The 288358-nt window shown below is 48.3% G+C and overlaps 3 protein-coding genes across 8 annotated transcripts; 1 reads left to right on the top strand and 2 right to left on the bottom strand.

Moving 5' to 3' along the window:
* Window positions 1-24932: 24932 nt before the first annotated feature.
* LOC144943067 (sodium channel regulatory subunit beta-4-like) lies at window positions 24933-63092 on the bottom strand. Its single transcript, XM_078870231.1, has 7 exons — window positions 62965-63092; window positions 37262-37357; window positions 35585-35754; window positions 34071-34287; window positions 33352-33484; window positions 32398-32518; window positions 24933-25275 (listed from the first exon to the last, which is right to left on the bottom strand). Exons 2-6 carry the CDS (start codon window positions 37353-37355, stop codon window positions 32422-32424), a joined length of 711 nt encoding a protein of 236 aa, XP_078726357.1. The 5' UTR covers window positions 37356-37357; window positions 62965-63092; the 3' UTR covers window positions 24933-25275; window positions 32398-32421.
* Window positions 63093-126195: 63103 nt separating this feature from the next.
* LOC144942979 (protein Aster-B-like) lies at window positions 126196-265927 on the bottom strand. Of its 5 annotated transcripts, none has more exons than XM_078870063.1 (21): window positions 265179-265927; window positions 187245-187271; window positions 182283-182502; window positions 175642-175929; window positions 162081-162101; window positions 161376-161463; window positions 161005-161108; window positions 160196-160291; window positions 158771-158851; window positions 157381-157496; window positions 151636-151744; window positions 150920-151103; window positions 149715-149864; window positions 147838-147956; window positions 146553-146695; window positions 145055-145158; window positions 144278-144472; window positions 142500-142596; window positions 139882-139989; window positions 135646-135769; window positions 126196-134631 (listed from the first exon to the last, which is right to left on the bottom strand). In XM_078870063.1, the coding sequence occupies exons 1-21, from the start codon at window positions 265226-265228 to the stop codon at window positions 134545-134547; spliced, it is 2511 nt and encodes an 836-aa protein (XP_078726189.1). In that variant the 5' UTR covers window positions 265229-265927; the 3' UTR covers window positions 126196-134544. The 5 variants fall into 5 exon arrangements, with proteins under 5 accessions (XP_078726189.1, XP_078726193.1, XP_078726192.1 ...); XM_078870067.1 differs by having other exon boundaries at window positions 161376-161460; XM_078870066.1 differs by having other exon boundaries at window positions 182283-182499.
* An 8019-nt stretch (window positions 265928-273946) lies between these two features.
* On the top strand, window positions 273947-283795 carry LOC144942978 (splicing factor U2AF 26 kDa subunit-like). Of its 2 annotated transcripts, XM_078870061.1 has the most exons (9): window positions 273947-274049; window positions 277160-277247; window positions 278658-278724; window positions 280084-280133; window positions 281333-281431; window positions 282354-282487; window positions 282726-282821; window positions 282930-282962; window positions 283616-283795. In XM_078870061.1, the coding sequence occupies exons 1-9, from the start codon at window positions 274006-274008 to the stop codon at window positions 283725-283727; spliced, it is 723 nt and encodes a 240-aa protein (XP_078726187.1). In that variant the 5' UTR covers window positions 273947-274005; the 3' UTR covers window positions 283728-283795. The 2 variants fall into 2 exon arrangements, with proteins under 2 accessions (XP_078726187.1, XP_078726188.1); XM_078870062.1 differs by lacking the exon at window positions 282930-282962.
* The last annotated feature ends 4563 nt before the right edge of the window (window positions 283796-288358 follow it).

Here is a 288358-nt window from a genome sequence, read left to right as displayed (position 1 = left end):
TAACACACACACACTATCCACCACTCACTCAATCTAACACACAAACTATCCACCACTCACTCAATCTAACACACAAACTATCCACCACTCACTCAATCTAACACACATACTATCCGCCACTCACTCAATCTAACACACAAACTACCCACCACTCACTCAATCTAACACACAAACTATCCACCACGCACTCAATCCAACACACACACTATCCACCACTCACTCAATCTAACACACACACTACCCACCACTCACTCAATCCAACACACAAACTATCCACCACTCACTCAATACAACACACAAACTGTCCACCACTCATTCAACCCAACACACAAACTATCCACCACTCACTCAATCTAACACACAAACTATCCAGCACTCACTCAATCTAACACACACACTGTCCACCACTCACTGAATCTAACACACACACTATCCACCACTCACTCAATCCACCACTCACTCAATCCAACACACACACTATCCACCACTCACTCAATCCACCACTCACTCAATCTAACACACACTGCTCACTGAGATCGGGAGGGTTTCTGGAGGGATTGAGTCTCTCCCCCTTTCTTCCACCTTCTTATAGTCAACATAGCTTGGTGCAGCCTCCCCTTCAACACATAGGGCGTGAGAGTTGGAGCACAATGCAGGTTCGATCAAACCATTGTTCGCCAATTAAAGTGTTTTTTTAATTAATTGGATGGCGTTCCCCCGATCCCACCTTCGACGACGTATCTTCAGGAATGTCGATTCGCCCCGGAATGCTGGGATCTGTTGTGACCTGCACGATTCACATTGGGATGTCCACTCCCACTGCATTGTTCATTGATGTACCTGCAACGACTTGGTGTGCCTGGCGCATTGTTCAACTTATTCATTTGCACGATAAAAACTAATTATTTGTTGAAGCTGCCTTGGCAGTGGTGCCCCAAGCACAGTTAACGAAAAAAAAAATCGCTCAACACATTCGGAATTAAAATTGCGGCCTTAATAATATTTAATAGGCGACGTCTTTGGGCCATGCTCCTAATTGATCATGACACGTGTTTCTGTGTGTGCTGGGAACCAGGGCCACAGCCGAGCTTGCAAAAGCACCAGTTGAATGCAACGGTGAATGCACCAGCACATGCAACAGGGAAGGCAGTGGTAAATGCAACAGAGAAGGCAGTGGTAAATGCAACAGAGTGGGCAGTGGTAAATGCAACAGAGAGGGCAGTGGTAAATGCAACAGAGAGGGCAGTGGTAAATGCAACAGAGAGGGCAGTGGTAAATGCAACAGAGAGGGCAGTGGTAAATGCAACAGAGAAGGCAGTGGTAAGTGCAGCAGAGAGGGCAGTGGTAAATACAACAGAGTGGGCAGTGGTAAATGCAACAGAGAGGGCAGTGGTAAATGCAACAGAGAGGGCAGTGGTAAATGCAACAGAGAAGGCAGTGGTAAGTGCAGCAGAGAGGGCAGTGGTAAATGCAACAGGGAAGGCAGTGGTAAATGCAACAGGGAAGGCAGTGGTAAATGCAACAGTGAAGGCAGTGGTAAATGCAACAGAGTGGGCAGTGGTAAATGCAACAGAGAGGGCAGTGGTAAATGCAACAGGGAAGGCAGTGGTAAATGCAACAGGGAAGGCAGTGGTAAATGCAACAGAGTGGGCAGTGGTAAATGCAACAGTGAAGGCAGTGGTAAATGCAACAGAGTGGGCAGTGGTAAATGCAACAGAGTGGGCAGTGGTAAATGCAACAGAGAGGGCAGTGGTAAATGCAACAGAGAAGGCAGTGGTAAATGCAACAGAGTGGGCAGTGGTAAATCCAACAGAGAGGGCAGTGGTAAATGCAACAGTGAAGGCAGTGGTAAATGCAACAGAGAGGGCAGTGGTAAATGCAACAGAGAGGGCAGTGATAAACGCAACAGATAAGGGAGTGGTAAACGCAACAGTAAATGCACACGTGAATGTTAACCGTACGTGTGTGTGTTTCGTGTTTCCTCCCACGAAATTCAATTTATAGTTTTAATTATTTCCTGGCGCCTTTAGTTTGTCTAAAGAAGGGTCATTGCTTGAATCGTCTATTATATTTGCTGCAGTGGCGTTGACAAATGCGACGAGTGTGTTTTGGTTGTGTCTCTGCCAACGCTTTGTGTTTCACGCTATCGGATTATTTCAGACAGCCGATGTATTGTTGTTTAAATAGGTGGTTTATTTACACATTTTATACAATTAATTTAACAAGCGACAAACACAATTTTGGAATATTTTTTCCCCATGATGTAGTACAACACTTTCGCACTCATGAATATTCAGCTTTACACGTCGTCCCCGGAGAGTATTCATACAACATACAAGAGAACACACAGCATGCTGAGAGAGCAATTGCATCGATCAAAAAGATCAAATCTTGCAACTGATCGCTCACGCCGCCGCTGGCACAAAGAGCCTCCCACCAGAGATGACTCGAGAGGGCATCTGGCCAACTTTCCCACGCCAACCAGATGTATGCGCGTATCTACGTTGAACTTGATAATCGGTTTTTTACCCTTCTATCTGGCAACAAAACTGACACCTATTTACAAGGAGTCATGTTTGCATAGACCACAATACCTGCAGTCATAATGCAAACAAAAAACACAACTCTGATAATGTGCACTGTCCTTGAAGTTGATTGGTTCATACCCGATACAGCTTTCCTTAGAGCCTAGTCTCACATGGGTTGGACCAGATGACGCCAAAAGGTGTCAGTTTTGTTGCCAGATAGAAGGGTAAAAAAACGATTATCATATTTTTACTGGCAAATGAGGTTCCAATGGTGTAAATACGTTGAACTTCTTTCACGCCGTACGTAGCCAACCGCGGCCCGTCGATCGACTGACTGCAGGCGACCCCATTCACACTGCTGGGTGGACAAAGGCGGTTTTCAGGAAACTCCGCACCGCCGTTTCGACTGCCACCGCCAACGAAGGTGGCAGTCGAGCCGGTGTGCTGAGGGTTGCAAGTCCAGGGCGCTGACCATTTCCACCGCGGCAGCTCCTTGGCACGAGGGATGCTGCTGAATTAAAACAAAAAATAATGGGTGTGAGAATCTGCTTTCCATATTGAGTTATCAAAGAGAAAAAAAAATGCGTTTTGTTAATTTCTGTCTGTTGTTGTACGTGCGGACACAGAAACAAATGTTCAGTGCTTAAAGTTGACCAACCGGCTACACAGCTTGCAAAAAATGTGCACAAAAATGCAGCCCGGGACATGAAACTCGAGGCCTCCTTTTCTAAGAGACGCTGTCCCAAGACTTGTCAACCCCTGTGGTGGTGAGGAGAGAGACGTGTGGGGGTGGGAGCCAGCTTCAGGGGGTGACGCCTATCTCCTAACTCTTTCCCGCAATCCGGAACTTTAACAAGCGGTAGTTCCCCCCCCCCCCCCCCAGATAACTCCCCCATCACCACCACCACCACGCTCACACGTTTGCTTGCACACAACTGGAGGTGAGAACAGCAGATTGGCACAGTAGGGAGCACATCTGGTGCATCTGCCAGTCATATCAGTCAGTCAGCACATGGCAGCTGGGTCTGCCCTGTGACCTCCTGCCAGCGAGCCTTCGACACTTCACGTGGCCTTAAAGTGTACCGAGCCTGGCACAAGCACTTGGTGGTGAATGGTGTCTGTTGTTGTTGTTGTTGCCCTGGCTCCGTCAGTGACACAGACACTGCTTTAGCCACATTTTAATAACGTGAAAGAACCAATAAGGTTCTAGATTTGAAGCTTTCGTGACTGCAAGGATTCATATTCTTAGGTTTTATCGGTAAAGTCACGTAGGTAAAAATTTGTAATTAATAAAAGTAAAATAAAAATAAAATAAAAATCACGACGTTTCGGAGGCAACACAAGCTTCCGTCTTCAGGTGGAACCGTCACCTACGTGACTTTACCGAAAAAACCTAAGACTATAAAACCAATAAGGTGTATATTTAGTTTCACTGTTTCCACAGTCTTGACATGCGGTCGCATTTAGACCGCGTATACGTCCACAATTTGTGTTGAATAAATCATGGGCCTTGGCTTCGTCGAGTGTTTGTCTCTGGAAGAATGGAAAGTGTAAACAACAGGGGAGGCATGCCCTCGTGTGTAAGTGCAATGTTAATCACAGGGCTGATGATGATGATTTCGACGACGGTGACGACGACGATGACGATGTGGGGTCACGGACAGCTGAGTGGTCACATGAAGGCAGGAGGCACTGCGAGCTCCTGATTCCTCTGTGCTGCAAAAGACAAAATGCAAAGATCCCCCGTGTAGCCTTAACATACTTTTGGGGGCAAGTGCTATTTAGTGAGTAGCACCTATGAAGTCCACCACGGCACACGAGGGGGTGGGTCACCAGCGACTACGCCCGGCCGCCTTTGTCTCCCCCGTGGCGATGAACTCAGTTCCGACACTGGTTCAGATTATTGTCATTGGCGCTACGCGATAACCGCGACAGCACCGCTCCGTGCTGCACCAACTCCGGGAATCGCGAGCGTGGGGAGACGCCTTCCTGGGCACTGAGTTACACGCGGCAACAGCAACGTGGCCAATCCGCGGCAGGTCCATTGGTTAAACAAACAACAACATGTGTTTACCCAGGAGGTTCAATGCGAATGGGTGTTGAGTTCTTTTTCAGGAGGATCAGGCCAACCTTAATGCTTTTTTGGAGGCACTTGTGTAAAATGACGAATGTTGTCTCCCTTGCGAGGCCCCTCTTGGTCCTATTGGCCATTTCTGATCTAGGGCCCCAGGCAAACCGTCGTGCCTCCACGCCGCACCCCACCCCCTCATCCCACTTGTATGGCCCTGAAGAGAGCTCTGCTTTACTGTGCCTGACAAATTACTTTATTTGAAAGAAGGAGAGCAACAACAAACATCAAGGCTATGTTTTGTGTGTGTGTGTGGGAGGATACTGGAGTGCAACGGAAAAGAATAAAAGAACGTTGTATATGAGCAAACAGCATTTCGTTTTTTTGAGTCGGGAGGTCTGGATAGGCAGTGCTATGCACACCGCTTGTGTGTTGTGAAACGCTCTTTTGTTCTACAGCCCTGCACTGGCGTTCCCGTTGCGATGCTCCATCAGCATTGATAGATTTTCATTATTTTCAGGTGGATGCTCAACTTCTGTGGTGTCAAAATCTCTTCTTTTTTTTACCAACCCTATGACCTCCTCACAATTGAAACAAATAAACACAGACGCCGGTGACCAACCACAGCTAAACCCTGCGCAGACTGTCAACATCTTTGCAGTTGTTATCGATGGATTCATTTGCAATGTACAGTCAATGGATTTCATATAATCCCCATGATCTCACCGTTGCCTGGAGTGGCTCAAATACATAGATGGTACTACCATTGAAAAATAAATCCTTTTCATTCATTGTCTTGTTAACCTTGTTATGCATGCCTTATCAAAAACGCTGTTTTTTTGGGACGGGGGGGGGTAGGTGGGGGTTGATGTGATTTTAATATTAAAAGAAATCCCCCCCTCCCACCACCAAAATGTGTTTGCATTTCTTAATATAGTCGCCGTATAAATCATTGCAGCCCACAACACAGTGGACGTGATTCATGATAGGGTCCAATAGGTTCTGCCCGTGCCCTGTGCGTGCACGTGTGTGCACGTGTGTGCACGTGTGGGGGCTAAACGGGCGCGGCACGGGCTAGAGAAGAGATGGAGTGATGTAGTACAGGAGGACGTGGAGCTGAGTGGACTTGCCGATGACTGGTACCAGCGGTGTCAAGATCGGCCTCAGTGGAGGAGGCTCGTGAAGGACGCTACTGGGCAGTTGGAGGCAGTCGCCCTACAACAACAACAGAGGGCGGAGGAGCGACGCTCACAACAACGAGCGGAGCGCCGGGTGGCTAAAGCACAGCAAGTTGGTACAGTAGGGGGCAAAGGTGGTGCATCAGCCAGTCATCTCGGTCATCTCGGTCAGTCGACCCGTGGCACCTGCTGGGTCTGCCCCGTGACCTCCTGCCAGCGGGCGTTCGACACTTCACGTGGCCTCAAGGTGCACTTGGCCTGGCACAAGCGTCGTGGTGACGTCACCGCCACTTAGTGGCGAATGGCGGTTGTTGCGTGCACGTGTGTGTGTGAGAAATGCTGTGTGGAAGCACACACCGTCCTTTTGTGGTAACGACATTGGCGGCGAACAGCAGCTGCAGTAAGCGAGGACCCACCGCCACCAAACTCACACATTTCTAGCTCTTCGCAGGATCAACAAGAGAAAGGGGTTTTTTCGATTTAAAGCTTTCGTGACTGCAGGGATTCATCTTCTTGGTTCTTTCGGTAAAGTCACGTAGAAGGGAAATAATAAAAAAAGATTTATTTTTATTATTTTATTATTTCCATTCTACGTGACTTTACCGAAAGAACCAAGAAGAAGAAAGGGTTTTTTTTTAATTTAAAATTGCCATTTCCCTGCAAATAGGAGGGAAACGAAGAAAGGGGGGCGGGGTGGAATTGGAAGGGGGGGGGCTGGCCAAACTCATTCCTTGCACCTCAGCGGCACGCCGAGGAGCATCGTAGACCGGTGGGGGAACAATTTGGAGAAGGCAAAACATCGTCCTGAATAAACCCCTCATCGCAGATCGCCACCATCGCCACCACCACCACCACACCGTCGTCAGGAGGCTCACTGAACTCCCTGCTAGAAGTTCAACCGCTTTCTCCGTAAGGGAAACAATGGAACATATCGTGAGTTTGTGTTAACTGTGAGCCTCTGGGTCTCTGTGTGTGAGTCTACAGCTCTTCGATGTGAGTCTATGGGCCTCTGTGTGAATCGATGGGTCTTTACGTGAGTCTATGGGTCTATGTGTAAATCTATGGCTCTCTGTGAGTCTATGGGTCTATGTGTGGTCTATGGCTCTCTATGTGAATCTATGGGTCTCTGTGTGAATCTATGGCTCTCTGTGTGAATCTATGGGTCTCTGTGTGAATCTATGGCTCTCTGTGTGAATCTATGGGTCTCTGTGTGAACTGATGTCCACTGCGAGCCTTCTCCGAGGGCACGAGCATTATGTTCTCACTCGCTGCCCTCTGAAGCTATCAGGATATCAAACTCAGGAAATGTATTTGTAGCCGCTGCTCAATTGATATCCATACATCACCTGAATCTTTATTCAGACTGCCGGAGGAATTCGATCAGTTGTGGAGCTCTTTTTCCCCAGAATTAGGGGCGGGTAAGCAAGTTACAACAACAAACCAATACAAAAGGAAGATCACGAACGATAGGAGTGCAAAATAGAGACAAAGTAAGCAAGTCAAGATAAAGATAAAAAACAATAGTAATAAAAAATAATTAAAATAAACTATCTTCTTGGTTCTTTCGGTAAAGTCACGCAGAAGGGAAATAATAAAAAAATACAAATAAAACATCATAAAATAATTCTCACGACGTTTCGGCCACAACGCAAGCAGCCGTCCTCAGGTGGAGAACAGGTCTGCCTTCCCCACGCTCGTGGGTAGTTGCGGGGCTCTGCGCGATACGTACCGACGCGTGGCCGGCGAGGGGACCTGACCAGCGCGTAACGCAGCAGGGAGATGCTGCTGCCGAGCACCACGAGGCACCCGATGACGATGGTGATGGCTTCCCCGGCCGTGACGTTCAGGCCCCCGGGGCTCGGCTCGGGTTCCATGAAGAAGCCGGACGTCGTCACGTTCTCTCGGTCTGGACCCACAGTGCTCTGTGCAACTGATCATCATCATCGGCAGCAGCAGCAATAACAGCCATGATGAGTATACTGCTGGGAAGAGGCATCCCCAAAACTTCACTATCTCTTATGTCTCAGCGTCCATGAAGCCAGACATCGTCACATTCTCTCCATTCGGAAGCGACAGAGTGATCTGTGTGCATCTGAGCACCTTCATCATCATCAGCCGTGATCAATCCACTGCTGGATGAAGGCCTCCCCCAAGCTGTCGCCGTCTCTCATGGCCTACTGATATAAACACACGGGCTGATTTCACCGCTTGATTTCTGCTCGGATGTATTTCCTCCTTTGACTGTCACTCCATCGTTAGTCTTGACCACCAGCCGTCGTACCTCATAGCAGAGGTCGCAACCGGGTACCTGATACCCGTACCCTACCCGATACCCGGCTACCCGTACCCGGCCGGGTACAGGTACGGATACCCGTTTGCGTCCCTGGTCCGGCCGGGTACGAGTACGGGTAGCCGCACGTGACTCACCCCAACCAATGAGTGAGAAGGCCGTGAGTCACTGGTGAGTCAACGTTTTCACTCATTTCCCAACGTCTTGTCTCTTCTCACAATTCAAGTTCCTAGAATCAACCCACCCGCGCCTGCAACATGGCTTCATCCCAGAGGTCGCAATCGGGTACCCGATACCCGTACCCTACCCGATACCCAGCTACCCGTACCCGGCCGGGTATCGGGTAGGGTACGGATGCCCGTACCCGGCCGGGTACGGGTAGCCGTTTGCGACCCAGGTGCGGCCGGGTACGGGTACAGGTAAGGAATCAAAACCCGTTTGCGACCTCTGCCTCATAGCCATGACGCGTTCTACCCAAGCGCACTTACTTTGATTCAGACCGTTAACAAACAAAAAAATCTGATATTGAGAGAAAATACAAAGCAGCCAACAAATCTCACCCTGACACTCTTTGGTTGATTCAAATGTAATAAAAGGTAAACATGTTACAAAATCTGGGCTCACTGGCAAGCAGGCCCTGGGATATTTGGAGCTCCAAATTCGAACGTGCAAGGGGATCTATCGTCAACATTTCGCGGTGGCGAGGCGTTCACGAGCTCGCCTGGTTGCACGAGTTCGTGAGTTCGACCGTGGCGCCTGAATATTTGTAGTTTTCATGTTCTCCCCGTGGTCACGTGGATTTTTCTCCGGGTCTTCCTGTTTTTTCCATCCACATTTAGAAACACGAGTTAAGTGTATTTTACTGCTATAATTTTCCACGTGATAAGCCACTTCTTTGAGCTATCATTTGTGGCCATGTCTCTTCTGGAAAAGAGCTGCATAGCTCAGTGGGCCTTACCTGGTAAAATAAAAAATAGTTGTAATAGTTTTATAGTTTAAAGCGATAGATTATGGGGGGAGAATGTTCACAAAATTATACACAGGTCATGATAGTAATTTTGTTTTGCTAAGCACAAAACGCTAATTTGCAAGCGACAAACAGCCCAATTAAAGTTGTAATAGATAAAGAGTAAAACATGTTTCTTGAATTGAGCAAGGTTATGAGAATTCCAAAAGAGATGATGGGTGGGAATTCTAAAGTGGAGCAGTATAATGGAAGAAGCAATCTGTTAAAGGCTATATGGGGGATCTTTGTCTTTGTTATCGTGTAGGGAGCGGTGGTGGAACGGTTAGCGCGCTGTGCTATGAACCTGGCGACCTGGGTGCGATTGCCGCTCATGGCCAACACCAGTGACGATTATCTAAACCGGTCCTGGGCCTCCCCAAGGTCGACTCAGCCTCAAATGAGCACCTTGTGCGGTGTGTAAACATCACCACTAGGGAGACAAAGGTGGTCGAGCGTGGTGCTGGCCACCCACCCCCTCGTGTGCCGTGCCAGCCTTCATAGGTGCTCGCTAACAGCACTTGCCCCAACAGCCTGTTAAGGAGAATCTACTGTATATGGGGAATTTTTGTTATCGTGACCTGCAGTGTGGTGAGTGAGTGGGTGTAGTTTGTGACTTGCAATGTGGTGGTTGAACACAGTACGGATGAGAAAGTCTGGTAGACTAATGCATCAATGAGTGCATTTCACATGAACAGTAATCATGACAGTAGCAATGGGAGAGTGACAAGGAGGTGACTGGCTGCCAGTGACGAATTGCCTGGAAAGAATCGGTGAGTGCTGGACCATAAAAGAACACGGCTGCTTTACCAAGTAATGTTTATCACTGCACAGGATCATTTTCTTTTGCAATGTATGGTTACTGAAGTAGATAATTATTGACGGTGCTGATGATGAAGATGCTGATGACAAAAGGATATTTATTGGGCCAATCCTGACGGCGTTTTAAATCTCTGCATTCCTGAGGCCCACTGATGCAAGGCAGAGGAGCTGCTTCTGTGCCATGGGTGTGGCAAATAGTGGCCATTGAAGGGCTCTCAAATATTTGGATTGACTGCTGATCGGATTAAGATAGCAATGCCATCTCTTGTTCTACTGTACCTCCCAATGTGGCCACACCTGGCAATGGCTATGCTTCACTGTAATGCACTGCACACGTATATACTCAATCAATACGATATCTATCTAGATTTATTTAGTGAACTTGTCCAGAGAGGGCATCCCGCGCGGAGTTGGAGCGATGACATCAGCGTGGCGAGGCATTAATCCACCAGTGGTTTTACAAAGAGCTTGACATGCTTCTACTTTTACTTGGGTTATTTTACGCGGCGCCAGTTGTGCATAACGCATCTCAAGTTGAATGCAAGCAGTAGGTCCTAACAACCAGGCGAGAGTCCATTATGACCAAACGTGTCTTCAGGGGATGCCATACAGGCGGTCACGAACAAAATACCGGCGATGCAGAAATGAAAACACAAAAATGCTAAACAGAGAGAAAACAAACACAGAGTCAATTTGCACTCCTGAAATGTGCAGGAGGCACATTGAGTCGGCGTGGATGATTGAACGGTGCTGCGAATGGACGGCGAGATGGCGTTGCGGACAAATGGCCAAAACGTGTGAACGATTTGCCCGATCTTCTTGGTTCTTTCGGTAAAGTCACGTAGAAGGGAAATAAGAAAATAATAAAAATAAAACATGATAAAATAATTCTCACGACGTTTCGGCCACAACGCAAGCAGCTGTCCTCAGGCGAAGAACAGGTCTGTCGGAAATACGCGGCGACAGACCTGTTCTCCACCTGAGGACGGCCGCTTGCGTTGTGGCCGAAACGTCGTGAGAATTATTGTATTGTTTTATTTTTATTATCTTATTATTTCCCTTCTTTAAATCGAGATTTGCCCGATGTTATTTCTCGCCTGTGTACAGCAGCGATGACAGCAGAAGGGGCAGCACTTGGAAGCGTCGCATCTCGCGAAAGTCGTGGATCCAAGCACGCCGACTTTCACGAGAAGGGTTGCCCTCTGCTGGGGGTGAGACACATTCCAAACAGAGAGAGAGAAAGCGAGACGCAAATACAGAAGAGTCGCCAATTAAAATTTTGTCACGTATTTTTTTGTCCATTTACCAATGTGCCCAAAGTAGGACATTTTTAATCACCGCGTTACCACCTGCTCTTGATTAGAGAACACATCGCAGGTTAAGGACATAATTCAAACTGCGAAGAAAAGATAGTGGGTTTTAGCAAGGGATGATGAGTGATGGTCAAGAATACTTACGGTGTTATAGCCAAGGGGGGAAGTGATCGTTTGATATTTTTGGTAAAATAGTTTCATGTTAGATGTGTTTTTGCATTCTTTGGGGTATATCAAAACAGCATGTTGTGCTCTCTTTTGTAAATGTAGAACTTTAACACATTCATTGTGTATGTGTGTACATTGAACTTCTTTCGCACCGTATGTAGCCAACTGTGATAATTGGAGGTGCGAAAATGTTCATGCATGTTGTCAAAGATAATGATCCATTATTATTACTTTCGAATGCAAAGCGTGATGCATACATTTGACTCTAATAAACAGAATTGGCAATTATAATGACTGTCAATGGCTTACGAAGCAACATACATTTGGCACACGTCATATATTGTATTATAATGTTTAATACCAAACATTTATATGGTGTTCTATTTAATTACAATCTTGACCTGAAGTTTTCGTGACTGCAGGAATTCATACTCTTTGGTTCTTTCGGTGAAGTTACGTGACTTTACCGAAAGAACCAAAGAGTGTTTAATTACAAACTACAAAGTAAATTCACATCAACTTAACACTTACAACATCATAAATAATGTGGACTGTAATGCCTTCTTCCCGTTTGTGCTCAACTTATAGGCAAAGTAAATTTCGACTTATAGCTTTCGTGACTGCAGGAATTCCGATTCTTTGGGTCTTTCGGTAAAGTCACGTAGATAGGTTCAAAGAAAATGACAAAAAACTACGACGTTTCGATCGCAACACAAGCGGTCGTCATCAGGAAAGGGGTTAGCTTCTAAAGGCAAACTATTGATAGGCAAGGACCCTTTCCAAGTAATGAATTAATACACAAATTACACATTTTGAAAAATAACGTTAGATCCACTGACTCATTCTATCAAGGGCCAATTCTCAAGTTGGGCAGATGGGGGTTAAGTGGTCACGGAAGCCCGTGTAGGCTGTTGAGAGACCTCATCTGTTCGTGGTGACAGTGTTTGCTGGGATAGTGCTGCTGCTGCTGGTAGTGGTGGTGATGGCCCATGTGGAGGTGAACTGACGATGCTCGGGGTGGTGTTGGTGGCGACGGTATTAGCGGGCGGCGGTGGTGGTGGTGGTGGAGTTGGCTGTGGCTCTGGTGGGGGATTGTGGTTGATGTGATTGTGAGATCGTGTCGCAAGTGATGGTGGTGGTTGTTGTTCGTGGTGGCTGTCATGACTGTAGAGGTTGCAGTGGTGGCAGTGGTAATGAGATAACAATTCCACGAATTACGAGGGTGGGGGACGGGAAATCATTAGACCTTTAGAAGCTAGCACGTGGCTTTGTTAATATGAAAGTTTTGATTAAGATGAAAACGGCAGAGGATGGTACCATCATCCTCTCTGGGTTATAAGACTCTTCGGAAAGTGAGAAGCAGCCCCAAACTTTGGGGTAATTGTGAATAACAGGTCAAATAAGACAGTCTCGAAAAACAGATTGAGAGTGGAAAGATAAAAAGCGTGTTCATTCATCAAAATGATACTCAAACATCTTAGTTCTTTCGGTAAAGTCACGTAGAAGGGAAGTAATAAAATGATAAAAAATAAAACAATAAAATAATTATCTTATTATGTTTTATTTTTATCATTTTATTACTTCCCTTCTACGTGACTTTACCGAAAGAACCAAGAAGATGAATCCCTGCAGTCATGAAAGCTTTAAATCGAAAGATACTCAAACAGTTGTAGAATTCTATGTTGCATTAAAGCCACTATACATGGCAGTGTCCAGCAGTAGCCGTAGCCACGACCGTATCTTTCGGTGCGCGAACCAATTAGCCCAACAACTTTGCGCTGTTCGCTCTCTGTCAGCAACAACATCTGGTGACACGGCGTAACATGCAAAGTGACAATGACACACGCACACACGCACGTGCGTGCGTGCGTTCCTTCTCGACTCACCTTCCCACCCGGCCTCTGCGCGAGTCTCACAGCAACACCAGCGCCTGCCCCTCACGGCCCCGAGGGCGTTCGTGGTCGGAGTCGAACGAGGGACCCCGTGGGATGAACCACGCGGGAGGAACCGACGAGTTCCTGGCGCCCCTTACACAGCTGGGCCAGAGGGCGTCTTAGAAGCCGCGTTGCGTGGCTGTCCCCGTTGGCATCTGCTGCTGAATGCTTTATTTTTTTTGGTGGTCGTGTGTGCTGTGGTTGTGATCACCGGCCGTTGTCAATGGTCGGATTTCTCATTCACCGTGCGAGAGTTTAGTGCGGAATGCAGACCTTCTGCTTTTTTGTTGCTGTTAAAGTGTGGGCTTATGTGTCGTCTGGTTTCGCATTGTGAGCCGCGTCGTCACGGGCTCGTGTCAGTGCCACGACGCGAAGGCACTGGCGTCAACATCTTTCGAGCACGCACAGCTTCGGCTCGACCCCATTGTTCCGTCTCTCCCACGAAACAATTCCTCGGTCGCACACAACGCTTCCGCCTAAATAACGATCGTAATGATGCCAAGTGTTAACGACGCACAGTAGTAGCTCGCTGTCGTACAGAGCGAGAGCGAGTCAGAGGCGCGAGGAGGAACCGCAGACGAGCGGGAAAGGCTCGCCAACAATTCTCCAAGCTCTGCGGTCCTCCACATGTAATATAAAGGCGTCACCGCCAAATGCTATGCCGCACTAACTAGAGCGCTGGACGTACACGATGCAACCGCTGGATGGCACGCGCCGTGCCAGGCACGTGCAGCGCTGACTCTTTGCCTAAAAAAACTCTATTTTTTTTTCGCCTGTTACTGAACGGATCTCTGAGCTGCGATCCACGCTTCAGAGTTGCTGCCTTCGGGCAAGTGGAAATTGTGCGCGTTACAAATGAGCATGAGTATTACTCGATTTCAAATCGGGTCCATCTTTTTAAAACGCCCTGTACTATTATGAGGTGCCAGTGTCATTTCACACCAATCCTGACCGCTATTACGCCCTCTCGTGGCCTGGCTGCGCTCGATGGCAAGCATCGATCTGCCAAATGGACAAAATGCCTCGTTGCCACATCTCTCTGTTTCTTCAGATAAAAAAAAACGTGTTTTTTTTTACACATTCTGGGAGTGTGTGTAATTTCAGCAGCATTGACTCAACACAAGCACATTCGTCGAAATGGGTCTCGTCAAAGCAGAGTTGTGACTGAGACATCTCCTTTATCAGTGGCAAAATATAGTAGTAGGTTTTGACCCTTTCAACTGGTACAAAAACTGACACCTTTATACAAGGCATAATTATGGGAACCTCATTTGCCAGTAAAAATATGATACTTGCCCCGAGCTCTCATACTCTGATGGTGCATTGTCTTTGAGTTGTGCGCCTTTTGGCGTCATCTGGTCCAACCCATATGAGACTAGGCTCTAAGGAAAGCTGTCTCGGGTGTGGATCAATCAACTTTAAGGACAGTGCACATTATCAGAGTTATGTTCTTTTGTTTGTATTATGACTGCAGGTATTGCGGTCTATGCAAACATGACTCCTTGTAAAAAAGGTGTCAGTTTTTGTACCAGTTGAAAGGGTAAAAACCTACTACAGAGTTGTGACTGTTGATGACGATACACAACTCTGCTGATGATACACTGAATGTTGAAGGCGATCCACAATTTGATTGAGTTGGACCAGTGCTACTGAAATGATGCGCTTTTAGAAGGCAGTGTGGTTGATATCGTTATTATGAATCAGCGTGCTCACCCAGGAAAGCCTCACTGTTTTTCATTGCTTTTATTCCTAAAAGCTAAATTATTAAACGTATTTTCTTTTATATTCTTGGTTCTTTCGGTAAAGTCACGTAGAAGGGAAATTATACAAATAGTATTATTTTATTAATAAAGATTGTTTTATATTATTTTATTATTTCCCTTCTACGTGACTTTACCGAAAGAACCAAGAATATGAATCCCTGCAGTCACGAAAGCTTTAAATCAAATCGTATTTTATTTTCTTTTTCCAGGTAAGGCCTACTAAGCTATATAGATCTTTTTTTCAGAAGCGCCCACAAATGATAGCTCAACGAAGTGGCTTATCACGTGGAAATGTATAGCAGTCAAATACTCTAACCGCGTGATGTTGATTCTACATGTGGAGGGAAAAAACCGGAGGACCCGAAGAAAAATCCACGCGACCACGGGGAAAACGTGCAGACTCCAAATATACAGCAGGCGTCAGGGTCGGGTTGGAACCCACGACTTCCTGTAGACCAGGCGAGGCAGTTCACATCTCGCCGCCGTGGCAAGTTGTGAACATTTCAAAAGGGTCCTGCTAAGTTTTCTCGGCCTGGGGCGATGTTGTTGCTGTGTAAGGGGCCGTCCATAAATGACGTCACGCGATTTTGGACAATTTTTTACCCCCCCCCTTCGTCACACGGCGTCACAAAAAGTCAGACCCCCCCCCCTCATATGACGTCACAAAGCTCTGCCCCCCCCCCCAAAAAAAAATAAAACATGCTTCAAATCGCTTCAAACTATTGTCATTGTAGTGCGTAATAAATGTGGCGCTGCACTCTGATGTTGTAGGAGAAACCATTTATTATAAAGTGTATTTATTTAAGTAGAACGTGTTGTCTATATTTATTTAAAGTTGCGCATTTTGATGTGACGTCACATTTCTCAAACTCCCCCCCCCCCCCCTCGTCACACATCGTCACAAATGTCTGACCCCCTTCCCCCTAGGTGCGTGACGTCATTTATGGACGGCCCCTCATCCGAATTGAGTTATTTGCAGGTATTTTTGTTTTAAATATCTGTCTGACTATAGGAATTATTGGCCAATGACAATTACATTGTGTTTCTTTAGTTCTGCGAAGATACTCAGGGGGAGAAAATACAAACAACGCAGGAACGCGACCAAGTCAGGAATAGAACCCAGGGCCTTCTCGTTGTGAGGCACACGTGTTATACCACTGCACCACGCTGTCACCATAATATGATTGATTACTTTATTTTAGGCAAGAGATATTCGTATAATGCAATGTTTTCATTTGATTTATTGACCAACAACCCCCCCCCCTTGCCGTATGTATATTTTGAAGATACGTTGCATTGTTGGTATGTATGAAAAATGGAAAATGAAGTCACAAAATCCCTCTGTGGATTAAACACCTCTGCAACAGACAGACACCTCCAATAATGTCCCGCAAATCTCTAAGCAAAGCACAGCACGTACATTTTGTAGCATGTGTAAGATTGGAGTGTACCATTCCTTATGACAGACACTTGACAAAAAACAATCTCCTGATCAATGACTTGTACCTTTTGTTAGAAAGATCGCTATTTTTATTGTTTTAATAATTATAATACAGTACAATGCCTACATGGGAAGGCTGAGCTTTTTGGTAATCATGCCGCATAGGAGAACAGAGCAATACACACCATTACAATATTAGCTTGTAATGGGCTGCATCACTTAGGCTTCATTGGGTTTGGGTGGCCCTCATACCGGCTGCAGTCCCACAAATTCCAAACACAGAGGGCTTGTTTTTAAAATGTACCACTGATTTTTTTAAGGTAAGTATTTTTTGTTGTATCTTAACGATTCAAGCGAGTGCAAATCACATAAGGCAGGACTTCCAAGCGTAAATACTGTCTTACCAAACATGAATGAAAACAATTAGGCTTTTAGCACAGTCCCAGTGAACATGAATATGGTGGGCAATCGTTGGTCCGAGGGTTCCATCCCCATGCCAACGTTCGCCCAACGTTGGCATGTTTACCGTGGTTAATGTCAGGGGCAGCTCGAGACGAACTGCCAGCAACTGGCGCCCGAGGCGAACCAATCGGCGCCCCCAAACCCCAAAACACCAAGGGCAGATCTAGGCTGAGATTTTTGGTAAACTGGGAAACATTTTGCCCCCTGTTTTCCGTTCAATGTTTTTGTAAGCGTTTTATTTTTTTAAACAGAGGCGTAATTATTCGGATTGTCCGTCCATCCGTCTGTCGAACCAATACATCCTCAGACATGTTGAGAAAATGAATTACAATTCACATTCTTTCTGTAAGCGCACGGGAATTTGAATAATGACATCTTCGTTATTTTATTTGGATTTGAATTTGGATTTTGTTCCTTGAAATTGGCGCCCCACTTAGTTCGCTTATATGGACGGGCCGCCCCTGGTCAATGTATTATGACTGCACCTTGCTCTGGGTCTTTAATCCAGAGGGCTTTCACGCTTAGACCAATTCGCTCTTGAGACCACTTCTTTCGGTCCCTTGGGCGCTTGCAATAAAGGTTTTCCAACATTATTTATTTATTTCTTCCCAAAATACCCAGCAAATTAAGCAGAGGTTACTTAACCACTCTTCCCAGCAGCGTTAGGCAATTATACGTCATCCCATACGCCAGGTCACGCATGCACACTGTCGATACAGAGCATAGATTAAGCGTAGCATTCATGCAATATGCAATGGTTATTCCTTGTGCTGATTATCTTGCAATTTTATGCATATATTTTTTTGGTAACAACTAGTGCACATTTGCATAACGGTAGTTGCATTCAAGTGACAATGACACCCATCGACCAGCTCACAACGCGTACACAGACCATCGTTCCTAATGACGGGTTGTTTTTTTTTGTTCAGATTGATTTTCTACGTCCATGGTGAGGATTACGCAGAGGGCTCAAGAGAGATGCGCGTTCATTCGCCGGGTCAAATGAAGCCACGGACGAGGGGGAAGGGAGTGCGTTTTCCAGCGTGATGCTTCATTTCAGTCCGAACGCTTACCCGCTACGGACTAATTGTAGAGTCACTCATCGCTCGGAGCTAAACGTGGCAAACCCTAGCTCAAGAGCAAGCATGGCCCACGGGGCCTTCGCCACTCACCCCATCCCCACCGTCTCACTTAGCTTTAGGGATGCCCGGATAGTCAAGGAGATTTACTTTGCCGTGCTCCTGTTGACCCAACAACGACTCCGAAGGCTTACAGCACCTTTCCTCTTCTGTCCTAACGCCCCAAAGTTCAACGTGAACAGCTCCTCGATCACGTCCTACGGCCTAAAGTGGTTATAATTAATTCTAGATTTGAAGCTTTCGTGACTGCAAGGTATTCATACTCTTGGTTTTTTCGGTAAAGTCACGTAGGTAAAAAATGAAATTAAAATTAATAAAAATAAAATAATAAAAGTCACGACGTTTCGGAGGCAACACAAGTCTCCGTCATCAGGTGGGACCGTCACAGCCAGATTTGCTGTATCAAGTGAGGACGGAGACTTGTGTTGCCTCCGAAACGTCGTGACTTTTATTATTGTATTTTTATTAATTTTTATTTCATTTTTTACCTACGTGACTTTACCGAAAAAACTAAAAGTATGGTTATAATTAGCTCATAGATCCCACTCAGTTGGCCCAGTAGCTCCGTACTAAGATATAAAGGCCCCTTGCATTCAAACCTTCGTCATGATCATCATAATCGTCGTAAGCCACGGCCTCTGCCCAAAGGCTCATTAATTGGGACTCTCTTGGCTGCACCCATTTGATCCCCTTCCATTCTAGATTTGAAGCTTTCGTGACTGCAAGGATTCATATTCTTAGGTTTTTTCGGTAAAGTCACGTAGGTAAAAACATTAAAATTAATAAAAGTAAAATAAATAAAAAATCACGACGTTTCGGAGGCAACACAAGCTTCCGTCTTCAGGTGGAACCGTCACAGCCACGAGAGCCGTAATGTTTTTACCTACGTGACTTTACCGAAAAAACCTAAGAATATGATCCCCTTCCAGTTGGCGACCCAAATCTCGAGGAATTCTGGTGTCGAGTCAGGTAGGAAGAGGCATCAGGTCACGTGGACTGGGCGCCCGTACTTTATTTTAAGTGGACAAAAGAGAAGGCGGTGATTACTGCACGGCTGAAATGCAATTGTCAGGTTCATGGAAAACAGCCAAAATCAATGGTAACTTTGATTTGTGTTAAATTCAAGAGCAATGCTATTTTATCACAAGCGTAGATGTATGCAAGGCAGTTCTATTGAGATCGTTACAGCTCGTTCGCATAGGCAGTCCTGGGCCATGGGTTACATACATGAATGTTACAGAAACGATTGTTCTGTTAACGGCAGCTTGACTGTGTTTTTATTTTATTTAAACATGGTTAACTTTTGCTTCCTAAAGTTACTGAAGTCAGGCATTAATGCTGTTTCTATTGCATGCAAAAATATTATGCAGTATTATTCAGTTTAGTTGAACCTGTTACTGTCTTGTCTCAGATATCAAGCAAGTCATACAATGTCAGACCTATTGTATACATTCTGAATACACCAATGTTATCTGTTATGGAGCCACTTAATTCAAACGGAATTAATGTTAGATATCTGTAAAAGACATCTACTTCATAGACGCACGCGATTTAAAATGTACAGTTTTCATGGGAAGGGTGTTGTGAGCTATTTTGTAGGCACTCATACTGTATTGCAAATATAGTCTCGATAAATTGAAACTTTAAAACAAATTGGCAACTCAAAAAGGTCCTTCGGGGATTAGTTCAATGAAAATGGGCAACATTTGCCCATGTCATTTCACTGTAGCCATGTCGATTCACGACTCTGCTTGTCACAGCAACTCAAATGAAGAAGGCTGCCACCCTTAACAGCCGAACAACTTTTTTCTGTCAAAAGAAAATCCGTTGGCCACCTGCATGGTCATGCGGCTAAGGGTTGATTGCCAAGCCTTTATCTAAATGTTTGTGGAAATAAGAAGAACAGGTGATTTACCGTATTCTCCTGCTTATAAGACGCCCCTATGATGGGCATCAGTGAAAATGAGCTTTGTAGCTCATCGGATTCGTCCAGTATAAATAAAATATTCTGATTCTTTAATCCTGGTATTTAAAAATCAAACGTTTGGGGTGCGTCTTAGGATGCAGTGTCACGAGGGTTTATGTAACTTTATTAACAACGGGCACAAGTTTTCTGTGCGTCTTTTCGGAGCACCTTATACTCCAGAGAATACGGTAACATTCGTATTCCCAAAACAATCCCTTCATGTTCCTGGGTTTTCTAGCTCGGAGTTTGGGATCGAAAAGTGTCGGTTAATATTAATGTACCCCTGAGCTCTCTGTTCAAACTCTCCTTGCAGACTCGTAAATGCGGAGCGCTGATGTTGTTGTCCGCTTCAACCTGCATCGCTGGGGTCGTGATTTGTGATTTTTTTTTTTAAATGAAGTCATGATCAGGTGACGGCAGATTACACGGGTACTGCTTGGAAGCACTGGATTAATTTCGATTTCTACTGGTGCAAATACATGTTTCTTATTGTATACCTATGTGTACATACACACACACATCCACACGTATTACGTACACACGTCGTTACGTGCATGTTATTAGGACAGCACAGTGTTAAATTGTTGCATGTGACTTTCCCCTTCGTGATTCATTCCTTTACGACTGAAAAGAAACGAGCACTCGTGTTTGGTTGCCAATGCTAATGAGTCAAATGCATTCTCTTTACTGAGGTTACGTATACCATGGAAATGTGTTTAGTGTGTTCTATGCTAACGTTATTACTGGCTGCAGATTCAGAGTGGAGACGCTTTGTTTGCATCGTTGTTTATCCCTTTGATAGTGGAACTCAAAACAAACTGCCCTGGCACGAGACATGATGGAACTATGGAACTCCTAACAATATCGCAGCAAAACTGATATTTTTTTTATTTTTATATTTTTTCCACCTGCCCTGAGAAGGAAGTTCAAGAGTTGCAGAACCAGGCGTTTCTTCTCTTCAATTCGAGCATCACGGACCGACTGGATTTGGGACCATCAGACTCATTGCGCGTTGAGAATTCCTCGGTGACCTCTGAGAGGTCAAATCACGTTCAAGGCTCTCGCGAGACGCTGCGTCGCCAGCAAACTCCACGGGGTTGCCGACTCAGCTCCCTGCCATCTGCCACCGCAACTACGCGGCCACCTACATAGTGTCTAAGTATATACACACACACACGAACGTGATTGAGGTTTGGGTGTCTGTTCCACCAGAAGATGTGTGGCTATTGGGACCAAGAGGGGAGTGGGGGAGGGGGGGGCTGTGGGGGTATGATGAAGCAGATTGGGTCACAGACGTGCGAAAGGCAAGGTTATGTGGAAGGTGTTGGTGGAAGGCGAGGTGTGAATTGAAGCCCATGCAAAGCCATGGGCTGCCTCGCGTCATATACACGTACATAGATTTCGATTTAAAGCTTTCGTGACTGCAGGGATTCATCTTCTTGGTTCTTTCGGTAAAGTCACGTAGAAGGGAAATAATAAAATTATAAAAATAAAAATAAACCAGGTCTGTCGGTCTTCACCTGAGGACGGCGGCTTGCGTTGTGGCCGAAACGTCGTGAGAATTATTTTATTATGTTTTATTTGTATTTTTATTATTTTAGTATTTCCCTTCTACGTGACTTTACCGAAAGAACCAAGAAGACACGTACACAGAGTACCAACGGAGCATTGCAAGTCCATTAAAACGTTGCCCTTTTGTGACTGCCGCGACCACGTGATCGGGTAACTGTTGCACGGGCAGTGTTAATCCGCGATTTAGGTGTTCCATTGCCCACGACAGATGTCGCTCCGATTCGAATGATGCACAAGCTGCCGCCACGGTGACGTGGGTTATTAAAAAAAGAAAAGGGATAAATCTCGGTGGTTGATTTCGTTTTGGGAATGGAGCGGGTCGTTTGGAGCGCGGCTTTTGGATGTACAATCTGCGAAGCCAGAGAGGGCTCAAACATTACCGGAGTACTTTGTCGGGACGTTGCGTTCCGAATTTGCACGTGAACGGTTTTGGGTGGAGTTTTTATCAACTCCGCGTCGGGAAGATTTCGCGCAGTCTGTAGAACTCTCGCGGTTCCAGAAGCGCACTTTGAAACGCACGATATGCAGCCGTTGCCCGCCTCCTACGGCGCGAACGAGATTCGAGCGCGGCGGTTAAACGTCTCTTTTTGTCAGCAAAAAGATTTCCATCCAGAGCAAGGTGGAAGGCGCAACAGCAAGAGGGCGCGTGGTTGAGCAGCAGAGGAGGAGACGCGACACTTGGGCGAAGGTGCCCACATGCGGAAGCGCATTCGCCGCACTCAAAACTCGTTGGTGCCATGAAGGCGACGGCCACATTTCATCCAGAAGCGGATTGTTCTAAAAAAAAAAATCTAGATCACCGCTAATCAAAAACATTTGAAGGGCGCACACACAAAATGCAACGGGCGGCCTGACGACACATTTTTCCTGATGTAAATTTAAAGCTAAATAGAACCTAAACAAGTGGTCAACGCTCATTACTTTTAACGCTCGCGCCAAAAGAAATGTAAAGTAAACGTGGTGACAGCAAGGGTCAAAGTAGCACAGAACATACGGCTATATATAAATATGAATTACAAATCTTGATTTGAAGCTTTCGTGACTGCAGGAATCCGTACTCTGTGGTTCTGTAAAGTCACGTAGGTACCTACGTGACTTTAGGTACCTACGTGACTTTACCAAAAGAACCAAAGAGTATGAATTACAAATGTATGCACACATATCACAGCATACTTGTTATATGCAGCATCCAAAGAGAATTTTGTATTTTGATGTTGACAAAAAAGCAAACGACATCGGTTATATACTGTATACACACAGACACACACAACAGAGTTCTGACGCATATTGTTGCTAGATGGTGAATGGGGGGCATTGCAGTCTGGATTTATACAGATGCCGAACGAGATCCTTCGGGCGACGTCATGCCCACCGCTCAAGTTCTCGCCACTCATTCGGAAGCAATTTTATGTCACAAACACAAAAACCCCAACGTAGAACTCCGAGGCATCCATTGATTGTGCAGACCGAGCCCCGTTCGTGTGTACGTGCGTATGTGTGCGTATGTACGCGTGTGTACGTGCGCGTGTGTACGTGAGCATTACACGCGTGCACGTGCGCTGTATGTGTGTGTGTACGTGTGCGGCGTGCGGGTTTCTCGACCGTCAAGCGAGCCAAGAGGCTCCACGTCGCTCACAACAGAAGGGGCACGCGGGGCTCTGAAGGTCTGTGGAGGAAAAAGATTAAGAAACAAGAAAAGCCGCTGCTGCTGCTGCTGATGATGATGACGACGACGCCGATGAGATTGAGCTCCGGTAGGATGACGGGTGGGCATTCGCATGCAACGCGCAAGGTCGTCTACACGGCAGTCAATTTGACTCAAGTAAAAACATTTTTGTTAAAACCATCAAATGATTTTCATGTTTTTTTTCTTTCAGCTTTTTGTTTTTGTTTAAAACTGCCAAAGCGCCACTTGATTCAATTTCAAATTGGAAGTCTTGTCCATCACCGGAATTGCGTTACCAGCAAACAAGATTCCTGACAAGGAAACAGTGCTGTGCAACAGGCGAGGCGCTAGAGGCCCGTCCACAGCACCAATGTCCCTCAACGTCACCTCCTGGCCCTCCACTCGCGTCCACAACGCGGGCCTTGCAACCTTTTCCCTAGTCCCCGATACATTTACAGTGTCCTAAAATGGGGGGGGGGGGGGCATAGGCATCATTGAGTGCAAACATGAATCTACAAACGAGGCCTGTTTTGTGCAAATCGTGCAAGCAAATGGGGCCGAAGCCAGCGTATTTGATTTTGTCCCAAAGCAGGAAACCAGGGCTTTTAAGCCAAGGATCCTAAGAGATTTTGGGATCTGTATCTTGAAATGGGAAAAACGGTTTCACAGACATCCTCGATCAATCGGGTCCACTGCGGCCATCGCGGAGGCAAATCGATGTCTCCAACGTCACTCTACCCGGGGCCGACAAAATGGGATGCTCCAAACCATGATGGCCCGCCCCACGTGTGAGCAGAGATCAGGTACGACACAACGGGCTGCTGCAGCTCATACAGGTGTGGCGGTTTATACTGGTAGGAACCTCCTGGTTACACCAGCCCACAGGGGATTATTCGGTCCGTCCGTCCGTCGTGCATCCAAAAATGGGAGGGGTGGGGCTGGGTGGAGAGGGGAGGGTGGGGAGGAGCTGGGCGGGGAGGGGAGGGTGGGGAGGGTGGGGCTGGGTGGGGGGTTGAAGGGGTGGGGCTGGGTGGGTAGGGGCTGGTCACCCCGTGGTGCCCTTATAAAACTCAACGTTTAACCTACTCACGCCGGCTTGTGCCCGCCCTCACAGTCGGCCATATTTGCGGAATACACCACGCCGCCGTTGACCCTGGCCATTGACCGAGCAACCCAACGTTCCTACCAGCTCCCTCCGCAGGAATGTGTTCTGTGGGTCATTCCATTGCACGCAGTGGCGGGGTGGGTGTGTGGATGGGGGAGGGGGGTTATGAAAATTCCCTTTCACGTGAGCATCCACATACTAAAGTATGGTTAAGTGCGAGTATAACCTGCGGAGGGCATTGATAAGTTTGTAAAAAAATGTGAATTACTTGACGATATACAGCATGTGTATATGTATGTGCATATATACACACACATATGTAAGTGTGTGTGTGTGTGGGTATATATATAAATGATATTGATAATCATGTATGTTTTTCAGAATTTGGCAGTTTTTCGATTTCAGTGCATGTAAGCATACATTAGATTTCATAGTGCATATCAACCGCTAAATTTACATTACAGTATTAGTTCAATATAGAACCGTTATAGAATAGCTAGCCCTAATATATATGTGTCATATAATTATATTTTATGTACAGTATACGTATAGAAAATGTATGAAGTGCAATGAATTATTTTATGCATTGAGTGATTTGTTTCAGAGATTTCTCAAGTAAAATTTGTCTCAGATCCCCGTTCGAAAAGCGCGTAGAAGCAGCATTGCACTAATTGCTTTATATCTCACACAGTTTAGCACTTCATGCAAAGTTTTTTGTTTAATGTTTCCTTGGTTGTATAAGCCGTGACGTCGCGGGTCGTCTTCTGGGTGCCATCGCTTGACCTTTGCTTGACCTTTGCTTGACCAGCAGCCTGTCCACCTCCCGTCCCCCGACACAGTCTTCAAGGCCTCCTGCACTGTTTCGTGGCGACAGCAACAACAGGAAGGGCTATCATTGGCACGGCCACATCACTCATTTAAATGTGCACGTTAAAATGCATTTATCTTGATTTGAAGTTTTCGTGACTGCAGGGATCCATACTCTTTGGTTCTTTCGGTAAAGTCACGTGGGTAGAAGATAAAATGAATTAAATCACGACGTTTCGATTGCAACACAAGCAATCATCATCAGGTGGGAAAACCACAGCAATAATTTTTCTTGCTGAAATGGGAGAGAGAGTTGCCGTGATAAAGAGGTTATTTTATACCTCCCTGACTTTAACGAAAGAACCAAAGAGTATGCATTTATTTATTATTCACAACTTACTCATCATCTCGAGATTGAATACTCGTTGCAGATTGAATACTCGTTGCTTTAGAATGGCTTTTCGTGTTGGCTTCGTTGTTCTTCCCCCCTGCACCTGCGATTAGCACAGCTCGCTACATACGCTGCGAAAGGAGTTCAACGTACATACACACGTGATAGATTTCTTGAGTGAGGCCCCATAATGATTTGAGGCCTTCCGCCACCCGACACAGGCAAGAAACATGAATTGTTTTGTGCACGACCATTCACCGTGCCAATTTAATAACTATTTCTCAGTTCACCCATCGGGAAGTTGAAAAACGATTCCATTTGCTAAATTTGGTTGTGAGTATTGCTCTTTAACTCCTCTTTAAAAAACTATACCGTGGCATTTTTAACACGCAACAGATTTCACACGGATAAGCGGGAAGGCAGCCAGAACCGGCACGGCCAACAATTGCCCAAGCTCTGTGGCCCTATATTTGGGACGTTTGGCCAACTACATTTAATGAGTGTTCAGACACGCGGTAGGATACTGGAGTACCTGGAGAAAACGAATGCACGCAGAATGGGGGGGGGGGGGGGGCGGGGGCTCACACACAATCCTGTACAGAAGGAAATCAATCCGCTTGCTGTACTGCCATACTCTAGTGAGCCGGGAGATGACAACTTTGGGGTCCACTGGTGGGCAGTGCCATGAATGTGTGTGATCTGCACAACGTCCAAAGTGCTGGATTTACAGACTCATATCATCTGCCCCACTCTTGTAACTCTTGAGGTTGAGGGTTTCTAATTTAATCTCTGTTGGCTCACGCAGAACGAGATGCTCAGGATGTCATCGTGCCAAAAACACGCTGATGGCACCACACCTCCGGACACTTTCTACCCCCTGCCAGAATCCGCAGCTGCTGGACAGTAGACATTTGCATACCTCTTCTTGGTTCTTTCGGTAAAGTCACGTAAATTCCTCTTGATATGCAAATTATTTTGTCAAGACGCTCTTCGCCCCTCCATCCTAGCATAAATAGTCGCTCCAAGCCTGGGGCGTGCCATTCAGACTCTGTCTCCTCGACAGACCTGTTCTCCACCTGAAGACGGCTGCTTGCATTGTGGCCGAAACGTCGTGAGAATTATTTTATTATGTTTTATTTTTATTATTTTATTATTTTCCTTCTACGTGACTTTACCGAAAGAACCAAGAAGATGAATCCCTGCAGTCACGAAAGCTTTAAATCGAAAAATGTGCATACTTATCAACCCCTAATCAGTGCCTACCTTAACACAGACCAATTCAGACCTTATTGGTCACCCCGTGCCCTTATACATCTCAAAGTTCATCCTATAAAGTCCCATCACAAGAGAGAAACACAGAAATAGTGTTGCCCTATTGAAACGGCTGTACGTCGTATGAACCTAAAAACTACATTTTCCTGTACAAGAATACGGGGTAAACCGTATGGGTTGACAGGTATGCATTTGACCTCCACGATCTACTCGGAAGCGACTTGGTGTGGTCCCCATTGCGGACAAGATGCTTGAGGCAAGGCTTCGGTGGTACGGCCATGTGATGCGAAATGAAGAGTCATCAGTGGCCAAGACTGCCATGCGTATTGAGCCAGAGGGCCGCCGTCCACGCGGACGTCCGAAGAAGCGATGGATGGATCGAATAAAGGTAGACGTGAAGACGGTCAACGCATCCCCCGAAGATGCCCTGGACCGAGCCAAATGGAGAAGACAATGCCGAAAAGCGGACCCTTTTGCCACAGCGGGAACAACGCTAGGAAGAAGAAGATCTACTCGAACGGTGTCCCAGTCCGGCCTTCCCCTTGCTCGCCGAACTCACGGAGCATCTTCGAAATCAACTTCACAGTCGTTATTTGTTTCGCCTGATCACATGGACAACACTTACCGGCCTTGTCCTCTATTCGACGTCGGCAACGCTTACCCTGTCTGGCCACGACATTCCTAGCATCCGTCTCAGACACCTGTGCCCCGACAACTTCTGTTCGAGCCGCTTAGTTTGGAGTACTCCTCTCTGATCCGTACGGCAACACAGATGACGCAGATGCTGCCGTTTCGATCGTAGGCAGCCTGTCCATAACGGCCGTGTTTTGAACAGGAGCTGTCTGCATTTCAGACAAAATCCATTTGCATTTGTACGCATCGCTGGCTAGTTTGTGCTTACTGTCTTGATTATCAGTCAAAAGCTCGAGAACGCATTTCTGCAACAGACTGCCCGCCTTCAGCAGAAACAAGCTGCCATTTATTTAATACGCCTCAATCCATAACCTCCGTCTAATGCCCTCATCAATTATTCCTCTCTTGCCTGCCGTGCTTCCTCCACTCTCTCTCTGCTCGACGATTTGTTCCCAGTGGGAGCCGCAATGTGAAACGAGATGCGAGCGTATTCGAGTTACTCGCCCGGGTAAAAAAAGGCACGGCTCATCAATAGAGCGACTGAACGATGCGGTCAGCAAATCAGAATGGATCGCGCTTAATGGTGTCGGTGAAAATTCAGCATCCACAACATAAATAGCACCCGCCTACCATATTTGTCTCCCTGCAAAATTAAATAAATATAAAATAAATATTATACATTTATATTTCACTACCCACAGCCTTCTGGGAGAGCTTCGTGTTGTCAGCAACAGCGGTTCAAGAGAAGCAAACGCAGGACCGGTATTGACGATGGGTTAGGGATTCAGGAAATGGGCCTCCACGCACGGCTATGCCTTGGTACTTCAAACCTGTGCTTACAAAATCTCAAGAGCGCGCCTTTAAATTTTGCAAAATGTATGTCGGCGTTTTACAAAAAAACACACATACAGTGCTTTTCAACACTTTGTTACTTTATTATTTATCACGTCCGTGCCTGGTGGAGTTCTAGTTTTAATGGACTACGCAATAGGATCAAGCTTTTTGTTATTCCAATAAAAACTCAAATTTTTAAGTTTATTGTTTTTTTACCCTTCTATCTGGCAACAAAACTGACACCTTTTTTTACAAGGAGTCATGTTTGCATAGACCACAATACCTGCAGTCATAATTCAAACAAAAAACATAACTCTGATAATGTATGCACTGTCCTTGAAGTTGATTGGTCCACACCCGAGACAGCTTTCCTTAGAGCCTGGTCTCACATGGGTTGGACCAGATGACGCAAAAAGGCGCACAACTCAAAGACAATGCACCATCAGAGTATGAGAGCTCGGGGTAAGCATTTACACCATTGGAACCTCATTTGGCAGTAAAAAATATGAGAATTGTTTTTTTACCCTTCTATCTGGCAACAAAACTGACACCTTTTTTACAAGGAGTCATGTTTGCATAGACCACAATACCTGCAGTCAAAATGCAAATAAAAAACATAACTCTGATAATGTATGCACTGTCCTTGAAGTCTAAAAAGGTGTCAGTTTTGTTGCCAGATAGAAGGGTAAAAAAACAATTCTCATATTTTTTACTCGCAAATGAGGTTCCAATGGTTTTAATGTTTACTTTGGCAAATACAACTTCTCAAACTGGGTTCCACTGGTTCCTACACGACGTATTTTTTAGTTCTGCCAGCCTCCAACTGTTTACAACTGTGTACTGTACCAGCACAAAGCTTTCGATTGTCGAATTTAATTCATGAAACAATCATCACTTACGACCCTCTGTCAATCCACTGCTGGATGAAGGTCTCCACCCCCACCCCCCTCCCCACAATGTCAGTTTGACCATACTTCACTCCTCTGGTCAGTGGAGGATGCAGAAGAGGCGGATCCCGGGACCGACTCAGATTTCACTCCCCCCACAATGCCACCAGTCGCCCCGTTCATTGCCAACGGCATAACAAAACCACTGCCTAAGTCCAACATCGGAGCTAGAGGTGACTTACTTTTAATAAGGTGAAGTGAAATTTCGATTTAAAGCTTTCGTGACTGCAGAGTCTGCCTTCTCGACAGACCTGTTCTCCACCTGAAGACGGCTGCTTGCGTTGTGGCCGAAACGTCGTGAGAATTATTTTATTATGTTTTATTTTTGTTATTTTATTATTTTATTATTTTCCTGCTACGTGACTTTACCGAAAGAACCAAGAAGAAGGTGAAGTGAGTGATGAAGCGACCCCTTTCTTTGTAAGAGCACCCCATCACACAAATGCCACCTAATGCATGAATTAATTTTAAATGCGCGTGACGGTAATGTGCACAATTTATGCATAACGTGTACATTATAAATAAACCAGGAACACATTATCAATGACATTGATGGATGCCACTTAAAATGTTACGTGCATTTTGAAGTTGTGTAGGTGAGTTACTGTACGGTCTGTGGTGTATTGCTTCAAAAAAGTGCATTCATCAAGCCACGGACGGCGGAAACACAAGCATCACACAACATTGTGACTACTACACAATGCGTTGCACAGCACGAACAGATTGAGTGTCCTGTGATCGTCGTTGAGCACGAATGAGACATCTCAATGACTGCATTGCAGTGAGGTGTGCTACCCAAAATAACATCGATAGTTGGGCCTACATCTTATAATTCGGAGTGAGAATAGTTCTCTTCCGGAAGGCATATTTTGACATATCTTTTTTGGGTCTTTCGGTAAAGTCACGTAGATGGGTGGAAAGAAAATGACAAAGAACTACGACGTTTCGATCGCAACGCAGGCAATGACGACCTATCTACGTGACTTTACCGAAAGACCCAAAGAATATGTATTCCTGCAGTCACGAAAGCTTCAAAATCTAGAATTACATTTGTAGAGTTACTACTTGCACAATTGTGACCGTGAGTGTATACGCGTGTGTATAATGTGTCACTGTGCCAATGTGTCAATGAGTGTGTTATCCCCTACGGGAGTGTACGCCACTGAATGTGTGATCGCGAACTGCACTTGTCCCAAAAGTGAGTGAAGGCTACAAGGGGAACTTTGTTTTTGTGTGTAGGGGGGGGGGTGTAGTGGTTAGACTCACGGTCAACATTCGGGGGTCGAACATATTTTGACATAGTTGCTCAACATCGTCTTCTGGAAGACGGTTTTCCACAATGTGCGTGTACGTTGAACTTCTTTCGGACCGTACGTAGCCAACCGTGCTAATCGCAGGCACGGGGGGGGGGGGGGAGCAGCAACAAATCCCTCACCAGCCGAGGTGACAAAAAGACACCATCACCCAAACAGAAGAATCTTCCATCTCTCGCCATGGCTCTCTATATAGTACGTCACGGCCTATGCAAAGCAAAAGCAAAAAAAATCATGGCCCCAAAGTTCAGGGTGCGTCTTACTTTCCGGAGCGTCTCATAATCCGGAGAACAGAGTGACCGTTGAACTCGAGATCGGCTTCGACAGCAAGCTGGACAAATGCAACATATCCCGAAGTTTACTCCCTTCGGCCGAATTTTATACCCACACACAAATCTAGCTTAGGGGCTGGGCGATTGCGCAGGCCAAGAGGTCAACCATGTACCGTGACCCTAAATCTCGATTTAAAGCTTCTTTCGTGACTGCAGGGATTCATCTTCTTGGTTCTTTCGGTAAAGTCACGTAGAAGGGAAATAATAAACTAATAAAAATAAAACATAATAAAATAATTCTCACGAAAGTTTCGGCCACAACGCAAGCAGCCGTCTTCAGGTGAAGACCAGGTCTGTCGGGGAGACTACATGACTTTACAGACGCTGTCTCCCCGACAGACCTGGTCTTCACCTGAGGACGGCTGCTTGCGTTGTGGCCGAAACGTCGTGAGAATTATTTTTTTATCTTTTATTTTTATTATTTTATTATTACCGTGACCCTGTTTAAAGGGGGGGGGGGGCATGTAAAACTCAAGGTGGGCACGACAGTCAATGTTAAACGTTAAATAAACGAAAAATGCTAAACACAATGAGTAACGATGCTATCTGATTTTGTCTATCGTACACTCTAAGGTGCCACGGTGGTGAGACGTTAACTACCTCGCCTGGTACACAGAAGGCTGTGGGTTCGATCCCGACCCCGACCCTGACACCTGTATATTTGGAGTTTGCGTGTCCTCCCCATGGTCGCGTGGATTTTTCTCCGTGACCTCCGGTTTTTCCCTCACGCATTTAAAATCAACAAGCATTTCGAGTATTTGGCTGCTATACATTTCCACACGATGATAAGCCACTTCGGTGAGCTACCATTTGTGGCCAGGTCGCTTCTGAAAAATAGCGGGCCTTACCTGGTAAACTATATATTTTTAGTTTAGTTTTAGTTTGCTGTAGCTCTCACACCCCGTGTATAGGAGGAATGACTGCCATGCCCAGCACTTATTGTGCCCTTTATTAATGCTACCCCTATCCCATCCCTTTGATGCTGCTAATCCTGCATAATGCACGGGCATAATGACTTTAAACCCCTCGCCAAACCTCCTACGCATTTCAGAAGTAGTACTAATCGCATATCTGCATTTCCCATAAATATGCTAAATTCCTCTTGATATGCAACTTATTTTGTCAAGGCGCTCTTCGCCCCTCCATCCCAGCTTAAATAGTCGCTCCAAGCCTGGGGCTTGTCATTCAGACTCTGTCTCCTCGACAGACCTGTTCTCCACCTGAGGACAGCTACTTGCGTTGTGGCCGAAACGTCGTGAGAATTATTTTATTATGTTTTATTTTTATTATTTTATTATTTCCATTCTATGTGACTTTACCGAAAGAACCAAGAAGATGTGCCAATGTGTTTTTTTATTTGATGCTATGCATCGAGCAGTGGGGGGGGGGGGCAGCTCCCTCCAGCCCCCCCAGACGCTACGAGGGTGTGGAGGGGGGGTAAGGGAAGTACCTGGCTGGGGCGCAGAAGAGTGCATCACGGGTTCGAAGCTTTCTCAACCTCCTCCTTGGAGTTGTTGATGCAGTTTTCCACGTTGTCATGCTGGGGGGATGAGTTGACCAAGCAGTCTTTCCTGGTAGCCACATACAGGGCAGTGAAACCATCACACACGGAGGAGCAGCATCTCATCTGCATTTCGTTTACAATAAATGTTTCCTCCCTGACCTACCAGTGGGGCGGGGGGGGAGTGTGCCCTAGGCCTCAGATTTTGAGATGGCCTCAGCAAAAACAACAAGGGCTTCAATTTCGATTTAAAGCTTTCGTGACTGCAGGGATTCATCTTCTTGGTTCTTTCGGTAAAGTCACGTAGAAGGGAAATAATAAAATAATAAAAATAAAACATCATAAAATACAATTCTCACGACGTTTCGGCCACAACGCAAGCAGCCATCCTCAGGTGAAGAACAGGTCTGTCAGAAAGACAGCGTCTGAATGAACACCACCAGGCTTGGCAGCGTATATTTAAGCTGGGTTGCAAATTCCTTTGTCAAGGCGCCCTTCCTCCCCTAACCCAGCTTAAATATACGCTGCCAAGCCTGGTGGTGTTCATTCAGACGCTGTCTTTCCGACAGACCTGTTCTTGACCTGAGGACGGCTGCTTGCGTTGTGGCCGAAACGTCGTGAGAATTGTATTTTATAATGTTTTATTTTTATTATTTTATTATTTCCCTTCTACGTGACTTTACCGAAAGAACCAAGAAGAACAAGGGCTTCATCTCGAATTTTCTTTCCCCCGAGCCTTCAAAAATCCTTTTGGCTCGCCTTGACAATGACGCCCCTCTCTGCCGTGAGAATATCCGTCCATCGTGCCGCCAACCAAAAGGCACGGCCGCTTTTGCGATATCAACTGAGGTTGCACCCGCTGTCGCGGCGACGTTAGTTCGAACCGTTGCCTTGGGGCCTTACTTCTCCTTGTTGGCGTGCATCCTCATGGCGAATTTGACGACTTTCTTGATGATGACGAAGAAGATGAGGAGGCCGGCAAGTCCACCCACCGAGGCGCCCACGATGAACATGATGCTCCGGTCCTTGGGCTCGACTTGGGAGGTGGAGACGCGGGCACGCCACGGGAAAGAAGCACAAGGGGTCGAGCGGTTAGGCAAGCGACCGACCAGTCAACTCGTCCTTCCAACCAAGGAAGCGACTAATTAGTCAAACAACAACGCAGCAACCATTCACCCCAATCATCTACCCGGTTAGCCATCCCACCAGTTAGCCAACCAACCCACGTGTCCAACCAAACAACCGGCTGCCCGATCAGTCAACCGACCAAACAACGGATAAGCCAAGCAACCAACTGATCGACCAATAAAGCTCCCAATCAGTCAACCAACCAAGAATCCAACCGAGTTCGCAAACACTACCGGGCCAGCCTATTAGTCAACCGACCAACTCATGGTCCAACGGACCGATCAGTCAACCAGGCAACTGCTGATTCAGTGAGAGCTGCAACTGACGACTGCAGAGTCTGATGAAACGTAGCCAACCATGTTAACCGGAGGTGAATGTATGTATGTTGAACTTTTTTCGCAACCGTACGTAGCCAACCGTGCAAATCGGATGTGCGGGGGAAGGACACGTTTCACCGGCGGGGGGGGGGGGAGGGTTCAGCGGGATACACATACTCTCCGAGACGACGTTGAGGTACAGCAGGGTGGACGCGATCTTGAGCTTGTCGTCGAGGTGCCGGGCCGTGCAGTTGTAGACGCCCGAGTCCTCGAAGCGTGTGTCGTAGAGCATGAGCGACGCGTCCTCCTTCGCTATCTCGCCCGTCCACTGCAGACGCCCGTGGAACTGCGACGCATGCGTGTACCACGCCTTGCCCGCCTTCATGGAGAAGAGCTGCGTCGTGGAACCCCGGGCACGGCGGCCGAGCGAGCGCGGGCGGCGGCAACGCACGCCGGAGAAATCGGAGCGTCGGTCGAGAAGAGGAGGAAGAAAGAGGAGGAATCATCGCACTGCACGATCCGACCGTGTCCATCCAGTGCTCGCCGAGCTGCATTGGCTTCCGGTTGCCGAACGAATACGTTGTGAGGTCGCGCTCATTACGCACGAAGTGCTTGCCACAGATGAACCACAAGACCTCGCTGATCTCGTCAAGGAGCATAAAGCATCACGCGAACTCTGGTCATCCTCACAGCAGCTTTTGGCGAGCCGTCGAACAAAGACGGTCACCGCCTAGCGCGCTTTCAGATGCGCTTCTGCGGCCGTCTGGAACGCTCTTCCTTGCGATATTAGGAAGCCACTGGAGCCATGCACTTTAAAATCTATATTAAAACGAATTCCTTTACAACTGCTTTTTTGTGTTACCTCCAATTAGCACGGTTAGCTACGTACGGCGAGAAAAGAAGTTGAACACACGTATGATCATTCGAGTAGAAAATTACACGACTATGGATAGGCGCTTCCAGTTTTCTATCGATACACGGCATGCCCACCTATCACTACGATAATCTCCACTCAGAGCCAGCACAGTAGCATTACGGAGGATACCGAGTTAACCCTAAAAACTAGTTTGTTTATGTGACCAGGTAAGGCCCACTGAGCTATACACCTCTCTCTCGGAAGCGATCTGGCCACAAATGATAGCCCAACAAAGTGGCTCATCACGTGGTAATTTATAGCAGCCAAATATTCTAAGCGCATGCCCATTTTAAACGTGGAGGGAAAAAAAACGGAGGACCCAGAGAGAAAAATCCACGCGACCACGGGGAGAGACACGCAAACTCCAAATATACAGCAGCAGGCGTCGTCAGGGTCGGGATCGAACCCACGACCTCCTGCACACCAGGCGAGGGAGTTAACATCTCCTAGCCACCATGATGATGATGAGAGAGACACCGCAAACTCCAAATATACAGCAGGCGTCAAGGGTCGGGATGGAACCCACGACCTCTTGCACACCAGGCTTGGGAGTTAACATCTCCTAGCCACCATGATGATGATGAGAGAGACACCGCAAACTCCAAATATACCACAGGCGTCAGGGTCGGGATTGAACCCACGACCTTCTGTGTACCAGGCGAGGGAGTTAACATCTCCTAGCCACCGAGGCGTCCAGCCTGCGGATGAGGCCACGTGCTTTGTCAGTGGGTGTATAGCTAGGGGCCGGGGTGGGGGGGGTCCGGCCGGGCCGTACCGCGCGCTGTCTCAGCGTGGAGTTGAGGCCGTAGAACCAGTGCACGTTGATGACCGCGGCCTTCATGCGGTAGCAGGACATGATGCGGCACTTGAGGGTCACGTTCGTCCCGTTCAGCACCGTCAACTTGTTCTCCTTGATCTCCACCTCGATGCACGCCATCGGCACGGCTGCAGGCAACAAAGACAACGATGTCACCCCCCACCATCCCCGTGCACCTCGTTATAGACTGCTGGGGAAAGTGCCGATCGCGACCCACAACGGGGGCTTGTGCGGCCGTGAATGCAACCAGATTCGTGTGCGCACACACACACGAAGATCCCCCATTTAGCCGTAGCAGACTGTAGGGGCAAGTGCTGTTAGCGAGCACCTATGAAGGCCGGCACGGCACACAAGGGAATGGGTGGCCAACACCACGCCCGGCCGCCTTTGTCTCCCTAGTGACGATGTTTACTACACATCGCACCAGGTACTCATTTGAGGCTGAGTCGACCTAGGGGAGGCCCGGGATAGGTTCAGATAATCGTCACTGGTGTTGGCCGTGAGCGGGAATCGAACCTGGGTCGCCAGGTTCATAGCGCAGCGCGCTAACCGCCACACCACGCTCCCCACACACAGACACACATTAATACATACAGACCCACACACAAACCAACACACACGTGTGTACACGCATGCACACATGAGCACCGCTGTTAGCCGTGGCGGCTGGGGATTTAACTCAGCTCGCTGGTTTCAACACGTGCGGACCGATGCGCGTCTGCTCCACCACCGCGCAATGATTATCTTTGGTTGCAAAAAATAGACGTGCGCGGCAGCGGCGTACACGAGTGTGCGTTCAGTGCACCCTCAAATGGAAACGCCCGCGTTGATAATGAATTTCTCGTGAACTATAAATGTGCCGTCGCACTCGCTGGGCTGCCGCTCCCTCAAGCAGCAACGAGCAGCGCTGTTGAAGATGTAGCAGGCGACATGTGCTTAGTGACACGAGCAGGGTCGTCGCATGAACTTGGGGGAAGAGAGACGTTGGGGAGGGGTGAAGCAGAAAGAGAAGACACGTGGCTTGAAATGCGGCAATGGTGGTGGTGGTTGAACGCGGCGTGCGGGAGGATATGGAGCAGCCAGTCATCGACGTGTACGGAATCGCGTGCGAGAGAACCGATGATTCAGAATGTGGGCAAGCTGTATGCAGACGCTGTGGCGATGCTCCTGTCAATGTTCCTTTCGGGCTGACGGAGTGAGCGGCATGGACAAAACAAGAAGAAAATGCGACCAAAGGATACACGGGCAAAGAGTAAAAATTATACCGAAAAAAAGAACACGTTCTTCCTATCTATGCATGTACGTTGAACTTCTTTCACACCGTACGTAGCCAACCGTGCCAATCGGAGGTGTGGGGGAAGGACAACAAACCAGAACACAAAAAGCAGTTCTCAAACAAACAACAATGACCCTTCTTCATGATGGTTCAAATTCATGGAAATATTCATGGCAATGTGAACCACGGTATGAGCGATAGAAGAGCGATAAGTTAGAGGCGCCTTGGCCGCCACCGAGCGAGTAAACTGAGTGAATCGGTGACGAGTGCTCGATCGTCGGCCTGGCAGCCTCGACATTGAATTCCCCGCCAGTGTGGTGGGCGGTGAGCGAGGCGAGTGTTCGTGTGCGCGTCCTCACCCAGCGCTAGGCACAGCACCACCATCACCACAGGTGTCAGCCACGCGGGCCAGCGGCTGGACACGCTCACCGCTGCTTCACTCCCGCTCGCCATACCTGGGGGGGGCAGGAGGCGGGGGAGGGGGTCAGAGGTCACGCAAGCAGGGCAGAGGTCGTATAAGGCTTGACCCGCTGTTATTCCACGTATTCTTATTTTGTTTTGTTTGGCAGGGTGTTTAGGAACGCTACGCGTTGAAGTTGAGGTTGGCGGGCCAGCGGAGGGCTACAGGTGTGACGCTGTGAATATCTCAGAGGCTGCCAGAGAATGAGCAAAGTGGACATCATTGGACGATGCGTTCCACGGATTTCGCTTTGATAGCCACCGTCACAACGTGGGCCGCTTCACTGAGCCCTACTGACAGGGCCCTACTCAGCCAGCGCTAATCAGCGGCGAGGTGGCCATAAGATGACAAGACAGCAAATCCATCTAAAATATTTCATCGGTCGCAGCTTCCAAATACACAAAACCCAACACATTTGTCAATAACACTGTGATAATAGGTTTTTCCCCCTTTTTCTGGCAACAAAACACGTGTTAAGATATCAAAAACACCAAACTGAAACCTTTTTTCAAGGAATAATGTTTGCATTAACCACAATGCTTGTGGTCAGAATGCAAACAAAAGACACACTCTGATAATATATGCATTGTCCTTGAAACTGATTGGTCCACACCAGAGACAGCTTTCTTTTGAGCCTCGTCTCAAACGGTGTTAGACCAGCGGACGCCAAAAGACACTGTGCTAAAAGGGATATATATATAACAGCCAACGTTTCTAACAATGGTCCATTTTAAATCCTTTATATTAAGTTCGCTTGCTTGCTTGCGTGCTTGCTTGCTTGCTTACGACCGTGCAAATCTTTCGGTCGTTTTTTAACCCACTTCCCGTGATCCAATCGAGCTGACATTTTCCACACAGACTCGTTGTGCGTGACAATTAATTTTCGTGAAAAAAATTTCCTACATTTTACACTGTCTAGGGAATTTTTTAAAAATATTTAATTACCAATTGCTTAATGCTGGCAGACAATCATCTGACCCATAGATGGCAGCCATCTCAAGCCAGAGGACGAGAGGACTCTAGCCGCCACGCATATAAAGGATATAGAGTGAAAAACTTTGTTTTTACGGGTTAATTTTTTCATAGCCCATTTCCCAAAAAACGTCACATGCGATGTGTCGTTTCCCTTGTAGGGCAGTGCAATCGGTGAATGCGCCGAGCTTTTGTTACACGCGTGCCTTGCGCACTGCGACCAACGCGTCGGCATCGCCAAACAACTGTCGGAGAAACACAGCGGCAGTAAAAAAAACGCACCGCTAGAATCAACCGCGCAAAACGCACCTCCGATTAGCACGGTCGATGTTCGACGTGCAAACGGTGCACGCAACGCCCATTGAAACGCCGTTCACTAGCGGCGCACCTCAAGCCGCCCCTAGGAGCAGGCGTAGCTTGGGCGTTTTGTTTTGGAACATTTCGCCGCGGCAAACGGAATGAAAGCGGTTGTCACCTGTGAGAGGCCGTCGATCCACGTCGCCATGGCAGCGGCAGCCTGGGACCGGCCATCATCAGGGGGACGGTGGCCAGGATGTACGCTTGAGGAAGTGCACCTATTTATATATATTTTATATGTGTAAGTGTGTGTGTGTGTCTGGGGAGCGGTAGCATAGTGGTTAGCGCGCCGACGAATATCTGAACCGGTCCTGGGGCTACTCATTTGAGGTAGAAGTCCTGGGACTCGGCATCAAATGAGTACCTGGTGTCGTGTGTAAACTTCCCCACTCGGGAGACAAAGGCAACCAGGCGCGGTTCTGGCCAACCACCTATTTGTGTGCTATGCCGGCCTTCATCTGTGTTCGCTAACAGCACTTGCCCCGATTAGTCTGTCAAGGCTACACGGGGGGATCTTTGTCTTGTGAATGACGTGTATTTGGGTGTGTGTAATTTGTTGGCATTATTATTATTATTTGCACGTATGTTGATTGGATTTCCTCGCTGTGTTTTCCAGTCGTGTCCCTCTTCTGTGCCCCTGACGGATTGTTCCACCTTTTTACCTTCCAGAATGTTTCCATCGTTCGTCGCCATTGTTTGCTATGACGACGAAGTCACTTGGCAAACATGAGATGGCCAATGTGCTCCCTGTATATCCCCATCCCTTTTGTTTCTCCAAATGCAATCCTCCTAATGGATTCCAATTGTGCAATCGGTGTCATGCCATGAGACAAAGGGCCCCTTGCGCCAGAAAAACAGATTTTGAAGAGTTTTTTTTTAAAATATATATATATATTTTAATGATATTCTTTCCACAGTAAAGAATGTTAAGTAAAGAATATACTAACACAGTAACACCAACAGGAAAACTAAAAATGTTATTGTTCGGGAAAAATGGAAGGAACCAGAAAGAGGAAGACCTCGCACAGAACGGCTTTACGACGACGTCGACATGAGAAGAGATCGGTGCCAGAAAGAAGTGGCCGCTACTTGAGCATATTGGCACGAGACAGAGAGGAAAGTGGAAACAGATGACAAAATGTGCAATGGACGCCTCTACCCATGGAGCGTGACGATCATGATGATGGCATCTTGGGGGCCGCACTCTCCCTACACACTCTGCCCGGAGATTGTTTTGTCACGTGACAATGGAACCAACATTTTTTTAATTCGTAGAGCTGGAATTCACTCAAATCAAATGTAAAGGGGGAGGGGGGTGGGTGCTTTTTATTGTCGTCATAATTGTTGGCCGTGCAAAGGTCATCGACTCGCCCCACTCGAGAACGCGGTGCGTTCGTGGGTGCCTGCCTGGCTTCTAACGCCGGATCACAGCGGTGCCAGGTCAGCCCTCTGAGCCACCCAGCTGTCTCCACCAGCAGTTCTCAATGACACACGCCAACAACAACAACACACCATCACCTAGGGGATTATCTCCGTCCCAACATGCATGACAAAGATTTGTTTTCTGTCATCCTTATATACTATATCCAGGAACATGATGATAGCAAGCACGCATTGAGACCAGCAGGGCACACGAGGGAAATTACGTGGCCAGCCACGATCTCAACCACCTTTGTATCTCCGGTTCTGATATTTATACACCGCACCAATTTTCTCGAGGATAATGTTTACACACTCAAGGCGGATACTGGACTCGTATATCAGTCTGAGTCAGCCGAGCGGAGAGTTCCCGAGAATAGTTCCGGCACTGATGTTAGCCGTGGACGGCGATTGAACTCTGGTCACCAGGATAGCATTGCAATTACACGCACACAAGCGACAAAGGTCCCCCATATAGCCTTTACAAAGCTGAGCGAATACCTATTTTACTGGTAGGAACCACCTGGTTCCACCAGCCCACAGGGGATTATTGTGTCCGTCCGTCCGTCGTGAATTCAAAAATGGGAGGGGTGGGGCTGGGTGGAGAGGGGAGGGTGGGGAGGGGCTGGGTGGGGAGGGTGGGGCTGGGTGGGGGGTGGGAGGGGTGGGGCTGGGTGGGGAGGGGCTTGTCACCCCGTGGTGCCCTTATAAAACTCAACGTTTAACCTACTCACGCCGGCTTGTGCCCACCCTCACAGTCGGCCATATTTGCGGAATACACCACGCCGCCGTTAACCCTGGCCATTGACTGAGCAACCCAACGTTCCTACCAGCTCCCTCTGCTAGAATGTGTTTCACAGACGTCTACTGCACATCTTGTAACAAAAAAAGCGTTATAGCTCATCGGATTCCACCCCCCCCCCCCAGTAAAAATACAGATTCTGATTAATATTATTTGGGTCTTTCGGTAAAGTCACGTAGATAGGTAAACATTTTTTAAATTATAAAAAAAAATTAACCTATCTACGTGACTTTACCGAAAGACCCAAACGAGTATGAATTCCTGCAGTCACGAAAGCTCTAAGTCAAGATTCTGATTAAGCCTGGCACGGCACAAGGCACGCGAAGGGGTGGTGTGGCCAGCACGATTGCCCCTGCCACCTATCTTTACCCCATTGCCTCCCTCGTACAAGAGCAGCCTTGTGCAAAGACAAAGATGCCCCGTGTAGCCTTAACCAGACTGTTGAGGCAAGTGCTGTTAGCGAGTAGCACCTATGATGGCCGACACGTCACATGAGGCACAAACGCTACGGGCCCCGCACTTTCTAGGGCCCCGCGCTAAATGCTTTCACGTTATCAATTTCGGTTCAGTGATTTTGCACTTGCTCTATTACTAGAGTACTATACCGCCTTAAACTTTTATGAACGACTGTGGTGTTTGAGGTTAGCGATTTGTCGTGTTATCTGGCTGTATAGCAAATGAAAAAATACAATAACTTTACTGTGCAAGTATTTTTTTATATTTACGTGTTTTTATTTTTATTTAGGGCACCTTTATAACATATGCTACAGGCCCCGCACTAGCTTCATCCGGCACTGCCCATGAGGGGAGTGGGTGGCCAACACCCCGCCCGGCCGCCTTTGTCTCCCCCAGTGGCGACGTTCACTCAATTGAGGCTGAGTAGACCCAGCGGAGATGCCCAGAACCGGCTCAAATAGTCGTCACTGGCGTTGACCGTGGGCGGGAATCGAACCCGGGTCGCCGGAATCGTAGCTCAGCGCGCTCACCGCTATACTACACACACACACGTGGACACACACACACACAAACATGGACACACACACACGTGGACACACACACACACGTGGACACACACACACACAAACGTGGACACACACACACGCAAACATGGACACACACACATACGTGGACACACACACACAAACATGGACACACACACACGTGGACACACACACAAACACACACGTGGACACACACACACACACGTCCACAAATTAACCTATGGGTCAGGCACTCATTTCCAGCTTCTGCCACTCTTGGGGGTGGGCGGGGGGAGGGGAGGGGAGCGGGCAGGGTGGTGGTGGTGGTACAAGGTGGATGAGAGACTCTCATTAAGCAGCAGAAGCTTCTAATTGCCGCAGAGAGAGAGAGACAACAGAGCCCCCTCGGGAACTCCCGTCAGGGTCGGCGCCGCTTGGGACAAATTCATTGAGGACGTCTCGCCGACGTCACTACCCACGATTGGGATGTCATTGGCCCCAGTGGGAGAGACTTTTTTTAAAATGCAAAGACAAAGATCCCCCCCATAGCTTTAACAGACTGTTGGGGCAAGTGCTGGAAGTGAGCACATATGAAGGTCTGGCAAGGCACACGAGGGAATGGGTGGCCAGCACCACGCCCGGCCGCCTTTGTCTCCCCAGGTGCCGATGTTTTTACACACCGCTCCAGGTACTCATTGGAGGCTGAGTCGACCTAGGGAAAGGCCCAGGACCGGTTCAGATAGTTGTCACCGGTGTTGACCGTGAGCGGGAGTCGAACTCGGACGCCGGGTTCGTAGCGCAGCATAGCGCTAACCGCTACCCCACCGCTCCCCTCTTCTTGAATGCACCCACGCACACCTCTCCCGAATCAATAGACCCAGAGTCAGCAACAACAACAACAGAAACTGAATTCCATGGAGCTATGTGCTCTTAAGTCATGCTGTGCGTCACTAAACCACCCTGTTTTAGACACCAGTAATGGGTAAGTAAATGTTAAATCACGATGTTTTTTTTGTTGTTGCCCGCCTCAGCAGTTGTTTCGTGCTGTGGTTGTCCCACCTGATGACGGACGCTTGTGTTGCGCCCGAAACGTCGTGATTTAATTTATTTTGTTTTCTACCCACGTGACTTTACCGAAAGAACCAAAGAGTATGGATCCCTGCAGTCACGAAAACTTCAAATCGAGATTAAGTAGATGTTCCCGTGCCAATCTTGAGACTGTTCATTCTGGGAAACATGGAATTCAAATGTCTCTCAGGGCCCCGTGGTGCTTCGTATTGTGCAAGTCTACAACCATTATTCACTGAATCTCTCTGGCCTCACGATCTGTTGCAAAGTAGAGGGCAATTGCACGTACCATTGCCTATTTTTTTTACCTTCAGGGCAGTGTCGTGCTCATGCACCGCTGCCAACGCGACATCCCACAAAAAACAACAACTTCTGTTTGCACACAGAGAGGTGAGTAAAATTAGAAGAAAAAAAATGGTCCCCGCGTTCCTCTTTCTGATGCCACGGTTGGCCACATCCATCAACGTGACACGCTCAATCCACTGCTGGACGGAGGCCTCCCCAAATCCGCCGCCACCCTTCACGATCGTTCGAACGTAACAATTCCCGACCAGCGGCTGCGCACGAACCGATTTCACCACTCCATCTCCTGTTGGGGAATTCTGCGTTCCTTGGAAGATAAAAAAAAACAACAGCGCAGGGCGACGGACGCTTCTTGTCGTGAGCACACTGCAGGGACGTAACGGAGGAGGGTGCTGAATTTTCTGGAGGTCAGAGTTATGTCTGAGATTAATTTCCCACACGGTTTGGGAATTTGTGATTCATTGCGGGTTTAAGAAAAGGGACCCCTCTACGTAACCAGAGCTGAGCCCAATATAGACTCCCGTGCGACAAGGAGAACATTGGGCCTTGCCTTTTCGACTAAATTTGCTGCGCATCTGTCATCGGGAAAGACCGGCTGGTAAATGCGACCCTGTTAATAATAATCATAACGCATTTGTTAGACACAACTACATGTAAACAACTTTCATTTTATTGCACGCGATGATATTTATTTATTTTTCGATTTAAAGCTTTCGTGACTGCAGGGATTCATCTTCTTGGTTCAGCGTCTGAATGAGACGCTGTCTTCTCGACAGACCTGTTTCTTCACCTGAGGACGGCTGCTTGCGTTGCGGCCGAAACGTCGTGAGAAGTATTTTATTATCTTTTATTTTTATTATTTTATTACTTCCCTTCTACGTGACTTTACCGAAAGAACCAAGAAGATTATTTATTTTTGTAAGACGTTTTAAATTTTTTTTTAACTTTGGGAAAGTGAGAATGTCTACGAATGAGCCTTGCGAAATGGTTTTGTGTTTTATTACCACCGTAAAACGGTGACATAGATGCGTTAATAGGAATTGGCTATATCATCCACGATATACCCGCTGCTCGATGAATGTCGCAATTTCTCAAAACCTTTTGACGCAACCATCCATCCAGTACCAGCCCTGGAACTGATTCCATCGCCGTGTTCACTGTTGACGTTCTGCCTGAGCGTGCTCCCGCCTTTGACCGCCACTCCATAGTTAGTCTTGACCATCGTGCCGTAAAGCGTGAGCGTGATCGCTTACAGATTAACCATCGAGAAGGTACAGTTGCGTCTGTGTTCCACATCAAACAAAGACGGTGGTCACCGCATCGCGCGGCGCTTTCAGATGTGCTTCCACAGCCGTCTGGAACGCTCTTCCTTCCGATATTCGGAAGCTGCTGGAGCTAAGCACCTTTAAATCAAATCTCGATTGAAAACTCATTTCTTCAGAACTGCTTTTTGCGTTTAGTTTGTTGTCCTTTCCCGGCGCCTTCGATTAGCACGGTTGCCTACGGTGCGAAAGAAGTTCAACGTACATACACGAGGATTAATTATCGCACAGGCGAGGGCATGTATAATTCTCATTTTCAATCACAAAGTCCTTGGTACGCGGAACCCAATCATTGTAAAGCCGATTGAAGCCTCGTTGCGCTCGCCTTACCAATCAGCTTCACACAGCCACGCTGCACACGCGCGCGTGTTCGTGTGTGTGTGTCTGATCATCGCATGCTACATGCCGTATATATATCTGGCAGAGCAGAGTGGGGCGTACAGTCTAGTATTGATATGGGAGCGCAGAAGTACAGTACAATATATAACCATGGATGTTGCTACACTGCCCTCTGTTGTTCTCCGTCACGTGGCCCCGCTGCAGCCTATAACGCTGTGGTCACCCATCCAAGCACTATCCGGGCCCAACAATCCATGCTGAGCTTTCCAAACCTGACAAGACTGGGTTTGTGCATTCCGGATGATGTTTATCATGCACAGAAATGAACTGACCAATCGCTGGATGGCACAGCAGGTTTGCCAAGTGGCTGTCTTAGCAGAAGTTTGCCATTCGCTCTTCGGGGTCATTAAAAACTAAACATTTATGTATTTTTAAAAAATTATTTTACGAGGCAAGGCCCACTGAGCTGTACAACTATTTTTCAGAAGCGACCTGGTTATCACAAATGATAGCCTCAACGAGGTTGCTGATCACGTGGAAATTTCATAGCAGCCAATTTATAGCACCCAGAGAAAAATCCACGCAACCACGGGGAGAGAGACACGCAAACTCCAAATATAGAACAGCAGGCGTTATGGTCAGCATCGAACCCACGACCTCCTGTATACCGGGCGAGGTAGTTAACATCTCGCAGCTACCGGACGGATGGACGGAGACGTATAAACATGTTCTGGCCACTCCACCCAGCGATGGCCTCCGACCGTTCAGAGCCCCCGTTCGTCAACGTTGCCTCAAACATCCATCGGAAACGCAACCCGAGTGCCGTAACTGCAGCGGGGCTCGCGCTTATTTTAAATCGAGATCTTTCCGTCCGCGCGATTAGCACGATCGACTACATGCGGTGCGTCAAGAAGTCCAACGTAAGCTGAGAGGGGAGAGGTAGGAGAGTGCGTGGAGGGGAGTAGAGTGAGATGAGAGGGGAGAGGTAGGAGAGTGCGTGGAGGGGAGTAGAGTGAGATGGGAGGGGAGAGGTAGGAGAGTGCGTGGAGGGGAGTAGAGTGGGATGAAAGGGGAGAGGTAGGAGAGTGCGTGGAGGGGAGTAGAGTGAGATGAGAGGGGAGAGGTAGGAGAGTGCGTGGAGGGGAGTAGAGTGAGATGGGAGGGGAGAGGTAGGAGAGTGCGTGGAGGGGAGTAGAGTGAGATGGGAGGGGAGAGGTAGGAGAGTGCGTGGAGGGGAGTAGAGTGAGATGAGAGGGGAGAGGTAGGAGAGTGCGTGGAGGGGAGTAGAGTGAGATGGGAGGGGAGAGGTAGGAGAGTGCGTGGAGGGGAGTAGAGTGAGATGGGAGGGGAGAGGTAGGAGAGTGCGTGGAGGGGAGTAGAGTGAGATGAGAGGGGAGAGGCAGTAGAGTGCGTGGAGGGGAGTAGAGTGAGATGAGAGGGGAGAGGTAGGAGAATGCGTGGAGGGGAGTAGAGTGAGATGAGAGGGGAGAGGTAGGGGAGTGCGTGGAGGGGAGTAGAGTGAGATGAGAGGGGAGAGGTAGGGGGGTGCGTGGAGGGGAGTAGAGTGAGATGAGAGGGGAGAGAGTGCGTGGAGGGGAGTAGAGTGAGATGGGAGGGGAGGGGTAGGAGAGTGCGTGGAGGGGAGTAGAGTGAGATGAGGGGGGAGAGGCAGGATAGTGCGTGGAGGGGAGTGGAGTGAGATGAGAGGGGAGAGGTAGGGGGGTGCGTGGAGGGGAGTAGAGTGAGATGAGAGGGGAGAGGTAGGGGAGTGCGTGGAGGGGAGTAGAGTGAGATGAGAGTGGAGAGGTAGGAGAGTGCGTGGAGGAGGGTAGAGTGAGATAAGAGGGGAGATGCAGACGACAGCGAGTCCATGAAGCATCTTTAAGAAAGTGAGCGCTGTCCTGTATTACAATTCATCTGGGATTGGATTGGGCGGGGTAGTGGAGACATTTGGAGCATTGGAACGATGTGGCCTCATTTTTTGGTGTGCGTGAGAAGTCTATCATCGGAAGCATTCTGGATAATCTAGGATATGGAACCGAGCCAAGGACACTGCACGGATCTGAAGCGTGCGTACAAAAGCATCGATGGCCCATTTCGTTTGAAACCGTTGAAGCGCCCATTCAAGGGGGGGGGGCATCAGAAACAACACTGGGCCCAATGAAAGAGGCTTGTGACTGCTCCCTCCGCGATGAAGTCCTCTCTTGTATTTGTAGTGGTGGTATTGACGTGCGCCGACTGTGACAGTGATGGATCACGGGGCGGCGCGGGGTGCGGGGTTGGGCACGCGTTGTGGGCGTGGTGTGGACGCGCGCGCCGGGAGTGACAGATGACGGGGCGGCGCGGCGTGAGTGGTGAGGCACGATGAGATGTGGGAAAAGAGGATCGTAGCCAGCGCCCGGCGATTGGTCGAATAAGTGGGTGCTCGCAGCGACGTCCGCAGGTGGGGTATAAAGGGGGACGCGCGAGAGCACTCGGGGAGAGTTACCCAGTTGAAGACCCGAAGACGGAGCTGAAGACCTAGTGCCACGAGACCCCTAGTCCCGCCGTCCTTGTGGGGACCGGGGCCCTGTGTGGCTCGGAGGCGAGGCTGTGGGACCCGGGGTCCGACGCCCCCGTGGGTCGGGCTGGGGACCCACAGTCGAGACGGATACCCCGGGCAGGGAGTGTCCCGAGTAGCTCAGTGGCGTTAGTCGCCGAGTAGCTAAGTGGATGTTGGTCATCCGAGTAGCTCAGTGGCGTTAGTCGCCGAGTAGCTAAGTGGATGTTGGTCATCCGAGTAGCTCAGTGGCGTTAGTCGCCGAGTAGCTAAGTGGGTGTTTGTCACCCGAGATACTAAGTGGGTGTTTGTCACCCGAGATACTAAGTGGGTGTTTGTCACCCGAGATACAAAGTAGGTGTTAGTCACCTGTGAACGAGTTTGATAAAATAAAGAGTGTGTTACCCGTGAAGTCGTCTCCCGCCGAGTTACTACATTACAACTGGCGTCAGAAGTAAACCTGTCTTCAAGAAGTATGGACACAAGGAAGACTACCCGTACCCACGAGCGAGGTCGGGATGACGACGGCGTACCGGGGACACCGACCTCGGGAGTAGAGGACGAGGAGTTGCCGCCGATGCAGCACTTCGCGGTGATGGCCGACGCTCCGCTTGCCTCCGACACCAGCCTCCAGGACGCGCACTCCCGGTTGGCGGAGTTGCTACTCGCCGCCGCCGCTGTCTTGGCCGACATCTCCGTTCCGGCGAGCGGAAAAACGGCTGCGGGGGTCGTGGAGGAAGCGACGTTGGAGGATTCCCGCCAAAAGGCGCTTCGCGCCAAAAGTCTGGAAGTTGCCGCCGTTTTTGGGGGGCCGCCACCGATTGGCGGGAAAGACGGACGCCACGTGGCCGGACACCTCCGCGCAGCGCAGCCCACGTCATCAGCGCGCGCCGGAGCCCTCCATTTTGCGCCTGACAACCGAGCCGACATTTTACACAACTCCAGCGGAGCGCGGGAAAATCTCTCCGACGTCGACGACGATCGGGTCCTCCAGCAAAGATTGCCCGCGCTGTCGGCGTTCAAGGCGGATGGGGGCGACTGGGGAGCCTTCCAACGAAGGTTCCTCGCTCATCAGGAGATGTCGGGGTGGTCCGACACCACTGCCCTGCGTGCGTTGCCAGCGATGCTTGACGACGACGCGCTTGCAGCCTTCACATCTGCTGCAAGGTCGTCCCGCTCTACGCTCCAGGCCGCACTACACCTGATGGCGAAGGTGTTCGGGCCGCCCTCCACGTGTCGCCACCAGTTCTACGATCGGCGGAAGGTGGCTGGGGAAACGACGCTAGCCTACCGCACGGCACTACTCGCCTTGGCGGACGCAGCTTTTCCCCGCATGGATAAGGAGGGGAAGGACGCCATGGTGACGGAGCAGCTGCTGGTGTTGGCCCACGAGTTGGGGGTCCCCATCAACGTGGCAGACGAGATGGATATCTGCTCCCTGGCGATCGCCACGAGCATTCACGCGTACGAGGTCCTCAAACGCAAGCCGGGGGCCGTCTGCAAATGGGCGGGGAACGCGGCACTGGCCGCCACGATCGCCGAACCTCAGCCAGCTGCGGTGCAGGAGCAGGCCTTCGCTGCATCGCGTCCGGGGGAGTGGAGAACGGGAGGTCGTTCGCCCACACGTTCGCCCCGCAAGCTGGAGCAACCGAAACCTACGACGTCCGTCGTCTGCTACAACTGCGGCCTTCGGGGTCACGTCGCAGCCGGGTGCCGGGCCCCGCGTCAGCGCGCCACAGGACCACGTCGGGACGACGACCAGGGCCACAAGTCATCCCAACAAAACCCGGCAAGTCGCGGCACCTCACACGTTCGGTCCACAAACACGGCACATTCGGGTCGCCGCTTCGCGGTGGGGGGTTCGCGGCTGGGTGCCGGGGGTTCAATTCGGCGAGGGGGGTCCGTACGCGGCCCGCAAGCAGTCGAGTGGTCCGAATTGGCCCACAGGATCGTGGCTGCGTCGGCCGGGTCGTCCGTGGTAACGGGGTTCATTGACGGGGTTTTCCCCATTTTTTCTTATGTATGGGCGGGAGGCCGATCCGGCCATGGACGTCCAACTGGGGATTTCCCAGCCACGTGCCAAATCTAAATTGGCAGACCACATCAAATTTAATATCGCCAAATTGACTGAAGCGCGGGAGGCGGCAAGGTTGAATTCGCGGTCGCGGCAAATTGCAAACGAGAAATTGCATGAGCGGAGGGTGCATACGCATGATTGGAAACCAGGCGATAAGGCCTGGCTGCATTGTCCACATGCACCGTTGGCTACGTCCCCCAAGTTGTTGAGACCTTGGAGGGGACCGGTGGAAATTGTGCGGGTTGCACGACCCCAGAGTATACAGATTAAATGGGGGAAACGCCGTTGGTACGTGCACCCCTCCCGACTGAAGCCCTATGCGGCACCGTGTGACCCCGTTCTGTGCCGTGACGACCGGGCGTGTGATGTGACCGTCGACTCGGGGAGGGAGGTGTCGCAGGCTGATCCTCACGTGTCTCCACCTGACCCACCCCCAGGTGCCTCGGGCTTGACGGCTGCTGACCGTCGAGAGCCTGAACCCCGGGGCACGCACGAGTCCTCGATGCCTGGCCGATGTCTTCCTGAACCGCCGGCACCACCGGACGTTCAACCGCGTCTGGTGCCGTACGACGGACCGGCAAGGCGGACTCGGGCTAGGTCTCAACAATTTTCATGAAGACGTTTTTTCTCTACACCGAGCTCGCCCGGTGTTCCCCTCTGCCGGGGTAATGTCCCGTTGTAGGGACGCTCGGAAGAAAAAGGGGACACTGCACGAGTCGAAAGAAAAAAAAAAAAATTTCCATTTATTTTCCTTTTTGCATACACATTGCTATTGTCACTCGCCGGTTTGTATATATTGTTCTATTGTCGCGGTGGCATTGGTTGAGGGTTGCGGATGGTAGTGTTCGCGTCGTGTTGTGTTGTTAGGTTAGTTGTTGTTCTTGTTGTTGTGTTGTGTTACGGGGCACACAGGGGGGTTTGTATATTTTTATAGCAGCCGGGGCGGCTGCGAGCTATGTGGTAGGGGGTGATGTAGTGGTGGTATTGACGTGCGCCGACTGTGACAGTGATGGATCACGGGGCGGCGCGGGGTGCGGGGTTGGGCACGCGTTGTGGGCGTGGTGTGGACGCGCGCGCCGGGAGTGACAGATGACGGGGCGGCGCGGCGTGAGTGGTGAGGCACGATGAGATGTGGGAAAAGAGGATCGTAGCCAGCGCCCGGCGATTGGTCGAATAAGTGGGTGCTCGCAGCGACGTCCGCAGGTGGGGTATAAAGGGGGACGCGCGAGAGCACTCGGGGAGAGTTACCCAGTTGAAGACCCGAAGACGGAGCTGAAGACCTAGTGCCACGAGACCCCTAGTCCCGCCGTCCTTGTGGGGACCGGGGCCCTGTGTGGCTCGGAGGCGAGGCTGTGGGACCCGGGGTCCGACGCCCCCGTGGGTCGGGCTGGGGACCCACAGTCGAGACGGATACCCCGGGCAGGGAGTGTCCCGAGTAGCTCAGTGGCGTTAGTCGCCGAGTAGCTAAGTGGATGTTGGTCATCCGAGTAGCTCAGTGGCGTTAGTCGCCGAGTAGCTAAGTGGATGTTGGTCATCCGAGTAGCTCAGTGGCGTTAGTCGCCGAGTAGCTAAGTGGGTGTTTGTCACCCGAGATACTAAGTGGGTGTTTGTCACCCGAGATACTAAGTGGGTGTTTGTCACCCGAGATACAAAGTAGGTGTTAGTCACCTGTGAACGAGTTTGATAAAATAAAGAGTGTGTTACCCGTGAAGTCGTCTCCCGCCGAGTTACTACATTACATATTCACCCACACACGCGCGCGTGCGCACGCACTTTAGACACTTTAGACTGCAAATGAAAACACTGAAAAATCCATTCAGGAGGGTGTATAATGTGTTCAGCCTCGGTTCAAACAATGAAAGTTTTTTTATATATCGGTTCAAAACCCCGCAATTCGACACTGTGAGCGAATATCCCCAAAATTCACCGACATCCTCCACCGCCACATTCGCCGTTCTTCATCGCGGCTTGGATGCGACGTCGATGAATTTCCCATCGACAAAAGTGACGACGCAATGAAGTGACGTTTGAATTCTATACAAAGCTCTCGGTGATTCATCTTCTTGGTTCTTTCGGTAAAGTCACGTAGAAGGGAAGTAATAAAATAATAAAAATAAAACATAATAAAATAATTCTCACGACGTTTCGGCCACAACGCAAGCAGCCGTCCTCAGGTGATGTTATGTTTTATTTTTATTATTTTATTACTTCCCTTCTACGTGACTTTACCGAAAGAACCAAGAAGATGAATCCCTGTAGTCACGAAAGCTTTAAATCGGAAATCTCGGTGATTGTTTTTTTCTTCCTCGTGCACGGCGGCTCCGAGATCACGGCCGGGGTCCGGCACGACGCCTCTGCCGAGGGTCATCTCGACAGCGCGGCTCGCCGCAAGGCTGCGGGCATCGATGGCCGTGCATGGGGAGAACTAAATAAATAAATAATGAGTTGTGCGCTGGGAACGAACGTCAGCGCCACGTTGCGGCAATGGAACGCACACAGACGCCGGTGCACCACGTGCAACGAATGCCTCACTGACACAAAGACAAAGGTCGCCCGGATAGCCTCAACAGACTGCAGGATCAAGTGCTATTAGCGAGCAGCACCTATGAAGGCCGGAACGACACACGGAGCGGGTTGGGTGGCCAGCACCGCGCCCGACCGCCTTTGTCTCCCCCAGTGGCGATGTTTACACACCGCGCGGGTTACTAATTTGAGCCCGAGTCGACCTAGGGGAGGCTCACGACCGGTTCAGATAATCGTCACTGATGTTGGCCGTGAGCGGGAATCGAACTGGGGCCGCCAGGTTTGGTAGCGTAGCGCAGCGCTAACCGCTGCGCCACCGCTCCCCGTTCACTGGCGCAAAGCACACACACACATTCACACGCGCGCACGATTAAACAACGTGAAACAAAGGCCTGTGACTAAACCCGCGTCGACTAAGAGGCGTGGTCCCCCCCCCCCCTCCATTGTGGCCTCAACTAATTTGGAGAGTGCGTGGTGGGGGGGGGTCCACGGCAATCAGTGGTGTTGATGTGAAGGGGACGTAACGAAACGCGTTGTGAGAACCACCGGATTAATATTCCCTTCCGCTGCTTGTGCATTGGCACCGTGTTTATTAGAGTAAATGTGATCGTCCGACATGTAATTGTGCGGGATAACACACTCGCAGGGAGTCACTTGTGAAGCAGATGTCAAAAAGGAAGTTTAACCGTGGTGGTGGTGGTGGTCATCATAATAATGCATCGAGCAGAACGGCTCTCCGTTTAGAGAGTGAAAGCATGACAGGGTGTCCCAGGATGCCTTGAAAGTCAAGACGACAACACCGTCCTTGGCCACAATCGGCACGCAGCCTGTGATGGCCATCGGCTCAAAAGTGCTGGAAGTGAGGCTGCTGTATGCACGTGCATGTTGAACTTCTTTCGCACCGTACGTAGCCAACCGTGCAGAACAACAAGGCACCTGTATACAGTACTCGTATCATCCTTTTAAGAGGCATCAGCAGAGTAGAGCTAAGGGTGCCCTGGCTGCTGATTTGTCTAAACGATCTTTTTTTTAAAATCATGGATCGTACATCAGTTGTTCTCGGAAACATCCTGGCAGATGGGTTTTCTCTTTAGCTACGGACACAATCGCGAAAACAATTTGATTCGTACAGCATCCACATGCGATCGCATCTCTCAAGGTATCGTACGGAAACAGTTGGGCATTTTTATTTTCTCGAGAGCGGCAGTCAGTTAGAGGCAAGTGACAAACGGATGGACGGAAGCCTGGAGCTGAGCAGAGGCAGGGAGTGGACAACACGGGCGGATGTGGGCAAGGGAGTTCCAGACTCTGAGGTGGGAGAATGGACGACCGCCCACTGTCTGAAGGTTGACTAGGACATAGACAGAAAGTCGTGGTTACTGGAGTGGAGAGTGCGCGCAGGGGAGTAGAGTGAGATGAGAGGGGAGAGGTAGGGGGGTGTGTGGAGGAGAGTAGAGTGAGATTAGAGTGGAGAGGTAGGAGAGTGCGTGGAGGGGAGTAGAGTGAGATGAGAGGGGAGAGGTAGGAGAGTGCGTGGAGGGGAGTAGAGTGAGATGAGAGGGGAGAGGTAGGAGAGTGCGTGGAGGGGAGTAGAGTGAGATGAGAGGGGAGAGGTAGGAGAGTGTGTGGAGGGGAGTAGAGTGAGATGAGAGGGGAGAGGTGGGAGAGTGTGTGGAGGGGAGTAGAGTGAGATGAGAGGGGAGAGGTAGGAGAGTGTGTGGAGGGGAGTAGAGTGAGATGAGAGGGGAGAGGTAGGAGAGTGTGTGGAGGGGAGTAGAGTGAGATGGGAGGGGAGAGGTAGGAGAGTGTGTGGAGGGGAGTAGAGTGAGATGAGAGGGGAGAGGTAGGAGAGTGCGTGGAGGGGAGTAGAGTGAGATGAGAGGGGAGAGGTAGGAGAGTGCGTGGAGGGGAGTAGAGTGAGATGAGAGTGGAGAGGTAGGAGAGTGTGTGGAGGGGAGTAGAGTGAGATGAGAGGGGAGAGGTAGGAGAGTGTGTGGAGGGGAGTAGAGTGAGATGGGAGGGGAGGGGCAGGAGAGTGCGTAGAAGGGAGTAGGGTGAGATGAGAGGGGAGAGGCAGGAGAGTGCGCGGAGGAGAGTAGAGTGAGATGAGAGGGGAGGGGTAGGAGAGCGCGTGGAGGGGAGTAGGGTGAGATGAGAGGGGAGAGGTAGGAGAGTGCGTGGAGGGGAGTAGAGTGAGATGAGCGGGGAGAGGTACGAGAGTGTGTGGAGGGGAGTAGAGTGAGATGGGAGGGGAGAGGTAGGAGAGTGCGTGGAGGGGAGTAGAGTGAGATGAGAGAGAGGGGTGAGGCAGGAGATTGCGTGCAGGGGAGTAGAGTTAGATGGGAGGGAGAGGCAGGAGAGTGCGTGGAGGGGAGTAGAGTGAGATGAGAGGGGAGATGCAGACGACAGCGAGTCCATGAAGCATCTTTAAGAAAGTGAGCGCTGTCCTGTATTACAATTCATCTGGGATTGGATTGGGCCGGGTAGTGGAGACATTTGGAGCATTGGAACGATGTGGCCTCATTTATGGGTGTGCGTTTTGGATAATCTAGGAAGTGGAACCGAGCCACGGACACTGCACGGATCTGAAGCCCAAGCAGTTGCTTGTGAGCACATCACGTGGCTGACCCCTAGACCTGTGAGGGATGAAGTTGAACGGAGGAGCGATGCCTTTAGCCTCCAGAGGCAGTGCATGACGCGCCTACCTACAATCCCCTGCGTGTGTGTGTGTCTGTGCCACGACTCTAAGCGTCAGCACTAGCTGTGCCAAACGGAAACTCGGGGTTAATGGACGACCGGTTCCAAGGACAAAGGGACGTTAACAATCACCATTTATGTGTATTGCCCGGGCGAATGACCAGCATGAATAATACACGGACACAAAGAGGGCATATATAATTAGTAGGGCACGTGTGTGCCGCATTAGCGTAAATGTGATCATAATTATGACCACGGATACGCTCCCCCCGTGCTATTGCGGCATGAGAGGTCACGCCTCGGTCTGATGACGATGAGGTTTTACACGGGGGACAATCTGTGTTACAGGGGAACTCCTCTTATCTGCCACGGTGATATGCGGAGACTCATTTCGCGGATCTTATTATCTGCCGGGGTTTGCCGCGATGTTACTCGACTGGACATCTGTGAAATAGAGCTTTGTAGCTCATCGGATTCCTCCACTATAACTAAATATTCTGATTCTGATCCATCCGCGGGCTGAAACATTTTCGGATAATCGGCAGAAATTGGTCTGCGGATATTTGGGAGATTTCGCCGACCGTAGCAGCTGCCGGGGATAACGAGAGTCGTGGGTGACAGGGCCTCGGACACGCGAACAATTCTGCCGTACGCGCACGAAAGAGATTTCTCACGGACGCGTGTTGCACGTGCCACGCACACGTGTAGCGCAAGCAAATTGTCCTCAGTCGCGCACAATCAAGCGCATCACACAACTGGTGGCGGAAGGAGGTCACGAATGCAGGAGGAAACAGCCCATTCAAAAGCCTCGCTGGCTCCCTGTCCGTGCCCGTACTGATCTCACGATTCTCTTTGCCGGTATTCGAAGCCTTTGGATGGGCTGTCTCCTCCTCCTACATTCGTGACCTCCTTCCGCCACGAATGTTCCATCAAGATGGTGAAGATGTTCGGGCTGGGCGTTGCTCGAGGTCCCACGGTCTCCAGGCTTCACACTTTGGTGGTGGCTACGGCGTCTAAGCTCTGTAACTCCTTGCCCTCGTCGAGGTCATCACCTCCGAGGCACTCACACATCTTCAAATCTCGACTAAAAATCTATCCGTTTAAATTGGCGTTCTCTCTCTATTTTAAGTTATTCCAAATATTTAAAAACGTCTTCCCCACTTTTCTTCCTTACTTGCTAATTGTTAGATTACTTTTTACGCCTTCGCCATGCACAGCGCCCTGAGAACGACTGTTAAAGGGCGCTTTAGACATTTAAATAATAAAAATAATCATTATTATCAATCCACGCATATTCATTGGCAGAGCAGCACACAGCCGGGATGGGGCACATTGAACGCAACGGAGCACGCGTGCATTTTTTTGTTTTTCGTAGGTAATATCAACCCATTCGTGTGTTGTGATAACGGCAGCGGTGTACGGCAGCGATGTTTCAAATAAAATGAAATCATCCCTGTACGAGAAACGTCGTCGTCGTCGTCTTTCCACGTTGTCACGTCGCATTGAAGGGCATCGCTGTACGCGCGCGTGAACCGTGATGATGCAGACCGGGCCGTGCACTACGTGAACACATCGAGATTCGCACACGTCCAGACAACACTCTCATTATAACTTAATTTGGAGCTTTCGTGACTGCAGGAATTATTATTTTTTGGTTATTTCGGTAAAGTCACGTATAAAGATAAAATAATAAATTAAATTAAATACTAGCATACGACGTTTCGATTGCAACACAAGCAATCATCATCAGGTATAAATTAAATAGAAACACAAATCTAGTATACTTAGAAATGTAATGTAATACAACAGAGAGTCGGATAACATAACAGTCAACACCCTACCTGGTTGATTACGTTCTTCCTGAGAATGTTAAATTTGAGAGAGAGATAAAACACAGAACCAGAGACATATAGACAGACATATAAGCAGACAGATATCACAGAGATACATAACCAAAGAATACTCTCATCATAGCAAAGACAAAGATGCTCCGTTACAGCCTTTACACGGACCGTTGGAGCAAGTGCTGGTAGCGGGTTAGCACCTTTGAAGGATGGCACGGCACACAAGGGGGTGGGGGGTTTGGAGGCCACACTACGCCCGGCCGCCTTTGTCTCCCCCGCACCAGGTACTCATTTGAGGCTGAGTCGACCTGGGGGAGACCCAGGACCGGCTCAGATAATCGTCACTGGTGTTAACCATGAGCGGGAGTCGAACCGGGGCCCCGGGTTCATAGCGCAGCGCGCTTCCCGCTACACGACCGCTCCCCAAAGACAAAGCTCCCCGTATAGCCTTAACAGACTGCTGGGGCAAGTGCTGTTAGCGAGCACCTATCCCCACGCACACGCACGCACGCGCACGTGTGTGTACAGTGCTATAAGAGATTGCGTGGACTGCTCAGCCCTCACTCGATGAAATACCGCACTGACAAAAAATGGGCACTGATCTGCCCTGCGGTGTTCTCTCGTGCACTGCGCTCCGGCGATGACGGTGATGTCCTGCAGTCAAGCAGCGCAAGAGGTGTGACCACCACGAGTATCGACTGGAAGTCCTCGGTACTATGTGGGGGTGGATGGGAGGGCTTCACGTGTGTCTAGCCAGGAGACGAAGCTGTGAACATGTCAGTCCATCAACACAAAGACAAAGATGCCACCGTATAACCTTCACCAGGCTGCTGGGGCAAGTGCTGTCAGCGAGTAGCACTTGTGAAGATCGGCACGGCACACAAGCGGGTGGGTGGCTAACACCACGCCCGACCGCCTTTGTCTCCCTCGTAGCGGTGGTTACACACCGCACCATGTACTCATTTGAGGTTTAGTCGACCTAGGCAAGGCCCATGACCGGTTCCGATAATCCTCACTGGGTGTTGATGGTCGTGAGCGGGAATCGAACTCAGGTGGCCGGGTTCGTAGCGCAGCGCGCTAACCGCTGCACCACCGCTCCCCAAACCTGTCAGTCCACACGCAGAGACACATGACACGTGACATGTGTAAGTATACACTGTGTATACATAAGTACTGTGTATATATATTCTTCCATATGCAGGAGTGAGATGGATTATGGCACGGGGAGGCCTTCCTCTAGCAGTGCATTGGCTATGGCTGTGGATTGATGTTACTCATGCGCTGTGTAATGTTAGTCTAAGTAGATATACGGAGTGTATTGTGTAAGCATAAAGGTACAGCCCCGACATGTAACGCTTGTACCACTGCTGGCAGAAGGGCCTCCCACTAGAGGGGACCTCTCGAGAGCCCCACTAGGAGGCTACATTGGCCTACTCTTCCACACTGCTCAGACGTATTGGAAGAGCAAAGGGATGAGTCACACTTCACGCGACCACACGCTACCTGACAATCGACTGCTCTGAGCTGTACACAACTATTCGATGGACAAGCGCGGTGGGGGGGGGTTAAGAAACTTGCCACCATTGTTTAAACTGCCGCGCCCGGAGATCGAACCGGCGACTCCGAGATTGCAAGTGCAATGCGCTCACCATGACACCGCAGCAGCACCCCCTGAAGTGCAGTGGACAAACTGCACACCAGGAGGCAATTACACTGCGGTACAGATGAATTGTCATTAACCCATGACGATGTGGGTTAACGGTGGCTAGGAGATGTTAACTGCCTCGCCTGGTCTACAGGAGGTCGTGGGTTCGATACCGACCCTGACGCCTGCTGCTGTATATTTGGCGTTTGTGTGTCTCTCTCATCATCACGGTGGCTAGGAGATGTTAACTCCCTCGCCTGGTATACAGGAGGTCGTGGGTTCGATACCGACCCTGACGCCTGCTGCTGTATATTGGGCGTTTGTGTGTGTCTCTATCTCTCATAATCACGGTGGCTAGGAGATGTTAACTCCCTCGCCTGGTATACAGGAGGTCGTGGGTTCGATACCGACCCTGATTCCTGCTGTATATTTGGCATTTGTGTGTTTCTCTCTCTCATCATCATCACGGTGGCTAGGAGATGTTAACTACCTCGCCTGGTATGCAGGAGGTCGTGGGTTCGATACCGACCCTGACGCCTGCTGTATATTTGGCGTTTGTGTGTCTCTCTCCTTCTCATCATCACGGTGGCTAGGAGATGTTAACTCCCTCGCCTGGTATACAGGAGGTCGTGGGTTCGATACCGACGCTGATTCCTGCTGTGTATTTGGCGTTCGTGGTAAAATAAAATAAAAAGAGTTTAGTTGAATGTGCGTTATATACATTGGCAGGAAGGTGGCAGTTTGGAATCCCCTGCACCCTGCAATGCTGCAGGGCACTTTCATACAAGCATGGCATGCGTCGTAAAGTGGTCGCACTAAATATGTCGGCACGTGAATTTACGTAATTAACAAAAGTCAAAACGTAGATCCACTTCGTGTAAGTCTCTTGTCTCAGGGGTTTCCTGTCAAGTGGCTCAGCGGTAGATTGGTGATCGGCTCCCAATCCGTGAAGGTCGCGAGTTCCAATCCAGGTTGTGGCGATTGACTCAGCCCATCATCCCTCTCGGGGGGGGAGGTCGGTAAATAAGTACCACTCTGTGGGGAAGTCAAAAGCAGTCGACTTGCTGCCCGGCCGGAATGGCGAATTTCCACTGCTGGCTCAAGGCTATAAACGGGAGACGGGGGGAGACTTCTTGAATGCTAATTTGAGTCAGACATCAATCTGCCTTTTGAGTGGGAGGCAATGAGGAGACGTAAACAATAACACATCCTCCTTCGTGGACTTGTTGGGGGGAGGGGATAAGAAGCCCCTATATTGAGATTGGAGGGTCTATCCGTCAACGAACTAGAAACAAGGGTAATTAACAAATAACACTTTGTAACACAATTTTTGTTCCTGGGTAGTAAGTGTTATTTTTTAATTGCTTATGCCTCAAAAGTATAGACAATTGCTATTCTTCCCACAAACTTTGCTTTTGTGACCGGGACTTTATGTGAACGAAAGGCACAAATGCACAAGTTTTCTCATTGCAAATAGATACATTTCAAAAGATCACTGTCCTGGTCACTAAAGCAAAGTTTGTGGGGAATAATAGCCATTTTTCTGTACTTTTGAGGCATAAGCAATTAGGAATTACACTGTGTAACGAAACTATTTTTAGATTTAAAGCTTTCGTGACTGCAGGGATTCATCTTCTTGGTTCTTTCGGTAAAGTCACGTAGAAAGGAAATAATAAAATAATAGAAATAAACATAATAAAATACAATTCTCACGACGTTTCGGCCACAACGCAAGCAGCCGTCCTCATGTGAAGAACAGGTCTGTCGGAAAGACAGCGTCTGAATGAGCACCACCAAGCTTGGCAGCGTATATTTAAGCTGGGTTAGAGGGGGAAGGGCGCCTTGACAAAGGAATTTGCATATCAAGAGGAATTTAGCATATTTATGGAAATGTATATTTATGGAAATACCAAGAAGATGAAACTATTTTTTTCGTTTCGTTACACAGTGTAATTAACGTGAAGGGTATCTTGAAAGTGGATGTGGGTGGGTGGCTGCGGGGTCAGAGTCGGCATCGTTGAGATCCAGGACTCAAAGCTGCTGGTGATGAAACGGCGTTCTGACAATGCAGGGAGCTGATGGTCAGCAGCTTCTCTCAGATCCTGCTTTGGAATCCGGTCATTGATAGTTCCGGTCCAGTTACCAATGACCGCACACACACACAAAAACAGACTATCATATTAAACGTCTTTTTTTTTCTTCACTTAACTGTCGTTTTCGCTTAATTTGACAAAATTATACTTCTTTGAGATAAAAAAAGAGGAAGGTTGATTGGCAAAGGACCTTCAAAGGTTTTTTTTTTAACTCGGGTGTGGACGAAGGGGCCGATTGGCAGTGATTTCGGAAGTAGTTCTGTGGCCTCATCTTCCGGAGATGTTCTCTGGCACAGGGTGATGCACTGCTCTCTCTCTCTCTCTCTGAGAATTCTGAGCGGAAATATCTTCAGCTCACCACGAGACGCCAAAGGGACAGTTTCAATATAATCGGGGGAAAGGGGACAGAGCATCAGGACGACTTCGCGGCGAATGAGTTTGCACATTTTTCAAGCAACAACCTCAAACTGCCCATTGCAACTAAGTGGCAGCGGCTAATGATGCATGCATCGTGACGTTGCTGACCTCAGCGATGTAACTATGAGGAACATTGCATAATTTAGCACGCAGACGCTCTGTGGGGAAGATACGCACTTACGTAAGTACTGCAGAACGTTTGTAAGATGGAAAATATTTGGTGATGTGATGATGATCAATAATGGCCATTATGATATGAGTATGTGATTGCAATGATTACAGTATCATGATGATGATGATAATGATAACAACATGAATGACGATGTTGGTGATTGTGATGTTGTTGTTGGTGGTGATAAAGATGATGATCATATCGATGATGATGACGATGTGGACATGTCCATGTACGATGTGTACATCTTGGCCACACTTCACCACGCTGGCCATGGCGGGTTGATCAAGGCGGGAGAGAATAAATATGGGAATCATAGAAGTACATTACAACAACGAATTGTGCTCCTGCTTCTGCTGCCGCATAGAAATCGGGTAAGTCGTTCAATGTGCAACACGACGGACTGACAATCGTGAGATAAATTCGGAACGCCACTGATGATACCGGCATTCCATTGGGCTATTATGCCCAACACTGCAACTGCTTTAAGCACTCAGCTATGCAGTACTGCAATACACTGCAGACACGCGCGCGCACACACACACACACTCTGGAGTCTGCGAGCACACACACACACGCTGACATCGTCTCATACCGACACTGCTGTAATTTTACGCGCAATGCAAATGCAAGAGTGCATTTGAAAACACGACGACACAAAAGCATCCTTCATCTCGTATTATAAATAGACCGTAAGGGGGGGGGGGGCGTCAAGCGCTGCTAACTGTGTACCTATTAAAGGCAGAACATTTCACACGTACAGACACACACACGCACGCGCGCGCACGTACAGACACACACACTCACACGCACGTACAGACACACACACACTCACGCACGCGCACGTACAGACACACACACACTCACACGCACGTACAGACACACACTCACACTCACACGTACACACACACGCACGCGCACGTACACACACACTCTCACGCACGCGCACGTACAGACACACACTCACTCACGTACAGACACACACGCGCACACGTACAGACACACACTCACACGCACGCACACGTATAGACACACACACTCACACACGCACGTACAGACACACACTCACACTCACACGTACACACACACGCACGTACACACACACACTCACGCACGCGCACGTACAGACACACACACTCACGTACAGACACACACGCGCACACGTACAGACACACACTCACACGCACGCACACGTATAGACACACACACTCACACACGCACGTACAGACACACACACTCACACGTACAGACACACACACACGCACGTACAGACACACACACACTCGCACGCACGCGCACACTGACACTCTGCGCTTGTTTGCAGCGGCATGCTGCAGTGGCGACTCACGCCACGCGAGGCAGTCGGGCCGCTGCAGTAACGGAGAGGCACGAGAGTCAGAGCCACCACTCATTGGCACCGTCGCAGAAGTCACTGAGAGCCGGCCACGAACATCTCCACCCGAGTCAGCCGTTCGACGGACCCGAGTCAGTTGTTCGAGCCGATTGTCGTGAGAGTCATAGAGTCCCCTAAACGTACAGCTCTCGTTCGAGTCGTAGTTACGAAAAACGCACGGTCGCTGGGAGGTCACAGTCACGAGAGAAAGAAAAAAAACACAAGAGCCGGTCGTCAATCAATGCACGGCGAGAGAGTCGGTCGTTCGGCCGGTCGTTTGAATCGGTCATTAAAACGCCCCGCCACGAAAGTCGCGTCCCCTCGAGTCGTAGTCACGCGGTCCTCTGGCATCGCTTCCACGGGGTGGCTGGCAAAACAGTCACGACATTGACCGCGGTCACGGAAACTCCGAGAGGTCAACGTGGAACGGTGGCACGGCCACGCGACCCTGGGACGCCGGGCCAGGGTGGCGTAAAAAAAAGAGAAATTTCACAAAAAAATATAACAAATAAAACAACCCCAAAAAAAAATCCCAGCAGGTCACGGAGGAAACACTCTGCCGGTCGCGGGATGGAACACCTCAAAGAGTCGCGAGTCGGCGTTTGTCCACACGGCCGCCGCTGGAACGAACCCGTCTCACCTGGGGCAGGAGCCGACGGCGGCCGTGGCGGGGAGACGCGAAGCGGGGACGCAGAGAGCCCCGTGTGAGCTCGAGAGCAAGCCGCCTCTGCTGATGCTGCTGCTACTGCTGCCTGAGACCGCTGCTGCTGCTGCTGTTGCCGAGGCTGCTGCTGCTGTTGACGCCCCTGACCTTGGAAGTCGACGTGAGTCCCTCCTCCCCGTCTCCAGCCTCGGCGCGTTGCGCACCCGGGGGGGGGGGGGCAGCAGCAGCAGCAGTAGCCCCTGAATGGATGAGAGAGATGTGGAAACAAAAAAAAATCCTTTGGGGGGTGAGTGGGGCTGTAGGGGGTGAGAGAGGGAGTGTGGGGAGGTGAGAGAGAGGAGAAGGAGGAGTGCGGGGTGAGTGAGTGAGAGAGATGCATTGGGAGAGGGAGGAGAGAGGGGGAGGTGAATTGTGTAACGTCACTGGAACTGTGTTTGCTTCGACTGGTGAACGAATTAAGAATTTGCAGATGCTGCGAGATGAGCCTTTTGATGGCACGTCTCTGTGTGTGCGAGTCGGCGTGGCTGTATGTGTGAGTGGCTGTGTGTGTGTGTGAGTCTGTGTGGCTGTGTGTGTGTGAGTCTGCGTGGCTGTGTGTGTGTGTGCGAGTCTGTGCGTGTGTGTGAGTCTGTGTGTGTGTGAGTCTGTGTGTGTGTGAGTGAGTCTGTGTGGCTGTGTGTGTGTGAGTCTCCGTCGCTGTGTGTGTGAGTGAGTCTGTGTGGCTGTGTGTGTGAGTGAGTCTGTTTGGCTGTGTGTGTGTGAGTCTGTGTGGCTGTGTGTGTGTGAGTCTGTGTGGCTGTGTGTGTGTGGGTCTGCGTGGCTGTGTGTGTGTGTGAGTCTGTGTGGCTATGTGTGTGTGTGAGTCTGTGTGTGTGAGTGAGTGTGGCTGTGTGTGTGAGTCTGTGTGTGTGTGAGTTTGTGAGGCTGTGCGTGTGTGTGTGAGTCTGTGTGGCTGTGTGTGTGAGTCTGCGTGGGTGAGTGAGTGTGGCTGTGTGTGTGAGTTTGTGTGGCTGTGTGTGTGTGTGGATATGTGTGTGTGAGTGAGTCTGCGCGGCTGTGTGTGTGTGAGTCTGCGTGGCTGTGTGTGTGTGAGTGAGTGTGCGTGGCTGTGTGTGTGTGAGTGTGTGTGGTTGTGTGTGTGTGAGTGAGTGTGCGTGGCTGTTTGTGTGTGAGTGTGTGTGGCTGTGTGTGTGTGAGTCTGCGCGGCTGTGTGTGTGTGAGTCTGTGTGGCTGTGTGTGTGTGTCTGTGTGGCTGTGTGTGTGTGTGAGTCTGTGTGGCTGTGTGTGTGTGTGGCTGTGTGTGTGTGAGTGAGTCTGTGTGGCTGTGTGTGTGTGTCTGTGTGGCTGTGTGTGTGTGAGTCTGTGTGGCTGTGTGTGTGTCTGTGAGTCTGTGTGGCTGTGTGTGTGTGAGTGAGTCTGTGTGGCTGTGTGTGTGTGAGTGAGTCTGTGTGGCTGTGTGTGTGTGTGGCTGTGTGTGTGTGAGTCTGTGTGGCTGTGTGTGTGTGTGGCTGTGTGTGTGTGTGAGTCTGTGTGGCTGTGTGTGTGAGTGAGTCTGTGTGGCTGTGTGTGTGTGAGTGAGTCTGTGTGGCTGTGTGTGTGTGAGTGAGTCTGTGTGGCTGTGTGTGTGTGTGAGTCTGTGTGGCTGTGTGTGTGTGTGGGTCTGTGTGGCTGTGTGTGTGTGAGTGAGTCTGTGTGGCTGTGTGTGTGTGTGTGTGAGTCTGTGTGGCTGTGTGTGTGTGAGTGAGTGTGCGTGGCTGTGTGTGTGTGAGTCTGTGTGGCTGTGTGTGTGAGAGGGTCTGTGTGGCTGTGTGTGTGTGAGTCCGTGTGGCTGTGTGTGTGTGAGTGTGGCTGCGTGTGTGTGTGCGTGGCTGTGTGTGTGAGTGAGTCTGCGTGGCTGTGTGTGTATGTGCCTGTGTGTGTGTGTGGGTTTGCGTGTGTGTGTGAGTCTGTGTGGCTGTGCCTGTGTGTGCATGTGTGTGTGAGTGTGGCTGTGTGTGTGTATGTGCCTGTGTGTGTGTAGCGGCTATCGCACTGTGCCACAAACCCGGCGGGCCGAGTTCGATACCCCACTAACAGCCAACGCCAGCGGCGAATGTCTGAACCGGTCCTAGGCCCCCCTAGGTCAACTCAGCCTTAAAGTTGCGTATTATATATACGTGGTGCAGTGTATAAACATCAGCACTGGGGAGACAAAGGCAGCCGGGCGTGGTGCTAACCACACAATGCCCACGTGTCCCTTGCCGACCTTCATAGGTGCTCGCTAACAGCACTTGCCCCAACACCCAGCGTAGGCTACACGCGAGGGATCTTTGTCTTTGTGTATGTGTGAGCAGATTTGATGTTGTGTGTGTGTGTGCAGTCCGGGAACGCCGTTGCTGTCATCATTTTGGCACCGATTCACATCCACGTCGCTCCACATATGCCCTCGATATGCATGAACCTGTTTCACGGGCTTACAGGAACGGAAGGTGCAATGATACGGGATGATCATGGATTCATACTCTTAGGTTTTTCGGTAAAGTCACGTAGGTAAAAACGTAAAAAATAAAAATAATAGAAATAAAATAATTTATTTCTATTATTATTTCTATTATGTTTTATTATTATTTTTTTCCCCTACCGAAAAACCTAAGAGTATGAATCCTTGCAGTCACGAAAGCTTCAAATCTAGGATGATCATGGAGTTCCCTTGCACTACCCTAGTTGGTAGTGGTAGTGCCTTACGCCGATAATACCCACTCCAAGTGAGCCTGAGTCAACGCTCTGGAAAATGTCGAGTGAGAACGTGAGCCCTGTGCGAGTGGTAAACAACAACTGTGTGTGTGTGCGTCACGGTGTGTGTGTGTGTATCAGAGAATGAGGAGGCTTACCGCAGCCTTCGCTCGGAGGTTTGGAGAGCCGTGAGGCGCTGCAAGGATAGGTGGTGGTCGCGGGTTGCTGAGGAGATGGAGTCTGTCTCAGTGGCCCGCGATCACAAATGACTATTTAACTCCATAAAAAAGTTACCTGCAGCGTCACACCTATTACCATCATTAGGGGAAAAAACGATGATCCAATCTCCGACCCCCGAGAACAGGTTTGCAGATTTGCTGAGCATTTCTGTGAGGTCCTGGGGGATGGGAAATCCCTCAGCCAGGAAAACATCGTGGCACAAAGTGGGAATGACCCTGCTGAGACTGCGGTGCCTCAAATATTGGAAGAAGTCACCCCCTGTGAGTGGCTGGCTGAGGTGCCATCTGTTGAGGCAGTACTGAAGGCGATCCGGAGTCTGAGACCAGGAAAGGCATCTGGCAGAGATGATCTCCAAAGCGAAATGCTGAGGGAGGGTGGCGTTTGTGCACAGACTGCCCTATATGACATCATAACAACAGTCTGGACCACTGGACGGGTTCCGCAGGATTGGAAGGATGCCCTGGTGGTCCCCCCCTTTAAGAAGAGGGACCGCACAGACTATAACAACTACAGGGGCATCTCACTCCTCAGTGTGCCGGGAAAGGTCCTGGCAAGAATTATTCAACATCGCCTTGCTAGGCATGCTGAAGAGAGGCTTGCGGAGCTCCAATGCGGTTTCAGGAAAGGGCGGTCCTACACAGATGCCATATTTTCTGTCCATCTGCTACAGCAGAGGTGTAGGGAATTCCAACAAGACCTACATCTCTGCTTTAATGACCTGGTCAAGGCCTATGATATCATCAGTAGGCCTGTGCTCTGGGTTGTTCTTCGTGCTTTCGGAGTCCCTGACCCTCTGCTCACGATCATTAAGGACCTTCATGATGGTGAGCGGGCCCGGGTAAAACTACGTGGCCGGGAGTCAGAGCCATTCCCTGTACACCTTGGGGTGCGACAGGGATGTCCTCTGGCTTCCACATTGTTTAACATCTATTTTGACCACGTAGTTCGTGAAGCCTTCAATAGATGTACCGGGGGAATTTCCATTTGGTACAGATAAAATGGGAGGCTGATCGATGCCCGGGTGCAGTCAAGGGATGGCTCCCTATTGGTCAACCACGTTATGTATGCCGATGATTTGGTAATAGCTGCTTATTCAGAGGAGGAGTTGGAGACGCTGCTCCTGAGACTGGAGCGTGCAGTTGTGGAGAGAGTGGAGAATTTCCCATACCTGGGCAGTGTGCTTATGGCTCCAGTTTAACAGCAGAGGTCTCACTCCGAATCAGCCGAGCGGCAATATCTTTTAATCGGTTGCGTAACGCTGTGTGGAAGCTACCTGGTCTGTCGCTCCGCACTAAGCTTCAGGTCTTCTCGGCCACGGTCATTCCCTCTCTTCTCTACGCTTGCGAAACGTGGACCCCCCTAATGGAACATCTTCGCCGGTTAGAAACATTTAGGCTAGCCTGCCTACGATCCATCCTGGGTTTAACCAGGCTGGATTGTGTGAGGAGCTCACAAATCCTTGAAAGATCTGGACAAGGTTCCATCGGTGAGCTCCTCCGGTAGTCAAGGCTGCGTTGGCTGGGTCATGTCGCCCGCATGCCCAGCCACCGCAGGCCTTAACAGCTTTTGTTCGGCCGGATCGAGGGGGCTAAACGGGCGCGGCACGGGCTAGAGAAGAGATGGAGTGATGTGGTACAGGAGGACGTGGAGCTGAGTGGACTTGCCGATGACTGGTACCAGCGGTGTCAAGATCGGCCTCTGTGGAGGAGGCTCATGAAGGACGCTACTGGGAAGTTGGAGGCAGTCGCCCTCCAGCAACAACAGAGGGCGGAGGAGGACGCTCACAACAACGAGCGGAGCGCCGGGTGCCTAAAGCACAGCAGGTCGGCACAGTAGGGGGCACAGGTGGTGCATCAGCCAGTCATCTCAGTCATCTCAGTCAGTCGACCCGTGGCACTTGGGTTTGCCCCGTGACCTCCTGCCAGCGGGCGTTCGACACTTCACGTGGCCTCAAGGTGCACATAGCCTGGCACAAGCGTCGTGGTGACGTCACAGCCACTTAGTGGCGAATGGCGGCTGTTGTTGTTGTTGTTGTCACTGTGTGTGTGGGGGGAGGAGCGGTAGTGTAGCGGCCAACACCGGTGAGGATTATCTGAACTGGTCCAGGGCCTCCCCTAGGTCGACTCAGCCTCAAATGAGTACCTGTGCGCGATGTGTAAACATATGCCACGAGGGAGACAAAGGCGGCCGGGCGTGGTGCTGGCCACCCACCCCCTCGCGTGTCGTGCCGGCCTTTATAGGTGCTCGCGAACAACACTTGCCCCAAGAGTCTTTGTGTGTCTGTGTGTGTTTAGGGATTATGTTGTATTGCCATGAGGCCAGTCGAGTTAAGTGACGATGATCACCGCTAATGCTCACAGCCACAGCCCTTTGTGTGTGTGTGTCTGTGTGTGTGTGTCTGTGTGTGTGTGTCTGTGTGTCACGTGTGTGTGTGTGTGTGTCTGTGTGTGTCTCTGGTCCGGCAAAACAACATCCTACCTCCTCGCGGTGCCGGACGGGCAACACTGTCGTGGGCAGTGCTGTGGGGGGACGGCCAATGCCCATTGGCCTCTCCCCTCATGGCGTCTGTGACCACCACAGTGGCTAAACGGGGGCTCTGGACGGGTGCGAGGGGCTGGTAACCCCTCCACCTTCAATTAACCACCACTAAACTACGAATTAAACATAAACCTGTAATTAATAAGCTTGTGCCGGAGGCCCCGGGGGGTCAGGCTTTTATGACGTCTCCTGGCCAAACCCCATTTGGCGGAGCCAGGAGATTGAATTTTAACCCTCGGGGCTTCTCCAGAAACAACGAAAAACCATTGCGGATGGCCACGTGGAATGTTCGAACGCTCACTGCGGAGGAGAGGCTGCCACTCCTCTGTCGGGAGCTGGACCGGTACCGCCTGGATCTCTATGGCATTCAGGAGGTCCGGTGGACCAGTTCTGGCTCCTGCCACCATGAGGGGTGGACAGTCCTCTACTCGGGGCAGGAGACTGCCAAACAACAGGGTGTGGCTCTTCTTCTGAACAAAAGAATGAAGGGGGCGTGGGAGCGTGGCGGTGAGGTGTGGGAAGCTGTAAGCCCCAGGATACTTTGGGCTCGCCTTCCCATCAATCAGAGGCGAGGAGTGGTGGTCGTGGTTACTTATGCCCCCACCGAAGACGAACATCCGTGGAGGGATGCAGGCAAAGCCGATGAGTCGGACGCTTTCTATGACCTCCTGTCACAGGTGCTGGCTAAAGTGGCCACTCGGGACAGAGTCATCTTGTTGGGTGACTTCAATGCCCGAGTTGGTCATGATGCTGGCACCTGGTCTGGAGTGATTGGAAGGCATGGGCCAGATCAGCTCAATAATAACGGTAGGAGGCTGCTAGATTTTTGTGCAGCCCATGGGCTTGTAATTACCAACACGCTCTTCCGGCATCGGCGCATCCACACAACATCATGGATGCATGCCGGGTCCAAGCAAGAACATCTGCTGGACTACATAGTGACGGACCAGCGGATGCGAGCCCATGTCCTTGACACCAGGACCTACCGTGGAGCTGATCTGCCCTCTGACCATCGACTAGTCATCTGTAAGATGCGCCTGCCATTCTTCCACTCCGGTGGTGGGTGTACACCCAGGATCCCATTCCAACCAAAAGTGGCCTGGTCTAAGTTAGCTGATGAAAGTTGCAAGCGAGAATTTCATCATCGCTTGCAGCTGGGGTTGGCATCGTCCCCCACTCCACCTGATGTCGAGGGTAAATGGGCGAGGTTTAAGACTGTGACTCATGCAGCTGCAATGGCTGCTTTGGGTACGCGGTCCAGACCTCCCCGTGAACCCTGGCTGACGGAGGAGGTGTTCAGGTTAATTGAGAAAAAGCGACAGGCCCACTCTCATCGCCTACAGCATCCCACGTCAGAGAATGAGGAGGTTTACCGCAGTCTTCGCTCGGAGGTTCGGAGAGCCGTGAGGCGCTGCAAGGATGGGTGGTGGTCGCGGGTTGCTGAGGAGATGGAGTCTGCCTCAGTAGCTCGCGATCACAAATCACTATTTAACTCCATCAAAAAAGTAACCTGTAGCGCCACACCTATTACCATCATTAGAGGAAAAAACGGTGATCCAATCTCCGACCCCCAGGAACAGGTTTGCAGATTTGCTGAGCATTTCTGTGAGGTCCTGGGGGAGGGAAAATCTCTCAGCCAGGAAAACATCATGGCACAAAGTGGGGATAACCCTGCTGAGGCTGCGATGCCTCAAATATTGGAAGAGGTCACCCCCTGTGAGTGGCTGGCTGAGGTACCAGCTGTTGAGGAAGTACTGAGGGCGATCCGGAGTCTGAGACCAGGGAAGGCACCGGGTAGAGATGATCTCCCAAGCGAAATGCTGAGGGAGGGTGGCGTTTGTGCACAGACTGCCCTATATGACATCATAACAACAGTCTGGACCACTGGACGGGTTCCGCAGGACTGGAAGGATGCCCTGGTGGTCCCCCTCTTTAAGAAGGGGGAACGTACCGACTGTAACAACTACAGGGGCATCTCACTCCTCAGTGTGCCGGGTAAGGTCCTGGCAAGGATTATTCAACATCGCCTTGCTAGGCATGCTGAGGAGAGGCTTGCGGAGCCCCAATGCGGTTTCAGGAAAGGGCGGTCCTGCACAGATGCCATATTTTCTGTCCGTTTGCTACAGCAGAGGTGTAGGGAATTCCAAAAAGACCTACATCTCTGCTTTATTGACCTGGTCAAGGCCTATGATACCATCAGTAGGACTGGGCTTTGGGTTGTTCTTCGTGCTTTCGGAGTCCCTGACCCTCTGCTCACGATCATTAAGGACCTTCATGATGGTGAGCGGGCCCGGGTAAAACTACGTGGCCGGGAGTCGGAGCCTTTCCCTGTACACCTTGGGGTGCGACAGGGATGTCCTCTGGCTCCCACATTATTTAACATCTATTTCGACTGCGTAGTTCGTGAAGCCTTCAATAGCTGTACCGGGGGAATTACCATTTGGTACAGATATAATGGGAGGCTGATCGACGCCCGGGTGCGATCAAGGGATGGCTCCCTATTGGTCAACCACGTTATGTATGCCGATGATTTGGTAATAGCTGCTCATTCAGAAGAGGAGTTGGAGACGCTGCTGCTGAGACTGGAGTGTGCCACTAAGAGGTGGGGCCTTACCATCAGCCCCACCAAAACTAAGCACCTGCCTGGGTATTTTGTACCATCGGGCACTCCACCCCCACAACTCCCAATCGGTGATGGGGCAGTAGTGGAGAGAGTGGAGAGTTTCCCATACCTGGGCAGTGTGCTCATGACCGGCTCCAGTTTATCAGCAGAAGTCTCACTCCGAATCAGTCGAGCGGCAATATCTTTTCATCGGTTGCGTAACGCTGTGTGGAAGCTACCTGGTCTGTCGCTCCGCACGAAGCTTCAGGTCTTCTCGGCCACGGTCATTCCCTCCCTTCTCTACGCTTGCGAAACGTGGACCCCCCTAGTGGAGCATCTTCGCCGGTTGGAAACATTTAGGCTAGCCTGCCTACGATCCATCCTGGGTTTAACCAGGCTGGATTGTGTGAGGAGCTCAGAAGTCCTTGAAAGATCTGGGCAAAGTCCCATCAGTGAGGTCCTCCGGCAGGCAAGGCTGCGGTGGCTGGGTCATGTAGCCCGCATGCCCAGCCACCGCATGCCTAAACAGCTTCTGTTCGGCCGGATTCAGGGGGCCAAACGGGCGCGGCACGGGCTAGAGAAGAGATGGAGTGATGTGGTACAGGAGGACGTGGAGCTGAGTGGACTTGCCTATGACTGGTACCAGCGGTGTCAAGATCGGCCTCAGCGGAGGAGGCTCGTGAAGGACGCTACTGGGCAGTTGGAGGCAGTCGCCCTCCAACAACAACGGAGGGCGGAGGAGCGACGCTCACAACAACGAGCGGAGCGCCGGGTGGCTAAAGCACAGCAAGTTGGCACAGTAGGGGGCACGGGTGGTGCATCAGCCAGTCATCTCGGTCATCTCGGTCAGTCGACCCGTGGCACCTGGGTCTGCCCCGTGACCTCCTGCCAGCGGGCGTTCGACACTTCACGTGGCCTCAGGGTGTACATGGCCTGGCACAAGCGTCGTGGTGACGTCACCGCCACTTAGTGGCGAATGGCGGTTGTTGTTGTTGTGTGTCTCTGTGTGTCTGTGTGTGTGTGTCTGTGTGTGTGTGTCTGTGTGTATGTGTGTGTGTGTGTGTCTGTGTGTGTGTCTGTTTGTGTGTGTGTCTGTGTGTGTGTCTGTGTGTCTGTGTGTGTGTGTCTGTGTGTGTGTCTGTGTGTCTGTGTGTGTGTGTGTCTGTGTGTGTGTGTGTCTGTTTGTGTGTGTGTCTGTGTGTGTGTGTGTCTGTTTGTGTGTGTGTCTGTGTGTGTGTCTGTGTGTTTGTGTGTGTGTGTGTCTGTGTGTGTGTCTGTGTGTTTGTGTGTGTGTGTGTCTGTGTCTCTGTGTGTCTGTGTCTCTGTGTGTCTGTGTCTCTGTGTGTCTGTGTATCTCTGTGTCTGTGTCTCTGTGTGTCTGTGTCTCTGTGTCTCTGTGTGTCTGTGTCTCTGTGTCTCTGTGTGTCTGTGTTTCTGTGTCTCTGTGTGTCTGTGTCTCTGTGTGTCTGTGTCTCTGTGTGTCTGTGTCTCTGTGTGTCTGTGTCTCTGTCTGTCTGTGTGTCTGTGTCTGTGTGTGTGTCTGTGTGTCTGTGTCTCTGTGTGTCTGTGTGTGTGTCTGTGTCTCTGTGTCTCTGTGTATCTGTGTGTCTGTGTGTCTGTGTCTCTGTGTGTGTGTCTGTGTGTCTGTGTGTGTCTGTGTGTCTGTGGGTGTGTGTCTGTGTGTCTGCGTGTGTGTCTGTGTGTCTCTGTGTGTGTGTCTATGTATGTGTGTGTGTCTGTGTGTGACTGTGTCTGTGTGCGCGCTCTCTCTCGAGCAGGTAGACGTGCACCTGTCCAGCAGTGGACGCACTCTGTGCACCTGTGCAAAGTTTACGGGCGTCATCATCGGTGTGTACATATATGTGGTCATCATGCTGACACTGTATATGTTTTTCCGCACACACACGTCTAGAGGAAGTTGCACGGTGTGGTGTAGCTCTACATGTGTGTGTGTAGGTGTGTGTAGATCTACGTGTGGGTGTAGGTGTGTGTAGATCTGTGTGTGTAGGTGTGTGTAGATCTACGTGTGTGTGTGTAGGTGTGTGTGGATCTGTGGGTGTAGGTGTGTGTAGATCTACGTGTGTGTAGGTGTGTGTAGATGTGGGTGTAGGTGTGTGTAGATGTGGGTGTAGGTGTGTGTAGATCTACGTGTGGGTGTAGGTGTGTGTAGATCTACGTGTGTGTAGGTGTGTGTAGATCTGTGGGTGTAGGTGTGTGTAGATCTACATGTGGGTGTAGGTGTGTGTAGGTCTACGTGTGTGTGTGGGTGTAGGTGTGTGTAGATCTACGTGTGTGTGTAGATATACGTGTGGGTGTAGGTGTGTGTAGATCTACGTGTGTGTGGGTGTGTGTGTGTAGGTGTGTGTAGATGTGGGTGTAGGTGTGTGTAGATCTACGTGTGTGTGTAGGTGTGTGTAGATCTACGTGTGTGTGGGTGTGTGTGTGTAGGTGTGTGTAGATGTGGGTGTAGGTGTGTGTAGGTCTACGTGTGTGTGTAGGTATGTGTGTGTAGGTGTGTGTAGATATACGTATTGGTGTGGGAGTGTATAGATCTACACTATGGAACGTATCGTAAATAGTAAAACACTGAGGATCAGTAAAACTACCCGAACTCTCTGCTGAAACCCTCTGATAGCTTTGCAGACCTCAACGTTGGCATTTAGCTCTTGAACATATTTCCATCATACGCAATAAAATAAAAGTTATATAAAGTCCTACAAACAAGTGTGGCCTGGATAGGTTATTGGTCTATTTAGCGAACAGAGGATCACTCTCAATGTTCTTAATCTTGTCAGATTTCAGAAACTATGCAGCGCCACGGTGGCTAGGAGATGTTAACTCCCTCGCCTGGTATACAGGAGGTCGTGGGTTCATTCCCGACCCTGACGCCTGCTGTATGTTTGGATTTTGCGTGTTCTTCCAGTGTTCGTGTGGATTCTTCTCCGGGCCCTGCGATTTTTCCCACCACATTTAAGAAGATGCGTTTATAGGATTTGGCTGCTTTAAATCTCCACTATGATAAGCCACTTCTTTGAGCTAACATTTGTGGCCAGGTCACTTTTGAAAAAGAGCTGTATAGGGCAATAGGCCTTGCCTGGTAAAATAAAAATGGCTTAGTTGAATGCGCATTCTATACATTGGCAAAAAAGTGGAAGTTTGGAATCATCTGTACCCTGAAATGCTGCAGGGCACTTTTACAAAAGCACGCCATGCTTCGTGAAGTGGTCACACCAAATTTATCGGCACATTAATTTACGTAATTAACTAAAGTCAAAACGTAGAGCCACTGCGTATCAGTCACTTGACTCAGGCGTTTTCCGGCCTGCAGGCTCAGCAGTGGAGCTGGTCAAATAAAAACGAGTTCAGTTGATGCAGAGAATGAGTCGGGCTCGTCCGTAAACGGGAGACAACCACGACTTGCCAGGCGTTGTAGACACGTGGCTGCGTGTGTAGCCAGGAGAACGCCGGTGCGTTAGTGGGTGTGTGTGGGTGTGTGTGTGTGGGTGTGTGGGTGGCTGTGTGTGGGTGTGTGTGGGTGTGTGTATGTGGGGGTGTGTGTATGTGGGTGTGTATGTGTGTGTGTGTGTATGGGTGTGTGTGTGTGTGGGTGTGTGTGTGGGTATGTGTGGGTGTATGTATGGGTGTGTGTGTGGGTGTGTGTGGGTGTGTGTGTGTGTGTGTGGGGTGTGTGTGTGTGTATGTGTGTGTGTGTCTGGGTGTGCGCTCTGCATTGCAGTGGCTCCAACGCGCTGACGTCAGCGCGATCTGAGCGGCTGCAAAAGGCGTCGAGTCACGTGCAGCGCCTCTCTCTCTCGCTCCCTCGCTCCCTGCACGCGCTGCGGAGCCTGCGACCTGCCAGCCACGTGCATCGCAACATCGCACACGCGGGCACGACGAGGCGACCCACTTCGAGATGGCTCCCACACACACACACCCACACACACACGCACACACACACCCACAGACACCCACACACACACCCCACCCACACACACACACACCCACACACACACCCACACACACACACGCCCACACACACACACACCCACACACACACGCACACACACACGCCCACACACCCCACACGCACACACCCACACACCCAAACCCACACACACCCACATACTCCACACACACACGCACACACCCACACACACCCACACACACCCACACACACACCCACACACACCCCCCCACACACACACACACCCATACACCCACAACCGCACATCAAGGTCACACAAAGCACAAGTTTTGTGGTGCGAAACGTGAAAAAGGAAGTAACAAAGCCAAAAAACGAATCCGTACTTTTTAAGAATGAAAGTCGTCACCGTCACTTACCCAGCGCCACTTAAGCCAAACTTCTCAGCTTTCACACCCACCCACACACACACGAGCTTTGTGACACACTTGTGTGTGGGTGGGTGTGTCACGCGATTTTGGACAATTTTTGACCCCACCCCTCGTCACACGGCGTCACAAAAAGTCAGACCCCCCCTAAAATATTGCGTCACAACGCTCTGCCCCCCCAACCCCCCAAAAATATGTAATGTGGCGCTGCACTCTGATGTAAGGAGAACACATTTATTTAAAAGTCTATTTAATTCAGTAGAACGTGTTGTCTATATTCATTTAAAGTTGCGCATTTCTCAACCCCCCCCCCCCCTCGTCACACATCGTCACAAATGTCTGACCCCCCCCCCCCAGGTGCGTGACGTCATTTATGGACGGCCTCTTTGCAGGGTTGCACATTACATAAATCATATTTAGACATTTTTGGAACGGAACCATGGAGTGTGGTGACAGAGGAGCAAGGGGATATTGTCTTTATTTTACCAAGTATTCAGCTATTTTTCAGAAGTTACCTGGCCACAAATGAGAGCCAAATGAAGTGGCTTATCATGGGGAAATTTATAGCAGTCAAAGACTCTAAAAGCACCCTTCAAAATCCTTGCGACCAAGGGAAGAGAGGCATGCACACTCCAAATATACAGCAGGCATCAGGGTCGGGATCGAATCCACGACCTCCTGTATACCAGGCGAGGTAGTTAACATCTCCTAGCCACCGTGATGATGATAAGAGAGAGACACACACAAACTCCAAATATACAGCAGGCGTCAGGGTCGGGATTGAACCCACGACCTCCTGTATACCAGGCGAGGTAGTTAACATCTCCTAGCCACCGTGATGATGATGAGAGAGAGAGACACACAAATTCCAAATATACAACAAGCGTCAGGATCGGGATCGAACCCACGACCTCCTGTATACCAGGCGAGGTAGTTAACATATCCTAGCCACCGTGATGATGATGAGAGAGAGACACACACAAACTCACAATATACAGCAGGCGTCAGGGTCGGGATCGAACCCACGACCTCCTGTATACCAGGCGAGGTAGTTAATATCTCGTATCCGAGGCACCGATTGGTGGTGGCCAGTTCGTCCAATGCCACCGTTTATGAAGCAGCTGACTTAGTCGGTACACACTGGCGAGGGCCTCTCGCGGTCAAACAAACAACAGCAACAACAGCAAGGCCATTCACCTCGTTGGGTCTTTGGGTAAAGTCACGTAGATAGAAAAATAATTTTTAAAAATCACGACGTTTCGATCGCAACACAAGCAATACAGCAGGCGGGCTGCTGAAGCAGGAATATATATATGTTTTATATCTACGTGACTTTACCGAAGAACCCAAAGAGTATGAATTCCTGCAGTCACGAAAGCCTTAAGTCAAGGCCATTCACCTGTTGTTGTTGTTGTTGCCAGTGACGCCACCCCAGCGCCTGTGCCAGGATAAGTGCACTTTGAGGCCATGTGCAGTGTGTCTAAGTGTCAAAGCGACGGGAGACAGACCAAGATGTTATCGGTTGACTGACTGGGATGACTGACAGATGCACCACCCTCGCTCCCCCTGATGTACCAACTCGCTCCGCGGAATCCGCCAGGCGCTCCACTCGTTGCCGTCATCCGTCGCTCCTCTGCCCTCCGCTGTTGTCAGAGGGCGACTGCCTCCAAATCTCCAACTCAGCGTCCTTCACGAGCCTCCTCCTCCACGGAGGCCGAATTTGACACCGCTGGTACCGGCCATCGGTAAGTCCACTCGGCTCTAAATCCTGCCGTAGCACATCAGCCCATTTCGTCTCCACAAACTCCTATAGCGTGACGAAGAGAAATCAGCGAAGGTCAGAGTTCAAGACGCGCGCGCGGATTACGTTGAAGAGGGGTGACGCCGTTGGGTTAGATTTAGTTTCAGGGCAAGCGGCTTGGAAATTGTTATTAGCAATCTCCGGCGATTGATGGCGAAATTAATTACGGGACAAACATCGAGCAAGTGCCACGTGCTGGCAATGCGGATGTGGATAGCCGGTTATGCCGCATGCCGACCCGCTTGACGGCTGCCTCTCTCTCTTGCTGCTGCTGCTGTCGCTTGCTGAGCCGTGACCCAAGTTCAATAGCAAGCGCGTGTAATTGCGTTTGCCCGGGACCGAATTTCCACCGATTATTTCTAAAAATATGCTTCATCTCCTGTCGGGGTGAGGTGCGGGAGGGAGAGCGGAGCAGGTGTCGGTTGTATCCCACCGCAGAAGACGGCATGTGCCGAATTGAGTTTTCAATCTGAGTTTTTTGGGGGGGGGTTTACTTTGACATATTTATTTTTCAACATTTATATAATTCTGTACGGTATATATATACACGGTAACCACTGGCAAAACGAAATACACTTTTATGATTGCAGCACGAATACCGTATGAAAGTTTCAGTTAACTCGATATGTTTGTAAATACAGGGTGCTTCAAAATTATGTTAACACTTCTGAGAATTTGCAACAACACCACAAGAAGTGCGCCCTCGGGCTCTGGAGACCGCCTGCAGAAGATTACATGGCTTACGTTGACAACGATGGCGAACAAGTGGAGAGACTTCTTGATGCCACTAACACACATTTGTTACCATGTTACAGTGCACCATTAATTATCAGTTACTCTTTGGTTATTTCGGTAAAGTCACGTATCAAGAGAAAATAATAAATTAAATACTAGCATACAATTATATCTTTTTTTCTCTTGATACGTGACTTTACCGAAAGAACCAAAGAGTAATTCCTGCAGTCACGAAAGCTCCAAATTAAGTATAATTATCAGTTCTTTTTCCATCAACAAAACCGACAGTCCCGTGTAAGTGCTCACACTTTTTTTGAAGCACCCTCTTTATGTATGTTGAACTTCTTTCGCACCGCGCGTAATCGGAGGTGGGCGAATGCACACGGACGTTTCCCAGGCTATTTTACACGGGCGATCCGTGATGCCGAGTGAGCAGCAGCAGCAGCATCAGCAGTGGCAGCAACGCGACAAAGCCGACGTCAGGAGTGTTGCCCGGAACGAGTTGCAGGGCTCTTAAGGGCGATCGTGTAGCTCACACAACGAGGTGTCTGTACCGGTCGCAAAATCAAGTTGTCCAATTTGTTATTGTGACTTCATGTCGTGAACCGTGCACCACGCCCGCAACACGCTTTGACATGGGTAGGTAAACCTGTAATGAATAGTATTCAACCCTCTTTGATCAGTTCAGTTTATGTATTAGGTGTAGCCCTGTGAGCCATTCGGCTCTTGACTCGGGTGCAACCGCAACAAACAAAAACGTGAACAAGAAACATCTTAAAGTGACTACGCGCAACAGAAGAATACAGGAAAAAAACAGCAAAGTCTTCCAGAAAAAGCACCGTATATCAACGCTGTGTGCAAAAATCCCAGTGGGATGCAAGTCAAACAATAACAACCACAAGACAACTTAGATTAAAGTTATCAGTCTAACTCTGTACTACAACAAACAAATATGGCTGAACCAAAACTTTTCGAAATCACCAACATAAAGCTATAAAAACAATGTAACAGTGTACATCATGGGACCTCCTTTGCCAGTACCAAAATATACTAATAGGGTTTTTCCCCTTCTTTTTCTGGCAACAAAACTGACACCTTTTGCAAGGAATCATGCTTACACTAACCACAATACTTGCAGTCAAATGTGCGCCTTTTGGCGTCATCTGGTCGAACACCAGATGAGACCAGGCTCTAAAGAAAGCTGTCTCTGGTGTGGACCAATCTGTTTCAAAGACAATGCATAAATTATCAGATTATTGTTTTTTCTTTGCATTTGACTGCAAGTATTGTGGTTAATGTAAGCATGATTCTTTGCAAAAGGTGTCAGTTTTGTTGCCAGAAAAAAGGGGAAAACCCCTATTAGTAATGTAACAGTGATCATAGGAACTGTGATTCAAATCTAACAATAAACGATATACACATAACATGTACGACCAAACTTTGCAGCCATACGCAGGAAAAACCTCGTGAGTCTTAGGACCATATTTGCAAGAGGGTCCCGCGTTTGAACGTTTGACCGATTCCGTGCAATGAGCGTTTGGCGAGTGGCAGGAAATCGGAGTACCTGGGGGGGGACGGACCCCATCGAGCACGTGGGGGGGATTTCCGTCGTGGATACAAGAATGCGTTTTCTCTACTGCTCTCTTCCAGAACCCTCGCAAATACAAATCGCTGCGTTAATGTATATATATATCCACGTGTGTGTGTGCGCACGTAAATTTAGGTCAGCTCAGCATGAAATGAGTAATGTGTAAGGTGATCTGGTGAGGCGTGATAACGGAGATACCATCCCCTACACACCCGACCCGTTCCGTCTGGCCATGCCACCAGCCGTCGTGGCTGTTCGCGGGCCTTGCCGCGATTTCGCTTCAATAACACAACACGATGGGCGACCTGCTCTTTGTGCTCGGTGTGTTGCCCTTCCCACCCGCAACGCCCGCATCTTCGATCAGCGCGGTTGGCTACGTACGGCGCGAAAGAAGTTCAACGCACAAGCATGCGATTTGAATGTTCATGCGAAATTATGATTTGTTGTGATTACCGTTTTCCGTCACATTCTACTGTAACGGTGAAGGCAGGGGGCGTAGAAGTAGGGTACAACAATTGATTTTTGCTGGTACTGCCCTCTGGCACCTGGATTGCGTCACAGGCAAGTACTTTTGAGTACTTTTCTTAAACTATCCACTGCTGTGCTTTGAGCGAAAGCGAAACTCTTGACTGGCAGGGGGTTCGTGCAGTCACGCGCTCGATGTGTGGTTTTCGTTTTGCCCAAACACCGCCAGCGCTTGTCCGAACGCGCGACAGAAACGCTTGGAGCAAAGCAACGATCCATCTACTGGAATACATACGCGTGCACATTTAATTATCTCATGGAAATATTAGAGAGAGAGAGAGAAATCAAATCGGTCATCTGATATTTTTTTTTTCTCTCCAAATCTCTACAAGACAAATGCTTTCATCCAATGTCCTGGTTGTAAAAGAATTATTTTAAAGATTCCGTTCGATTGTGTCAGACGGCAGCGGCATTATAACTCAAGCCATCAATTGATCGGTCGGCACGTCCATTCATTTGGCATAGATCGCCCCCTAATAAAATGAAATATGTAAGGATAAATAAGCGCACGCACAAAAAAAAGACCTCCCCAGCAACGGTTCGTATTTACGACAGGATGCCCCGAATGTGGTTTTAGTGCAAAGTCTGCACGCCTCTGCAACGCTGACTGCGGTCATTCTTCAGAGTCCGGGGGGGGGGGGGCTAAGGGACGAGGGGGGGGGGCTCTGAAATGCGGGCCCGTGAAGTGACATCACGCCCGGTCCGAGGCATCACGCCGCAATGCCCTTCTGAGAACCTCTGAATTTTTCTCTCGTTCCAAACGCAATTTTCACACTCGGCCACTGAGGCTGAAACACGCGGGATTCTTTTTTTCTTTCTTTTAGGGGTCACGGAGGCAGAGTGCCCTTTAAGTTTAGAATAAAAATAAAATTGATGGTGTGAAATTGAAATGTGCTGCGTGGAACGAATATGGTTTACGTGCGCAGTTCATATCTCCACACTCTACTTATTAGCAGGAGTTTTATAAATGTGTTCCCGAGTACTGGACAATGCTCACATTCCCCAGGCCAGGAGTTAGGATGCGATCCAATTGTTGAAATTGATCATGAATTATATTGCAAACAGGATCTTGCCGCGGTTGTCATCATGGTTTCGCCAGTGTCTTTGCTATGAGAATTGTTTAAGCCATGGCAATACAATCCCAGTGGAATGGAGATGCATGCATCTCCATTGAAGTTAAGGGTTGTTATGTGGACTGTCAAATTCTAATTCATTTCAATGTCATTTCCAGCAAACAAAAAACAGAACTCTGATAATGTATGCACTGTCCTTGAAGTTGATTGGTCCACACCCGAGACAGCTTTCCTCAGAGCCTAGTCTCACATTGTGTTGGACCAGATGACGCCAAAAGGCGCACAACTCAAAGACAATGCACCGTCAGAGTATGAGAGCTCGGGGTAAGCATTTACACCATTGGTACCTCATTTGCCAGTAAAAGAGATATGTTTTTTGTTTGCATTATGACTGCAGGTATTGTGGTCTATGCAAACATGACTCCTCGTAAAAAAAGGTGTCAGTTTTGTTGCTAGATTAAAGGGTAAAAAAACAATTATCATATTTTTTACTGGCAAATGAGGTACCAATGGAGCTTTAAAATCACCAATCCCTTTCAATAGTAATTCCTGTTTCCATTCAAATGATTCCCAGAATCTCCACTCAAGGGCGTTTTAGAATCCCATTCAGGCGTTTTGACCTCATTCAAGTGAGTTTTTAACATTGGAATCGGCCGGAGAAGAGTCATGATTCCTGAAGGAATGTTCCATGGTGGTGAGATTAGTGATAAGATTCTAGATTTGAAGCTTTCGTGACTGCAAGGATTCATACTCTTAGGTTTTTCGGTAAAGTCACGTAGGTAAAAAATTTATAATATAAATAATATAAATAATAAAATAATAAATCACGACGTTTCGGAGGCAACACAAGTCTCCGTCATCAGGTGGGACCGTCACAGCTAAATTTGCTGTATCAAGTGAGTCAAAATTCCAAGAGACAAGTTCTTAAATACAAGTTAAGGGGGAGGGGGGGAGGGCTTATCTGAATGTGGTAGCCAATGAATGGAACGTGTTAGGGGGGTGGGCGGGGCTAAAAGAGAAAAAAAGAAAAAAAACCTAAGAGTATAGTGGTAAGATGTTAGCTACCTTTCCTGGTATACAGGAGGTCTTTGGTTCGATCCCGACCCTGACACCTAAATATATTTGGAGTTTGTTCTCTCTGTGGTCACGTGGATTTTTCTCCGGGTCCTCCGGTTTTTCCCTCCACATATAGAAACATCACGCGTTTAGAGTGTTTGGTTGCTATAAATGTCCACGTGAGAATCCACTTCATTACGCCATCATTTGTGGCCAGGTCGCTTCTGAAAGAAATCTCAGTGGGCCTTACCTGGTAAAATAAAAAACGTGTTCTTCATAGTTTTAATCGTGCAATCGTGAGAGTCAAACGCGATTCTTATACTAATCTCCTCGGAGTATCATCCACAGGCTCGCATTTGTTCAAATTATCACGATACTCAGCGAAGTCTTCAAACCAGGCAGCACATCGTCCAACGATGTGTGTATGCTCTTTGGTTCTTTCGGTAAAGTCACGTTGGTAGAAAAATAAAATAAAATAAATCATCCAGCAGTTCCACTGCTGGATGTTTTTTTTACGCCTGAGGACGACCGCTTGTGTTGCGATTGAAACGTCGTGATACATTATTTTTGTTTAATTTTATTTTTCTACCTACGTGATTTTACCGAAAGAACCAAAGACTATGGATTCCTGCAGTCATGAAAGCTTCAAATCAAGATCGATGTGTGTAAGAATAACTTATTTCGTACGGAGCCACACGTACTTATCGGAGGTGCGGGAGAAGGGCAACAAACTAAACACAAAACGCAGTTTCTAAAGAAATTGGTTTTCCATGTAGATGTAAAAGTGCATAGCTCCGGTGGCTTCCTAATATCGGAAGAAAGAGCGTTCCAGACGGCCGCAGAAACGCATCTGCTAGCGCGTGAAGCAGTTACTGCTTTTGTTCGATGGCAGCAGCCAAAAGCCGCTGCTGCAAGGATGACTGGAGTTCGTGTGACGATGGTTTATGCTCCTTGACAAGATCAGCGAGGTTAGTGTGGTTCATTTGTGGCAAGCACTTTGTGTGTAATGAGTGCGAACTTATCAAACGATGCCCGATGCTTCACATTACAGCATTCACAACATCGCCCCTAACCGGATCACCAGGCTCCACATCACCACAGGGTGTTCATAATCACTCTGTCATATGAAAGACGACCAAGTGAAATGACGAAACAAACTAAACAATTTCGATTTAAAGCTTTCGTGACTACAGGGATTCATTTTCTTGGTTCTTTCGGTAAAGTCACGTAGAATGGAAATAAAAAAATAATAAACATAAAACATAATAATAATAAAATTAGTGCATAACAAAATAATTTTTTTATAATGTTTTATTTTGTATTATTTTATTATTTCCATTCTACGTGACTTTACCAAAAGAACCAAGAAGATAAACTAAACAAATTTTTTATTTTACCAGGTAAGGTCCACTGAGCTATACTGTGTCGCTTTTTTTCAGAAGCGACCTGGCCACAAATGATAGCCAAACGAACTGACTCATCACGTGAAATGTATTTCAGCTAAATACTCTGAACGCGTGCTGATTGTAAACGTGGAGGGAGAAACCGGAGGATCCGTAGAAAATCCACACGACCACGAAGAGAAAATGCAAACTCCAAATATGCAAGCGTCAGGGTCAGGATCGAACCCCCCGACCTCCTGCACACCAGGCGAGGTAGTTAACATCTCGCCACCGTGGCGACTTCCACTAGCCCCACAGTGCACAAAGACAAATATTCCACCCTCCCCGGTATAGCCTCGACAGACTTTTGGGGCAAGTGTAAATAAAAATCAAGCGAGCACCTATGCAAACTAAACTATTAAGCTAAAAATATATATTTAATTTTACCAGGTAAGGCCCACTGAGCTGCTAGTGAAATGTAGTGAAGCGCTCCTTCCAATTGCCGTGAGTGTTCCAAAAGTCAAACACGGCATGGAACCCCAGCCTGTGCTCAACTGTCACACGAAGCCCTCGCAAGAGTGCTCAAACTCCACCCAGACACAAAAAAAACCGTGAGAACTTGTGCGGCGTCTTGCGGAGGCATTTAGAAGTGATGTCAGCACGAACGTGTTCGTAAAGTCTGCGTCCATCGCGAATGACAGCTGCTCTCCCACGCGATGCCATCCACGCGTGTGTCCCGAGCTTGTGAATCGATCTCATTCAATGCGTCGCTACGCGCCGAGTGGCAATCACACACAGGGACGTTAATTACACCAGCGCCTTGTTCATCATCATCTTGATCATCATCAGCAGCAGCATCAACAGCAGCATCATCAGCAGCATCAGCAGCAGCATCATCAGCAGCAGCATCATCATCAGCAGCATCAGCAGCAGCATCATCAGCAGCAGCATCAGCAGCAGCAGCATCATCAGCAGCAACATCAGCAGCATCATCATCAGCAGCAGCATCGTCAGCAGCATCAGCATCATCAGCCGCAGCAGCAGCATCAGCAGCATCAGCATCATCAGCAGCAGCATCAGCAGCATCAGCAGCAGCATCATCATCAGCAGCATCAGCAGCAGCAGCAGCATCAGCAGCAGCATCATCATCATCAGCAGTATCAGCAGCAGCAGCAGCCACGATCTATCCACGGCTGGCCACCCCAAGCCGCCACCGTCACACCGCCTCTCATCCTCTCGTGATGCCACAAAGATCCCCCTGGGATTCCTGGCCGCACGGAGCAGCTTCGTCGCTCACCGCCCGGGTCGGATGCGCCGAATTTCAACTGCGATTGGTCTCTGAGCCGGAGTTGGTTCGAATGTGTGCACCCGGATTGCACCTTTCGAAGGTGGTTTCGCTGATCCTCGAGGAGTTTGAACATCACGGACAATTTGTTCATCGCGTTCCACGAGCCGGCGGCCTTGGTCTGGCCTTGGGAGTCTCACGGCGCCGATGCATTTTACGCAGAGTGTTCTTGCCGCCGATGTGTTGTCTGGTAATCCCGGCAGGGTTTGACGAACGACCCTGACTCTACGGTTGAGAGCCAGGGGTTTGGGCGGGGGGTGGGGGGGCAGAAGGCCGTGCAGAGTTTTATTTGCTTCAATGAAGAGAAACGCTAGATTTGAAGCTTTCGTGACTGCAAGGATTCATACTCTTAGGTTTTTTCGGTAAAGTCACGTAGGTAAAAAAATTAAATTAAAAGTTAATAAAAGTAATAATGGAAATAAAATAAAATAATAAATCACGACGCTTCGGAGGCAACACAAGTCTCCGTCATCAGGTGGGACCGTCACAGCTAAAATGATGTAGTGGGACCGTCACAGCTAAAATGATGTAGTAATTTTAGCTGTGACGGTGGGGGCAGAACGGAGCTTCTTGCTTTCGATTTCCCCTCACCCCGCGACAGAGAATTACATAGAGAACAGGGGGAACGTAGACATAGAGGAGGGAGAGAACGAAATGATGAACGAAGCAAAGTTCCGACTACACCGAGCATCTTCTTGTTTCCACTGATCGTAAAAAAAAGAAAAGAGAGAGAGGGGAGGGAGACACGGAGAGGGAGAGACATGAGAGAGTAGGTAAAACATTACAGTAATATCACATTGAAACCATTGGGGGAACGTAAACATGGAGTTGGGAGAGAGGGGGTAGAGAGAGAGGGGGGGCAGAGAGAGGGGGGTACAGAGAGATGGAAGGGGTAAGGAGAGCAGAGCGTGAAATCTTTCATGAAATCTTTCATTTAAAAATGGGGCGGAGGTTACATAAAGCAAAGAAAAAAAAACTATAAAACCGAAATGATGAACGAAGCAAAGTGCCGACTACACCGAGCATCTTCTTGTTTCCTCCGATCGTAAGAAGAGAGCGAGAGAGGAGAATGCGGTGACAATCTCGCGGGGCTTTGATGCTCACGAGGGGAGGGGGGGGCAGGGGGGGTGGGGGACGCGTCCGTCCTTCGCCCAGGTCCCGCTCGGCAACGTCTCGATCCGCGCTTCCGAGCGGAGGGGAAATGACGCCGCCGACGACGACGACAACGAAGACGCGGCGGCTCGCTCTCGGTGCCATCAAATATTAACACGACGAAGGCGCTCGTTCGAGAGACCTTGAGACTGCCCTCCAAGGAGACACGCGGGCGTGACGGTGAACAAACCATTCGCGGCCAAGGAATGCGGCGCTCTTGGCGCAGCCGGGAGCCGAGTGCCGCTGGGGAGACAAAGGCGGCCGGGCGTGGTGCTCGCCACCCACCCCCTCGTGTGCCGCTCTGGCCTTCATAGGTGCCTCGCTAACAACACTTGCCCCAACAATCTGTTAAGGCTATACGGGGGAGCTTTGTATTTGTGTGTGTGTGGGGAGCGGTGGTGCAGCGGTTAGCGCTACGCTGCGTTACCAAGTTCGATTCCCGCTCACGGCCAACACCACCAGTGACGATTGTCTGAACCGGTCCTGGGCCTCCCCCAGGTCGACTCGGACTCAAATGAGTACCTGGTGCGGTGTGTAGTAAACATCGCCACTGGGGAGACAAAGGCGGTCGGGCGTGGTGCTGGCCACCCACCCCCTCGTGTGCCGTGCCGGCCTTTATAGGTGCCTCGCTAACAGCACTTGCCCCTATAGTCCGTTAAGGCTATACGGGGGAGTCATTGTCTTTGTATTATCTTTGTGCTGCTACGCAGGACGCGTGCCATGGGCTTGGTGGCGCTCAAAGCACTTGCGGATATATTCAACAATCCATATACTCATCTGGTCACATTGAAAATACTCACCTGGTGACATTGAATTTACTCACCTGGTGACATTGAATATACTCACCTGGTGACATTGAATACACTCACCTGGTGACATTGAATATACTCACCTGGTGACATTGAATATACTCACCTGGTCACATTGAATATACTCACCTGGTCACATTGAACACACTCACCTGGTGACATTGAATATACTCACCTGGGCACATTGAATAAACTCACCTGGTCACATCAAATACACTCACCTGGTGACATTGAATATACTCACCTGGTGACATTGAATACACTCACCTGGTGACATTGAATACACTCACCTGGTGACATTGAACATACTCACCTGGTCACTTTGAATATACTCACCTGGTGACATTGAATAAACTCGCCTGGTGACATTGAATATACTCACCTGGTCACATTGAACACACTCACCTGGTGACATTGAATATACTCACCTGGGCACATTGAATAAACTCAACTGGTCACATCGAATACACTCACCTGGTGACATTCAATACACTCACCTGGTGACATTGAACATACTCACCTGGTCACTTTGAATATACTCACCTGGTGACATTGAATAAACTCGCCTGGTGACATCGAATATACTCACCTGGTCACATTGAACACACTCACCTGGTCACATTGAATGCACTCACCTGGGCACATTGAATAAACTCACCTGGTCACATCGAATACACTCACCTGGTCACATCGAATACACTGACCTGGTGACATCGAATACACTCACCTGGTGCTATTGAATACACTGAACCTAACCGTACCAATGCCAGAACCACTGCATGGGTTTCCATGCAGAAGCCGGTGGAGTCCCGCAGCCTGTTTGAGTCAAAGTCTATTTGCGTGAGTTGATAACACGGCTCTGAAAGGAAATGTATATATATTCAGTATACGCAACGTTTGTCCCTTCAATTGGCCTTCTTTATAAACTAAACTATTTTTCGATTTAAAGCTTTCGTGACTGCAGGGATATTTAAGCTGCCAAGCTTGGTGGTGTTCATTCAGACGCTGTCTTTCCGACAGACCTGTTCTTCACCTGAGGACGGCTGCTTGCGTTGTGGCCGAAACATCGTGAGAATTGTATTTAATTATGTTTCATTTTTATTATTGTATTATTTCCCTTCTACGTGACTTTACCGAAAGAACCAAGAAGATAAACTATTTTTATTTTACCAGGTAAGGCCCACTGAGCTATTTCTAAAGCGACTTGATAGCATCTCTATGGCCCTGTTTCATAGCCTCTCTCTGCAATCAAAAAGATCCATTGCCCGAAACGTCGCTCATTACAGCTCGTTCCTTTTAGGGCAGTGTTATTGACGAGAGTTTGTGTTATTTGTGACCGTGCACCGCTGCCAACGCAGTTTCACAATTCTCTGATTACACGACAAAGACAAAAGTCCCCCGCATAGCCTGTAATAGACTGTCGGGGCAAGTGCTGTTAGCGAGCACCTATGAAGGCCGGCACGGCGCACGAAGTGGTGGGTGTCTCCCTAGTGATGATGTTTACACATCGCACCAAGCACTCATTTCAGGCTGAGTTCACCTAGGGGTTGCCCGGTTCAGATAATCGTCACTGCTGCTGACCGCGAGCGGGAATCGAACTCGAGTCGCCGGGTTCGCTAGCGCAGCGCGCCTACCGCTTGACTGCATGAGCTGCATGGGTCACCAACAGTCTTAGGGAATTGTTTTTGGGTCAACACGGAATTTGCGCGTTCTCTCTTCACAGCAGCGCGTGGCATCGTGCGCTTCAATGTACACGTCGCGTTAACGGCAGCCTCCTCATCCTCATGATGCCATCTTCTCTGTGCAGTGGCTCGCGCCGCGAGGCCTCTGTGCAGGAGCAGGAGGAGATCGTGGCGCGCCTACGATTGGCGCGGTTGGCTGCGTACGGTGCGAAAGAAGTTCAACGTGCATACGGCTGCGAGGTGCGTCGGGGGAGTGCCGGGCGGACTGCTTTGCCCCACGCGTGCTGGGGGAGGCTGCCCCGTGGTCTCGTGGCTACGTGGGATGATGTCCGCTCACACAACAATGACATCCATGTGCGATTCATTGATGGGCTTTCTCGTGTAGCTGGTGCTCGAACTGCGCGAAAGTCACGTGTAAAAAAAATAACATTCGCTTCAAGAATTCATCACGACTCGTGATGATTTAACAAACAAAAAGATCTCGATCGCAAAACTCATTTATTTTAAACTGCGTTTTGTGTTTGGTTTGATGTCTTCCCCTACCCCCCGCACCTTCGATTAATTATCATGGTTGGCTGAGTACGGTGTGAAAGAAGTTCAACATGCATGTGTGTACATATTGGCAGGTTTGTTCCGACAGAACCGCCTGTGGTTGGATGCTATTTTCCTCGCCCGGTGTGCGCGATGGGTCGGGGGTTCAATCGCCGACCTCGACGCCGGAAAATTTCGAGTCCGCGTTTTATCCTCGTGGTCGTGTCGAATTGTTGTTCCACGTTTAGAAACATGCGTTTAGATTATTTTGATTATTTCGCTGCTAGAAATCTCCACGTAATTAAGCCACTTTGTTGAGCTGTCACTTGTGGCCAGGTTTGCTTCTGAAAAAGAAGTTAATAGCTCAGTGGGCTTTACCTGGTAAGGTAACAAAAAATTGTTTGGATTTATTTACTTTAAAAGTAAATTGTTTACCTCTCCTATACTTTGCACTCCTATCGTGTTTTTGGAATTGTTTGTTGTTCTAACGGTCTCACCCGCCCCTACTGGGCATCTGTGAAAATAACTTTATAGCTTATCGGATTCCTCCAGGATAAATATTCTGATTCTGAGTCACAGACGTGCAGGGAAGGAACCAGAGACCACATGCGTAGCAAGTACAAGGCCCCACATTAAACTATGAAAATGTAAAACTTTCATTTAACTTTTTCTTTTACCAGATAAGGCCTACTAAGCTCTTTTTTCAGAAGCGACCTCGCTACAAATGATAGCTCAACAAAGTGGCTTATCGTGTCGATAGGTAAAGCAGCCAAAGACTCTAAAACGCGTGTCGTTGATTCTAAATGTCGAGGAGGAGAAAACCCGGAGGACCCGAAGAAAAATCCACGCGACCGCGGGGAGACAAACACGCAAACTCCGAATATACAGCAGCAGGCGTCATGGTCGGGATCGAACCCACGACCTTCTGCATACCAGGCGAGGGAGTTAACATCTCCTAGCCACCGCGGTGCCTCCCACCACTCACCCTCACTCTATTAATTTGGCGTTGTTTCCCAACGTGACCTTGATCCGCGTGAACTCGACACGGAGTGGTCCGAGCGCTTTATTGTGTAACCCGAGTCGCCTGCAATGAAGTCCTCGGGCGCTGCCTCTAAATGAAGCTTCCCCCGCTCCCCGACCTTCCCGTTAGTAGGGTGGGTGTCCGGTAGCGCACTTGGCGGATGCGTGCTGCTTACACGCGCGGGGTTTCTGCCAGGTGCTTATTATACACGCGTCTGCACGGGTTTTCCGAAATAGACGGAAGGTTCTCGTTGTGCGTAATTGTCGCTTTCGGGAAGAAAAGAAACAACACAAACAACAGAAACAAACAGCTATAAACTCCATTCCCCCCGTCCGTTGTTTTTTGCTCATCAAGAGATGCACGGAAGGTGTATTTGCATCGAACGATACTGCGTTTAATAAATTGTATTACAAAGAGTTTATAGCCCGGGGCTAATTATTTTGGCCAAATTCAACGATGCACCGATCACGGTGTTTGTATGGTCATATTTTTCATCAATGCTGGTCAGCGCAGGTTGGTAAAGGTAACAGATGGTGAAAGGAACAGTCGCTACCCTGCACATCGCCCGCTCACGTCACTGCTGGCGGAAAGGCCTCCAATTATCGGGTAAATTGGCCTACTCTTCCACCCCGGCCAGTCGTCCTGGAAGAGATGGGAGTATCGACTGGTTACCCCTCCGCACGTGACCTGCCGATTGTCTAAATGTGGTGGACCCAGGAAGAGTGTACGGCCAGGTGAGCAAAGGTTGGGGGCGAGGTGTTTGTGTGTTTTACCTGTGCCGCTGATATGCTATTGCCTAAAAAGGTCAATGGATGAAAGCATTAATAAAAAAAATAGTACTTTTAATACTAATAATGTACTGCCCCTTTGTCAACCCACTGCTGGATGAAGCCCTCCCCATGCTGTCATAGTCGGGGGGTAGATGTTTGACCATACTTTACCATCGGCGGGAATCGAACTCGGGTTTCTCCTCGGTTCAGATCAGTGTCACCGCTCTCCGCGTGTATATTGTGAGTGGTAATTGAACACACTAGGTGTAATGATGCATCGATTAATTCATATTTACTCTGAACCTCACAATGCGTGGATTGAATTGATCGTGAAATAATGTTTTTTTTTACTCTTGCATATGTAATTACAATAGACTAGTAGCCACAGGAGGTAATGACAGGGGAGTCAGTTCTGAGTGCGAAGGGACTGGTGGCTACGGGAGGTAATGACAGGGGAGTCAGTTGTGAGTATGAAGAGACTGGTGGCCACGGGAGGTAATGACAGGGGAGTCAGTTGTGAGTGTGGAGGGACTGGTGGCCACGGGAGGTAATGACAGGGGAGTCAGTTGTGAGTGCGGAGAGACTGGTGGCCACGGGAGGTAATGACAGGGGAGTCAGTTGTGAGTGCGGAGGGACTGGTGGCCACGGGAGGTAATGACAGGGGAGTCAGTTGTGAGTGTGAAGAGACTGGTGGCCACAGGAGGTAATGACGGGTATCAGTTGCGAGTGCGAAGTGACTGGTGGCCACGGGGGGTAATGACAGGGGAGTCAGTTGTGAGTGCGAAAGGACTGGTGGCTACGGGAATGATCGAGAAGAGAGCGTGGTCAGGTGACGGAAGAGGACGGTGGAGTCTGCCGGTGGAGCGAGCGTCCAGAGTCAGCGAGAATGATCGAGAAGGGGGGCGTGGCCTCGTGTTGGTATATAAAAGTGAGATGCGCGGGAGACTCGGGGCTGTTGCAGTGGGGGTCTCTGCCTGATGTCAAGTGAACGTGTCTTCAATAAAGTGCCATCTCAAGAGAAGTGTGTCAAGTCGCCATTACACATATGTTGTTTACGGTGGCCACCATTCACCACCAGAACGAGGAACTCGATTCTTGTAGCGAATCACCTCCGTGGAACTGGGAATTGTGGAAGAATTGGTGGGTTGGGCAGTTGGGTGGGGGTGAATCGTTAATAAAACCATTAGTAATCAGGTCTCATATATATTTTTAAAAATACATGAAGATACAATTACCACTCACATGTTGCCCCTCCACCGCACCTTCGATTAGCACGGTTGGCTACGTACGGTGCGAAAGAGGTTCGACACGCGTACACACATCGTCCCAAACTATTAAGAGTTTTGCTGCTGTTGCACATCACTCGATTGTTGTGCTACGCTTCATGTGCGTCCGCTAACGAGCCCGAGAGAGAGAGAGACGAAGGCGACACCGTCACGTGTCTGAGATTATTGCACTCGGCGACTGAAATCTCGCTCTCTTCAACATCTCTTCTTGTTCGTTCGTGCCGTCGTTTCTCTTGCCAGGACAAATCAAAGTGCCGCTATGCTTCAAAACTTCACTTGGCCGTGGAGCCGTGCAAGTTTGGACAGATGGGTTCCTCAAAATACTGACCTTTTTTTTCAACAAATGGGTAATGAGCTCTCGACAAACGATTGATTAATCCTACAAGGCTGGACCTCTTGTCCAGCGTCAAGATATGGATTCTTGAATATATCCGCGGAGTGCTTTGAGCGCCGCCGACCCATAGCACGCGTGGGGTTTTTTTTCCCCTCTGAGCTCCCTAGCACACAATGCCAGAGAGCTCGTAAGCGGGCACGGTCAAATATCCCGATTTAGAGTCTTCTTCGAAAAGAAGTTTTAAGATATTAACTGTGGGCTCTTTACTTTATAAGTAAAAGACAAAAGGGGGGCATCGTTATTATAATATCTTTATTTTTATTTTAAGGAGATGCAGTCGAATAAGTTTAACGACCGTACAGTTTTGGCCGGGCGGTGGTGGCTATGCACACGTGGGCTGCTTGTGATCCAGCACTCTGTGGGGGCAGCAGCAGCGAGGGTTGGTGGATCACCGCACCTCCCCGTGGGAGTCGAGGAGGTGCCATACCCTGGCTTGACAGGACATGGCAGCACATGGCAGCACATGGCAGCACATGGCAGTACATGGCAGCACATGGCAGCACATGGCAGTACGGCAAAAATGTGGCTTATACCTTTTCGGTCCGAATCGGATGGAGTGTTTCCCCCTCGCACCCATGTGGGTTCTCTCTGGGTGCTCCAGTTTCCTTACACATTTGTAGTGGGTTCAATTGAGGCGCACACGTGATCTTAGAGGCAACACGTTTATTAGCTGATACAACTGGTAACTTTTTACTACGGGATAACGACTAAGGGTGCTGACCACCACGGGTAACTATATACACTGGGCGAGTCTCTTAACATGCTGGATGGGATAACTACTAACGCGGACCAGGACAGCCAACACGCTGCCGGGTCCTTCTGCATGAAGACCGGAGATCGAAGGACCCACGGAGACGGAGGAATTCTTCCCAGAGATGAACGACCCCGATTCCCACCGGAACTCGGCTTTTATCCCCTGCCCATGGCCACGCCCCCTTTCCAGATCCTTCTCGACGGTTCAGGACCCACATCACGTGTTCCTCTCACCTCCTCCCTGGTCCTCGTTACCACCTCATCCGGTCACGTGCCCCCCTCGGGTTCACCCAGGCTGTCGTGACCTCACCCGACCTCTTCCTTGGTATGCTCACTCAGGTGCCAGGGAGAGGCTCTGCACATACAGTTCCACTCACCCGGTACTGTCGCTACGCTACAGTGCCAGTATCTATGACACTACACATGTAGACGCGTATTATTTGACCGATAACACCTTAATATATAGAGAGGGCCGCAGAGCTTGGGCAATTGCTGATGCCGGTTCACCACGTGGCTGCCTTCCCGCTCGTATGTGGCTTCTCGCGCCTCTGTTTATCGCGCCTCTGTCTCTCGCTGTGTCGATGAACGTATGGCGAGTGACAGAGCACTTTAGGACCAGACCAATCGACGACTTGAAACATCGTAAGGGCACGCGACGGTGCGTTTCCCCTTTTCTCATCAAAATTGTATTCCAGCAAAATCATAGGAAGAAGAAAAGGGCAAAGAGGGGTTGGGCAAGGGGAGACCTACAAACACCAGGCGTGCTTTGGTGACTGCAAATCCGTGCTTGAAAACACCCCTAAAGCGTGCCTGCTCGTTTGAATGCTGTATGGTGGTTTTCAAAGTCTCTGTATCTCGAACTTCTTTCGGACCATCCGTAGCCAACCGCGATTATTTAAGACAGCAAACTTAGCACAAAAATAATTTCTAAAGCAGGGAGTTTCCAATCTATATTTAAAAGTGTATAGCTCCAGCGCTTCATAATATCTAAAATGAAGAGCGTTCCAGACGGCCGCAGAGGCCCATCTGAAAGTGCGCAATGCAGCGACCGTCCTTCTTCGATGGTTAGCCAAAATCCGCCGCTGTGAAGAAGATCGGAGTTCGCGTGATGGTTGATGCTCTTTGACGAGATTCGCAAGGTACAGGGTGTTTTAAATTAATGGACCCGATTTGAAATCGCTATATCTCTGCAACCACGAACCGCCCATGAATGAAACTCTTACCACTTGAAAGGGCGGGGCGTAGAGAGGGCGGGGCATCGAGAGGGCGGGGCATAGAGAGGGCGGGGCATAGAGAGGGCGGGGCATAGAGTTTCAAATGATTACCGCTCGATGCCTCTCCCAGCGCACCAACAGCCCCTAGCCTCAGTCGTTCGCAAGACACGCTGCCTCAACGTTGGATGGGTCGCACGGGATCCCAAGACTTGTCGCTACACTCTTGGCCCCCAAGATCCCCACACATCACACCCTGCGACTTTTTCTTGTGGGGATGTGTCAAAGGCCGCGTTTTTGTGCCACCATTAGCGACTAATCTGGATGACCTCAAAAACAGAATCACAGCAGCGGTGACTTCAGTTGAAGAAGCCACTTTGAGAGGCGTTTGGGACGAATTCAACTATCGTCTCGATGTTGTCCGTACAGCAGGTGGAGGGCACATAGAGCATTTATAAAATGGTTAGTAAAACTTGATAACTCATTAAACTTTTTGTGTAATTGTAACATGTTGCCATCGTGAATTATACTGCTTTGAAATTGGGTCAATATTTTAAAACACCCTGTATTGTGTGGTTCATTCGTGGCAAGCAAATAAGCCGTTGGGGGTTTTTTTCTAACGGTGCTGGGTCCGTGCCTGGTGGAGTTTTTTTTTTGTTTCGTTTTATTTAGCTTCTGCGTAATTGAGACGACCTAAAGACTCCAGGCGGAGGGACCGTCTCGTCAGCCCAAGCCACGATCGAAGCCGGGTTCAAGGCATTTTCAAGTGCGTAAGGATCGCATTTCCGGGGCAGTTAATGAGCACACAGTTAACACGCGATAGCCATTACGATCATACATCCGTGTGAGTATACTGAAATACGCCCCATCGGTCACATCCATCCATCCGTGGCATCTTCCATGACCGGCCTAGAGACTCGTTCGTTGCGGCACTGTGATGGCGATGGTGGTGGTGGCTCTGCTCACGGCTTCCCTCCTTCCACCTTGCCCGATCTTCAACCTCTCAGATCAGCCAGATGTGGTGGTTGAATTCCATCAAACTCTGCCATGCCATGAATTAAAGTCTTCTTCTAGGGGGGGGGCGTCCACTTATTTCCCAGTCCACTAGAATGGCTCTTGTCCACCCCCCCCGCCCCAAGTCGACTCTGCCTAAAATGAACGAGCGTGTTGGACATCAGCAAGGGGCGCTGCGGTGGCTATGAGATGTTAACTACCTCGCCTGGTATACAGGGGGTCGTGGGCTCGATCCCGACACTGACGCCTGCTGCTGTATATTTGGAGTTTGTGTGTCTCCCATCGTCATCACGATGGCTAGGAGATGTTAACTCCCTCGCCTGGTATGCAGGAGGTCGTGGGCTCGATCCCGACCTTGACGCCTGCTGTATATTTGGAGTTTGTGTGTCTCCCATCGTCATCACGGTGACTAGGAGATGTTAACTCCCTCGCCTGGTATACAGGAGGTCGTGGGCTCGATCCCGACCCTGACGCCTGTTGTATATTTGGAGTTTGTGTGTCTCCCATCGTCATCACGGTGGCTAGGAGATGTTAACTCCCTCGCCTGGTATACAGGGGGTCGTGGGCTCGATCCCGACCGTGACGCCTGCACATTTGGAGCTCGCGTGTTCTCCCCGTGGTCGCGTGGATCTGTCTCCGGGTCCTCCGGGTTTCCCCTACACATTTATAAACATGCATTTAGAATATTTACATTATTTTTCTGCTAGAAGTTTTCACATGACAAGTCACTTCGTTGAGTTATCAATTGTGGTGAGATTGCTTCTGAAAAAAGCTCTATAGCTCAGTGGGCCTTACCTGGAAAAAAAAGTACCACCTTCTCTTGAAGTTTTAGAGCCGGGTAGCCAACAAACTTCATCAGCTCCATGCCATCATCGGGGGGAGCTTCTCAGTCCCGTCGATGCGACGTCTTCTGCACGTTATTCAGCGTGAGCGCAACAACAACAAACCCATAAGCGCTAATTGTAGGACAAGTCACGTGCAAAACAGATTATCGACCGACGATCATATATTGAGCGGAATGTCCTTTAACGCCAGACGTCCTTCCCTGTGTCCCTGTATTTTTGCCACGTCCATTCCGACAACAAAGGGGCATATTTCAAAATTGATTCTCATCAATTCTAGATTTGAAGCTTTCGTGACTGCAAGGATTCATACTCTCAGTTCTTTCGGTAAAGTCACGTAGGTAAAAAAGTGAAATTAAAATTAATAAATATTATTATTTTATTTTTATTAATTTTAATTTCATTTTTTTACCTACGTGACTTTACCGAAATAACTGAGAGTATGATTCTCATCAAGTTCAACATTGATTCTCAGCCTACAAGTGCGGCGATGAACCTCGCAGCAAAATTGACTGCTGGGCAGAGTTGGCAATGGTGCCAGGCGCGAGACTTCTGCACCGATCAATCTGAGCCCAACTTGTGCCCACAATTAAAACGTTGTTTTCCACCAGGGCGATGCGCACACCTGTAACGCGCAAAAAGTGAATCGTGCGGAGAAGACATCATCTTGCATGTGCGGTGAAATGCCGAGCGATCCGAGTTTGTTTGATTCCGACTCACGGCTAACACGGGTCCTGGGCCTCCCCTAAGTTGGCTCAGCCTCAAATTAGTACCTGGGGCAGTGTGTAAGCATCGCACTAGGGAGACAAAGGCGGCCGGCCTTCATAGGTGCTCGCTAACAGCACCTGCTCCAAGCGTCTATTAAGGTTGGAAGTGGCGGTTTTGTTTTTTTGAGCAGTAGTGTAGTGGTTAGCACACTGCACTTGACACGAATTCGATTCCCGCTCACTACCAATAGCAGTGGCGAATATTTGAACCGGTTCTGGGCCTCCTCTACGTCGATTCAGCCTTGAACGTGAGCACCTGGTGCAGTGTGTACACATTAGCACACTGGGGAGACAAAGGCGGCCGGGCCTGGTGATGGCTACTCACGCCCTCGTGTGCCGTGCCGACATTCATAGGTCCTCGCGAACAGCACTTGCCCCGATAGTCTGGTGAGGGGGGGGTCTTTGACCTCGTTTATCTCGAGGAACGAGGTCGTTGTCGTGGCTAGGTCAGTGCGCCACGCATCACTGTGTAGCAAACAGGCCCACGTTAGGGTACCAGAGATGAGTCAGTACCACTGAGATCCTGGTTTGGAATTTCATAAAACACCTGGTGCTTCAGCCGTAAACTCAAGTTTTTGTTCGATCATGTAGGTAACGCTGATCTCGTCAAGGAGCATAAACCATCATCACTCGAACTACAGTCATCCTCGCAGCAGCGGCTTTAGGTTTGCCATCGAATCAAGGTGGTCACCGCATCGCGCGCTTCTGCGGCCGTCTGGAACGCTCTTCCCTCCGGTATTCGGAAGCCACTGGGAGCTGAGCACTTTGAAATCTCGATTTAAAACGAACTTCTTTAGAACTGATTTTCGCGTTAAATTTGTTGTCCTTCTCCCCGTACCTCCGATTGGCACGGTTGTCTGCGTGCGGTGCGAAAGAAGTTCAACATACGCACGTAACAGTGTCAGACACAGCCCACGTGGCGTTGTGGGAGCGGGCTTAGTTTGCGAATGGCCCCGTGCGCTGTGGTACAATTATTACACTCGCGTCTGGCTGTCGCCTGATGATGTTGGCTGTCATCACTGGAGGAACATCGTTACTCGAATTCTAAATGTTTCGGGTTTACTCTTTCGACACACCGGCGTGCTGTACCAGGAAACGAATTGGCACGTTTAATGTGCGTGACGCACATTACTTATTGACTGTGTCAGGTTGGTGGTGGGTTTATCGACACATTTATATCTTACGCGATTTAACCACCCCCTATCTCTATTATGAATAATAATGATCGCGAAAACTTCCTACTGCTGCCACGTGTTAAACTGCCACGTCCATTCACGATCCACAATGGACCGTGCATGGACCAAGGCACGGCCTCAAGTTTCGGGACAGCGCCAACGTGCACCATCTTGAGGTCCACGAGCACATCTCCGATCGGTGATTTGCTCGGGTGTCCGATTGGTATCGTCGTGGTCGTAGTTAGTATCATTATTATTATTGCTACCACAACGCCATCACCACGCACCGTCCGGCCGATACCCCCGCCCCCTTCCACCCCCCCGCCACCGCCGCTGGCTATTTGGGTCCGAGTGGATCGGTAATGAATCCGCTCCGCCGAGTGGGTTTCTCGTTCATTTGGAATGGGAATGGCTGGTGGTTGGTGAATGGGTGGGGGGTGGAGGGGAGTGGGTGGTGGTGGTGGGGGTATCGCATGCCAAGGCTCCTTCTTGCCCCCCCCCTCTCTTGCTCCACCGCGTGCCAGCGACGCGTAACCCGAACGGGGGGCTGGCATCCGTCGCTGACACCTGCGCGCGGGCATTACCCACTGACAGCCTCCAACGCCTATTGGGCCATCGCTGACTGGGATTAATAACACTGGTCAACAATAAAAAAAATCATTTTTTTCTGGCCTGGACTTTTGCAGCTGTTTTAGACTAACTTCAGGGTGCTGATTCCAAATTTGATCTCAGATTTGCTCTATCACATCTCATTTTTATGCAATCGGCATACCCCATTTTCATTGATTTTACCCGAAATTAACTCTGTCACTTATGATTGCAAGTTGTTGCGAGTCAGTGACTGCTTTAGTGTTAAAATATGGTGCTGTATTTTTAGAATAGTGTGTTTATAATATCATTTTATGTAGATATCCACATGCATTTAATATTTTTCTTCTGCAGTTTTTATTTAAAATTCAATATTTGATATCTCAAAAAACTGATGTGATAGACAAAAACTGATGCCAGATTTGGAATCAGCACCCCAAAATTTCCTTAAAACCGTTGGAATACCTTATGCCAGAAAAAGTGTGTTGACCAGTGTAATAGTTCATTTACTTGTTATTTATTTGCTCAGCCGTGGACATCTCCGGCGGAAATAAAGCCCTACGTTGCGGTCCGCCATCGTTGTTTGGAGGGAGCATCTGGGCGCCGCCCTGGCGAGATGTTAACTACCTCGCCTGGTGTGCAGGGGGTGGTGGGTTTGATCCTGACCCTGACGCCTGTAAATTTGGAATGTGTACGTTCTGCACGTGGGCGCGTGGATTTGTATCCTCCACGTGTATAGTCAACATGGCGCATTTAGATTATTTGGCTGCTATAAATGTCCATGCGACGAGAAGCCGCTTCGTTGAGCTACCATTTGTGATGGCCAGGGCGCTTCTGATAAAGATCGACATAACTTAGTGGGGCCTTACCCGGTAAAATTAAATTAAAGTTTGAAAAATGTTTCTATTTTTAATCTGCAACGACTTCATCAGACCGGATGAGTAATGGATGGACATTAAAATTTGAAAAGTCCTAGGTTCCGGAGAGCGGGCGGCTTGGACAATTCAACAGCTGCCGTTGAATGTGTAACAACAGCTGCCGTCACGAATACGCTCGTGGGTGATTCGGGAAAGATGAAGCCGCATTAACCCCGGGGCAAGTTTTTTTTTAATTCCTTACCGCATCGACCATCGCTTTACGGGCAGACGCAGCTCATTGTCGAGCGTACGCGCGCGAACTCAAACTCGATCCATCACGAAGCGACTCCTTCGCAGAAGATCAAAGCGTTTCACCAACCAGCGCCTATGCTCCCAAGTCGTATTCACGTGTTTATTGCGTGAATTATTGTAACAGTTGTAATGTATGATCATGGGAATGCGCGGCACTTTGTCAATGCGCTGCTGGACGAAGCCCCCCCCCCACACTGTATCGGTAATGAGGGACTGTTTGACTATACTTCACTACGCTGGTCAGTGTGGGTTTGATGGAGGTGGGGGTATGGGGGTGGGCTGGCCAGAACCGGTACATATCACTCACCACTGATATTTCACTCACCACTGATAATTCACTCACCACTGATATTTCACTCACCACTGATATTTCACTCACCACTGATATTTCACTCACCACTGATATTTCACTCACCACTGATATTTCACTCACCACTAATATTTCACTCACCACTGATATTTTACTCACCACTGATATTTCACTCACCACTGATATTTCACTCACCACTGATATTTTACTCACCGCTGATGGAATCCGTGACCGGGAATCGAACGAAGGATGGGCGTGTGCATAGCGCAGTGTGCTAACCACCGTGCCACCGCTCCTTTAAATCACCAAACACACATCTCGTTAAATTGCCCCCTTCACATAAATACAAATACAGTGCACCACAATAGCAGGCCGAACGTTCATCCTGACAACGTGCGTTGACACGTGTCTAATTATTACAGCAGTCACACCTTAATGTCCCCACTTACAATAGCATTCTATTTTCATTCACCTATTCTGCAGTGCGGCACTTTGGGAATGCGGATGTTTGTCCCCATCCTGAATGAACGCGCAAATTTACATCGCCTGGTTATGAGCCGCGGCATCAAACGCACCCTCGTGTTTTTCGTGTATATCTGCCGCCGTGTAGTCATGGCTAGCACGCATAGAGGTCGCCGGTACGATCTCCGGTCGCGGCAACTGAACGCATGGGACCACGTGCTTTAAGCCCCACTCCCACACCCCCCGCGTCTGTCCACCCAGCAATATTCTTGGGTAGACCACAGTCGATCTGCAGGGTATGTCGTGCGGTGGGGAACAGCGTGGGTAAACTCCCATCTCTTGCAAGACGTCCGGCCAGCGCGGAAGAGTAGGCCAAATGCCATCCCGAGAGCTCCCTATAAGTGGAAGCCCTTCCACCGATAGTGGCTCGAGCCACTACCAACTGTGCCACGGTGATGAGACGTCAACTCCCTTGCCTGCGAAACGTCGTGTGTCCGATTCCGATCCTGACGCCTGCACATTTGAAGTTTTCGTCTTCTCCCCGCGGTCGTGTGGATTTTTCTCCGGGTCGTCCGTTGTTTTTTTCCCCCCTCCACGTTTATAAACAACATCACGCGCGTTTCGAGAATGTGCCTGCTGTACATTTCCACGCGATGAGCCACTTCGTTGAGCTGTCATTTACGGCCAGGTCGCTTCTGGAAAAAAATTGTTATATCGCTTAGTGGGCCTTGCCTGGTGAAATACAAATCTTATTTTTTAGTTTTTTGCGTGTCAAGTTTTCAAGGAATGCCAACCACTCGAGATGTGACTACGGAACTCGAGCCACACGTGGTGATTATGTGGGGGGGGGAGGCGGAGACCCACGCGTGTGCTAATGCGACGGCTGGCACACAGACGCAGCTCAAGTCTCGTGGGTTCATAACAAGGGCAGAATTCACGCGAGCAGTGCCACCACGATTCGGCGGCACTACGATATGCCGCCGTGCAATATAATAATTATGCAAATTTCGATTTAAAGCTTTCGTGACTGCAGGGATTCATCTTCTTGGTTCTTTCGGTAAAGTCACGTAGAAGGGAAATAATAAAATAATAAAAATAAAACATAATAAAATAATTCTCACTATTATTTTATTATGTTTTATTTTTTATTATTTTAAAATAATTATCACGACGTGTTCTTCACCTGAGGACGGCTGCTTGCGTTGTGGCCGAAACGTCGTGAGAATTATTTTATTATGTTTAATTTTTATTATTTTATTATTTCCCTTCTACGTGACTTTACCGAAAGAACCAAGAAGAATTATGCAAATGTATAATTGCGCATTCTATCCGAGGATGCGTGAAAAGCAGGAGGCAAAAAACAGAACCAGGGGCAAGACGACCAAACCAAAGAGGGAAGGCTACTTCAAATGGATGGGTTTTCAAAACAGACTCGAATATATCTACGGACTCTGATTGGCTGATTTCAAGTGGCGAGGCGTCCCATGGTTTTGGGTGGCACGCGATAACCGTATCGTCCGTTTGGCAAACAAAATGGTCGTGAATATTGTTACGAAAATGTTTTAAATATTCAAATTTCTGACCAAATATGAGATGACGATGAAGTTCACGTTAATAAGGACAGCGGTGAACAAACAAAGCTAATCTATTAACTTTAACTAAACGGTGTTTGGAGCAATTTGGCGGCTTAATTGGGTGGTGCCATGAGGCCATCGTTTTCGGACAGCGTCAGACATTGCTCAGTTATCATCACGCGACGTGACGTTGGCTGGCTTGTTGATCGAACATCAGTTGAATATAACCTTTCCGCGATCTTTACTTGTATTTGAAGTACATCAAAGCGTAAAAGACACGAGACGATCAAATTTGCGAAATGCAATTGCAAAGTTAAGAAATATATATATATATTGATATCGCGATTATCGTCTTATCGTGATATTTAATGTTGTATCGCAATCGTGAAGATTGTGTATCGTGGCGATCCTCAATGACCCACGTAGCCAAAGCAACTTTCTTTCCACCAGGCGGCGCTAACAGCAATCAAGCTGCCTCTGCCCTGTAAACATTGAGACGCAGGTACATGAAGAAGACACATCGCTTAGGGGCCGTCCATAAATGACGTCACGCGATTTTGGACGATTTTTGACCCCCCCTCTCCCCCGTCACACGACGTCACAAAAAGTCAGACTCCCCCCTCAAATATGACGTGACAAAGCTTTGCCCCCCGCCCCCCCAATTTTTTGTTTACATGCTTCAAATCGCTTTAAACTATTGTCATTGCAGTGCGTGTTTAATGTGGCGCTGCACTCTGATGTTCTAGGAGAAAACATTTATTAAAAAGTCGATTTAATTAAGTAGAACGTGTTGTCTATATTTATTGAAAGTTGCAGCATTTTGACGTGACGTCACATTACTCACCCCCCCCCCCCTCGTCACACATCGTCACAATTGTCTGACCCCCCCCCTGCGTGACGTCATTTATGGACGGCCCCTTATCTATGCCGTCACGATATCGATATTGTCCACAGCGACTCCGATCATGTCTTCGAGTTGTGCAACCAGAAAAGTTCGTGCAGGCTGGGATCAAGTGGATCACCGTATTCTCAGGATCACAAGACGCTCCGGAAAAACAAACAAAGATCCCCCGTGTAGCCTTAACAGACTGTAGGGGCAAAAGTTGTTAGCGAGCACCTATGAAGGCCGGAACGGCACACGAGGGGGTGGGTGGCCAGCACCACGCCCGGCCACCTTTGTCTCCCCAGTAGCAATGTTTACACATCGCACTAGGTACTCATTTGAGGCTGAGTCGACCTAGAGGAGGCCCAGGACCGGTTCAGATAATCGTCACCGGTGTTGGCCGTGAGCGGGAATCGAACTCGGCTCGCCGGGTTCGTAGCGCAGCGTAGCGCTGACCGCTACACCACCGCTCCCCACAAATCACGTCACACACACACGCGCACCTACCGGATTAGAAGACGCAACTCCCAACGTTTGCTTGAAATGGAGCTGGTCGATCTGCAAACCGTGTCCACTGCAGACCAAAGCGGGACACATTTCTCAGTCAGCACTCGGCCTCTTGCCAACACGGTGCAGTCTCTCCCACAGGTACAAATCAAGAGCTCGGTACAAATCAAGTGCTGCTGCCACCCCGTAAACACAAAAGCCAAATCCAGAACTGTTCGGGTAAAACCTGGAGAGGTGGCAACCCTAAATACAAGATGAAGGAGGGGGAGAGGGGTCAGTGGGGGGGGGGGGGGTGCGCCTTCTAATCGAGAGAATGTGGTAATGAACACGGCCTTGTCTAGACCACCAACTCAAAATAATAAAAACTATGGCCGCATCTTTTTAGACTGCGCGGTGCACGGACGATTCATGAGATAACCTCCAATTAGCACGGTTGGCTACGTACGGTGCGAACGAAGTGCAACATACATAACCGTATTACACGGTCTTCATGCAGGTTAGTTTGACACGTAGGCTTTCGCGACTAATATTATCCCGTAATACGATTCTGGCAAATCGCCCGATGAGGCTGGTTGTAATCACCAGCGAAACGTCGCATTCAAATTGTAAAAGTTGCGGGTTTACTCTCCAACACACCGGCGTGCTGAGGCAGCAACTAAGTGGCACGTGTTTACGTGACATACCTTATTGATTGGCTGTGTCGGGTGATCGTGGGTTGACGACACATTTATATTCATGCGATCTAACAAAAACAAAACCTTCATCCTTGTTAGCAAGGCAATGGCCAATCTGGACAAATGATTGCAGATGTTATTGGCGATTATATTGGACACGTAACGAAGCCATGGATTCGCGTCGATTATAATGAATTCTTATTCTCACGATTACACGCATCAAACGGGGCGCGTGAGAACCATGTGTAACCTAATGCGAGCTGTGCTCCGGTGGAGAGAGGAACGGTGGAGCAGCGATTAGCGCACTGTCCTGTGAACCTGCTGACCCGTGTCTGATTCCTGGCAACAGCCAACATCGGTAGCGAGCGATAACCCAGCCAGTCCTGGACCCCACGGCTTCATCAATCCGCACTTTCTATTCTATTCTATTTCGCATTTCTAAAGCGCCCTTTCCAGCGCGCTTTAAAATGCAATCCGACGGCGTTCAGTGAGGAAGGTGATGGCATGTATGGAGGGACAGGGGCTGTGAATGGAGTTGACGTTGCTGGGGTAGGTAATGCAGAATAAGGTGGAGTGTGATGGTGAGTGAGGGTGCCTGATGGGTGCATCGTGGGCGAGAGGCAGTGGAGTATTGGGGGACGCGTGAAGGTGTGAAATGGGCACGGGTGAGGATCGGTGGTGGGGTGGCAGGGGCAGAGGTCTGGTGGCCGGTCAATTGAGCCGATGGAGGGGGAGCACAGTGGAGGGCCGGTTCGTTAGATGTGGCCTGGTGCACATAGAAAGCAAGACGCCGGAGCTGGGTCAGGAATTAGGGTCGTTGGAGGAAGATGATTGGGAGGGCTGGCGGAGCAGGTTAGAGGCGGGCGAAGGAACCGGTCGGGGTGGAGGCAGTGGAAGAGAAAAAGCAAACCGAGATCAGAAAGGAGCTGAGGGCCGAGCGAAAGGTGGAAAGCGAGGGCAAGAAGAGAGAAAGAACGAAAGCGATTCATTCTGGAAGTTAATACCACAGAACTACTACATAGCCTATGAAGCATAAGTAGTTGCGCCGTGTTGCACCTTCCAGATGGAATTTACCAAATTAAATTAGAAACCAACATGCCCCGGTGATTTGTCTGTCGTCATTGGTGACCAAGCTGAAACCATCAACTCGGTCCACTTGACACCCCAGTTTAATCGAGGACGGTTGCCCGGTTTCGAACCCAAGGACCTCGACGCTGCGGGCTCAGTGCTCTGAGACGCAAAAGTATGAGCTCTCTCGATTAACCTGACCACGTCCGTGATTGTCATTCTTTCGGAGACAAGGGGGGGAGGCATTCTGATGGAGATCTATCACCAAAGTGGGTCTCGTGCTACAGCTGTCATCCAGAGGTATTGACAGTCGTGCACTTAAATAGGCCTCACAGACGCACGTGCAGGCCTTACAATCAATACATATATACAGCGCCGCACCCTCCAGGGTGTGATATCGAGAGAGAGACAGAGGGCTCCGCTGGTGATGCATCAGGAAGTAATTGATAGGCCCCTATCAACTTACACAGACGAATTCACAGTGTGGGAATGCAATGCTGCGTGGAAAGTGTTTGACTTATATAGCCCCTGCAAAAAATGTTATTGGTAATACAAGTAGAAAAGTCAAAGTGATTTCCTGCTCAAATGAGCATTGAGCCATTAGGCGCTTATCTCTCTGCAGTTTTCGGCCCTGAGTCTGTGGGTGGAAATTCCACATTCCTATAGCAGGGGCGAGTCAATCCATTTAAACAACAATTGTTTATTTCCCCACGACGAGGTTTCTAATTTCATTGACTCCGGGGTGGATGATGGGATGGGGTCAACGCCCCGACCACGAGTTGAACTCGCAAGCTCCACGTTTGCGAGCCGCACGCTCTACCGTCGAGCCACCTGGCTGGTGATGAGTGATATGCTATCAGTGTGTGTACGTATGTTAAACTTCTTTCGCACCGTACGTAGCCAACTGTGCTAATCGGAGGTGCGGGCGAAGGGCAACAAAGCGAACACAAAAAACAGTTCTAAATGAAATGAGTTTTTCAATCGAGATGATTTAAAAGCGCACAGCTCCCAGCGGCTGACTAATATCGGGAAGGAAGAGCGTTCCAGACGGCCGCAGAAGCGCATTCGAAAGCGCCGCGCGATTGCGGTGACCGATTCGATGGTTGAGCCGAAAGCCGCTGCTGCTACTGCGAGGATGATCGGAGTCCGCGCGATGCCTTTAACGCTCCTTTGTCGTGTTTGAAACAAACACGATAACTTCAGACTCTGTCTTCTCGACAGACCTGTTCTCCACCTGAGGACGGCTGCTTGTGTTGTGGCCGAAACGTCGTGAGAATTATTTTATTAGTTTATTATTTTTTTATTTTTTTATTTCCATTCTACGTGACTTTACCGAAAGAACCAAGAAGAAGTACCTACGTGGTCAATCAAACTCGGAGTTTCCCGCTAAGGCAACGGGTGTTTGCTGAGACTCCAAACCGGGATCTCGGCGGTACTGACTCGTACATCTGATTCCCCCTGAGCCATCTGGCCACAAAACTGCTCTTTATTTTTTAATTATCATTATTACATTTACAATTGAACTTAAACAATGCTGCACTGCGGATTCACCAGATGTAATTGGTGACTTCCTCCTCTCTACGCCACAGACAATCAGCTTGAAACAAACACGATAACTGCACAGACGTAGTGAGTGTTGGGGTGAAGCGTTTCGCGACTGTGTGTGGGTGGGGGAGCGGTGGTGTAGTGGTTAGCGCACTGCATTACAAACCCCACTACCCGAGTTCGACTCCCGCTCACAGCCAACACCAGTGACGATTATCTGAACCAGTCCTACGCCTCCCTCTTAGGTCGACTCAGCCTCAAATTAGAACTTTGGGCGATGTGTAAACATCAGCATTGAGATACAAAGGCGGCCGGGCGTGGTGCCGTGTCGGCCTTCATATAGGTGCTCATCGCTAACAGCACTTGGCCCAATAGTCCGTCAAGGCTACACGGGAGATCTTTGTCTGTGTTGTGTGTGTGTGGTGCATCTACCGCTCATCTCAGTGAGCCGACCCATGGCTCCAACTGGCTCTGTCCCGAGACCTCCTCCCGTCAACGGCGAGCCTTCGACACTTCACGTGGCGGCCTCAAGGTGCACCTAGCCTGGCACGGCGGTGGCGTCACCGCCACTTTGCGGCGAACGGCGGCGGCCCTTGGGTGTTGTTTGAAACGTCCGGGGTGAGGCATCAGACTCCGCCGGGAGCTCGTTAATGAAGGGGCCCCCCACCCCCCGCCCCCCTCTAATGCCTTTGCCTCCCTGGAGGCGACGGTGCGAGGTTGAAGCCGTTGGGGCTCCACAGGTGATGCTCATGCGCAGCTCCGCAAATTTCCCCTTTGGAGGTCAGAGGCATCATCAATGACTTCTCTCTCTCTCTCTCGGTCTTTTTCTCTCGCGCGCGCGCGCCCACCAAGATCGCTCCTCTTATTTATTTCCACTGGGCAGCCTTAGATTTTTTTTTTAATCTCACATCTATATTGTAACACCATGGTGGGGGGGGGGGGGCGGCAAAGCACACGGGGAGAAATTCCAACAACAGCAGCAACAAGGATCTAGTTTAATTCGAACAATCTGAGTACGAAACGTCGTGCTCGGATTGTAAACGTTGTGGCTTTGCTCGCCAACGCACCGGTGTTGCTGTACTCGTGACGAATTGGCCACGTTCTGTTTACGTGACAAAACCCTTACTAATTGGCTGTGTCGGGTGGTGGCGGGTTTAACGACACATGTATCCATTAACGCGATCTAACCCAAGAAAACCTCCTGTATTATGGACAATGATCCAACAGAAAAAAAATCCGCGGACATCCAATTCCGGAACGGTGGAACCACATTGAAGGTGGCGACACGAATCGAGATGAAAGGAGTAGCACCCCCCTCCTCCTCTAATGCCCCAGCTAAGTTGGGGGGGGGGGGGTAGACGATTTAAATAGGGAGCGGAGACAGGGTTGGGGAACCTCATCTAGGGGAAGATAAGGAGAGGTTTTACCATTTCTGGCAATAAAACAGGAGGTGTCAAGATGCTCAAACACCAAACAGATGATCTCTTTTTGCGAGGCATCAAGTCTGCATTAACCACACGCGCTTGTGGCAACAACAGAAACCCTGCGAACAAACATGCTCTGATAATATACGCACGGTCCTTGCAACTGCTTGGCCTCCACTAGAGACGGCCTTTTTCATGGCCGTCTCTCACCAGTTCCAGTATAGACCAAAGAACAGCACAAGGCGAACCAGTGACAAAGACAAGGCGGGAATAAAAACACTCAACAACTGTTTTCTTCCCATTGGAACCTTATTTGCCAGTAAAAAATATGATAATTGTTTTTTTACCCTTCTATCTGGCAACAAAACTGACACCTTTTTTACAAGGAGTCATGTTTGCATAGACCACAATACCCATGTGAGACTAGGCTCTAAGGAAAGCTGTCTCGGGTGTGGACCAATCAACTTCAAGGACAGTGCACATTTTTCAGAGTTATGTTTTTTGTTTGCATTATGGCTGCAGGTATTGTGGTCTATGCAAACATGACTCCTTGTAAAAAACGGTGTCAGTTTTGTTGCCAGATAGAAGGGTAAAACAACAATTATCAACTGTTTTCTTTTTGCCAGAAAGGGAAAAAACATATTCTTCTTATTTTTTGTCATTTTGGATACTGGCACAAAGGTCCCATAGAGACACGAAGGGAAGGCCCTGGGTGGACAGAGGGGGTGGGAGAAGAGGGGTTAAACAACGGAAGAGGGGGGGGGGGTACAGATACAACCTCTCAGAATTAAAGTAAAATTAAGCTACATACGGCTCGAGGGCTTGCATGCCGGAGCTGCTCTCGCTCCCAATTGGGCAGCTTTAATGTTTAACACCGACAGCGATGCCCAAAGTGGCTCTATTGGGTGGGGGGGGGGGGCAGGCTGAGACTGCGGGTTCAGAGCGCTGCGCTCAGAAACCCGGCGACCCGAGTTCGATTCCCGCTCACGGCCACCAACATCAACATCATCGAAGATTATCTGAACCGGTCCTAGGTCTCCCCCCCCCCCCACGCCTAGGTCGACTCAGCTTCCAAGTGGGTGCGATGTGTGTTTATCGCCACTGGCGAGACAAAGACGGCCGGGCGTGGTGCTGGCCACCCACTCCCATCGTGTAAGCGCTGCCGGCCTTCATAGGCGCTCGCCAACGACACTTGCCACAACATTCTTCTAAGGATATGCGGGGGATCTATGTCTTTGCAGTTGCACAAAAGTGCCGGGACAAGTTGTTTTTGTTGTTGTTGTTGCGAGCAACGACCGATGATCAAACCGCCTTGAATGCACCCTGAATGTGATCGGTTCCTCGGAAGCACAAAAAATGGGGGCAATCGGAGCGACGCTCGATCGTGCTGGGAGGGGGGAAAAGACCGACACATTTCTGCAACTGAGCAAGGTTTAAGTTTTTTCAGTTTCATTTATTTGGTATAGCCATGTGAGCCATGCGGCTCTTGACTCACTCGGGTGCAACCGCAACAAACAAAAATATGAACAAGAAAACATCTTAAAGTGACTACACGCAACAGAAAAATCCAGGAAAAAACAGCAATTTCTTCCAGAAAAAAAGTCGTATTTCAACGCTGTGTGAAAAAATTCCAGTGGGATGCACGTCAAACAATAACAACCACAAGACAATTTAGAATAAAGTTATCATTCTAATTCTGTACTACAACAAACAAATATGGCTAAACCAAAACGTTTTCAAAATCACCAACATAAAGCTATAAAAACAATGTAACAGTGATCATAGGAACTGTGATTCAAATTTAACAATAAACGATACACGTAACATGTACGACCAAAAGGTCATGGGGACTTGAGAAACGCGACGATGGGAGGGATGGAGTTCCAAAGTCAGGCAGTCCCGATTAGCCCAAACATGGAGGCTGAGCACGGCACGCGTGAGACGAAACGGTGGAGCTTGTAGAGAAAGTCCCTAACGCCTGGGGGAAGGCATCCAGGCGTGACGATCTCGAGTGGCAATGCCCACGACCATATAACCTTGATAGAACTCCACGAGTAAAATCTGCATTGGAGTCGCCGGTTATCAAATCGGCGTAAGGCACTGGCCACACGAGCGCACAATGTCCGCCTGCGCCACGTAACGAGCCTACGATCAGTGTCCCCGAACTCCCCATGATTCTCTAAGTGCCATCCTCACGCGCGCGCGCATGTTTATACTGCACACCGCCGCAGTGGCGAGCGCGCAAAAAAAAACCCAAAAAAAAATTAACCCGTAAAAACAAAGTTTTTCACTATAAATCCTTTATATGCGTGGCGGCTAGAGTCCTCTCGTCCTCTGGCTTGAGATGGCTGCCACCTATGGGTCAGATGATTGCCTGCCACCATTAAGCAATTGGTAATTAAATATAATTAATTTTTTCCTAAAAAGTCTAACATTTTGGGAAAAAATTTCACGAAAATAAATTGTCACGCACAAAATGTCAGCTCGATTGGATCACGGGAAGTGGGTTAAAAAACGACCGAAAGATTTGCACGGTCGTAAGCGCGCAAGCAAGCAAGCAAGTGAACTTAATATAAAGGATTTAATAAAGCGAGATGATGACATTCCTGGAACAGTTCCAGATTGTTGCGGCAGGGAACACTTTTTTTTAAACCCACACGGGCGACGATAATGAATGATGATCGGAGCCCATTCCTCGCGCCCCCCCACACCTGCGAACGACGGCTGGTCGCTGTGGGGCGTAGGTAGGTGTGGTGGTGGTCGTGGTACAACACGGAGACTTGGCATTAATGTCCGGTGACAGCTCTGCTGTGTGGAAGTCCACCCCCTCTCCCCAGAGAAGCCACACTGCGGGGCAGCTGCTCTCATATAAACAGTGGTGCTGGTGGTGATGGGGGGGGGGGGTGTCTCAGCTCTGTGAGCTCGTCCTCGTGCGGACGAACAGGTGAGCGGCTCGTAAAGGTGCCTTCTACACAGACACGGCCCTCGACTCCATGCCCTGTAGCTCTCTGGTGTGTTGATGTGGCCACCCAGCCACCACCCCCCCACCCTTCTGTACCGTTCCGACCTTCGTATCGGTCCTCGCTGGTCAAAAAAAAGCTGTATCTTTGTCTTATTTGGTATGTGCTGGGCTATGAATCCGTCCACCCGAGTTCGATTCCCGCTCACGGCCACCAACACCCAGTGACGATTATCTGAACCGCTCCTGGGCCTCCCTTAGATGGTCTCAGCCTGAAATGAGTACCTGGTGTGGTGTGTAAACATCACCACTGGGGAGACAAAGGCGGTCGGGCGTGGCGATGGCCACCGACCCCTCGTGTGCCGTGCCGGCCTTCGTAGGTGCTCGCTAACAGCACTTGCTCCAAAAGTCTGTAAAAGCGTACACGGGGGATCTTTGTATTTGCCAACTTACCAAGCACTCTCTGTCTCTGTGTGTCGGTCTACTCGTTACTAGGGATTCGTGACCTGGATGATGAAGCGACTTCACTGTTCCTGATTTTGGCCTTCGCTGTGACGTTGGCTGAACACTCTCCTCCCGGCCCCACGCGTGTATGTGTGGTGAACTTCTTTCGCTAATCCGAGGCCCACGTACACCACGCTCCTACCATCTCAGTCTCTCTTCATTTCTCATTCCACTACCCACCGTGTCTCCAGGTGTCCCCTGTTGGTTTCTGCCCTTCGACGACGGTGCAGAGCCTGGGGTTTTTGTTTCCTCTTTCTCTCATCAACGTCGCCGGTTCATGCTCCCCTCCCTGGCCGTGGCATGTGCTCGCCCACGAGTTTTTGCCAAGCGTTGCGCTTGTTGTCGTTGTTGTTGTTGTTGTTGTCGTTGTTGTTGTCGTTACAAGGGCACGGGACATGCTGGCGTGCCACGTGCCCGCGTGTTGTGTAAAAGAAGACATCGATTCCCGCTCACGGCCAACGCGCAGTGACAATTATTATCTGAACCGGCGCTGGGCCTTCCCCTAAGTGGACTCAGTCTCAAATTGCAGTGCGTAAAAAAAGAACATCGCGAACTGGGGAGACGAAGGCGGTCGGGCGTGGTGCTGGTCGCCCTCTCGTGTACCGTGTCGACCTTCATAAGTGCTCGCTAACAGCCCGCTGAACGCCTGTGTCTTTGCCTTTGTGTGTGAGCGGATTCGCGTATGAGTGGGTTCGCGTGTGAGCCGGTTTGTGTGTCACGGGCTCGCGCACTGAATTACAAACCCCACTGGCACTGAGGACAGGGCCATTCCGAACCATCGGTCGTCGATTGGTGGGATTGTAAACATGGCCTGAGCCACACCTAGGTTGACTCGGCCTAAAATAAATACGTTGGTGTAGACGCCAGTCAACAGCCCCTCCGCAATGCTCCAATCTGCGTTGAACTTGTAACACGTGCTCGCTGACAGCACTTGCCCACGCAGTATATACACACACGCAGGTTTCCCTCGCTTTACGCGGGTTCCATTTGTGCGATTTCGCGTACGTGCAACTCACCTATTTCTACCCAAAAGCCGCTCTATTGTGCGGATTGATTTCGCTCACTCATTTGCGGCTCTGCGGGGGGGGGGGCAACATGTTGTGTGTGCCGTGTTCGGCAGGCAGCTGTCTCGTGCGGTTTCGTGTGGTGCGCCTTTTTTCTGGGACGCAACTACCGCGTAATAATTTTCCTTGAGGTCCTGTCGGCGGCGTATATTGAACTTTCTTCGCACCGCACGTAGCCAACCGCGCTAATCGGAGGCGCGAGAGAAGGACGACAAACTAGACACAAAAATCAGTTCTCAATAAACGAGTCTTCAATTTAGTGCACACCTCCAGTGGTTCCCCAAAATCGGAAGGAAGAGCGTGTTCCAGACGGCCGCAGAAGCGCATCTGAAAGCGCGAGCGACGGTTTAAAGTTTCAAGTTTCAAGTTCATGTATTAAGTATAGCCCTGTGAGCCATTCGGCTCTTGAATCGGGTGCAACCGCAACAAACAAAAACATGAACAAAAAACATCTTAAAGTAAATATGTGACTAAGTGCAAACAGAAAATCCAAGCAGCGGCGGTGCAACTGCACCGTAGGTCACGGTCCGGAGTGACCCAAACTGCCTACGAAGAAGTCGGGGGAGGAAAATCGGACAGGCACCGCACCGCGTGTTCGTGTGTGTGTGGGCGGGCGGGGGGGTACCGTTGCGAATGTCTCAATGCGCCGACGTCACCGAGGACAACTCCGTGCTGCTCTACCTCCTGCCGCTGGGGCTACTGGCGCTCGTGATCGCCGGCACGGTGGCCTTGCTGGGCGCCGTGCTCGCGCTGCCCGGCCTGCGCACCACGCCACGACACCTGCTCTTCGCCAACCTCGTGGGGGCCGAGCTCATGGACATGAGTTTCACGGCGTCGGTGGCCGCGTTCGACGGCTGGTCGATCGTGCAGGAGATGTTTGCGGCTCGGCAGATGGTTCAGCAGCAGCAGCAGCAGGCGGCAGAGGCGGCGGTGGTGCCACCTGTTCCTCCGAACGGGACGTGGTACGACCTTCGACCCGAAGGTTCGACTCGTGGTTAACGGCGTGAGGGATGATGAGGCTTCTGGTTTGGTTTGAGATGGGGGGTGGCATGGGCTCGATGGACAAGTTTCAAGTTCATTTATTTGGTATAGCCCTGTGAGCTATTCGGCTCTTGAATCGGGTGCAACCGCAACAAACAAAAAACAAAAACATGGGAGAGGGCGTGGACACTCTGGCCTGCCTGAATTCTGTGCACAATTACGACAAGAATGATGCGATATAGATCGGTGTTTTATTCTGAAAACGCTGACATTGGTTCTATTTCAGTTATAACATGGCGTAGCGGTTAGCGCGCTGCGCTATGAACCCGGAGACACAAGTTCGATTCTCGCTCACGGCCAACACCAGTGACGATTATTTGAACCGGTCCTGGGCCTCTCCTATGTCAACTCAGCCTCAAATGTGTACCTTGTGCGATGTATAAACATCGCCAGTGGGGAGACAAAGGCGACCAGGCGTGGTGCTGACTTCCCCACCCACTCGTATACCGTTCCGGCCTTCATAGGTGCTCGCTAACAGCACTTGCCCCAACAGTCTGTGAAGGATTTTCAGGGGAATCTTCGTTTGTCTTCTTGATTCACCCACGACTCGAGCCCCTGTGCTTCCTGGGACCAGCGTGTTAGCGCATTGTGAGAGTCTGAATGAAAGATATAACTAAGTCCGTACAAATTTCGATTTAAAGCTTTCGTGACTGCACTGATTCGTCTTCTTGGTTCTTTCGGTAAAGTCGCGTAGAAGGGAAATAATAAAATAATAAAAAATAAAACATAATAAAATAATTCTCACTATTATTTTATTATGTTTTATTTTTTATTATTTTATTATTTCCCTTCTACGTGACTTTACCGAAAGATCCAAGAAGATAAGTCCGTACATTTAGGACGACAGTTGAGGCACGGTTAGGTTAAAGATTTAGATCACGGCCAATAGTCGATTTTATAAAACAAATTGAGAACAACATTCCCTTAGTTCCTATTTAATTCACACCTGGTTTGAATATTCCATGGAGGGTGCAAAGTCACGACCGTATTATATTAAAGTCTGCTTTGAAACCCCATCTCTTTAAAGTGGCCTTCCCTCTTTAGTTTGGTCGATTGTCCCTTGGTTCTGGTTTTGTGTCCTGCTTTTCACGCATTGGGATCCGAGGATGAAATGCCGCATTATAAATTTGAATCATTATTATTGTTGTGCGGAATTGATTGTAAGACGCTCCGGAAAGTAAGACGCACCCAAAACCAGTGCCGGATTATCCTAGCTACTTTGTAGTAGTACATATATATGTAGTAGCTACATGTGTAGTAGCTACATGTGTAGTAGCTACGGGCCCCGCACTTTCAAGGGCCCCGCGCTAAATGCTTTCAAGCTATCAATTCCGGTTCAGTGATTCTGCACTTGCTCTATTGCTATAGTACTATACCGCCTTCAACTTTTATGAACGACTGGGTGTTTGAGGTTAGCAATTTGTCGTATTACAGTGAGGGAAAAAAGTATTTGACCCCCTGCTGATTTTGTACGTTTGCCCACTGACAAAGAAATGATCAGTCTATAATTTTAATGGTAGGTTTATTTGAACAGTGAGAGACAGAATAACAACAAAAAAATCCAGAAAAACGCATGTCAAAAATGTTATAAATTGATTTGCATTTTAATTAGAGAAATAATGGCTGTATAGCAAATGAAAAAAATATAATTACTTTACTGTGCAAGTAAAAAATGTATGTGTTTTAATATTTGTGTTTTTATTTGTTTAGGGCCCCTTCATAACATCATGCTACAGGCCCGCACTAGCTTCATCCGACACTGCCCAAAACGTGTGCCCGGTGTCAATAAAGTTATACAAATCTGACAAAAGGCACACACCCCCCCAACCCCCAACTTGCTTTAAAATAGTGGGGCGGAAAAAGTGCGTCTCACAATCCGGCGAACACGGCAAATATTTTACCACGTCTTTAACCGCATTGCCTTTTATCCGTCCCCTTTCATCTGCCCGACGTTCCGGACAATATATCTTCAGAGCACAAAGATCAAGGAGGGACATTGGCCGAAAACGTCACCGATTAGACATACGGTATTTCCATTCGGCGTAGCGTTATTTACGAACATTCAACATTTTCCAATTTTTTTATCATTTTTTGTAACTACAATCATTTAGAGAGGAGAGATGGAATGGGGGGGGGGGGGGGGAGCGAGGAGGGGGGTCAAGCAGGAGTGGGGGGGGGGGCTTGAGCCATCGGGACTTTAGCAGTGGGGGTACCCCGCCCCCCCACCCTTTACTCTCCTGCGCTACGGGGCGGCGGGGGGGCGACAGCTAACACCGCGTGGTGGCCTCTTCCTCCTCCTCCTCTTTCTCTTCCTCCTCCTTGGCGCTGTTGGGGAGCAGCTGAGCTGGCAAACTCGACGGCGTGGTGGCCGGGCCTCGTGGCCTGCCTCTCGGGGCAGGTGCTGGCCGTGACGCTGCACACGGGCGCCGTGTCGGCCCTCGCCTGCATCTCGCTCGACCGCTACGTGGCCGTGCGACACCCACTCCGATACCTCTCGCTCTGCTCGCCGGAACGCGTCTGCTGGTGACCGCTTCTCTCGCTGCGCCGCTAACGCTGAGGCAGCTTCACCCTCCTGCTCCGACTCCCCTCCTACCACCACCATCATCCTTCATGCAATTAAAATCATCGCTCCTTCGTGCAATTAAAATCATCGCTCCTTCGTGCAATTAAAATCATCGCTCCTTCGTGCAATTAAAATCATCGCTCCTTCATGCAATTAAAATCATCGCTCCTCCGTGCAATTAAAATCATCGCTCCTTCGTGCAATTAAAATCATCGCTCCTTCATGCAATTAAAATCATCGCTCCTTCGTGCAATTAAAATCATCGCTCCTTCGTGCAATTAAAATCATCGCTCCTTCGTGCAATTAAAATCATCGCTCCTTCATGCAATTAAAATCATCGCTCCTTCGTGCAATTAAAATCATCGCTCCTTCATGCAATTAAAATCATCGCTCCTTCGTGCAATTAAAATCATCGCTCCTTCGTGCAATTAAAATCATCGCTCCTTCATGCAATTAAAATCATCGCTCCTTCGTGCAATTAAAATCATCGCTCCTTCGTGCAATTAAAATCATCGCTCCTTCATGCAATTAAAATCATCGCTCCTTCATGCAATTAAAATCATCGCTCCTTCGTGCAATTAAAATCATCGCTCCTTCGTGCAATTAAAATCATCGCTCCTTCATGCAATTAAAATCATCGCTCCTTCGTGCAATTAAAATCATCGCTCCTTCGTGCAATTAAAATCATCGCTCCTTCGTGCAATTAAAATCATCGCTCCTTCGTGCAATTAAAATCATCGCTCCTTCGTGCAATTAAAATCATCGCTCCTTCGTGCAATTAAAATCATCGCTCCTTCATGCAATTAAAATCATCGCTCCTTCGTGCAATTAAAATCATCGCTCCTTCGTGCAATTAAAACCATCGCTCCTTCATGCAATTAAAATCATCGCTCCTTCATGCAATTAAAATCATCGCTTCTTCGTGCAATTAAAATCATCGCTCCTTCGTGCAATTAAAATCATCGCTCCTTCGTGCAATTAAAATCATCGCTCCTTCGTGCAATTAAAATCATCGCTCCTTCGTGCAATTAAAATCATCGCTCCTTCATGCAATTAATATCATCGCTCCTTCGTGCAATTAAAATCATCGCTCCTTCATGCAATTAAAATCATCGCTTCTTCGTGCAATTAAAATCATCGCTCCTTCATGCAATTAATATCATCGCTCCTTCGTGCAATTAAAATCATCGCTCCTTCATGCAATTAAAATCATCGCTTCTTCGTGCAATTAAAATCATCGCTCCTTCGTGCAATTAAAATAATCGCTCCTTCGTGCAATTAAAATCATCGCTCCTTCGTGCAATTAAAATCATCGCTCCTTCGTGCAATTAAAATCATCGCTCCTTCATGCAATTAAGATCATCGCTCCTTCGTGCAATTAAAATCATCGCTCCTTCGTGCAATTAAAATCATCGCTCCTTCGTGCAATTCAAATCATCGCTCCTTCATGCAATTAAAATCATCGCTTCTTCGTGCCATTAAAATCATCGCTTCTTCGTGCAATTAAAATCATCGCTCCTTCGTGCAATTAAAATCATCGCTCCTTCGTGCAATTAAAATCATCGCTCCTTCGTGCAATTAAAATCATCGCTCCTTCGTGCAATTAAAATCATCGCTCCTTCATGCAATTAAGATCATCGCTCCTTCGTGCAATTAAAATCATCGCTCCTTCATGCAATTAAAATCATCGCTCCTTCATGCAATTCAAATCAACGCTCCTTCGTGCAATTAAAATCATCGCTCCTTCGTGCAATTAAAATCATCGCTCCTTCATGCAATTAAAATCATCGCTCCTTCGTGCAATTAAAATCATCGCTCCTTCATGCAATTCAAATCATCGCTCCTTCATGCAATTCAAATCATCGTTCCTTCATGCAATTAAAATCATCGCTCCTTCATGCAATTAAAATCATCGCTCCTTCATGCAATTAAAATCATTGCTCCTTCATGTCCCGCGGTGGTGAGATGTTAACTACCTCGCCTGATATGCAGGAGGGCGTCGGTTCGATCCCGACCCTGACGCCTGCTGCAGTATATTTGGAGTGTGTGTCTCTCTCTCTCTGTGGACGCGTGGGTTTTTCTTCTCCGGATCCTCCGGATTTTCCCCTCCACATTTAGAAACACGCGTTTAGAGTATTTGGCTGCTGTAATTTCCACATGATGATAAGCCACTTTGTTGTGCTATCATTTGTGGCCAAGGCGCTTCTGAAAAATAGCTACACATAGTTCAGTGGGCCATACCTGAAAATTTAAAATAGTTTAAAGTTTTAGTTTATGTGTTACCCGAGTTGGATTCCCGCTCACGGCCACCAACACCAGTGACGCTTATCTGAATAGATCCTGGGCCTCCCCTAGGTCGACTCAGCCTCAAGTGAGTACCCAGTGCGATGTGTAAAACATCGCCACTGGGGAGACAAAGGCGGCCGGGCGTGGTGCTGGCCACCCACCCCCTCGTGTGCCGTGCCGGGATTCATAGGTGCTCTGTTAAGGTTGGGGATCTTCATATTCTTTGGGTCTTTCGGTAAAGTCACGTAGATAGAAAGAAAAATAACAATAATAACATAATACAAATAAAGTTAACAAAATATATAAATTTGTATTATTTTTTTATTGACTTTATTTGCATTTCATTATTATTTATTTTCGTGACTTTACCGAAAGACCCAAAGAATATGAATTCCTGCAGTCACGAAAGCTTTAAGTCAAGATTTGAGGATCTTTGTTATTACATAGAGCACATTCGTCTATAACACTGCGTGCGTGGCCTTAAAAAATATATAATAGCCGACGTTTAGAGCAATGGCCCTCCTCCATAGCACTTACATCACGTGCTATGCAGAATGGCCAAATCACGGATCCCTTATTCTGGTTCTGAGTCTCAAGAACACCGATCAATGCGATGTCTATAAGTGTGCGCTATTGAATTGGCTCTGCAGCATCGAGCCACGTTGACGATAAGCAGCAGCAGCAGCAACAAAATCCATGCGACGTGTGCCGCTGAACGTCTGGCTTCGCGAGCCTTAAGGGTCGTTCACTGCGTCGCACTTTTAAATCATCATTTAGATTGAAAACTCACTTCTTTAGAACTGCTTTTTGTGCTTCGTTTGTTGTCCTTCCCCCGCACCTGCGATTAACAAGGTTGGCTATGTACGATGCGAAAGAAGTTCAACCTACATACATAGACTCACATAGAGACCCATAGACTCACACAGAGACACACAGACGCACTAATTTATTTAGAACTGCTTTTTTGCGTTTAGTTTGTTGTCCTTCCCCGCGCACCTACGATTAACAAGGTTGGCTACGTACGATGCGAAAGAAGTTCAACGCACGCGCGCGCACATTAACATCGACCAGTGGAATTGTTGTTTGCTGGGTTGTGGCCACGGCAACCCCCCACCGTCCCCTCTCCGTCCCAGGTGCCTGCTAGCCACGTGGCTGTCCCTGCTGATGCTCGCGTGCGGACTGCGAATTCCCAGCGAGCAGCACCAGAGCGCCGGCTGCGAGATGCTGATCCTCGTGTCTCACGAGAAGCTGCTCAACATCTTCTGGCTGTGCTTCATGAGCGCCGAGGCGGCCGTCATCTCGGTCCTGCTGCACGGCGTGTGGCGGGAGGGGGCCCTCTTGGCCAAGGGCGGCGGCAGCATGGCCAGGGCCCGCGTCACGGTGGCCCTCAACGCGCTGCACGTGGCCGTCTACGTGCTGCCCACGCCCGTGCACAACGCCGTGCGACTGCTGCTCGTGCACGAAGAAGGAGGAGGCGGCGAGCCGCAGGTTTCACCGGAGCAGCAGGTGGGCGGCCTGGAGTGTGCATGGAGAGTGCAGAGACGGGCAGTGGCGGTGGTGGTAGTGGCTATGGGGAGTGGTGGTGGTGGCTTTGGGGAGCGGTGGTGGTGGCTATGGGTGGTGGTGGCTATGGGCGGTGGTGGTGGTGGCTATGGGGAGTGGTGGTGGCTATGGGGAGTGGTGGTGGTGGTGGCTTTGGGGAGCGGTGGTGGTGGTGGTGGTGGTGGTGGCTTTGGGGGGCGGTGGTGGTGGTGGCTTTCGGGAGCGGTGGTGGTGGTGGCTTTCGGGAGCGGTGGTGGTGGTGGCTATGGGGAGTGGTGGTGGTGGCTATGGGGAGAGGTGGTGGTGGTGGCTATGGGGAGTGGTGGTGGTGGTGGCTATGGGGAGCGGTGGTGGTGGTGGCTATGGGGAGTGGTGGTGGTGGCTATGGGGAGTGGTGGTGGTGGTGGCTATGGGGAGCGGTGGTGGTGACTATGGGGAGTGGTGGTGGTGGTGGCTATGGGGAGTGGTGGTGGTGGTGGCTATGGGGAGTGGTGGTGGCTATGGGGAGAAGTGGTGGTGGTGGTGGCTATGGGGAGTGGTGGTGGTGGTGGCTATGGGGAGTGGTGGTGGCTATGGGGATTGGTGGTGGTGGTGGCTATGGGGAGTGGTGGTGGTGGTGACTATGGGGAGTGGTGGTGGTGGCTATGGGGAGTGGTAGTGGTGGTGGCTAGGGGGGGTGGTGGTGGTGGTGGCTATGGGGAGTGGTGGTGGCTATGGGGAGAAGTGGTGGTGGTGGCTATGGGGAGCGGTGGTGGTGGCTATGGAGAGTGGTGGTGGTGGTGGCTATGGGGAGTGGTGGTGGTGGTGGGTATGGGGAGAAGTGGTGGTGGCTTTGAGGGAGCTTTAAGCAATTAGCTTATTATTCAGAAACGACCTCTCCACAAATGATAGCTCAACAAAGTGTTCAATCACGTGGAAATGTATGACCCGACGACCCAAGTTCGATTCCCGCTCACGGCCACCAACCACCGGTGACGATTATCTGAACCGCTCTCGAGCCTCCTCCTAGGCCGACTCGGCCTCAAATGAGTACCTGAGGCGATGTGTAAACATCGCCACTGGGGAGACAAAGGCGGCCGCGCCGTCATGCTGGCCACCCCACTTGGCGGCACGTGATACAGAACCGTAGGAAGCGGCAGCGAGAGTCGGTGGATCACACAGCCCGGCTGTGACACTCCCCTTCCCCCTGGCCTCCGTACCCTCGCTCGCCAGCAGACGGCGGTGCAGCACGTGGAGTAATCGCCACCTGTTTCCAGCTGCGTGGGGGATAGAGCGTTGCCCCCTCGCGCGTGTGGCTCATCCTACGTGCATAATAAACGCCGCTTGATGGGCGAAAACAGCGCCGACGACTCGGCGTCGTTCTCCTGGATAAATAACTGTCGGGTAAATCAGATTGTTAGGAGAGAAAAAAACACTCGACACATTTGTAAATGACGATGTTGTAGGCGATGCGTCGGGCAGCGACTCTTCCTCGTTGTTAATGACGGGCTATGCTAATTATCAGATACGTGTACACAGTCCTTTTGCCAATCTACTGCTGGATGAGGGCCTCAAGATTCATGGCGGGGTGAGGGGGGGGGGTATTTGACCATTCCTCACCGCCACAACTGGTCAATGCGGTCTGATACAGCCGTTCTCATCTGCGGTGATATCAATATTGCTGTTAGCATCAACTGGTGGAACTAAAGCAGTGTAAATTGTTTTTTTACCCTTTTATCTGGCAAAAAAACTGACACCCTTTTTACGAGGAGTCATGTTTGCATAGACAACAATACCTGCAGTCATAATGCAAACAAAAAACACAACTCTGATAATGTATGCACTGTCCTTGAAGTTGATTGGTCCACACCCGAGACAGCTTTCCTTAGAGCCTAGTCTCACATGGTGTTGGACCAGATGACGCCAAAAGGCGCACAACTCAAAGACAATGCACCATCAGAGTATGAGAGCTCGGGGTAAGCATTTACACCATTGGAACCTCCTTTGGCAGTAGCAAAATACGATAATTGTTTTTTTTACCCTTTTATCTGGCAACAAAACTGAAAGAAAAAAAAGGTGTCAGTTTATTTTTTTACTGGCAAATGAGGTACCAATGGTGTAAAGCAGTGTTCTTTACTCATTTTCAAATGGTGGGGTGCGGGGGGGGGGAAGTCACTTTCGTCGATAGACACCATCATTGCGATGGCCGTAACACCGCCTGCAACAAAGGGGAAGGGGGGGGGGTCACATTTGTGTGTTGTCGAGGAGGGGCACGTCAGGGGCAGCACGGAAATGCCAGTGGCTTCGCGGGCCTTGCACTGAACTGACACGAACGTTTTGGTTTAGCCATATTTGTTTGTTGTAGTACAGACTGATAACTTCCATCTAAATTGTCTCATGCTTGTTATTGTTTGACTTGCATACCACCTGGATTTTTGCACACGGCGCTGATCTACGGTGCTTTTTCTGGAAGACTTTGCTGTTTTTTTCCTGGATGTTTCTGTTGCGCGTCGTCACTTTAAGATGTTCCTTGTTCACGGTTTTTGTTTGTTGCGGTTGCACCCGAGTCAAGAGCCACATGGCTCACAGGGCTACACCTAATACATGAAACTGAAATGAAACTGAACTCTAAAGTGGGGCGAAAACAAACGTCTCCCCGGCTTCATCTTCTTGGTTTTTTCGGTAAAGTCACCACGTAGAATGGAAATAATAAAAATAAAATAAAACATAATAAAATAATTCTCACGACGTTTCGGCCACAACGCAAGCAGCCGTCCTCAGGTGAAGAACAGGTCTGTCGAGAAGACAGTCTGAATGACACAACCCAAGCCAGGCTTGGGTTGTGTCATTCAGACTCAGGCTTGGGTTGTGTCATTCAGACTCAGGCTTGGGTTGTGTCATTCAGACGCTGTCTTTTCGACAGACCTGTTCTTCACCTGAGGACGGCTGCTTGCGTTGTGGCCGAAACGTCGTGAGAATTATTTTATTATGTTTTATTTTTATTATTTTATTATTTCCATTCTACGTGACTTTACCAAAAGAACCAAAAAGATGAATCCCTGCAGTCACGAAAGCTTTAAATCGAAAACGTCTCCCCCGGCCGTCTACCGCAGGACCTGTGCCCGGGCACGTCGAACCAGGCGGAGGTGAGAACACACCTGCTGATCGTGACGCTCGTGCACCTGGCGCAGGGCGCCACCCTCCTGGCGAGTGGCCTCCGCAAGCCCGACATCCAGGCGCTCTTCCAGAGGGCCCTTCACAAGCGAGTGGCCCCGCACCCCAAGGCACAGATTTAGCACGGTCCTGTATCGGGCTGCAGCTGCACACGGATGCTGCACTGGGTAATACTATTGACTTTTTATTTCACCAGGTAAAAACCACCGAGCTGTTAGCTTGAACCGCCCCTACTGGGCATCTGTGAAAATGAGCTTTATAGCTCATAGGATTCCTCCAGTGTGAAATAATAAAGATTCTAATTCGGAGTCACGGTGGTGCAGGGAAGCCGAGACCACAGGCGTCACAATTAAAGGGCCCCAAATATTAAACAAAAAAAAAACATTAATTTTATTTGACCAGGTATGGCCCAACTGAGCTCTATGGCTCTTTTTCAGAAGCAAGCTGGCTATCACAGATGATAGCTCAACGAAGTGGCGTATCACGTGTAAATGTATTGCAGCCAAATACTCCCAGCGCATGTTTTCTAAATCATCGTTATCATCGCCATTCGCCACGGTCAGTAAGACTGATCGGATGAAGGCCTCCTCCAAGCTGCTCACGATCCGGCGAGATACAAATTCACCTGCATGCGCGCTGAATTCGGCGAGATACAAATCCACCTGCACGCGCGCTGAATTCACCGTCTCGTCCTCTCTCTCTCGGACGCGTTCCGTTCCTTTGCCGTTATTGCTCCTAAACCATCGGCCAGTGTCCATGACGTATACTGCCCAAAGCCCGCTTACATTTCTGAACGGTTTGAATGATGCCGTTGGCCTGTGTACGTTCTCCAATTAAAATGTTTCTCGTTGTCTCCCAATTGCAGAATCAAAATCTCTATTTATACTGGAGGAATCCAAGAACCAAAATTGTATTTTTTCACAGATGTCCAGTAGTTTTACAAATGTCCAGCCGTGCAATTCCAAGCATGCCTCTCCCCATGCTTCTTTGCGCCTATTTCAGTTATTTAACTGAAGGAGTCGAATGATACACCGTCCCCCTCCCAAACGATTCGATAACATTGTCACCAATCTACGTTTGTAGTTTCGTTTCGCTCCATTCGACCTAAATGTAATCCACAAATGAACATTCGTTTGCGTAATTTTATTTCAACAAACTAATTGTCGTAAGGAATAGGTCACGCATTCTCACACCAACAACGCACAATGTATTTATCACGAGTGTAAGAATCGATTGTTAAATCAACAAGTTGAGGCATGGGCCTCGGTAGTTTTTCTTTCTACCGTTTCCATGTCACCATCGCTCTCACGTCGTCCTCACCGTGAGAACGGCGAGCGTGACCCCCATCTCGGTGGCGAGATGTTAACTACCTCGCCCGCTATACAAGAGATCGTGGATTTGATCCCAACCCTGCCGCCTCTATATTTTCTAGTTGGCATGGCTTATCCACACGATAAGCCACTTCGTTGATGCTTGATGTATGATGAATTTCTTTCGCACCGTACGTAGCCAACTGTGCTAATCGAAGGTGCGGGAAATATATTTGCGTTTTGCATGTTCTCCCCATGGATTCGTAGATTTTGCTTCAGGTCCCTCGGGTTTCCCCTCCATATTTAGAAACATGCGTTTCGAGTATTTGGCTGCTATACATTTCCACGTGATAAACCGCTTCGTTGAGCTATCATTTGTGATAGGCCAGGTCGCATCTGAAACAGAGCCATGTAAATTTCGATTTAAAGCTTTCGTGACTGCAGGGATTCATCTTCTTGGTTCTTTCGATAAAGTCACGTAGAATGGAAATAATAAAATAATAAAAATAAAACATTATAAAATAATTCTCACGACGTTTCGGCCACAACGCAAGCAGCCGTCCTCAGGTGAAGAACAGGTCTGTCAGAAAGACAGCCTCTGAATGAACACCACCAGGCTTGGCAGCGTATATTTAAGCTGGGTTGGAGGGGGAAGAGCGCCTTGACAAATGAATTTGCATATCAAGAGGAATTTAGCATATTTATGGGAAATGCAGGTATGTGATTAGTACTACTTATGCCCGTGCATTATGCAGGATTATGCAAGACAGAGCCATGTAGTTCAGCGGGCCTGACCTGGTGAAATAAAAAGTTTTATCTTTTTTTTTCCTTTAGAATTTTAACACCCATCTGCTTTGGGAATGGTCAACCCTGGGGCATGAAGACGGCTACCCGCGTGGCAACGCCGACTTGAAAAACAAAGGGCCCCAGAATGATGTAACCCCCCCCCCCACCCCCGTAGCGAAGCACGACATCACTACTACAGCAACATACTCGTTTGGAAATATGACCCTCGGAAAATGCAGCTGCTGATATGCTAACTTGCCCACTTATATTAATGCTTTTACTGATGTAAGTTATGTCAATATTTAAACCCATAAGTTCACTGCTAAAACAGAACACTGTATACACGTTTGTCAAACTACTAATACCTAAACAAACCTCACCTGGGGCATAAACAAGGCAGACCGGATCATTATCTTTGCTCAGCTGTGTAGACGCTCATTCGGGCACCTTTTTCGATTAAGAGAGGGGGGAGCAGGTCAAGTTAAATATCAATTTTATTTCAAAATAACACATTTTTCTTTAACTTATTCATTTCTCACACATGTCAACACAAAACAGTGTCAAGCCATCTGTTAGAATCATTCACCGAATCTGAACTGGATTTACGTGGCCGAGAGCGTTTTAGAGATCTGCAGAAGTGATCCATTAAATTTCAATCAAGGAAGCATTAACATGCTTTGGATGCACTCCAATTTGCTTAAACATAGATTCGAAAATAGCATGAAATGGTGCTGTTTTTCGATTCCATAATTTATTGGTCAATGTTATCCCGCGTTCATCTCAATTCAGTGCATAACGCAGAATTCTACAAAGCCCTATATTCGTTCTGCCACATTTGAACTCAATTCAACTTATTATCAAATCTTGAGCAATCCACAAAGTTAACTTGTATAACCAATCGGCTCTGACCCCAAAAAAATCATTTGCGTATTAGAGTTGACATTCATTCACAAGTTTTAAAAGATAATTTAAACAAATAGCGGTAAATTCAACGTGAAAATTAAATTAGTGCCGCCTCTACATCTCGCTGGGGTAAAGGATATGTTTTAAGGTTTATCAAAGGAGTGCTTCGGTCAAAATATCTACGTTTATAAATCAACCTAAAATTCACAACTAAAACAGAACTTTCATCATAAATACTGAATTTGTACTTAATACAACTTTAAACAGAAAGCTGCGGCACTTCAAGTTCAAAGAAAGAAAAATCCACTTAAGTTGTTTAAAAAAAAACATACTTGTGTTAAACAATTAAATTCCATTGCTAGTGTGTAAACGTTATACACAATCAAAAAACAACCCAAGTTCTCTCTCTCTCTCACAGCTGACAATTTAAGCCAGTGAAAGCATTCTTCAGGGGATTGTTTAAGGTAATTTTTTCCTTAAATCAAATTAAGACGTGTTTGCATCAATACTAGAAACATCTAATTGGGTGTTATAACGTGTTTTTTTTTATAGTACAGGATAAAACAATACACATGCTCTAAGCCCTTACTTATTTACTGTCTTGGGTCACTTACAATGACTGTACGCAGGGCCCACAGAATGTGCCCACTGCTTCCTGAAAGTTAAGGAGACTGAAATGGCCTTTGTTGCAAGGTTCTCACTGGGGGTGGGAGAGTAGGAGGTCTTGCACACACGCACACACACAGCGCTTCCAATGGGAAGAGACTCATCGATTTCCTGCAGCCAGTTCTTGGAATAACACAAAATCTCCCAGAACAGCAACTCAAAGTAAAACAACGATTATTGGGAGTAACGCACTTTTTCCTGTACAGATTAGGCAGATTTTTTTTTTGCTTGATGTAAAAAAAAACAATGACTTCAATGACATTAAAATAGCAAAGAAATTAAATACACATGCTCACGTTACCTGTTCCCTAACGAGCATTTCTTAGGCCTTTCGCTGCAGCCAACGGGTCCCCACTTGCCACCCAACTCGCCCAGCCACATTCAAATGTTACAATGAAGCCATCACAAACAATGCAAATCAACAGCTCAAAATGTTAACGTCGCAGGGTCAATGTACGAAATAAAGAGAGCCCCCCCCCTCGGGGATCGATTTGCCGATCGACAAAAAAATCAAAATCGACTCCCATTTCTTGTTGTTGTGGTTAAACTTCGCGGGACCTCTTTAAAAATAGAGCCCCTCCCCCACCCATAAGCCACGTCCAGCGTGACGCGGACGATGATCCAAGCCCTGCCCCATCACCTCCCGTCCAGCGGCACACGTGGAAACAGAAGCAATTTTTTTTACTATGTTTGTTGTTAGTTGAGCAATCGAACAGCATAATCATGAGAGTAATGGTTTTCCTAAATAATCACGTAGCTCAACTCTCCCGCAAAGTGTAGCGTGTGTGTGTGTATATATGTACATTATACATGAAGAAATGTATATAAACAATACATAGTATCAACACACACATACACATACATGTATCGAAACAACTATATACATGTATGCATGTCAATAATATGTATACAGTATATGCATATATACACATTGAGTATATATCCTGCAAAAAGATTTTTCGTAAAGTGGAAATCGCAAGTATCCAGATACTTTGCTCGGGCCATTCTCCACGCACTTTTATAATTTATGCATTTTATTTCATATATTTACATATGATCAGTGACTTGGGAAAAACCAGCTCAAGTCAACAAACGGGCCCAGCGATCATCCACGCACGAGCCAAGCACCGCAACCTGACCTCACCATTCTCTAGGCGTTCCCCATTTATTTTTGTTAAAGACGAAATGTCATTGCCGATTATTTTGCCATTAACGTCAAGGGGCTCCCCCCCCCTCCTCCCCCACCTTAGGACGACCTGCAAGTGGCGTGCGCTGTGAACGAGCTGTCACCGTCACCAAAAACAATCCGCGGAAGCTCCAGATTCGTTCAGTGCCGGAGTAAATCAAATTGCGTTTCAATACAAACGTAACAAGGAACTTCCGCAGATTTCTATCACCGCTATGGAAATACGCAGGGTCAACCTCCCCCATAGGCGTCTAGAGTATTGCTCTGGGACTACCGGTGGAGTATGTGGAGCATGACATTAGTGGTCCACATACTCCAAAGCACAACTCAAAATAGCCACTCTGTAAGGTCACTATGCAGATTTCCTGCTGCCCAATATAATGGAGCACACACACACACATTGTACACGTCTCTCCATTTCCAGTCGTTAAGAGACCAATACAATAAGGAAAACATATCCTTCATCACCTTCAAGTCATTTTGGTAATTACAATAAATATCTTGGAGGGGCACATTGTTGGCAGAGCTTACCATCTACGGTTCGTGTAAATGTTTACGTTAGTTCTTGAATTACCTTCTAAAGTGACCACACAATGGCGCACGTAACGTGGTCGTACAACAGCAACTCAAGACGTATTTAAATAGTGCTTAGGCAACACAGTAGATGTTGCTAAAAAAAACATTCAACGTCTAAGGGCTACAGTACTTCCAGATGTTTCCAAAGCACGCGGATATCTCAACAAAGTTACCCAACCTTGAAGGTGCTCTCAAATAACCAAATATCAAAGAGTTTTCTCAGTGGACGGTCACCAGTTGCAAGCTGTAATGGGGACCCCAAATACAAAGATCCCCCGTATAAGCCTTGTATAGTGAACTTCTTTAGCACCGTACGTAGCCAACCGTGCTAATCAGGTGCCTTAACAGACTGTTGTGACAGGTGCCGTTAGCGATATGAAGGCAGGCGCGGTACAACACCACGCAACGCCCGACCACCTTTGTCTCCCCAGTGGCAATGCTTTTTTTTTACACAAGCAGCAGGTACTCATTTGAGGCTGAGTCGACTTAGTGGAAGCCCAGGACTGCTTCAGATGATCGTCACTGGTGTTGGCCATGAGACGTTTAGAAACGTGCGTCTTTGGTTGGTGCGAAACATTTCCACATGAAAAGTCACTTCCGTTGAGCTATCGTTTGTGGCCAGCTTGATTCGGATAATTAAGCTAATCGCTCAGTGGCCCTTACCTGGTACATTTTAAAATAGCTTGTAGTCTGGGGACCCCTAATAGACTGAGACATCCATATTAAGCCAATATTCTCAGAGTAAACATGACTTACACAAACTCGTGCGTTGCTGTGGAAGCATTATGGGTCAAATCATAAACCGGTCCAGAGTTTACATGCTTCAACAGAAGCTGCCGCTTGAAAAAGATTTGCCTGGAAAACCAAATAGGCCGATGGAGTAACAGATATATTAATATCTGGAGACGTTATATCTGCGCTGAAACATAACTTTAGTCAGAATGCACAACCACCAGTTTTCCAAATAGTCCAGAATCGTTTCTCTCTCTCTGAAGGGGAGCAGCGATTTGCCCGGTGAAAGTTTCATTGTAGTGGTAAGATGCGGTGATCGGGCGAGTGTTATAGCGTAGAGAATAGAAGGTAGAATTTGGAACAAGGTTAACGTCAGGAGTACAATGGATCTTAGTTTGGTGCACTTATTGTTCAGGGTATGTGCAAAGAAGCGTGGAGAATTGCAATATTGGAGTAAGATTAACAGACGGCTGGAATAGCAACATGTGGAGTGGAGAACGCATCGACAGCTTAACGATTGGGCTTGAGCAGGACACTTCATGGCAGCTATACGCGATGATGGGCGATGGCACTGGTCAACAAAAAAAAAATTCTGGCCTCGACTTTTGCAGCTGTTCTAGACTAATTTCAGGGTGCGGATTCCAAATCTGATCTCAGATTTGCTCTATCACATCTCATTTTTATGCTATCGGCATACCACATTTTAATTGATTTTACCCGAAATTAACTCTGTCACTTATGATTGCCAATTGTTGCGAGTCAGTGACTGCTTTAGTGTTAAAATATGGTGCTGTATTTTTAGGATAGTGTGTTTATAATATCATTTTATGTAGATATCCACATTTATTTAATATTTTTCTTCTGCAGTTTTTATTGAAAATGTAATATTTGATATCTCAAAAACCTGATGTGATAGACAAAAACTGATGCCAGATTTGGAATCAGCACCCCAAAATTACATTAAAACCGTTGGAATACCTTATGCGAGAAAAAGTGTGTTGACCAGTGTGGTTGAGAACAATGGAAGTTGGCAACCGATGAATGTTATGCATCCCGGAGGACGGGCACTGAGGAGATGGAGCGATAAAGTCAGTTCGTGCACAGGCGCTCGGCGGATTGTTGCATCGCTGGAGGTGGCGGTGATTTTGGGAGGCCTCCATCTAGCAGTGGATTGAACATGGCTGGTTATGATGAACTCAGTTCAAATTGTGATGACGCGGGGGGGGGGGGGGGTCATGAGTCCATTCAATAATTGAGTTATTATGTACCGTTTGTAAACTCCATAATTTGCATAAATCATAATCGATTGTTACAGGCACGGCTAGAAGAATGCATCGTTAGCATAATTAGTTTAAATCCGTGAATTGTTAAGATGCCTCCTGAACAGAATCCAAGTCTGCATTGTTACGAATGGAACGCGGCCAAAAAAAAACCCCCACAGAAACTGCGCATTTTGCAAATGCTCTCAAAACGTGGGCAGCAGACGTGGGCAATGGCGCTGAATGAAATGTACCTCGTTCAGCACCGTCACTCAATCCGGGACGAGTGTACACAGCAAGCAGCGGCGATCATCGCCCTCCACTTCCAAGACTCGTGCCCCGAGTCGTTCTTACAAACGGGGACTCTATCCTGACCTCTCGGACTTCTCGCTCGGTTCAAACAAAATCGATTTTCGAGACGTGCACGGAGCGCTCTCGTTACAGCAGCACACGGGGGTTTAGAAATGAATGACGCAAACGGGAAGACAAAGAAAGACGGACAACTCTGCATCCCTTCACCAAATGCCACGCACGCACAGACGCACGTGCACAACAACATCCATCTTCACTCGCCAAGTAGTCCGCCGACGGGTAAGCCTCGCCGCTTACTTACGCTATGCACACCTTACCTTGCTTTGCATGTCCTTAATTCTCTGCTATCCATGGGCGGATTATCCATGTTTTGCAGATGAACCGCGCTATTTTGCACCCTTTATTATCGTGCACGCTGGTTTCATTATTGACTCGTAACTCGTTAAGGGGTCGGTGACGCCAGTGAGCACGTGACAAAACAAGTAAACCGATTGCTTCGATAAACAATAAAATAAATGATGTAAATAATGCGTGTTTAAAGTGTTAATCCAGGTAAAAAACTCCTCTGGCCCCATTACTCCGGGTAATCAAGAGTCGAGAGTGTTTATCATCTTGCATTTAAACGTTACGTGCGGTTGAGTTGAAGTGTGATTAACGGGCTGAGGGATCGCAATCATTGTATTTCCAGCCCTCTTTTCCTTTGGGGATAACACAGCGCAGATGTCGACATCGAGATAATCTTCTCTGCCTCGGAGTGAAATACAAAGTATGGATCTGGGTGGCGATCAAGCCAGACTTAACGCGAACACGTGCACAACGCAGCAGGGCTCCGATGGACCTTGACGGGAGAGGCCGAGATAATGACCGCACCTCGCGCCTCCCTGGTCAGTGCGATAGACTGGTTGCAATGGAAACCCGACGAGGAATTTCTCCGCCCCTGCCTGGCTGAACGATTGCGAAGCAAGTGGCGTCGACGATGAAGAATCGAACGATGAGCAAACGAGCCGCGGTTTGTTTCGCAGCCGCTTCTCGTCAGTTTGTGTCGTGTGAGACCACAAAAGCCGTGAGATTTATGGTGAACCCTATTGTTTGGGTCTTTCGGTAAAGTCACGTAGACAGGTGGACTTTGCCGAAAGACCCAACGAATAGGAATTCCTGCAGTCACGAAAGCTTTAAGTCGAGATTTATGGTGAATCCTCATTAGCACCCCCCACCCCGTTAGTATGACCACGTGGATGCTGCCCCTGGCAATGGGAATCCGTCAGGGCCGACTCCCAATTCTGCCCAGTATTGGCATCTCGGGGCGCACGGCTTGTGCGATGGTACTCGATGACTGAATTAAATGGACGACTACCGTGCATTGCCTGCCAGGTGACGTGGGGGCATGAGGATGTGAGGTTTGGCCAGGAGATGGCAAAATGTTGAGTGATGCCCCTGATCTGTGTGGGTTTTCCACAGGTACTCCAGTTTCCTTCCACGTGCCCAATCACTCATTAATGGTAATGGCCAAATATGCCCAAAGTAGGGCCCTCCTGAAAACCTGAGTCTCGTGGGTCAATAATAGCAATGATGACACTGGTCAACAAAAAAAACATTTTTTTCTGGCCTGGACTTTTGCAGCTGTTCTAGACTAATTTCAGGGTGTTGATTCCAAATCTGTACTCAGATTTGCTCTATCGCATCTCATATTTATGCTATCGGCATACCCCATTTTCATTGATTTTACCCGAAATTAACTCTGTCACTTATGATTGCAAGTTGTTGCGAGTCAGTGACTGCTTTAGTGTTAAAATATGGTGCTGTATTTTGAGGATAGTGTGTTTATAATATCATTTTATGTAGATATCCACAATTATTTATTATTTTTCTTCTGCAGTTTTTATTGAAAATGCAATATTTGATATCTCAAAAACCTGATGTGATAGACAAAAACTGATGCCAGATTTGGAATAATTACCAGAAAATTACCTTAATACCGTTGGAATACCTTTTGCCAGAAAAAGTGTGTTGACCAGTGTGATTGTTGTAGAAGCCATGTGAACTAAAGTTGACTTTTGGTTGGGCTTCTGCAGCCGTCTGCTACTCTCTCTTCCTTTCCATATCAGAAAGCCACTGACGCTATTCGCTTTATAATCAAGATTGAAAACTAATGTATTTAGAACTGCTTTGTGTGTTGAGTTTATCCTCCTTCCCCCCCGCACACCTCCGATTATCACAGTTGACTACGTACGGTGCAAAAGAAGTTCAGCAACGTACATACGTTAAGTAGGCAGGGGGGAGGGGGGTGATAGCGCTGCGTTTGCGTCATCACCCCCTCCACCGATGACACTGTGCGGGAGTGCGCTTTGACCAGCACTGTCCCCGCGTTCAACCGTGTAAATTTCCCTATTGTGGACGGGAGTTTATCCGCTTTTCATCGATCGCCCTTTACAGCTGTCCAAATCCATGCGATGTGAAGATTTTGTTTGCGAGTTCCACAGATGTGAGGCAGGTTTGTGTGTGAGCCTACGATTTACGCTACGGGGCTACGCATCCTTTCCTTATCTTTAGCTCCACTCGTTAATGGTTTCACAGGAAACATTCGACGTGAAAGGTGTTGAAGACACCTTTCACAAATCTATGACGTCGCAATCAATATGATATTGATAATAAGTACGTCCCCATTTAATGTTATTTGTTTTCCATGAACCTTCCCATGATCGACAAAAGTGTCTGTGCTCCTTGCTAAGGAACCATTCTCAAAGAAAGAGAGTCTGGAAAATAGGGAAATGAAAACGGACAGATTTGGGCTTTAAAAAAAGAAAACCCTTAAAAATATACCGTTTGTCAAACAACTATACAACAGGTTCACTCGTGTTTAAAAAGAAAAAAAAATGTCCTTGCTTTTGTTTATACATTCAAGTTTCCCACCTCTCCTCCGGTTACCACCGCGTGTTTCCTGGCCGAATGGATACAAAGAGACGCCCTGGTGGGAGGCAGCGATCTTCAACAACTTCCAATTGGCCGCTTCCCTCATTTCCAAACTTGGATTACAGTAAAATGTAAATTGCACATGTTCCATGTTTTCTTCACAGGAAGAGCAGTTTGTGTTTTTTTTCTTCATTTTCCTTTCGCATGTTTTTCAATATTTTTCTTGTTTGTAAATTGCAGGCGCCTTCAGGAACCTTCATCCCCCCCCCGCCACGGAGTGGAAGAGTCCGGAGAGTGAACGCCTCGGTGCAGCCTCGCCAGAGACTCGCGAAGCTGCGAACAAAACCAGGGAGGAATAAAAATAAAAATGTTGCTTTACGCACGGACTCCGGAACGTGCTCCGACACCCGCGCTCATACTCGGAAGTCATGTGACCCTTTCCATTTTCCGAGACGTCTGCAAGTTGCAGGGTGGGAGTTTCCCGTTCGCCGTTGAATCTGGGAATGCGCAAGCGGTTCGGAATTAATTTTATTTAGAGAGGCGTAGCGTTGCTGTTTTTAAAGACATTGTATTGTACTCTCCGCAGGGAACTGTAGCAACACAACTGTGGGAGCCTCGGTACCCATAAAGTTGTTTCTTTTCTCTTTTCTTCCGGTTTCGTTTTGATTACATCATCGGAACGGAATCGGAAGAAAAACTGACGAAGTACACGAACGTCATCGGAAAGGGTTAATCAGCCATGACGACGTTACCTTCCCTGCCGCACAACGAGATGATGTTGCACGCCCGTGACGTCACGAGGCAAGCCGCGTTACATTTGAAGTCATCACCTTGGACGAACAAGTTTTCCTTTTCGCACAGTTTTTTGTTAATCGCCAAGTATTGGGCAACCCTTGGGTCAATCTGGCTGGTCTTCTGCAGGGTTCGTAATAGCAATACAACTTTATACTTAGCTTTGAATCGTATTGAATCATCTTGACAAGATTTAGCGTGACCCCACGTTACAGAGAGACAGAGGGACAGGGCGAATGCATGAACGCTTTCAACCTTAGTTGTAAAGCGTCACAAAGGGACTACGTGTGGTGCGACGTAGCTCAAAAAGCAGGCCAAGTAATAGTTTGTAACGGGACGATACAACCTGGGCAAATGAGAATCGATGCTTGACCTCGTATGAAGGCCACCGAATCGTGGGCAGACACAACGATCGGCTGCAAGCCTATTAAACACGTAGCGGTCACCCAATACGCAGCACGGCGAAAGCGTGTCCCGTTCAGCGTGCAGACAAAGCTGCTGCTGCTGCTGCTTGCTGCTGCCGGTGGTGCCGCTGTCTCTCAGCGGCGCCCTCACCTGGTCGATGTGCGACAGCGTGAGCTTGAGAGCCTCCCTCCACTTGCCGAGCTGCGCCTCGTGAGCGCGCTGCTGCTGCTCGATGACTCGCGCCCACTCGCGCTCCGACTGCGGCACGTGCGCCCTGCGCGCAACCGGCCCGCACCGGTCAGCTGAGCCGTCACCGCATTTCCGACCAGAGATGTTTTTTTTATATTTCCAAAATTGAGCAAGCGCCGTTTATTTGACAAAATTGCCAGCGATGTGTGACCGTTAAATTTCGATTTAAAGCTTTCGTGACTGCAGGGATTCATCTTCTTGGTTCTTTCGGTAAAGTCACGTAGAATGGAAATAATAAAATAATAAAAATAAAACATAATAACATAATTCTCACGACGTTTCGGCCACAACGCAAGCAGCCGTCCTCAGGTGAAGAACAGGTCTGTTGGGGCCGAAACGTCGTGAGAATTATTTTATCATGTTTTATTTTTATTATTTTATTATTTCCATTCTACGTGACTTTACCGAAAGAACCAAGAAGATGATGTGTGCCCGTGTGGTGCCACGGCCTCGAAGCAACTCTGCAAGCGCCGCGACTCCCCCCTGGCCCCCACCCTGAGCACGCACACGCAGTGTCCTGGCAGGGGATCAGCCTGGCACGACGGGTTTTAATCCGAAGGGTCCCTCGGAGGAAAGTCCCACGATTGGCCAATCCTCGCAGGACAGGTCACACTGCGGTGAGTTGGATTAAAATTGTACGGGCGCAAAAAGGTTCACCGGGCCAGCAGCAATGAGTCATTCGCGACATCGGGAGGGGCTGGGGTGGAATATTAAGCGAGAAGAGCAAACCATGAGGTCAGGGGATCGCAGTGCCACAACCCCCCCGACCCCCATACCGAATACACACTCGCAGGGTGTGTATCCGCCAGCCGGGCGTCCTTCCAGATTAACGAGGGTGAGTCACAAATTAATGAGGACGGACGGACAGACAATGGATCGCAGAAGCACCCGACGCAGTGCTCGATGCAAGGAAAAAAACGATAATCACAGGTAGGTGCACGATTGTCCGCGCGCTGTACAACGTGACCCCGGGCTTTTAAAGTCAGGGGGATAAAAAGAGGAGCCTGGGACCGTTCAAGGGGGCATCTTGTCTTCAACCTCTTGGCCGCCAGGACCCACTCCCTGCCATCCTGCCATCTCGAGCCGCTCGCAGCGTCTGTGCGACGCCGGCGAGTGCCGCCACGAGGCAGTGAAAGCTTTCTCTCGCCCTCCTCCCTCCGACTCTCACAGCGTCCGTGCGACGCCTTGAGTACAGCTGCGAGGTACGTGGTAGGGCGTCTGAGTGTCTGGGGACTTGGGCAGCAGTAGGCTAGGCCTCTTCTCGCAAAATATTCCCTCCGGGCAGTGCGGAGTTTGCGCCGACAATAAAAGTTAGTACAGAGCATAGGCGTGGCGTCTGTGATTCCTGCGTGGAGCGGCTGCGTGGGAGAACGCGCGGCGAGAGTGAACGCCGAGCCGCAGCGTGTGTGCGCGCGCGTTGAGGCAATCGCTCGCAGGTGTGAGCACGAGCATGCCGCTGTGTGGGTCAGGGTCGCGATCAAACCAACAACCCTCCTGTATACTAGGCGAGCCAGTTAACATCTCGCCACCGTGGTGCCCTAATCAGCGATTACGTGGACAACAATTTTGAGGTGGTGTGGTTTACGAGGACAGACGGAGCAAGGGTGATGGATCCAAAGATGCCAATCTCGGGATTTGGGGTGGTGATGAAATAGTCTATGCATCCTGGGATCTTTCTTCCGCCTGATGATGATTGCTTGCATTGCGATCGAAACGTCGTGATCTATTATTTTTTCTACTGACGTGACTTTACCCAAAGAACCAAAGAGTCAGCATCCTGGGATGTCGAATACAAGTTTGAAACTTTTAAATTACAGTCTGGTACTCGCCATAGCACTCCAGTGACTTCGCTGCATTGGTGTCGTATAAAATAAATAACCACAGTGACATAAACACAGGCCTGACCGTAATGCGACAGTAGAATCTCAAAATCTTGACTTAAAGCTTTCGTGACTGCAGGAATACATATTCCATGGGTCTTTCGGTAAAGCCACGAAGATAGAATTTTTTTTTTATAATAAAAATTTCACGACGTTTCGATCGCAACACAAGCAATCGTCTGAAGACGACACAAGCAATCGTCTGAAGGCTTGTGTTGTGATCGAAACGTCGTGATATTTTATTATTTTTCTATCCACGTGGCTTTACCGAAAGACCCATAGAATAAGTATCGTCTCATTCACAAAACCTCAAACTTGGCCTGGGTATATATCTAAGAGACTTTTGGGGATGGATTTGCCTTTCAAATACTTATCTAATGTGTTCAGAACGCAGCGAGTAAGTGGGGATAAATAAATATCCATGTCATTTGGTCTCCCACATCTGACTGGAAAATCAGTTATGCGTTGCTCACCTAATGGACCCTACACATTGACCACCGGGTCAGTACGTACGGGCAGAAGGCGGCCCAACACGTCAATAACAAGTCCATCAATTATTCAATTAACCAACCATTCAATCAGCCAGTTATTCTTTAGGTGGGTCAATTAATTACTAATTCAATCAGTTACGTGAAATAGACATCAATGGGCAATTGAAGGGCAAGAGAGCGGATATACATTTGAGACGGCTAAAAGGACGATGGAAAAGCTACATTATGGGTGGATGTAGGAGTGCAGTGAGGCTCTGCTGTATTTAATCGCATGGGTCGTTAGCCCAAGGGGGCCTTCATCCAGCAGTGGATTGACTCACTGGCGATGACGGATCGTGTTCGACAAGTCAACTTTTATATGTGCGGCGGCTGAAATACGTGGCCATTTAATTTTGGAACAACGTTTATGGACGTGTGTACTTTTCGTCGCAATGCTTATATAAGATGGTTAGATAACAGCAGGAGTCTTTTTTTTTCAAATTGGAAACTGGATATTTAATTTGTACACGAGTTTGGACATGGGAACGTACAATTAAATTAAAAGGTCACGGCGGAAAATATTACAGAACGGAAAGATAAACCACACTCAAATTAAAATGTGCAGCATTCATTTGCGCTGGACTCGGCGGAACTCAAAAGGGTTGAGAGCCTTTTAGTTTGACCTTTGATTCAGGAAAAAAAAAACAACCCCAGGTGTGAGGCCCACGTGTATTTTGTGCATGTGGCTGTGTGGATGTGTTGTGCTGTCCTCAATTGCTTGTGGGGGGAGCGGTCGTGTACTGCTGGCCCAAAGGGAGCGGGAGTGCAGTGGGGTTAGCACACGGCACGACAAACTCAGCGACCCGCGTTCCATTACCGGTCACGGCCAATAACAGTGGAGAATATTTGAACCGGTCCTAGTCCTCCTGACGTCGACTCAGCCTTAAAAGAGTAGCTGGTGGGGGGATGTGTAAACATCAGCACTGGGGAGACACAGGCGCGGTGTTGGCCACCCACTCCCTCGGGTTCAGTGCCGGCCTTCACACGTGCTCGCTCACAGCACTCGCCCAAACAGTCTGTGGAGGCTATGCTGGGGGGGGGGGGGGATGATTGTCATTGTGTGGAGAGTGATTCGTGCACTGCTACAAACCCAGCAACACCGAGTTCGATTCCCGGCCACACCTAACATCGGCGGAGATTATCCGTTATCCGTCAGAGACATCACATCGGCTTTTAATAACCGTTGAGCGAGCACTGCGAGGACATGCCACGGCTGGAAGGGGATGTGTTTGGACCCTGCCCATGGTTCCCTGTCCTACTCAGCCCCGCCCACTCCTTCTTCCACACTCATGTAAACGTGTAAACGTCTTCGTTATTTCTGTCAAGTGACTTGAGATACGATTGTACCGAAACTACCACACACATCCAGGTTGCTGTCCCATTCCAAAGACCAGACTGTTTTGCTATGGGAGACAGAGCTTTTTGCAGCCAGGCTTCCACGACTTGGGAATTCCCTTCCTCGGTCCCATTAGGTTAATCTGAATCCGTTACACTTAAAAAAATCGCGTCTTATGAGTCAACTGCTTTTACACAGGCGTTTCCCGTAACTTAAAACTTCATGCAAAGGGCTTGAGGCCTTGTGCGAATTGCGCTATATTATTATGAGTGCGTCGTTGGCCTTGGTTGCAATTCGTGAGATTTCTGCCGTATCAGGCGTGCGCGCTCATCGGCCGTCCGCGCCGTAATCTCGCGCCGCCGTGACGGAGCTCGCGTGCGTTCGGGCTCACCTGCTACTCCTCCTGAGGCTCTGCAAGAGCTGGAGGTTTTGCGTGGTCGTCTCGAGGGCCCAGAGTTTGTAGAAGAGGACCCCGTTGAGGCACAGCAGCACCAGGAGGCTGCACGACATCAACACGCGCTCGTCAAGGTCTCAAGCGCGGACACGTCGGGGCTCTCAGGCGGGGCGCAATGCCACCGCCTCTGTCGTGCTTTGGGAGTCTGCTCATGCAACGGCTGGTCTGCTAAACAAGCTGAGACCCTTTCTCCAGCTGATGACATTCTCCAAAACATGGAAATAAATGTATCGCCTAGACCAGGGGTTGGAAACCTGCGGTTTCGGAGCGGCATGCAACTCTTTATTAAGGACTGCATCGTGACGTTATTTATTAAAAACCACCATCTTGTATTCACATGCACTGAGGTTCATGAAATATTGAATTTTTTAGGCCATGGCAATCCCATGGCCTAGACTGTACAATGTTGATGATGCTGATGATGACCTGACAAACACCGAGGATGGGATACGTTGGTTTTCAAGTTGATTTATTGGCCGTCTGATCTAATGCAGCCTCCCAATGCATATTTAAAACATCGACACGACTTGTTACACGAGATATGTGAAGAGCATTGTGGGAGTGCTCGTGGATGAAGTTGAGGATTATCTGTTTGGGCCACTGTGCCCAAATCGTGGGGGGAAAAAACAGGTGACCCCCGTGATGATTGGCCACACCAAAAAGAAAAAGGGTGACCCCCATGATGATTGGCCACACCAAAAAAAAAGGGTGACCCCCGTGATGATTGGCTACACCAAAAAAAAAAGGTGACCCCCGTGATGATTGGAAAAAACACCAAAAAAATGGAACGCTTTTTTGCCAGTATCAACTAATGAAAAATTTCGCCTTTTGCCATTCACTGGTTGAGACTAGGCCCAACAGAAGGCTGTCTCTTGTGTAGGCCAATCAGTTTCCAAGACAATGCCATTTATACTATCAGAGCATGTTTGTTTGCATGTTCACCACAAGAATGTGTGGGTAATCCGGACATGATTCCTTGCAAAAGGTTTCTGTTTGGTGTTTGAACATCTTAACACCTGATTCATTGTAAGAATGGGTGAAACCTATTCTTATTTTTTTTACACAAGAAACATTTAGCATTCCGTAAACACCAATGCTCTGAGAGTCAAATAAACACATCAGCTTGTGAATTTATGAGAACCTTATTAGTTAATTAAGAGAAGAAAACGTAGATTTTTTTAAAACTTAACGTTCTAATGACCATTACAATTTTGCGAGTCTCTATTTTATTTTATTTACAAGCACGTAACTAGACTTCCAAACATTTCTGGGCCACCGCCATGCATCGTCAGCCGTGATCATCAAGCCTCGCTTCGCCCTAAAGCGCTCACTTTTATGGCAGAGAAAAAAAAATCAGTACCTGAAGAAACTCCTGACAAGTGTGCGGAGAGAAGAAAAAAAAAGAAAGGCAAATTAATTTAGGAAGTCCTGACATGCGATCCAAATAACCCGCTCAACAATGACTGCCTTGCAACAGATCCGCCGTTTCTCACCACCCTCGAGACCAGCGTGGCCATCCGCAGAAGTCGCACCCAACGTCACAAACATCCGATATGAGCACAAGATTCCTTTTGTATATTGTTAAACGCTTTACCAGGTATGAGCTTAACTTCATTGCTCAAGTATACAATTGAGTTTTAGGTATTTTGGTAACCATTATCATCGTCGGCTATGATCGATCCACTGCTGGATGAAGGCCTTCCTCCAAGCCATTGCCATCTCTCGGTCCTGCTAAGCAACAATCGACCGAGCACCTGCACACGATTTCATCATCGCTCCATCTCCGTGATGGGCTTACCCTTGGGCACCTTCTCTTCCTGAACCGCCACTCCGCCGTTAAACTCGACCACCCGCTTGACACTTAATGCGGTCCTCCACCAACGCGCAACTGACCGGCGTGGTCAAGTATGGTCAAAGCACCCCCACGATCAACACGGCTTTCACCCAGCCGTAGACTGACAAAGCACCGAATGCATAACGTTTTTAAATCAGTTGCTCAGGGACCTATCTGCCGAGTGAAGCCTCAAAGCATGCGAGTGTGTGCGCGCGTGTTTTCTCTGCGCGCTCCGGTTGCCCGTGGCACCGCTGTTCAAACCGCGCACGGTGACGCACGCACGGCACCGTGAACAGCGCTCAGGCGAGCCACGGCACACGCGACAAAGCAGCTGCGCGAGCAGCTGCCGGTGCGCTGACCGGTGTTTAGGAGAATGACACCAGAAGATGATTTAAAAGACCCACTTCTGAACGCACTTTGGCAGAACCTCCTGATAGAGGCGCACTGGGGGCATACTCTTTTAAAATGCCCTGCAATAAGTTTCCAGCACATGGCAATGAAACCGATTGTTTCAAAAGAGGTGTCCCAAGACGTGTTCAGGAGAGCCTGACTGAATGTGGAATATAGGGAAAAGCCAAATTTTATCACTTTTAGTTTGGTCTTCCGCACCCCGCCCATCCCACAATCACTGGTGGCGAGGTTGAGACAATCACACTCGCTCCGCTTGTTACATCACGATTGGCTGGGGCAGCAGTGATCGAAGGGTTGTGCCGTCACTCACACGAACGCCATGAGCAGCAACACGCGGGACAGCGGTGAGCTCCCGGCGTCCCGCCTCTGCCGACTGTCGTCGTAGAGAACCCGGCAAGTGTTGGAGCCTGCGTGCGTGTGGGGCGGTATGGGGAGCAGGGGGCGGTAGTGCAACGATTAGCATGCTGGGCTACGAACCTGGCGACCCGAATTCGATTCTCACTCATGGCCACCACCACTGACGATTATCTCAACCGGTCCTGGGCCTTCCCTAGGTTGACTCAGCCTCAAATGAGTATCTGGTGCAATGTGTAAACATCGCCACTCGGGAGACAAAGGCGGCCCGGCGTGGTGTTGGCCACCCACCCCCCTCGTGTGCTGTGCCGGCCGTCATAGGTGCTCGATAACATCACTTGCCCCAACAGTCTGTTAAGGCTATACGGGGGATCTTTGTCATTAGAGGTACGGGGGCCATGCGGTCAGAGGCAAGGCTCGTAACACAAGAGTGGAGGGCTACGTGAGAGTTGCAGAGGTGTTCCAGGTCATACAGGTCAGCATTATAGACAGTAAACAATCGAAGGTGAAACAGGAAGCTCTCCTGCTCACATAGTAGTCGATATTCAGACCGGTGTATGGGCGTTGGCACGCACAGACACAGCACGCAACAGGCATCGCTTGCTATGCCCCAATTAATGTTTCGCGTTCTCATTCATGTCACCGAAACTAAGGTTTATGCTACATACGTAACAATGCAAATTGATGAGCTGATTACACCACTAGAGGACCCGGTTTCATCACGGATGGTTGAGACCTAGATTAAAACCCAGCTCCGACCTCTGAGCCACCTCAACGTAACAAAACGTGAATCTACATCACAGCACCTACGATGAGTTAGTTCATCGGCACTCAAGGCCTAAACCAGACCCTCATAGCAGGCTACACAGATGAAAGCTACTCATAGGTTGGATGCTTTAAATAGAATGATTCGAATGTAAACAAAACTATACAAGATGATGGTGACCTCAATACACCAATACGGGCAAGAGTTCCGGATTATCTGGAGAGCTGATGTACACCAACTGTTATCCTGCAGAGGTGGGGTAGATTAACTGAATGCTGGATGTTCAATAACTCCAGAAAATAAGGGGTCAGAACAAGAGGCAATGCCACTGAAATGGTTCAGGACATGTTTTACGAATGAATATGGAAAAGACACCACGCCTAGCAATTCGTCGTGTACAATGAAAAATTAACAGAGGGAGATAATGAACGAGGTGGATCGATGCAATAAAGAATGACGCTGAAGCAAAGGGTGCTTTACTTCAACGACGCTGGTACAAAAAGACACAGATGGAGTGAGTTAATTCGGCTCTGTCGACCCGCTTGAGGTGACGGATGGGAATGTAATAATAATGATGAGACTATTTAGATTTTACCAGGTAAGGCCCACTGAGCTAATAGCTCTTTTTCACAAGTAACCTGGCCACAAATGATAGCTCAATGAAGTGGCGTATTGTGTGGAAATACATAACAGCCAATTACTCTAAGTGCGTGTTGATTCTAAATGTGGAGGGAAAAACCGGAGGAACCGGAGAAAAATCCAAGCGACCACGCGGAGAGATACATGCCAACTACAAACATACAGCAGGCGTCAGGGTCGGGATGGAACCCACAACCTCCTGTATGCCAAACGAGGCAGTTAACATCTCCTAGCCACTGCGGGGTGCTCCCCGCTCAGCTAAACCCCCGTCCGTTTGCCGCACAGTGAACCGCGGCGGAACGAGAGAAACATTGGCGGTGGTCGGGCACCGGTGGAGGCGCGTGGCCCCGGCACGATGCGGCGAGGGTCCACAATGTCCTCGTCCGTCGGCGTGGTGACGGGCGATGCGGCCGATGCGGCCGCCACCCCGACGCGGTGCAGCAGGCGCTTGCGCCGCCGCAGCCCCAGTGGTTTGTCCGTCTCGACGGCCAGCAGCAGCTTCTCCGCACGGCCCACCTCCGACTCTGCCGAGAGATGAAATGAGGGGGGGGCCCAAATCAAAAACTAAATTCTTTTTATTTGACCAGGTAAGGCCCACTGAGCCACAAATGATAACTCAACGAAGTGGCTTATCGTGTGGAAATGTATCACAGTGAAATACTATAAAAGCACGTTTCTAAATGTGGAGCGAAAACCCGGAGGACCCGGAGAAAGATCCACGTGACCACGGGCAGAGAGATATGCAAACTCCAAATATACAGCAGGCACCAGGGTTTGGATCGAACCCACGCACTCCTCTATGCGAGGCAAGGCAGTAAACATCTCCCCACTGTGGTGCCCCATGCGCACATGCATACTGCCGTCTCTCTTGGATGAGGGTCACGCCGCGCCGAGCGGATCGTGCGAGTTTTGGGTCGGGGTGGTGGTGCAGTGGGGAGGTGGGGTGGTGGGGTGGTGGGGCGGTGGGGCCAGGGTGGTCGGGCAGTGTGGTGGTGGGGCCAGGGTGGTAGGGCCAAGGTGGTGGGGTGGTGGGGCAGTGGAGGGGTGGGGCGGTGGGGTGGTTGGGCCAGGGTGGTGGGGCAGTGGGGCAATGGGGCGGGATGTACCGAGATGCCGGAAATAATCGTCGATGCCATTCCACGTGTTCCTTTCGATGAAGGTCTTCACAAGACCCCAGGGCTGCTTCCGGTAGCGAATCTCTGAAGATACCCTGCAGTGAAAGATGCGCACAATCAGCAATCGGGAGAGATGAGAACACATCGGACCATGACTAAAGCACATGATGACCCACACGTGCAAAGCAAGTCCAACGATCTTCCACCTTCGTCCACGGGCACAGCCGAGCTGATTCGAGCCAACGCAGAGCCCTAATGGTATGGGTGCTTTTCCACTGGCGATTTGCCGGGCTGAGCCAGAACCAAACTGTGAAATAAAAAAGTGTAGTTTTGATAAGAGGCAATAGCAGGTACCTCAGAAGCAATTCCGTGATTTTCCCTTCCTGAGGCCATTCTTGAACAATGACACGAGTGATTTTATACTACTTCGTGTAAGAGTTTCACACTGAAATATCTTCCTTTTCATGATATTACAACGATGAAACGCAAATGGAATGTAATTGGGATAAAACACAAGCACATAACGAGGCAAGGGTACTTTCGCCAATGCTGCACATGTTGTGATTATTAAATAGAATAACGTTCTCCTGGCATGGTAAACTGAAGAAAAAAAAACCTCAAAAGATATGGACACGAATGATCAAATGCACCATCAATGACTTCCAGCACAAGCAATGGCCACCACGGTAGAGGGGGAAACGGAGGTCAAGGAAGACCGAGAGAATGAAGACGGATCAAGGACGTGAGCGACAGAACGCAGAGAAACACCATGGGCTGCAAAACCAACAACACCTACTTGGCAGAAATAATAACCATCGAACAAAGACGGTTGTCACCGCATCGCACGCTTTCAGATGGTGCTTCTGCGGCCGTCTGGAATGCTCTTCCTTCCGATATTCGGAAGCCACTGGGAGCTGTGCACTTTTAAATCTATATTAAAAACTAATTTCTTTCGAACTGTTTTTTGTGTTCAGTATGTTGCCCTTCCAATGCACCTCCGATTAGCATGGTTGGCTACGTACGGTTGGAAAGTTCAGCATACATAGAGTTGAACTTAAAAAGGACTTTCAGAGAACCATTGCCAACAAGCCATGCACCCAGCAGCTTATGTAGGTTAGAAAGGGATGAGAGATGGCCCGAGGCGAATCTAGAAACTTCCCAAAGAGGTGGGAGGAACGGTCCCAAAATATCAAGCTTTTAAAATTGGGCTGTCCACTACAATAACAAAACATTCAACGTACTGCGCCAGTGAATACAATTAAATACCAAGATTCGGTGTCTCAAGGGGGGGAGAGGTGGTGAAGGATTGCATCTCGCCGCCCCCAACCCTTTCGAATCGTCCACTAGAAGTGGCGAGCCTGTACCGCACAGCGACCATCAACCTGGAGGCTTCGATCATCGGAGCTGGGGCAGTTTCGGAAGACGAAGAGGAGGAGGAGAGGCGGAAACGCGACCCTAGGACCGCGACCGATGTCAGAAGGTCGCTCACCGAAGTCGGCACTTGTGTTTGGTGATGCGCAGGATGCAGTAGCGGTGGGCCGTGTGGAAGTAATCCTGGTAGGGGATGTCGTGCGTGAAGATCTCGGCGTCGACCACGTAGCACTCGCCCTCCCGGCTGTTCTTGTACAGAGTCTGTGTGCGTACGTACGCGCGCGCGGTTAGCGCACTGCGCTGCAAATCCGGCGACCCGAGTTCGGTTTCCGCTCACGGCCAATACCAGTGACAATAATCTGAATCGATCCTGGGCCTCCCCTAGGTCGAGTCAGCCTCAAATGAGTACCTGGTGGGGTGTGCAAACATCGCCACTGTCGGCCTTCATAGGTGCTCGCTAACAGCACTTGCCCCCAACAATCTCTTAAGGCTATCAGGGTGATCTTTGGCTTTGTGGCCACACAGACAAAAGTGGGGACATAGAGACATTAGTGATTGATGTCAGAGGAAGACCCAAAGACTTCCCAGGTGGGGTGGGTGGGGGGGCGTGCAAGTCGGTCTCGAAATGTCAAGCTTTTCAAATAATCCATCGGCCTATTGCCTTTCCAGACCGGTATTATACAGCAGCGTGTCTAATTAAGCAAACAGACACAGATCTGAGTTTGTCTTCACAGGTTGTTCCTGTAAACCCATAGCAAATATTTTAGAAGCCGGATCAGGTGACACAGTTAATCTGACTTCCTGGGTTCTGATCTGAAGATACTTGACACAGTTCCAAGTGAAACGTTGTTTCTGATTGTTCAATTTGGTTGTGACAATTGTTCAACTTACCGGTGAGCTGGAACAACCATAATAGGTTTGGTAAACGCTTGCACACGTGACAATTTATGTAGGCCAGTGGAAGTGGTTTCAAAACAACAAAATCTGACCAGACCGTAAACTAAACTAAACCTATAAACTATTTTTCTTTTACCAGCTAAGGCCTACTGACCTGGCCACAAATGATAGCTCAATAAAGTGGTTTATTGTGCGAAAATATATAATAACCAGACACTCTAAGCGCATGTTGATTATAAATGTGGAGGGAAAAAACTGGAGGATCCGGAAAAAAATGCACACGACCACGGGGAGACACGCAAACTCCAAATATACAAGTGTCAGGGTCGCGATCGAACCCACGACGTCCTGCATAGCGGGCGAGGTGGTTAACGTCTCGCCACCGTGGTGCCCATTTACGTGGCCAAACCCAAACATTTATTACGGAAAACAATACCGGCTGCAGCAACCTCCTACATGTGTTAAGTTGTGTAGGTTTGTTGTTGTTTTGGCCGCTGCTGCCAAACCTGTGTTTCCGTTCCGTTGGCCGACTTTGGCGCGAGCGGGTTGGACATCGCCACGCCGTAGGTGAGCACACGCGTCATGTGACCCGTGGCCTCTTTCCTCCACGGCTGCACGCAGAAATCTGAGCCACGCACACGTGGACATGCGTGCCGGTCAGCGCAGTCGCCGTGGCGGGCGCAACTCAACGCAATGCACGACAGAAATGTGTCATTTCATTGAGGGGCCGTGTGTTTGTCTTTGGCGTGGTTCGGGACTGGTTTAGTTGTTGTTCTGCTGCCTTGCCCCAAGCTTGCATATGTTCTTCTTGGTTCTTTCGGTAAAGTCACAGACCTGTTCTTCACCTGAGGACGGCTGCTTGCGTTGTGGCCGAAACGTCGTGAGAATTATTTTATTATGTTTTATTTTTATTATTTTATTATTTCCCTTCTACGTGACATTACCGAAAGAACCAAGAAGATGAATCCCTGCAGTCACGAAAGCTTTAAATCAAAACTTGCATATGTTGTTGGGAAATTGGCAGAAAATTCAAGTACAATATGTAGTTGTTATGTACTTCATTAATATTTATATATTTATTCATAGTGGCTTTCTTACCTTCTCTATTTTGCACTCCTATATTTTTTTTATATTGTTTGTTGCTGTAACTTGCTGACCCACGAAATACTGGGCATCTGTGAAAATGAGATTCGTAACTCATCGGATTCCTCACGTGTAAATAAAGATTCTGATTTTGAATCTGAACTGCAGAAATGCCACGGTATTTACACACAACCGTGAAAGTAAGCAAATTTAATTCAAGTGGTAATCATGCATTAATTATTCACAGTATGCCGGACATCTACCATCAGCGGAAATTGCTCTCCCCTAATTTAGTCCGGATTCGAGAGATTTTACTGTACAAATGAAAAAATATGAAAAGCAAATGGCTGGCTTTTTTACTGTGATATATCCACGTTTATACTGGTAGGAACGAAGTGAACCAGCCTACAATAGATTATATCGTCCATCCGTTCGTCCGATGTCCGATTAGGTGTAGCAACATCGCCCCCTACTGCAAACACTTGGCAGGACCCTACAAAAACCTTTAGACTCAGTGAGGCTTTCCTGGCTAAACAAGTCTAACATTCCCTTATAATTCCCTGAGATAGTTTTTAATTAAAACATTTAAATTAAAAATTAACTCACAGCGGCCTAAAGCCTACAGCTAGGCCTAAAGCCTAGAACTAGGCCTCAAACTCTCTCTTCGTATCGTACCCCCGCCATTTCATTTTATTATAGCCATTCATTTGTTCGTTCCTACCAGCCCACCCCGCAGGGACCTGTTTATTATTATCTGTTACACTTGTTCACCCAGGAAAGCCTCACCGAGTCTCACGACTCGTTTTTTAGGAGACGCCTGCCAAGTTTTCACAGTAGGGGGCGATGATTGCTAAGCGATATTTCAATCGATTAATTTGCGGTGCAATTTTCCAACTTTGACAACATTTGGACCGCGATGCCGTCGGCACACACAATGGCCAGCTCTTGCGAATGACGTCACGGGGCCGTCAACCGTGCAAACGGAAAGGCTTAAGTACAAACAAGTTGCACCTATAAACCTGTTAAACATTTATTTGCAGTCACTCGCAAAACCTTTTTAAAGAAACGAGCCGTTGGTTTTTCGTGTTGCATATTCCATGAACGGAGTACGCCGTGCCGAATACACGTAACGCAGAGACACGCGGCGCTGCTCACGCGACTTCAAGGCACGGAGGTCACGCTCCCCTTCCGTGCTCGAGTAGGTACCGGAGGCTAACACCGATAACCCTTGCGCACAACCAGCGCCTGGGCAATCAACGGTGGGGGGGGCCGGGGTAGGTGGGGGTCGGGGGGGCCTCACCCAGCAGCTTGCGAGACTCGGCAAAGTTGCGGCCAAACTCGGGGTCGTGAAAGAGCAGGTCGAAGAGCTTGTCGGCGCCCAGGTGGAAGACGGCGTTCACGACGACGCGGCCCGACAAGTCGCCCATGCCGCAGTCCACCTCGCACGGCGCTGCACGCACGCACGCATTCCACGAGACGCGTCGACAATCGCGCCGCCATGCAGGCGCACGTAAGTAAATAATAAATGAAGCGGTAACGTGCCGCCCCTCTTGTCAAGCCGCCCCTGGAGGAGAGGGTCTTGCTCGTGTCGTGCGGGTCATGGGGGTTATTTGGGCATAGCCTCGTCCAGCAGTAGAACGACAAATTAACAGTACGTGTGCACATGCACTTGTGCAAACGGTACGACAATGTACGTGTCTACGAAGGGAGTGAACAAAAGTGCATGAGACGAGACAGAAATAATACAAGCCACACACGAAGAATTCGTCGAAAAGTCACGCACGGCCATGCGTTTTCAAATGGTTTCCAAAATGTGCTCTGTCCTCGAAAACATTTCGTTACAAATGATGACCGCTGCGTTTCAAGCTGCAGTGGCATGACATCACATATGGCGCATGACATCTGTGACGTCGCGAGATGATGTCACACACGTAACGACGCAATTGCCTTGGCTGCCAAGAAAAATCCTCTTCACTCGGTTTTTAATCGCTAAGATTTGGGAAACCCTTTGACCAAACTCGCCAGTTTTCTTGAGGCTATATCGCTAACAGCAACAAAGCGCATTAACGCTTTCAACCTCTGCTGAATCCACTCTTCAATCACATTGTGACCGCTCCCTGACTGTGATGAGCTTCATCGTATGGGCTTGCAGGTTACAGCGCTGGGTGAGCGGTTGAGAGGCGAGAGCGCTCGCACTCCACACGCGTGAGCAAAGACGAACTCACCGTCAGAGGTCGCAACCGGGTACCCGATACCCGTACCCTACCCGATACCCGGCTACCCGTACCCGGCCGGTTACGGGTAGCCGTTTGCGACCATAATGCGGCCGGGTACGGGTACGGGTAGGCCGTGAGTCACTGGTGAGTAACCGTTTGTCACTCATTTCGGGTAGGGTACGGGTAGGGAACGGGTACCCGTACCCGGCCGGGTACGGGTACCCATTTGCGACCCTGGTGCGGCCGGGTACGGGTAAGGAATCAAAACCCGTTTGCGACCTCTGCTCACCGTGCTCGTCGGACGTCTCCGAGGAGTCGCTGAGCTCCGTGGGGATGCCCTCGTTGGTGTTCATGTCGAGCGACGGCGGCGACGGCGTCTGCGGCATCGGCACGTCGCCGCCGCCCAAACCCCGCTCCGAATGCCCGTCGCCCGAGCCCAGGTCGTCCCCGTCCCCGTTCGCGAGGGTGTCGAACTGTAGAGGGGGTAAAGCGACATGCAGGGGCAAGGCAGGGGCAGGGTCAGAACAGCATTAAAATGGGGTCAGGATAAGATCGAAGTGATAGGGTCGGGATGGGATCAGGAAAGGGTCAGAACAGCGAGGCAGGGCAGCAGGGCAGGGTACAGGCTATTACTACTTTTGGTATTCGCGTCATTCTTATAGTGCAAGGCTATCACAATAGGTGCCATGTTTAACAGACAGCCTGCAGTGATTTTGCAGTATGGGGCAACGTTGCTGTGTTTTCTCAACTTTGTTAGGTAAATTCTACATTGTGGCTCATATGGACCACGACGCAGGCAGACATCGCCTGTACATGTGCACATGCGCTTGTGCCCACTGTGAAGCAGGCAGCGCGTAGTGATTACGGTTACCACCCCCGCAGCGTTGACCCCGGCGGCCGTAAGGGTTCGAATCGCTGCAACGAGCGGGAGTCACGTCTCCAGCTCGGACCGTGACACTGCTCCGGGTGGCAGTTTGGGGCAAGGTGCGGAGCGCGGTGACTCACGGAGTTGTACTTGTGGTAGAGCCGGGGGCTGGGGTTGGAGCGAGAATCGTTGGTGGCTTTTGAGGAGTCGTTGAGGTCCGGGTCCTCCCCAACCAGCTCCTCCACGAAGCTGCAATGCAAATGAGAATCGCGTTGAACACGGCCAAAGCACACATCACCGCTACACCCTGTCCAGCACTACCAATGCTACGATAAATAAAGTTCATAATACCCCCGATATATAGAGGATGTGCTTAAAATAATTGACAATGTTACCAAATGTTTCGGCTGTGTATCATACGACTGTTCCAAACGCCACCAAAAATGTAAATAATGAGAAAGGTAGATGTGCAGCCCTGAAATTGTCTTGCTCCCGCCAGAAGGGCTTCTACCACAAGAGAAGGTTCGAGAGCAGTGTTCTTCACTTATTTTCAGAAGGGGGGGGGGGGGGCACTTTTGCCAATGAGACATCAGTGTGGAGGCCGCCAGACCGCCTTGCTCAGGCTGTTTTCACATATTCTTAGGTTTTTTCGGTAAAGTCACGTAGGTAAAAAATTTAAATTAATAAACGTAAAATCTAATTCTAGAAGTAAATCTAGAATAAATACCCTCTACGGGGAGGAATTTCACCTATCTGTTAGAGTTTTTAACAGACAACGAGAAAAGAAGTCACAGCTTCTCGAGACGCTGGCCTTCCTAAAGAGATGCCACGATAACAAGGTAATACCCATCGCTTTCACACTCACATACGGTTTTCTTGGAATTTCACCTTACTTGATACAGCTATCGTGCTGTGATGGTTCCACCTGAAGACGGAAGCCTGTGTTGCCTCCGAAACGTCGTGATTTTTATTTTTCTTATATTAATTTAAATTTTTTACCTATGTGACTTCACCGAAAAAACCTAAAAATATGAATCCTTGCAGTCACGAAAGCTTCAAATCTACTGTTTTCACATGTTGTGTATTGTCGGGGGCCAAAAGTCAGTGGCCCACGAGCCTTGCAATGAAGAACACTGTTCTCGAGAGCTCTTCTACAGGGCATTTGGCCTACTCGCCCAAGCTGGCCATACGTCTTGGAAGAGGTGGAAGTACCCACACTTTACCCCACTACATGCCACCTACCCATCGACTAACTTTGGTGAACCCATTTATGCTGCCGGGCGGACAGAGGCCAGGGGATTTAAGAAACGTGCCATCTCTTCAAACTGTCACGCAAGTTCATTAAACCGGCAACCTCCGCTAACCATTTACACCCTAAAGCAAACAAGTATAATTATAAAAATGCAAGATGAAAAATTGCAATCACATCAATCAAAAAAATTAACACGTAAAAACATAATTTCAGTTAATAGATAAGAAGTATAATATTGTTAGTCACATTATTCTCGGAAACCCTCTTATTAATTACATTTAAAATGGCCGTGCTTATACTTTAAGCAAGTTTAGCATTTACTTTGTTTACATTTCCATCACGTATTAACTCGCGGTCTGTAGTGAATTTGTATGGAGTGTAAAACTTACTGAGTTCTCGGCCTCACGAAGAACCCTACCCCAAACCTGCACCCTACGGCACCACCTCGCTCGCCCCTGCCCCCCTGACGCCCCTACACGCAGAGTCGCCCTAACGATAGTGGCACAGCATGCGGTGGCTGGCAGGGGCGTCCGACGGCACGGAGCGACCGACCGGCGTCCGACAGTGAACTCAGGCGGAGCCTGCAAAGGGGCCTGGCGGGAACGGGGATGGAGTACCTGCACAGTCTCCTGTGAAACACACGAAGGAAAACTTTCAAAACGCTGCCCCCTTTTTTCCACGACGTGACAGAGCTGTTTCGCCCCCCCTCCCCCCCCAAAAATCCAGAGTGGCAAAAAGGTCGGGGGGAGGGGGCGGGGGGAATGTGTGGGAGTTGTGAGCGGAAGCCAGCCAGAGAGGAGGATTTGAGTCGGTGAATGCTCAGATAATGCCACCGATGGGTTTTCAGGCCAGCGTGCGCGAGCCGTTTTCCAGTGACGCAGGGAAAGAGACGGGGGAGGGGGGGGGTTTGTGAACCTGACCGTAAAGCCTGCAACCACATAGCGGGCGTCGCCGCATCGGCTAAATACAAGAGGCAAAGGCAACAACAGGCCGCCTCTCCGTTGTCTACCAATCGGCAGATGTGCTTCATTCAATTTACAGGTGAATGGAAAAAATGATTAGCGGAGCTGATAGCGTGTCCACACGAGCCGATTTGAAGGGTCTCGACGGAGTCTACAGCACCAGCAAATCACCCACAAGTCGGGGTCGCATGAAGGCCTCACATTTTAGACTAATTAGGCTATTCCAATTAAAAACGTGGACCGACTAATCACGTATCAAATGTAAGTGGGACGAATAAACACTAACCACAAAATTTGGTGTTGCTCATTATCTACGCTCTAATTGATAAAGTGTAAGGCTTCTTACAGAGCCAAAGGCCATGCACGGTTGTACGAGTCTACGTGCACTTGAATCGAGGCCAACTGTACAACCAATCGCTCATCAAGATTCTCAAGTCATTTAGATTAATCGAGTATTCAGGTAAATGTATGGGCTCTGGAAACATCAAGCGTTGGGAGAGTACCACTCATCACTGAAACATCGGATTTGATTAGAATAATACTCTGAGAGAGGGCGATAGCCACCGCCATTCCAAGGACATCACAACTTGGTGAAGATCTATAAATGAGTCAGCTCTGCATTGTGCTGGAGGGACGGGGAGGTGACAAACCTGAATTGTTCTTTCCCTGTGTCACTGTGACCGCCTCGCATTGGTGTTGAGCATCAATTAATGCCACGGTGTCAGGGTTAGCTCTGGGTTAGCATGGGTATAGAGCCCAGACATGACCGACGACTCCAAGCAATCAGGGGTTCTAAGCACAGCACGGCTTTTCCACGTCGGCCAATCAAAATCGTATTCGTGAACAAAAACAACACGTGTACTTTATTTCACGGAAGGAGGCCTTGAGCACAATGTGAATGAACAGTACGCAAATTAATGAATTTGAGAGGTGTGCAAGCAGAGACGCACAATGACTTTTGCCTGGAAAACCTCGCAGACACGTTGTGCTCTGGGTCAGGGCTCCATTGCAAAAGTCACTGCGTCTGAACGAGTTCCCGCCTGCTTATAATGCAGCGATTTAATTCATGTATTTGTATACATACACTGCAAGAGGGAAGTCAATGGCACTACTTGTTAAAGGCGGGTGTGCGTAATAAAAAAAATTGTAAAAACAGCAATTGTAAAGAAAAGACGTCGCATTACAGGGAAAGGCAAAGTAAACCTTCTTCTTGGTTCTTTCGGTAAAGTCACGTAGAAGGGAAGTAATAAAATAATAAAAATAAAACATAATAAAATAATTCTCACGACGTTTCGGCCACAACGCAAGCAGCCGTCCTCAGGTGAAAAACAGGTCTGTCGAGCCGACAGCATCTTGGTTTTCACCTGAGGACGGCTGCTTGCGTTGTGGCCGAAACGTCGTGAGAATTATTTTATTATGTTTTATTTTTATCATTTTATTACTTCCCTTCTACGTGACTTTACCGAAAGAACCAAGAAGATGAATCCCTGCAGTCATGAAAGCTTTAAATGGAAAAGTAAACCTTGCCTAGCGATTGCTGTTACAGAAAAAAAGAATAGTCCACTTCCATTCTGCACGATGTTTCGGGAGGACAAAATAAATGTAAACAATATTTGGATGTTTAAACCAAACTCACAAATGGCCATTCCAGGAAATAAAGTACATAAAACAGATACGTGCACTACATTCACCAGCTGACTGGCAAACCACAAATAGGGCCTCTGAACTGAGTTTGAACCCTGATATTTGGAGTTGTACATTGTTGTAAGGCAGGTGCTATGGTCAGCATTATTGCCGAATGTTGACTTTAACAAAGCAAAACACAACGATATTATCCCATCCGCATGTGCATTGCTTTCACTCGGTTCCCAAGGGTCAGATTGGCCCATTCAAATAATGATGGCTTTTGGGAACTTTGCCCCCCCCACCCCTCCCCCCAATATTTAATGAGAGGCTTGTATAGGTACATCTAACTCGTGCTCACCAAATGTGTTTGGTGTTTGCGGGAAGAGCGGCGCGTGTGCGGGGAAGGAGGGAGGCTTGTCGTCTGGTCTGGGCAAACTGAACACGATGCACCTGGGACTTGGCCCAAAGTGCTGAGCCGCGCATGCGACAGACCGGCCGATTTTTCACGACTATGTCGCCTAGGCAACTCCGTGGGCCTACGTCAAAGGAGATACGGGCGGCCGTTGGAGAAAGCACGCTCCGTTGACCAGCATAAATAAACATCTCTCATTCACGATGGGACGGCCTTTTCCGGGTTATTTGAGGGCTACGCTAAGACTCTTAAAATCGACCGTGCACCCATGTCAGTGAATTCGTGCGAGCTGTACAAAAGTCGTGTTTTCAACGTTGCCCCCCCCCCCTCTCCATTGTAAACGGTCATTGGCTTTGAGTTATGGTTCAGAGAAGAGCTTGCCTGGAGGAAACGCAAATGACATGGGTAGAGCCAGGGAAGGTGTTGCTTTCAGCTAGGTGTAATTATTTACTGAAGATGAACCAATTTTTACTCTTCTGGAGATGTTTACGGAGATAATATTACGACTGCCCGATAGAAATTGACTGAACCGCCAGCATCCACGTGGCAGTACCAGCAGGTGAGGCTCAGCGTTTTGCATGGGATTTAGTGGAGCACTTATTTTAGTGCAGCAATCTTCCTACAGCTCTCAACGCAAGGCACTTTCAACGTTCGTGAGCTTAAACGTTTGTACACCACGAAGCATATCAGCCAATTCGGACCCACCATGGACATTGCACAGGGCGCCTTTGCAGGTCAATACAAACTCTCAAGGCCAAATATTAAGGAGACCAGACAATGCAAAGCTGGAACCTTTAGCTAATTATGGGTGTGCATGCCAAATGTAGCCATGGGTGTGCATGCCGTGCGATAAGGGGGATTTACACCCCAAGTTGACAATAAAGCCCATCCATTCTTGTTCCAGAATACTGTCTGACCCAAAAAAAGTTCACAGATGTTGAGAGCAACAACAACCAAAAAAACCCCTTTGTGCAATCCCCAATATGGAGTTAGGGAGGACTTTGGGAATGGCATGGTTTGAATGTCAAGTTAGGCTGCTTCTGAGCATGTATGGCTTCTAAGCATGTGACAATTCTTCCTATTAAAATTGACTGCTTTACGCTCAAGATATGAGCATAAGAATCATGCACGTGGGAACTTAAGTTGACAATTCGCAAACAAAACTGTACTGAGGAAACCAAAAAGAACAGATTAATTTCTTAGTTTAAAATTAGAGACGGCAAAGGCGAGGTTCGAAGAAGAATCGAATCCTGTAAATGTTGTCGGTTTACCCTCTGGTGTGCTGAACTAGTAACGAATTGCCATGTTGTAGTAACGTGACAAACCTTACTAATTGGCTGTGTTGGGTGGTGGTGAGTTTAACGACACATTTATATTTACGCGATCTAACCCAAATAAAACTCTATTATGGATAATATTGGTCGCGAAAAGCCTACGTGTTAAATCGATTCTTGACTCGAATCAGGACGATTAAATCGGACCACCGAGGCGCTGTTAGGGCGGATGGCTGGGGGATGCAGCAAGGAAAGTGGAAAGGCCGGGCGAAAAGGAGCGTGCGTAGGAAAGGTGGAGGCAGGCGAGACCGGGAGGGGGGGGGGGGAATGGCAGGCGACGAGGCGAGGGGGCCACTCACCCCATGGTGGCGATGTCATCATCCGGAGGGACGTAGTCCTCGTCCTCGCTGGTTAGGCCCAGCTCGTTGCCGTAGCACTGGTGCACAAACTGCCACAGCTCCTTCGGGCAAAGCGGCTGTCACAGGAAATGGATCAGATGGTATAATGTGGTTAGTCACGTTCTTCTCGAAAACCTTCTTGAGGAGCATAAAGCATCAAGCGAAGTCCCGGTCATCCTCGCAACAGCGGCTTTTGGCTAGCCATCGGACAAAGACGGTCGCTGCATCGTGCGTGTTCAGATGCGCTTCTGCGGCCGTCTGGAACGCTCTTCTTTCTGATATTAGGAAGCCACTGGAGCTAGGCACTCTGAAATCTAAATAGAAAATGAATTTCTTTAAAACTATTTTTTGTGCTTTGTTTCTTGTCCTTCCCGCGCACCTCCCATTAGCAGCACTGTTGGCTATGTATGGTGCGAAAGAAGTTCAACACACATACATTATTAATTCCATTTAACATGGCCGTGCTTACATTTGAAGCAGGCTTAGCATTTGTTTTGTTTACATTGCATTCACGCATTCACTCGCAGTGTGCAATGAATTTGTATTGAGTGTAAAACTTACTGAGTCTCGGCCTCACGAAGTAGCATGGACTGACACTAATCCGCTAACCCCCTTGTCCTAACAGTGCAACAAACCGACCACTTAACTCATGCCAGACTAATCCCAAACACCAACACTAAACCTTCTGACCCCAACACTAATCCTCAGTGTCCACCCAAGACACCGACCCATGAGACTTATTTTGCAAGCTTTGAACCAGTGCTCATCCTGCTCACAGCCCTGACCCAGGTGGAAATTCTACATTCCCATGGCAGGGAGAAATCTGACTTCCCCACAAAGCAATACTCAATTAATCAACCTTGGAGGTATTGTGATGGGCTGAGTCAACCCCCAATAATAATTTTCACTCGATAACTTAAATTTTTACACCTCAACCACTTTGGAATAACGCGCCACGCTTGAAGTCATTACATTAGCTATGAGCACGAAGCCCCACATTTGGATAATCAATGAACGAAGACAACGGCTAGAAGCACCTCTCTAACACTGCAATTTGACCTCATCCAAGCAGCCCCCTACACCAGGCCCAAAGCTTGATTTGAAGCTTTCGTGACTGTAGGAATTCATACTCTTTGGTTCTTTCGATAAAGTCACGTAGTTAGAAATAAAATAAAATAAATCACGACGTTTCGATCGCAACACAAGCAGTCGTCATCAGGCCGCTTGTGTTGCGATCGATTTTATTTCATTTTATTTCTAACTACGTGACTTTACCGAAAGAACCAAAGAGTACAGGCCCAAAGCCTTCGATAGTTCGGGTTGCCCGGAGAAAGTAGGAGGAGGGGGGTACCTTGTCCAGCAGAGCGTTCTGCCACAGTCGAAACATCATCATGAAGGTGCGGTCCCGTGCACCCAGTGATGTGAAAAAATGCTGCGTGAAAAGAATGCGCACATGCAGAGCAGTCACTCGACCGCCCATTAAATAGACATCACTTCCCTATTCCGAATCAACCACAAATGATTAACACCTTCTTCTCATAAGTGTCTCTTGTCATCATAAACGAATTTTATATTTTTACTGGTAAGAACCTCCTGGTTCCACCAGCCCACAGGGGATTATTGTGTCCGTCCGTCCGTCCGTACGTCGTGCATCCAAAAATGGGAGGAGTGGGGCTGGGTGGAGAGGGGAGGGTGGGGAGGGGCTGGGTGGGGAGGGTGGGGAGGGGCTGGGTGGGGAGGGGAGGGTGGGGCTGGGTGGGGAGGGTGGGGAGGGGCTGGGTGGGGAGGGTGGGGAGGGGCTGGGTGGGGAGGGTGGGGAGGGGCTGGGTGGGGAGGGTGGGGCTGGGTGGGAGGGGTGGGAGGGGTGGGGCTGGGTGGGGAGGGGCTGGTCACCCCGTGGTGCCCTTATAAAACTCAACGGCCATATTTGCGAAATACACCACGCCGCCGTTGACCCTGGCCATTGACCGAGCAACCCAACGTTCCTACCAGCTCCCTCCGCAGGAATGTGTTATTCAACCCACCGGCCGCACGGCTTTCTGGGAGTGTATCTTATCGGCAGCGTCGGTTCAACACAAGCAAATGCTGGGATGCTTTCGACATGCAGTGTCCCATCAGCACAGTCACACCTTGTTAGAGCCAATGCTAGCAAGATGCCTGATATTTATAGGCAAAGGGCTTTTCTGTAAGAAATCGGTCCTAGTTTGACACAAAGCTATAAACTGCAATTACATAATATTTTTTTGTTATGTTGTACTTATCTCAGAATGGCTAACTTGTTTTTTTACGAATGCAGAGTGGTCCTGCACTAGGATAATAGTTTCAACTTGTAACGCACACAGTATTCACTCACTCTGAATCAGAGAGAGAACAACTCAAGAGGAGGTTTGTGGAAACCCCCTTTCAATCCCCATGCTTTGACCAAAAACAACGATCCACGCAAAGCCACGTGATAGCCCCACTCAAGTTAGCATATCCCCATGCACATGGGAAAATTTACGGACAAAAGAACATCTGAGATTACCCTGTTCTAATGGCATAATTTGATCGTGACCAGAACAGAAACTCTTCAGGGTGAGATATCTAACAGCTAAAGAAGTAAAGTGGACGGTGAAGGGCATGCCCAAGCAATGTCAAAAATCCCCCACAATCGACACGGTGTGGCGAGGCCTTAATCCAGCAGTGGATTGCCAAAGGGGCTGCCCATTATTCTAACTTGTAAACAAGTTGTGAGCTTGTCATACCGACTTGTAAACAAGCTGTGAGCTTGTCATACCTTGTCATTCTCGGTGCATATCTGGATGGCGTTGGGTATTAGCCTTGCTGTTTTCTCTTTCGTCATGGCTGTGATTTCCTTCAGGCGTATCGTCAGCTGTGCGCACAAACAACACAGGGCGCGAATACAAAACATGCTTAGATGGAGGTCAGCATCACCATCATCATCATGACGACCACGTCGGCTCACAACGCCGAGCGGCCGACGCGTCGTACACAACCCGGCTCCATCTCACGCGGTCCCAAGCCTCGCTCTCACGCCGTCTAACCGACCGCATCTTCCGCCTCCGCCTTCGTAAATCATCCGCTCCGCCGAGCGGCGCTTCTCGAATCCGGTCCTCGCGACCTCCCCCCCCCACCCCACGGTAGGGCTCTGCTCTGCGATGACCAACTATCAGGCGTGTGCAGTGTCTTAATTTGCATATGAAGAGTAATGATCGGTAATCAAGGGAAGGCAGACTGTGCAGGGTCGCAAAGACTTAAGTTGAGTAGCACCGCTGTAGACCACGGCTTCTTGCTGCTCACTCAAAAGTATTCAAGCTTCCTTTTGTCAAATGCCGATAACAAATTCCAGTCTCCACCAATCTCCACCCGCGTCCAGGCTATTGGCCTTCCGTTCAGCAGACACCGAGTCACCGCAGCTGAATAAACGATCAATCCTTCTACGATCACGTACAAGTCTGCGCCTGTCCAACTGACGCAACCAAAGCTAAAGGGCGCACGTCGTGACACGTTGGCGATCGACACAGCCAACGGCGAGCGGAGCACCCGGCTCAAGAGCGCAAAGAGTGCGGCACGGGCGCAACTCACCAGTGTCTCCCAGCGGAAGATGTTGCTGTAAAAGCAGATCCAGTTCTCAGAGAGGTAGAGGCGGCCTTGTAACAGGATGTCCCTCTGCAGTGCACAGGAGTAGTCTGTGCAAACAAACACAAAGGTGCTCAGCGGTAACGATCAGTGCGCAAAGTGCTGCTATCGAGCACCGGTTTTAAGTAGAGACTGGCGCGGGGAAGCTTGGTGTGTGGCCAGCGGCACACCCGGCAGCCACCTCCGTGCGGTCTCTGGCTCAGCTGCAATTAACTTTCAGTAAGAGAGGGCTTGAAGTTCAAGTTGAATGCTGACCGACAGAGATGGCTCGCCGAGAGAGCACGGCACTGGGCGGCGTCCGCTGCTGTAAAACTCACCTACGATGAGCCGCTCGGACTCGGGCAGCTGCTTGAAGAGTTTTCTGAAATCCTCGTTCCGCTGCTTGTACGTTGGACTTAACACCTGCTTTTGCACCGACCAAGAAAGCGATCGCAGTAAATATTGCAGAATGGACAGAAATCAAACAAATCGATCATCGTCGTCTCTCTTTAAAAGCCAGCTGAGCACGCGCCGAGATTCATCATTGCTTTTCTGAGAGATACTCCAAAACATCGCAAGTTATGTTCTCTCTTTAACCAGCTGAGCATGCACCGAGACTCATAATCGTTTTTTTCTGAGAAATACTTCAAACGCCGCAGTCATATAGCGAGAGAGACAAGTATTTTTATTTTAGTGAAATAACGATAGAAGGCAATCAGGCTGATTTATGTCATTAGAGAAGTCTCCAAAGGGCGATTAACCTGCCAGCTAACCTCAGCTGTTTCACTTCTCATAAAATGCGCTCCACAAGCTGGCAACGTTGTTTATAATGTGTGTAAAATGCGGCCGACCTCGCAATCACTCGGGCTGTTGAATTTAATGAAAATGTTAAATTGGACAATTCTTTGCTCGGGAGGTAAGGTAATTGAAAATTGTTGGTCATGATACAAAGAGTGGCATGGTTTACATTAGATGAATACTGTATACGACGAAAAAGAGACCAGTTATAGTATTGTGCATTGGAAAAAAGAATAGTTACTTACATTGTACCAGCTCTGACTTTTCTGTAGAGGGGGAGGGATAATTGCATACGCGTGAACGATAATCGGAGCTCGAATCCAGGCTATAAGCAAAGCATTGACAACCGCCGCTAACAAGCACTAAACCAGCTTCACAACCCATTACTTGTATTCACGAAGAGGCCATTGTCACTGGGAGACCCATACAGAGGACACGCACCATCAATAAATCCCATTTTAAGTGGGATATGTGCAGCATTATTGATTTTTTTTTTATACTGAATAATAACGTAGGCTGTGCAAATGAAACCCGGCTGTACATTTCCAAGATATATTTGTAATGATGACAAATGTGAATGGTATTTAGGAGGGAAAAAAATTGTTCAGCAGCTTTTAGTAACTAGTAAATTGAACCCCTATGTTTTTTGTTTCAATATGAAAGTGACCAAAGTGGAGTTTTGGGAGATTTCCTTAAAATTCATGAATTAAATTTTTTCTTCTTCAATAAACTGCAAAAAAAATGTAGAAAAATTGTCACAAATTGACATTGATGTGAACCCAGTGATGTCATTACATGGAAAATTCAATCAGTCGCGCAAATCAAACTAAATTCCACCCTGCACGGAAAATAAAGATATGCCCTTGTACAAGACATTGCACTCACAACGTAAGTTTTAATACACCACAGATTATATCGTGCTGTACTTTACAGGAAATAACAAAAAATACCCAAAAAGCCAACCAAAGGTCAGAAATCGAAAAACATTTTGAACGTGACCTTATTCTCCAACTTCTCGTGACAGCAGAGCCAGCAGAGAAGAGAACTTGTGGAGTGTACCACTTCTCAAGGGGGGTGTCAGATGTGTTTTAATTGACGTCCCATCTACAATCGACAAGCCCCACGGCTCGCTGGCGAGCATATTTTCAGAATCTGAATATTTTTTTATACTGGAGCTCTTTTTCAAAGAAGCCGACGGCAAAACCGTCGACTGGATCCGAGGTTAGTTCTCCCCTATGCAGCAGCATTAGGCGACACGGTGGATTACCTGCAGAGTGTGTAACTTGACACCCTTGCAGATGAGATGGTCCACCTCAAGGCTTCACCCAGGAACACTATTGCAATTAATTAGTTTAACACCTAAACATCTATGCTTCCTGCCTTGGATAACCTCCACTGACCAGTGGGGGTTAAAGTATGGTCATAAATCACAATGTCTGCATGGTGTGGGGGAGGCCTTCATCCAGCATTGGATTGGAAAGAGGGATGTGCATGTACACTACAATATATCAAGGTAACTTAATTATTCAACATTACTCAATATCTTGGAAATAGCCAAATATCCCAGGAGTCGGATACTATAAGAGCGCTCTGTGCCAGCAACGCCGAAACCCTGGGTTCGCATAGGGGCAGCCAATTATATTCATTACGAGACCGGGTTGTTCAGCGGAACGAGTTGATGGTCACAAAATAAATGCGTCGAAGAGCTGCAACACCAAATTTACTTTCACTTAATTCAGCGAATGCCATCCCTGAGCATTTGGATGTTTAGCGAGTTATTGCCAAGCAATCCAATGCTCTGTGCAGGGCATGGACCCGTTTGTCCCAAGGTTGAGTTAAGAGCACACCGAAGCAACTTTGGAAGCAGCTTTGTGCTTTCATCTTCCAGGGCTGTCCAATGACCGCAAGGCCACCCTGTAAGACTCTTCATCTCACGACGTGAAACTAATGGCCCTGTAAAGTGAACACGTTTGAGTTCTGTGCAGCTGCCACATCTCACGGGATGACCACTGGAAGCATTATTTAGAAAAGGGCTACAATTTGAATGCCGCGGAAACTGCTGTTAGTCAGCGACGACGAGCACCGTGCGATTGACGTCGCACTCAAGTAAGCATATCAACGCAATTGATGTTTTTTTTCCTCAGCAAGCAAGTGCTTAGAATAAACAATGCCGTGTCACCGAATGCTTTTAACCCGAAAAAAAGAGAGCATACATGCCTGAGCTTATTGTATTCACGTCAGTTTATAAATGAACCAGATGCACAAATTGGATTAATCATATGCCACAATACCGCGCGTGGCCTTGCTCGTTCCTTTGCACGAGCGTAATATTTTCCGAGTATATTAATGTGAAAATGAATGCCAAGTGGATGGTCGCAACCGCATCTTGAAAACCTGGTTCCATTTAAATAAAAAAAAAGAGGTGCCAAGCCCATTGTCTTCTTCGATTTGTTTTCACTTGGGGAGCTTGCACAGATGGCGAAGGACCAGCCAGAGCGACGTACACGTGACCCTCCGCTCGCGGGAACAAAAACGAAGCCACGTTGGCAACTCCACTACGAGCCGCACTTTTACCGCGAGTGTTGAACGCTACTTGGGTGGAAGTGGACATTCCATCGGCCGAAACCAAACCCGTTTGAGTACTCGGCTTCACTCCCAATTACCGCCCGCACGTGCAGGCGAGCGTGCAGGCGAGCGTGCGGGTGAGCGTGCGGGTGAGCGTGCGGGTGAGCGTGCATGTGAGCGTGCGGGTGAGCGTGCGTGTGAGCGTGCGGGTGAGCGTGCGGGTGAGCGTGCGGGTGAGCGTGCGGGTGAGCGTGCGTGTGAGCGTGCGGGTGAGCGTGCGGGTGAGCGTGCGGGTGAGCGTGCGGGTGAGCGTGCATGTGAGCGTGCGGGTGAGCGTGCGGGTGAGCGTGCGGGTGAGCGTGCGGGTGAGCGTGCGGGTGAGCGTGCGGGTGAGAGTGCGGGTGAGCGTGCAGGTGAGCTAGCAGGTGAGCGTGCGGGTGAGCTAGCAGGTGAGAGTGCGGGTGAGTGTGCGGGTGAGCGTGCAGGCGAGTGTTCAGGCGAGTGTGCGGGTGAGCGTGCAGGTGAGCGTGCAGGTGAGCGCTGCTGTTGCTCACGGAGAAACCCGCTTCGGGTCACGTCACCAGGGCCTCAAAATCGGCGTAAAATATGGGTTGGCGATGACCAGTGGAAGGACCCGCCAGGTCACTTTTGTCCCCCGCATTGGCACTTCTGAACGGCCATGGCAACATACGCAAAAAACCTCAACCCCACGAGGATCGGACAAGGACAAGAGCCTTCCAAGCGAGCGTCGCAGAAGCCAAAAATGCCACTGCTGCCGTGAATTTCCATGGCCCCCCCAGCGTTGGCGTGCAATTTATTTTCTTTCCCAGCGTGAATCTAATTCCTTTACGTCTTTGCGAAGCTATTAAAAGGAAACCAGCCAACAAATGTGAGCATGCTCCTTATGCGTCATCACTCCTTGTGACAATAACCGGACAGCACTTACATAAATAAACACGAATCACAAGCTGCTGGGGTGCCTATGTGCTGCCCTAGCAGGAGGTTTTGCTGGCGGCACCCACCAAACAACATAGCAGGAGGCTGTTTCTTCCTGACCTGCTTTTGTGCTTTTACCATCTACATGGCAGAGGCTCGGTCTCATTTGCAGCATTTTGTTATGTAGGCTAGACGTAGTCACAAACCGCACCTCTCCATAATAAAGGCTCAGTCATTTGTTATGTAATCTAGCCGTAGTCTCAAGCCGCACCTTACCATAATAATAAAAAGTGGGCCGTTCCTTTCCCTTCCCCCACCCTCAACCATTATATATACGGAGTGGTATCTCTTGAAATCTCTCATTTACTTGATACATCTGTCGTGCTGTGACGGTTCCACCTGAAGACGGAAGCTTGTGTTGCCTCCGAAACATCGTGATTTTTCTTTTTCTTTTATTAATTTTAATTTTTACCTACGTGACTTTACCGAAAAAACCTAAAAATACGGTCACCAAGAACCCGCTGTGGGCTTGTGGACCTGACGGCCTGCGTAAAACAATGCCCAGCCAACTCCCAGCGTAAAGGCAATGGACGCCACTTTGCAAAGGGGGTCAAATAAATTCGGCTTGATGGTGGTGGTGTTGTTGTTGTCAGCCTGTAACGTCCCACTGCTGTGCAATAGCCTCTCCCGTTTTATTTCATTTTATTTCCGCCAGCTGCAGCCTCTAAACTGTGAATTTCGTCTCACTGCTGCCATCTTTTCCTCCGTGTTCCTCTGATTCTTTTGCCTCCTCTCGGCCTCCTCTCGGCCTCCACTCTGTGGTTAATTAATCAGCATCCCTCATGGCCGTAACCAGACTACTTTTCTACCCAGGTCCTCCATGGATATAGCAAATCCCTCATTCGACACAACCCACGTTTGGCCCAAAATAAGTAATTTCTGTCCGTGGTGGTGCAAAGCTGTAACGCAAGCACTTTGCAGGTGGGGGTCGGTGGATTGGGTAGGCGTCACTGTATGAGACGCTCACCAGCAACGCTACAGTTGCCTGCAGAACGCAGTAAAGCAAGCAGGATGTTAGCCTTTCAGTTGCGTATTTTGTATTGTCACCCCTCCTTTGCGTGGATTGTATTTCAAGGTACTCCTCTTTAACAACAACAAAACTTTTTTTAAAGTAGTTTGATTGAAAAAATACTTCGTCTTGCCACTCAAGTAACTATCCAAACAGTCTCAACCGGCCCCCTCCTATAATTTGTCTTGAGGCTCAGTTGAGGCCTTCCTTGCAAAAAGAAAAGCAATGGCACCGTATTCTCCAGATTACAAGCCACCATAAAAAGCAAGACGCACAACAAACTTGTGCACGGTGTTAATAAAGCTATGCAGAGATATGGTCTCTCTCTCACAGTCGCACAGCTACCAGGTTATAAGATGCACACCCAACCTGAACTTTAAAATACGGGGGGAAAAAAGTGTGTCCAATAATCTGGTGAATACGACATCATGGTTGTTGTTGTTATTATTTCACTATGGTTGCAAAAAGAAGTGTGCTGTTGAGTCAACCACAGGTATTACAGAAACAAAATCGAGGATAATGGGGGGGGGGGGGTACAGAATAAAACATCAACCCCGTAGCGGAGAACTTCCCAAGCTGTGGTCCCGCAAGGTCGTGCGTGGGAAGTGGAACGCGGAAGTGTTACAAATGCAACATTTTTTCAAGCGAAAATCACCCTACACGTTGTTTTCACTGCCCATTGCGCAGCTACTTTAATCTCATTAATGCCAGTCAATTAAAGGAAAGTTGATCCTTTTGATGGCTTTTATAAAGGAACCCTTTTTCAAGCCCCGTTCGAGCAGATTTAATTTTGAAAAAATGCCCCACGGAAAAATCGTGGATCGTCGCGACATTAGCACGGTTGGCTACGCACGGTGCGAAGGAAGTTCAACACATGGACACATGCATTTTGTTTATTGGCTGAAAGTCGTCCGGCGGACCAGAGAGGTTTGTGGGAACTTCTGCGTTGAGCAGAATCATTGGGCAAGTAAAGCAACTGTGAAACAAGTGCAAGTCACAGCTGCAATTCCACTCCCACTCCATGAGGTGGGGAAGAAAAAAAATCTCTTCCACAGTCTCAAGTTTAAAAATAACATGGCCACCTTGTGAATACAGGCTTTGAGCAGAGCTCTGTTGTGAAGGGAAATCAACAATATACTAAACGAAGCATCTCTTCATACCCGGCTACCAAAGCAATCTCTACTCCCACAGCCAATCTCTATCCCAATCAGCAGCAAAAGTTTGTAGATAAGCACATTCCAGATAATCACACACATACACATTAGAAATACAAACTCACATGTATATTTTTTACACTGTATACATGCACATACGTGTACACACATATACAAAATGTATAGTGCTTTACTAACGCTATTAGCTTGCAGCATTGCCCGCATTTGGCATCAGAAAAATTATACACACTATACGGCTGGGCAGATTCAATAAAAAAAAACTTACCAGAAGTCGACCCATGTTCATTTTTTTTTATCAGTTCAACGCATAGACATGTGAAAACTTTGCAGCGAATGCACTCGACGCATCTTGAAAGCAGTCGTGCAATACCCCGTTAATTTCCGCTTTCTACCCGTTTGTTTACACGGCGGTGGGGGGGGGAAACAAAAATTAAATAAAACACTCCCTTACTTTTATTAGAGCCATTCGCTCATACTGGAAGAAAAAAAAAACGAGATGGGAACAGAAAGAAAACAAGCAACAAACAAAACAGAGGAAGTCCGGTGAGAAAGAATGCGCGACCGACACAAAAGAGCGGGCGACAAGCGTGGAGGTGTCAGGTTCAGGCGGCGGCGGTGCGCAAAGGGTGAGGCAGTGACACCGGGGCCAGCGCTGGACGCCGTGTGGGAACGAACGACCGTGGTGGCAGCGTGCCACAGCAAAAAGTTTGACGCCGCTACAAGGAGAGGCTTTCACTCGGGCCGTTTGTGCCAAGGAGAAGGGGGTGGGGGGCAGAGGATAGGGCGTGCGCGCAGGGCGGTTATGGCTATAGTCAAACCGTGGCGTGCCGTGGCAAGGTGCCACCCGGTAAAGCTTTGGCACGGGGGGGCCGTTAGCCACATTGCTTCAAGCTGCATTCACCAGAGGACCATTCAAATAAATTACCGTCGTGAAAAAAAACATTTAATGATAATAATCTATCCGAATTTGAGGATTCAAGCGTTCGTAAGCCACTCAGTCGTGAGCCAAGTTTTCCAAGGTTTGTTGGGCTGCTCGTTGATTATTTATTTTCCCTGAGCATCTACTGTGGACATCTTCGGGGGTTGAGTTCTAATACTTAATTTGGAGCTTTCGTGACTGCAGGAATTACTCTTTGGTTCTTTCGGTAAAGTCACGTATAAAGAGAAATAATCAATTAAATACTAGCATACGACGTTTCGATTGCAACACAAGCAATCATCATCAGGTATAATTGAAATAGAAACACAAATCTAATATGTCTCTGGTTCTGTGTTTTATCTCTCTCTCATTTACTTGATACAGCAAGCGTGCTGTGACGGTTCCACCTGAAGACGGAAGCTTGTGTTGCCTCCGAAACGTCGTGATTTTTATTTTATTTTTATCTTACTTTTATTAATTTTAATTTTTTACCTACGTGACTTTACCGAAAAAACCTAAGAATATGAATCCTTGCAGTCACGAAAGCTTCAAATCTAGAATTAAAGCCCACAGTAGCGCGTGGGGAAATCTTGAGAGAAGCAATACTCAACGGACAGCCCAACCACCCCTAAAAACCGCGCTGAGATAATCCACTGGGGATTTGTCCACGCTCAATTCGCATCATCACGGCACGTTTTACCACGAGCGTGGCGCCAGTCGAGTACACTGTCGATGTAGCAATTCCCCTTCACGAAAGCGAAAGTTCCAACCTGCCACTGGGACGATTGCATCATCCACATGCAGGTAATGAAACACGAAACCTGGAATAGTGGGGGGAGGGGGCGGGGGGGCTAGGCTAGATGAGACCAAGGTAAGGTGCTGCCCTGCCCTTCGCACAATGTGAGGCCAGGCGGAGTGGTGTCCCGTTAGTGTCCCCCGTTGGTGATTCCCGCAGAGCCAGGGGGAGAGTATTTGGGGAAAAGGGACCACAACTCCAAAAGCATTGATCGTACAGCAGAAGGGGTACGATGGCGTTGCGGGTTGCTACACCGGAAGAGGTAGGGCATCAGCCAGACAGGGAGTTGGCAGGTGACGATGCATCAGTACACTGACTAAAACTGTTATAATCACGGCACACGCTTCGAATCACGCGAGTGACAGTCGCTCGCTTTAAAGTAATACAATTTGTATGCAAATGTTAGCTGCAGACTAACGGAGCAAAACATTAACTGGACCAACAAGACAACAAATGAGACAAAAGGATTCATCTAATCTAATTGCATTGGGGGGGTTGATGAAGATTTATGCATTCGAAGGCATGTACATAAAGATGGACAAACGGGAAAATGCTGCTATAATCGTGAGCTATCTAGGGCTGCAGATAGCTATGCGAGTATGCAAACAGGCAGGTAAATGGGGAGACAGGCGAAGACGGTGGGAAAGGATTGCGCTGGGACCGACACAAAAGAGCGGCAAGCGTGGAAGTATCCGGGGTCAGGGGTGGTGTGCAGGAGATAGGCAGGGACACCGGTCAGTTCTAAAGCTAAACTACTACAACTATATTCTTGGTTCTTTCGGTAAAGTCACGTAGAAGGGAAATAATAAAATAATATAAATATCCACAGAAAGAAAATTTTCTTTCTGCAGTCGAAACGTCGTGAGAATTTATATTGTTTCATATTTATATTATTTTATTATTTCCCTTCTACGTGACTTTACCGAAAGAACCAAGAATATGAATCCCTGCAGTCACGAAAGCTTTAAATCAAAATACTACAACTATTTTTACACAAGTGACCTGGCCACAAATGATAGCTCAACGGAGTAGCTTATCATCGCGCGGAAATTAATATCAACCAAATACTCTAAACCCACGTCGATTCTAAGTGTGGAAGGAAAAACCGGAGGACCCGCAGAAAAAGCCACACGACCACGGGGAGAACATGCAGACTCCAGGATCAAATCCACGACCTCCTGTATACCGGGCGAGGTAGTTAACATCTCACCGCTGTGGCCCCAGTTCGTAGACAGACGGAGATCAACATGTACATAGATAGGGATGCAGCTAAGATATGGGAGTATGACTTTGGCTCAGACGAGCGAGAAGTCACCTGTCGGTTGGCTGACCTGCCCCAAATACCCAACAGCCATTCGGTGGCAACAGAAGCCACTTACTTTTCAACTATAAATATCAGCTGACGAGATACATGGATGGGTTGCAATCGGCCGCTTCGAGGTCAGATGCTGTGTTCGCAGTGCAAAATCTGAGCCATGGGTTCACTAACATTGAGGAGGACCCAATTTCGTGACTGTGTTTATACGGTTATCATTTCACTTGCAGAGAAAATTCTAAATGTATAATTGCACACTTGTAATATAATTCGAATTATCATCTTCTTACGCTTTGGTCCTTTCGCTAAAGTCACGTAGATAGAAAATTAATAGATCACGACGTTTCGATCGCAACACAAGCAACCGTCATCAGGTGAAACAAACACAGCAGCAGAACTGCTGACGTAGGAGTCATCATCTCCTTGATTCTGTAATTTTCCCACTCATGTGGGGTCTGCCTTCCTGGTGCTGTCACTCCATTCATTTCTGTCACGGGTCATCTCTGCGTCTATTCCACAGTTGTTCATATCCTGGATCACCACTTGAACTTTCCTCTTTCTAGGCCTGACTCTAATTCTCCATTCCGGTGAGTTCGTGTTCACCACCTTTGTTGCCTTTTGCTTTTCATCTTTTTTGTCTTCTTGGGGCATGTCCAAGCCATCGGAGTCGACTTTCTGTCAGCTTGCCAGGGAGGTTTACCACTCTTGCCTTTGTCCATATCTACTACGTTAAATGCAGTTCAACATGACGATGATGCAGATGTCACGATGCTATTTGAATTCCCAACAATGTGGTTTCAGTTCCAGTGCGCCCAACAGATCCGTTGAGAATCTTCATAATACACGGGCAAAAAAATGTGCCGATTAGGTAGTAAACAATTGATTGTATGTAAGAATGTTGAACTTCTTTCGCACCGTAAATAACCAACCGTGCTAATCAGAGGTGTGGGAGAAGAACAATAAACGAAACAAACAATATATATAAATGCAGCTGCACAAACGGATGTGAGCCATTGCATTTGTAAAGCCAAATGGCACGCGCCTCCTGCAAAAATTGGATGTACATTGCCAGGGCTGCCATTCACAGTTGACAATGTACAGAAGCTGCGCTGCCCGATCCGTGTTCTTCCAGGAAATTCTGCCCTTTCACAAAAAGAGCCGAGGCTCTACACCAAGCCGGCTGACGGGGGAGATGGCCACAATCTGCAGATACGTGTTGAACTTCTTTCACGCCAACCGTGCTCATCGGAGTTGTGGAGGAAGGACAAAAAACTAAACACAAAAAGCAGTTCTAAAAAACTTCGTTTTCAATCTAAAATTCCCACGAGGACAGATCCAGGGGTAAGAGTCAGATTGAAACTAAGAGGAGGCATAGTGCTACGTTTATACAAAAATAGCTTCTTCAGTTGCCTGTCAAAACTCGCCCTGAACAGGTCACGCAAATTCCGAGACGCAGACCCAGAGAAACGTCTGCACGGTATCGCCAACATTTGTAGAAGTTTCAATTTCGTCACCGTCACTCAGAACTCACCTGCTGGCTGGGATACATTTGCCAGAGGCAAGGCACGACCCTTACTTCTCCCCTTAAAGTCACCTTGGGGTAAAACTCAAATACTGTAGTACCCTCTGATGAAACTATTCTGCGCGTTACAATGTGTCATATTCCACGTCTCCCTAATTCATCAGCGTTAGGCAGGAACGGAGTGTAAATGCTGGGGAGGAGACTCACAGTTGCCCTTCCTTTGTCCCCACAGCCCCACTTTTCTTCAAGCAATCTATATTTGCAGGCTGGAGCAGTGGCGATACGGTTAGCATACTGCCTTATGAAGCTACCAACCTGAGTTAAACACCACGCGATATCTGAACCGGTGCTGTGGGCCCCCAATTCAACACCCACTGACCAGCATGATGAAGTACAGTCAAACAATCCCCATATCCGCCGCGGAGCGAGAAGAAGCCTTTAACCAGCAGTGGATTTACAAAATACACTATGTGATCATACGCAACTTAATGGCATACATTTTTTATAAATTGTTATTTTTGGGTGCAAGGGAAAGAGAGTGTGGGGGCAAGTGACTGAGACAGGAACCACAGCAGGGCAGCACCAAACGAGGTCATGTGACTTCTAAAAAAGAGACCCGGTACAGTTTTGCTCTTTATCCCCTTTTTGGCCACGGAAAAATGAAAAACGCTCTTGTAAAATCTTCCGTTTAATTAAAACGTTTTCACACCCATTGACTAAAGCAAAAAAAAAGAGAGATTGAAATGCAATTGCCAACTTAGAATCGCTTTGTTGATCAAATTACAACAAAATAAATGAAACTGAGTTGGACAGAATTGTTAAGTAATTAAAATGCGAGAAATTTTGTTTTAAAATGAGGGGCCATCAAATGTGGGCCTACAAACAATTATCTTTGAATTAAAGAATTAGGCATATTGCCTCTTTAATTAAACGGCTTTGTACAAATGCAGTCTTTCGTTTATGTATGCACTTTATCGTGAAGCTTTCAAACCCAAAAAATCGGACAAAATGTGGGTTTATACATTGCAAGCAATTGCATTAAGTAAAGCAACACAACAACTCGATAAACAGCTTACTTTAATTTTCAACCGTCTGTAAGACTGCCATGGTGAAGAAAGAAAAAAAATGAACAAACAAAAGCAAAGAAGAGTGAGAGAGAGGAGAAAGAATACCGTAAGATCACGCACGCACGCAACAGCGACCCACACGCAGTCAAACGTGCACAAAGGTGAAATAAAGTAACGAGAAGGATGCAAACATAAAACGGAAATGCTTAAAAGAAGGAATAGTGAGTATTGGGGCTCCAGCGCTGGGATAGAAATTCAAACCCCATCTGAGCACAGGATCAATGAAAATGTTTTCATAAACCACTTTTTTAAAGCCAGTTATTGTAAACAAAATGCACCTCCATACGCTGATGCTAGCAGTTTGACACGTAGGCTTTTGTGACCAATATTATACGTAGTAATGTGTTTTTTTAGGTTAGATCGCGTTAAACCCCCCACCATCCGACACAGCCAATGAGTAAGGTTTGTCACGTAAAAAAACATGCCAATTAGTTACTACTTCAGCCCACCGGTGTATTGGGAGAGTAAATCCACAACATTTACAATTTGAGTAGTACGACGTTTTAGCTGGTAATTACATCCAGCAACATCGGGCGATTTTGCCACAAGTTATTAATAATAATGGAAGGCTTCTCACTCAAATGCAGTGACATTAATACTCGAATCCAAACACAAGCCAACAATAAGGTGTCAAATTTTTTTTCTCCCCATGTTTCTTGCCGATGCATTTCAAAATGATCCGTGGCTCCGAGGATGGCCCCCATTCACGTAAGATGGGCAGCAATACGGTTGAGGGATTCGAGACCGGCATTTCTCAACGCCAGTTCCACATGACTACACCACGATCCGGACTCCCACGCCTAACCATTTCTTTAATCAAACGCCGCTCGTGTTGAGCACAACTAGCCAGTGACTCATCTCACTCTCAAGGATGTACTGCCACGGCTCCATAATTATTCACTGCAGATAATGTTCAAATTTGGCAAAACTTCAACCGTGACACCGTCAAAGCAGTGGCCCACTCTCAATAATGGCGCCAGAATTTTTTTTGTTTCTTCCCTCATCTACTTTCTTGGCAGCGCAAGTGGGCCATGCTCAGCAATATTGCCGAGGGGGTTGATCCGCAACTGTCCAGCTCACTTCGACCACCGCGTTCATCATCCGTACATCACAAGCGGTCACATGCATCAGCGCACCGGCGCAACAATGCATGCACAAAAACGATCCCCAGCATGGCCAATACAAACTGTTGGGGCAAGCGCTGTTCGCAAATTTAACTCAACTATTTTTTTTATTTCACCAGGTAAGGCCCACTGAGCTACTCAGCTGTTTTTCAGAAGCGACCTGGCCACAAATGATAGCTCAACGAAGCGGCTTATCACCTTGAAATGTATATCGGCCAAATACTCTGAATGCCTATAAAGATTAGCATGGCACAAGAGGGGGTGATGATGTCTCCCCGGTGCTCATTTAAGGCTGAGGTGACCCAGGAGAAGCCCAGGACCAGTTCAGACATTCGCCAGTGACGTTGGACATGGCCGGAAATTTTATTCAGTTGCCGGGTCCGTAGCACAATGCTCAAACGACTGCGCTATATACACCTCGACAAACTAGTGGGACAAGTGCCGTTTGCGAGCACATACATGCACACACACGTATAAATGTGCACTTACGAACACATGCACACACACGGACACAACAACAACAACAACAACCGCCGCCAAGTGGCGGTGACATCTCCGCAAGGCAAAGATCCCCCGTATATCATTAAACAGGTTCCTCGGGCAAGTGCTGTTAGCGAGCACCTATGAAGGCCGGTATGGCACACGAGGGGGTGGGTGGCCGGCACAAGCCCTGGCCGCTTTTGACTCCCCAGTGGCGATGTTCACACACCGCACCAGGTACTTGTTTAAGGCCGAGTCGCCCGAGAGGAAGCCCAGGACCGGTTCAGATAATCGTAACTGGTGTTGGTCGGGAGCAGAAATCAAATTCGGGGTGCTGAGTTTATAGCGTAGCAGGCTAACCGCACACAAAACAAATATCCTCCATATAGCCTTAACAGACTGTTGGGGCAAGTGCTGTTAGTGAGCACCTATGAAGGCTGGCACGGCACACGAGGGGGTAGGTGGCCAGCACAAACCCTGGCCGCCTTTGTCTCCCCAGTGGTGATGTTTACGGTACTCTGTTGAGGCCGAGTAGACCTAGGGGAGGCCCAGGATTGGTTCGAGTAATCCTCACCGGTGTCGGCCATGAGCGGCAATCGAACTCGTGTCGCCGGGTTCGTAGCGCAATGTGCTCACCACTGCGCCACTGCTCCCCACGGGCGCGCGCACACACACACGCGCACGCACGCACACACACACACACGCGCACGCACACACACACACACGCGCGCACACACACACACACGCGCGCACACGAACCACTGCACACACAGCTGACCTTGCTGCCCTTGCCGCTGCGCGACGAGCCGGACGAGGTGGAGCTGAGCCTGGCGCCGGGCCCGTCGCTGCCGCCGGGCGAGGCTGTCGACGAGGCCGAAGCCGCGGCGGCCGCGGCGGCCGCGGCGGCGGCGATGGCGGCGACGGCGGCCACTCCGGCCGTGCTGCCCGTGGGAGAGCGGTCCGCGATGCAGGCCGCCGCCTCCGAGCCCTTCTCCACCATGCCGTTCCCGTCGGCCGCCGCCGCCGCCTCGGTGGGTCGCGGGGTCCCCGGCCGCCCCTCGCCGCCCTGCCCGATGGGTCGGCCGGGGTCAATGGATCAGACTTTGGCGGGTCGGGAAATGTAATCATCTCGCCAAATGTGTCGCGAGGCTCTCCCAGCAGCCGACGCAGCCAAACATTGCATTGTCACGTGCACAAGCGTTATTTTGAAATCATAACATTGGCTGGGGAAACCTACATGTGAAGCCAATCCCTTAACCTTGTATCGGCATAAATAGGCTCTGTGCCCTGTGCTATCCAAAACATGTTGGGAGCTGGCGCCGAGGTGGCAAGATGTTAACTACCTCGCCTGGAATGTATGCACGGTGAACTACTTTCGCACCGTACATATCCAACTGTGCTAATCGGAGGTGCGGGGGAAGGACAACAAACTCAACATGACCCTCCAGGTATACAGGAGGTCGTGGGTTCAATCCCAACCCTGACAACTGTATAATTGGAGTTTGGATGTTCTCCCTGTGGCCGCGTTGCTTTTTCTCCAGGTCCTCTGGTTTTTCCCTCCACGTTTATAAGCAGAGAGTATTTGGCTGCTATAAAATTGCACATAAGCCAGTTTTGTTGAGCTATCATTGGCACCCAGGTCGCTTCTGAAAAATAGCTATATGGCTTAGTGGGCCTTACCTGGTAAAATAAAATAGTTTACTTTAGTTTTAGGGTATGAGAGTTACATCACTTGTGCCACTTTGCTTTTGGCCGTGATTTTAAAGTCTATTTTCACATTAATTATGTTTCTGACTTGTGCCAGGCAGCACAGGACCCGCATCCGAGATAGGCATCTACAAGTAAAAAAAATGTTTTTTTTGGGTTGCTCTTCCTGTAGCATTAAACAAATAATTTGGTGATACTGCATTGTGATGTGGTGAACAAGTACAGATCAACAAAAAAAACTCAACACATTCGTCAAGAGAGGTCCCTCCTCCAAGGCCTCTCTCTAATAAGAAAAGGCCATTGTACCCAAAACATCGCCTTTTTTGAAAGCAGTATTATTGATGGACGTGTTGATTTTTGTTGTTGTTATTCTTTCTGTAGAAGGCGTTCCACATGTGGGAAAAACTAAGAATACCCAGAGAAAACCCACGCACACATGTGAGGGGAGGGAGCTAGACCTAACCAGCATCGGCTCGGTTCTTAGACCTGGATATCACGAAACCCCCTGGGGCCACCTAAAAAAAATCAGGATGTCCGACACACAAACTACGAGCTGACATGAGTCGTAAATTTTCATCGAGTCTTCCCGCCGCCACCGTCTGTCTCCTGTGCCTTGCTCCCACTGTCTGTCTCCTGTGCCTTGCTCCCACTGTCTGTCTCCTGTGCCTTGCTCCCACTGTCTGACCGACCGGTCAGCTGGTGACATTGCCAGGAGATCTCAGACTCAAGATCAAAGATTAAAATGTCATGGCGGCCAAAGCCATGGATGCGACCACACCTCGCCATACGCCTTCTCCCCTAGCGCCAGATCCTGCAGCTGCTGCACAGTAGACACGCGGTGACCTCCAAGGTCTGCCCTCACAGCATCCCACCATCTGGTCTCAGTTGTTCCCGTTGGGCACCAGGCTCCTGGAAACCACTCCCAATCCCTGCTTCAGTAACCGGCTGCTCCTCAAGTCAGCACACGTCCTACCCAGAGCGTCACCTTCCCCCCCCCCCCCCGAACCACATCTACAAAATTCACCTGCCACGCTCTCTTCCGGGCTTCTATATTGCATATCCTGCCATGCCACGATATCCCTAGCATCCAACACCTGCGCTAAAACGCCAACAACTTCTTTGCGAGTCCGGCTCTCCGATCCACACGGTAATGCAGATAAGAACTCCCGCAGTAAAGAACCCTTTTCTTCACGATCGGACCTCTCTCTCTCATCATCGCGCAGACTTCCCACAACGACACGAGGCTGCATCCCGGCCACTGGCGACGCGGGTGGTGCACACACGTGGGCGGTTGGGGACAGGTGACCTCATTAGCCGCTCGCTCACAGACGTGTTGCAGAGTGCCGTGTTCGCGCTGCGCCCAGGGTAATGAGTGTACAGCTGCGCTTGCACTCCACGATCAGGGGCGCGAGTACTCCTCCTGCTGCTGCTACTGCTGATGCCGCTGCCACTGCTGATGCCGCATCTGCTGCTGCTGCTACTGCTCGGGCTCAGTGACATCACGACCAGTAGTGGAATGTGCATGTCTTGACGTTGAAACAGGGCATTATTAATACTGTAAAGTTACGAGCTTTTAAAATGTGTATTATTATTTAGTCACAAAAAACAGGACCATTGTTGTCACTGTGATAATGTTATCGTTATTTTATTTGGAATGTTAAAATTGATCCATCCTATTTACACTCGTATTTATTTAAATGTATCGCTGTTAAGGCTTTGTGGAAATTTGATTCATTCATTCAGAATATATTCAATGAATTACATTTATTCACTTGCCCTTAAATACCAGCGAAGTCTTGTGATATATGCTTATCATACAATAACACAGGTGATAAATTAAAAATTAACATCTCATTGCGCCATTTTATTGTTTACAAGTTACAATATTACTGTTAGTTATGTTTACTGCTTCGGGCAAAAGATAACCAAACAAACCGAACCTGGTGTCAGGATCGGTGAGGTGCTTTAAATCATTATCGGTGAGGTGTTTTAAATCTTTCACAATGACGAGGATTAACATTTCACTTATGAAAGAGACAACGGGCACACAATCACAATCCGTCATCCTGCCAGTAACGGCGCATTACGGCTGTCAGCCCCGGCGCTACGGTGACGCGTGACGCACCGGCGCGCAAACTAAAATGGCCGCGTCGGTCGGTCGCTGCGTTTTTCGGGAGGTGCGCTCTGGCCGCTGCGACGTACGCACACACGCGCGGGAGTAGCAGCCCCCCCTCAACTCCGCCCCCCCACACACACCGCCACCTTCCCGAATCCGCTCGCCGCTCCGCGCGTGGCGCACCGTGACCCCCGGAGTGGAACGGCGCTCGGGGGGTCGGCTCGCAAACGGGGTCACGGGGGTCACGGGGACCAAGACGAGCAACCGCCGGCTGTCAACAACATCAGCGCCGTCGATCTCATTAACGATGGATGGAGGGGACACCTCATTTCTCTTACGTGGCCAAGCACAGAGATGAGCAATGACCCCCCCCGCGGACGCGGGAAATCTGCGGAAGCAGGTTATGCAACACGATAAACGTGCGATGACTTTTCGGAGTGAGTGCACGTGAGATGCGGCAATTGTTACTATGCATGAGTGTTCAATTTCCTGATTTAATGACGTGAGCAGAAATTGTCTAAATTTGTACGGGCTACTACAGTTACGAATGGTTGGCGATGCTTCACAACTAAGGTCGTCTGCCTGTCCGTCTGTCTGTCAGGGATTTACCCTGCAAGAAAGCAGACAAATTGCGAGCAAGAGTTGTTCAAAACCTGGGGACAAATAAGCAACACTCAAAAGTAATTGCCTTGCTGGCCAAGCCGAGAACATCATTACAGGTGACACCGTGAGAAGACATCATTGCGCGTGACGTCATCAAGCTGCGTGACTTGGAACACGTTATCCTCGTCAATTTAGACTTTTAAGAGGACAAACGCGTATTGTAAAGTGTTACAGGAATCCAGGCGTATGCGTGACGTTCCTTCCTTGTTTGGTCATTGATAACAAAAAAAAATGCAATGATTAACATCCCGCTTCACAATGTGTTACCACACATAGTTGCGCCAGTGAAACCAAAGCACCGGGACTCAGAGTTTAATGTTGTGGACACGAAGCCAGGTGCGGTAGTACATACCTGTAATCCAGAATTGTTATAAATTACACGGATCTGTTTAAAACTCCTCTGGGTGGGGGGGGGGAGATCGCAGGAGAGCAACGGGGTTCACGGCTCCCCCTCTGTGCAGATCTTTGAGCGGTATCGTCTCGACTGTGTGGCTTTTCTCCAAATGCTCTGATTTCCTCCCAAATGCTAAATAATAACCTTAAACAAATGATTGAGCACCACATCTCAATACAAGATCATCCTGGTAAAACTTGAAATTCATTGAGGCTTCCATGGAGTAAAGCAAAAAATGATATCATACATACGTGGAAAAAAAAACGTAGTTTGACAAAATTATATATTTTTTAAACACATAATTAAACCTGGGACACAAATTCACTCGAGGATAGTGCAAACTTGGTAATGGAAAAAAAATGCGAGCGCACGCAGTAGCACTGGGCCTATCGAAACACGTTCCATCCGTGGTCAGAAACAATTAAGCGCCGCGGTGCGTAATTATCACCGTTACAACAAGCGCAACAGGAAACCTATTTCGGGTCTTTGTCGTGTCCACACGCGCCACGACACAAAGACGCAGCGGAAAAATTACGCCGAACGCACAGACACGCGCTCACCGTACGTCGACAGGAGGCCAAAGGAGAAACGGACGCAGAGAGGTTTTTTTTGGGTTAGATCGCGTGAATACGAATGCGTCGGGATCTAACCTTTTATCGTGAAAAATGTTGGCCACCAAAAGCCTAACGCGTGAAAACGCACACGGAGAGCGGCCCTGCCCCGGCCAACGCGTGAACGAAAATCGAGCAACGCCTCCTGACGTGGGCAGCGTCGACGCGATGCCGTTCTACCTCGGGCAGATATGTGCACCTGCATCATCGTTTGCATGGGGCCCTTCATGAACGCAAATCCATCCGTTGGCTCCCGACCCAATCCCGGATCAACTTCGAGACTTCACTCGCCATCGTCAAATCCTCCGTGTAACTCCGCGTCCACCCCCCTGCCGCTGCTTCTCTGCTTTCCTCTCACTCCACTCCCCTCCTTGAGCTCTATGCTCCAGCCACCAGGGCTTTTCTGTCTAAGCCCCCAGTCAACCTTCTGCTTCGTGGGAGGTCGCTCGTTCTTCTCTGCTGTCCCTAAGGTCTACAAGTCCCTCGCGTCAGCAGTACGGTGTTATCAACTCTCTGCCTCAGATTCGGCACCTTAGACTATTTCTCGTCCTCGCGAGTAACTAAATACATATGTATTATTTCCCCTGAATGATTAAGTTCCATTGTTCGAGTTGTATTTAAATGCTATCATTTCCATCCAAATTGTATTGAATGGCCATATATTAGCATCGCCAGGTGACCGACATCCAGAGAAAACTATTTCCGACTATTTTACCAGATAAGGCCCACTAGCTCTTTTTCAGAAGCGACCTGGCCACAAATGATAGCTCTACGAAATGGCTTATCACGTGGATATGTTGCGGAGCCAAATACTCTAAACGCGTGTTTCTAAATGTGGAGGGAAAAACTGGAAGACCCGGAGAAAAATCCACGAGACCACGGAGAGAGACACGCAAACTCCAAATGTACAGGTGTCAAGGGTCGGGATCGAACTCGCGACCTCATGCATACCAGGCGAAGAAGTTAAACATCTCGCCGCCGTGGTGCCTAGGTACCATCACAGTCTCCCCTCCACTGCATCTCCCACTTAACTCACTCCATTCTACCCAAGGCTACGTAAGGATACAAAGACAAAGAAGGAAGCTTAGAATTTGGATGTGGCGGTGCATATAGGTTAAAGGCTTTGGAGGCAAGGGTTGGTGAATCACATAGATTTGTGATTCTTCCAAACCCACTAAGCTTTAAAGTGCTTAGGAAATAGCAGCACAACAGAATGATTCGTGAGCACGCCCACACAGTAGACACAGTGAGCACTCTCCCCTCGTATGCATGGATTTTCCACTGGCACTCCCAATTTTCTCCCACATTTAGATATGTTCCCTTAAATACTCCTTAACGTAAGGGCAGGCTAGGTCAGGTTTTTGTCTTTGTGGCGTTTCTGGCTATTGACTCCGTAGTCACATTCGGCAAGTGGTGTCTATCTCTTGCCAGTTCTTCGATGTTCACCCAGTTGCTTCCGGTTGTTACCCCATGTTTTGATTTCGTGGATCTCTGCATTTCATTCAAAAAAGCAAGCCTCTCCATCGTGTCCAGGACGTCCAACTGGACTTTACCTGGCGGATCCCATTTGCAAGTTACCTTTGCCAGCCGCCTATAAACTCAAGAGCATTATTTTAGCCGGGCGCTGTGCAGCACGGCTGTGATCCTGCGCTTCGAAAACGGCAGTTCATGGATCGCGCACATCTGTGAAACTCTCAAACGCACTGGACAGCAACGTGGCCTGGAGGAAGATGGCACGCCAAGTGGGCGAGTGGTTGGGATTTCTCCAGGCACTCCGGTGCATTCCCACATGGAAAACGCTCGTTCATTGAATTGACGAATCATTCCAAAAAATCTTCCTTATACACGGTGAAGCCTTCCTGGATTATTGCTGGATAATAAATCACATCATCAGCCATTCTCAGCCGACACGCGAGCACGGGACTTACCCTTAGGTCGCGAGGGGAGGGCTGGGGACTCGGCGGTCGGTAGTCAGCCTGCGGGGTTGGGGGTCGCAGGTCAAACTGCGGGGTTGGGGGTCGCAGGTCAGCGGGGTGCTGCGGGGTCGGAGGGCGCGGCTCGGATAGCTGCGGAGTTGGGGGCCGGGACTCGGGCAGGGAGCGCCGGCCCAGGGTCGGGGAGCAGTTGGGGGTGCCACCACTTGCCCTGCTGGCGCACACAGCAAAAGACAAAGATCCCCCATATAGCCTGAACAGACTTTTGTGATGAGTACTGTTAGCGAACACCTATGAAGACCAGCACGGCACACGAAGGGGTGGGTGGCCAGTGCCATGCTCGGCCGCCTTTGCCTCCCTAGTGGCGATGTTTACACATCGCACCAGGTAGTCATTTGAGGCCGAGTCGACCTAGGGGAGTCCCGGGACAGGTTCAGATAATCGTCACTGGTGTTGGCCGTGAGCGGGATTCGCATTCAGGTCACCGGGTTCAGAGCGAAGAACGCTAACCACTGCGCCACCACTCCTCTGCAGTAGACGCGCACACCCCATGATTAACACGGGTGCGTGGATCTTATAAGTGCCTACAGGGCCCAAGGTCAGTGGCATGGAATATTTCAAGTGATATTTTCCCTTAGTTTGCAATGTAAATCGCTGTGAACCTGGGGGGGAAATCCTCCTTAAGGTATTTTATGCAACTGGTTCCTGGTTAGACCAGGGGATTCATGAGCTGGGCATGGTGGTAGCACATGCCTGTTATCCCAGGGCTGGATTTAGAGGCAAGGGTTGGTGGGTCAAAAATATGAGTCACTCGTACACCTGCCAGGCAATGAGATGGCCAACAAAAGGCAGTAGGGCATCCGGGTTAATGCGCACATCTGTGCGCAGCTAGGGTATTCCCTCATACGTGTGGCTTTTCTTTCGGGTATTCCAGCTTTTATCGCGTACACAAAACGCCGGTTAAAATGGAACCGATTGAATACCCCACTGCAGAAGAAAAATAAACTCGAGACACAAATGAGGCTTTCCTACTCAAAATGTGCCAGCGGATCTGCAAAGCTAAAGCAGGAACCGGTGACGGACCCATGAACCCACACATCAGGCAGGACCCTTTAAAATTACCTGAGGCGTAACTCCAACCTGTGTTATAGTGCGGCCTTACAACGCTGCTTTCTGTACCAGGCCTGTGCGATTGTCACGGTGGATGTCAGGGAGTGCCGAGTGCGCACCGCCGCTACGTTCACATCCTCCACGCTAGCGCCCGGCCACGTCCAGGGGAAACCAGAGCCGCGGCGGCTACAGCTGCCGAATCTTTCATGATCCCGGCCAACACGCAACAACAGTTACACCTCTAACCGTGCAGCCAAAGGTGTAACCAGCATTGGCTAAATAAAAGTACAACGAGTTTTGGGAACCACTAGATTAGGCTAACGGGGGAGGGGGGGTGCGGGGCAAGGATTGTTAGTGAGCTAACAGCTCGACTGGTGAGGTCAGCACAACACCCAGGGGCCACCTTCGCATTTCCCGGCGTGAGCGCGACGCTCACACATGACTGACACCGATGGGCATGTCCAGTATTTAAACCCAGTAAAATAGCGCCGCGCATCTGGGTGTAGGTCCCCCCCCTCTACTACACGCGCTGCCGGCCTTGAAAGGATGACGGTTGCAAGGAGGAAGACACGAAAGGAGGCACAGTGGCCCCCACCGAGGTCTTCCGGGAGTGGATGAAACCCACTTAGGCATAGTCCCACGTGAAACGTGCATAACATAGCAAGAGACAGCAGCAGCAGCAGAGACATGTCCTTGTCAATGCAAGGCGTCGTGTCAATACAACGATGAGTCAAAATTGATTCTCAGTGACTCCCGACCATTCTCATCAGCGAATGCAAATCGTGTGTGTGTGTTATGTTGTTGTTGTTGTTTGTTGGGTGCTGTTAGCCATTGCCTCTTTAAATGCAATGTGCCAGTTGAACGCAAGCTAGTGTTTGGGTAGGAAATATAACAACAGAGGAAGAGAAATAGGGCTCCAGACAGACTTTTGGGGCAAGTGCTGATTGCGAGCACCTCTGAAGGCCGGCACGGCAGGGTACACGTTTGGCTACGTACGTATCCAACCGTGCTAATCGGAGGTGTGGATGGCCAGCACCATGCCCAACCGCCTTTTCCTTCCCAATGGTGATGCGTTCACACTGCACCAGGTTCTTATTTGAGACTGAGTCAACCTAGGGGAGGCCCAGGACCAGTTAAGATAACCATCACTAGTGCTGCCTGCGAGAAGGAACTGAACTCGAATTGCCGGGTTCATAGTGCAGTGCGGTAACCGCTACACTACCGCTCCCCACAATTAGAGAAAATACATATCTTAAACAAAATCGATTCATAAAACAATTGCCTACATCGACTTATGCAAAAACACAGCTTTCAGGAGACTCGTCCACTTGACTGCTTCACCAAGCTTCTTTTTAATTTGGTATATGATGCTCTGAAGACATCTATGGCCCATTCATGCTGACTTGTGTGGCTTTAGTTACAGGTCTCTTAATTTCCTGTTTACAATACCGGATGTTTGTGCGTTACGGTGACCATGTGATATCATTTACTTCGCGTCTAGTTGCTCTAGCATGCCCGAATGGTTCGAGCAATTTTCATCGTGCCCTTCATGCCAAACTGTGGTCTTTTTTTTTTACGCAATGGTCCATTATGTCAACATCTCACTCTGTAGTCCCGTGCCAATGTGAACAGAACCAAACGTTAATTGTGCCCCACTGAATTAATTAAACATGAGCCACGAATTCCAAGCAAGCAAGCAAGCGACTCACTTCTTTCAACGAATAATCGTCGATGGGTTATTTTTCCAATGCACAATCTTGTTTTGTTTGTTCTGTGCCGTGCGGGAACAACATTTTATCAAGGGCTGGAATTCAAACGTCGAAATTTGTTTTTTTAGATCGTCGGCAAAACAAGACAACACCCGCGGTGAAGATATTTTTAAACTGCCTCAGTTATTACAGTGCAATTAAACGCGTGACATGCCTCAGTACCTTCAGTGCTAGGCGAGGGTTTGGTTTCCTAAAGCAGTCTTGGAGGATGCAATTCCTGCAAGCGTCCTGGTCCCTGGTGCTGAAATTTAGGCTGGCCTAACGGTTCCTCGAATCTCATTAAAGAATCACAATCAGTCAATCAGTGTTGTCTGAATTTCGATTTAAAGCTTTCGTGACTGCAGGGATTCATCTTCTTGGTTCTTTCGGTAAAGTCACGTAGAAGGGAAATAATAACATAATAAAAATAAAACATTATAAAATACAATTATTCTGTTAGATTTTTATTCTTTTATTACTTCCCTTCTACGTGACTTTACCGAAAGAACCAAGGAGACAGTGTCGTCTGTTAAACCAGGCGGGTGCTCATTGCGACGCAGCATCTATTTTACCAGGGAAGACCTGTACTACCTTTAGTTTGAATACATTTTTGGGGGGGGGGGCGTAATTTACGAGTGTAGGGTGATTTTGGAACCGGCTGCATTTAAACGCATGCCTTTTAATTCATTCACAGTGCACGAGGGTATTTCTCCATAAAATACGACGACTGGGTTGGCCTGCGATTATTTGCGCCCGTGCACCGCCACCGACGCAGTCTCCCACACGACAAAAAAAATTCTGCGATCGTTTTAACTATTTCTGACATTAACACAACATAATGGCCAGCTGAATGAACACGTTTACAAAAATACGAATTTAAGACATCGCTATAGTGTGGGATATTAATGAAGTCCAAAGGCGTTGTCAAATTCCATGTGCAATTACATATCAAACAGCCAGTTTCTTCTACAGTGCATCTCGTCTGCCCGTATTGCCACTGTAATTCGCTTAACCGTTAAATTGCTCTCACCAAGTCAAAATAAACATGCACATGACGTACCCAAGGACACGAATGCAACCTGCAGCAAAGCATTGCACTCGCTACTTGCCGGTGGACGGATGGCCACATTAATTATGAATACAAACACAAAAAGAAAACGCACGGACACGCCACACGCGTACGCACGCACGCACGAGTGTGCACGCACACGTCATATGCCGCATCCTGAAGAAGCAAAGTCCCCGAAATAGACCGAGATATTTTTAGCACAGCTCGGCATTGTCATCGGCAGCACACCTTGCATCTCATCGGTGGAGAAAGAGAGAGAAAATACATCGCGAGCAAAAACAAGCATCCTGAACGGGGCATTACCTCAACATTCCCGTGAAGGCAGCGCCGATATTTTGTGATTTTTTTTTTACGTGTTTATTGTTGAGCACTGACAGCATTGGTCGGCGCCGAGTAAGCGGAGAGCTACATTATCCGCTTTACAATTGGATAGCGGGCGAGCACATGACCGCATCAGCTGTTGGGACCCACTGCATCCCAATTGGCTGCGGCTTGAGGGTGGTTTCCTTGGCGACGGGAGGATAAAGGGAGATGATGCGGAAGGGGCAATGGCGTGGGAGAGAGAGCTTCGCAAGCAGCTGACCAAACGGGAAGAGCGAACACGAGGGATGCCAAGCGCAGATGTCGTGCGTGCGGGGGGGGGGGCACGGGGAGTGGGACAGCGAAAGTGAGATCGCGACTGGGAAAATCGGGGAGGGAGAAGAACAAGGGAGGCGCAATGGGGCGCACAGGAAATGAGTTGCGGAAGGGAAATAGACGGGAGAGTTGAGATCCATTTACATGACCACCGCTGGCACGAGCCACTTTTGATGAAATAAGAGCACATCGATTAGCATGCATCCATCACGGACTAGAAGGAGCTGCATCACGACTGCCAGGCGCTCATGTAAACGGATAAAGGGACACTGACGGAAAGGAGAGTATTAAATTATGTGCCCAATACCAAAAAATACATGCGGTACGTCAGCATCTCAGTGCCATGCTGTGTCGCCAATACGCACGCGTACATTCATACGGTAGCTTACTCACCCTATTGTCTCTGTTGACGAGTCAAATCTGCAAAAGAGAAAAAAAAAGGATGCATGAGATAATGGATTTCCTTACATGAATTCATTCTTCAAAGCTGCCATCCATTTTGCAGTCACGTTGCACCTGCCTGTACCATCGTGACGGTTCCTTACCAGCAGAATAAAACAAACTGGGCAATCCACAAAAGCCACAATATTCCTCACCGTGTAGACAAGCACGTTGGCCCTGTGTCTGCGGAATTACAGTGCAACAATGACTCGGCAGCGTCATTCATAAAGAAAAAACTTACCATATTCTCCAGATGATATGACGGATTTTTTTTTTCCCTTTAAATTATTTAAAAGCAAAAGTTGGCGGTGAATCTTAATCCTTTCCCATTGCGGTGACGCAGGTAGATGTACATCATCGCAATGGGATGTATGTGTACATCATTTTTTTCCGATTCCGTTCCGGTGACGTACATGTAAGTACGGAACAGAATCGGCACGTCTTCAGGTCACAAGGTGTACTGAGGCTTTCCACAAGGCCATGCGGGAGGAGAGTGTGGCACAGCTTGGCGCCAGCTATCATACAATGCGGTCGTGTCACTACAGTTATCTGCGGTGAGAACAATGTATTTTAAAACAGCGGCGCTATGCCTCTCGAAATAAAATTAACCGTGAACCGCTTGCGCGTTCAGAGATTCAGCGGTGAACGGAACCCACCATGCAACGTACAAACGTCCCGGAACGGGCAAGGGTTAAATGCCAACGATGTGGCCTGAAAATCTGCCACGCGAACAAGCACGCTACCATTGTGCTAAGCATCGAATCTACATGCCACCAGAGGTCGCAATCGGGTACCCGATACCCGTACCCTACCCGATACCCGGCTACCCGTACCCGGCCGGGTACGGGTACGGGTACCCGTTTGCGACCCTGGTACGGCCGGGTACGGGTACGGGTAGGCCGTGAGTCACTGGTGAGTAACCGTTTGTCACGGATGCCTGTATATTTGGAATTCGCAAAGAAACGTGTGTTTAGATATCTTGGCCGCTACTATGAATTCCGAAGTATGATGATGATATCAGCCACTTCGATGAGCTTTCATGTGTGACCATGTCACCTCTGAAAAACATCTGATAGCTCAGTGGTAAATAAAATCTTAATTTTAGTTGAGGAGTTCCAGACCACGTGGGCAGGAACAGAAAGCGGGCGACCCTCCCACTCCGATCAGCATAGTCGGTTACGTACGGTGCGAAAGAAGTTCAACATACATACATACATACTAAGGAAATGACATCGACAAGAGCCTTGATTGCGTGCGAGCACGTTTAATTTGGATCCACACAAGAGCGACCAGGTGTGCAACTCTGTGGCATTTAACTGAATCGTTTGTCATGTAGACGTCTCCGCAACCAGTTGCGAGCAGTTGCACAACCAGTTGCTTACAGTGGAGACAGACCCCGACTTACAAGCATCGACCTGCTCGGCGATGCGTAGCTAACGAAATTCATCACACGCACACGCTTGCCAACTTACGATTGGTCGATGCAATTCTGCAAATGCGGTTTGGTTTATCGGTTGTGCAACTAAACGCTCAGATGTGGACAAAGCAGTTGCAGGCAATGAGTCGGGCGATTTCGAGAGAGCGATGTTGGTTGGGCTGCTGATCACTTAGCAGTGGAGTCAGGTTTAGGGTTAACAAAGCTTCTTCACACTCTCGTCAAAAAAGCTGAGGACATACCAGCTGGGCAGATACGTAAGAGTTAAGAGCGATTCATCTCTTGGGTTACATCTTCCTTTTAGGTGGCGTGGCGGCACATTCAACCGCAATCCCAATTTTCAATCGAGGGGCACTAATTATTCAACCAAATGCTTAGCCACATTATAATGAAAATGCCTTAAGATATGTAACAACAATTCTCTTGAATATTCATAATTTCTTGCATCAATTTTAGTTCAATAAGCATTTGTAATTCCATGGATATATGCTGATTGTATATGGACACTATGTAGTCCACGTATATAACACATGTCGAATAAATACAAAATGTACGGCACTTTGTCAATCCACTGCTGGATTAAGGCATTGTATATCAACCACAATATCTATAATAATTGATGAATCCGTGTACGAATGTGCACAGATGCACATTTCCATATCCTGCATATAATTATTAAATAACGTGTTCAGATTTAACTGCAAGACCGTGTAAATCTCCACTTGTGGTTTCTCCAAGTTAACGTACGGCAACCGACATTTCGGAGAAACAGCACCGTGTCATATTGTCGCTTGGCAAAACTTCCAGCTAAACGTATTCTCGTTCGTGTAAACCAGAACTTTACAAACTCGTTGTAGAGGAAGTGCAGACTGCAGATTGAACGAACATGTTGTGCAACGAATTACAAGTGTTCCCCAGCAACTGCAGACTCAAGGTGCCTTTGGATAAAGTGCTAAACAGAAGAAGAAAAAAAGCAGGTGTGCAAGCTTCCACTCGCTCACCTTTTGGAACAATTTAACGTCAAATCAGTCCCGTAGGCCTGTCGCCGCGCGGGTCCGATTTAAGCGAACAATGCGCACGGAGACGATCTCCCCACGTCGACAGAGACGTAAATGCTGGCCGCTGCATAACGCGTGGGGCTGCAAGCCGGGAGATCATTCAATAAGGAGCATCTGTCCCCGAAGCGACGCCAGAACTCACAGGAGGCGCGGATTACGCAACTCAAATGCAACCCGGAGCGCCGAGACAATACCGCAATGAATGCGCGGCCTTAGGAAGTCATTAGGTGCGGCTCGTCCGATGATGAAAAGAACCTTTAAATACCAGCGACCAGCAGGTAACGACCACAGGTAACAGACCTGCAAATCACCCCCTTGGCTTTCCTATAAGAAACACTGGCACCAGCTATTGTGGATATGCAATTTGTGTCACGTGACGTAGAACCATTTGTCAATATACTGCCAGATGAAGGCCTCTCTACGCTGCGACGGTCATGGGGGCGATTTAACCAGGCCGGTCACATTGAGTTTCTCAAAAGGGAGTGGCGGGTGGGGTTGGGTTGGGGGGCAGCTCAGGATCGGTTCAGATATCACTGGCTCGTCACTAATGCGAGGCAAGGCCGAGGATCAATCTCGGCTCGCTGGGTTCACAGCACAGTGCGGAAACCACGGCACCACTGCCCCACGACCCTGGTGGTGAGATGTTATCTGCCCCTCAACCCTGATGGTGAGATGTTGTCTGCCTCGCCTGGTATACAGGAGGTCGTGGGTTCGATACGAACCCTGTATATTTGGAGGTTGGATGTCTCTCTCTCAGTGGTTGCGTGGATTTTTCTCCGGGTCTTCCAGTTTTTCCCTCCACATTTAAAAACATGTGTATTTACGGAGTATTTGGTTGCTATACATTTCCACGAGATAAGAAGCCACTATCATTTGTGGCCATGTCGCTTCTGAAAAAAAGCGATATAACTCAGTGGGCCTTATTCTTAGGTTTTTTCGGCAAAGTCACGTAGGTAAAAAATTAAAATTAATAAAAGTTAAATAAAATAAAAATCACGACGTTTCGGAGGCAACACAAGCTTCCGTCTTCAGGTGCAACCGTCACAGCACGATACGTGACTTTACCGAAAAAACCTAAGAATATGAATCCTTGCAGTCACGAAAGCTTAAAATCTAGAATCAGTGGGCCTTACCTGGTAAACTAAATCAATAAAACGTGATACTCAGTAAAATATTTAAGTACTCGTTGCATTATTCTTACATCACCTCCGATTAGCACAGTCGGCTTCGTACAGTGCAAAAGAAGTTCAACATACATACATCAGAACCCCTGTCCCTGCTTATGGCCACATTGTATATCTTCATGGTGTAATCACAAAGTACTTCAGCTGGCGCGTTGTGCCGCATGCCTTCGCTCGAGAGCTTTGAAGACGGTTGTTAGTGATATCGTAAATCAGTGACACCCTTAAATGCACTGAACTGTAAGGTGGCCAGAAGATGGTACAGCAAGCGGGTGAGTGGGTGGGTTTTTCTCCTGGTTATCCAGTGCCCTCCCAACATTCAAAACGCTCCTTAAAAGGAATTGGCCAAACATCCCGACGCAGCACTCTCCTGAAAGTCTTGCGACTCAGCGAGGCTTACCTGGAATATTAAATTACACTCTACAACAACATTATTAGAAATAAATGGTCGACCACATTGCTAACACGTTCACAGGCATTAGCCAGCTTTTATTTGTTAAACCTAACTCAAACATGTTTAACCACCCGTGTAAATCTTCTTCTTTCGTACGGCTGCTGATATAGATACGGAGCAATAATTACAATTTCACATTTCGGTGGTCAAGCCAGATAACCGCATCGGGAGTAGCGGAATGTATCACTGTGATGCCTCCTTCGTATTTGTGAATCGGGCATTGCATTATTACACGATGTACGGTCTGTTCTGGATGACCACAGTTGCACGCTACTGGAGAGTTTTTAAATTTCCATTTGTGCATCAGGTATCCACATCTGCCATGGTGTGTGCTGATGCAGTTTAGAGTAGACCATGATGAGAACACTCATCCTGCAAAATATATATTTGTTGGGTAGCCGAGTGTTGCATTTCCTTGCCTCTGGGCTGACGCATTCTGTGAAAAATCGACGTAATCATCATGTTCATATCAATGGCGCTACCTTTGATAACCCGAGTGATGATGTCCAGCCCGACCACGATGAATCTGTGTCGAGGCCACTGATCATGTACATGTGCAGTCCCTTTTCTCTATCCACTGCTGGATGAGGGCCTCCCCACACCTTCCTCGATCTTAGATCGAGTGAGATTGGGCACATTCCGAGTCATAGGTCGACTGATCCATGCCATACCCCCGGCCACGACTTACTGGACTACTCCTCGCGTAAACCCCGCCGTGGCTATTCACCGATGCACTGGAGAATTACTCATCTCATCCATTCTTGCAATAATCATGAGCGGACGACAATTAGCACGTATGCATAAAACATAACCCTGCTCTTAACTTGCCACATGGTCTATTAGTCTTTCATTTTTCATTATCGTAATTGAATTTTTTTTATTTTTTTTCGCTTTCCTTCCTGTTTCTTTCCGCCGCTCGTGATGCTACGTCTCGCCAAGTCGCCCCGGCCGCTCTTTCCCCCCCCCCCAGCGTGGCCCCCTGTTTTTTTTCCCCCGTACCATTGACTTCACTCCCCACAGCCTCCAACCATGCGTCCCCAGCCGCTCCCCCCCACCCGACATGCCACCGCTATCTCCCTTCCGCCACAGCCCTCCGTCATAACTACAGACGCCCCTCGGCACCCCGCACAGCTACTGCCCCACCGCACCCGGACCCAGCGTGACTGACCCCCATCTGCCCTTCCTCACAACCCTTCTTCCCCTTGCTCCGAGATCCATTAGATATGAGTGCCACCTCTCAACCCATGCCTCCATAATGGTTGTTGAAAGCTTTCTGTCCTCTTTAATCCAGGGGGCTCCACGAGCATGCCTGCGTGAGCCGCTGACAGTTTTCCCAGTACACTTGCATGGACATTTTTTTATGTGTGCCAAAATAAAAAAAACATGAACTTTTTTTTCTTTCCAAAACACAACACGGGCCACCGGCCGTGGTCTTGTCAGCGATTTCCCGGCGTTCGGAGGCTGCGTGGATAGCATTGCATTGTTATTATTTGGTTCTTTAGGTTAAGTCACGTCTAAAGATAAAATAATAAATTAAATTAAATAATAGAATACGACGTTTCGATTGCAACACAAGCAATCATCATCAGGTATAATGAAATAGCGACATAAAATCTAACCAGAAAACTATAGACAGACATATTAGCAGACAGATATCACCAAGATACATAGCGGGAGCAACACAGGTAACAGAGAGGGGTGATCGTCTCTGTGGGGTGGCCTTAAATAGACAGAGGGGGGGGCGGAGGCAGAGAGAAGGAAGGGGGGTTAGAGAAAAAATTAGCATATCAATGAGTGGTCAACAGACGTGGTGCTGCACGGCAAGTAAGCCTGAAAATCAGGAGGACACACTGCATTGGTTTTAGGGGGCACGGAAGTGGCAGAAAGTTCATGGTGGGTGCCTAACCCTGTGACCACCTGCATGAACTGCAGTGGCTCTGGCTGGGGGAGGTGCTTCAGGTCAGGTGCCCCCCACCCCCCCCGAGTAAGAGGGAGCTCCTGCAGGTTGCATAGGCAGCACTCGAGATCAATTGAAAGAGGACATCAATGACCGATATGGATGATGCCGCCCAAACATCGCCGCCATCGCTTCTTTCCTCTTGCCAGATCAAGTAGCTGCTGCACAGCCACATGCCGATCTCCCCGTTGTATGTATGTATGTATAATGAACTTCTGTCACGCCATACGTAGCCAAACGTGCTAGTCGGAAGTGCGGATGTTCCGTTCTTAAAGCCTCCTGGTTATAGAGTGTTTCATACACGGTATGAATGTGTGCCCCCCCTCCCCCACGTTACACCCCCCCCACCACCGCCATGGCCCACTATTTAACTATTTACCATTTTCTAGAATCACCACTGGAATGGTGTCTGTGCATGGTTAGGAATCCCTGGCCATGCCCTCACTTTTAAAGGGATGAAAAATCAAACGCTGTCACTTTAATGTGGACTAATGCATCTCAACGGACCAACGCTTGGTCAAATAATGGCCAGTAACTTTATAAACTGTAGATAATTAAATTCTAAGAGGTGCACTAAAAAATGCACAGTACAAACACAAGCACTCTATGTTTACTGCAGGAGTAATGCAGAATTGATTCATGGATTCATATTGATTCTTTCGCCCATAATATCTGCATCAAATTGCCTCGCGAAATAATCAATGTTTTTCGATCTGCACAAAAGAGACAAAGATACCACCCTGCAATTAATTGCTCATGCCACTGCGGGCGGAAGCGTCTCCCCGCTCGAGAGATCTGTCGACTGCATTTATTTGGCCTACTCTACGACGAATGAAATATAAAGACCATAATGGTGACCGTAATTTGCAAAATGTTGGGATCGTGTCATTGGCAGAGCATAAGTTGGGGGTAACTTATGTTACTCTGTTTTTAATCTTTAAAAACCTAACTGGCTCAACCCCACTCTCCAGGAGGCTTTAATGTGAGAATGCAGAAGAGGAGAGAAACGTGACCTCCGTTACAGATTAACCTCCATTCAAGTTATATATAGAGAGCGTGCTTCTCAAATGGGAATTACTGGTTAAAGCACGGTCGTGCACAGGAGCACGCACGCACACGTAAACTCTCCCGTGTGTCCCCGCTCGCCCTTCGGCCAATCAATGCTGCGCACGGCCAGCGTCGGGGTGCGCTCGGGCTTAGCCCGAGGCGGTGGCAGCCGCGGTGAATCCACGACAGCCGCGGTGAATCCACGACAGCCACGGTGAATCCACGGCAGCGTCGCGCATTCCACCGAGTTCCACCGCTGTTATTAACCGGGCGTCGTGATACAGTCACGTGCGTCTCAATCGGGCTCAGGACAACTGTGGGCAAATCGCTTCCACAGAAGAATCTGGGAAGATTTGTCCCAATTCGATAATAGTTTTGGTTGGTGGATTTATGTCCACGAATTAGAAAACTTGTGATTCAGGATCGTTCTTACAGTCTCTTTTACTTCGTATGTACAGCCCATTGTCAGTCCACCGCTAGATGAAGGCTTCCACAGCCGTGGAGGATGTTTGATCATATTCCGTCACGCTGGTCAGTGCGAGAACTGTTTCAGACATCATTCGCAAGCGACGTGAGCCATGGCCGGGAATTGAACTCGGCTCACCGGGTTCACAGTGCAGCGGACCAAGCGCTCCTTCCATCGCGCCCCTCAATAATATTACCCGCTTGTACAGTTTGACTCACGCCACCGGCAGTGCGTGTAAAGAGACCGTGAGAGTCAACACGGTTTGTTCTTTAAAGCGACGCATCCTTACTCAGCCTACGAGCGACGCACAGGAGTGGCTTTACGCGTTTGTTTTGGCCCGTTCGATCATCGTCTCTCACAACAGATCCAGTTGCACCTCCTCCTAGGCACGACACAACACCGGATTAAAACGCTTTAATATTTAATTTCAACTCTGAGAGTGGGGAAAAAAATGTGTTCTTGGCACTTTCGTCCGGCTAAACACAACGGCGCCGCAAACACACGGCGCAGCAGTGGGGAGGAGGGCAAAGGGGCCTTTGCAAGCTCTGTCCGGTCCAGGAGGATTTTTGTGCACGTCAGCGAGTGGAGGGGGTTATGGGAGGATGGATAGGGTGGGGGGGGCTGGGGTGGTGAAACGGGCCTAAATGCAAGCAGGCATCAATTGAGGGCATTACTGGGATAAAGCTTCGGAAAAAGCACGCGGTCATTTACTGCAGACAACCCAGAAACCGCAACAGGCGAGCGGCGAATGGAGACGCGAGTACAGAGGAAGCTACTCAAATCCAGCCCGCATCAGCGATGTATCGGGCGGCACTGGACCTCTCATGCCCTTCCGTTCCTTTCCATTAGTTTGCGCCCAGGTCTTTTAAAGCTGCCCAGCGTGGCGAGCCCACTCACAGCCCCGTGCTCGTAACGGATGGGTCGTAACGTAAAATAGATACACGGAATCTGCCGGACATGTGCACACTTTTGTGGTCTTGGCTTACACAATTTGTCAGGCTATTCATAGACTCCTTTGTTGTGCCTTCCAGTGGTTGTCTGTTTAAAACAAACCTTCCCATGTAAACATTGTGTGCAAACCCAAATAGCTTCTAAAGACCCAGGCGTTATGACCATTTACAATTTGTAAAGGTTTTAAATCCTTGTACAGCAATTTCATCTCTCGGCAAGTTTATTCATCAAGTGTGACCACAGTACGAGTGATTAAACAGCTAAAACGTGGTAAGCCGTGTGGAAAATCACACAAGGTGGGGCAAATGTGGGTACAGCGGCACCTCTTGCCACTAACTCATCTGGTTAGCGTACACGAGTAGTCAACGTAACCCCGGGGCGATGGCATGGCCCAGTGCCACTTGTTCATCTTAAACGAGTCGTGCTGCTGTGTGCTGGGTGTCATGGTCCAAATTTGCCAAAAATCGGGGAAAAAATAATTTGCAAATTACTACCCAACTTGGGATTTCACGTAGCAACATTTCTCCCCCGACTATGAAACTCCTGCAAATGTGTCCGTGAAATACAGCGCCTCTGTGATTACCTGCGCTATAATAATAGCACGAATACCATACGTACAAAATTATTATATCTGTCGTGGGAGGCATGCCCTTTTCTTGCAATGGGAGAGTATTGATCCATGACTACCCCTACCTTGGAATTCATCTCACGGGGATATGATGGGGTCTTTTGCAAGCATAAGCTACTTTTCTTCTTCTCAAGCACCGGACAACAGCAGTTAGACAAAGCAGTTACGATCCTTCACGTTCAACCAATGATTACCAGCATCTCAGAATGTACCTGCAGATTTCAGCTCAACAGAAGTGAGCCTAATAAAATACAAAAATATACCATAATATAGAGGTGACTGGGCAGTTCACGGGTCAGCGCACCGGGCCAGCATTGCTAAGATCCTGGGTTCGAATCCAGGCAGCCACTCTTGATTAAACTGTGTAAACAAGCACAGTAAGTTGATGGTATCAACCCATACTCTTAGGTTTTTTTCGGTAAAGTCACGTAGGTAAAAAAAAAATAATAGAAATAATAATAGAAATAAAATAATAAATCACGACGTTTCGGAGGCAACACAAGTCTCCGTCATCAGGTGGGACCGTCACAGCTGATACAGTAAATTCAGCTGTGACTTTACCGAAAAAAACCTAAGAGTATGAATCCTTGCAGTCACGAAAGCTTCAAATCTGGTATCAACCCAATCACCAATGACCGTACAAATACAAAAAAACCCACGTCAGATGACATTTGTACTCTTTCCACCTTTGGCTGAAATCCAGTCTGAAGCCTACAAATTTTGTTTAAATGCCATACAGTGGCGATCATTTCTCATGGCAAGGAAGCAATCCTTAGTGCATGGGGGGGGGGAAGACCACTTGAAGGAAAAGTCAGAAAAAAGTTCCATGAAATTTCCTTCCGCAAGTCGTTGCCGAAGACACGTGGCACGGCCTGCCCTCCGCGAGAGAGCGCCGTGTTGATACTTTGTCTCACGATAAGACACCGAGAGTGCAAGTGTAACAAACATTTGAGATTTAAAGCTAGGGGCGCACTTACTCACAGACTTTATTAACAATAACGCAATAACAGCCGTGCGCCAACTGCACAGTTGTGCTCGCAAAGCAACGTGCTGGGGACGATGGCCTCGGCTACGATTATCGAGCTATGTTTGGCAGAAACGGGAAGCCCGCAATCGCTCTCGCGTCGCGTTACACGCGGCTCTAGGTTCACGTAGAAATTTCACTCTCAGTTTCTCGCGGCGCTATTAATTGCGCAGTTTTTAAGGGCTCTGCAATTTGATACAAGGCCTTTTGGGCATCGATATCGATGAATGTCAAATTTCCCGCCATGGGACAAGGGCTATCGCGGGGGGAATTAAAATGATCCACTTCCGGGCCTAAAAGGAGTACAAAGCTTTAAAAGCAGCAAAACTCAAGCTAATTATTAATGTCGCTAGAGAATTATCCGAATTGAATTTCACAACATTTGCAGGTGATTCTCACGCGGAATGACGCGTCAATTGAGGGGACTTTTCTATCTACGTGACTTTACCGAAAGAACCAAAGAATATGGGATATCACTCATGAATCTACATATAATGGTTCGTAACCTATTATAAATGATGAGTACATTTGGTATATCGAGCCTTTCTTACCACGCAAGGATAAGCATGGTTCACAGAGGAGTATACCGTAGCCTGCAGCAGTTTCACACTCGGGGACGATCTTGCCAATGACGGCTTCAATCAATTCAGTCATTTGCATGTAATTTGCTAATTTGACAAAGTTGGACTGTGACAAGAGCACACACGGCCTACTCGGGTTTCAATTTCGTCAGAGGACCTTTAACATCCAATATGAAGCATTTGGCACAGTATTTTTTGGGTTAAGACACTCGCAGTATTTACCAGGGCGGCCGCTGGGCTCGAACTGCGAACATCTGCAACGAGCGGAAAAAAAACATGCCGCTGGTTGGACGTTCCACAGCCTCAACCTATCTGCTGTACTGCTTCCTGTAGGGCGTCTTGTAATACCTGGCAGTCTCACACACGACGACAATCTGCACCATCTACCAGCAGCACGTCTGTAATGCTGGATTGCAGGTTTGTGCCAACACATCTGATATAACGGTTTCATGTAACATATTTGTATAATAAGCGGCTAATCTGTATGTATGGTTGTCTAGAAAACTCCAAAAACTTGCCACCAATTTCAATGAATGAGGCGTCATTTGAAAGCCCAAGAAAAGTAGTTTATGCATATTAGGTCAATCACAACATATATATTTTTTTAAATACCCTTCGGCCAATAATTAATTCGGTGCATCAGCCATGGTGCTGCTTATCCACTCTCCCGTTTGCAAAAATCAAGTGGCGTGACCCCGTTTCAAAATCATGCAACGGTAAGGTGTGCACAGCTAGTAAGGTGTATGGCAGGTAACAGGGTGGAGGGGGGAGCTTTAGAATATCAACGGGCCTCCCAACATATCGTTTAAACGGACCAGTAATGAGAGTCAGGTGGGTGGGGAATGTTTGATAGGTCAGATGAGTGTTACGTGTCACGCAATCCAGTCCGTAGGTCAGGCTAGCTTTCTAATATACATTAAAGAGTTTGCACGCGGTATGTCCACATTCAGTCAAACAAGTCAAGGTAATTTTATGCTCAAATGAGTACTGAGGCGGTGTTCATCTCCTGTTGACAGCCCTGAACAAGCGGTGGAAATTCCACATTCATATGGTGGGGGGAAAATCTATCACTAAGACAGCCACTCTTTAATTCCCCACAAACTGATTGTATCGACCCCAGAGGGATGATGGTCTGAGTTAACCCCCAACAAGGATTTGAACTCACAATTTTCCAATTGCAAACAGCTCGCTCGACTGCTGAGCCAGCCACCTGGCTATGTTAAGGCCTAAAAGGCAGCTGGAGCAAGGACACTTTGACAAATAAGTGGGTGGGATATACTCGTTGGTTCTTTCGGTAAGTGACGTAGGTGGAAATAAAAATAAATAAATAAAAATAAAATAACCATTTAATCGCGACGTTTCGGAGGCAACACAAGCTTCCGTCATCAGGTGGGACAACCACAGCAAAAAACAGAATTACTGTAGTGGGCAGGTGGGTGGGATATCTTAGCCAACACCGCGCCTGGCACCAGCTACTCATTTAAAGCGCCGTTGACCTCGTGGAGGCCCAGGACTTGTTCAGATATCACTCGTCACTGATGTTAGGCACTGGCCGAGAATCAAACTCAGATTGCTGGTTTAACAGCATCAAGAGATCACTGCTATGTCACCGCTCCCTAAAAAACAAAGACACGTGCACACTTGCACACACATACACTCAAGCGTTCTTATTAAGTGTATTAGAACCTGCATCGATATGATCGCCGGTGAAAAAAGTGGAAAAATCGGCTAAGTGGCAGGCATACCTAGCCAACGGCAGTACTCACTCTCTCCTATTTTGACAAGCGACACAGGACACGGCCCCGAACGTGCGCACGCACGCACAACACCACGCACAACACTCAAACAGGTGATGTGCGGTGACTCAAACATCCGGTGTGACTTATGCGTAGCTATGATTAAAATGGACGTAGGTCACGCCGGACAGGACGAGGAGGGCGGACTCATGTGGCTGATGGTGAACGGGGTCTTCTAATCGTCTGCGTTTAGCGTTACTTCATTAATTCCTTCCTTAATTTTAGAACTTTCGTGACTGCAGGAATTATTATTTGTTTCTTTCGGTTAAGTCACGTCTAAAGATAAAATAATAAATTAAATTAAATAATACAATACGACGTTTCGATTGCAACACAAGCAATCATCATCAGGTATAATGAAATAGCGACATAAAATCTAACCAGAAAACTATAGACAGACATATTAGCAGACAGATATCACCAAGATACATAGCGAGAGCAACACAGGTAACAGAGGGGTGATCGTCTCTGTGTGGTGGCCTTAAATAGACAGAGGGGGGCGGAGGCAGAGAGAGGGAGGAGGGTTAGAGAAAAAATTAGCATATCAATGAGTGGTCAACAGACGTGGTGCTGCGAATGCGATGGCACGGCAAGCAAGCCTGAAAATCAGAAGGACACACTAAAATTAAATAACCTAGTAAAATATCGAAATGTAATGTAATACAACACAGAGGGTCGGTCAACACACAATTAACGCATAGCCTGGTTGATTACGTATTTCAAAGATTGCTAAGTTAGAATTTAAGTGTGAACAATCTAAAGAGAGGACACAGGCAGAGAAAACAAGTCGCCAGAGAGAGAGAAAAAAGATAAGCTTAAAACTTCCCCGTAGAAGTGGTTCAATCTTAATTTTAGAACTTTCGTGACTGCAGGAATTATTATTTGTTTCTTTCGGTTAAGTCACGTCTAAAGATAAAATAATAAATTAAATTAAATAATACAATACGTTTGTGTTGCAATCGAAACGTCGTATTGTATTATTTAATTTAATTCATTATTTTATCTTTAGACGTGACTTAACCGAAAGAAACAAATAATAATTCCTGCAGTCACGAAAGTTCTAAAATTAAGATTGAACCACTTCTACGGGGAAGTTTTAAGCTTATCTTTTTTCTCTCTCTCTGGCGACTTGTTTTCTCTGCCTGTGTCCTCTCTTTAGATTGTTCACACTTAAATTCTAACTTAGCAATCTTTGAAATACGTAATCAACCAGGCTATGCGTTAATTGTGTGTTGACCGACCCTCTGTGTTGTATTACATTACATTTCGATATTTTACTAGGTTATTTAATTTTAGTGTGTCCTTCTGATTTTCAGGCTTGCTTGCCGTGCCATCGCATTCGCAGCACCACGTCTGTTGACCACTCATTGATATGCTAATTTTTTCTCTAACCCTCCTCCCTCTCTCTGCCTCCGCCCCCCCCCTCTGTCTATTTAAGGCCACCACACAGAGACGATCACCCCTCTCTGTTACCTGTGTTGCTCTCGCTATGTATCTTGGTGATATCTGTCTGCTAATATGTCTGTCTATAGTTTTCTGGTTAGATTTTATGTCGCTATTTCATTATACCTGATGATGATTGCTTGTGTTGCAATCGAAACGTCGTATTGTATTATTTAATTTAATTTATTATTTTATCTTTAGACGTGACTTAACCGAAAGAAACAAATAATAATTCCTTCCTTTTGGACGCAACAATGCAATCGCTTACTCCAATGCCAGAGCCACCGACAACGCCGCCAGCGGAATTACTACGGATAACAAAAACACAAATTCAGCCAATTGCGTCGCCGCGCAAAGCAATGTGTCCACTTCAACCCAACAGGCGAGCCTTCTCGATAGACTCCTATTCCGACTGTAACTACAGTGTGGAAGGGCAAACGTCTTTAGGTTTGTTTTCTTTCACGGAAAACAGCTGCTTCCTGCGCACACCGTCAATCCGTAAAATGCCCACAATATAGCGGAGTGCCAACGTGAGTTCATACAAAGGAAAAGTAACAAACAATATTTTATCAACTCAAAGGAATCAAGGCCCCCCCATCCCTCCCTCCCTCTCCCCATTTACAGTCTGTTGTCCTATAATGCCACGTGTTTTCATAACGCGATTTGGGATACAACGCGAGGATTGTATTAGGAACACTTTTGTTATAACGCGGATGCAAATCGGATATAACGCGATCGAGTGAATGGAACTACGTTCGCGCTAGTAGGAATGAGCGCTCGTACGGCTGGCTCGGCGTAGCATCACACAAGGCAGCGGGATGCTGCCGGATGCTTCTAGACGTTACCCGCATGCCTCAGTCTTTGTGCAGCCTGCATACGCATCTCACGTGTTAGTGCGGACTGTGCTTTAACCAGAAATTATCTACAGTAAAACCTTGGATTGCGAGCATAATTCGTTCCGGAAACGTGTTTGTAATCCAAAGCACTCGTTGTTGTGATCACATGACGCTCGGCAGACAAAGCGTATTCACGTATTACTCGTATTGCAAGACATCTCTTGTTTATCAAATTAATATTTATTTTAAAAAATAGCTCGTCTTTGAAAACACTCGCAGACCAAGTTACTCGCAATCCAAGGTTTTACTGTACTCTTTATTAAAACGCAATTGTTTCCGCAACGCGTTGCTCTTCGGGAACGCAACGACTTCCGAATTATAGGAGAACAGACTGTGCTACACAGCATCTTTGAGAGCCCCAGCACATTGTGCAGCACTGGGTTAAAACCGTCTGTGTGCACACCACCCCGCACGCACACACAGGGGCTGGCACGCGCGGCCTCACTCGGGCACCCGGAAAAGTTGATCAAACCCCTTCATTCGCAAGCCGCTAAATTATAAACCAACTCGGTAATTTATTAGCGCGAAATACGCCGGCGCGATGCAACATTTTCGTCCCGTTTGTTTGTTCTCGGAGAAACGTGACCCCCCCCCCCCCAAGATCATACGGCGGCGAATGCTGGGCGCACAGCTGTTCCTTTTGACACCTGAGGACAGCAAAGCGCTATTAGTGTTGTTTCCCCCACGAGCTTCCAATTCCTCCACACATAGTGCGGCTTTATTATTAAACATAACTCGACCGGCTCGTGGTGTGATGTTTGTGGTTCAACAAACCACTTCCCTTGATTCACATGTCACTTTCATACACTGTAAATATATATCTTTTTTTTTACTCAACGCTTGTCCACAGTTGAACTCCAGCCTAAACAGAGCAGTGAGCCTTCCTACAGTTCCACCCGAGGGTATGCTGTCACAGGGATGCAGTGGTCAGCACACTGGACTTGCAAATCCAGAGGTCGCCGGCTTGAATCCATCTCCTCGCGCGACAGTTGAAACCACGGGTGCACGATTCCCAAATCCCCTCTGCCTCTGTCCACCCAGCGGTATAAATCGGTACACCTCGGTCGATCGGCAGGTCGCGTGTGGTGCGGTAAAGTGTGAGAATTTCCACGATTTCTAAGACATTCGGTAACATAGAAGAGTACTGTAGGCCAATTGTATTCTAGAGGGGCTCTCTACACCTCGCTAATGGAGACCTTCCTGCCTGCAGTGGCATGAGCAAACAATTACAGGATTGCACCTGTCCACCCCTTTTACAGTTCCACCCCGCAGCAAACAATAATAATGATGTTATTTATATATCCACGAGAGGCGCACCGAGTCATAGGACTTGTCCAGGAAGGTCCTGCATTAGTATGCCGAGTCAATTCCATTGATTCGTGTGTTTGTGTTTGAAAGAAATCCAGTAAAAACCCATTAATGTGAGAATAACTCCCAAAGCTCTGCACAGATGGGTTTTTAAGCCATTTTCTGTACTGTCATCTCCTGGCCAGTTTTGCGTTTCACAGATAAAAACTATCACGTAACCCTTGCCTTGCAAACACTGTGTTACAGGCATACATCAACCACCCTTAATAAGCCAATCGTGTGGCAAGACAGAATTGCGTATCCAGTGGCTAGCAGTTAAATTGCCAGGCTGACTAGTTCAGAGATAAAGTGGAAATGTTGGGCTCATGTCACGTCTGCATGCATATTAGCAACAATTCCATCGAGATAGGGGGACAATTTCACACCAGGTGCCATATTTAGATGGACACCCAGATTTGAATAATATTGAATCACTTGCAAAAGCCACTGGTAAAACAACACCATAATAGCAGTTTACTAAAATGAGAATTACACTGAGAGATAGGAAGCTAGAGAACATCACAATGACTTAACCCAATCCCATTCCGATGATGGTACGTCTTCAGGTCGGGAAGACGTACGGAGGCTCCCACAAGGCCATGCGGGAAGGCATGTGGCAGAATTTGGCGCCAGCTATCGTAGAGTGCGGTCGTGTCGCTAGAGTTCTCTGCGATGAGTACAATGTCCTTAAAAACAACGGCGCTACGCCTCTCTGAAATACAAGTAACGTTGAGCCTCTTCCTTGTTCCAAGATTCAGCAGTGAACGGCACCCCCACCCTGCAACTTGCAGACGTCTCGGTACAGGAAAGGTTTAAGAGAAGTGTCATTGGCCAGAACATGTCAGAAGAAGGGATGATGCAGCAGATCACCTTGAGAAAGTGATTTCATCACTCCAGGGATGGAGTGATGAAATCAACTCGTGTTAGATGGATTGTTGCATTGCAAGATGGTGAGAGATGGGCCACAGTTTCAGGAGGCAATCATCCAGCAGTAGACAGATTAATTCTCGAATAATGAAAGGTCAGATGAAGATTAAAAGTTACCCAAATACTCTACATAAAAGGTAGGCACCTGAACGATGCATAAATGTATCGATTCAAATCGATCCTTAATTAAACAATAAATACATCAAATTAAATGTGTAATGACAGGGTGCCATCTTTCGGCCTGAAGGGGTAATCGCGGTTATGGGCATGTTAAGTAATGTCTAATTATGAGGGGGACGTATCTGGGGTAAAGTTGAAAGGCGGAGTCAGTCGGGAAGCTCCGGGAACCTGCTTGAAGGTTCTGGAAGGGGGCGTGGCCGGAGGCGGGGCTTGGCCACGCCGGGGCGTATATAACCTCTGGTTCGGTCCCCCTTATATACACCAGAGGTTCGGTCCTGTTGCGGGTCCTACGTCCTGGCTGCGTTGCTGCTCGCCGTCATCTCTCTTGGTCGTCCGGCCACGTGGCCGATCTTCTGCAAGGCTCTCATCGTCGCCGTTGCTGCGCTAGTCAGACAGCTGTGTAGTTGGACGCTGACGATGGGATTGTGTTGAAGGGTCGGCTATGTGTAGCTACGTAGAACGTGTTGTGCTTAAAGTGTGATAATAAACAATAAGCCTTCTACATGACGCGTCTCATTAGTCGCTCACGACACATGTCTAAGCATCAATGTAACTGTATTTACGTGTGTATATTGTGAGTAATGATTAACGTCACACTTGCAGCCACTGTAGGTGCTTCCTTATACCGCAATGTCATAAAAAGGAAGAAAAACACCAAAAAAATGCTTTTCAATGATGCATTTGTCCTCGTAAGCACTTCATGAGCGATCATGACGATACCCTAACCTGTGAACAAATCACCAGGAAAGTGACTGATCTCATCAGATCTCGGAGGCTAAGCAGTGTTGAGCCTAGGCCGTGCTTGGATGGGTGGCCCTCCAAAGACAAAGATCCCCATATAGCCTTAACAGACTGTTGGGGCAAGTGCTGTGAGCGAGCACCTATGAAGGCCGTAACGGCACACGAGGGAGGTGGGTGGCCAGCACTACACCAGGCTGCCTTTGTCTCCCCAGTGGCGATGTTTACACACCGCACCAGATACTCATTTGGGGAGGCCCAAGACCGGTTCAGATAATCGTCACTGATGTTGGCCATGAGTAGGATTTGGCTCGGGTCACCGGGCTCTTAGCGCAGCGTGCGCCAACCGCTACACAGTACTGCTGGGTGACCCTCCATGCACAAACAGACCGGTGTAATAGGCGCTGTGGGGAGGAAGAGGGCGGCCATAGCAAAATCCAAACGCTGTGCTGCATTCCGCCCAGAGGTCGCAAACGGGTTTTGATTCCTTACCCGTACCCGGCCGCACCAGGGTCGCAAACAGGTACCCTACCCGATACCCGGCCGGGTACGGGTAGCCGGGTATCGGGTAGGGTATGGGTATCGGGTACCCGATTGCGACCTCTGGGATGAAGCCATGTTGCAGGCGCGGGTGGGTTGATTCTAGGAACTTCAATTGTGAGAAGAGACAAGACGTTGGGAAATGAGTGACAAACGGTTACTCACCAGTAACTCACGGCCTACCCGTACCCGGCCGCACCAGGGTCGCAAACGTGACGTTCAAGCCGCATAGAATTATGACGTCAGACGTCAATGTGCTTTGTGATGCCAATGGGTGACATCATATGCAATGACGTAATTTGGGAGGGGATGCGGGGAGGTGCGCACTTCCTTTTAGCGCTGGATTTTTGTTGAGTCCTTCTAGTGCTTGTTTTCCAAAATTTGGCCAATCCTTTGAAAAATGTGACTAGTTTTTAGTGGGCTAAAGCCCAAACAGCAACACGACTTTATACTAAACATTTATTAGACCATCTTCTTATTATGCGCCTCCCATGTTACGGAGCAAATACATTCACCCTTTCAAACTTCCATTGGAAAGCATTAAACACAACCAATTCTTACATTGCACCGTGACAATTCGTTTAATTTCCAGGATGAGAATCCTTCCACCACGTTTACACAGCACTTCAACTAGACGTCGACATATATGATGTGCAGTGAATGTTTTAATACAGCATGCACACGTGCCACGGTTAAGCCTAAGGCCATATGTACGCAGCCTTTATGCGAGAAATGAGAAACTCAAGAAGCTAAGCCCTATCTATGGAAGCCATGTGTCTCCAGCGCTGTCCGGTTTTGGACAAAGAGGACAAGCCAAGGTGCATTCGGATCAATGAGAAAAATGCAGGAAATGCACTACTTACCAACAGTTGAACGTCAATCAGACCTCAGCAGGCCATCTGCTCCATTCAGCAAAATCATTGTCATTAAACTCGTCACTTAATTGCCGTGTCTTTTCACAGCCATTTCCAAAGGCCGTCTGAATTGTCCCTTGTGTTGCTGTGTAATCTTTGAAACCTTATCTCGTATTTGCAACATAAACTCGTTATCATTACAGATTTTGCACGTCTCCAGTAATGACATTATTTTTATAACCTTAACAAGGATTGCATACGCATCACGTTAAACCCATTCAAAAAAACCGTGACCTTTATACAGTGCGTCACGCCACTTTGCCCGACGATTAACCGTAAACGTATTCTTTATTATGTGTTAAATAGCCCTTAAGTAGCAATCATTTGAATAAGCACAGCCCATTGTGCAACAGTAATTCATGAACAGGGATCCTCTTTGTTAATTTCTCCACTACTTCCCAGGTCTATTCCTGCGAGTGTTTGAACGTCTTTGTTGGCCGAGTGGCGGCGGTGATAGCTTGCCCTGAGTTCTGTAACTAACCTGTCTCTGGTGGAACCGAGGAGTAAAAATCCGAACTTGCCCCAAACGGGAAACGTTGCGATTATCCCAACGGCCAGCAGGCTGACGCTCGCACACATAAACCAGGCCACCACGGAGAAATGAAATCCGTATACGGATTAAAAAAATATATTTTCCTCTTGTTTCTTATCAGTTTTTTTTTAGACTTCCGTAAATGAAAATTATGCAATCCACGCAGTGGCCCCTGGTTTCAATCAGCCTGTGGTTTGCCTGCTTATAGCATGCACCTGCAAGTGGGATTGCAGCACACACAGCTACTTTCGTCTGTTTTCTTCTTACTGGCAGCAAGCACTTCTCGTTTATAGCAATTCTCCAAGTTGTTTCCAAAGAACAAATCACCTCCAACGTAAACCACAGCCCCAAAGCACGTCCCACTACGTAACACAACCACTCACTACCACCAACCCCTATGAAGACAACTCAACCACTCTTAACGTCCACCACGATCCCAACACATGACTCGAAGCTTATCACAACTCAAACAAACCTGAACATTTCAGGTACAGCCCTGTGTCCATGAGATCCTGCATTGTGTCTTAGGTATACATGTCCGGCACCCGTGCGTGCCGTTAAGCAAGACACGTAACATCTTTTTACATAAAGGGGGCAATGTGTACAGCTTTTGTGAGCAAATACACATCATTGCTTGAATGGGCATCATCCAGAACTGAGAAATGTAGCCAGAAATCCAAGGTTTATACCCCGACGACAATCCCACGCCAACCCCAGTGCCAGCAACAACCAGCACACCTCTCCTCAACAGAGCTACCATAACACGAATAGGCAATGCCAACACACAAACCTCAACCACACGATCTGTCACAGCCCCAACACCTCTAACACACCCATCTACTAGAGCCCTCGCATATCACCCCCCCACCCCCCCAGGAACTTGCAACATGCACCTGCCACAAGACGCACCGACACAGAGAGAGCCACACAGCGAGCAGCGATGATGCCGCTCTAACCTTTGAGGACGAAGCGCCTTTGCCCCACGAGAGAGCCGGCTATGCCACCCGACCCCAACATTTGCTGCTCAGAGCGGGACGGAGATTGACTGCGTTGCACTCGAACTGAAAAAAAAGCAACAAAGCTCACAACGGCACTGTCCACGCATACTGTATGCGCCTGCTGACACGGGCGATTCTAGGTGGGCCCTTGACATCCAGCGCACAGATGAGCACCCTTTAAATATTAAAACGGATGTTCAGACTGCCTCCACGTCCCCCCACTAATGAGGCGCTTAATAAGCAAGTACAGAGACGGCAGAGAGGTTTCTCTTTAATCCCAAAATAATCACCCCAACGCTGCCCACAACCAAGTGAGATATTCATTCGGTATTCAGAAGACGAAACACAATGTGAGATAGTCAGTTAAAAAAAAAAGAAACAGGAAAATAATGCACGATAACACAAATTCTATTACCACTGTACAACTCGTAATAATGTTTGGGGATTCTTGGGAACAATTCTATTAATTTACGAAGCTAAAGCATCCAAAATAAGATGGTCCGGACCCGGTGTTCCGAACAGGAAAGATACAGAGGGCACAGTGGGTGGCATGTACGAAAACGAAAGGAACAAATTTCCCGGCGGCTGAAAATCCAAGCGCGATTTCCTGCAAACGCACTGCCGACATGCAATCGGCACAGAGAGCGCACAACCACCGGCGGGTGGGCTCAGTGCATGGTGCGCATAACGGACCCCAAAAAAAAAAATCTCCCGCAGTGCCTGTGCTTAGAAGCGAAGCAGCTGTCGCCAAGGGTTTGAAACTCTTGCACGCTCACAGGCACGCCACGGACTCACCTTTTCCGCACGCTGGCCTGGGCATCGCTTTCTCTATTTGCACGGTGAGCACCTGGGAGTCGACAGTGTCGTTAGCCCCCCGGTTTCACTGCCCAACATCAGAGCCGCCTGCAGCAGTGGGCTCTGCACGTGGGAGCTGCTACCAAACCCTGGTACAGACCAACACGGCCCACTGGGCAACTTTGTTGAAAAGCAAAAACGACATTAATATATATTTTATATTAATGTTCAACTAAAAAAAAACTCAAAAGCTCCGCACCCCAATTTGGAGAGGTGTCAATGACGCGTCGTTATATACCGGCGTATACTTTTCTACTGACACGAATACAGCAGAAGCCCGATCTGTTTGAGGATGTGGACGCTACCATTCGACTGGAGGGGGTGGGCGGAGTTTAGAGCTCGGCCGATCTCGGTCGCAAAAAACCCAAGCGCAGAAACACGTCATCGCACGAATCAAATAAAATATTCGTGTAACCTATTTGACGTTCACGTTATTTCATTATAATCCAGATAGATTTTTTTTCGCATTGATTTACAGTTGATGAGTTCACCATCAATGCGTATTTTAAAATCCAACTTCCAGCCGCAACCTTCCAGAATTCCCACAACATGCAACTCGTTTTCTTGCTCCCAGCACGCAGATCACCACTGAATGGCGCATGCCAGAATGTGCCAATTAGCATTGGCACGGACAGGGCTGAGCAGGCACAGGCAGAGAGGGATGGGCAAAGGACGCAGAGAGTGACATACAACTTTGCCAGCCAATGTCTCTCCGACTGCAAACCAATCGATTGATTTGTTCCCCGTGCGCAAACGCTTTTCGATGGGCTAAGGCAGGGGTCGGCAACCAAAATAACAAGAAGAGCCATTTCTTTCCAATTCGGTACAAAATTCAGTATTTCAAGAGCCGCAATGCATTCATGTACATACTGTACATACGTACATATCGTCAAGAAGCAGCCCGTAAAGAGCCGCATGCGGCTCCGGAGCCGTAGGTTGCCGACCCCTGGGCTAAGGTAATCGGGATGCTTCGAGCAGGGGACATTTGGCACGGGAGGGGAGGCGGGGCGAAGGTTTGAATGAACGTGGCTAAAGCGGTGCAAAAAAAAATCTGTTCGAGCGGGCTAATGAGTCACGGGAGGTGAACACGTCTCACCTGGCGCAGCAGCGCGTCACACAAACAAAAAAGCGCCCGAGATACTCCCCAGCCAATAATGTACCGCCGGTGCCGTCGTGAAGGCAATGCAACGGTGCCCGATGCGTTGGCATCTCCCATGACGGGCAAACGAAACGACGCTGGCACAACAACGAATGAGACCCCGCGAAGACGTTATTAGCAATCATTAAAAACAAAAAAAATTCGTGCCATTTTTTTTTTACAACGGAAAGGCTATCGTCAAAGAAGGCGCTACGTTTCACAAATAAAGCCTGCTAAGATTATGAGCATGCGCCACCACACCCAGATAGAAGCTCACTGCTGGCTGATGATGGCCTTGGCTTGGCTAGGCCTGGCAGAACAGAGCGAGTTAAGTGGAAGATGGAGTGGAGGGCACACTGTGATGGTGCTGGACAACAGAGGTGGAGTGGCCAAAAGAAAGAACGTCAGTTTCTTGGACACTGTATGTTGAACTTCTTTCGCACCGTACGCTGCCGACCGTGCTCATCGGAGCCGACCCTGCTACACAAACTCGAGTCGGTGGTACTGGCCGCCACTTGCAATTGTGTGAGTGCTGGAGTTTCACTTTCATTCTCACCTTTCATCGTGTCTCGTTTATATTTTGATAGCACAGTAAGCGGGAAGAGCTGCATTATCCATTGTTGTGCTGTCCCTCTGCATTCATGCGACTGCCCTTCCTGCCATCAACAACTTGCCCCTGATCGGCGTGGTGAAGTATGAACAAATAAACCCCCACAACCAGCATGGGAAAGCCCTCATCCAGCAGTGGATTGACCAAGGACTGGACATGTACAGTCTACCTTCCATCGACTTTGCTTTCATACCAATAATTGCTTGGGTCACTCATTATGAGAATTATATTTTTAAAGCGTTTAGCACAATACTGGAAGCAATTAGAACTTCAGGCTGATCCTATCCTACAAATTAAACCATTCAAGCTCCGGGTTATAAAGATTTGGGTGCCCAATTTAAAATAAATATATTTTGCGTTTGAATTTTTCAAATTAAAAGCAAACTTAACTATACTTGTGGAAATTTTCATATTTATATCCCCTGAAGAATATCGTTCAAATTTACTGACGCTAGTGTTTTTACATATGTAAAATATAATTTGCTTACGAGTAAGTCCAAATACAACGACACACTCTGCAAGTCCTTGCGTGTGTTTTTGTGTGTATACCTATAATTCTGTATGAGTATACATGCATACGCACGCAGTGCGGTGTAGGTTATGAGTATGGCATATATGATTAATTGATGTTCTTTATTTAAACACGTAGGAACCTAATGATATTAATCATCTCATTTACAAGGGTGTTTTTTTTGGGATAGCCTTAGAAAGGACAGCTATTAATAATTTATTTTGACCTTTTGTGAATAATTCTCCAATTGAGGACACGAGTTCACAATAGCCTGTGAAAAACAAAATATCCCCTTTGAATATTCATCTCATTTGCTCCGGGATTTTCAGCTGAAGATAATGGCTAACTATAGGATCTGAAATAAACAATGCAGCACAAACCAGCCCAGCGATAGGCACGCCAAACCACCAGATTATTCGTGTAATGTACACAGATTGAACACCATTGATCATATGCCAAGTATTGCTTGACAGCAGTTTTGACCCAGATCAATGTGTCGACTCAATACCATTGCACTTTTGGATATCGTTTAATATTATACATCCGGTATGGGGTTTTTTTCCCCCAGAAACGCTATGTTCTACGTTAAACACTAACTGTTTTGCTTCACGGAAGATGAAATTCCAAAAAAAGAAAAACAATCAGCTCATAGGAATAGAAACAATTAAAGTTTGTAGAAGATAAACAGTCAGAATTCCGTGCCACCACATGAATAAAATGTGTTTGTCCATCACCCTATTGGCTTCCAAGACCAATATCATTAAGCAGCATTTGTTTAGGCAAGCAAAGAGCCAGGCTTAACCAAAGAAAAAGTCGGAAGCATCATTTCTGTACTTGGACTATATCACTGCAGTAATGTTGCTGAAATGGACTTGTTAAATATTTTCTTTTCATTCAAAAAACAAAAACAAAAACTATTGCCATGTGGGCATGCGGCAGACTGCCTGGGTGCATTTGTACAAGGCAAGCGGACATTTGTTTGTCAATTTGCATCTTTTAAAGGAAACCCAAAACAAACCCGCAGCAAATACGGCATCCCCCGACCTACAGCCGGGGCGAGCCACACAGCGGAGAAGAAACTCGAACGAGGCGACACCAACATCCACATGCATAAAGCTTCCACGCTGCGCCACTGCATTTATAAGCAGCCACCAGATGGGGATGCCTAAATTGATTGTGACCATCCGGTAAACACTTTACAGAGAGGTGGACAAAAACGGTCAGACGCACGGCCTCCAGTTCGTCGCACGTTTCATCCACCGCAGCAGAGATCGTACGGCAGAGGTCGCAACCGGGTACCCGATACCCGTACCCTACCCGATACCTGGCTACCCGTACCCGACCGGGTACGGGTAGCCGTGTGCGACCCTGGTGCGGCCGGGTACGGGTACGGGTAGGCCGTGAGTCACTGGTGAGTAACCGTTTGTCACTCATTTTGGGTAGGGTACGGGTACGGGTAGGAAACGGGTACCCGTACCCAGCCGGGTACGGGTACCCGTTTGCGACCCTGGTGCGGCCGGGTACGGGTAAGGAATCAAAACCCGTTTGCGACCTCTGTCGTACGGCCAAAGGCGACAGTGCCTCAAGTCTCGACCGACACACACACACAAGGAATGAGTAGGAATTCAAGTGGTTTTTTTTTTGTATCACGCCACCGTCAAAGCCACTTACGTTTTGCAGGGAACACCAGTGAAATTGATAAATGGTAATTACCGGAAAAAACTTGCAATCTTTACGCGAACACGTCCGGGGAGTAAATTACGCGGCACACCTTTAAAAAAAATTCTCACTTTCATGCACTTCAATGGACAACAGAATGCGCACCTGTTGTTGCACTTTATTGACAGCATTTCATTTAGTTTTTCCACTAGAATAAGAGGATTACGTGCAGGCACAATGCTGGCAAAGTGTCCTGGGGACTGAATCAAGCAAGCTTTGTGAGCAGCTGATTGAATATTACCATTGGTGCATGGATGAGTGGGCATGCGCCGCTGTTTGATGAGCTCTCCGTGTTTAAATGAACCGTTACTCTGCTCACGGAACACATGGGGGGGTTTGAGGGGGGGGGGTTCGGAGCCTTTTATACCAACGAGAGAGCAAAAATATTCCACAAAGCTCTTTGTGTTTCTTCCCCAGCACCTCCACAACACTTTTGAACTGGGTGCGTTTCACGCTGCAGTACCGGTGGGCAGTTTTTGTTTTACTGGTGATTCAAAACAACTATTTCGCCGTCACCATCATCATCATGATCAGCCAATCCACTGCTGGATGAAGGCCTCCCCCCAAAGCTGCCGCCGTCACCACCTCGCACGATTCCTGCGATGGAAAAATCCATCCTCGCTCCATCATTATCATTATTATGTCATTAGGACGCTGTCTTTCCGACAGCTCTGTTCTTCACCTGAGGATGGCTGCTTGCGTTGTGGCCGAAACGTCGTGAGAATTTAATTATGTTTTATTTCCATTATTTCCCTTTTACGTGACTTTACCGAAAGAACCAAGAATGTGAATCCCTGCAGTCACGAAAGCTTTAAATCGAAAAATCATTATTCGTAATCGTCGTCCATCAACGCCGTAATGCTGACAAGCCCCCCACTGCCTTCCGTCGATACTTTGTTTGCACGATGTCGTGAACCAGAGTTCGTTCTCGAAACGGCGAAATGCGCGACCGTAGAGGCGGCTGTGAACCCGGGCAAAACCGCTGCCGATCGCATTCGCTCCACACTGATGCGTGTTAGAAAAAAACATTGGAAAATAAATGTAAACAGTATGTGAAACACGGTAAACCGTGCTACTGCACAGCATCATCATGCATTAAGGTTAATGTATTAAATTATTTAATACTTTAATATTAAAATTGTATTTACTGTTTATTAGAAAAAAATTGTCCGACAATGTGAATGTACTTAAGAGCTAATTTATATATTTATTTAAGGATTTTCATGAAAAAATATAGATTTTCGTAGGGCAATATCACGTGTGTCTCCCGAACGTAGCCCTCGCGAATAACGAGGGAACACTGTCAACAACACACAGAGTGGCATCGCTGAAATGTTCCTGGCGGCTGCATTCTCAGTTGACAATATGCCAACCTCACAACCACTGCACTCCTTTGTCGGGGTTGGTGGGGGGGGCATTTCAGTGGCATCTTCCAGAAGGGGGCGCATATATTTGTGGCTAAATCCACGACGCTTGAATGTGGGTGCGTTTGCTCTGCAGAAAATTCCGCTAAACATTTTCGCTGGTCAATCCACTGCTGGATGATGGCATCTTCTAGAAGAGGACGCATGTCTCCAAGCATCCGTTCCTCTAAAATGGCAAGACCAGCGTACCTCCAAACACAACCAAATTATGCAAAACAGCGAGCACTCTTCCCAGCAGTCCAGAGCGCTAACATGAGGACGATGATGACTTTCGGAAGATGCCAAGGGAATAGAATTAAAAATCAAAACGCCGCCCTCGCTAAAACATACCACTGGCGGGCATCCAATGAGAGCGGAGGGGAAGCCGTCGTGCTGGCAAGGATGCAGCCAATGGCAGCGCGCGCAACAATGACAACACACACACAGATAGACAGACAGACATGAGTGGCGAGTTGTTTTTGTTTTAGCAAAGGACTTCCTCTCCGTGTGAGAAGCACCCTTTCGTTAACTCCCAGGGTTGTTACGCTTATTAAAATAAAAACGCGCCCGCCGCGAGAGAAAAATATATTAAGACTTTTTTGCTGTTGCGTCTCTAAAAAGAAAAACCTGTCGCCAATAAACGGTCGAAGTTAAATCCTCCGCGTGAAAAACACGACTCAACAGACAGATGGCTCAATGTGGGAGTCTACACAATACATTAACAATACGGTGCATATGCATAAGCACAAACAAGAAGAAATATACAGCGACTGGCATCATTCATTGAAATACAATACTGTTGACAAATGTGTAAAACACGCGCACAAAATTAATGTTCAGCCCTTTTGCCAACCCATTGCTTGATGAGTGCCTCCCCACGCTGTGCTGGGCTTATTGGGCCATACTTCCCCATATTTGTCAGTGGAAGTTGGTGAAGGCGGGGAGCAGAGATGTGGCAGGTTCGAATACGGTCCATAGAATATTGCCACACCTGCCTCCACTGTCCACCCAATTGAAAAAATAAACAACTATTTTACAAAAGGCCCACTGAGCTATATAGCTCTTTTTCAGAAGCGACCTGGCCACAAATGATAGCTCAACGAAGTGGCTTATCATGTGGAAATGTATTGTACTCTCAACACACGTTCCTAAAAGTGGAGGGAATATCCAGAGGACCCGAAGAAAAATCCACGCGACCATGGGGAGAACATGCAAACTCCAAATATACAGCAGGCGTCAGGCTCGGGATCGAACCCACGACCTCATGCATACCAAGTGAGGTATTTAACATCTCAGCAGGAGCCCGGCAACAATCTCTTACGCACCGTGGTTGCCCATTCAAGCACCATCCAAGTCCAACCCTGCTTCGCCTACGAGATCTGACGAGATGTGGCGCAGTCCGGGCGATTTGGTCACAAGCACACGGTCAACGCATCCCCCGAAGATGCCCTGGACCGAGCCAAATGGAGAAGACAATGCCGAAAAGCGGACCCTGTGCCACAGCGGGAACAACGCTAGGAAGAAGAAGTGGTGCAGTCCGGGTGATTTGGTCACAAGCGCACGGTACACACCTCCCACTTTGGTGCTCTCCGCAAGGCATGTCGCACTCTTCCGTAAGCCTCCTTGAGATGCCATCGCATTCAGATGCTAAAGAAAACCGCCCTTCCAAAAATGGAATCAAAACTTTGACGAAGTGTGCAATGGCCCGACTCGATAGGAGTCGGCTTCACACCAAGCAAACGCCGGCTGCCTCGTCTCTCCTTGCATACGACGACGCAGTATGCGCAGGAAGCTAAATGCCAATGTCTGCTAGGTATGAGAGGTCTTCAAGAGAGAGTTTGCGTAGTTTTGCAATTCCTCCTCTGTTGAAGGAGCATCGCAGAACTACAGCGGTTCACGATACGGTCCACAGTGTGTGTGGTTTGCACGGCCACAGTCAGACTACTGTACGGTGAGTGGCTTGGAAATTTTCTGACTGCCTTGTGGCAGCATCGAGCACAGCCCTATGCTGCGACCTCCCCCTACAGGTCAGCGTAGGGGCTTATAGCGCATCAGTGTTCATTTTGTAAACGGAATCAGTGACACACATGTATTCTTCCATGGAGTGGTTTTTGTATTTAATCAACTAATGCTCCGAGTGCACGGAAATCGTCAAGCATGACGTTCACAACGACTACCCACCAAAGATGTAAAGCGTGACTGGCTTTGATGAGACTAAAATTAACGAGACGTCAATGAAGCCGCATACTGAGATCATTTAGTAACGTCATTGGAGACTGAAGCCAACGGCAGAAGACAAAACATGCGACACTAATTGGCTTTACTGTAGATGTATATATGTATATACAAGGATTAATTAATTTAGGAAGGTTTCAAAAGTGAACTAACATTTTATAACTAAGAGTTCTTGACTGTTTTAGTCGACTAAACACAGAGAGAATCAGTGACAAAGAGAATTAGTAAAAGACGACTAAAATTTAAAAGGTTACCAAAAACTCGTCATCATACATTGCTGTGGAGTATTATGGGTAAAATGAAATAGAGTAGAAGCATCTCCATCAAGCTCTGGGTTTCCCAGACGAATATTTGCAAGCAACATTTTGTTTAAGCAAGCAAACTCTGGATCGTATTCAACAATCTGGGTCCCGTTAGCAGATTCAGAGTTGTGCGCCTTTTGGCGTCATCTGATCCAACACCATGTGAGACTAGGCTCTAAGAAAAGCTGTCTCGGGTGTGGACAAATCAATTTCAAGGACAGTGCATACATTATCAGAGTTGTGTTTTTTGTTTGCATTCCAACCGCTGATATTGTGGTCAATGCAAACATGACTCCTTGTAAAAAAAGGTGTCAGTTTTGTTGCTAGATAAAAGGGTAAAAAACCAATGATCAGATTCAGACTTGTTATAAACAAATGCCCGCTGGGTTGCCAGATATGATTGGCAAGAGCACTCCACATAATCTATGGGACCCCATTCATCGCGAAAAGCAATACAGCACACTAAACTCGATGTGTTGCTGTTGAGTTTCATAGGAAAACACAAATAGAAGCGATACTCATTTGTTCTCTGTCACAATCCAAGTGATTTCCTGGTCAAATGAGCATCGAGGTGGTGCCTATTTCCCGTGTATACACTGGGGACAAGTCTCACTGTTGACTTGTCTACAAAATGGTACTTATTGTATCCACCCCGGAGAAATGATGGGCTGAGTCAACCCACCCCCCCGCCCCACCAACCAGGATTTGACCTCGCAACCTTCCAATTCTGAGCAGAAGGTTTGACTAAGCCCATCATCCCTCCGAGGTCAATAAAATTCCTCCCACTTTGTGGGGAAGTTAACCGTGGAACTCTTACACCGAACCACCTCGCCGACTCATCTGTACCGCTACGTAAATAAAAAATATATATTCTTGCGTCTAGATATTTGTGTGTGGAGCTACGGAACAGAGTCCTTGCTGGTCTGTGCTTTTGACTAAATTATCTCTCCGCTCTACAGACGCGGGCAGCCCCACGTGGTGCCGGCAAGCTCCCAGCAGGGGGGGCTACAGTTGCATGGGGCTTCTGAGCGCAATGGGGGGGGGGGCTGTTCCGGTGGAGCCACAACAACCACCACCACACAAATTAAACACAAAGGCTGATCCTACCAGGCAGTGAGCCCCCCCGCCTCCCACCACTTCCCACAAAGCAGCAGGGGAGCAGCCAATGATATGTAAGTGGAATCCAATTTACCAAGACGGAGTTGCAAAGCTGCAAAGGATTAACAACGAGTGGGGGGGAAGGCAATGATAGGGGGGGGGGAGGAGGTCTTCGATGGCCTCCCACGCACATCACATTGGTTGCACGAGTGCCGAAGCGTTGTAACAGAGTGGTCACGAAGTCCCTTTACGTGAGAAAAAAAACACGGTAAAGCATCTCTATTCGCAAAGCTCCACGTGTTGCCCTCCTCATTCTCAGCACACAGCTGGATTCGTGCCAAAGTTCCCCTTGACGGATTCTTCCAAGTGGATAGCTGCGTACTGTAAATGCAGTTACGGACTGATGATTTTGAGCTCGTCGATATTTGTCAACCTTAAGTGTGAAAGTATTCTCCGTCACAGTTCCCCCTGGTATTTCTCCACATGTTTGTCAGGTCTAGCCTTCAGGGGCAGCAACATCAACATCAGACACTCTCCCAATTCATCGTCCGCCGAAAAGCCCGAATCAAATATTCCCGAATTGCGAGGGCGCAATGCAGGACGGCTACGTACGTTGCAAAAGAAGTTCAATGTACGGTCCCGTGTTGCGAAGGGACTTTGTGTACACCCTGTACACCATGCAGCCCTTGAATCAACCCGCCAAGACCTATCCAGGCTCAACCCGTTGCCTAGTGCCTGAGATATAATGGCATCCAGGAACATATTCAGAGCGATTTGGTCGGTAGGCACGTAAATACATTAAGATCTTTAACCCAGAGTGTTTAACACTCTGTGTCAAGCTATACATGCCCACTTGGGAGGCGAAAGTGCATGCTTATTTAGGAAGGCAGCGTTAAATACAATGCCTTGCTTGCCCTGAGGAATTGTAGACAATGCTACCATTACATTGATTACAAGTCGATCTCGCCGTGGATGACAGCCCATTTGGCAAGCAATATGAGGTTGTCCATCAAGGTATCACCATCATCATCAGCCATGGTCAATCCACTGCTGGATAAAGCGCCTCCCCACCCAAGCAGCCACTACCACCACCTCTTCACGATCCTGCAATGTGATAATCCACCCAGCACCTCCACACGCGCCAATTGAATTCCCTCTTCAACGCAGCACGGCCTTGTCGTGGGGAACGAGGCTTGAGTGCATTGTGGACCCGAGGAGCTGTAAATGTGACAGGCGCAGCCGAACCAGCCGGGTACTCAGCGAGAGACAAGATGTAATACGTTCTCCCTTCACCAGATGAGCGTGAAGTTTGGTTAACCGCCGGCCATTAACGACTAACCTTAATCACATCGTAATTTGTTAAACAATCACATTTAGAGACAGCACTGTCGGTTAGATTGACACAATTACATTGTACGCGCACGTGCTCACACTTGCTTGTGTGAAGACTTTATCCTACAAGACGACGCCCTCTAAACCTTCCACCGTGGCATTGGTGACGCACGTCGTATCGAGATTTGAGAGAATTCTGGGTATTCGCCAACATCTACGGTGCGTGTGATTATTCCCCGAATGATTCCGTTACCTGCTGCCGAAGATCAACCCGAACATTTCAGAGTTTTATTGGCAATCACTATCTTTCGCATCGCCATAAGATTCAACCACGCAGAACAAAATCCCTGTCCAATCAACACTTTAGTACTGAACACCATGATCGACACCCCATATGCAATTCACAAAAAGGCACCAATATACGTGTAACAGCCCAGTGGCAATCCACTGCTGGAATCGGCAACCAAAATAACAAGAGCAGCCATTGATTTTGTCGAATTCGGAAAAAAGAAAAACTCAATATTTCAAGAGCCGCAATGCACTGCGGTGAATACGAGACGGCGGTCGTGAATAAATAACTTCACGAGCAAGTCCGTCATGAGCCACCGCCGTGCTTAGCTGCTCTGTCGAGATTTCGCACATTCTTGCCGGTTTGCCCAAAGGCAGGTAACAATTACACACTTTACAAAAGACCTCTGACTATACAAGGAGCTACAAAATGTGACATTGAAAAAGACGTTCGACTCAATAATTTATCCGAATGAGTTAAACCTTTTCGAAAAAAATCACAGTGCTCATTTTGGCGATCAAATGAACGTAAAAGGCTTACCCGTCACTCATACGGCCGCCAACAACAAACAACACAGGATCCATTTTTGGAGATCGCTTACAGCGCTTGCTTTACTAATTTAGAAATGAACCAATCACGCGCTGAGTATACTGCTCATTAAAGAATACTTCACACCACGCCAACGATGACTACGAGTGTGTTGGATTCAGGGTGTGTAACCTTTAGCCTCTGAGGTTTGGGTCCAAACAGCCGCTGGCGTTAATTATTAACACAATCTAAGGCAGAAAATAAAATCACACTGATATGAGCAAGACGCAAATGCACACATTTTGCTTCAGTTATCTTGCAAAGGCTGCCCACAAGAAAATAGAACATCACATTTTTACTTATGCTGAAAACTTTTGTAATAGGGCAGACCTCGCTTAGCGGCTCAAGATGCGTTCCTGGAGAAGGGAGCGCTAATCAAATCAGCGCTGTATAAACTAAACGATAAACGTTTTTTTATTTTACCAGGTAAGGCCCACTGGGCTATATAGCTCTTTTTCAGAAGCAACGTGGCTCAATGAGGTGGCTAATCGTGTGGAAATGTAGAGCAGCCAAATACTCTAAAACGCGTGTTTCTAAATGTGGAGGGAAAATCCAGAGGGCCCAGAGAAAAATCCACGCGACCACAGGGAGAGACAAGCAAACTGCAAATATACAGCTGCAGCAGGCGTCAGGGTCGGGATCGAATCCACGACCTCCTGTATACCAGGCGAGATAGTTAACATCTCTAAGCCACCGCGGCGCTCATATATCGGAATGCGTTACCGAAAGCGTTGTCTTTCGTATGCGCAATACATAAGGGCTTCATTGGGGTATCGGTAATTGTGCAAATAATAACACCGATGGTTAACAGTTTATCACACATAAAAAATGTATTATTAACATTATTACTTTACTCACGAGTACATTCTACTGTACAAGGCAGTGGTGGGAGACGAGGTTGGAGCTGCTGCTCTCCCAGGCTGGATCTTAGCGATGCCCTCAGTCAACATTTCTGTGGCGAGGTTTCTTTTCGGTGGAGCCTAAGACTCTCTCCAGGAACGAGTTAGCTTCCAGAGGTCTGTTCGTGAGTCCAACTTTACTCCTGCCGATTCCAAACGTGTTGTACAGCATGTGCACCAAACACGGGGAATGGCTTTGAAAGTTGTATAATCTCCTGTAGATGTCACTGGTTCTTCCCGTTCTGCAGATGTAGATGTCACCACCGCCATCTATTGCGTGGCGGTTGAACTTTCGACTCTCGGTCTGAACAGGCAACTGGACATACGGATAGGTTTGTTCGTATCTCTGAAAGTTCGTGTAGAGGAGTCCCTGTATCCTGGTCTCGCGGGTTCTCACCTGGCTAAAAGCACTGAAATAGCATCGAAGGAGGAGTAATCGATAAAACAAATGTTAAATCGTGACCACGAATCACGATCGAAACGTCGTAGTTTTTTGTTATTGTGGTCGCGTGGATTTTTATCTGGGTCCTTTGGTTTTTCCCTCCACATTTAGAGACATATTTAGAGTATTTGGCTGCGAGAAATTTCCACGTCACAAGCCACTTTGTTGAACTATCATTTGTAGCCAGTCACTTCTGAAACAGAGCTATATAGCTCAATGGGCCTTACATGTAGAAATAAAATGGAAATATTACTTTTATTTTATTTCTACATACGTGACTTTACCGAAAAACCAATGAGTATAGTAATTCCTGCAGTCACGAAAGCTTCAATTCTAGATGGGTTTACATGGTTGAATAATTTCGTTAAGTTTGTGCTTCAGCAGCTTGATGTGAACCAGCGTTCCCCGATCGCTGCTGGGACCGTTTGGCAACTGCCGAAAGGTGACAATACCATAAACCAATTCTAACTGCTTTCCCTAAACGATGAGAAACTCGTCAGACAGAAAAGCGGTGTGTGCAGGCTGCCAAACACTTATGCAAATGTTTGAGAAATAAACAAAGCCGTGCGGATAAGTCGTCAGCGGAAACTCCATGGCGTTCGTCCCTCTCTCACTGCAGTTCCATTGCAGCCCACGATTCGGTAACACAGAGGAAAACAAGTAAACCCGTAAAAACAAAGTTTGTCACTATAAATCCTTTATATGCGTGGCGGCTAGAGTCTTCTCGTCCTCTGGCTTGAGATGGCTGCCACCTATGGGTCAGATGATTGTCTGCCAGTATTAAGCAATTGGTTATTAAATATTTAATTTGTTTTCCCTAAACAGTGTAAAATTTTGGGAATTTTTTTTCACGAACATTAATTGTCTCGCACAACGAGTCTGTGTGGAAAATGTCAGCTCGATTGGATCACGGGAAGTGGGTTCAAAAACGACCGAAAGATTTGCACGGTCGTAAGCAAGCAAGCAAGCACGCAAGCAAGCAAGCACGCAAGCAAGCAAGCGAACTTAATATAAAGGATTTAAAAATTGGCAACAAGGCACAACAAAGAACAACAAATCACGGCCCAACAGCAGGCTGGCAGAGAGTGGGCTGGACTTGTTGCATGTCAACCCAGCAGCAGCCAAGCAAAGGTGGCCAAGATGACAGCCGGGGTGGTCCGGTACATTTTCACAGGCGGTGCCAGTCAGCGGCACCAATGTTAACTTTATTATTCCGCGATTAAATGCCTTTTGTAATGTGAACCAGAGGTGGGACAAAGTCATTGTTATGCAAGTCCAAGTCGAGTCGCAAGTCATCAAATTCATGACTCGAGTCTGACTCGAGTCCAAGTCACATGACTCGAGTCCACATCTCATAGGTGGGACAAAGTCATTGTTATGCAAGTCCAAGTCGAGTCGCAAGTCATCAAATTCATGACTCGAGTCTGACTCGAGTCCAAGTCACATGACTCGAGTCCACACCTCTGATGTGAACCATTGTCGAACAAGCACCATCGGTCCCGTTTAAAAGCTGCTCTAAGATGATACATGTTACTTACGCGATCTGACCCAGAAATCTATTATGGATCAAAATGAGTTTTGTTTGTTCCATTTGTTTGGTGTAAACTGCTGCACGGCGGATCTGTTTTTGATCTCTTTACCAGAAAGCCGCACTGCGTGACCGGCTGTCAACTGTGTCAGGGGATTCCAACGACTTGGCCAAACCACAACAGGCTACCACGGTCTCCTTGCTTTTTGGTAAAAGCCTGGAACGGTGTGTCCAAAGGAGAATTTTAGAAATCAGTGACTACACAGTACACAATTGTTTTTTTTCAGCACATTCTGTACCCCAAAAAAAAAAGTTTTAAAAAGTGCAATTGAGCGTCGTCACGTTGGCGTATGCTGCCTGCTACTGCACTAGAAGAATGAAGAAGACTGCTCTGTGCGTTGTGTTGTTCGTAGACACACTATGTCAGAAAGTGGCATTTACAGAAGCACACTAGATCATTTCACAAAGGTCAGACGGTGCTGGCAGGCTGCTGCGTGACAAGAACCGTATATGTTTTTAACCCATTATGGATGTGCTTCCAATATCAAGTCCTTTGCAAGCACAATAATAAGTAGTTTGCAAGAAAAATTATAATTGCCAAGCATAACACATTTAAGTCCCCATATTTCAGAATCATAATATGTATTCATACTGGAGGAATCCGATGAGCTATTAAGCTTTCCTTCACAGATGTCCAGCAGGGGTGGCTAAGAACGTTATTTCCATCCAGCAGTGGACAGCTCATTGCCAATGATGAATTATTTGCAACAAGCTGATGTACTACGGCGCATTCTTTTTTAGCACGTGTTGACATGACTTGTAGTCTCCTGAAAATAAGATTCTCCGGAAAGTAAGACGCACTCCAAACTTGTGCCCAGTCTCAATAACGTTATATACATTTGCTCAGACACATACACCTCCTGGAATTAATAAGATGCACCTTCATGTTTAGCTCTAAAATTCACGGGAAAAGTTCATCGTATAACTGGAGAATAAGGTCATAATTTGTTTAACAAGTGCCCATGCTGGTGTGCTGTCATTTCGCCTTGCACGCCTCTGCCTGTTGTCATAACATCGTGGGCAATTTCATTGCCGTAATTAGTAGTCCTTGGAAATTAAATTACACAAGAGATACAATTACACGATATGAGCACTTGTACATACAATGCATATTTTACGGAGTATATTTATCATAGGGCAATGTTAAGTTGTCGCTGTAGGCATTGACTTAAGAGCTTGTGGTTATGTCACAGCGGGGACACAAATCACTTGCTCTTTGGCACAAAGGGGATATTGTTTGGACGGCATTTAACTTTCCACTGTTGCAAGTCACTTCTCCACCCACCACTAATGTGAATTGGGTACACGCGATTCATTTCACTATTCTCATACGATTTGTTCGGAAACGGATAGAGGATTGCGTGGACTCGAGGACATACGTGGGTTAAAGACATGAGTTCAACTATTCGTTAATTTTGTGTCCATCATAGTAACTTTAGTCAGATTAATGACGACCGTTTGTGGGCACAAGCTGTTTGTGGGCACAGGCCAACAACAGCACTTTTACATTATCGCACTCATTACACTCAAAGTGCTTGCTATAAATGAACCACAGTATCTTGCTGATCTCGTCAAGGAGCATAAACCATCACGCGAACTCGTCATCCCTCGCAGCGGCTTTTGGCTCGCCATCAAACAAAGATGGGCACTGCATCGCGTGCTTTCAGATGCGCTTCTGCGGCCGTCTGGAACGCTCTTCTTGCCGATATTAGGAAGCCACTTTAGCTATGCACATTTAAATCTAGATTGAAAACGTATTTCCTGAGAACTGCTTTTTGTGTTTAGCTTGTTGTCATTCCACCGCATCTCAGATTAGCACGGTTGGCTACGTACGGTGCAAAAGAAGTTCAGCATACATACAGGCTTCAGCTGTGCACGACTGCTCTGACAGACGCCACCGGAGTAGATGAGTGGGGCGTCGTCCGCTCTTCACCCAAGACGCGGTTGTCTGGTCAACGATTAAGAAACGTAAAAGTGTGCTTGGACAGGAGATGTCAGTGGAGAGGAGAAAGATTGATGGGTTGAGAATAACAATCGAGTTGAGGCCAAAGGAGGTAACGTGCCATAGAGGATGTCACCCGAGGAGGAGGGATGAAATAAGCACATGTGCTGGTGCTAGGTGTATTTTGAGAGATGGAAGATGGCTTGTTTTAGCCTTCATTCAGCACTTAATTGATCATGGATGATGATGATGATGATACTATTTACACATCGACTCGCTATAACCCCGGTGTTCCCACCATCACTACAATATGCTGCACTCTGGCAACATATATGAAGTCCAAAATGTCATGATACACCTCTTCCCATCGCATCCTCTTGGGTTAACAAGTGCACTGTCAGACGCAAAGTATGTATAGAGCAAAACCCCTGCTTGTGTGTATGCATGATTAACTTATTTCGCACCATATGCAGCCAACCGTGCACATTGCTTTAAAACATGCCCTGCGTTTTAATATTTATTTAACAACTTTGGGTTATATTCTTTGGGTCTTTCGGTAAAGTCACGTAGATATAAAAATGTCCTCAATTGACGCGTCATTCCGCGTGAGAATCACCTGCAAATGTTTTGAAATTCAATTCAGATAATTCTCTAGCGACATTAATAATTAGCTTGAGTTTTGTTGCTTTTAAAGCTTTGTACTCCTTTTAGGCCCGGAAGTGGATCAATTTAATTCCCCCCGCAATAGCCCTTGTCCCATGGCGGGAAACTTGACATTCATCGATATCGATGATGAAATAAACAAAAAACTACGACGTTTCGATCACAACACAAGCGATCGTCATCAGGAGGAAGAAAGAAGGGGAAAGCTGCTGAAGCAGACTGTTTTAAAGGTTTAAAATGTGTGTAGCCCAAGGGTCATAAACGACGTGGGCGGGGCTAGTGATGTTAATGTGAGATCGGAGGGCGACCTCCACAATGAGGGCGCAGAGGTGGCTATGTTGATGTAAACATTTTTTTTTTACCTGTTAATGTTAAATCGGAGAGCCGAAGCCACGGGGAAAATAAAAACTAACATCGGAAGGTGGCAGGATGACAACATCACAGCCAGTTATGACTTAAACTGGTTGACGACATCGTTCCAATGATTGCTGAGTTTGTACCCATCCTCTCGGTTGAAATTGTGTCTGTGTCTGTAAATGTGGATGGCTTCATGAACAAATCTTTGTTGATAGCCAGTGAGCTTACAAAGTCCCTTCGTCTTAGAGAAATCAATTTCGTGTGAGCCCACCGCATTAAAACAATGATCAGCCACGGCCAAGGTGTTGGTCCTGCCGTATTTCAAATCTGCCTGATGTTCACAAACACGGTCCGAGACATGTCGCTAAGTTTCCCCAATGTAACTACTGCCGCAGACACAGCTTAGTTTGTAGACGCCAGGGAATTGCATGTCAGGGATCCTATCCTTCACAGATTGGATCAGATCACACATTTTATGTACTGTGTTAAATCGAGCCTGGATCTTGTTTGCTCAAGATTTTGGAAATATTTTTGTGACCCCCGGTATGTATGGCAAGTTTATGGTTTTAATTGGGTCCTCAGATGGTTATTTCCCAACGGTTGGGGTGATAGCTTTACGGATTGTGTGGTCCGAATATCCATTCATCTTGAGAGCTTGGTGCACGTGTTTCAGTTCACTGGCTAGGTGATGATGGTCGGAGATACGTCGAGCTCTATGGTGTAGAGTTTTGATGAGGGAATTCTTCTGAGATGGATGGTGGTGGGAGTCAGGTTTTAGGTAGGCATCCGTATGAGTTGCTTTCCTGTAGACAGTGTCCCATTGAGTCATCTGGTCTCTTTTCGATTAGAACATCCAAAAATGGTAGCTTACCATCCTTTTCCACCTCCATGGTGAATTTGATGGCTGGGTGTATGGAATTAATGTGGTTGAGGAATTGGTTCAGAGCTAGATGATATCATTGCCCATGTCGATGTAGCGCTACCACTTGTGGTCAGACAGGCGAGGTCACTCACCTTGTTTAGGTCTTCTCTAAAGACTCACCTGTTTCACCTGGTCTAGACTTCCCATGTATGACCAGTGGACTCTGGACTTTGCGTTCATTATAATTCCTAACTTCGTGTATGGCGCACTGAGACCCTTGGATAAATTGCGCTTTTTGTCAATTATTATTATACATATCAGCTACTACAATAAAGAAAAACATGAACTAAAATGTCACACAATGTGACAAGGTCCACTCCAAGTGTTATACACCACATTCCAGAACTGTGACAAAGATAAATCTGAGGTCGAAGTCTGACTGGGCCAAAGTAACAATCTCTGAACCTTAGAAACGAGACCCAATTTCTCAAAACGACTCATTTGCTCCAGGAGAGTCAACAATTGATGATGGTCCTCCAACGTCTTGAAAATTTTAGGAACCCAAACCATTCTGGCCACTTTGATGCTTCCAGAATGACAGGGCTGCTGGTGGGTATGCTGCATGTCTGTAGTACAACACGGTGGGCAGTGAGGTTTGGTGAATCACGCAAATTTAAGAGACTCTCAAAACCCACCAGTCTGCGAAGTCACAATCTCCTTGCTTAGCAGAGTATGGCAATACAGCAAGTAGATTAATTTCCATCTGTATGGGGATTCAGTGTTACCCCCCTCGCAAAGCTTGGGATTTCTCCCGGTGCTCCGGTTTCCACCCATACGCATTAGTGGCATTGGTCAAACATCCCAACACAGGGCCAGAGAGCTTGCCCAATCTTTGGCATCAGTTGTGGTTGCCTTCCCGCTTGTGTTGTAGTTCCCCCCCCCGTGATACATCTAATGTGCGTGTGGCTGTGTGTTTTCTATCTTTGTAACCACACATTCTGGTAATTAAAGGGAACGGGAGGAAAGCTACACGTCAACACCCCTCCCCAATCTTGTTGGAAGTGAATCTGTGGCTCTTGTTCCTTGGGTTCGAAATCTGGAAACGGTCGGCAACTTGCATCGTGCGAAGCGATAAATGAAGTACCCTAAACCGACATGCAATCTCCTGAAACACCAGATTGGTGAGCTCCCACTCTTGCGGACACAAAGATTGCGTCCAAACTCAAGTGATCATCTGCGCAACTTCGTCATCTGCAACCGCTTTGTCCACATCTGAGCGAGTAGTTGCACAACAAGGATGCCTCTGGCCTTGGTTCAAGTGTAAGTAGCAGGTTGTGCAACAGGTTGTGCGGGTTCATGACAACATCCAAACAATTAATTGGGCTTGGGACATGTCCACTCTAAGGGACAATTGACGGGGGTCAAGAATAATAATGGAGTGGCAGCCCCTTAAGGAATGGAATGTGGCCGAGAACGTCCACCGAAGAATTGGAGCGATGAGATTGATGTGTGCAGGTGCTGGGAGGTTGTTGCATCGGAGGTATCGTGGGAGGTGGTGGCGGCTTAGAGGAGGCCTTCATCCAGGAGTGGATTGACCATGGCTGATGATACGCATGTCGAGACGACTGCTTGAACTCTGGCTGGCAATGCGTCTCAATAAACAGTTTCATCTTACGGATTGGCGACAGCGGCGGTGACGCAGGGAAGCAACTGAAATGAGGCGGCCGATGAAACAAATAAGCAAAGCGCTCAACTCTTACGATGTCAAAAGGATTGCAATACATATTCAATAACATACTAAATTACATGTTTGCAAATGGTCTGACCAATGTGCTTTTTTATCCGTTTAAAATGTTCAACTACAACGCATTGTGCATTGATACTTGGCCTCTGGAACAGACAGAAAAAATATTTTTGTTCTACTACCAGATGGTAGGACACGACAATTCACTTTCTTTACCCATGGCTATGTACGGTGCAAAAGAACTTCAACAACACGTACATCCTGCGCAACTTTTGAACTCCCATCGATGGGCTCTTTACTCATCTTCCTATAACTTGCTCAATTCGAGCAAAGTGTTCATTCTCAAGTGCGATACCCTCATTAGTGCTCTTTGCTGTTAGCAGCTTTGCATTATATACCTTCTGGAATCATGCTCAGCAACCGACTAAAAAAATAAATATAAGACGCACTTTCCCCCCCGTATTTTAAAGCAGGCTTGCGCCTGTGTGAGAACAGATGTCAACTTTATTGACACCGAGGACAAGTTTGGAGAGCGTCTTATAACTCAGAGAACATGGTAATTATAACAAATGCATTTCATGAACAATGACTCAATGCACATGGAGCGAATATGGGTAGAGTACAACGACGGGCAAGTCCAGAACACCAAGTTCAAGTGACACATGGATGACACTTCAGAAGCTAAATATATAAACGTGTCGTTAAAACCCGCCACCACCCGCCCGACACAGCCAACTAGTAAGGGTTGTCACGTAAACAGAACGTGCCAATTCATCACTAGTACAGCACACCGGTGTGTTGGAGAGCCAAGCCACAACATTTACAAACTGAATACGACGTTTTGCCAGTAATTACAACTAGCTTCATCAGGCGACAGCCAGATTGGGTGGTGGCGGATTTTAACGACACATTTATATATTGACGCGATCTAACCCAAAAACCTCTATTATGGATGATATTGGTCGCGAAAGCCTGTGTGTTAAACTGACTTCAGAAGCTGATATAGTCTTGTTTTTTTAGTCCTTATAGTGTGGCAAAGGGGATTAAGGCAGTGGTGTCAGGGTACGCCTGCAATCCAGACGTCACCGGTCCTATCTCCCAGCAGGGCGGTGAAAACAACGGCCAGGTTTCTTAAACCCCCCCCACCCAGCAGTATAAATGGGTACACACCACCGTAGTCGACCGGTAGAGGTCGCATGTGGCAGTGGGGTAAAGTGTGGGTATTCTCACCTCTTCCAAGATGCTTAGCCAGCGTGGAAAAGCAGACGACCACGTGCCCCAGAGAGTTGCTGTCTGGAGCTCACTGGTGGAGCGACCATTCCACCAGCAGCGGGGTGAGCAGGAAATTGCAGGGCTGCACCTTTAACCTTTTAATTGTGGCTGCCATGGTAAAAGTGGCCGGTTGTGTCCAAGTCCTTAAACGCGTTTTGGAATAAAACTAAATTTCGATTTAAAGCTTTCGTGACTGCAGGGATTCATCTTCTTGGTTCTTTCGGTAAAGTCACGTAGAAGGGAAATAATAAAAAAATAAAAATAAAACCTAATAAAATTATTCTCACGACGTTTCGGCCACAACGCAAGCAGCCGTCCTCACCGAAAGAACCAAGAAGAGGAATAAAACTACTTAAGATAAATCATACGTACTGAACATAATATACATGCCAAATTAGCAAATGCAACTCTGGTTTTTGTGCTACGGATGTCTATTTTCTAGCCGAAGATGTTTGTGTTCATTTCCTTGTTTTGCGGGATCATGAAGCAGGATTGAATTCATCGTGCTTACTCGGCGAATGCTTATTCATGTAACACGCTGAAGGTCATTAAACATTCACAATACTAATCGGAGCGAGCATTAAAAATAGTTTTTACTTTCCGAGATGCATTACCGTGTAACCTGAAAGAGTCACATACTTCCCGCTCTACGGATTATGGTTATTTTTTCTCAGCAGCGAGAGCCAGTGGTATAACCGTTACAAGTGCAGCGATGTATCGGTTCACCCAACGAGCCGGGCCAGAGCCAGGCGAGAGTTGGTGGATCGCACAAAATGTTGTGAAGGCTCCCTTCCCGTGAGCATCAAGGTGCCTAGCTCGCCAGGAACATGCGGTAAAACAAAGCGTGTACTAATGTAGGGGTGTCACGGAGGGGCTGTATACAATGGGATCAGATGGGAAAGAAACACAGTGGGCGTGGCTATGTCGGTGCACGGGCAGGTGCTCCCAGCGACGTCCGCATCGGGCAGCCTGGGGGGCTGACTCGGAGCTGGGATCCCCCGGGGCCCCACCCCTCAGCGGGGGGTTTGGTATAAAAGGGGATGAGCCGGAGGGCTCGGGGAGATATGTTAAGCTAAACCAGTGAAGACCGAAGATCGTCCAGATAGGGCCCTGGACTCCCCTGGATCGCCGCCCTTATCAGGGCCGCACACGACCGAGCCAGCGGCGTGGTCCCGAGAGCCAGAGCCGGTGCTCTTATCAGAGCTGGTCTGGGACTCCGGGTACCGTAAGCCCGACTTACCAGTGTCGGGCCAGATAGCCTCCCCTAGCCCGTTAGTGGAGGACTAGGAGGTAGGTTAGGCATAGCTAGCAAGTGTATCCCCAGCTAGCCGGGTGAGGGGGCCGATACCCCCTCCAGTGTTGTATGTCCGTGATTGTGCCAACTGACGCGGAATAAATACGTGTGCCTCCAACCCCGGCGTCCAAGAGTCCTCAACGATATTACATCTGGTGACAGAGATGAACAACCACGAACATGGACACGCGCCGGACAGCTCGAGCCAGGGTACTGGAGGCTGAGGACACCGATGCAGTTGTGGAGCACGAGACGGCTGAAGAAGGCATCGAGCAGCCGGGGCCGGATGCATCCACACCGCAGCATTGGGATGGGGGGGATCCGTCGACAGATGGACTGAGGTAGGCTCACGCAAAACTGGCGGAGCTTCTGTACGCCACGCTGGAACAGATCACACGGCTGGGGGCTGGTGGACCGCCACGGGGCGACGACAGCCGACGACCAGTGCACCAGTGCGTCTTCCCGCCATTTCGATGGAGCCCAACTTCAAATCTCCCGCCATCGCCGCAGCAGCTGCTGAGGGCGTGGCCGGCCTGAGCCTCGCGTCAGACGTCGGACGTACAGTGGCTGCCGCGTCATCACCAGCGGACAGAGCGTCACCACTGGTGCGACCGGCGATGCCATCCGTCGTTCGCGCCGAAGCCGAGCAGAGTGACGGTGACAACGGAGAGCGACCTTCCACGGCGGCCGCTGCGTTGCACCAACGGCTACCTCCACTCAAGGAGTTTGTTGGCGAGGATGGCGACTGGGGCGGCTTCCAGCGGCGCTTCCTCGCACACCAGGAAATGGCGCAGTGGACAGATGCCGAGGCTCTCCGCGCGCTGCCGGCGCTCCTCGACAGCGACGCCCTCGCCACTCTTACATCGGCATCGAAGGACAAACGCTCCACGCTGCAGATGGCACTGCAGCTGCTGGCTGCAGTCTACGGACCACCGTCGGACTGCAGGCAGCTCTTTTATGATCGCCAGCGAGGTGCAAAGGAGTCGCCCCTGGCGTATCGTACGAGTCTCCTGGCACTAGCAAAGACGGCCTTCCCACGAATGGACAACGAAGGCGTGGACGCTATGGTAACCGAGAAGATCCTCCTGCTGGCGGACGACTTAGACATCGTCGTCGTGGCACAGGACGACGCAGAAATGTGTTCCCTCCAGGCTGCACGACTCCTCCACGCCAACCTACTCTCGCAGCGACGGAAGGCCATCAAGGCAGCGACCGGGCGTGCTGTGTCTGCAGCCACACTCCCGGCGGAGGAAATTTGCGCCGTCGATCGTCAACTGCAGCAGAGAACGGGAGTACGGGCGGGCCGGGACGGGTCGAGCCGCCTCGACCATCCATCGTCGTCGCCAGCGCTCCCGCGCTGTTACAATTGCGGCATCCGGGGCCATGTCGCCTCAGGGTGCCGCTCTCCTCGGCAGCGCGGGACGACGCCTCGACAGGACGCCGGCCCTCCTTCCAAGCTCCATCAACATAACCCAGCGAGTCGCGGCACCCCTCATGTTTGGCCCATGCACACACCCGTCACACACTCGCACACGGCAGCGAACGGGGGGCCGACATTGCACACCGTCGCGCCAACACGCACCACTGTGGGGACTCATATCGAACCCAGCCAGTGGTCCGTGTTGGCCCATCGCGTTGTGGCCGCATCGTCGGGGTCGTCAGCCGTTGTGGGGCACATTGACGGGGTTGAGGTGCGCATCCTGGTCGATACGGGAGCATCGGCGACCATCATTTCAGAACTAATTTACAATATTCTTCTTGTCCAGAGCCGTCCTTTGCTGCCCGTTAACGTTCCATTCTATGCTGCTAACGGGGGCTCACTTGGCATCATTGGACAAATTCGAGCGCAAATTTGTATCGGTGATATCAAATTATCTGGCCCGATTTTTGTTTCCTCCTCGCTGGCGGTTCCGTGCCTGCTGGGGACGGACTTCCTGGGCAAAATGCCGATTCGTATTTTGATCGACCAGGGCTGCATTGAGCTCCCGTCGGGCCGACGCATGGCGTTTCTGCCGTCCCCCGCTGCGGGTCGGACGGCGTTCGCGACGGTACCGGCGTTCGTCGATAGAACGGTACGCGTACCGCCGGGGGCACAAATGTTGGTGCCTCTTAAACTTCGTCGGCCCTTCGCTAAAGGCATTGGAGACCAGGGGGTTCTGCTGGGGCCGTCTAGGGCCGGGGTTAGCGGACCTCATTTAATTCCGGCCCAGACCATCGTTAAAGGGGACGGGGATCCTTTCATCGCGGTCCTCAATGTGGGGTCGCAGACGGTGGTGGTTCCACAGGGGACCGTGCTTGCTCACGCAACGCCGGTGCCCTGTGAGGAACCCGTCGCGAATCACGTAAGCACTGTCCCTCTGCCGCGACTACATTCAGACAGCGATGAAGGGTGGCTCGAGGCGCTTTGTGCGGGATCGACGGACCTGTCGGATTTAGAGCGTCAAAAGCTTAAAACACTGCTGCGTGAATTTTCCGACGTTTTCAGTCGGAACAAATTCGATTTGGGCTGTACTCATCTGCTGCGTCACCATATTGATACAGGTGACAGCGCGCCAATATGCCAGAATCCTTTTCGGTTAAGTCCCGCCGAAAAGGACCATGTCAAATCGACCATTGATGACATGTTAGCCGCCGACATAATTTCTCCCTCTACCAGCCCTTGGGGAGCGCCGATCGTCCTGGTTAAGAAACAGGACGGCTCGTTGCGTTTTTGCGTCGATTTTCGTCGCCTCAACAAAATTTCTGTTGCCGACGCATACCCGCTCCCACGGATGGACGAATCGCTTGACGCCTTGGCAGGAGCGCGATTCTTCTCCACATTGGATTTGCTTTCGGGATTCTGGCAGCTTCCTCTGGACGATGATTCAAAGCCTAAAACTGCATTCCGTACACCGCACGGCCTGTTCCAATTCAACCGGTTGCCGATGGGACTCCACTCAGCGCCGGCAACTTTCCAGCGATTGATGGAATTGGTTTTGGCTGGATTGCAATGGGACTCGTGCTTGATTTATTTGGATGACGTTATCGTCTTTAGAAAAACATTTGACGAACATCTCCAGAGGTTGCGGGCGGTTTTCCTCAAAATGCGGGCTGCTAATTTGAAATTTAAACCCCAAAAATGTCATCTGTTACGCGAATCTGTGCATTATTTGGGACATATCGTCGGACGCTCAGGTATTGCTACCGATCCCGCCAAAACACAGTGCGTCAGCTCCTGGCCGACTCCCACCTCTGTGGGAGAGGTCAAGAGTTTCGTTGGATTCGCGTCGCATTACCGACGGTTTGTCGCGGATTTTGCGACAATTGCGAAGCCCCTACACGCTTTGACGTCAAAGGGGGTCCGGTTTCATTGGGGACAGGAGGAGGCGGCTGCTTTTCGCTCCCTTCGGGACGCTCTGGTAAAAGCTCCTCCCTTGGTTTACCCCGATTTTTCTAAACCCTTTTTGCTCGACACCGATGCGAGCAACACGGGTATTGGGGGCGTGCTTTCCCAGGTGGTTGACGGCGTAGAACGGGTAGTCGCGTACGGTAGTCGGGTGTTGTCTCCAGCGGAGCAAAGATATTGTGTCACCCGTCGGGAACTGTTGGCAATTGTCAATTTCATCCAACAGTACCGCCCGTATCTGTACGGTCGGCGTTTCACCGTCCGTACAGATCATGCGGCACTACAGTACGCCCTGCGAGTTCAACAACCATCGGGACAATTGTCTCGATGGTTGGAGATTCTCCAGGACTTTGATTTTGAAACTACGTACCGTAAGGGCGTTCGCCACACCAATGCGGACGCTCTGTCGCGCATGCCAACCACCTCCGAATGCGCATGCCTCCTGGGGTCGGGACGTTGCAGGCCTCCGGGTCAGATATCCGTTCCGGTCTTGGCGGCCGCCGACGACGCAGCGTCAATGACGAATTCGATCGCACAACAGGGAAAAGATTCCCTGTTGGGGTTGCCTGTCACTGAATGGGGGCGCCTCCAGATGGAGGATACCTCCCTCCTCGTGTTGCGTCGTCGCGTCGGGGGTGCTGGGCGGGGGAGGGGTGATGCCGACTCATGGGAAATGGTCCAGGGTATGCTAATGCATTGGGACGGGAGATCCTATCGACACCGGCTGGTGGTCCCTTCTGGGTTGCGGGGTAAGGTGGTGTGGGCCGCTCATGAGCACCTCCTCCACCTGGGGACCCAAAAGACCCTCGCCTTGCTCCAGCTTGATTTTTTTTGGCCGGGCATGACAAGGGATGTCGCGGATCTGTTGGGGTCATGCCCTCGGTGTGCGCAACGGAAACCACCAGCACGGGAGTCTAACCCGCCTTTGCAATCTATCAAAGTCTCCAGAGTCAACGAGCTTGTCGCGCTGAATATTCTGGGCCCATTCCCCGCCACCCCCAGGGGCAATAGATATTTGTTGACCGGTGTGGAGTACTTTACGCGCTGGCCTATGGCCTGGCCCCTTGCCAACCAATCGGCAGCAGCCATCGTGGAGGCCTTTGTCCAGGGATACGTCCTGGACAAAGGTGCTCCGGAGCGGCTGCTGACCGACCAGGGCAAACATTTTTCCGGAAAACTACTCCAACAAGTCTGTGAGCTCCTGGGCACGAAAAAAATTCGTACCTCCCCGTATCACCCGCAAACTGACGGGATGGTCGAGCGTCTGCATCGAACCATCACGTCGATGTTGTCACAGCAGGTTTCAGACTCACAGACCGATTGGGACCTGCAAATTCAAGGGGTCTTGGCAGCATATAGAATGGCCCCCCATGCGGCAACGGGATTTTCCCCCTTCTTCCTGATGTATAGCCGCGAACCTGACCCGCCTGTTCGGGCCCAGCTGCAGATCCCCGCGCCGCAGGGTAAAACTAAATTGGTCGACCATGTTAAATTTAATCTTGCTAAATTAACAGAGGCACGGGATGCTGCCATGCAAAATTCCGACCTCCGTCAGAAAGCTAATGAGAGACTCAGACTGGGTCGGGCGCACGTGCTGCGGTGGAAGCCGGGGGACAAGGCATGGCTGCACTGTCCACAGGTACCACTTGCAACCTCCTCTAAACTGGTGCGGCCATGGCGGGGCCCTGTGGAGGTGGTTGAGGTTTTGCGGCCTCAGTGCGTACGCATCAAATGGGGGAAGCGGCGGTGGTTTGTGCACCCGTCCAGATTAAAACCCTTCGTTGTGGTACGAATTCCCACTTCACACACGCGTGGCCAAACATGTGGGGGGTCGACCGACTCACAGGGTCCGTCTCCGCTGCTCTCACCTAACGTGTTGCCGGCTGTCCCGCCCCCAGATGCACCAGGAGTGACGGACTCACGCCCGACAACCCCTCCTGGGGATGCCGAGGGTCTCGCGGCATCAAAAAGACACTCACTCGGAGACGGACAGTTGCCACCCGACAGTCCGCCATCCGGGGTTGCCCCGTGTGACGGGCCCGCTGCAAGAACGCGCGCAAAAATGCGCAGACTTTTGTGAGGGCCGGAGAAATGTACATATGTTGTGTTCATTGTGTGTTGTGTGGGTGGTGTGGTTCCTGCACACTGGATTGTACATATGTTGTGATCATTGTGTGTTGTGTGTGTGGTGTGTTCTCCTACATATTGGATATAGGGTGCTCTTACGGTATTCGTATTTATTCGGGGGGGGTGCGCCGGGTTAATTCTCTTCTTGCTGTTGCGGTTCTTGTTGGTGTTCTTGTTATTGTTGAAAAAAATTGTGAGGCACACGCGGGTTCAAGGGGTAAATACACTTTTATTGTTGTTTTTTTTGCAGCCGGGACGGCTGCGAGCTGTACAGGGGGGGGTGATGTAGGGGTGTCACGGAGGGGCTGTATACAATGGGATCAGATGGGAAAGAAACACAGTGGGCGTGGCTATGTCGGTGCACGGGCAGGTGCTCCCAGCGACATCTGCATCAGGCAGCCTGGGGGGCTGACTCGGAGCTGGGATCCCCCGGGGCCCCACCCCTCAGCGGGGGGTTTGGTATAAAAGGGGATGAGCCGGAGGGCTCGGGGAGATATGTTAAGCTAAACCAGTGAAGACCGAAGATCGTCCAGATAGGGCCCTGGACTCCCCTGGATCGCCGCCCTTATCAGGGCCGCACAGGACCGAGCCAGCGGCGTGGTCCCGAGAGCCAGAGCCGGTGCTCTTATCAGAGCTGGTCTGAGACTCCGGGTACCGTAAGCCCGACTTACCAGTGTCGGGCCAGATAGCCTCCCCTAGCCCGTTAGTGGAGGACTAGGAGGTAGGTTAGGCATAGCTAGCAAGTGTATCCCCAGTTAGCCGGGTGAGGGGGCCGATACCCCCTCCAGTGTTGTATGTCCGTGATTGTGCCAACTGACGCGGAATAAATACGTGTGCCTCCAACCCCGGCGTCCAAGAGTTCTCAACGATATTACACTAATAACATCTGTCACTTCATGTGCGGGATAGAGTGTTGCACCCTCTCACACCTGTGGGTTTTCTCCGGGTGCGCCAGTATCCTCCCAGAGGTATATACACTCATTATTTGGCTGAAAACACCTTAATAGACAGAGGACTGCAAAGCTTGGAAAATCGTTGGCAGCAGCTAACCGCATGGCTGCCTCCGTGTTTGCGGATTGCGCAGTGTTGTACGCAATATTTGCTTAAATTATAAAATATATAAAACTATTATTAATATTAATTCCTAAGCTCAGGAATGACTGCAATGATTCACGTGTGTAGGAAGCGATCACCATAGGATCGATATACGTTGTATGTCATGCTTTTACGTCACCCTTTAGCCAGTAGGGGACGCTACCATTAAACATTTTTAGTTTTTCATCTTGAATTAAATCGCAGCCTCTGAATCGCAACTATTAATCAAATAACTGCGGATGTGAACCGTTTAATCCCCCATTAATTGCAACAAACTATTCCGTCTGGGGAGATTTTAATTAGCTCCATGCATCTCAATCCGTGCTCAAAAAAAATGTTCAGCCGATTGGCCAAATTCCACCAAATCCCCAGCCGTGATGCAAGTGAAGTATTGGAAAATGACGGCAGGAAACTCCTTGACGGGAACACACTTCTTTTATTAAATCTTGACTTGTAACAATACAACGCGTGGCCTCTCTTCTTCACAATGCGCTTCTCTTGACTCTGGATTCTGTGCTGCCGGCTCTCTGTGCCTCGTGTAGACTCCGCGCCTCGGCTACACTCCTCTCTCGCCTCGTGTAGACTCTGCGCCTCTGCTACACTCTCCACTCGCCTCGTGTAGACTTTGCATCTCTCTCTGGCTACACCGTATGCATACTCGGCTCGTGTAGACCTTTCTCTCTCGCTGGCTACACCGTATGCATACTCGGCTCGTGTAGACCTTTCTCTCTCGCTGGCTACACACTATACATTACTCAGCTCGTGTAGACCGTTCTCTCTCGCTGGCTACACACTATACATTACTCAGCTCGTGTAGACCTTTCTCTCTCGCTGGCTACACACTATACATTACTCAGCTCGTGTAGACCGTTCTCTCTCGCTGGCTACACACTATACATTACTCAGCTCGTGTAGACCGTTCTCTCTCGCTGGCTACACACTTATACCTTACTCTCCTCTACTCTCCATTACTCTCCTCTCCGGGCTCTATCTCTGCACCTTCGTCTTCATTCTTAGATGGTTCCACTTCTGCCCCCTGCTCCTCTGTGCATCACCTTATATACCCCTTCTTCCCGGGAGACGGAGCGGATGCGGACCTCAACGTCGGCACCGCTCCTCAGTTACCCAATCCCCACGCGCTATCCCTACGATCCGGTTCCGCTCAGCGCGTGTTTCCACTCCCCGACCAATCACACCGCGCTGCTACCCGATCACTCCCTCTGGGCGCGTCACCGGCACACAGCCAATCAGCAGCACTACCCCCACCCGCGCACTGACGCCTGCTCCTCCCCGTCAGCGCGCGTCACCACACACACACCCGTACATACGCGCTGGCACACGACATATACACCCAGCGCGTATCACCACTACATCACCCCCTCCCACATAGCTCGCAGCCGGCCCGGCTGCTAACAACAACCAACCGCGACGATAAAACGACAACCAACAAAAAAAAAAAAAAAAAAAAAACCCCGTAACCCCCCGAGTGTGCCCCGTAACATAACACAACAACAACAACAACAAGAATAACTATGTACAGATTGACAATGAACCCGAAAAGTCAACAATAACACGATACGAGCAAATTCGAAACGAACGCGCCCCACGTCCCTGCGACTACACGCAGTGACGAGGCGCTCCAACTGCCCCGACTCCTCACGAGGCAGGTCATGCAAAGTAGCACGACCTGGCGCGAGTCCGTCTGGCTGGTCCATCGTATGGGGCGGGACACTGACGACCGTCCGGCGGTTCCGGCTGCTCCAGACGGCGCGGAACGGGCCTGAAAGGGCCGGCCCCGCCGCGGAGATCCGGCCGCCGGTGATCGGCAGCTGTCAGTTCCGAGACACCTGGGAGCAGATCAGGCGAAAATACGTGTGGATCAGGCAGAGACATTTCCCCCTCTGGGTCGCCGGTCACGTCACACGCCCGGCCATCACGACACAAGGGGAGGCCATATGGAGGCGAGAACGGTTTCAGTCGGGAGGGGTGAACGTACCACCGGCGCTTTCCCCACTTTATCTGAACGCACTGGGGCCGTGCAACGCGCACGACCTCCACGGGTCCCCTCCACGGTCTCAACAATTTAGGCGACGTAGCCAAGGGTGCCTGAGGGCAATGCAGCCAGGCCCTGTCACCTGGTTTCCATTCGTGCATGGACACCTTCCGTGCCCGCAACCGTTCATTAGCAATTTGGCGAGCCCGCGAATTAAGCCGCGCGGCCTCCCTCGCCTCTGTCAGCTTGTGAATATTAAACTTAATATGTTCTGCCAAATTAGAATTAGTTCGTGGAGCGGACAGGCCAAGTTGCGTTTCTATTGGCGGGTCAGCTTCCCGACCGTACATCAAATAGAATGGGGAAAACCCCGTAGCTGCATGGGGGGCCATTCTATACGCGGCAAGGACTCCCGGGACCTGCAGGTCCCAATCTACATGTGCCTCGCACACCTGCTGGCACAGCATGGAAGTCAAGGTTTTGTGGAGTCTCTCCACCATCCCGTCAGTCTGCGGGTGGTACGGGGAGGTACGCACCTTCTTGGTACCCAACAGATCGCACACCTCTTGCAACAATTTACTCGAAAAATTTTTACCTTGGTCGGTCAGCAGGCGTTCGGGAGCCCCCTTGTCCAGGACATAGCCCTGGACGAAGGCATCCGTCACAGCCGCTGCCGACTGGTTAGCGAGAGGCCACGCCATAGGCCATCGGGTAAAGTATTCGACCCCCACTAACAAATATTTATTCCCTCTCGGCGTGACTGGGAAGGGCCCCAAAATATCGAGTGCAACGAGCTCGTTGGTACGCGAGACCTGAATAGATTGCAGCGTTGGATTAGCTGCCACGGCCGGTGGTTTACGCCTGGCGCACTCAACGCACCCCTTCAGAATATGCACCACATCACTTCCCATTCCCGGCCAGTAATAGTCACGCTGAAGCAGGGCAAGCGTCTTGTTAACTCCCAAGTGCAAGAGGCGTTCGTGTGCCGCCAAGACAACCCTCCCCCTCACAGCGGAAGGCACCACGAGTGCGTTCCGCCGGGACAAACTGTCCCATTTCAATAACACGCCCCGCTCAAGTACATAGGAGCCGGTACGCTCCTGGACCCCCTCGGGACCCCCAACCTTGCGGCGCAATGCTAGCAGCGAGCTGTCCGCCATCTGGAGGCGGCCCCATTCGCTGAGCGACAGCGAGAGCAGCGAGTCCCGACCCTGAGAGGCAGTGGAATCATCCCCGATCGGTGCGCCCGCTGTCGCAGCCAGTGCCCCCATCTCCCCCGCAAGCGTCGGTTTACAGCGCGCCGATCCCGACAAACACGCGCATTCATCACAAGGCAACAACCGCGACAAGCAATCGGCATTCGTGTGTCGCAACCCCTTACGGTACGTAGTCGTAAACTGATAGTCCTGGAGGACTTCCAACCAACGCGACAACTGGCCCGAGGGCTGGGCGACCCTCAATGAATACTGTAGCGCCGCGTGGTCCGTTCGGACTGTAAAGTGACGACCATAAAGATATGGCCTAAACTGCTGCACAAAAAAAACAATGGCAAGCAGCTCGCGACGGGTGACACAGTAGCGCTGCTCCGCCGGAGACAACACCCTACTACCGTAGGCGACAACTCTTTCGACACCCCCAACGACTTGGGATAGCACCCCCCCAATGCCCGTGTTGCTAGCATCCGTGTCCAGCAAAAAGGGACTGGCAAAATCGGGATAACACAAGGGTGGGGCACCCACCAAGGCGTCCCGGAGGGAGCGAAACGCGGCCTCCTCCTCCGGTCCCCATTTGAACTTCACTCCCTTCGCCGTTAGAGCGTGCAAGGGTTTTGCAATAGTGGCGAAGTGCTCAACGAACCGCCGATAATAAGAAGCAAACCCGATGAAACTACGCACGTCGGAAACGGACGTAGGTGTCGGCCACGAACCGACACAATCCGTCTTCGCGGGATCGGTGGAGATCCCCGAAGAATCGACAATGTGACCCAAGTATCTAACGGACCTACGAAGGAGGTGACATTTGGCCGGTTTAAATTTCAACTTAGCCGATCGCATTCGCAAGAACACCCCTCTCAATCGCCGGAGGTGTTCCTCAAACGTTTTACTGAAAACAATGACATCGTCCATATAAATCAAGCATGTATCCCACTGCAAGCCCGACAAAACCAGCTCCATAAGTCGCTGAAACGTCGCTGGAGAGGAGTGAAGTCCCATGGGTAACCGGTTAAACTGGAACAGCCCCCCTGGAGTCCGAAATGCTGTCTTAGGTTTCGACTCTTCGTCGAGCGGCAACTGCCAAAACCCCGATAACAAATCAAGAGTCGAAAAATATCGCGCACCAGACAATGCATCGAGGGACTCATCCATCCTGGGGAGCGGATACGCGTCAGCCACAGAGATCTTATTCAGGCGACGGAAATCAACGCAGAATCGCAGGGACCCGTCCTGCTTCTTAACCAGCACAATAGGCGCTCCCCACGGGCTAGAGGAGGGCGAAATAATATCGGCTTCTAGCATATCGTTAACAGCCGACTGAACATGTTCCTTCTCCACGGGACTCAGTCGGAAGGGATTTAGCCTGACCGGCGCCGCATCGCCCGTTTCAATGTGATGGTGCAACAAATCCGTGCACCCAATGTCATACTTATGTTTACTGAATACATCAGAGAATTCAATGAGCAACTCGCGCAGCGCACCCAACTGCGCCGCCGACAAATCGTCCGAGGCGGCACATAACGAATGGACCCACTCAAGGTCTTCCCTTGGCTCAACGTTCCGCGCGGGGCTCGAGCCCACCTGCGCAACCAACCCATCATCCCCAGGGACCTGCGCCGCGTGAGCCAGCACGGTGCCCTGCGGAATGACAGCTGGTCGCGACCCCGCGTTCAAAACCATCACAAACGGATCCCTGTCAGCCCGCACCAAAGTGTGAGCCACCGATAAATCAAGACCCCCGACAGCCTTGTTAGAAGGACCCAAAAGCATACTCTGTCCCGAAGCCTCCCTCACCCATGGTTTCCGCAACCGGAGGGGAATCAACATCTGTGAACCCGGGGGCACTTGCACTGTCTGCGTCGCCACCGCTTGTATCGTAGCGCACGCCGTCCGAATGTCAGTAGGGCCCGTCAAAAATGAAATCCGGCGACCCGATGGCAGTTCAATGCATCGTTGATCGATAAGAATTTTAATGGGCATTTTAGCCAAAAAGTCAGTGCCCAAAAGACACGGAACTGCCAAAGAAGACGAAACGAAAACGGGTCCCGACAATTTGATATCTCCAATGCAAATGGACGCCCTAACCTGACCGATAATGCCCAACGATCCCCCATTAGCGGCGTAAAATGGCACATCCACTGGAAGCAGCGGACGACATTGGACCGGAAGAATATTATAAATGAGGTCCGATATAATAGTTGCCGATGCCCCCGTGTCCACTAACACCCTAATCTCAACCCCATCAATAGATCCCGTAACAACGGACGAACCCGCCGAAGCAGCCACAATTCTATGCCCCAATTCCGCCCATTCAATGTCTCCCTGGTCCCGGCCGAACCCCCCTCGCCGAACCGAATCCCCGAACCTTAACCGGCCCTCCTCCGCCGCAACGCGGCGTCCCATGTGTGCCGAATAAACAGGCCGAGCGTGTGAGGTGCCGCGACTTGCCGGGGATTGTAGAGATGACTTGGGCTCTCGGTCGTCGTCCAGCCGAGCTCCCATGGCGCGCTGCCGCGGAGCGCGGCACCCGGACGCCACGTGGCCCCGGAGGCCGCAGTTATAGCACGTGACGAGGGTCGGAGTAGATCTTGGTTGCTCCGACTTTCGGCCCGATCGCAGAGGCGACCGGGCCCCCGGCCTCCAGTCCCCTGGTCGTCCCGTGGCGAACGCCTCCTCTCGTGGGCTGACGACTTGGGGTTCGGCGACCACCAAACCCGGGGCTGCGACGACAGCAGCGTTGCAACCAACGCCTTGCTTCCGTTGTAGGGCCTCGTGCGCTTGAATACTCGTGGCGACTCTCAAAGAAGAAATATCAATCTCGTCAGCTGTGTTGATAGGGACCCCCAGGTCCTGCGCCAACTTGAGCAGCTGCTCCAAAACCATCGCGTCTTGGCCCTCCTCGTCCATCCGAGGGAACGCAGCATCAGCAAGAGCCAGCAACGCCGTGCGATAGGCCAGCGCGGTCTCCGTGGCCGCTTTCCGTCTTGCGTAGAACTGATGGCGGCACGTAGAGGGAGGCCCGTAGACCCTGGCCAACAACCCCAGCGCATCCTTCAGCGTGGAGCGGTCTGACTTCCGTGCAGCCCTGAAGGCCGCGAGCGCATCGTCGTCCAGCATGGCGGGCAATGCCCGCAGCGCCGTAGCATCGGACCACGCTGACATCTCTTGATGGGCCAAAAACCTTCGCTGAAATTGGCCCCAGTCTCCGCCTTCCGCCTTGAAGGCTGACAACGTGGGCAGGCGCTGCTGAAAAATGAAGTCATCCGCCTCGTGGTTCCTCTCCGCCTGTCCGTCGGTGTCTAAGATGGCGGCTCCAGCAGCAGACGTAAGATGGCGGACCCCCTCGCGCGCTGATGACGTCGATGCGCGCGCTTGGGAACCCACCACCACGTGGCGCTCGCCGTTCCCGCCAAAAGTAGGCCCAGGCGCAATGGCGGGAATCCCCCATTCGTTTTGGCGGGAATCTGCGGGGCGACCTTGTAAAATGTCCCCCACCGTCCCCGCTCCTCCCGACGAGCTGATCTCCGCCAAGATGGACGCGGCGGCGAGCAGCAGCTCCGCCAGTCGGGAGTGCGCCTCACGAAGCCCGGCGTCTGTCCCCGGTCGCTCGGCCGGCGCCGTCGACGGACCCTGCAGCGTGGGCAAGTCCTCTTCCTCACCCCCCGCCACCAGCGGCCCCGAGTCGTCCAGGTCTTCCTCGCGGTCAATCCCGTGGGTCCTACGGGTCTTCCTCGTCTCCATACTTGGAAGCCCGTTTCACTTCTGACGCCAGATGAAGTATTGGAAAATGACGGCAGGAAACTCCTTGACGGGAACACACTTCTTTTATTAAATCTTGACTTGTAACAATACAACGCGTGGCCTCTCTTCTTCACAATGCGCTTCTCTTGACTCTGGATTCTGTGCTGCCGGCTCTCTGTGCCTCGTGTAGACTCCGCGCCTCGGCTACACTCCTCTCTCGCCTCGTGTAGACTCTGCGCCTCTGCTACACTCTCCACTCGCCTCGTGTAGACTTTGCATCTCTCTCTGGCTACACCGTATGCATACTCGGCTCGTGTAGACCTTTCTCTCTCGCTGGCTACACCGTATGCATACTCGGCTCGTGTAGACCTTTCTCTCTCGCTGGCTACACACTATACATTACTCAGCTCGTGTAGACCGTTCTCTCTCGCTGGCTACACACTATACATTACTCAGCTCGTGTAGACCTTTCTCTCTCGCTGGCTACACACTATACATTACTCAGCTCGTGTAGACCGTTCTCTCTCGCTGGCTACACACTATACATTACTCAGCTCGTGTAGACCGTTCTCTCTCGCTGGCTACACACTTATACCTTACTCTCCTCTACTCTCCATTACTCTCCTCTCCGGGCTCTATCTCTGCACCTTCGTCTTCATTCTTAGATGGTTCCACTTCTGCCCCCTGCTCCTCTGTGCATCACCTTATATACCCCTTCTTCCCGGGAGACGGAGCGGATGCGGACCTCAACGTCGGCACCGCTCCTCAGTTACCCAATCCCCACGCGCTATCCCTACGATCCGGTTCCGCTCAGCGCGTGTTTCCACTCCCCGACAAATCACACCGCGCTGCTACCCGATCACTCCCTCTGGGCGCGTCACCGGCACACAGCCAATCAGCAGCACTACCCCCACCCGCGCACTGACGCCTGCTCCTCCCCGTCAGCGCGCGTCACCACACACACACCCGTACATACGCGCTGGCACACGACATATACACCCAGCGCGTATCACCACTACACAAGCATAAACCGACCCACCTCGAATTATCATTTCCATTCATCACGAGTCAGCCATAAACCAAAGGGAGAAGGGCAAAGGTCTACAAGAGCTTACGGACCAGCGTGGTGCTACTTGTAAAGCCTCTGTCCATGCATCCTCAATCTCACGTGCACCGTAAATATAATACATTTCCATACAGTACATGCAAACGATCTGAGTCATCGTTATCATAATCAGCCATCGCATAGCCACTACTGGATATCTTCCTCCCCGCGACGTTGCCATACTTAAGTCGTGTGATGTCACAATCCATCAAACTCTTGCACATTAACTTGTCTACTCCTGCAGGACAGCGGCTCTACTCCTCCAAGACAGACTCATTTAAAGGCAATTTATCTTGCTGGTTGTACAATGGTGCAAGCGATCATTGGGTCTTCAGCAGCTGGCAATAAGAATCAAAAACACATGCTGTTGGTGGAAAAAAAACTGAATTCACAACCTCAGGATTAGAGCCAAAATCATCAAACCAAAAAATCAGCCAGACCAGTGTGATCTAATGGATATCAGGTGGTGCACCTCCGATTATCACGGTGGGCTACGTACGGTGCAAAAGAAGATCAACGTACACGCATACATACGGTGCCACAGGCCTGCAGTATCAGCCATGGAATTCTGCATTGAACGCCAGGCTTCATTTTGAATCTCAACATCGAGGAAATTATATCATCAGCAAAGTGCATTGGCATTTGCGGTGCTGGTACTGAAATGAAAAGGTGCGGCCTCACAATTACTCACTCAGGCCACTGCTTGCAGAAGGGGCCTCCATGAGAAAGAGCCCGAGAGAGCCTCTCTGGAAGGCATTTTGGGCAACTCTTCCACGCTGCCGAGATGCTTTGCAAGAGGTGGGAGCACGCACACACTTTGGACATCTGCGAAAAAGAGCTTCATAGCTCATCGGATTACCCCAAGGATAAACAAAGATTCTGATAAAGATTCCGACTTGACCCCACCACACGTGACCCGCCGGCCGACTGTCCGGGCGTAACGCATTCTCAGCGTACTGCTGGGCGGGCAGAGAGGCAGGTGGGAGAGATGTAAGAAATTCGTGCTGTTGTTTCGACCGCCGTGCGCCGGGAAGGTTTGAACCGGCGACCTCTGGATTGCAAGTCCAGGGCGCGAAACCGTTAACTCCACTGTCGCGGCTTCAAACCTTCTAACCACAACTCGCAGTGCTCTCTGTGACGCTGCAGTGTATGAATAAAGGAAGACTTTATTAGTTTATTTTTTTTCTCCCCCCCCCCCCCCTACATTCAGCACCTTCCAATAGAACAGGCTTAGGGAGGCATGGGGCCGGAACAGAAATGTCACGGCGACCTCAATGTAAGTACTCCTGCGCAAGCCTTGGGAATTAACGTGCATATTATTTGCTTGGGATTAACTTAAAACAAAAAAAATAAAACATCGCGTGAATAGCCATAAATGCTGCTGACAGAACGGCTTTTTGGAGAGCACCTATTAAGGTCATGAGAAGGTGGTGTGGCCAGACCCACGGTCCTCTGCCTTTGCCCCCCAGTGCAAATGGTTAAACACCGCAGCAGGTACTCATTTCAAACGGAGTCAACCGGTGGAGAAGCAGGACTGAATCAGATACTGCTTCCACGAGCTTCAGGCACACACGCAGGGATAGAACTGTGGTCACCAGGTTCGTAGCGCAGCGTGAAAATCACTACACTGTGGCCCCCCTTCACGCAAATACACACACAGATATCTGTGTGTGTATTGATGTCAATACTTATGTCAATAAGTGTATTTTAAATCATCACACAGAATCCACGAGAGGTGGAAGGAAGCATCAATCCATAGGGTCAGGATATATGCATCAACTCAACAATCACACGTTCGGATAAGAGGAGTAAAACCGCGGATAACCCCACGGGTATAAGGATCCACAATATGGTCCCCAAATCACCGCGAACAAGAGGAGTTCTTCTCAAGGTGTGTAACGACTCCAGGAGACACTGCTCTTTTGATGATTCTTTATTGAAGACACGTTCACTTGACAGGCGAAGACCCCAACTCCCACAGCAGCCTCGAGCCTCTCCTCTTGACCCCTTTTATCCCCAGCGTGGCCAACCCTTGACCTCGCCCCCTACTCTCGAACCCTCTCAACGGCTCTCGATCCCAGCCCCTATTCTCGATCCTTCTCGTAGACCCCAGATCGTTGCCCTGTCTGTCCATTAACCTGTCATTAGCCCCTGTGGCCCCTCGTCTCTTCCTTTGATAATTCCCCTGTCATTACCCCGTGACCGCAAGAAACCGAGGGGACACACACGTGGACACACTCAACTTGTTGCGAGACGAACCACGCAAGCAACGTAGCGTTAAATACAAATGGAAATAACGGGGCTATTTAGCCTCAAATGACATCGTGTGATGCCAAGGCGTGATAATTGGTGTTGTTCAACACTGGATCTCTGAGCACAAGTGCAAAATTCAGTGTTAAATTGCTCCAATGTAAACCGGAAGCAATTAATTCCACCCCTCTAGTAGGCATGGCATGACAGCTCGCGTAGGGAATTCAAAGCCTGCTTGTAGTTTATTATAATCAGGCAGAAACTGTTCCCGGAACATGGTTTTAGTAATAGCAACGGCTTGGATTTATACCGCAAATGCTGCCACAGCACGTGCTCCTTGTACATTGAGCTGCATGCACGTAGCCAACCGAGCTAATCGCAGTTAAATCGACGAGTGCGGTGACGTACATCATCAGTGGGACAGAATCATCAGTGGCACACACAAAGTAAATAATCAATGTACTAACGTCAAGCACTGTATACTGTACACACGGAATAGTAAAAGTATCTAAATAAAAACATTATACCAACTATGATCCGAAATAAAATCATTAATTGCCACCTGAACAGGCAAGTAACAACTACACTCAGTTTCTAAGAGTCAGAATCTTTTTTTATCCTGGAGAAATCCTATGAGCTATAAAGCTCGCTTTTCACAGATGCTCAGTAGGCGAGAGTCATAAACTTCCAACAAACAATACAAAAAAAATTGCAATGCCAAGTATAGGAAAGTTGAGAAAATCACTGAATAAATAAATCTTAGGCTCTTTTGATTTTACCAGGTAAAGTCCACTGAGGTTTTAGTTATTTTTCAGAAGCGACCTGGCCAAGAATGATAGCTTCACCAAGCGGCTTATCACGTGGGAATTTACAGCAGCTAAATAAAGCCAACGCACGTTTAATCTGCATGGCACTCAATCTACACGCCACTCAATCTACATGCCACGTGGTCTGCATACCACTTGGAACATACATGCCACTCGATAACTCGGGACGCCAACGGGATTTCAGAATGTGACCAGGAATATACACAAACTCATACATATTTATTTTAACATTATTTTTTTTTACAAGCGACATACTGTACAGGTAATGTTGTAACCGTGTTGAGACTCCTGGCCACCTTTGTTATGCACGCCAACGCAATGTCAGCACTGTATTCACATTGGTACCATAATTCTGTACTACTATTCTCACAGCCTGCGTGATTATTTTGCTGTACATTTACCTGCGTCGTGTTTACCCGCACAAACGTTTCGTTTTATTATTCCTTTGGGTGTTTGTCTGAATTTCTGGTGCATTTTTTTTCAATCTGGCGAATATAGTGCGATGATTCATCTCCTTAAATGGCATTCTTGCATTTAAATAAATGTAATGAACCAAAAGAAAAAATATATATCGAGTAAAACAAAACACGTGGGAAACTGCGTGTCAAGCAGCACAAGCCATCACGCAAACCCCAGTCAACCTCACAGCGGCTTTTGGCTAACCATCCAACAATGGCGGTAACCGCATCGTGCACTTTCAGATGCATTTCTGCGGCCGTCTGGAACGCTCTTCCTTCCGATATTAGGTAGCCACTGGGAGCTATGCAGTTTTAAATCATCGAAATTAAAAACTAATTTCTTGAGAACCGCTCTGTTTAATTTGTTGTCCTTCCCCCCCACACCTCCGATAAGCGCGGTTGGCTACGTATGGTGCGAAAGAAGTTCAACATACATATCTACATACCTGCAGTGTGGCATACAAGCATGAGCAAGAGGCTGCGTGTGTTAATGTGTCCAGCAGAGCGGTTCTAAGGTGGCCTGGCTGCTTGAAGGTCGGAGGACTGAGCCCGCACCACCGAGACGCCGGGTTCAAATCTGGGATGCAACGGGCCGTGATTAAACTTGGCTCTCGTATGGAACGGATTGACGGTCCCAACCCGGTCACCAATGAGTGCACGCAAATTACCCATTGCGTAAAATGTGATGTTGAACACAATTTGGACATATTCCAACCTCGGAAACAAATACAATTTTTTTTTATATCGGTTTGACTGTCATATAACAATCTCATAACACTATGCGGATGGAGAAGTGAAACCCGCGACGGTGTAAAAGATAAGGATTTTATAAAGAGAAGTTCCGTCAAAAATATTGTCCACGTGCTCTCCGTGACGAACGAGCCAAAACCTCACCATTGGAACCTCCTTTGCCAGTAGCAAAATATGATTTAAAAAAAAATTACCCTTTTATCTGGCAACAAAATTGCACCTTTTTTTAAATTATATTTTGCTACTGGAAAAGGTGTTTTTTTTGCATTCCGACCGCAGGTATTGTGGTCAATGCAAACATGACTCCTTGTAAAAAAAGGTGTCAGTTTTGTTGCCAGATAAAAGGGTACACATTTTTAAATCATATTTTGCTACTGGCAAAGGAGGTTCAAATGGTGTAAATGCTTACATCGAGCTCTCATACTCTGATGGTGCATTATCTTTGAGTTGTGCGCCTCTTGGCGTTATCTGGTCCAACACCATGTGATACTAGGCTCTAAGGAAAGCTGTCTCGGGTGTGGACCAATCAATTTTAAGGACAGTGCATACATTATCAGAGTTGTGTTTTTTTTTGCATTCCGATCGCAGGTATTGTGGTCAATGCAAACATGACTCCTTGTAAAAAAGGTGTCAGTTTTGTTGCCAGATAAAAGAGCCAAAACCTGCTCTGCGCAATTTCCAAATGGATTATTTGTTTCGCTGCACGGTGCTAACAGCACAATTGTCATAAATTTTAAGTTGAAAACACCAAATTCATAATAAAAAAATAGGGCAGCTTCAAGAATGGCCATGCATATCAAGATTGTTTTTACATTACCCATAACTATATATCTATGAACAAAAATATTTTGTATTTTGCCAGGAAAGGCCCACTGAGCTATACAGCTCTTTTTCAGAAGCAACCTGGCTGCAAATGATAGCTCAACAAAAAGTGGCTTATCATGTGGAAATATATTGCAGCCAATTACTCTAAACGCATGTTGATTCTAAATGTGGAGGGAAAACCCAGGGGGCTTGGAGAAAAATCCACGCGACCAAGGGGAGAACACGCAAACTCCAAATATACAGCAGGCGTCAGGGTCACGATCGAACACACGACCTCCTGTACACAAAGCGAGGCAGTGAATATCTCGCCACCGTGGCGCCCTTTGGTTATACTGTATTGTAACGTACTGTGCTGAATTAGGGTAGACAGCTGTTGCTGAACTGGTGGTTTTAGAGCTGCTTTCGTTTGGCTGACTGAGCACGAGGAATTTGCTCGGTGTGCCCATGAACCTGAGCGCAGCAATCTCCAAACAGCCCCCTAGAACTCAAGTCAGTGCCATCAGTGTAGATTGCGAAGTAGGGATAGGTCACTCATTAAATCAATGGCCACTGTTACAAAAGCCAAGCGTTTGTAGCTCCCTCGTATCTATCCGTGCAGTCGCTTATCAGCATTAATGACGTTTCTTCCCCAGAGGGTACGCACTTGGCAGAGACGTTTTAAAGCGGCACTGCTCACACCTCGTCCCACCCACAGCCCACGGACCGATAGCAAGTCACGCGATAGGCATGGAACCCTCTGCGGGATACACTCCCGCGTCTCACAATTCCACTCTCTCTAACAGCGGCACGCCAAGATAAAAAAGAAAACCTCTCAATCATGCCCAACACCATCATTATCGCTGCCATTGCCTGCGTCTGTTCCTTCACAGCGACTCAGTGCTTTATTTTTGAATGTGTTATGTAAACTGCTCACAGTCTCGACATAGCTGGGGCTTGCCCAGGGGGCATTGAAGCAAACGCTGCGGGTGCCCAATGTGGGCGCTGGAGGTGGTGTCTTATCGCGCACAACGGCAGTCACGTTTCAGTTTCAGTTTTCATTTATTTGGTAGAGCCATGTGAGCCATTCGGCTCTTGAATCGGGGGCAACCGCAACAAACAAAAACATGAACAAGAAAACATCTTCAAGTGACTATGCGCAAACAGAGCTCCAACCAATGCAGCTTTAGATAAATTACAACGATCATGATGATTATTACTAAATATATTATATATAAAACATGCGGTTTCAATGTGGGCCGCCAAAGCTCAAGAGAACAGTGCATTCACACTTACCTGCTGCTGCTCTATTTAAGACCGGGAGCCAGAGCAGAGCCTCACCATTCTGGCGAATTGCCCGATGATGCTGGATGTAATTACCAGCGAAACGTCGTACTACTCAAAAATTGAAAATGTTGTGGTTTCACTCTTCAACACACCGGTGGGCTAAAGTAGTCAACTATTTGTCTTTTGTCAACGTGACACTTTTTTTGCTGATTGGCCATGTCGGGTGGTGGAGGGTTACGACACATTTATAAATAACGCGATCTAACCCAAAAACTTTATTATGAATATTGGTCACGAAAGCCGACGTGTTAAACCGACACTTACCTACTTAAAATGCCAGCAAACCAAACATATAAATATTCAGTCAACAAAGCCACAAGTAACATGATTAGAGGGCATCTAACATGAAAATGTGCAGACTTTTGTCAAGCTACTGCCAGAAAATAAACCTCCTCACGGCATGTGGGCTGCAGGAGTTATTTGACCATACTTCACCACACACCGAATGGTGCGGGTTGGTGAATGTGGGGAGCATTATATGGAAGCTTTGAAGTACAGTACAACAGTGTTTCTCCACTGTCCTCTGCTGCCCATAACAAAGCCTATAACAACTTGTTGTGAAAACACTATCCAGGCTCACGCCTGCTGGGCTTCTATAATCTGTCAAGAATGGGCACATTCCAAGTAATTTCATCATATGCTGTATTACACTTAGCTAATCAAAATGCCTGCAAGCCAAACGGATAAACATTCACCAAAACAAAACCATCAATAAACACGTTCACCGAGCTTCAATCACACAGTGTGTTGCAACTGAATACAAACAAGCTTTTACCGCGTTTTCATCAATCAAATTTTAACAGGTACAGTACTGTATTTTCGTAGACATCTTGTGCGAGCCAGTTTCACAGCGAATACATTTTTTCCCCGTCATCGGAAGTGGCACAGACAGCGCGGCGAGCTGTGCGCAGCCCAGAAGAAAAGATTTTAAATGAAAAAGAGAAAAAAAATCTTCTTTGAGCCGCCGATTTCATGTTCAGATTTTACCATAATCGGTGGAAGCTCCGTCCCTCGTGACACTGCATCGCCTGCCTCCCTTGACGGAGTTATCTGCATTGGCTCCTGAACAGCCCTGGATGCAACCTGGCTCATGGCACAGGCCTCTGTCACCAGCTTCTTTGCATCGGGCTCTGGCTTGGCGAGAACTGTAAGCGTGTTTTGCCATCGCTGCCTGTGCTGTGTTTTTTTTTCACACTTGAAATACATGCAAATCCGCCGTCAGATGCGGGCCGCCCCACGGCGTGTGGGTTATTTGACTATACTTCGCCACGCTGGTCACCAGCGTTGGTTCGAGCAAGCCTGACTCTGCTGATGAGACACTTCCTGTTGAAACCGGTCCAGAATTTGCTTGTGCTGAACCAATGCTGCTGAATAAAATCACTCCCAGAAAGCCTGTGCGGCTAAAAGGATCCATAAATAAAAGAACACTTTTACTTTTTATATGGAGAGACAAACGTGAAAAAGTGTGTCGTCTGGTTATATATTTATACTGTGAATGGTGGTCACCCATCAAAGCACATATCCAGGCTCAAACCTGCTTAGCTTGAGAGATCTGATGAGGACGGGCACATCGCAGGTGATTTGGTCAAAGGCAGACCTTTGACTAACACTGCACTAATTGCAAACACTGATTTATGATAATGTTGTTCTTTAGTGCAGTCATTGGGTCAGGTCAATCATTCCAACGCATAATTAATTTTGTGAGCCAAATAAAAAATTTAATAAGCCTGGTCACCATGGACACAAGAAGACAAACATGGATAAGAAAATAAACACGTATTATACACCCGTCAACCATCATTTAAAAGCAAAATAATCACAATACCTTGGTTAGAACACATTATCACTCAAATAGATTTAATCAGGAATAGAAAGGCAGCCCAAAGAAATGCTAACGCATAATGGTGTGACCACCAGGGTACTTGTTGAAAAGAAATGGAACAATCATTAGCAATGATAAAGACACCATCCTAAGCTGCAACGTAGTATTCCTGCATGCCGCATTGTACAATCCAACGTGACCAGTGGCTAAGTCGTGATTCCCTTCACATTCTCTATACCTTGAACACGCAGCGCACACTATTTGCTGTCGCATGTGACCCTGTGCAACAAAGCGCTGAAATGACTTGCACATCCGGCCACAACAGATCAATGGGCACGCACTGTTGGAGCCAGACAGACGCACAGACACATGGTCAAACAAAGGGAGGCAAACAGATACGCCACAAACCTGTGACAGAGAGCAGGTTAATATAGGGCACGGAGCAGAGACGGACAGAACGATACGGATTTTAAAAAAATCACCCGGAATGTGCCGCTCACATCACATCTCGGAAACTAAGCAGGGTTGAGCCTGCACGGTGTGCTGGGATGGGTGACCAGCATTCAAAACAGATTAGCATCGGCTGTGGTGGGCAGCAGACGGCGGTGCACCGAAGTCCATTATTGTTGCACTATGTTCCTATGCTCCCCACCTTCGACAACCCGCACTGACCAGCGTGGAAATCTGTGGTCAAATAACCCCCACGGACTTGTACGGCATGGGAAGGCCCTCATCCAGCAGTGGATTGACATATGTATACGGTATAACAAGTCAGACAAATTCAAGCTTCGTAACACGGACAGTACAGGACAAATAGACAAACAAGATATATGTCAGGTTCACTAGTTTGTCGTTTCACTCTCCATTGTTGCCATCAAAACAATTTTAATATTCAAGCATAGCACAGGGTAAACAAGGGTGCTAGCAGATGTGATACATTTCAGGAAGCTACGTACAAAATTAGAAAGTACGCCTACAAGAATAGTTACATATATAACGAGCTAGAACTTTTACGAAACATGACCCTTACACTCGCTGTTCTACCCCAGCGTCGCAGAAATCAACGGCAAATGAAGAGTCGCCCCGTGCCAGTCAAAAGCGTTTGGCTGTTCTGAGCGGCGCACGGGGATTTCAGTGATTGTGTGCAATTGGCTGCAAGGCCCACGCCAGTTGAGTCAGTATATCATGGTAAAGCTGCGACGTGAAAATAATTAAATTAACGTACAGCACTAATCTTTGGTGCCACAGAATGTATAGCACGGCCGTCCCGAGCAGCTGTCAGATTATTAAAGGACGGTTATCTTGAGGATTAACATTGTGCCAAGCGTGCGCATGTGCAGGACACGGCAGAACGCGTGAGTAAACGCAGGTACTGGTATTAAGAAGGGGATTATGAATCTGGACGCTCAGTGCGCTAGGTTGCAGCTATTTAAAGTCAGAGATGTCAAAGTCGCATATCTACAGCACGTAAAAATAGACACTTTAGTGAAATCTCAGCAGGTGTCTATGGCCACGACCGTTGCCCGTCTACGTCAATGCGTCGGTATTAATTAGGGCGACAGAATGGCTTGCGAGATCTGCAGAGAAGATGCGAGGTGGGCGCGCGCCTCTATTAGAATTTACGCTTCAAGGGTTTGCGACGAAGATCACACAAAGCTCCTCGACGCCATCACAACACGACGGTTCAGTCGTTATTGGCGGGCATGTAACGATGTGTAAATTCAATGACAAGAAATGATTCTTAGCCGAATCGTGCGCTTGAGAATTGGTTGCTTACAGCTATGGAGATTTTATGCAAAGCGTACGCTCATGTTCAATTTAGAGCGGGCAAAGCTGTGCAAGAGACGAGATGAAATTGACGCAATTCAAACGAGGCAACAAAAACAAGACAAAAACAAAAACAATTATTGAATCAAATTGCGACGCCCCCAATCGTGAAAGTGCACGAAATATCTGCGGAGGTCACTTGTGATGAGCCTTGTTATTAGTGTCCACGAAACCCCTCTGCAATGCGAGTGACACAGTCGTCGTCTTGGTGGAGTGATGTGCACCGTCTTACGAACAAACCAAGCCCACCTGAGTTCCGATTCCTGCTCACGTGACCAACAATCGGTAACAACCATCTGAACCGCTTTTGTGCCTCCCACAGATCGAGTTGGCCTCACACGACTCTACCCGGCTTGGTGTTCAAACAAGAGCACCGGGAGAGACAAACAGGGCCGAGCGTGGCTCTGACCACACCACGCACCACATGCCACTGCGCACCGCCCTTCATCGACGCTGACATCACTTGCTCCCCCACAACCTGAGTAGCCTATACAGGGGATCTTTGTTTTAAAACGCAACCGTGCGAACTGCTTTTCCACCGAGGTTTGCTTGTAAAGCGGCCTGGAGCCCGCGCTCATGGGAAACACTACGGTAATCAGGGGCTAAACCCCCCAAAGCAATGATTAATGCACTTATTATTAAAGCATTTCGCGAGACAAGACCCCTTTCTTCGGTGCTCTGCACGCTTCTCATGCATGGCCAAGCCCCCCCACCCCACCGAGTCGCAGTGCCGGAAAGCCGCACACAATGCCCGGCTTTTACGTGCAGCAATCTTCCCTGAGGTCGGCATAAACAAGGGGTGGAGGTGGGGACCAACATTCAAAAAGTGCTTGCTCTTCTGAGCTTCTCGCTGCTGGATGTTGCGTGTGGCACGCGCCCCGCCAACGTCAATGGAACTGCTATGGGTTTTCCTTGTCAGAACCTGTTGCTGTTCACGTGGAGTCACGATAACTCTTGTGAAGATGGTCCAATATGAGCGAAATTTAAGCATGCGGTCACGTTGCCATTTGGAACTATAGAAGACTGGCAGAATTGATCAAAGGGCAGCACAAAAGTTGGAGATGAACCAGCACGGAAAGGATTTGCCTCAGTGTTTGTGCGCTGCATACTGGAAAGTTACTTAATCCACGCATATGCTTGATACTTCATTCCTTGTGTGTAACAGACAAATCTTCAAAATCATTCAACAAACCATGACACACAGCCTAAGTAACATATGGCGCATTGGGATCTATGGATGAAATGGTCCTAACATACGTAAGAAGTATTATTATATACATAAAGCGCTACTTTATGCAGTGAGATACATCTTCTCTTAAATGCATTTTCTTGAGAAAATGTAAAAAATGTAAGTATCTTTCAAAAGGACTTTAACTGCTTTTCAATGCCTCCCACATTGAGGAAACGGCTGCTGCTGCTGCACGAATCTGCCAGGAAGCGTGTTTGGAGCCCACACGCGTACGAGACAAGAATCGATCAATCAATCTGTATTTTATGAGCCTATATCGCCCCCAATAAAGTAGGCATCAGCCAAATTACAACGGAACGGGAACGGCACAGGGGGAAGCATGTAGCGACAAGAAAAAAAAGAAACCCCTCACTCCCTCAGTGGCCAACGCCGACTGAGATATTCAGATACTCGGAGATAGATGGAGATACCCTGAGGCTCACAGACACTTACAGAGATAGACAGCAGCCATGGCGTGCGTGCCACCCATGGGCAGGAAGCCGGTCGAGCAACTGACCTTGCAGCATTATCCTCCCGGTTCAAATTTCCCACTCGCCTGTGTCGGGGGAAGGGGGGGGGGCCCACCGCACTCGTTACACGCGCCACTGGGCCGGCAGCAGCACAGCGCTGAAGAAGCCCCCCCCCCCGTCACTCTTTGTTGAATGGCTGCGATCGAAATAGGCGGCAGAGCGTGGTGAGGGAGGTTGGTAGAGCGAGTAGTGCGATGGCAGATGGAGCACATTCACAGCCCGTTGACAATCCACTGCTGGGTGAAGGACTCCCCATGGTCATGGGCCTGGTTTGTTTTAACCTTACTTCACCACACAGCTCAGTGCAGGATTGGCAAAGGGTGGCCCCGTCATAACCAAGCCAGTCACCGGATTCGAACCGAGAACCTCTACAACGAGCGGCAAGCACGTTATCGCTGGGCCACCTCCATGCCACAGAGACACACACGTTCTGTGTTGAGACACGGAAAATAATCCTTTTTGTATTTGCTTTAACCACAATTCTCCAAGGCAACGCAGAAAGAGTGTGCGTAAGGGTTTTGGCTTTTAATTACTTTTGCTATCCCGGAACGCGGTACGTCAACCAACGAGTCCTTACAAAATTAATAAAGCACCGTGACGTCGCAACGCATGGCAGTGCAGATCTGCGCGATTGAAAGCTGTGGTCCATAAACATTTCCTTGGAAGCTGCGTGTCTTCTCGATTCACCCCCCGCCCACATAACAACGCACCTCGGAATAAATGTAGCTGGGGCTGAACTATTCCTCTTGTGAAGCCCCACTCGAAGCAAACACTTGACGCCACAAGCCCTGCCCGGGCTCCCAAACAAATAGGCATGCGAGATCACGAAATACAACAACGTGCCCAACCTTCAATAACAACACGGACCTGCAAGGTGACACACAAACAACACGAAAAAATGGCAGCTGCACTCTCCTTCTTCATAAACAAGGATGCATCGATTCCACAACCCAATTATGAAGGTTATCGCCGCCCACCCCCTTCCCAAGTCATGCCGAGGAAATATTAAAACAGTGTGAAAATCGGTATTCTTAGTTAGTCATCTCGTCATTTGTGTTGATCTGATCTGGCCGAGTGGCCCGGTGGCCAGAGTTCGTGGCTCGCAATAAGGTCACAGGTAAAAATCCTAAACGTGGGTCACATGAGCCACTCATCTCTCCAGGATGAGTACCACTTTGTGGGAAATCAACGGCGATTGCCATACGCATATTTTAATTTCTGCTGTAGGCACATGGAATCCCCAACGGTGCTGAAAAATGGAGAGGAGTGGAGTTTTACCCGCATTTAACATATTTGGAAGGAAGAACATTCTTGTGTAGTAAGCTATCAAATGAAACTTCCTGAAAAATGTTGATAGATTTTCTACCAAAGTCACCAATTTGAATACTATGAAGGCCTGACCTTGTTTAGATTCTGAGACGGGAGGTCAAAACTGCCATTGGAAGGCAATCGCTTTGCTTTTCATTAAAAAATTCAAATCTAGTGGTGGGGCACATTTTTTAATCAATGCGTACTACCTATTGTAACATGGATGAGAAACGTGGACATTACTGAATTTTTTTTATGAATAGTGAAAAGTGTGAACAGAAGCATCGAGGGAGGAGGCTGCTTGGAATTACATTGAGACAGGAAAAGGAACAAATGGATTAGAGAAATATAAAAACTCACAGAGCAGAATGACTATGCTTCACTACGTTGTATGAAGGTCAGCGTGTCCTAATTTCAACATATCCGAAAATTCAACAAACATACACACAACACGTCTTTAATTAACTTCTCCCGCACTTGCTTCAGTCTGACATTTGCCCGCCACTGATTTGCTTCTGATGAATTCCAGCACCTGAAGTCTGACCAAGGCCAATAATGGAGAATTAAACCTCCGTGAAATTTCCATTTATGGGTTTACACGATGGTATGTAGCGAAGGTGGAATTTAGTTTTTTTTTATATAAAGTATAACAGGAGTTTAAGTAAACAAACATTAAAAAAAACTAATAACAAGCACCGAAGGCATTGCAGCTGGCATTCTCAAAATAAAAAAAAACAAGAAATGTTTTGAACCCTTTTGTATTGATGCCAGGTCGTGCCCTGAACGATATCAAACACTCAACAAGAATAGATTTAAATAGACACGTGATCATTTACACACGTTGTATCTGGCGGCTACGATTATGTCATATATCTGCCAAAACAAGATAAAAAAAATCGTGCAAAAGTTTAATTCATTCCAACGGTGGGTTCTCATACCCACCGGTTTATGAAGGCTGCAATAGCGGTTACGTCACTGCGTGACAAACAGTATAATGATCACGACAGCTAACGTGATGCTCACACTTAGGCAAGTACCATATGATAAACGGTACACAAATAATCGTGTTTTTTTTGGAAAACGTAATATAACCTCACGCAATTGATAAAAAAATATCCACTGAGATTTTAAACAGTCTAAAGAAACAAAGTGACGAAGCTAATTCGTTAACACTTTTAACCATAATGCAGGTTTGCAAGTATTTGTGTGAACATAAGTAGTAGTCAATGCACTGCGCTCCAAAACAAGCAACCCGAGTTAAACTCCCAGCCACTGTTCACATCAATGGCGAGTTATACCTGAACTGGTCCTGTGCCTCCGATAGGTCTACTCAGCCTTAAATAAGGTGTGGTGTGTAACCATCAGCACTGGGGAGACCCAAGGCCTCAACAGGTGCTCGCTAACAGCAGCTACCCCAACAGTCAGTAATTCACCATATGAATAATTCATAATATAGGTTTTTGGGTTAGATCGCGTTATTTATAAATGTGTCGTAACCCTCCACCACCCGACACGGCCAATCAGCAAAAAAAAGTGTCACGTTATTATTTCCCTTCTACGTGACTTTACCGAATAAACCAAGAAGATGAATCCCTGCAGTAACGAAAGCTTTAAATCGATAAAAGACAAATAGTTCCCTACTTTGGCCCACCGGTGTGTTGAAGAGTGAATCCACAGCATTGTTTGGCCGTGTCGGGAGGTGGAGGGTTACAACACATTTATAAATAACGCCATCTAACCCAAAAAACCTTTATTATGAATAATATTGGTCGCGAAAGCCTACGTGTTAAACATGTGAATAATATTTGCCTTTGCCATGTCAGGGATAAAGTGTGCAACGATTACGGCAATTCACGTTTTATTTAAGGACATGGCGTACGTCGGAGACAAACGGTATCTAAAACCTCCTGTAAGTCGACTCCACCTTTCATGGGTAGTTTCTGTCGTGTGGGACCATTCGCAGTAGCAGCAGGGAGAAGGAGGCAGCCGTTTATGGTTTTGGCCACACCAAACCTCTCTGCGTGCCATGCCGACCTTAATAGGTGCTTGCTAACGGCACTCGCCTCTTGCAGTCCACGAGGCTAAACAAGGACCTTTGTCTTTCGATGTGCCAGGCAGCGTACGAATAGGCAAATCCCACTCCATCGCGCCCGAATGTGGGCAGAGCATATGAGGCGCCCCAGGCAACGCAACAAAGGAAGCGATCCCCTGCACAAAGAAGGCACGCTCAGACAGTGTGCCTTTAAAACTTTAAAATGCAGACACCAAATGCACACAGATGGCAGTAAGCCGTGGGTACCCAAGTCGATTACACTGATGGATTTAGACCACACCTTCTCAGCAAATCACAAGCTCATCGCGCCTCTGTCCATTCGAGAATAAATAAATGCTCAGTTCGGATTATTCGCTTTTGTTCTTTTTGCTTGTGCTACTTAATGTAAAATCCGACGAACAGCTTAGCTGTATGCTGTAAAAAGGCAACACTGTCTTGCCTTACAAAGTGACAGTTCAAGAAAATGAAGCCACTGGCCTCATGCACATCCCCCCAATTTCATTCGGACCAAAACATGGAATAATATTGTTTTTTACTACTTGTACGGTCTCTTTTCTATTATTCTACTGCTGGATGATGGCCTCGACACACTGCAGGTTGTAGGGGTTATTTGGACCATAATTCACCAAGCAGGTCATTGGACATTGAAGACAAGAAATATAGACATGGGATAAAAAAAAATAGTCATACTATACAATAAATGATGCCAACCAGCCTTCTACCGACTACAAAGTAGCCCCATGGTAGCCGATATTACAATGTTTACTGAAGGGTCGTCATTTCAAACACTGTACAGGCTTAATTCCTCCTTAGCCTCGAGATCTGACAAGACTCTGGTGCATTCCGTGTGATTTGGTCAATAGTTTTGTTGTTGTTGTCGTAGAGCTGGAACGGTATGTGCGTTAAGTAAATTAATCAACAAGAAGTCGTAATGTTTTCAACGTCAAAGCTGATGATGAAGATGATATTACCAAGAAGCCCTTCCCAACACCTCCACCCCGTTTGATGGTCCATGTGGGAACATAAGCCGTGACTCTTTTCCAATTACAGGATAACCATGATAACTCATTTGTCAAGCGGTAACTTGTTGAGTAATTAATTACTTGCATTAAAGTGCTTGGAAAGTCCAACTCTTGGAGGTCGGGTTAACCAGTTGATTAATCCACCGGTGTCAGCTCGGGGCTCGTAGGTCAACGGTGAAGTGTACAAGAACACTTCACTCCTCTTGGCACACGAAAAGAATTAGTTAAACATCATCTTGCAATAACTAGAGCGGAGTAGTAGAAAAAGTGAACTGAAACAACAGGTACAGACAGTACCTATAAACACTAAACTCTTTAGCCACTCAACACACACAAAGTAGTACGTGTACCAGCTTAAACAATTACACCTAATTGTTTTAATAAGCCGACAGCGCCACAAGGCGAGTGTGAATTACGCCACTTACGTTCTATGAAGCTCACAGAGGAAGCCAAAATAAAAAGAAAACATGAATCCCACACCCCAACCAAAAAACCGGACAAATCTTAAGAGAAAACGACATCCGTTAATTAGTGTGCAAGCGATTACTGCACCTTCAAACATAATTCAAGTGTTTTTGGTTAGATCGCATAAATATATGTATCGTTAAACCGGCCACCACCCAACACAGAAAATTACGGTAAGGTTTGTCACGTAAACAGAACGCGGCAATGCTTTACTTGAACAGCACGCCGGTGTGTTGGAGAGCAAAGCCACAACGCATTGGCAATCTGAGTACGACGTTTCGCCAGTAATTACAACCGGCATCATCAGGCGGCAGCCAGACTTGTGGAGAAATCCTCCCGTTTCGTTCGCAAAAGCCTTTACGTGTTAAACTGCACCTTCACAAAACATCCGGCTTACTCTGTGCTTCGTGAACGAGCGGGTGGCTAAAACAACAACGACCTCCACAAATGCACGTGTTGCTCTCGCCAGGGTCAAGGCTTGGCCATCATATACACCTATGGGGTTGGTAAAATGAGTCAACTCCCTGCTGATGCTGCCCTACGTGACAGGCGAATCGAGCGGTGTGATTCCTGCCACACACACACAGAGGAGACTGGGCCACAACCATAGCAACGTGGAATTTCCACACCGACGTGCAAACGTGAAATTCTACCGCAGTACGTGCACTGCTTTGTGCCGTATCATCATCACCAGCAAAGGTGATCAATCCACTGCTGGATGTAGTGTGTATTACAGTATTGTATACACAGTGTATTAGTGCTGTGCACAGGACGATTGTGTATCCAGCAATGCCGTAATGGAGAGCAGTATTGTAGGTACACACTGCACTGGCACTGTGATGATGTACATTCTTACCACTTAGTCAAGTATACAGTATTGTATACTAAATATGGTAATTATAACATTACCATAATAATGTTTGTATTGAGCTGTGTACAGAACAATGTGGCTAAACAGTACTACACAGTAACCCTAACTACAATGTCAACTACTACACAAGGAATATTATTCACACAGTAGACTGTAAAGTCGACTGACTCTACTGTGTATTGTATGCACACTTGTGTACCATGTATGGGCTAACACGTGGAGTGTAAAGTATATAATGTACAACATTAATGCCGTATCCTTCAAATCTACACAGTGCACTGCATTGCAGAGCATTGCACACGGTAAGCAGTTTCTGTGCTGCATTGTTTACAAAAGTATTAACTCTGTTTCAGACAAAATATAGGCCACTTTAGATAAGCTTATTGTGGACGAAACATAAACTGTAGGCGGTGTACACTATTGTAGGCGCAATACAAGCAAGCGTTATAAAATAACTAATCCGACTGTAAAGTATGCAATCTTTTCGCAACTTATAAAAGTAAAACATTACAAACCAAATTGTAAAGTACAAAACTATTGCAGTGGATGAACGTGCTGTGACCACTATATTGTGCTGCACGCAATAAATCGAACACAATACATCATTATACATCACTGTTTACAAAGCATAGACTCTATTGTGCATTTAACAGTGCATTGTTTCAAGGTGAAAACTCTATTGTGGCAAAATATAAACTATGAACAAATCATAAAGCCTAAGTGAGGGCGAATTCGTCAATCCCGCAGTCAGTCCAGCACTCACACAAGTTGTAGTAACACTACCACTACACAATGACTTTAAGAGTACTGTGCATTGCTTACAAAGTACAGAATGTATGCGTAGACAATGCATAGTAAACTCTGCTGTAGACAAAGTATTAACTCTAGCGCATGACACGTCTCTAGTGTGTTAGTGTACAGGTCAAGAGTAACGTGTAGCAAACACTAAGTGCCATTGTGCTGTGCGCCATCCACGTGTTTCGCTCAATCACAACACAAACAACAGCCACTTCGTGAACAATAACATCACCACCATCATCATCACCACCACCATCATCATCATCACCACCACCATCACCACCATCATCATCACCATCACCACTATCATCACCAACGGCAGCATCGCCACACATCGCATAGACTCTCGCATGCACGTTGTCTGGCTCGATCACAAACTACACTGGCCACATTTTAATTGCATTACCACCATCGTCATCAATCACCGTAATAACCACCACCATCATCGCCCGCCGGCAAGCATCACCATCACACATCAACACAAAAGGAGTGCCCACCCCCCAATCGTTCTCTCACCCACGCGTCTCGCTCGACCACAACACAAAAGCCACCGACAACTTCAGCTCCACCACCACCACCGCAACCACCACCACCATCACAACCACCACCACCATCAAACCACGCGCCACTGACCGCTCGCCAGGGGCCTCCAGCACTGTTACTTCGGGGATGGCCGTCATCATTCCCCCGTGACAAGTCGAGCCGAGGGTGGCCGAGGTCACTGCGGGTGACCCTGGTACCGGGTGACCTGGGTCCGTGAGATCCGATCCGGGAGAGCTGGTCCCAGAGAGCTGGTCCCAGAGATCCGATCCGAGAGAGCTGGTCCCAGGGAGCTGGTCCCAGAGACCTGGTCCCAGCAGCTGAGAGTCTGGACTTTGGGGGCGTGTGGTCCTGTGACTAGGAACGAGCGACACTCCTGTGCCCTAAGACCACCAGATACTGGACCTAGCCTGCGAGCCGGAGACCAAGAATCCGTGACCTGGAACCCCGTTAGCCGGACAACTGGGACCCGTTAGATGCGGTTTGAACCCCGTTACTTCGCACGAGGATTCGTTAATCGAGATTTGGACCACGCTAACCTGACCCTATGACCCGGTACGCGGGGACGAGGATCCCCTTACCCAGAGAACTGGAATCCGTTAAGCGGATTTGGACCCCCGTTACCTAACCCGGGACGTAGTAACCCCGTTAACCTGAGGACCCGCTTCACCGGCGGTCTGGAAACCGGGATAGGGGGAACGAAACCCTCGGGAAGCTGCGATCAGGAACTCGTTAAGCTGGGGGGGACCTGGGGGGGACCTGGGGGGTGGTGGTGGAGGAGGGGGGGGTCCTGGGGAACAGAGCGACCGGGAGCCACCGACCGCCACCACCGCCGCCGCCGCTGCTGCTGCTTGGAGCCCGGCGCGGTGATCACAGCTGATCGCCCCACAATGCAGCGCGGCGACACCAGGGGCAGTAGCGAGTCCACTCGACGCGATCCGATTAACGCGATTATGGAATTAGAAGTTGGATCGATTCGCGAATCGATTCCTTTTTTGTAATTTTTTTGGGGGAAGGTGAAATTACATCTTGATTTAAAGCTTTCGTGGCTGCAGGAATTCACACTCTTGGGTCTTTCGGTTAAGTCACGTTAATAAAATAATAATAGATAACGCGATTGAAACGTCGTGATCTATTTACATGACTTTACCGAAAGACCCAAGACTAGAAGGTTACATTAATTTAAAAAAATGCCAAACCAAAAACAAATCGTCAATAACACTTGCATCGAAAGTAAAAAGCACATGAATAAGGGTCATTGCCCGAAAAGTCGCCCGATTATATACATATTTTTTTCCTTTCAAAGCAGTGTTTATTGACTAAAATTGTACAGCAGTGGCTGGATTATTTGTATTAATACAAAAGTTATGTGTGGACCAATGACATACATCATACATTTATCATGATCTTATGATCTATCTAACAGAGAGGGTCCTTGCCAGACATATATCTGGCAGCTAGCATTTGCTTTAGACTCACCTTGCCGATGAGACACTGGATGTGGAAACCGGTGGAGCGTTTTACGTGTCTTAATTTTGGAGCTTTCGTGACTGCATGTGTGTTGACCCGACCATATTTTGTTGACCTAACTCTTCATTCTTCAACACGTGATTCAGATGGAACCATAATATAGCATACAGTAGCGACAAAATATAACGAATGAGTCACGGTAGAGACAATCATTAAACTAGTGTAGGAATTAAATGCAGGTGCAGCACAACAAATAATTATACACCCCTGGAAACAGCATTTATGGGGTGATGAAGAAACTGTTTTAGATGTCACACCTGAAGAGGTGAATAATAAAGGAAAGCTCGTGTATCAGATGGAATAACTACAGACGTAATTAATTCATCAGAACCGACTGTTGGAGCAATATTCGATATATATTTACACAAATTAAATACCACAATTGTGGAATGATAGACAATTTCATATTTCTGTTGGAGGAAAACCACTGGAAAATACCTCAAAGTGTGTATACAGTTATTGAAGGTGTGCTGAATTAATAGTGATGATTTAAATAGGCAGATGAAGGCATCCTGGAGTGCTGTTCAAAAACTTAAATCAATATTGGAAAAACAACACACCTATGTGTGTGTGTTTTAACCAGTGTATATTACTTGCTATGACATGGAACAGAAACATGGACAATTCGAAATAAAATAGAATCAAAGCTGAAACGTGTGCAAAAAAGCATGGGGATGTCATGCTTGGAATTACAATGAAAGACAGCGAAACACAATTTGGAGACATATAGTGACTGTTAAAAAAACGTGGACCAAGAATAGGTCCATGTTACATTGCTCGAAAGTGGCCGCCAAAGGTGGGAACATGCCCAGAGGACGTCCATTTCAGAGATGGAGTGATTAAATCAGCTTGGGTGCAGGAACTTGAGGGATTGTTGCCCCACAATACACACTCCGAGGTGTTTTCCAGTGGTGTCCCTCCAACTGATATATTGACTGGACATCTGTGACAAAGAGCTTCATAGTTCATAGACTTCCTCCAGTAACACATTCCTGCGGAGGGAGCTGGTAGGAACGTTGGGTTGCTCGGTCAATGGCCAGGGGCAACGGCGGCGTGGTGTATTCCGCAAATATGGCCGACTGTGAGGGCGGGCACAAGCCGGCGCGAGTAGGTTAAACGTTGAGTTTTATAAGGGCACCACGGGGTGACCAGCCCCTCCCCACCCAGCCCCACCCCTCCCTCCCACCCCCCACCCAGCCCCACCCTCCCCACCCAGCCCCTCCTCACCCTCCCCACCCAGCCTCTCTCCACCCAGCCCCACCCCTCCCATATTTGGATGTACGACGGACGGACGGACACAATAATCCCCTGTGGGTTGGTGGAACCAGGTGGTTCCTACCAATATAAACAAATCCTGTATACTGATTTTGACAATATCGTGAAGGATGGCGACGGCCTTTCTCCAGCAGTGGTTAGATCATGGCTCACGATGATGATTATGTAGCACAATAATCTACAGGAATCAAATACAGTAGTAAGACTGGCCCATCACACTGCTGTTGTTGTATACCTACTCTTGATAAGGATGATGCTCACATAATATATGAAGAGACATTTAAAGCGTTCCCCACGGTCGATACTTTGCGAGGAAAACTACAATGTTGCTTGCACTGTACATACACTTAAAAATCTGATTATATATACGCTGGTCAGCAGTGCACATTCAGAACATGGCATATGACTCAACAGGGATGCTTTAAATACATGGTGTGCAATTTGGGATAATGATCCTTGGCAAGTAAATATCGTAATAACAATTCCCAGCCCTGTTTCAGTCCACCGCTGTTGGGTTTATTTAGTTGTAACATATTTCACCACGATGGTTTGAGATGGTTTAAGGGAGAATCCAAGACCACTTCAGATATCACTTGCCACTGATGTTAACCAGGGCCCGGAATTGAACTCAGGTTCAGAGTTCATAGCGCAGTGTGCAAACCACATAGCAATCGCTCCACCTTCTTGGTACTACACTAATTTGTTTACAATACTTTCGTGAAATAACAATCCTGCAATACTGTTGTGTTAATGTTTTTGCGTGACACTATCGGTCATAGAATATAATTTCTAATTATCTATGAGCCGCAACACAACGATGAAATACACCATTTATCATAAGACGTAAATTATCACACTGTTGTGTGCTATTAGCATTCACTAACAATTATGTTAAATGCTGCTTATTGATGGCAATTATTGAACGTTCCGTGACGTCAGGAGACACGATTATCGTGTTTCATCACGTGGCTTGCATGTATAGATTTCATCTTGTGACCAAAAAGTGCAAGCAAGTGTATTTTTGGCACATTCGCACAAGTAGGCATGATGTCAGAGTGTTTCCAAAGAGTGATACCTATATCAGATAACAACCTTGAAAGAGAATTACACACGCACAAACAATGCGAGGCCTCACGCACGAAGTATGTTACGTTGGTCTTCACACCCTTGGGTAATTAATTGGCGTCTGATATGACTTTGCAAAGCTGGCTGGTTGGATAAAGCAGCTCAAGGGAAATTACCTTCAGTTGCTACCTAATGAAGTGTCATCTCTGGAACATTTTCACTGATGTTTATACAACTGTTCTAAGCTTCCTATGTGTAAGTAGTAGTTGTTGTTGTTTTGATTTACCCCCAGGATTTGATTGTCATCATGATGTTTACAGATGTATTCAAGAATAATTTGTTTTTACATGAAGGTGAATGTAGTAGCCATTTGAGTCAGGATTAACCCATTAAATATAACTTGCATGAATTAAAAACATATATTCTTAAACACGTGATTCAGTGCATGTGTCGTTGAGCTTAATAATCAATATTAATTGATGACTCCATGCATCGTTACACACCTCTCGTAACAAGTCACAACATTCATTTGGAACAAATAAAAAAACGTCACATTGTTAAAGTTTATTTTGTTACATGGATGATCCCGTTAATCCAATTTTCTGGCTATTTAACAAGGGAGATCCGTGATGCGTGAGCATGGAAACAACAACAAAACAAAGACATCAATATTGCAGAGAACGAGTACACAGGCTCCTTAAGGGATATTGCACAACTAACAAAGGAGGTATTTAACGATCCTAAAGGAAACACAAATCAAAAACAGTGCAAATATAATAATAATAATAATAATAAAAAGTTAAGTGGTGTAAGCTTAGTCTAACAGTGAGAATAGCCAATGCCGAGGTTAACATGATGTGGATATCTGTGTCAATCTTATTTTTGGCCGATTTGGGCAGTGTTAGTACTCTTCACAGTACGAAGGGCCATTGTTCTTAACATTAGCCCTTTAGAGTTTATTATTTAACCATGTTTCTGTTAAAAGGCAGTGTTAATTGTGAATGTGGTGAGGATCTAATAATGTACAATTGCAAATAATATCCATTCATACTTTACGTTTTTACCATGGAAGATGTGTAATGCACTTTTGCAAATTCAAAATGTATTTTTTTCAATTTCAATAAGTCAGCTGAGGGCGCATCAATGTGTTTTGCGGGGTTATTCATAGCGATGTCGGTCTTCGATCACTAAAAATAAATGCGTACGAAATAACAACAGCTCCTCCAGAAAAGGTTATGCGTTACACACGTCAATATGTGTCCACTTCACCTTACAACGATGTTTGTTCATTGGCATGAGATCGAGTGTCTTCATCCCCTGGCGTATGGCAAATATTTAGTAGCTTTTTCTTCCTGCCATATTTCTCACTCGTGGGGTCGGGATTCCTGATCCTCTTTCACCATTCATTCCTGTCCTGGGCCACCTTCACGTCCGCGCCACGTGTTTATATAACGGAAATACCATCCAATCATTAAACACGTCCTCATTGGGATACCTGCAAAAATACAGGTTGTAAAGATGACAAGTACAACACACTGTATCATCTAAACTGGTAATTTAAAAAAATGGTTGGAAAAAAAGTATTTGTACAAATGTTACTTGTGTTTGCTAATCTGTTTTGACTGGACTGTTGGCTGCTCCATGAAATATTTTTACTTGGCCTGGCCAATTTCGTATCACGACACAGTCCTTCAAGGACGCCAGCAGTGCCTAGCAGTGGCCAGCAAATGCAATCGTGGATGCAACACAAGGGGAGATAAAAAGGTTTTCTTATGCAATGTTTACATCGGAAATTTACAGAGGCGGGTATGTTGATTTTTCAGTTACAAGCGTGACTGTGACTCAGGCACAGCGGAACGCTTTTAATCAGGGTATACTAAAATAGACTGCATTACTGCATATATAGAGAATATTAATTTCATAGAGTTGGAAAAATTCAACACAGTACCGTACAGGCACTGTATAATAATTGAGATCTCTTTGACAAAATATCACTGCATGAAGGCCTAGCCTGTGTTGTCGTCAAGGCGGTTGTTTCGCTATAGACAACACAATGGTCAGTGCAGGCCAGTTGTGAAGGGGGGTCAGGGAAAGGTTCAGATATCACTCACTACTCATGTTCACTCGTGGCTGGAAAATAAACCTCAGGCGGCCAAGTTTATCAGTAAGATATATAAGTAGCAAACACACATTCTCCTGAGCACAGGATGATGGCAACGGCTGTGGTAATCCCAAGGTCGTTGGGAGAGATTAATACTATTACAGTATAGCACTGTAATAGTATTAATCGTCTCAAATTCCATTATGCCAAATGCACTGCGTTGTAGCTTTTCAAGTCACATTGCTGATGTCTGTGGAACATTTTTCACGATTGCATTTGTTACGTACACTCAGTTACACACCGGCTATAAGAAACAAAACTGAGACATTGGTAAAGTTTCAAATTTCTCAAGATTGTCATATTATGTGCCATCAAATATCAAAGTGACCGTACAAAACTGGTTATTACAAATGGTGGACATGCAATTACCAAATAAACCACGTCACCGTTGGCCCAACGTTGGCATTTGGTTGGCCCAAGGTTGAGACATAGTTGGCAGAGTTGGCCAAACGTTGGAATATGTTGGCACAACGTTGAATCAACGTGTGTATGTTGTTGGCCCAATGTAAAACCAACGTTGGCATGCCGGTTGTAACCTTTGACCTAACGGCCAAACGTCCCATTTTTACTGGGTATAGGCTGCAAACACCTTCGTTTGTAAATATATATTTGTATATGTCTAGTTGTATTCACGTTTCACCTTACAAACCTACTAACAGTTGTACACCTATTTTTTATATCATCATCACCAACTCCTTATTTTAGACCAGGTGAGAGCCTTTGGACAGCAAACGATGCTTTTGATAGCATTAAACAAAAAAATACTGGGGCATCATCATCAGTCTTGGTCAATCCACTGCTGGATGAAGGCCTCCCCTAATGTAATATAATAATCCACCTCGTTCCTGCACACGAACTAATTTCATTGCTCCATCTCCTCTCTGGATACCCTCTCTGGGATGCGTTCCATTCCTTGGATATCAGTTAAATTACGTGACCATCAGCCACCCTCCAAAAGCCAAATACTGTAATATGAGGCCCGCATTCATGTTACAATTGAGGCTTTTGATTTCAAATTTATTTTAAAAGTAATACTGGAAACTATGCACGTGATAATTAATGTGAGTTAGACTGTCTGTGGTTATCACCGTTAATTTAGAAACGTGATTAACATGTCATGTACTATTACATGGCCATGGCATTAAAGGACGCAAAACAAGAAATCAGGATGCATTATCAGCCTTATTTAGGCTACATCCCACGACGTCATTCTACTAATAAGCTACCCGACTAATTAATGCTCCGAGACACACTCCTGTTAGTCACAATAATTGGTAAATTGTGACCTCTGTACAGTGCCATGTGAAAAGTATAATTAACATATCAACATCATGTTCACGTAAATACGGTGTCGCATTAACCATGCTGTATTCTCCATATGTAGAGGCGCACATTTATCCCCCCCCGACCACCGTACATGTAATTTTCAATCACGAGTTGGGGGTGCGTCTTTATAACCCTGCAGGTGAATGTGTGTGACAATCTTTGCGTAACAAAAATAAGAAGATAAGTTTTTGTTTTACCCTTTCAAGCGTTAAGATGTTCAAACGCCAAATAGAAACCCTTTAGCAAGGAACCATGTCTGCATTAATCACACTCACTTGCGGTGAACATGCAAACACAACATATGCTCTGATAATTATGATACATGGCATTGTATTTGCAACTGTTTGGCCTACACTAGAGACAGCAGCCTTCTTTATATCAGAGCAGAGAACGCCAAAAGATGAACAGTACAAAGACAATCGGTTACAAAGACTGCCATATATGATTATCAGAGCATGTTTTGTGTTTGCATGTTCACGACAAGCGATGTGTGTGGTTAATGCAGACTTGATTCCCTGCAAAATGTATTCTATTTGGTGTTTCAACATCGCAAGCCCTGTCATCTCAGTCAGCCGACCCCATGGCACCTGCTGGGTCTGCCCCGACGCCTCCGCCTGTCAACAGCGAGCTTTCGACACTTCACGTGGTGGCCTCAAAGTGCACCTGGCCTGGCACAGGCGCCGTGGTGACATTTAGTGGCGAATGACGGTTGTATTGGTATTAGTGGTGGGGGGTGGTGGTGGGGGGTACAGCAGCTGGTGGTGCATTGAGGGGTGGTGGTGGTGGTGAATTGGTGGTGGTGGGTACAGCTGGTGGTGCATCGACCGGTATTCTCATTCAGCCAACCCATGGCACCTGCTGGCTCTGTCCCGAGACCTCCTCCTGTGTCAGCAGCGAGCCTTCGACACAAAATTGATATAACTTTATCGGTATAACTTTATCGGTATAACTTTATTGATACTGATCAAGAGGTTGTGGCTGAGGGGGGAGAAGGGTAGGTTGGGGGGGTGGGGGGAGGGTTGGGGGGGTGGGGGGAGGGTTGGTTGGGGGGGGGTGGGGAGGATTAGTTGGGGGGGTGGGGGGAGGGTTGGTTGGGGGGGGTGGGGGGAGGGTTGGTTGGGGGGGGTGGGGGGAGGGTTGGTTGAGGGGGTGGGGGGAGGGTTGGTTGGGGGGGTGGGGGGAGGGTTGGTTGGGGGGGGTGGGGGGAGGGTTGGTTGGGGGGGGTGGGGGGAGGGTTGGTTGAGGGGGTGGGGGGAGGGTTGGTTGAGGGGGTGGGGGGAGGGTTGGTTGGGGTGGGGTTGGGGGGAGGTTTGGTTGGGGGGTTGGGGGGGTGGGGGGAGGGTTGGGGGGGTGGGAGGGTTGGTTGGAGGGGTTAGGGGGGCATACTCGCTAGTGTACGGTAATCACGTCGCGTTCCTCATTGGGGTGGGGTTGGGGGGAGGGGTTAGGGGGGCATACTCGCTAGTGTACGGTAATCACGTCGCGTTCCTCATTAGCATAACATCGCGAGACTTGGTGGCCACGCCCCCCCCAAGGAGTGCGCGCGGTGGTCTCTCGCCCAACATGGCGGAGTACCTGGCGTCCATCTTCGGCACGGAGAAAGACAAGTAAGTAGTGGCGCCTTCACGAGGTTCTCTCGTCTCCCTCGCTCGGGGCTGTCGCGGCGGAGCGGGCGGGCGAGCGGTCGGTCGCTGTCGGTGGTGAGCGGCTGCCCTCGGCGCGGCAAAGGCCTCGAGCGTGGTGGCGCTCCCCACCACCCCACCATGGCTAGCCTAGCGTAGGCCCAGGCGGCATTCAGTGAATTCAGTTGTGAATATTACGATGATTATTGTTGTTGTTACGAATTGTGGCTGTACTGCAGTAAATCCCCGGGTTGTCCAAAGTCTCGGTGGTGTGCGCGTGCGATACGGAGCCGTCTTTGCAATGGGCGATGTTACGCCACACACACGTGTAGCTGGATTTGCTATCTTGTCGGTCGCCGGTTCCATTTCATCTCCCGATGGGGAAGCTATAAACTAAATCTCCGTACACGCCACGTAGCACTATAATTGCGTGCAGAATATTTCGTGGAGACCACGCGTGGTTTGGCAAAGTGCGTGGTTACTCTCGCCTCGAGCAAAGACGTATCAGGCCAGCGTGGAAGTAAAGTCAATTGTGTTGTCGCTTAAACACGTGGCGCCTTTCTGGCACAAACATCTGCCACCCAAAGCGAAAATTAGTTGAGTGCAAATACCACAAGGCCTCTCTTGAGCTCCCTTCAGTGGAGGCTGCGCTTGCAGCAGGCGCGTGAGCAAACAATTGCACCGAATGTAATAACACCGCATTGTGCCGGTTGTCAGATTTCAAAGGCTATGCATGGTTGAGCCTTGAACGAATATGAATAAGGCTACGCACAGTTGCGCAAACAAATATATCATGTAGCTACAGGTCTATGTAATGGGCAGTAGAGGGCAGTGAACTCTATCGTACTGTACCATTTTGTCTGGCGTTCGCAAACCCTCACTTGCCAGCGTGGCGAAGTCTGGTCAAATATATCCCGCATGTCCGACGCAGCGTGGGGAGGCCTTCATGCAGCAGTGAAGTTGACATAAGGGTTGTAAATGTACAAATAAAAAATCGGGGTGGCCTTCATGCAGCAGTGAAGTTGACATAAGAGTTGTAAAAATCGTCCAAACCATGACCGTTATTAATGTATTAAACAAAAATATTACTCCAGTCAAAGTGTTTCCTCAAAATTGTGGGGCGTTGCTAATCTGTTTAGTCTCAGATTATTCGTATAATAGTGAATACACGTTTCTAATTGCGGAAAAGTCTTCGAAATAATAACCAGTATTGATATCACAAAGTGGCATTTTATTTCATTGACCGCAAAAGGTTGATTCAAGTCTGCTCTCGAATACGATTTGACCTTAAAGATTCTGATTGTGAGCCAAGTGCCTACTAACACCGCTCCACCTGAACGAATATTAATTGTAACATAACATGTACATATTCAGCCCTTTTGTTTACGTCGTGCAGATTGTGGAGGTTATATTGGCATACTTCAACTCTCAGTACGGATTGAAGGCAGGGAGCAAATATATAGTACGTTACTGCACAATGGATTTTTTTCTGTACTTTAATCTGCTGTTCACGTAGCCCCCGAGTCCCAATCGTAGTCATGATGGTGAATTATCTAAAAACAATCTGGGCGCAACACTACTCAGCTTTCGAGATTGGGCGAATTCTGTGTGATTTGGTCTTAGACAGCACAACTACGTTGAAATAAAAATACCTTGTAAGACATATCAGTAAATAATGTAGGCTTCCCACAGAGTTGTGTTATTCTAATTGATTGTATTCTGGGTTGAATCAACCACCAACTGGGATTTGAACTCAATACCTCCAAATTGTCACATCCTGTTCTTTGGGTCTTTCGGTAAAGTCACGTAGATAGGTTCAAATAAAACAACAAAAAACTACAACGTTTCGAACGCAACTGAAGACGACCGCTTGTGTTGCGATTTAAACGTAGTTTGTTGTTATTTTCTTGGAACCTATCTACGTGACTTTACCGAAAGACCCAAAGAATATAAATTTCTGCAGTCAAGAAAGCCTTAAGTTAAGATGTGTCACATACAGCTACTCGCAGTGCCTTCCAGCTGGACACTTTAATACAGTTTGAAGACGATTGAGCCAGATGGGTTAATTTTAGGGTTCTCCTGACAATAATCCGTTTAAGTCGCCTGTAATTGTAGCCCAATGCTACAGGTGGCACATGGCGTCAGGATGTGATGCGGGGCATAAACGACCGGGCCGTCTCAGATTGCCGTGTTGGTAACCTGAAGAGGGGTTTCTCGTGTTTCTTTGTCGTGTGCCACTTTGCTTTGTGTCAAGCACAGCGTTGTACGTGCCGCCAAGTGTGTGCGCGCGTGCGATTTCACGGCCAAGCCATTACACTTCGCTTTATGTTGTAGGCCGACCCTCTGCCCATGTCGTGGTCTTTGGTCTCGTGTCATAGTTTGCTTGACATTTCAAGTGCAAATGTTCACCTTATTTACACGCTATCGGTTCACTGTGTTCTGTTTGAACTAGCGGTGTTAATTTGAATTAAACAAATTGGCGATATTGCATTGGCACTGGTGCTTAATCACAATTAAGACAAACTCTTGACACCTATCTCAATAACACTGGCCTTTCCTTCATTTCACAAACGATGCAGTGCACTTAATTATTTCATTTTCTGATGAAGTACGTGTGTACATCATCAGTTTTCCTTCCGATTCCGTTCAGATGACATACGTGTACGTCATTGGAACGGAACCAGAAGAAAAACTGAAATAAAATAACTTTATTGGTACCGAGACTCCCACAAGGCCATGCGGGAAGGTGTGTTGTGGCACAGTTTGGCGCCATCTATCATAGAGTACGTGCAGGTTGCTACAGTTCTCTGCGGTGAGCATGGCGCTATGCCTCTCTAAATAAAATTAACGCTCAACTGCTTGCGCGTTCGTGAGATTCAACGGTGAACAGGACCCACCCTGCAACTTGCAGTTGTCTCGAAATGAGTAAGGGTTAAGACGGGTATTTGCACTCCATGGCCAGCACTGTGTACACTAACGCACGGATTGCTATTCCACTGTGAAGCCCTTGATGGCTTACGACCGCCCATTTCTGAAAACTGCTTTGCCCCTGTGTATTTTAGTCCACTTTTCTCAGCTGTGACGTCTCTTCTCAGGGTCAACTGCTCCTTCTACTTCAAGATCGGTGCCTGTCGGCATGGTGACCGCTGCTCACGCCTGCACAACAAACCGACCTTCAGTCAGGTTGGACTGGCACAAGCGACTCAAGCCATTTGGTCGTGCTTTTTAACTGCGCTTGATTTAGTGTGTAAAGTGTTGCCAGTGTACGTAATCTTAATTTGATTACTTTATTAACATCGATTCCGACACTCTTGTTACGTGCATCAAATTGTAGATGTATTAATTTATTTATTTGTGAAGATCTTGCTTATTACAGAGAAACCCATCTTATCTGTGCTTATAAGAAGGACAACTATAGGTGGATACTGTTATTGGTGTTTATCCATGTAGTTTAGTACTTTTATCCACGCGAATTATTGCCGATTAACTTTTATAATGGGATGCATTGGCTGCCACTTCCTGGTCGTGCTCGTTGGAGCACAGGTTGAATGACCTTTGGGAAATTCCAGGATCAGATTAAAGTAAAATTTGAGAAAAGTTTGGAACAATTTAATACGGCAGATAATGGGAAGAATGGGTCATGGAGTGGATAAGAGAATGTTTCGTTTATATGCTAATGTTACATTGAGGTTAATGAAACAAAAAAACTCCTACACAGATAAGGTAAAATATAAATGAAATGACAATATGATTTATAAATCTGAAACTTGATCTCAAACTGTGACAGATAATTGAATCGTGTGGCCGGTGGATTATTATATGACTAATATATAAAACACCAGGCAACCATTCATGTAACGCCACACTATGTTGAAGATTAGTACCTCCAATTAGCATGGTTGACTACATACGATGCGAAAGAAGTTCTACATGCATGATATGTATACAGGTAGTCCTCTACTTACGATGGAGATGCGTTACGATGACCCCATCGTAAGTAAAAAATATCGTAAGTCGAAGATGGCCTAGCCTACCCAGGAGTCTTAAAGAATGGTGATAATTTAGCAAAACAGAGCAATTTACAGTACCGGACTGTATCGAATCATATACTGTATGTATTATGAATTACAATACTGTATTGCACAGTAAAATGTAAAGTAAAAAAAAACAAGGTAAATTCATAGCCTACCTATATGAACTGCAATTTAATAGAAAGTCTCTTCAGGAAACAATCCTATCTGCACCACACAAGGCGGGAGATGCGTACATCCCGGCAGCGTCCCAACGTACAGTATCGTACAATTTTGTCGTATCGCCATTGTAAGATCGAAATATCGTAAGTCGGACGATCGGAACTCGGACTATCTGTATATACCAAACCCACCCTGTGGTTTATCTGCTTTAAAAAAATGCTGTTGAAAACATTGATACAGAATGGCAGTAGGCTGACTGACCTTCAGTTAAATGTTACTCTATATATTTTTTGACAAAACACCCCTCATCTCTCACGTTTTTCTATGCAATGATGTTAATTGTGCAGTGTATGATGACTACGTGTTGTACTAATTGTCATGAGGTGACCCTGTGCAACAGACCATCTGCCTGCTGAACCTGTACCAGAACCCACAGAATGTGGCCCAGACGGCCAACGGGACAACCTGTAAGTACTGCGTCACCGGGGCCTGTACATTTTCAGCGTCGGGGCCCACATTTCGAGACGCACTTGTTTCAACACATCTACACATGATAACCAGTGCAGGGAATTACCAAAGTGTGCCACCTGCTGTGATGTAAATAATGTTTCAGGGTATTTCAGGTTGGCAAGCATATTGTAAATTCCTCTTGATATGCAAATTATTTTGTCAAGGCGCTCTTCCCCCCTCCATTCCAGCTTAAATAGTCGCTCCAAGCGTGGGGTGTGTCATTCAGACTCTGTCTTCTCGACAGACCTGTTCTCCACCTGAGGACGGCTGCTTGCGTTGTGGCCGAAACGTCGTGAGAATTATTTTATTATGTTTTATTATTATTATTTCCATTCTACGTGACTTTATCGAAAGAACCAAGAAGAAGCATATTGTAGTTTGTGTGCTGGGGCCGAGTGATGGGCACCAGAAGGCAGTTGCAGAAAAATAGATTTTTGTTCTGTAGGTCTATGCCCAAACATCTATGCACACTCCACCTTTACCATCCTTCACTGGTCATGTATGGCCCAATAACCCTGAAAACCCTTGAGGCCTTCATCCAGCAGTTGCTTGACAAAGGACTTCACCCACATCCTTTCATATTTTTATTTCCCACATGTGAGAAATGGATGAATGGTATTGGAGTAATTAAAGAACATGAGTAAATGATATTGGATAGTAAAATAAATGATACAAAAGAAATGTACGCCCTCTTCTGGACACAACTTTTCCAGTTCTCTTTTAAAATTGGCAAATAGAGGTTGGGTCGTGGACATTGAAGTGTTGTGTTTTGAGCCGCCTTAACACTACCACCCTGAGGCAGACATGCTCATTGCATCTTTACGAACGCATGGACTCCATCATCAGAGCAGAATCGCAATTACTCTCGGAAGAAAACACGTGGAAAGAATCTGTATTTTTCAAGTTTTGCAAACGTGATTGTTATTATTATTGTTATGCTTGTTTAACCAGAAAAGCCTCCGTGAGTCTCAACTCTTTTTCAGGTTGATCCTGCCAAACTTTCGCAGTGGCGATAATCGCTATGCGTAAACGAATTTAGTTATTCGGGGGGTAAAATGAAAAAAAAATTGCGCCATGACACCGACATAAAATTTCTAGCTTTCGTGATGACATCACGGCGTGTTTAACGTTCACCGTTAAGCAGACTGCGCGTATATTTTTGCGGTTAGTACTTCCCCCAGTAATAACCGTGATGGCCATTGGATTGCAACCATGAACCTCAACAACGCACTACAGCTGGGCCATATCGCCGCCCCCTTGTGGGGATTGCATCCCTTTGACACGCGTTTGACACGAGCATGTGACATCTGCTGCAGGTATGATCAGCGATGTCGAGATGCAGCAGCATTATGACGACTTCTTCGAGGTCAGTGAGTTTGCATTTAACTGCGCGTGTGTGTGTGCGCGCGCGATCTACACTTCACGTGGCCTTAATGTGCGCATAACCTGACACAAGTGCCATGGTGACGTCAGCGCCACTTAGTGTTGTACAACTTAAGCATCTTTATTTAGACTGGAGGAATCCGATGAGCTATGAAGCCCTTTTTCACAGATGTCCAGTATGAGCAGGTCAGCAAGTTACAACAGCAAGCAATACAAACAAATGATAGGGAGTGGAAAATCTAGTAATGAATCATAAAGAAATAATGCGTTGATTAATTATATAAGTCCGATTTATCAAGATTTGGAAAGGCAGCAAAAACAACAACAAAACCAGACCACACCAAGATAAACACACAGCCCCTCAATATAAAGGTACATTAACATTGAAGTATAGACACACAGCAATGATCACATTGCCAAATGTTTAAGTAAGCATATAGCTATGGAGGCCTTGCGGTAAACCATATCCATAAGTGACAGTTACCATGCGTATTCCAGCATTTACATGAGCCAAAGGTGCATTAGTTGTCGCTGTTGTATGGGTTTGTAGTCATTTGCAACATTTTGTTGAAAATACTGGCATTGTGTACACAGCTGTCCTGTGATTGTAGTTCCTCCCAGAACAAATTGGAAGGTAAATGCCTCAAGCGCATTACTAGAGATTGTTTTAATAGTCGTTATACTATCATATTACATTGTATTTCATTTTATTTTGTGTAGTACGGTATCATTATCAATAATTTTTTTGAAACAAAAGCCCTCCAACACATTTGTTTTATGATTACGTATGCTAATGACCTTACATATACAGTGGATAAAAAAATATGAATCATTGTCTGAAATAAAATTAAAGCCTGCGTAAACAAAGCGATACAGCTCAAGTCATTGTGTGCATGAGGATAATGTAACAATGCTTTGTTAATGCCTTTAATATCTTACTGGGTTTGGCGATTTGTTCCAATTGCACCTGCACAGACCGTAGCCAGGGCATGCATATAGGCCGTCTCTTGTGGATGCACGCTGCCTTGCTGTCCAATTTAATGTATGTACTCGCGAAATGCGTACAATTGGGCATTGCGCGAACGGGTGTGTTGGCGAGTTCAGTAGCCGGCGTATGCGTGCTGCGTTGTGGTCGAGGAGCGGCTCAACGTCATTGTTGCTAATGCCTCCCACCACCGACAGGAGGTGTTTGTGGAGCTGGAGGAGAAGTACGGAGAGATTGAGGAGATGAACGTCTGCGACAACTTGGGAGATCACCTGGTCGGAAACGTCTACATCAAGGTGAGCTCTTCGCCTGCGCAGTGCCACGTAAAGGCGTCGCTCGGCATACCACTGCACGACACGCTGCCACCCACACCGGCTGGCCATTGCCATTGCTCTGAGGAGTGTCTTAGGCTGATGCTTACTTTATTGAATACTGTAATAACACAAAGGTATTGTTGTTGCTTGTGGCCAAATTATGCAGACTACATCCGTTCTTGTCACGTCTGCGAAGCTAACTAGAGTTGATCCTGGGTAATGCTTGGATGGGCTGGGCGACCACCATGCACCAACAGGTTGCCATAGGGCTACGAGGCTTACACTGGGCAGCAGAGAGGGCAGTGCATGTGACTCTGTGCAACAAAGATCAGAGGGCACGTACAGTTGGAGCCAGACAAACACAGACATATGATCAAACAAAGGGACGAAAACAAATACACCACAAACGTGACACACCAAGGTTGATATAGGGCACGGCACAGACTCGCTAATGATTTGCGTAATGTTTTCAAAATCACTCGGAATGTGCCCGATCTCGGAAGGGAAGCATCATTGTTAGTACTCGGATGGGTCATCGCTGTGCACGGCAAATTGTTATGGGTTGTAGAGCTTTGTGATGGGAAGCAAAGGCCAGTGCAACTAAAATAATTGTTCTACTTTACTTCTTGGCTGCCACGTCTATCCTTCCTGTCTTGGCTAACTTCCACCGACCAGTGGGGTTAAAGTATGGTCACAGATAACCACCATGTCTGCATGGTGTGGGGAGGCCCTCATTCAGCAGTACATTGTCTTTAGGAATGCCATAAACACGTTAGAATTAATACGTTATTACAATACATTTGAAATAATATCTCGCAGAATTATGGTTACTTGACAAAAGTGGTTATGGGCAAAGTTACCAATTTGTGTGTGGCCGTCTGTGCTTGTGTGTGGCCATTCGTAGTTCCACTCTGAGGAGGATGCAGAAAAGGCCGTCAATGACCTCAACAACCGTTGGTTCAACGGGCAGCCCATCCAGGCTGAGCTCTCTCCCGTCACCGACTTCCGGGAGGCCTGTTGCCGCCAGTACGAGATGGGGTGAGTCGCACCTGCAGACTCTCCCATATTGGAACTCGCTGCGAAAGCCTTTTAGTCGTCGTACTTATGTTGCCCGTCTTTTACCTGTTTTTAGTTTTTGCGTTACTTATTTTGACTTATTCTCAAATGTAACCATGTGTGACTGAGCCACAATCGTTGCTGTGAGCTCTGAAATGTCCTTGACCGTGTTATCTAATGGACTTTTGTTCCCCCGCCTGCTTGTTTTTGGTATCTGTAGGGAGTGCACACGTGGAGGCTTTTGCAACTTCATGCACCTCAAGCCCATCTCTCGCGAGCTGCGTCGGGAACTGTATGGACGTGGCAAGCGCAAGCGGTAATTACCAACGCGATCTACAAGCACATGTTTTGTTCCAATGAGCGTTTGTGTACTTGAAAGAACAGAGTGATTTCCCGATGCTAAATTCTACAAATACTTGTGCAGTCGTTCAGATGAGGGCCTGCCAACACCGTGCAGGTTGTGACGCTTATTTGACTGTTTTTCACGCTGGTCACTGTTCGGGTTTGTGAAGATGCTGGGTCATGGATGTGGGAGCATACACTTCATCACTTCTCTCTGCTGCCCATTACCTAGCTTGGCAGCTTATAACAACCTCGTGTGCATTGTTTAATGCATGGTCACCCATCCAAGGACTGTAGGCTCAAGCTCCCAAAATCTGACTCATTCTGGGTAATTTTGGCCTTGGTTCCAATTGCAACAATTTGGGGACTTGCAAAGTTTAACTATGAAGACGCTATCGTAGCTGAAACATAAGTGGCAGAGTTGGGCAAGATGACTAGAGAATAAATGTTAATTTCTGCATTGTGTGGTCTGTATATCCTAAAAATAGCTGTGAACTGAGAATGCATTTGAAACTGGAAACTATATTTTGTTCCAATAGAGCAGGCGCTAACAGCTGGTGCAGTTAAATCCAGTTAATGACCAATGCTTTGAGATAAATCTGAATGCAGCCATTAAGTATGTACCTTCGCAACTCAAACCACCAAAATGTGCGTAACCTACCACATACCTGGTTGGGTAACTTTGATGAAAAAACTAGCAAAAAGAATGTGTTTGTAGTGGACGGGCGGCAGATAAGCATTGGTGTGCGTGCGTGCGCGTGTGTACAGACGCCGTTCCCGGTCACGCTCGCGGGAACGTCGTCGCTCTCGCTCCAAGGAACGGCGCCCGGACCGCAGCCGTGAGAGACGTCGTTCCAAGGAGCGCGCCGGCCGCTTCTGAAGCAGTGGCTTCCTTGCCTCTCCCCTCCCCTTCTTTAGCTCCCTCCCTCTCTCGCTTGCTGGCTCCCTTCCTCACCCCATCCCTCACTCCTTTTATCCCTCGCTCTCTTTCTTGCCTCCTTCCTCACTCCCACAATCGCTCCCTCCCAGAGGTCCCAAACGGGTTTTGATTCCTTACCTGTACCCGGTCGCACCAGGGTCGCAATCGGGTACCCGTACCCTACCCGATACCCGGCTACCCGTACCTGGCCGGGTATCGGGTAGGGTACGGGGATGGGTACCCGATTGCGACCTCTGGGATGAAGCCATGTTGCAGGCGCGGGTGGGTTGATTCTAGGAACTTGAATTGTGAGAAGAGACAAGACGTTGGGAAATGAGTGACAAACGGTTACTCACCAGTGACTCACGGCCTACCCGTACCCGGCCGCATCAGGGTCGCAAACGGGTACCCGTACCCGGCCGGGTACGGGTAGACGGGTATCGGGTAGGGTACGGGTATCGGGTACCCGATTGCGACCTCTGCTTCCTCCCTCACTCACTCCCATGCTTCCTCCCTCTCGTAGCCTTCCTTGCTCACCTCCCTCCCTCACTCATTCCGCCCCCTCCCCCCCAACTCGCTCCCTTGTTTGTTTACGAGAGAGCAGATTTTACGTAAACTACCAGGGCTGCAAAGGGCTTCTGTCTGCACGTGCACACTCACTCGCAAGCACGACAGCCCGCAAGGCAATTTCTGTACAAATACGAGCATTATACATGCCGCTCCCCACGTGAGCATCCGTTTTTACCGATACCATCTTCACACCACGCATGCGTGCACACAATTTCCGAGGCCGATCTTGAAGGTTGCAGATTTAACTCAAGGTTGCACCAAAGAAAGTTTGGCTGACTTAACTTGGGTCCCTTTGGCTCCCAGCGGCCGGTTGCAGTGGCCGACCTGCAGTGTTGTGTAACGCAAGTTAATTTGTATTCATCGCGAATGAAACAGTTTAACCTTGACTTCAAACCTGCAGTCTTGTTAATTTAAAATGTTGAGTCATACCCCAGCAGTTCGTGTGTGTTGCGTGTTAAACAGTCTAACATGTAGCGTCTGTGTAAGTTGCACTGCGTTGTAGGATTTCATTATAAAATCATAAAAGACCAAAAAAACTGACTGTTTTCCTCTTTTTATTTGCCATTAGGCGAACGTCGCGTGTGTTGTTAATTTTGTATCTGGAGTAATCCACGAATAAAGGCCCATTTGGTGCCGTATGGTTTCCGTCTTAAGTGGATCTATAGCATGATTTCAAGTGTAGTGTGCATTGAAGGATAGAAACCAATAGCAAGACATTTTACGCATGTACGTTCTCCGAATGAATGATAACTGCAATAAAACGGATGATTATATGGGTTATGTATGTTGAACTTATTTCGCACAGTACATAGCCAAACGTGCTAATCGGAGGTGGGGGGGGACAAACAAAAAAACAAGTAGTTTCAAAGAAATGAGTTTTAAATATAGATTTAAAATTTTATATAAGCGAACGATTCCATGGAAAAGAAACCACAATTTCAACTGCAATAATTTTCAAGTTTCCCATAGTTGGGCCTTTTAAGCCTGGATAACTTGTAAGGCCGCCTCTTGTAATTTTCAGAGGCAATTTGTGGTCTTGATGTCTTCTATCATGTTCAGGACCATGTTCACGGACTGACGCCCCATCATGTACGTCTGACTGAAACACAGGTGCACAGAATCACGCCATTCGTTACCGATGTGGGTCTTCCTAGTTGAGGACATTGATTGAAAGTGCTTGAACTATACAACAACATCTATTGACAAAAGAATAGAATATGCATGTAGGATTTTTAGGATAAAAAAATTGCTACGATATTGATTTCCACCATTATAAAACTGTTAATATTTTTTTTGGAGGGCTCGAAAAAGGAGGCTGTGGTCTCACAAACCTCTGCATTAATCCAGCCCTGATCACAGCACATTACAAGCTGTGAAGTTTCAGTGTTTAGAGAACACTGGTATTGAGATAAAGTGCAAAACTGTGTTAGCAGAACACAGCTGTTTGGCGCAGTGTTCGCTGTTAGGTTGTGATGTGAAAGGAGGCGTCCACAAGATGTTACGTCGGTTGCCACGTGGCCCTTGGGAACTTACCCTCAGTGCATGCTACTCTCTGGGCCCACTTTTTTGAGCCCTTGCCCTTTCTGAATTTCAAATTAAGTTTGATTTGTGACATGGATGGCCCCGTTTAGCCAGTTACCCAGTTATTTGTTACAACGGGGGATCCGTGGCGCGTGAGCACAGCAGCAGCAATAAAATGACATCAATGTTGCAGAAAATGAGTACGGGGTGCTTAAGGGAGATTTACACAATTGTTAACGAGGTGTTTTAATGGTCGTAAAGGAAACGAGTGAATCAAAAACAAAACTGCTCATTGATTGAGAGCAAAAGGTGCCAGAAAAAAAGTTGAGTACAAATTGCAAGTAAGCTCCGTTTTGGTTTTTTAAGGGAAATAAAAGAGGGGAAGTGAAGGGGGGTTGGGAACCAAGCTGTGGGTGAGGGACAAGGGGATTTGTCATTAACGTGGTGCGGCAGCGCGTAAGGACACTACCGGTGTTTTAGCAGGTGGAATTGTGAGTCGGAATGAGGAGGCGCTTCTGAGGCCATGGGAGGGAGAGGGTCTAAATGATGTGGGTAATTCATCTTCTTGGTTCTTTCGGTAAAGTCACGTAGAATGGAAATAATAAAATAATACAAATCTAACAATAAAATGATTTTATGTTTAAAATGATTTTATTATGTTTTATTTTTATTACTTTATTATTTCCATTCTACGTGACTTTACCGAAAGAATCAAGAAGATGAATCCCTGCAGTCACGAAAGCTTGAGATCGAAAGATATGGGTAATTGTTGGATTTTTTTAACAGGACCTTTAGGATGAAGATAGCCCAATGGTGGCCTCCCCAGATATCCAGGGGACAGATTTGAGTTCATGTTTTGGTTGCCATGGTGAGTTCGATAGGGGGAGGGGGGGGTCAAGGGGCAACACGGAGAGAGCGGAGTGGAACAGTTAAGTGAGACGTTTTAATGAGATTCAGAATTTAGGCGGTAGGTGGTGTTACAAAAATCAAGTATGCGCAGGATGGTGGCTTTATTTCGACGGATAACTGGACAGCATTGGTTTCTGTATAGGAATCCAATGTTGGGTTTCATCTTATTGGCCATGTGGTCAATGTGGTTCTTGAAAGACCGTTTTGAGTCCAGGATAGAGCCGAGAGAGTTTAAGTTATCAACCTGCTCAGTAAGGTGCGAGTCCAGAGCCGCAACGTACATTGGTGGTGAGACATCCATAGAATAACATAACTTTCGTCTTTTTAGAGATGAGGAACAGTTTTAGGGCGTTGTATGTTGATATTGAAGGTTATCGAAGTCCTCTTGTTGATGCCCTTATAACTCCTCTATGGAATTTCCGGTGACCAGAGCTTTGTGGGTCTTAAAGTTTGTGACGTTCCCCAGACAAAACCCCAGATTATAAGAGAGATCTCAAATTCAAACAAAGGAGGTTATCGCATTCTAGATTTGAAGCTTTCGTGACTGCAAGAATTCATACTCTTAGGTTTTTTCGGTAAAGTCACGTAGGTAAAAAATAAATAATAAAAATAATAGAAATATAATAATAATGACTGTTTCTATTATTTTTCCTATTATTTTTGTTATTTATTTTTTACCTACGTGACTTTACCGAAAAAACCTAAGAGTGTGAGGTTATCGCAGGCTGCTGCGATTCAAGTTACAATTCAACGTCGCCAAAGAGGTTTTTTTTAATAGCGCTCTAAATTAATGGAAACATTTTTAATTTAGAAGGAAAGTCCACTGAAAGTGGGGGGGGGGGATTAATATGTAAATGGTTTGCCCCACATTGAGTTCGGTAACAGCGTAATGGACGGTCATCTGATGCCCTCTATGGTACTATCATCAGAGTGGCACTTGCAAAAATTATTGTGTAACGCTCATGAACCTGACTGCATTTAAAGTGTCTGGTTATGTATGTACTGTATGCGTGTTGAACTTCTTTCGCACCGTACGTAGCCAACCGTGCTAATCAGAGGTGCGGGATGGAGGCTTTTCCCGTCAGGAGTCAAAGCAGTTACTCACTGAAGCTTCTCTACCACGGGAGACTCGAAGATGCCCGTGATCACACGCAGGACCCCCTCCTCGATGGAGCGAAAGCCTGCCTTCACAGTCTTCCTCAGTGCCTCTTGGTTTAGGGGCAGTTTGGCTGCCATGCCTAGGGTGGGAGAGGAACGGAGAGGGGTGAAGGAAGCTGATAAGGTTTTGTGGGGGCTGTGGTTGAGACAATGTGAAGTTTAAACAAGCAGCCACAATTTTGATACTTTTTTTTCTTTGTAGGGGGTTAGGCCACAATGATCGGCCACATTTGTGTCGCAAATACCATCCGCCACACGACACAGCCAAACTTTGAATTGTCACGTGTACAAGCATGTCGCGCGCTAAGAATGACTCGCAAACCAAATCAGCAATTATGATCGAAATAAGGCCGCAATGATCCGGCCAATCGTCGACTCAGCCTCAAATGAGTGCACGGCAGCGATGTGTAAACATGTGTAAACATCGCCATAAT

The sequence above is a fragment of the Lampetra fluviatilis genome, chromosome 29 (assembly GCF_964198595.1).
Source record: "Lampetra fluviatilis chromosome 29, kcLamFluv1.1, whole genome shotgun sequence".
Classification (NCBI taxonomy): domain Eukaryota; kingdom Metazoa; phylum Chordata; class Hyperoartia; order Petromyzontiformes; family Petromyzontidae; genus Lampetra; species Lampetra fluviatilis.
Note: the sequence above shows the minus strand (reverse complement) of the source record. Positions and strands in the feature narration are given on the sequence as shown.

Bases quoted from the DNA above. Each gene is read 5' to 3' on its own strand.
- LOC144943067 (XM_078870231.1), bottom strand. From the start codon at position 37,355: ATGGCGAGCGGGAGTGAAGCAGCGGTGAGCGTGTCCAGCCGCTGGCCC. The intron at 35,755-37,261 runs GTGAGGACGCGC...TGTTGCCTGCAG, and splicing joins GGTGCTGTGCCTAGCGCTGG to CCGTGCCGATGGCGTGCATC. The intron at 34,288-35,584 runs GTACGGCCCGGC...TCCACGACGCAG, and splicing joins CCACGCTGAGACAGCGCGCG to CTCTTCTCCATGAAGGCGGG.
- LOC144942979 (XM_078870063.1), bottom strand. From the start codon at position 265,228: ATGATGACGGCCATCCCCGAAGTAACAGTGCTGGAGGCCCCTGGCGAG. The intron at 161,464-162,080 runs GTAAGTAACTAT...TCGGTGCAAAAG, and splicing joins AAAGTCAGAGCTGGTACAAT to CAGGTGTTAAGTCCAACGTA. The intron at 145,159-146,552 runs GTGAGCGACCTT...CTTTCACTGCAG, and splicing joins AAACACAAGTGCCGACTTCG to GGTATCTTCAGAGATTCGCT.
- LOC144942978 (XM_078870061.1), top strand. From the start codon at position 274,006: ATGGCGGAGTACCTGGCGTCCATCTTCGGCACGGAGAAAGACAA. The intron at 281,432-282,353 runs GTGAGCTCTTCG...GGCCATTCGTAG, and splicing joins TCGGAAACGTCTACATCAAG to TTCCACTCTGAGGAGGATGC. The intron at 282,488-282,725 runs GTGAGTCGCACC...TGGTATCTGTAG, and splicing joins TGCCGCCAGTACGAGATGGG to GGAGTGCACACGTGGAGGCT.